We start from the raw sequence: 288358 nt of genomic DNA on the forward strand, positions 1-288358 counted from the left end.
TAGTGTGCGTGTTAGACAATGGTGGGTGCACTGGGTGGTAGTGTGAGTGTTAGACAATGGTGGGTGCACTGGGTGGCAGTGTGAGTGTTAGAAAATGGGTGGGTGCACTGGGTGGTAGTGTGCGTGTTAGACAATGGTGGGTGCACTGGTTGGTAGTGTGTGTGTTAGACAATGGTGGGTGCACTGGGTGGTAGTGTGAGTGTTAGACAATGGTGGGTGCACTGGGTGGTAGTGTGCGTGTTAGACAATGGTGGGTGCACTGGGTGGTAGTGTGCGTGTTAGACAGTGGTGGGTACACTGGGTAGTAGTGTGCGTGTTAGACAATGGTGGGTGCACTGGGTGGTGGTGTGAGTGTTAGACAATGGTGGGTGCACTGGGTGGTGGTGTGAGTGTTAGACAATAGTGGGTGCACTGGGTGTTAGTGTGAGTGTTAGACAATGGTGGGTGCACTGGGTGGTAGTGTGCGTGTTAGACAATGGTGGGTGCACTGGGTGGTAGTGTGCGTGTTAGACAATGGTGCGTGCACTGGGTGGTAGTGTGCATGTTAGACAATGGTGGGTGCACTGGATGGCAGTGTGAGTGTTAGACAATGGTGGGTGCACTGGATGGCAGTGTGAGTGTTAGACAATGGTGGGTGCACTGGATGGCAGTGTGAGTGTTAGACAATGGTGGGCGCCACTGTACATGCTTGGACATTGCTCCACCTTAGAAATGTCAAACTTTTGTTCTCAACTTCATTTCAAAAATAAGCAATACATTGTCTAGCTCATAGATTTTTTTGTATTGAAAAATAATTTTATTAGAGGTTCTTACAACTTTTATTATGATCCATATATCAATTATATCAGACATATTTGTACATATGTTGCCATCATTCTTTTCTAGACATTTACTTGGTATTTAGCCCTTGGTATCAGCTCCTCTTTTTCCCCTCCCTCACCCTCCCAACCCTCATAACTCCTTGATAAATTATAAGTTATTATTATTTTCAGACCTCACACCAACCCCTGTCTACCTACCCCTATGGCTTCTATGGTTCTTCCCCCTGGAGGGGGAGGAGTGACTATGTGTTGATTGCGATTGGTTCTCCCTTCCTCTCCTCTTCTCCTCCACTTCCCCCTACCCTCTGGTATTGCTATTCCCATTCGTGTTCCTGGATCAATGTGTCATGAGCTCTTATCTATACCTGTATACATGCTCCAGTCTAATCCTAAGTGAGAGGTCATGATAGTGGTGGATGAGGAAGCCTCAAGGAACCAGAGGAATATTGTGTGTTTCATCGGTGCTTTACTGCGCCTTGGTTGACTCATTCCTTCCCTGTGACCCCTCTGTGGGGGAATGTTCCATTGTCTACACATGGGCTTTGGGTCTCTGCTCCAACACCCAAACCCCACCCCATTCTCAACAATATGTTTTTGTTTGTTTAAGGTTTTCTGATGCCTGTTACCTGGTCCAGATGACAATTCACAGATTAATTGTGCTGAGAATTAAATGCTGATCATTCAAAAAGTATCTTGCATACAGTAACCACACAATTCATGTTAGCTCTTGTTATATACAAATATTGCTAAAGGATCCATTCCTTAAGTAGAATGGCAAAAAAAATTCTGCCTAATTTCCCTAAGGGCAAAGCCCATTTAAATTTTCATTAATAGTACATGAGAATGACTATAAAAAGCAAAGCCAGTGACACATGTATGTACATATAGAGTGAAATGTATATCAAGAAAATAGCTCACATAGTTGTTGAATATGGGTCAGTAGTTAAGCTTGAGGCTTCTACTGACTCAAGTTGCTTCAGGGGCTGCTGAATACAAGGTTGGCAGAAGCACTACAGGCTATTGACTTGCAGAGACAGATGGATCCAAGGTCAGCAGGTCAGGTTTGTGACCAGAGAAACAAACAAATCCAAGGTTCGAATGTCAGATGGTATGTCTCTGGTTGATGGCTACAGAGTAGGTGGATAACATCATCAGGCAATGTGGCAGACCATTGGCTCAAGTTCAAAAACCCCACCAGATACAGGATCTAGAACCCACCTAGCAAAAAGCAAGCAAGGGGTCATTTATACAAGAAGCAGGCTAGACCCCTAAGAAAACTTCCTTTCAATTGAACCAGGCCTGTGATCTGAGTAAGGGGGTTCCACTGCCCCTCTACTCTTTATCACTCCTTGGTTGCTCGGAGAAGATACCATTATTGAGTTGATTGAAGTCTTTTAGGTTACAACATGGCAGACTACTAGACCTCAACTGCAAAATCACTGAAAATCCTGGCTCAGCCAAATTGACACACTAACTGTAACTGGGTGTCAAAAATTCTTGGAAAATAAACGGAACATAACACAAGGCACATCCTCTTATTGGGGGTCTATATATGTAAGGTTAAGCACTTTTCACAATGACAGATTGCCATACCTGGTTTACCGACCAACAGAAGTAAAGTCGGTTTCACAGATAGGTGTGTGCCCGGTCCTCTGGATTGAATTCCCATTAAGGTTCACTGAACAGCCTTGTAGAGGTGTCCATTGATTTGGGTTGAACACAGAAAGACATTATATATCAGGAACTGTGCGGTGCTCTAGCTCTCCCCCCAGCATGAGAACTGACCCCAGCTGAGGTAGACCTCCCCTAAGAAAGCAATGTTTAAGGTGTACAAATAAGGATATGATTCTTTAGCATGAGACAGGCACATCATGAAAGTGCTTGGGAGAAGCATAAATTAGAAAATTATATGACTTAGGAACAGATACCTGGCATTGTCTTCATGTTTATTCTTATAGTAGTGATCTCAGACAATATACGTCCTTTTGTGATTGACGAACTTCACTTAGCATAATGGTTTCTAGGTCTATCCATCTCATTAGTTGTTTTAGGATTTCATCACTTTTTAGGGTTGAATAGTATTCCATTGTGTACATGTACTATATGTTCTTTATCCATTCTACTGATGGTATTTGGCTTGTTTCCAGCTACTTGTTTCAATGAGCATGAAAGAGCATACCTCTCTTTGTGTTGTGTTTCTTACTTCTTTGGAGGTACTGTCTTTTGGCATTTAGATTCCTAGTTGTTTTAGGTAGCACTATGTTGTCTAAACAGTGATTATACATGTTTATAAGCCCACCAGAAGGGTCCACCTTCTCTGCACCCTCTTCAGTTTTGTTTTATTTAAAACAGGGCTTTGAGGAAGGTATAAGGTGATACCTCATCATTGTTTTGATTTGCATCTCCTGAACAGCTAGTGAACTTAAGCATTTACAAATATATTTGTTAGCAATTTGAGTGTCATTTTCTTTTCTTTCTTTAAAAAAATAATTTTTTTGGAGCTCATACAACTCTTACCACAATCCATACATACATTGTGTCAAGCACATTTGTACATTTGTTGCCATCATCTTTCTCAAAACATTTGCTGTCTACTTGAGCCCTTGGTATCAGCTCCTCATTTTCCCCCTCCCCCTCCCTGTGCTCCCTACCTCATGAACCCTTGATAATTTATAAATTATTATTATTCTGTTACGTCTTACACTGTACAACTTCTCCCTTCACCCACTTTGCTTTTGTCCATCCCCCATGGAGGGGGTATATGTGGATCCTTGTGATCAGTTCCCCCTTTCTAACCCACCTTCCCTCCACTCTCCTGGTATCACCACTCTCACCACTGGCTCTGAGGGTTTCATCTGTCCTGGATTCCCTGTTTACAATTCCTATCTGTACCAGTGTATACCCTCTGGTCTAGCCAGATTTTTAAGGAAGAATTGGGAGAATGATACTGGGGGGAGGGGAGAGGAAAGTTGTATGTTTCATAGTTGCTACACTGTACCCTGACTGGCTTGTTTCCTCCCTGCAACCCTTCTGTAAGTGGATGTCCAGTTGCCTACACATGGACTTTGGGTCCCCACTCCATACTCCCCCTCATTCAGAATGATATTTTTCGTTCTTTGGTGCCTAATCCTTGATCCCATCGACACCTCATGATCACACAGGCTGGTGTGCTTCATCCATGTGGGCTTTGTTGCTTCTAAAGCTAGATGGCTGCTTGTTTACCTTCAATCCTTTAAGACCCTAGACATTATATCTTTTGATAGCCAGGCACCATCAGCTTTCTTCACCACATTTGCTTATGCACCAGCTTTGTCCTCAGCGATCATGTCAGGAAGGTGAGCATCATGGAATTCCAGTTTAATAGAACAAAGTGTTCTTGTACTGGAGAGTATTTAAGTGGAGGCCCAATTTTCATCTGCTACCTTAATACTAAACCTATATGCACATAAATACATTTCCCTATCATCATATATAAGTATATTTACATATGTGCATACCTGTATTTAGACCTCTATAAATGCTCTTTGATTCCTAGCTCTTTCCTCTATTTCCTTTTACTTTCCTCTTGTCCCACTATCATGCTCAGCCTGCATTTGGGTTTCCGTAATTCCTCTTAGCTACATTGCCCGTGATCAAGCCCCATCAGGCATCCTACGCCTTCCTCGCCATTGATTTGAGATCACATTTTGTTCCCTTGTCCCTTGGTTTGTTGGCACCAAAGGCAAAGTAACAATAGGTGATCAAGGTGTCTTGTTTTTAAGAGATCCTAGTCATCTATTTTGTCTTCTATTGTGTGTACTGCCTTTATTTGGCAGTATGTTCATGGCCTACAATAGGCATGCATTTAATAAGTTTGTACCAATTTTCTCAGTTTGGGTGGGATTTCAGATTCTCTGACTGTGTTGGTGTGTGTAGCTATCCACTATGTATGTGTAGGGGGTTGGGAGGGACAGTGCATGAGGAGAGGGGTGCCTGAGAAGGAACAATTTTATTTAATGGGAAAAAGCCTTCCTTTAGGTAATGACATCGTCTGCACCAAGCTGTCTATACAGTCTGCTAACCACCTAGAACCTCCAAATGCCACGAGAGCAAGAGGTTGGGCTGGATAAGTTGGCACAGGTTCGAGAAAGGATCACTTGTGCAGGAGAGTGTAGCTGCACAAAAGCGGCTTGGGCTGTTGGTCATTGGTGAAGAAGTGTTAATCAACAGGTGTTGCTGATTTTCAACTTTAAGAAGCATTGGAATACTTCACTTTTAATTTTTCTGGCTTACAATGAATGCAGGATTTCCCTCCCCCTGAGACCTCTTTGGTAGTTCCTGAGATGATCATGCCATGCTTGTTACCTGGCAGCCATTATCCTCCAATTCTCTCATGTTACACCAGCTTGATTGCATGTTTGCAATCATATTACACCATGTTGTACTCATGTTACACCAGCTTGATTGTATGTTTTACCATTTGCGTGTCAATTTATTGTACTGTGGTAGCTTGTGTGTCCCTGTAATACTGGGTGTTATGTTACTAGTATTTTAAAAATCAACAAAAACACCCACGATGAAAATATTGCATCAGTTTCTAGGCTAAGAACAGGCTGCAAAGAAATAATAGACCATCAGCTTCTGAGGAATTGGCCACAAAAACAACATAAGATACGCTAAATGTAGCCATTTATCTGATTAAATTCTCTTTGTTTTCTTTATTGATGACAAGATTGTTGCCACAGTTCCAGCCACCATTAGGATGAAACAGAAAGACTGGACAGGAATGGAGACAGCAAACGTTTTCACAGACCCCTCTCTCCTAGAAGATTTATTTTCATGTCTCAGTGACTACATAATTAATATTGCATCCCAGTTTGAAAGAGAGGTTGATAAAGAGAAACTGATGGTCATGACTACATTATACTAGTCATGATCTATCATTTCAAATGAACGCTTTTTGCCTGGGACAAAATTGTGGTTCTGTTCTCTGTGGTAGATGAATATCAGATAAACAATAAGCAGTGTCTTTCACAAGGGTTGTTCAAATACATGTGCTTGTCCACAGATGTTTTTTGTTATTTTTGGTTTTGCTTTTTTTCTTTTTTAGTTTTTGCTTGCCAGCTTTCAAGGTTTGTTTTGTTTGGGGTGTTTTTTTCCCTTCAGTTATTTAAATTTTTGCAAATCTGTTGTGTAAGAAATAGAAACACAATAGTTCCCATTTGCATTTTCTTGATTTCTAAAATAGTCAAGACATTTTTCATGCTTATTGGCCATCTGGATTGCCTCATCTGTGTACTGTTAATGTTTTTTAATTCTTTTGCTATTCTTCATCTGTTCAAAGAACTCTTTATATAGTAATGGTGTTGCTGCTCTTAGGTGCTTCTAAATTACGTTGGTTTAACTCAAAGCAACCCTGTGTGACAGACTGGAATTGTTCCATAGCATCTTCTTGGCTATGATCTTTGCAGAAGCACATGACCCAGACTTGCTCCTGTGAAGCTGCTGTGTAGTTCAAACAGCCAAATGTTTATTTCACAGCCAAGCACTTAACTATTTGCACTACCAGGGCTCTTATTATATAGTATAGATATTAATTTCTAAATAAATTTTATGGATTCTTACAATGATTTGTAACTGATTCAACAACACACAACATACATTGTAAATATACTTTTAGTCTATAACTAATCTTTTACTTTCATGTCTCTTATGAAACATGCATTATTTTTCTTATTTTTAAAGTCAAACTGATCAATTTAGCTTTCCTGACATCTTAAGCCTTTTGCATCAGGGTTTAATAAATATTTTCCTGTCTTAAAGGCATACATTTAACTACATTGTTTTAATATTTTTTTACTTTTTCTTTTTCTCTTTAGGTATTATATTCATGTAGAGCATATTCTTATTAATCCTATGAGAGCCTGTTTTTTCCCAATGTAACTAATATATTATCCTAGCATCATTTATTGCATTGTCTTTACTTTTGCTTAAAAGAAGCAAAAGTTTGTTTGTTTGCTTGCTTGTTTAATTGAAAAATCCAATTTTAGTTTATTGATCAATTCAGTTACTCAAAGGCCCAGACACCTCTCTTCTTGTGGCACATCATCTTTTTCATGTAGCCTCCAAGGTCATCAAGAATGGAGACAGAATGGGAAAGATGAAATGTAGATTATTTTTATGTACCATTCATCAGAACTTAATTACAGGGCCCCAGCCCAGCTATAATACGTTGGAGAAAAGGATTTGTACTATTGTCGAGGAAAAAACAAACAAAATTAAATTAAAGGAACATTTTGTTAACATTTCACCTTTGTTTGTAAAAAGACATCGATTTATCTCCTCTGCAGGGAAGACAACTCAAAGTCTCTTCAAATTTGTACATCCATCTCAAAGTCTAAAATCTCTAAGGCATGTGTTTGGCTCTCCATCCTATGACATATGTCTCCTCCTGGACTGGAAACCTATGAACTAAAGACATAGCTTATCTTCACCAACACTCAACTATCTAATACATAACAATAGATCAGGGACAGAATAAATATTGCTAAAACTCTGATCAGTAAGGGGAAGAATGGAAAATATACAACAATATCTAGTGTGTATCAACGACGACTGCTAAAGTCACTGCAGAAGTCACATGCGAAAGGTATAACGTCATTTGTCTGGTATATTTTCCAAAACGGAATGGCCTTAACGTAACCACGAGGAAGCATCAAACACAAAGTGATAGACAGTCTTCAAAAATCTAACCAGCGTTCTTCATAATTGCCAATATCATAAAGACTAAACAAGACGGGAGATTGATTTAAGGATACCCGTTGATGTCAAATCAATTCCAGTTCATGGCAATATATGTGTTACTGAGCAAAATTGTTCCCTAGGATTTTTTAGATATAATTTTTATAGAAGCAATTACCTGGCCTTTATTTCATGGTGCTGCTGGGTGGGTTTGGACCTTTAGGATAGTTGTCAAACACAACTATTTGTGATTCTCCAGGGATAAGAATACATGGCAACGGACTTCAGTGTGTCATTGTAGATCAGATAAAGAACACTCGTAGGGCAACTGACTGAACTTTAATTAGAGTAGCTAACTGTGTTCAGACGAATTTTGTGGTTTGATGGTTGTCTTGAAGTAAGATGCTAACATTGGGGTAGCTGGATAAAATAAACCCAGGAATACTCTCATAGAGCAAGATGGCACAGTAAGATTGAAATTAAAATAAAGAACTTTTATTATGAGGCAAGGAAATTTGCAAATGGGAATCACAAAGTCCAAACAACTGTGAAATAAGTTATTCAGATAAGTGATCAGAAATATTTTATAGGAAAACACAAAGAATTGCCTGCCATCAAAACTCAGTGATGAATTTACATTTAGTTAATTGTAAGTTACAGAATTACAAAATTGGATGAGAAATTACATATATATTAAATTGTGGGTATGTGATGTGTGTAAATATAAAGTAATCATAAAGTAACTGTTAAATTGTGTACATCTGGTGTCAAAACTTGAAGGAGATCCTCTTTGTGTCACAGGGTTGCAAGCTTTTTATTGACCTGAATGATTTCCCTTTTGTTATGAGTTTGGTGAGGTGGTCTACCTCAGTCTGTGTTGATTTAGGGAGATAACGTGTTTCTAAAAATAGTCAGTTTCATCTAGATTTCAAAGTTGGTGGTGCACAGTCTTTTGTAATAATATGTTATGATATTTTAAATTTCTTTTGGTTCTGTTGTGATAGAAACTTTTTCATCTCAAATTTTTCGTGTTTGCATCTTCTCTTTCTTTTCTTCTATTAAGGTTGTCAGTGGTTTGTCAATTTTGTTAATCCTTTAAAAGAACGAACTTCTTGTCTTGTTGATTATTTTCTATTGTTTTTCTGTTTTCCAATTGATTTATTTAGCCCATAGTATTTATGATTTCTTTTCTCCTACTGGTTGAAGGTTTATTTCATTGTTCTTATTCTAGTTGTTGAGGATACTGGACTAAAGTGTTGATTTTGGATTTCTCCTCCTTTTTCATGTGTGCACTGATTGCTATAAATTGCCCTTGGAGGGGAGGAAGACGGGATGGACGCGTAACCCAACCCCAGGGGGATGAGCAACAGAAACTGTGGGTGAAGAGAGACAGGGGTCGGAGTAAGATATGACCAACAAAAATTTCATCAAGGGGTCATGGTGGGGGCGGGGTGGAAGGGAATGGAGGGAAAAATGAGGAGCTGATACCAAGGGCTCAAGTATAAAAAAATGCTTTGAAAACAATGATGGCAACTTATGTACATATATGTGTGACACAATGGATGTATGGATTGTTATAAGAGCTGTAAGAGCCCCCAATAAAATATTTTTAATTGCCCTCTGATAGCTGCTCTTACCATGTTTCAAAAGCCTTGGTATGTTGTGCTTTCATTCTCATTTGTTTCAAGGAATTTAAAAAATTTTCATCCTTTATTTCATGGATTATACAGTCACTTTAAAGTAGTGTGCTGTTCAGTTTTCATGGATTTGGTTATTCATCCATGCTCTTTCTACTGTTGATTTCTAGTTTCATTGCAGTCTGAGAAAGTGGAATGCAGAATCTCAGTATTTTAAAAAATGTATTCAGTCTTGCTTGGTGACTAATATACGGTCTATTCCAGAGAACGTTCTCTATACATTGAAAAATAGTATATACTGTGCTGCTGTTGGGTGGAAAGCTTGTTTATGTCGAGGAGATTGAGTTGATTATGTTGTTTATTTTTCTTTCATTTCTTTATTCAGTGTTTTTCCTGATGATGTCATTCCTTGAGAGTAGTGTATTAAAGTCTCCCATTGTTATTGCTGTATTGCCTATTTCTCTCTTCAATTCTGTAAAATTTTGTTTAATGAGTTCCCAGGGTCTTTCATTGGAGGTGTAAATGTTTATCATGGTTATGGCTTCTTGTTCTATTAGTTATTTAAACATTATGTAGTGTCCTTTTTTGTTTTTCATGATATTTTTCCCTTGAAGTCTATTTTATCGGAGATTGCTATTGCCACTCCTACTTTATTTTGATTACCATTAGCTTAGTAAATTTTCTTCATCCTTTGATTTTGAGTCTACTTTTGCCTTGTGCCTAAGTCATATTTCTTGTGGGCAAAATATTGATGGACCTTGTTGTCTTATTCAGTCTGCTACTTTCTGTCTCTTGGCTGGTACATTTATTCCATTAAGATTCATTGTCATTATTTACATGTGAATATTTTTTGTTGTCATTTTGCTGTGTGTCTGTATTGTTTTCTTTGTTCTGCCTATATTTCTGTGATGTTTTAAGTACAGTTTTCATTTGATTTATTTCTGGGTCTTGTTTTCTTGTTTGTCCAGTTTGTCTCTTGTTGTTGTTGAGTCTTTATTCAAAGTGTTGCCTGTAAATTTTTTTATAATGATGCTCTTGTTTTTAAAAGTTCCTTTAATTTCTTTTGCCTGGAAAGTTGCTGACTTCTCCCTCATTTTGAGAAATAGTTTTGCTGGATATAGGATTCTTGGTTGGGAGCTTTTTGTTTTTCATGGTTTTATATATGTCACCTCATTGCCTTCTTGCCAGCAATGTTTCTGCTGAGAAATCCAAGTGTATTTATAATGATTCCCTTTGCTTTCACTGTTCTCTTTGCCGTACCTGTTGTTGGGATTATCTCGTTGTTGTTGAAAGGGGAGCATTTCCCTGCGGCATATCACAATGTTTTTATTTGGTGGGTCTCTTCCCTTGGGTTCTCTTAACTTCTTGAAGAGTTATTTTTTCCTCTTTTATAGTGTTAAGGAAGTTTTCCCCCCATGATTTCTTGTTCTATTTTTTCTCTGTGCTGTTTTGTTTCTTTCTGCTCCAGAATTCCAATGAGACATAGGTTGCTCCTCTTGGTACTGTCCTGAATCATTCTTAGGAGTTCTTTGGATTCTTTTGCGATTTGTGTTGATCCTGTCTCTTGTCGGTTGTACTCAAGGGAATTGTCCTTAAGCTCACTAATTTGGCTTTCTATTTCCTTGATTCTGTTCCTCTGCTCTTTTTTAGTGGTGTCTAATTCTGATATCTCATTACTTATTTTCTGGAGTTCTATTTGGTTAAACAAGGGTTTCCAGGTTTTCAATTCTTTCTGTTGTTCTCTCAAACATCGTTTTCATTTATTGAAGTACCTGAACCTCATTTTTTCTGAATTTTATTTCTGATGACACCAGAGCCTTTTCTTCATACTCTTTTGGAGATGGATGTTGATCAGTTCTTTGTGCCTTTTCCCCTCTGTGTGCGTGTGTGTGTGGATGTGCATGTGTGAGAGAGGGGGTAGAGGGAGAGAGGATGTGTGTATACTGCGATTGACTGCTGTTTCATGGAATTGAGGTGTAGCTGTCAATGTGGGTAAGGTTGCTGGATCGTATGGGAATAATTGGCTTTATTTTGCAGGGGCCTGGGGATAACTAGGCCCTTACTTGCCAAGATGCATGAGCACCCAAGGCCTTCCTTTCTGAGATATAGGGATGATCATGACCTTCTTTGGCAGGTCACAGGGACACCCAGAACCTTGGAGACAAATGAGGCCTTACTTGCTAAGGCTTGGAGACAGCCAGCTGTTTCTTTCTGGGGTACAGGGATGACCAGGGGCTTCTTTGCTGGAATGTAAGAACCTCTTGTAGAAATAATATAAGCATCTCAGAAGTAAATAATTGTGACGACTCTCCGGTGACAATAGTAAACTATAGAGACAGAGTTGACACTTGTTCTCATTATTAAAGAGAGAAATAAATACTAAGTGTATTTCTCTGGTGAGGCATTTCTCTAGACTATTAAATTAGTGGAGGTAGCCTAACAGTCAAGCAGCTGTAACAAATTAGCCCAAAAAATAGAAATTGATTTCTCTCTCACAGAAACAATCCAAGACGATTGTAGGTTGCCAGGTGATACTGACGAATTTCTGGATGATCCACTGGGGAAGTGATTTAGAGAACCAACTTAAAGGATATTTTAGCAATTTATACAATTCTTCCAAGGCCCCTTGGATATCAACATCCAGCAAGTGAAAGAGGTAAAAACATGCAGACTTAAATGGACCAGTTCTAGAACTAACAGGCATAAATTGTGTTTACAGTTAAATGGCTAGGAATCAGTTTTATGGGCAAAGGCCGCTGGGTACTATCTAGTGGTTTGTTAAGGAATAAAGGGGGGGAAAAGTCTAGTGAGGAGTGTCAATGCTCACTAAAAGTCTTGCTGATGATTTTCTCTCTCTCTCTTTTTTTCTTTTTAAAAATTTAATCACTTTATTGGGGGACTCTTACAAATCTTATGACAATCCATAATTCAATTGTGTTAAGCACACATATGTACATATGTTGCAATCAACGTTACCAAAACACTTTCTTTCTACCTGAGACCTTGGTATCAGCTCCCCTTTTATCCCATCCCTCCAACACCCTCTTGCCCTGTGAATCCTTGATCAATTATATATTATTGCTATTTTGTGTCTTACACTGTCCAATGTCTCCCTTCACCCTTATTTCTGTTATTCATTGCCCTGGGGGTGGAGTGGGCTATCTATCCAACCTTGTGATGGGTTCCTCCTTTCTGTGACTTTCATATTCATATTCTTTGTATATAAATTAGATTTTTAGCATTCCTATTTAAACATAAGAATGTAAAAATTATATAAATCAGTTATTTTTCTCTGAAAGACTACAAATGTAATATAAATTACAGATGTTGGAACATAAAAAGGAGTATCATATTCCTTCTCTTCCTATGATCTTTATTTTGTAATATACCTGAGGAGGAAGTCAGGCCTAAAGTATCAACAAATACCCCATAAATGGCTTGGTGCTCGGTGCGGGGAGGGGTGTGTGTCAAAGGGTTTGGTGCTTGTATCAGATTGCAAGGGGCACAAAAAGGTATTCCTTTTTTTATGTCCTTTTAAAAATTCACCCTTCCCTATTCTTTCCCTGTGATGTTGTATGACTGCTGGGAGCTCCTTTAGCATCATGATATTAGGGTAAAGGATTCTTTTAAGGCCCACCAGATTCACTTTGCTTAATGAGTGCTCCTTTCCTTTCAGTTGATACTAACGTGAGTGATGAGGCAATTGATGCAAATGAATTTATATACAAACCTTCCACAACTTTTTGAAAGAAATTGAGGCCAGGAATTTTTTTATAATGCTAAACTCAAAACAAATTTTACATTTATCCTTACAAATTAAATATAGAATGTTTTTGTAAGGGCATAGCTAAATTGTAGTATAATCATATATAGAAGTTGTTAGATTCAGAGAGGTCTGTGGGGCTGAACCCAATCCCAGATATGCTGAATCCCTCCCCCAGAAAATTGCACTGCAGTGGACAGCACTGAACATACAGTCTGGGGACAGTGGCAGGCCTGCCCAGACCTTACCTTACAGGAGCAAACTCAGAACAAAAGAGAGAGAGAGGGATTGGACCATATCCTGACCCACCAAACCCCAAGGGATTGGACCATATCCTGACCCACCAAACCCCTGCTCAGAGCAGTCAAGACAGGAAGATCATAGGCCAGCCCCACCATGAGACACGATGTACCTCCACTGACCCACAGAGCTGCAGAAGATAGCACTGGAGACATAGCGTAGGAATTGTGCCACCAGAGCGAACCGTGAGGTGAGCACAACAGAGCAGCAAGGGGAGAAACGCAAGGAAGTCCCCAAGGAATCTCAAAGATAGACTTTAGACTCAGAGGGCCGGGCTTGGCGCCTCATCAGAGTGGATCAGAATATATACATAAGGATCAGCAGACAAACCTGGAACTATTTACAGCCCCCTTTCCTCTTCTTCATTTTCATGTCTACCTATATAAAATAGGAAAGATAAACAATCCCAACAAGAAAACAACAGGACCAACGGTTCTGGGGGGACAGGAGAGAGGGAGAGGTGGGGGTGAAGAAGGGAGTATCCAAAAGACCCAGCGACAAGGGAACAACAAAAGATCTAAATTCAATGGCGAGGAGGGTGAAGAATGACTGGTGGAGTTTGATCTCATGCCATGTAACTGAGAGGAATTACTGAGAGCTGAATAAGGTCAAACATGATAGTGGGACAAAAGAAAAGGAAAAGGAAAAAGAGTGATGAAGTAGGAGGCAAAAGACAATTATAGTCGTATAAATATAGGCATGTATATATATATATTAATATATAACAATAGGGATATAGGTCTATGTACATATATTTATATGTTAAGAATCAAGGTAGCAGGTGGACATTTGGCCTGTACTCAAGTACTCCCTCAACACAAGAACACTTTGTTCTAACAACCTGGCAATCTATGATGCTCACCATCTCGACATGATCGCTGAAGACAAAGCAGGTGCACAAACAAATGTGGCAAAGAAAGTTGATGGTGCCTAGCGTCTGGGGACTTAAAGGCTTGAAGTTAAACAAGCGGTCATCTAGCAGAGAAGCAACAAGCCCACATGGAAGAAGCACACTAGCCTGTGCAATCATGAGGTGTTGATGGAATCAGGTAACAGGAACCAGAAGATCCCTTCCCCCCCAAAGAAACTCCCCATGTTGTAGAGAACAAAGGGGGTCACAGCAGAGACCTAAAACCCTTCTGTAGACAATATGATATCTCCTCGTAGAAGGGTCTCAAGGAAGGGTGAGTCAACCAGAGTGCAGTATAGCACTGATGAAACACACAATATTCCTCTGGTTCTTGAGGGTTCCTCACCACCCACTATTATGATCCCAGTCCTGCCTTCCAGTTTTCTGGGTAGACCAGAGCATGTGCACTGGTACAGGTAAGAGCTATGACACACAGAATACAGGTCAGATAAACCCCTCAGGAACAGAAATGGGAGTAGTTATACCATGAGGATAGGGGGAAGTTTGGGAGGATGAGAGGAGAAATGGGGAACCAATCACATTGATTGAACCATAACCACCACCAACACCACCCCAGGGGAATAAACGACACAGTTAGTGTAAGATATGAAAATAATAATTTATCATTTATCAAGGGGTCACATGGGGGGTGAGGAGCTGAAGCCAAGGGCTCCAATAGAAATTAAATGTTTAGAAAATGATGATAGCAACACATGTACAAATGTGCTTGATGCTTGATGTATAGATTGTTTTAAGAGCCGTAAGAACCGCCAAAGAAATGATTTATTAAAAATCAGTGAATGAAGTGTTAGATTAAATCAAATTAACTTATTTAACCGACAGACACACTCTCCAAAGTGATCCATTGTTCAGGTCAAAAATCTGTTGCATTCAGAATCAAAGGATTCAGTTCTACTTCCTGCTTTGCATTTAGTAGATCTATGAATTTTTGGTAAACTGAATTTTCAATATATATTTCCTTATCAGTAAAATAGGGAAAACAAACTCTTTTTTTAACTCACCAAACTGTTAGAAAGTAGAAATCAGATGCACTATAGGACAACTGAATGAACAACTACACCGACTTTATTTGTGCCTAAAAGGTTTTTGAAGTAGAGTGACAAGAATCACAGCAAGGTGATTTCTTTTTCTAACATTGCCAAATGCTCTTGGCAATGGTTGCTGACCTTCAGGGCATTGTTCCAGAGATACCTTTCTGTGGTTTTATTCCATTTCTGGTTTCCTGATAGGATGTTTTTTATTCTTCTTTTTTTAAAGAAAGATTTCATTCTCTAGCATTTACATTTCAAATACTTGTGAGTTTAATTTTTTGTGTTGCCAGAGCCCCTTGGGTTTAAATTTTTTAAAGAATTAAGTCCATTTAAAAATTCTAAAATGCTTTAAATAGACTAAAAAAATACTCAGTGGTCTCCACACAAAAAAAATAAAGATAAGAAAACCCATTTACATATCTCAATCATCAAAAAGTTAATTTTTGACAAATTTTGCTATCATGAAAAGTAAACATTATAATGAAGTAAACCATTTTAATTTTATCATAGGATCAAAGATAAAGAATAAAAAATATATATAAATATAAGGTTTTATTAAAATGTAATGAAAAACATGTGAAAAGGAATGCTTTCCATTCCCACAAATGTTCCCTTATTTGCAAATCCCTGCTGCAGAATTACTGGTTTACTCAGACTTTCCCTAGGAAACAGTCACCATCTGCCTGATTAGTCTGTTTCCTTGGTATTCTGCCCATTTCAGCTATTTAAGTTTCTGCTCTATTTCAAGAAATAACTCATTAGGGATGGTCACATCTGTCATCATTTAAAAGGAATACATATATTCAAAAGTCATATCATAATGCCTTAATATTTTTTATTAACTACAAACAATAAAAGTCTCTTTTCAACTACTTTACTTTTAAATGCTAGTAAAGATTGGCATAATGTTTAAGGTACCTTTCCCTAATTCTAAATTTCTAAAATTAATTAATGAAAAATAAGTATGGAGTGCTCAGACAGAAAATTACATCTCAGATATTTTTAATGTACATATTGATAAGTACCATCTATTCAAACTAGGTGATTATATACTACAAATAAATGACAAATGGATATGGATGTATGAAGCAGTTTCCAAAAGTTCATGAAAAACTAAATGAAAAGATGATAGAATTGTAATTGAGTTCATGCTGACCCATAACGACCGCATAGGACAAGTTAAAACTGCCCTTGGTGGGTTAGTGAGTCTGTAACTTTTTATGGGAGTAGAAAGCCTCATTTTTCTCCCAAGGAGAAGTTTGTGGTTTCTAACTGCTAACCCTGTGGTTACAGACCAACTAGTAGTCTCCACACTACTAGTGTAGGGCTACTTTTGAAGGCATATACAGATGTGCATAATAGTTAAGTGCTTTTCCTCATATGCTCTAAAATGTATGTTCCACATGAGCTGACACGGGGTTTTTTTTGTTTTGTTTTTCCACCAATGTGTCCCAAATAAAGGTAGTAGATTATCAGCTATTGTAGCTCAAATTTTAAGATGATCTTCCACAATTCCATGCCAAAGAAAAGCATATGTGTACAAGGAAATAAATATCTGTAAGTCAGCCTTGACTTGGTGGGAGTTGAAGTGATGCCCTAGGGGGATGATTGATAATGATCTCTAACATAAAATGACATGGACATCTCTAAAGTGACCCCCACCCCCAGAGACATATATAAGCTATAAACGCATGAATGGATTTTGGACTTACACTTAACTCTAGCCCTAATATAAGAACAGTTAGTTTTTTTTGACATGGCTCTGCTTGATGCTTGATTTCATGAAGAGCTCACTGAAGATATGGGTGCGATAGCAAAGTGTGGTGAAGAACCTAGTTGATGCCCAGTTATCAGAAGGAATAACATCTGCTTTCAAAGGCTTGTCTTCAAACAAGCAAGTATCTAAATGAGGCATCAACTAAGTCCACATGTAAGAAGCATACCAGCTTGTGTGATCCAATTGTAAATAATATAATCTAAATCTAAAGGAGAAATGGCCTCGTGTTAGGCCAGGTTGACTGGAGAAACAAATGCTGTGTCACTTATATATGTATAGGAAAGAGCTTTATTTCAAAAAGTAATTATACATCAAGCAAACATCCTATCACAGTCCAGATCAAGTCCAAAAATCTGATACTAGTCCACAAGTCCCTCTTCAGGCTCATGCAGCTATGTGCAATGATGCAGAATGCAGGAAAATCACATGCCAGTGGGTGAAAAGTGGCCTGGATCCAATGGAGGTGGCAGCATCACAGGACTCACAGTTATCAGGGTCAGGAAGCAGGAAGGTGAAGACAGAGAGGCGTGAGGGGGTGGGGGGAAGAGGTTCCCAGGACCCTCCTTTATGAGAAGGCTACACACACACCAGGAACCACCATCAGGCTGTAACCTGAATGACAGGCTAAAGCTCCACCCTTACACTTTTATATATCTTCAGGTTGACATAAAGTGCCACAGGCATCAGAGTTTGAATTGTGAACATCTGGTTTGCAGAAGGCTGTGCATGACAGTGGAAGCTCAAAAACAATTGCAGGATCCACACTTAGATTTAGCCGGAGATAAATCCCCTCTGATCAAAATTGGTGGATGTGAATAACCCTTTTACCAGATAAAGAGTATTATAAAGTTGATTATGGAAGATGTAGTTAGATCAACATGTAATATCTTATCATTTGATCTCCTTTTAGACCAATGTTAAAGCTGCTTCAGTGAAATAAACTTTACAAAGTGAAGGGGAAATCCATGTGGATTGAGCCCCTGGGGACACCCCTCTGACCGTGGACCAGGGATGTGACGAGCTTTGCTCTCCTGCAGAGTGCACTGGATAGTGGGTGGCTGCAGATGCAGTTAGGTTAAATATTAGTACCCTATCATTTGATCTTCCTTATGATTCATTTAAATTTGTTATAGTTTTTAATATTTTGTGCTTTATCCCCCATAGTTTTTATTTGTTTTATTTTGTTATTCTTTTTTTAAAAACATTTTATTAGGGGTTCATACAACTCTTATCACAATCCATACATAGACATACATCAATTGTATAAAGAACATCCATACATTCTTTGCCCTAATCATTTTCAAAGCCTTTGCTCTCCACTTAAGCCCTTTGCATCAGGTCTTCTTTTTTTTTTATTTCCCTCCCTCCCCGCTCCCCCCTCCCTCACAAGCCCTTGATAATTTATAGATTGTTATTTTGTCATATCTTTCCCTATCCGGAGTCTCCGCTTTCTCTGCCGTCCATCTCCAAGGGAGGAGGTCACATGTGGATCCTTGTAATTGGTTCCCCCTTTCCAACCCACTCAGTTAGCTTCATTGTTGTCTTTGAAACGTTTTTCTGTATATGAAATCCAGGTAAATCTATAGAGACAATAACTGGTTTAATGATTTCTTGTGAGTATGAAAAGGGAGGTTGGAGGGAAATGAGGAGCTAATGGTGCTCATGAAAGCAGCAGTCAAGAGATCAAGAGGTGCATTGCATTGGATAAATCTGCAGCACACGTCCTCTTTCAAATATTGAAGAGTCAGGATGTTAATTTGAGGACCAAGGTGTGCCTGCCCCAAGTCATGGTATGCTCCATTGCATCATATACATGTGAAAGTTGGACATTGAATAAGGAAGACCATAGACAAATCAATGTATTTGAATTGTGGTGCTGGAGAGAAATATTGAAAGTACCATGGACTGGTAAAAGAACAAACCCATCTGTCTTCGCCAGAAGTATGGCCAGAGTGCTCCTTATAGGTAAGGTTGGCAAGACTTCGTCTTACATATTTTAGACATGTTTTCAGGTGAGACCAACACTAGAGAAAAATAGCATGTTTGGTACAGTGGATGGAACGAAGCAAAAGACGAAGCCCCTTGAGGGGATGGATTGACATGGTGGCTGCATTAATAGAACCAGGCATCGAAACGGTTATGCGCCTGGTTCAGGACTGGGCAGTGTTTCATTCTGTTGGGCATAGGGTCGCTATGGGTCAGAGCTTAGTCAATGGCACCAGCAAGAATAAAGGTGGGTATAAGAATGAAGAAAGTGTTCTAAAACTTATTGTGGTGGTGACTATACAACTCTTGTTGAAGTGATTGAACTATTGAATTATATGATATATGAATTACACATCAATAAGACTGTTAGGGGAAAAATAAGCTACAGTCTTGGAAAACCATAGGGGAAGTTCTACCCTGTCCTATAGGATTTCTGTAAGTCAGAATTGACTCAATGGCAGGTAGTTTGGGAATTGGAGAAGAAAGAGTTAGCTGTCAAAAACATTTACATTACTATCTTGATTTAATCCTGAATGGATCTGAAAATGCAACACAGACCTCTTACAGCTAGCGTATTAACAAATGAACTTAAACATAACTCTATATAATTCATATATAAACAATAAAGCTGCTAATATATTAAAAACAATACTTGACTAAGTTTTTCAACTATGTTTTTAAAAAGTAAAAGACTTGTTAAGTAAAACTTGAAGTTAAACAAGTGGCCATGTAGCAGGGAAGCAACAAAGCCCACATGGAAGAAGCACACCATCCTGTGTGACCACGAGGTGTACACCTGTTCAGGTATCAGGCATCAGAAGATTCAAAACAAACAATCATATCGATGAAAACAAGGAGGGTCAGAGTGGGGACCCAAAGCCCATCTGTAGACAAATAGACATTGCCTCACAGAAGGATTACCAGGAAGGGACAAGCCAGCTAGGACACAGTATTGCACCGACGAAACATATAACATTGCTCTAGTTCTTTAATGCTTCTGAACCCCCACTGTCATGACCTCAGTTCTACGGTGAAAATCTGGCTAGACTGGAGCATATACACTGATACAGTTAAGAGCTCTCGACACACAGAATCCAGGACAGGTAAACCCCTCAGGAACAATAATGGGAGCAGTGATACCATGAGGGTAGGGGAAAGGTGGGGAGAGAAGGGGAAGAAAGGGGGAGCTGATCACAATGATTGATGTATAACAATACCCCCGGGGGACGAACAACAGAAATGTGGGTGAACAGAGACAGTGGATGGTGTAAGTTATGAAAATAGCAATAATTTATAATTGATCAGGGGTTCACGAAGGTGGGAGGGTAGGGGAGGTAGGGACAAAAGGGGAGCGATGCCAAAGGCTCAGGTAGAAAGAAGATGTTAGAAAATGAAGATAGCAAGATATGCACCAATGTGATTGATGTATAGACTGTTATAAGAGGTGTAAGAGCCTCCACTAAAATGATTGAAACAATAAAAACAATGGAAAACTCTTAAATGATGATTATATTTAACTATATATGTTATAGATATAAACATAAATCTATAACACACTATAAAAGCCAGTCAGCATGGTTGTGGTTTATATATATCCATCTCCTCTTCAATAAAAAATATTGAAATGTTTTATTAAGGACAGTTAAAGAATAATTTCTATTCTGATCTTGCCTGAATTTCCCTGTTTTGCATAGCCAAACTTATACTGACTCACTTTTTAAAACTTCTTATTGTGAGTTGAGTAAAATCTTAAGAGCAGATCATCAATTTCACATTTATTGAGTCATACATATTCTGTTTCATCTTATTTATTGCAACTCCTTCTATGTAACACCACCCATTCCACCTCCTCTCTGTGTTTGATGTCTCCATTCCTCCTTCTTGCCTAACTTTTCTGAACTTTATCCTTGGAAACAGGTTTCCCCCTTGATCCCAAATTGTCTATTATCCTAAGATATATGATCCCTTATTTATAGGAATCCACCTTGGGCTGGTTTGGATTTATTTCTTCTTCCCCCTTGTGTAGCCAGAAGTTAGGCGTGGCCTACACATTATTTCTTCCAGTATGTGTTCTTTGGAAAAATCAAATGAGCTATACAGTTTTAATTTGTACATTCCCATGTACTTACTACATTACAGTTTTTTTATTACATAAAGTAAAGTAAAACACAAATCTCTCAACACTTAAAAATTTCCCCTAAAATAGCATTTCACTGATCTGTCCCTGTGTATTTGCAACTGTTATTAAAATTATTATTAAAGGTTGTCAAGCCTATTATTCTTACTTCAGATAAAATATATAAATACTAAAATACATTTGAAATAAATATATATAAATAATAAATATACATTTGAAAATACACAACCTGGTTTTATCCTTTTCTTTGAAGGTCAAAGTTGATAATCAGTATCACATAACAAATTATCACAAATATAGTAGCTTAAAACTATACAAATCTATTATCATATAGTCTAAATTTTTTAAGAATCCAGAACTGAGTCAGCTGACTTCTATGCTGATGGTCTCACCAGACGAAATCAAGGCGTTGATTGTAGCTACAAGCATGTTTGAGGATGTCCTTTATTTTTATTTAAGACAGAGAGCATCTCCATTTCCAACTCACTGAAGAACTTACTTTATTGTCTTTGTAGAACAGAGTTCCAGGATGTTTGGCTATTAGAATAAAACTGTTCCAAGTAAATAGAAGTCACCAGTCTTTCTTGATATGTTGCTGTTGTTTTTAGGTGCCATTGAGTTGGCTATGACCCTACTAACAAATGAAGGTGACATTCCAATGGTCCTAAGCCATCCTCACAATCATAACTTTGCCTGAGTCCAGCAATGCAGCCACTGTGTCAATCCATCTCATCAAGGACCTTCCTCTTTTTTGATGTCCCTCTACTTTACCAAATATGATGCCTTTCTCTAAGAACTAGTCTCTCCTGACACCAGGCCCAAAGTATATAAGACAAAATCTTGCCATTCTTGCTTCTCAGGAACACTGTGGCCTTCCTTCTTCCGACACAGGTGGGTTTGTTCTTTTAGCAGTCCATGGTACTTTCAATATTTCTCTCCAGCACTGCATTCAAATGCATGATTCTTCTACGGCCTTCCTTATTCAATGTCCCACTTTCGAATGCATATGATGCAGTGGACAATACCATGGCTGGGGTCAGGCACACCTTAGTCCTCAACGTCACGTCCTTGCCCTCCAATAAGCAAAAGAAGTCTTGTGTAGCAGATATACTTAATTATGTAATACAATACATCTCAGATAGTTAAAGTTTATTGTGCCAACCTGGCCAATAAACACACGTGGGGTTACTCGAAGTGCAGAGAGATAAAGGGCTCAGTGAGCCTCTCCTTTCTAGTTCTCGGGTCTCTTGCTTTCTGATGCTTAGACCAGGGTGCATCTGCCTTAGCCAGTTCCCTGATTCAGCTGGCAAGGTTTAATTCCTACAAGACATCCCTGAGGAGAAGCCACATGGGCCTACCCTGATTCAGCCCTAGGTGCTGGAGCAGCCGTGTGGAGACCCCTGCCAGCGCTGAAATGCTTACATGCGCACTGATTTGGTTTTTCTCCTGCAATCAGCATCATTGCGTGTGTTTTGTGGGATGGAGGAGGACTTTGTGGATCGGTGTTGGACATATGGGTGAATGTTGGACTTGTGGGCTTGGGCAACACTGGGTTGGGATGTTTTCTTGATGTGCACTTAGCCTTTATATAAAACTCTCTCTTATACATATGAGTTTCTATGGATTTGTTTCTCTAATGTACCCAGACTAATACAGCATCTTTTGATCTCTTAAGTGCTGCTTCCATGAACATTGATTGTAGATCCAATTAAGACAAAATCATTGACAACTTCAACGTTTTCTTCTTTATCATGATGCTATCTATTGGTGCAGTTGTGAGGATTTGGGTCTTCCTAACATTGAGCTGTGATCCCTACTTGAAGGTCACAATTCTTGATCTTTATCAGCAAGGGCTCAATTCCTCCTCACTTTCAGCAAACAAGGCTGTGTCATCTGTATACCACAGATTGTTAATAAGCCTTCCTCTGACCCTTATGCGCTCTTCTTCATACAATCCAGCTTCTCTTTGCTCAGCACATAGATCGGACATGTATGGTAAGAGGATGCACACCTTTCCCTATTTTAAACCAGACAGTATTACCCTTTTCTGTTCCCACACTGTCTCTTGATCTATGTATGAGTAAAATGAAGTGTTCTGGAATTGTCATTCTTTTCATACAGGTGAATGAATGCTTTGACATAGTCGGTAAAACACAAGTAAACATCTTTCTGGTTTTCTCTGCTTTCAGCCAATACCCATCTGACATTTTCAATGTCCACATCTTCTTCAGAATCTGGTCTGAACCTCTGGCAGCTCTCTGTCAATGTACTGCTACCACCGTTGTTGGATGATCTTCAGCAATACTTTACTGGCATGTGATAGCAATGATATTGTTCTACAGTTTGAGCATCCTTTTGGGTCACTTGTCTTTGGAATTAGTACAAATATGGATCTCTTCCAGTCCATTGGTCAAAATACTGTCTTCCAATTTTCCGGCAAAAACAAGAAAGCATTTCCAGTGCTTCATCAGCTTGTTGACCCATTTCAATTTGTATTCCATCAATTGCTGAAGCCTTGTTTTTGCTAATGCGTTCAGTGTATCTTGACATTCCACCTTCAGTAGCATTGGTTCTTGTCCATGTGTTACCAAATATTTCAAGAACTATTTGAAAGTTGGCTATTTCTTTGTGAAACAGTGATACTGTGTATTTTTTCGATCTTTAGAAAATTCCGGCATCAATTTTTTTCCTGCATTCAATATTTTATACATATTATCCCTCAATATTGCAACTGGAGGCTTGAATTTCATCTTGAGCTCTTTCATTTTAAGATATGCTGACAATGTTCTTTGTTTTTAGTTTTATAACTTTAGGGCTTTGCACATTTCATTCAACTGTACTTTGTCTTCTTGAGCTGCCCTTTGAAATATTCAGCTCACTGATTTAATTATTTCTTCCATTTGTCTTAGCTACTCTGTGATTAAGACCATATTTCAGAGTCTGTTCTGACATTCACGTAGATATTTTTATTTTTTGCTTGTCTTTTTAATGACCTTTTGCTTTCTTCATGAATGATGTCCTTGATGTTCTCAGCTTCTCGGGTCTTCTATCATGAGTGGTCAATGTAGCAAATCCATTCTTGAGACAAAATTCAAGAGGGATACAATCAGGGTTGTATTTTGGCTCTCATGGACTTGTTGTAATTTTCTTCAGATTTATCCTCAATTTACCTAAGAGCAACTGCTGGTCTGATCCCCAGTCAGCCCCCTGCTCTGATTTTAGCTGCTGATGCTGAGCTTCTCCATCATCTCTTCCCACAGATCTAATCAATTTTATTTCTGTCGATTCCATCTGGAGACGTTCATATTTTAGTTTCTTCTTGTGCTGTTGAAAAGGGTATTTGCTATGAACAAGTCAAGGTCTTGCAAAATTCTATCGTGAAATCTTCAATTTCATTTCTGTCACCACAACCATATTTTCCAACTACTGCTCCCTCCTTTGTGTTTCCAACTTTTGCATTCCAGTCATCAATAATGATCAATGCATCTTGATTGCATGTTTGATCAATTTCAGACAGAAAAAAATTATAGAAATCTTCAATTTCTTCATTACTAACTTCATGGTTGATGAATAAATTTGAATAACAGTTGTTTTGATGGCATTTCCTTGAATGCCAATAGATACAATGCTATCACAAACAGCATTGAATTTCAGGATAAATCTTGAAATGTTGCTTGCAATATTGGTGATTTTCTGATTCAAAATGGCCAGTATCAGTGTATTTCAGCTTACCAACACTAAGATATTGATCTTTATGCTTTCTACTTCACTTTTGACTACTCTGTTTCCTTAGATTCAGACTTCATGCATTCCCATTTCCAGTTATTAGATTTTTGCACATTTTTCATCTTATTTGAATTATGCTCCATCAGCCAATGAAACTCTGAATGTTTTATGCACACATGCCTTGTTCTATTCATGCCACTATGGCTGACTCCATTTTGAAAACACAGCTCCTCCACGGTTACAGTTCAGATGCCTCTGACTTGAGCGGCCCACCCTTGGGTACTGCCTCTAACAACGTTCTACTCTCATTCATTAGCTCTTCAGTATCTGACAGTGTAAGATAAGCATTGTGAACTACTTTTAATAAAATATATTATTAAGTAAAAATATCATTTCCAATTTCATTTGTAATATTCATGGTTATTTTAGTTAAAATTTTCCTACTTGACAGTCAATTTAGTCCTTGTATGGCCAGGTCATATTTATCTGTGGTTTTACTATATTGTCTAGTTCTAAATTCATGTTAAAAAATAAGCTAGAGAATAGGTTTGGAATAAATAATAAAATAATTTTGAAGGTCAGCACTTCTAGAGTGAGAAAAATGCATTCTTTCAAAATTGCAAATTCTCAATCAAATGCACAATGATAACCACTGGATAAGGTGAAGGAAGGATAAGGTGGACAAGGAACATTACACAAGAAGTCTAGTTAACAACTATTATTCAAATTCATCACTAAAGGTAGTGGTGAAGAGATTGACAGTTTTTATCAACCTCTGTAGTCTCAAATTGATAAAACACACAATCGAGATGCATTGCTAATTACCTTGAGATTGGAAAGTGAGTTGGAAACAAAAAGGAAGGAATACAAATTAGAAAATATACTCTTGGTGATAGAATGTCAATATTTCCAAAGATACTTTACATATTAAATGCAATTCTGATCCAAATCTCACCAACATTTTTCAAAGAAATGGAAAAACCAATCACTAATTTTATATAGAAAGGAAAGAAACCTATGATAATTAAAAGTCTACTAAAAATAAAGTAGGAGGCCTTTCATTTTTAGACCTTAAAACCTACTTTATAATTACGGTAATCAAAATAATGTGGTATGGTACAATGATAGAGACAAAGACCAAAGGATTAGAATTGAAAACCTCAAAAATACAATCAAGTACCTTTAGAGACTACATTTTTTGAGAAAGTACTAAAACCATTAAAGGTGCAAGAGGCAGTCTTTTCTACAAATGGTGCTAAAAACTCTAGGTTTTCACCTGCAAAGGAAAGAAACAAGACCTATGCCTCACACTGGGTATAAAAACAAAGTCAAGATGGAACAAAGTCCAAAAATAAATCACGCACTTATAAAAACTATCAATGAAAACATAGGGACAAATTTAAGGACCATAATACAAGACATAAACACGCTACCAAACATAATTTAAAATGTCCACACTCTGGGCTGAAAAATCAAACTGAAACTTACAAAAAATATGAGCTTTATGCACATCAAAAGATTTCATCTAAGGTCAATAGAGAACTCACAGATTGGGAAATAATATTTAGTAATAATACACCAGACAAAGGACTAATCTCTAAAATCTATAGAAACCTACATTTTAACTAAAAAAATACAAATAATCTAATAAAAAATGAGCACAAGACATGAATAGACAATTTACCAAAGACAACATCCAGGAAGCTTACAATCATATGAAGAAGATATGTTGGAGATCATCAGGAATAAGAGCAACAAATTAAAGAACAATGCGATATCACATCACCCTGACACTTTGTGCAAAATTCAATAAAGGAGAAAATAATAATGCTGGAGAGGCTGTGGGAAAGATAGGCATGCTTTTGCATTGCTGGTGGGACTTCAGAATTGTACAATCACTATGGAAATCACCTTGGCACTTCCTTAAACAACTGAAAAACAAGTATTTTATGATCCAGCAATCTCATCACTGGGTATCTACCCACCCCCATCCCCGCCAAAATCAATGATACAACATGAACAGGCATGTGCACACCTATGTTTATTGCAGCAATTTCCCTAGTAGCAAAAACATGGGAACAATCAAAAACCCAAATTTTAGAGGAATGGATAAACAAGTTCTGGTACATGCATACTATGGAATTTTAGTCATAGGTAAAATAACAGAGACAACTCTCTTAAACACTGCAAGACATGGATAAAACTAGAGAATATTAGAGGGCTGGGGGTGGCGGGAGCTGACCTTACCAGATGAAAAAATATATTAGTTAAACTGAGTATATTTGTGGGAAGAAATCATGGAGAAGATCAGTATCATCATAAAAAAAAAGATCAGTATCATCAATGAAAATAAAGTTATGGCCTGACTGTAAAACAGACTGTTAATTGCTCATATTCAAGTTCAGGTTGAAGCTGAATAAACTGAAAACAAATCCAGGAGACCCAAAATAAAATTATGAGTTATATCCCACCTGAAGTTTGAGACCATCTCAAGAATAGGTTTGATGCATTGGACATTAATGACCAGAAAGTTGTGGGAGGACATTGGGAACATTATATGTGAATAAGATAAAAAGTCATTAAAAATACATGAAAGAAAGAAAAATTTGATCGATGTCAGAAGAGATTCTAAAACTTGTTCTTGAATGTAGAATAGCTAAAGTGAAAGAAAGAAAGATGGACTTAAAAAGCTGAGCAGAAAATTTCAAAAGGTAGCTCAGGAAGACAAAGAAGTCTTAATTATAAAAATGTGCTTTCCAGTCGAGTCTGATGGGGTACCACATTCTGTCCCCAAAGTCTATTTTTAGCATTCCCCAGGGATTTCATTGCTTTGCTCCCCTACCTGCACTGTTGCATGGCCTTAGTGTTTCGCGCCAGTGTGATGAGGTCAGATGAGGCACAGTTTCCGCACTGTGTCTCCAGTGTTGTCCTCTGTAGCGCTATGGTTCAGTGAGACACCTCGTGTCTCATGGTGAGGTTGGCCCTATGGTCATCTCTGTGCATTGTCTTCTCTCAGCAGGAATATCGACTGGAAAATACTCCTAAAGGTTAAAAAACAGACCTGGCTGAAAGAAGAGAAATGTTTACTTGATTTATTGACTACTCAAAGGCATTCCATTGTGCAGGCCATGTCAAACTGTGGATAACATTGAGGAGAATGGGAAGTCCAATAGAATAATACTGTGTGGTTTAAAGTCAAGAAATGTAGGTGTCAAAATTGTCTCCTTTTACCTTATTTAGTCAATCTGTATACTGAGCAACTAATCCCAGAAGTTGGACTAAATAGAGAGCATGGCATCAAGATTGGAGGAAGGCTTATTATCCACCCGTGATCTACAGATGACACAATCTTGCTAGCTAAATGTGAGGAAGACTTGATAGTACTTGCTAGTGAAGTACTTGAATACTTCATCCTTTAGTATAGATTGTATGTTAGGCTAGCAAAACCAGTGATATTTATCTATCTCTTTATTCAGAAATTTATATAAAAATGGCTTATATTGTTGTAGAAATGACCTAGTCCAGTCCAAGTTCTGTGAGTCAGATGCTAAACTGGTGGCTTCTCTTGAAGTAGTTTCAGGAGCTGATGAGGCCAGGATGGGCAAGAACACTACAGGATATCAAACTGTGGAAGTAGATGAATTCAAGTTTGAGGCTGGATAGGGGAATGAATCCAAAGCTGATAGGTCAGATGGCAGATCCTTGGTGGTTCCTAGAACTGGAAGGTAATATGACAGGTTGTTGGCTCAAGACCAAAGACCTAGAGATCAATGAACCAGAGGCAGTGTCCACACTCAGCATAAAGCGAGTAGTTTTTCCACAGTGTCTTTATATAGGTAAAAGGAAACTTCCTGTCCCAACTTCCTGTCAATTGCATCAGGGTTGTGACTTCAGCAAATGGAAAGCTTCATATCCTAATCTTACAACTGATTGGCTGCTCATAGAAAATCACATTATTGAGTTGATTACCATGTGTTAGGTCACATCATGGTAAATTCCAAAACACAAACAATCAAACAAATCACTGCCAAAGTGTTTATTCCAATAGGACAGGGTAGAACCGCCCCTGTGTGTTTCTGAGACTGTAACTCTTCACACAACTAGAAAGCTTCCTTTCTCCAGTGAAATGGCTGGTGGTTTTGAACTGCTGACCTAGTGATTAACAGCCAGTACACCACTAAGGATCCCAGGTCATTATTGCAAAAGCTCTGAGAATTCGGTCCCATTTGAGTTAAAATAAAACCCAGCTATCACAAATTGCAACTCAATGCAACAGAAACAAAAATTCTCATAACTGGATGAATAAGCAATAAAGAAAAGTTGGGTTTCATTTTACTTGGATTTATAGTCAATGGTCATGGAAGCAGCAGTCAAGAAATTAAGCAATGTGTTGTGTTGGATGAATCTGCTGCAAAAAACCTCTTTAAGGTGTTAAGAGAGTAAAGATGTCACTTTGAGGACTAAGGCATGCCTGATCCAAGCCAGGGTATTTTCAATAGATAGCCCCAGAGATCTTTGAACTGTAGACAATAGATAGAAAGACCAGAGAAGAATAGACGTATTTGAATTATGGGGTTAGCCAAGAATATTTTAAGTACTGTGGACTGCCAGAAAACAAAACAAAAAGAATGTATCAAAGGAAGTATAGCCAGAATGCACCTTAGAGATGAGGATGGGGAGACTTTATCTCACATACTTCGTACATGTGCAGGAATAGTAAATTACTGAATGTGGATCTTCTAACACAAGTCTCTGTAACTCCAACTAAATGAGTTTTTCTGCATGGGTTTGGGTAAGAAGGTGGGGGAAGACACTGATAGGATTCACTTGTAATTGTTAACAGGCTTCATTGTGGTTTCCATCCTGCTGCATATAAAATGAGCTCCCCGAGAAGCAGGGGTGGGGAATCTTTACTACCAGAAAGTACATGAAGAGAGGACCCACAAGATCCTTATGCAGTGAAACTACGTGAGCCCCAGACAATTTTGACATTTGAGGAGTGCCAGGGGTACCCCAGCAGCAATAGAAACAGCACTCAGCGTGAGACAAGAACGGTTGACTTTTCAGACCTCAGCTAAAACAGAGTGCTTGGGGGCAGGTGGCTGGCTTGTGGAATGGGCTGCCTCCAGTCACTTAATCTGGGGATCTGGGTTCACTGCCACACCGAGCCTGAGCTACCTTTCTTCAAGTTAACGTTTACAGTAAAGCGGGATGCCCTGCGTGCATTTACTAAGAACTTGTAATCCATTGTGGTTCTTACATAATTTCGTGTCAAATTTGAAGATATAAAAGTGAAGGGGTGGGCTGTGATAGGTTTTTTTGCATGCCAACATGACTCCCTTAGGAACATGTGGTTGGAGTTTAGCCTGTCGGCAGGTCCCAGCTTGATTGGAGGGGTCTTTCTACTAAACATGATGTTCTTGTCCAAGGACTGTGTAAAATTAAGTCTCACTATCCTTGTCTTTAAAGAGCACACTGGTCGTACTTCTTCCAAGACAGATCTGTTTGTCCTTTTGCAGTCCATGACACTTTCAATATTATTTTTCCACACTATAATCTTTAAAGAAGGCGTATATAGGTCCAACTACTCTGAGCTTATAAAGTTTTTCCTTGCTGAAAGTGAGGACTTGACGCACTTGCTGATGGAGATCAAAGATGGCAACCTTGAGTACAAATTAGGACTCAGTGTCAAGAACACCAAAATCCTCACAACTGGACCAATAGGTCCACAGTCTCTGCCATTGTGTCAGCGCTAACTCATATTGACACCCCCCCCCCCCCCCCGCCTACACACACGGGTTTCTGAAATAGTAACTGTTTATGGGAGTAGAAAACCCAGTCTTTCTCCGAAGGAGCTGTCGTGAGTTTGGAACTGTGGATTGCAGTCCAATGTGTAACCACTACAGTACTAGAATTCCTTTGGATTAATAGGAAACATCATGATGAATGAAGAAAAGTTTGAAGTTGTACAGGATTTTGTCTTATTTGGACCCACAATCAATGTTCATGGAAGCATCAGTCAAGAGATCAAGAGACACATTACATTGGGTAGATCTGCTACGAAATATCTCTTTAGCGTTTTAAAGAACAGGGATATTACTTTGATAACTGAGGTGTACCTGACCCAAGCCATGGTACTTTCAATCACTTCATATGCATAGGAAAGCTGGACATTGAAGAAGGAAGACTGAAAAAAAATGGATGCATTTGAGTTGTGGTGCTAGAAAAGACTATTGAAAGCACTATGGGCTGCTAAAAGGAAAAGCAAAGCTGTCTTAGGAGAAATATGCCTAGGATGGCAACATTTTGTCTCATGTTCTTCGGATGTACTGTCAGGAGAGACCAGTCCTTGGAGAACGACTTGGTAAAGTGGAGGGGCAGCAAAAGAGAGGAAGGCCATCAACATGATGGATTGGCACAGTGGCTGCAAAAATGGGCTCAGATACAGGGACAATTGTAAAGCTAGTAGGGGACCAGGTAGTTCTGTTGTGCATTAGGTTGCTATGACTGGATGTTACCTAACAACTTTAAGCTTCTTTGACAATACAAAAGTTTGCATGTTTCCAGAGTGTTTTCTGTATTTCCTTCAAACTTTTATTTTACAATCAAGAAATCATACTATTCTTTACTTTTTCCATGCTGCTTATAATTTTCATAAAGTTTCTTATATAATATTGCATACAATAACTTCTTCAGAATTATTTATTTAAAACATTTTTTATCTTATTTGTATGTCCTCAATGCTATTTTCTCAAAATCTCTTCCTAAAATGCGTATTTGTGTTCTGGAGGATTTTACATAAGGTCAGCAAGGGCAGTCTGAATATTGCTGGCTAAGTGTGCAGACTTCCTCCAAGAATTGTTGGGTTCATGAAACTTCTTGACACTAGAAGATAAACCTGGAAACGATTTGTTCAGCTGATCTTGTACTACGGAATGGAGCACCAGTTTCTTCAAACACAGCTGTGCGCTCTCATTACGCCTCCCATCCCAAACTACTCATTTGCTTTAAATCCCTCAGGGATCTCTGAAGGCATAATTAAATAATGCAGAATTATTTTTAATACATATTCGAGGCTCCCATATCACAAAATATTTTGGAATATATCACATTCATATTTGAGTTGCTGGTAGAAAGAGGAGCCAACTTTATATTTTAAATTTTATTCTTCACTTTTTTTAACCCACAAATCTTTGTCCAGCATTTCAAATGATTTCTTCTTTCTTAAGTACTTCATTCCGATAGTTGGGGAACCTTTTTTTTTAAAAAAAATCACAGATGTCACTGATTATTTTACTAAAGGGAAATGCTACTTTGAATTTTCACTGATTTCGTTTGTACAATGTTATTTTTCAGTACCTCCCTGTTTAATATTATCTGTGAATTTAATTAACAGACTGTTTACTTCCCTTTGTTAACTGATGTTACATAAGACCACACCTAACACTAATTACTGCAGAATCCCTGCAATGCCTGTAGCCAAATGGACATTTACTAATTCTTCAGTTTTTGACTCATGAAACTGAAGGAAGTCTATTTACCAGGAAATTAGGAGTTTGGAAGGTAATAAAAAGAGATAAATAGAAATAGTGGGAGAAAATAACAACAAAAAAGGAGAACATGAAACTATAAAGGGAGAAGGGCAGAAGGACAAGGTAAGCAAAAGAGAAAAAGAGGCAGTAAACTAAATTAAGTAGAAAATATTAAACCCATTCAGAAAAAAAGTCATTAAAGATAGAAGACTCAGTTAAGATTAAGGAAATATACAAGCAAAGTTTAGATCAAAGTTTAGATCTCTTCCATATTTTGAAAAATAATCTAAAAGGTATTTTGAAAAGATCTCATCAAAAATGTGTGGTGCTATCTTTAGATGAAAAATGATAGCACTTACACTGAAATTAAACATAAACCGGGTAAGCAATTGGTCCCAGGTTGATTTACGAATAGATACAATAGCTCCTTCCTCATAGTTGAGAAATTGACTTCCAAAGAAGTGAGTTAATCTGACCATTTTTATGAAAAAGGTGGAGGTGTAGGGAAAGCAATAAGGCACAGATGCCTAGCACTAGGGTAGACAATAGAATAGAGTACATAATTTGCATTTGCAGTCTAGTTTAGTAGATAAAAACCCAAACCTAACCTGTTGATTGGGCCCACAGCAAGCTAAATATAAATGCAAAGTAATGGCTCAGCATACAATTGGTGTTTGGCTGCATTAAATATTGACTTTTAAGTGCTTAAGAATTTTAAAGGGGGGGAAGTAAGCCAATTCTGCAGATCAGACCTGAGCTTTCAGGCCGAATATATATATAGATCGCATGCAAGCACTTAGAGATCAGCGATAAATAAGCTCTGGTGACAAGCAGTCAGTTCAGTGTCCTATACGGAATGATGGTGATTGCCGCAAATGGAGAGAAATGGGATGCTTTTTGGGGTTGAAGTCGGTCTCTCCAAAGTGCATGCTTTAAGACTGAATCTCTCTACCTGATGGATGGGAGAAAGCTGAGGCGATTTACTCCATAAAAGATTTACAGTCTTGGAAAACCTATCTAGGGTTGCTGAGTCACAATCGAGGCATGGCAGTGATTGGGTTGGTATTCCTGTAGTTGTAATTCCACCTGGGAATGAGTTGTCTGTTATGGCAATAAAATAATATTAATGCAGGCGTTCTGGTGGCAAAGTGGTTATGTGTTGGGCTGCTAACTTCAAGGTCAGAAGTTTGAAACCACCAGCCACTCTGAGGGAGAAAGACGGGACTTTCTACTCTCATAAAGGTACAGTCTTGGAAACTCACAGGGCCAGTCCAACTCTGTCCTGCAGGGCAGATAGGAGTTGGTATAAATTAGAAGCAATGAGTTTGTTGTATTGGAGTATAGGAAGGATCGCTGAGTTCTTCGCAGTTAACTGAAAAGGAGAACAATGATGTAGCAGTCAGCTTCTGTAAGAATTAAACCCAAACCAACGGAATCTCTTGCTGTGGAGTAAAATTTGGCTCATAGTAACCCCAGAGGACAGGGCAATGCTTCTGCATATGGTTTCTACTAATAGAAGTGACGAGGCCCATGCTGCATACTCACTTCAGAAGTTTTCATAGCGTTGTTTACGAAGTCAGCGATAATCAAACTCTTGATTAAACAGTAGTCCTGAGAACTCCCTTTGCACTACCTCTTATCCAGTGTACCACCTGAGATATTCTGGACTAGTTCATCACCAGAATCACCAACCTAAAGAGTGGTTGTCTCATATGAGCAATATCCAAGGATTTGCTAGAAATGTATGTCTTGAGACTCCATCTGAATCAGGCCAGAAAGCTAAGCAATCTAAAATCTTTTGATGAGTCTCCAATGACTTTTTTACTTGCTTGGATTTGAGAACCACTGCAGCAGAAAATTCAAACAGTGTACTATTTGAGAAGAAATACAATATCTAAAAAGATCCAGAATAAAAGAATAGTTGACAAAGCCAACTCAATGCTATTTATCGGGAGGGTGGGTGGGTAACAGATGTAGGTGTTGAATTACTAAAGACTATGTTAGTCTCGAAAGTCTAGGTTAGAAACCAAAAAAGAGCAAAATGAAGTATCTTTGTAATACTAAGTAGTGAGGTACTACATAGGGTGATACCTTTACTGTATTCCTTCTAGAAGAGACTGACAAATTAGCCACTTCACCTACTGCCGAATGAATGAATCCCAAGCTCAGCATTCATTAAATTATCACTAGCCTAGAAGTCCTGTAGTGTGTCAGTATGTCTTGGTTGTTTAGGGCTATTTTAGAGAATGGGTAGCTTTAATAAACCAAATTAGTTTTCTCACAGTTTAGAAGGCTGAAAGTTTTAAAATCAGAGTGATGGCTGATGGGGAAGACTATCTTTGTTGGCTCTGAGAGATTGCTGTCTTTTCAGCTTCTATTCCTTGGTTCCTTGGCGATCTTCATTCTGTCTTCCCCATCTCTGCTTGTTTACTCTTTTATATTTCAAAAGAAATGAACTTGGGACACTGTACACTAATCAAATTCCTAGCAAACCCATTGCCAGTCAGGTTGATTCTAACTCATAGTGACCCTGTTAGACACATGGCTCTATAACTTCCAAACTGTAATCTTCACCAGCTGGCGAAAGATGTGGCAGTCAGCTTCCATAAACATCTACAACAATGTTTTTCAAGGTGGGGAGCCAGCCTACTGGGGCACTGGCGTGATCCAGGGTGGCTGCAGAAGCAGATAACCGTCACTCCTTCACTTTACCTTGGTTATAGGCTGTAGTACGAAAGTTTTAATTGCCAGGAAAGCACTGAGTAATTGTTTTTTCTTTCCTGAAGAGACCAAATAAGTTTAGGAATATATGGAGAAAGGGTTGGGAACATCTGGCCATAAGGCCTATGAAATCGTCAATACCAGTGATCATCTCACGCTTCACCAAAGAGACACAGACGAAGCCATCACATTCTAACTCTCTGCCATCAAGTTGAAGCAGACTCATAGAGACTCCATAGGAACAGGTACAACTCCAGTGAGTTTCAGAGACTGTAACTCTTTACAGGAATCAAAAGCCTCCCCTTTCTCTTGAAGAGTGGCTGATGGTTTTGAACTGCCAACATTAATGGATTAGCAGCCCAGTCCATCACCACTACACCAACAGGGCTCCTTTAGCCATCACATTAGGGGTGAGCTAATTAAATGTTTGACCAAATCTAGCAAGCTAATTTCTAAATTGATAATTTGGATGACCAGCAACCAATGTTATATCCAAATGGCCTTTGGATCCCCACCTCCTTGTCCCACCATGGCACCATCTTTTCTCTTTTCCCAGGCCTATATTACAGCCCCATCCCCATCTACAATGTGATCCTATGCTAGTTTGAACAACCTTATGAAAAAGAAATTTATCTTGAAAATCCAGTAACCAGTGGAATTCCATGTGAGAAGAATATATGAATCTGAAGGGGTAAATTACTAAGTTTCTGTTTTCTAGGGCTGCCATAAGGGACCATGAACTGGATGGCTTAAAACAACACATTTATTCTTCTATAATTCTACAGGCTAAAAGTCTGTAGTGAAAACATCCACAGGCCTATTCCTTCTCTCCTAGCTACTGATAGTTGGCAGTCTTTGACATTACTGGCTTGTAGATCAGTCACTCCAGTCTGTCTCCATGGTCAGTCAGATGGTCTGTGTTTTGTGCCTAAATTTTGTTTTTAGAAGGACAGCAGTCATATTAGATTTAGAGCTTATTGTGATCTCGTTTTAAATGGATTCTATCTGAAACGACTATTTCCAATTAAGGCTACAGTCACAAATTCTGGTGAATATGAATTCTCGGGGCGCACTAACCAAGTACACCAAAAGTGCCATCTCAAACAATGGGATTGAGTCCATCCCATATAGGAACACATCCAATAGTTTATATGTATTCTGGTACCAAACGCAAAACCGGCTTTCTCTTTGGCTACGTAAGTGTCTGACGTTAGTTGGTAACTTTTGAAATGACAGTTTGCACTTCAGGCTCTCCCTAACATTTGCCTTGTTGAAGGTGCCCACCGGGCCCAGCAGCTTCTGCACAAGTGTGAGGGGGGAAAAACGGGATGAGCGTTGGCAGCGGCAACTTTCCACGCCCCTCGATCCTCAGGAACCTTGCCACAGCCCAGGCAAGAATGTAAGCGTGGGTATGGGTTAAAAACAAACAACACGAAATATTCAGTGGTAGAAATGTGACCTCACAACCGCATTAATTTCTATCAAAGTTCCTGCTTGTCCCATGTAGTCCGCTGTAATTATTTCGTTTTCTTCTCTGAGGTTCCACCATGTAGCAGGTTTAAGTTTTCCATAATTTTGGGTAACGAAAATGAATGAAACATTAAGGGTAAATAACGCCTGGCCCTTGGCAGCGCCAGAAGTCCCCGCGATCTGTCACAGCTAAAGCCAGGGTCAGGAAGCAGGGAACTGGCTCCTTAGCACCTTCCCTTCCTTTTCTCCTTCCTTCCTTCCTTTGTACGTCTTGTCCTCCTGGGCCCTCTCATCTCTCCTGTTTTCAAGGCGCGGACAGGCCGCGCGCTCAGGTGCTCCTGCGCCACCGCCCCGGCGACCCCCGCCGCAGCGCCAGGCTTCCCACCGCCGCCCAGGTGGAGCTGAGGCCCCGCCCATCACACAAAGCCCACGAGGCGGGCGCGCGCCCTCCGCGACTCGGAGAGCTGCAGCCTCGGCGCCACGCGCGCGGAACCGGGGCGGGACCGCGGGCCGGACCACGCGACGCGCGCCCCCGCCGCTTCCTTCCCTGCCGACTCTTCCTTTTCCTCCCTCCAGACCCGACCGCCCCCGCCCGCCCCGCGCGCCGGGAGCGCGCAGGCGCAGACACGGCCCTCTCCCTTCTCCACCCTTCCTTCCCTCGATCCCTCCTCCCCGGTCCCGCCTCCCTTTCTCTCTCTCCTCGGGCTGCTCCGGGAGCTCCCGGTTGTAAGCCGCGCAGTCCATTTCCCCAGCACCCCGCCCCCCGGCTTCCTCCTCTCCGCACCCCTCCCGGCTCTACCCCCGCGGCGGAGGATGCGGCTCCGGCGGCCCCAGCCCCAGCAGCGGCCCCGGCGGCGGCTGTGGTTAGAGCGGGTGGAACTCGGGTGGTGAAGAGGCGGCGGCGGCGGCTGAAGGAGCGGCAGCCGCCCGAGCCGCTTCCTCTGCTTCCCTTCCTCTCGAGCCCAGCCAGGAAGTTTCCAGCGTGTGTGCGTGTTTGTGTGTCTGTGGGCTTGAGTGGGTGTGGAAAGGCTTGGGCGGCGTTCGTGCCCGCGTTGGGTTTTTTGCCCACTTGGCTTCCCGTACCCCGGGTCGCTCCGGCGCTGGGGCTGTGGCCCTTGGAGGGGGCGCGGCGGCGGGCTCTCTCCTTTTGTTGTTTCCTCCGCTTGGGGAGCTCCAGAGGGGACGCGCCTAGGTGGGGCGACTCGGAGCCGGGGCCTGCTGGCCCCCGGGGCTCCCGGGAGGGCAGAGCAGGGCGAAAAGTGTGGGCTTCAAGATGATGGCGGCCGAGGCCGGCGGTGAGGAGGGCGGCCCGGTGAGCGCCGGGGCCGGCGGCGGCGGCGGCGCGGTGGCCGGCCCGAGCACCTACCCGGCCGTGTGCCGAATGAAGATACCTGCGGCCCTTCCTGTTGCAGCCGCCCCCTATCCCGGGATGGCGGAGGCTGGCGTGGCCGGGACTCTGGGTGGCGGAGCCTCCTTCGGCCCGGGGCTCCTGGGCGCCGGCTCGGCGGCGGGGGCTCTGGGGGGAGCAGGACTGACAGGCGGAGGTGCTCCTGCTGGCGCGGTTGGCGTCGCCCCCGGCCCTGGGGGGGACGTGGCTCTCCCCAGGGGGACCACTTCGTTGCCCGCCGAGACCCTGGGGCAAGGGGGCGGATTCCCCCCTTTGCCGCCCCCTCCTCAGCTGCTCCCTCTGGGCGCGGGCCTGGGGACGGTGGACGAAGGTGATTCTCTGGATGGACCAGAATATGAAGAAGAAGAAGTGGCCATTCCGTTGACTGCCCCTCCGACGAACCAGTAAGTCGGAGCTGCTCTGGCAAAGACGGGGTGGGGGCGCGAGTGGGGTGGAAGGTGGAGGAGACCGGCCGTATTCCTTCTTCGGTGGTTGGTCCTGGAAAGTTTTGAAGTTTCAAGGCCCCATGTGCGCGGATATAATTCCATCACCCATCTTCCTTACAGGCGCGCTGCTCCCTTAGCGTCTTTAGGCATCCCCTGGGAAGATGTAAAGTTTTTAAGGTGGGGAAAATAGGTATTCAGTGACAACCTGCTCGGTTGAGGTGGTGTCCCGGGATCCATTCAACTGTTTTCGAAGCTGCCCGGGCAGTCCCTGACTGTGTTAACCTGAGTGTGTATTTCCAGAAGCTTTGAATCACCAGCAGTTTGACCATTGGATTAACATTACTTGAAACTGTGTTGGTCAAATGGCTTTTTTGACCTCCTCACCCCACCCCCGTTTTAATTCACTGCAAAAGCCTTTTAGTCAGAATTAGGAAAGCAGGTCTGTGAATTACAGGTGATTTAGGGTCTGTTTCAATAACGAGTGTAACTTGTTTCATGGAATAAATTCCCAGGTGTAATTTTCTGTTAGTGAAACTCCGCTTAGTGAAATTCCGCTATAGTTGAGACTCTTAAGTTCAGTAATAAAGCAAAACAGAATTAATAGTGCTTTTCGATCTATTTTGTTTGTGGCCAATATCGTAATCTGTTTGAATAATAATTTTGACAGTCTGCTGCAATCTGCAAATATTTAAACGATAGAGCCTTCTTCCCCTTTTCTTTTCATATGTGAACTTAGGTACTTATTTAAAACGTAGATCTTAGTCCAAAATGTTGAGACTGGAAATGGTAATAGTAGCTAACACTTGTTTTGTCTGACATCAGTGTTAATTGACACTTTCAGCAACTTGATAAGTACAGGAAAAATGATTAGGTTCATATGATGACAGTTACTAGACAGTTAAAAGTCTTTTTGGTTAAGCTTCTTTAGAGGACTTAGAAAAGGACTTAAAAAACTAATTAGGAAAAGATTTTTTAATACCAATTGAATTTTGTCAAGGCTATATCGCTTGATATTTAAAGTGGAAAAACTTAGCCTTATTTATACTAGCCGTGGTTTAAGGGTCTTGCGGGTTTTCTTTATTCAATGGAGAGTTTATATTTTGATATTTTAGTCCAACTTAAGTCATAATCTGTATTCCAGATATTTCTGGGGTTGATATGCCTTTCTTAAAAATTCTCGTTTTATAGCGCTGCTTAGATTTTACCAAGTTATTTGAAAGAGTCAGTTAAGTATTTAAGTACTCAGTACATGCAGCACTTGTGGTTGTAATAAACAAAGTGTGAGATTTCATGGTTCTAAATACTTTGTACTGCTAAGCATGAATGAATGTGCTTAAGAAAAATTGTGAGAAATCCATGTTTGAGGTTTTCATAAGTGAGCATAAAATAATATTCATGACTATGTATAAAAAATTTTCATGTTGTTAGAGCTGTCCATCATTTCTAGTATATTTAAAATTTTGTCTCCCAATTATATTTTATATAAATTTCACTCTTTAAATCTTAACTTTCACAGTCCCTGGGGGACAGTATGGTATATAGTGAGTAAAGTAAGCATGTAAATTCTTAAGTTAGTCAAGATTTGGGTTGGAACCCTAACTCTGGCTTGTGATCTTGGAAAGGTCAGTTTTCCCATTGTAGAATGGGGCTGGTTATTTTCCTTCTTATGATTGTTTTGAATATTTCATGATAATCCTTAAAGTATTCAGTGCAGTGCCTGGCACATAGCAAGTGCTCAACACATAGCTCTCCAAAACACCAGAATACAGTTTTATCTTTTATTGAATACTAGTTCTTTTTATAACAGGACTCCCTGATTAATAGCTGTATTAGAGAATGTTTTACTTCCTCTAAACACATGTCTTCCATGATTAATTACATTAATACACTTTGTTTTAACTTCTTGAATATTTTTCGGCAATTTTAGAAGTAGAATTTAAGTGTTTTCTTTAATTTCCTGCTTTAAATGTTATTAAAAAGTTTTTAATGATTTAGGTGTCAAATATTTTCTAAATGTATTGATAAGATGGCCTTGCTTTAAATAAATAATTATTAATGCCAGTGGTCAAGGAGCCCTCCTGGTTTAGTGGTTACACGTTGGACTGATTACTGACAGGTTAATGTTCGACCCAACCAGCTGTTCTGGCTTTCTGTGCAGGTAGTGATTTGCATCTTCGAGACCCCATGGGGGCAGTTTTACCCTGTCCTCTGGGTCACTATGAATCAGAATGGACTCAATGGCAGTGGTTTGGGGACTGGGTTTGGAACTTTTGAGAGCAAGTGGTCACTTTAGATTGAAGATGTGCAGGTCACATGTTTGAGGCCATAAGTGGTTTAGTTGTCTAGGGTTCTCTGGTCTTGGAGATCAGTTTGTATTCCCCATGTTTTGTGCTGTTCGAAACAAGAGAGATAGGCCAACTATATTAACACTCTTAGTATTTTAAAACTTTTTTCCTGTGGAGCATGGTGAGTAGTCTAAGTGGACTACTGAGCATATTATTAAAGGCTAGAACAATATCACTTTAGCTATTATGCTTTCTTGAAATGCTTTAATTATTAAATATACTTGAAAAATTCCATGTTTTGAAGGAATTTTTACAGAAAATGTTTGCTATATGATTTTTTCTGTTACAGTAGGATTCTGGATCTAAATTGCTAGCAAATTTCATTTTCATTAGCAAAACGTTAAATTAAGGATGTTGTCATTGCTCGACTTAATAATTTTGGAGTAGCTTTTCATGGTTCTCATTTCATTCTTTCCTTGGAATGAGGAATGGTGGTGGTTAAGGGAAATATTTCCCCCCAAATCCACCTTCAGTATTCAAACTATTTAAAGAGACCTTGGACTGGATGCAGGATATATATTGCTTACTCTTAACTATGTTTGCACAATTTAGTAATTAGTTGACACTCTTTTAAAATAGGGAGATTCTCACATTTAAGGATTCTGTGTTTTCAGCATCTCCTGAACAATCCAGTATTTGGCTGTTCTTGGTGGATGTTCCTGCTTGACACTCATAGAGAGAACTGAGTAGTAGGTGCTCCTTTTAATGGTGCTCTGATTTCTTCAGTTACTTTTTCTTTGATACTGTTTGCCTGGCATCTGGCATAGGTTTTATCTTAGATCTAATATGTGGGATTCTGACACCTGAACTTAAAAGAAAAAGGAAATAAGAAATGAAAATAACACCCTTTCCTTAAAAATAATTTATATAAATTTTCTTAAGTCAGTAAAATAATTGCAGATGATCAGTGTTAGAACCTATAGATTTCATTAATTTTGTCACTGATTGTAATATAGTTGATGAGTCATTATTAATAAAAAGGGGCTAAGAATTGCAAAGATTACTTATAGACAGAGTACTTGATTACCAGGATGCCGATATTATTACTTTATTTACGGAATAAGAGTATGCAATCAAAATATTTCCACAGCATGTGTTACTTTTAACTGTCATTTCTTATTTCTATGGTCCCTGGGTTACGACAATGGTTTGTGCTCCACTTATTAGCCTAAAGGTTGGTAGTTCAAATCCACCCAGTGGTATAACAGAAAAAAGCGTTGGCCTTCTTCTGTAAAGATTACAGCCAAGAAAAGTCAGTGAAATGGTTCTACTCTGTAGCACATAAGGTTACGGTGAGTCAGAATCTATGCCATTGCTTCAGATTTGGTTATTATTTTTATTTTTAAATCTTAATTTAAACCAAATATACTGGAATATGGATGTAGGCTGTCTCACTATTGAGTAGTCAGATATATAGAAAATAGTTTCATCTTGAAATGATCTACAATATGCCTCAGTTTGGGACTATACAGAAACAATTATTAGATAAAATTTATTACTGATACATTTCTTTATGTGATCGGATCTCAACAGGATTTGAGGTACAATTTTAGACAGTCTAATGATTCCTTGGTTACTTGAAAAAAGAAGATGATGATCCTGGGGACAAGAAGAAATATAAAAATGCACCTCTTTTCAAGGAATATACAATCTACTTGGTAGATGAGGCATTACTAATCGAGAATTGTTGCTTGACGCTGACAAATCCGTTTGGGCTCATAGTTAGCCCACGAAAAAATCCTGTGAGCAGAAGGAACATTTCCCAGTTACCTTGTCAGCGCCCACTGGTGCAGCCACAGTGTCAGTCCATCTTGTGGAGGGTCTTCCTTCCTCCCCCGCTGACCATCTACTGAGCATCATGTCCTTTTCCAGGTACTGGTTTCTCCATAACGGGTCTAAAGTACATGAGACAAAACCTAATTGTTTTCACTTCGAAGGAGCATCTCAGTTCTTGCAAGAGACGTTTGTTCTGGCAGGCCATGATACAGTCAGTATTTGTACCACCATCATTCAGAGGCGTCAGTCTGTGGTCTTTACATTGCTCAGCTTTTACATACATCAGGGACTTAAAATGCTTTGTGACAGGTGCACTTTAGTTCTCAAAGTGACATTTTGGGGGGGCTTTTTAATGCTTTGCAGCAGTTTTGCCCAGTGGTATATGTTGTTTGCTTTTTGACTACTTCTATTGGCTGTGATTATAGATTTAAGTAAAATTAAATCTTTCACAACTTCAGTGTTTTCTCCATTTATCATGATGTTGTGAGGAATTTTGTTTTCTTTATGTTCAGGTAATATACACTGACGGTTATCTCCAACCCAGATCTCATGTTCTTATAGTTCAGCTTCTTGGATTATTTTGCTCAGCAAACAGATTGAATAAGTATGAAGGGATACAACTCTGATAACCTTTCCTGAGTTTAAAACACATAGTATGCCCCCTTACTCTTTGAATGACTGCTTCCTGACCTGTGTGCAGTTTCCACATGAATACTATTTAGTGTTCTGCATTCCTATCCTTTGCAACATTGTCCATAATTTGCCATAATCTATCTATATAGTTGAATGAGTTAGAGGAACAATATGATTTTTTTCTGCTATTTTATTTATTTATTTTTTATGTTTTTTTTTTTTAACAATTTATTAGGGGCTCATACAGCTCTTATCACTGTCCATACATATACATACATCAATTGTATAAAGCACATCTGTACATTCTTTGCCCTAATCATTTTCTTTTTTTTCTTTTTTCTTTTTTTACATTTTATTAGGGACTCATACAACTCTTATCACAATCCATACATATAAATGCATCAGTTGTATAAATCACATCCATACATTCCCTGCCCCAAACATTCTCAAAGCATTTGCTCTCCACTTAAGCCCTTTGCATCAGGTCCTCTTTTTTTTTTTCCCCTCCCTCCCCGCTCCCCCCTCCCTCATGTGCCCTTGGTAATTTATACATCGTTATTTTGTCATATCTTGCCCTATCCGGAGTCTCCCTCCCCCCCCTTCTCTGCCGTCCCTCTCCCAGGGAGGTGGTCACATGTGGATCCTTGTAATCAGTTCCCCCTTTCCAACCCACTCACCCACCACTCTCCCAGCATCGTCCCTCACACCCTTGGTCCTGAAGGTATCATCCACCCTGGATTCCCTGTGCCTCCAGCCCTCATATGTACCAGTGTACAACCTCTGCCCTATCCAGCCCTGCAAGGTAGAATTCAGATCATGGTAGTAGGGGGGAGGAAGCACCCAGGATCTGGGGGAAAGCTGTGTTCTTCATCGGTACTACTTCGCACCCTCATTGATCCATCTCCTCTCCTGAACCCCTCTGTGAGGGGATCTCCATTGGCTGACACTTGGGTCTTGGGTGGAACAAGATGATTAAAAAATGAATTTACAGTCATATTGGTTAGAAAATACTAGAAATTTAGGGGATAGTTGTAGAAAGATTGAAAAAATGAATTCAATGAAAGCATGATATTGACATTTTATATCCTGATTCGTTTTTGCTGAAGTTATTTTTAGAATTTTGATGCATTGGTTTTAGGTATTATAACCATGAGAATAATATGCATAGGTATGTAGAAGTGAAGTGATTTGGGGAACTCTTGTCAATGCTCAAACACATAAGCTAACATAGTGGCTTGCTAAGGTTATGTAAGTAGGTAGTGGTAGAACTGGGACAGAACCTAGTTCTCCTTGTTTCTAGGTCTGTTTATGATGTTGTTAGTGCCATCAAGTTGTTTCTGACTCTCAGTGATGTTAATAAACAACATTATGATGAACAGAGAAAATTGACCTTGCCACGATTTCATTTAGATTTCTTTGAGTGGCACAAATAGTTAGTTCTCCACTACTAACTAAAAGATTGGTGGCTTGAGCCTGTCCAGAGATGTCTTGGAAAAAAGGATTGGTGATCTGTTTCTGAAGGTTCACAGCCTTTGAGAACCCTATAGAGAGAGCACTTTTACTCTGTGTACTTGGAGTTGTAATTTGTTGGAAGTGCTTCAGTGGCAACTAGCAACCGCATCAATACTTACAATTATTTTTAGGTGGAGGAAGGGAAAGTAGAGTCTCTGAGGGTTTACCAGTTATTTACTATATGCCAGATACTTTCCATACAGTACCTCATGTAATTTGCACAATTTTGCAGTTATTTTTTATTGAGAAGACTGATAACTATAATTCTGATGCAAATATTATACTTTCCATCGACTTACACCCTCCCAGTACATGTTAACACACATCCTTGTAGTACACATAACATATACACATTCAAAAATTTTATGGAAAAATGGAGAATTAAATGACAATAGATTTTTCATAGGAGGCTCCTTGTATGTATGTGCCTGTTAGGTTAGCAGCCAAGCACTTTGAACCACCATGTCACCAGAACTGAAAGATGTGAAAAAAGCAAAACAAAAATCAATTGTTGCTGTGGAGAGTTGCTTTCACCTCATAATATGTAAATGTATGTCTGATTATTATTGGGTGAAGAAGCACTTCTACACAGAAATATTATACCCTTCAAAAAATCCTAGGGATGATACATTAACAGCATTTTTATTCATTCTATTCTCATTGCTGTAATGTTTAATGTTACTTTTCCTTTCTCTAACATTTATATCAAGCTAAAGAAAAGGCTTAAAGATCTCTCTGAACTCTTAAGACTTTTTTGTAGTTGTAATTTGCTAGCCTGGGTTCATATGTAAGACAAATTTTTAATAGCAGAACCATATTCCTTCTCTAGATCTGTCTAAATATGGATATCTTAATTTTTCAGTTAAAACTTTCAAAATAAAATTTTAGACGAGTCAGTATTTTTGTCTCTTAAGAGGTTTTTATAGACCCACAGGAAGTTGTAAAAGATGATATACTGCAGAGCTACCCCATGTATCCTTTACTGTTATCCCTCAGTGGTTACGTCTTGCATACATGTTGTACAGTGTTTCCCAAAGTGGGTGATACTGCCCCTGGGGGGTGCTGAAACAATTCCAGGGGCAGCAAAAGCAGAATAGTACAGAATGTCACATCAGAAAATTGGCATTGAAACCATCTACCCATCTTACATAGATTCCACCAATTTACAAACACTTTTTTTCTTTAATTTTTTATACGTGTGCTTAAAATTCATGAAAATGGAATTAAAAAATAATGGATTTCCCCCCATAAACTTTTTGAAGCCTGTGTGTGTAAAGTCAGTATTATCTAGTTTTCTTGTGAAGTTTTTCTATGATTTTGGTATCTAGATAATACTGACTTCAAACTGTGAGGTGGAAATAATTCTTTCCACCTTATGCATCGAGCTATTGATAATCTACTTTACATACTTGGTAGCATTCTTTAATGGAATAGAATTCCCTTTATAATTATGAGCTCAATTTATAAGTTGTTAGGGGAATATTCATATTTTCTGTTTTATCTTGGTTAAGTTTTGATTGTTGTCCTTAGGTGCTGTTCTTTCTCTTCCAATGTAGCAACTCTATGTTCAGCAGAATGAAACATTATTGGGCCCTGCACAATCTGCACAGTCCTTAAGTGTGAGTCCATTTTGGCATCACTCTGTCAGTCCATCTCTCTGATGGCTTACTTTTCCAAGCATGGTGCCCTTTTCCAGGGACTGGTTTCTCCTGACAGCAAGCATGTCCAAAGTGTAGTAATAATGTAGTATTTAAGGAATTGATACATTTCTTATATGTTAAACTCTCATAAGCTTGAACTCATTTTCATATTCTTTACTCCTAAATCTCATTATAAATTAATTACTAATTATGAATTTAGCAAGACTAAAGCAACATATAAGAAACAAGAGCAACAAGTCAATCACATTCCTTTGTATTAGCAGTATACATGTAGAAACAAATTTAAAACATTTAGCTATGGCGTGATAGACCGTTTTATTCTTGTTATTGGTGATTTGTATATACTCTCATCTTTCTTTGTCAATCTGGCAAAAAGTTATTATTTTTATTATCTTTTACCCAAGAGCCAAGTTTTCTTTCATTGATTGCTTGTTTCCTTGTTTTCAGTTTCATGGACCTTCTGCCTATAGTGTGTCATTTCTTCCTTCTGCGTGCAATGTGTTTATTTTGTTTTTTATTCCTAGTTTCTTGAGGTAGGAATTTAATATTGATTTGAAATGATTATCTTTATGTAACTTCAAATCTGTACAGTTTTCTTTAACCACTGCTTTAGCTTTGTCTTGCCTTTTTTGATATGTAATAGTTCCATTTTTTCCTGTTCTATTATTTAAGTTTCTTTAAGAGTCTTTAATTTGTGGACTTTTTAGAAATGTGTTGTTTTAATTTCCAAGTGTTGGATACTTCATAATAGTTGTCTTTCTGTTAGTGATTTGAGAGGAAAATATAAGATGTATTATTTCATCTTTTAAAATTATGTTTACAATGCCTTAAACTTATGAGTAAGGAAAATAACAATCCGGGGTGATGCCCGGATTCTCACTGCTAATGTGAGACGAATTTTTGAGCAGGTAAAGGTTGCCCCTAAGGTGACCTGCCTGGGTGTAGCGATCTGCCCCCCCCAAAAAATTTATGTTTACATTTGTCTTGTGCCCAGGTTATGTTTAGTCTCATTGGAATATTGGACATTTGAAAAAAAATGTGTATTCTGTTGTTGTTTTGGCCCTGAGGTTAATTTTAATTAATATAGATACTCCTTTAAAAATAGGTTTACAAACCAGATTAGGTTTCCATTTAACAACTGTTAAGTGACATTGGTTACATTTCACAATGTTTTCAACATTCTCAGTTTAATCATTTTGTTTAGTTTCCATTTATCTACTGTGCACTTTTCTGGAGCTTGCTCTTCATGGATTTGAGGTAAATGTTCACTGGGAGGGAGCCCTCAGTGGTATAGTGACTGCACTTTAGGCTGCTAAGCCTTGTGTCAGCAGTTTGAAATCACCAGCAGTGTTACAGAGAAAGATGGAACTTTCTACACTTTAAAGAATTAACTGTCTCTGGGAGGGTGGAGGAAAGGGAGGGAGAAAGGGGGAACAGATTACAAGGATCTACATATAACCTCTTCCCTGGGGGACGGACAGCGGAGAAGTGGGTGAAGGGAGATGTCAGACAGTGTAAGATATGACAAAATAATAATATAATAATTTATAAATTTTCAAGGGTTCATGGGGAAGGGAGAAGCGGAGAGGGAGGGGAAAAATGAGCTGATACAAAGGGCTCAAGTAGAAAGCAAATGTTTTGAGAATAATGAGGGAAACAAATGTAAAAAAGTGCTTGACACAATGGATATATGTATGAATTGTGATAAGAGATGTACGAGCCCCCAATAAAATGATTTAAAAAAAAACAAACTAAGCTCAAACTCACTGTCATTGAGGTCTGGGCACTTTAGAGAAACAAATCCACTGAAACTCATATGTATAAAGGGTAAGTGCACATCAAGAAAATATTCCAACCCAGTGCTGCCCAAGCCCACATCCAACATTAGCCCATATATCCGACATTGATCCACAAAGTCCTCCTCAATCTCGCAAAACACACGTAATGATGCTGACTGCAGGAGGAAAGCCGAATCAGTGAACATGTGAGCATTTCAGTGCTGGCAGGGGTCTCCACATGGGTGCTCCAGCACCCAGAGCTGTTTCAGAGTAGGTCCATGGTGCTTCTCCCTGGGAATGTCTTGCAGGAAGTGATCCTTGCAAGCTGAAGCAGAGAACTGGATAAAGCAGCAGCATCCTAATCCAATCATCACAAAGCAAGAGCCCCGAGAACTGGAAAGGTGAGGCTCACCAAGCCATTTATCTCTCTGCCCTTCAATTAATCCCACTTGTGTATCGGCCAGGTTGGCATAGTAAACTTTATATTACCGACACATCGACAGGGTAACAAGACAGGTTACAACCGTCCCTGTGGGTTTCCCAGACTGTGACTCTTTACTGGTAGAAAGCCTAGTCTTTCTCCCACAGAGCAGCTTTCTCCTTGTGGTTAGCAGCTCAACTTATATAACCACCATGCCACCAGGACTCGTCCGTTTAGGAAAGAAGCAGTTAAAATTGGATATGGTGGAAGGTATAATCTAAGCATATTGTTTGCTTGTAAAATCTACCTGCATGGTAGCAGTCATAAATAAATACAAAACTGAGTCACAAAAAAAAAAGGACTACAGTCTCCGAAACTCTCCTCTTCCTTAAAGGGTGACTGTGAGTCAGCATGACTTGATGGCTCTGACAGCTTTTCGGTCTCATTTAGTTGATTATTTTTTATTGAGTGTTTTTCAGTACTCAGAGGTCTTTGTTGTTTATTTTATGAGCCAATTTGTTTATTAATAGGAAGAGGTGCACTATAGGAGTAGTTTCATTTCCAGCTTTAAAGAGCGTCTCAGGATGACAGTCTGGGGCTATCTGCTGGTCTTTACTATTCCATTAAGTCAACTTTTAAAATATTCTGAGTTTTGTTCCATTTTATCTGGAACATCTACTATGTTCCTGGTTTACAATTTCTTTGTGGCAGTAGTAGGGCACCATCTAGTTCTTCTGATCTCAAGATAAATGAGATATTGTTCATGTGAGCTGTTAGTCTTGTAGAGTCTCTGGTTTCCTTCTTTCTCTTTTGCTTCAAGTGAGTTGATACCTGGCTGCCATCCAGTTGATTCTGATTCATAGTGATCCTATAGGGTGGAACTGTACCTTTGCATTTTCACGGCTGTTTTTTATGGGATGAGAAAGTCTTGTCTTCTGGGGAGCAAGTGGTAATTTCAAACTGCTGACCTTGAGGTTAGCGCTCAATTTGTAACGACTATGCCTGAAACGTAGGTATCAGTAGTTAACACTGCCGCTTTCTTTTTCTTGTAAGATTTGTATGGTGTATATTTTATGCCCTTTAATATGTAATATTTTAAGTAAATTTATTATAGACAGCATCTGCTCATCTGGCTGCCATTGAATCCACTCCGACTCATAATGACCCTATAGAATAAACAGCCTTCCCTTTCTCCTGTGGAGCTGTTGGTAGTTTTGAACTGCTGACTTTTCAGTTAGAAGCCTCATGCATAACCACAAGGCCACCAGACAAATATAATTGGTACATTTGGCTTGTGGTATTGTCCTTGCCCTTAGTTCTCTAGGTCTTACCCTCCCACATACACATTACCAATCTTTGCTTTTAATTGATATGCTTAAGAAATTTACATTTATGGTAAATTTTGTTATAGCAAGAGAAGTCTGTAAGTCTACAATTTTATTTTTGTTTCCTTTATGATCATTTCCTTTTCTATTTTCTTGCCTTACTATAGGTTACTTACACTAGTTTTCGGTGTTTCCTCTGGCTTGTAGTATTTTTAAATATATTATTCTGTAGCATTTTCTTGGTGTTTGTTTTGAGTAATAAAATATGTATCAATACCTTACCACTGCCTACTTGTATTATCAGTTTGAGTGAAGTGTGGAATGGAACTTTCACTTTCATTTTAACCTTTTTAGCCTTGGTGGTGTAGTGGGTGACATGTTGGGCAAGGTCAGCAGTTTGAAATCACCAGCTGCTCAGCTGGAGAAAGATTTGGTTTTCTACTTCTGTAAACATGTGTTATAGTCTTGGAAACCCACAGTGGGACGCTATGAGTTAGGATTGATTCATGGCAGTGAGTTGAGTACTCCTGTAAAGAGTTAGTCTCAGAAACCCATAAGGGGCAGTTCTGCCCTGCCCTATAGGGTTGTTCTGGTTGCCATTGACTGGTTGGCAGCAAGAGACCCTTCCTGTTTTGTAAATAATATTACCTTGAATATTTAAAGGATTTCCTGGGTGGAGCAAATAGATAAGCACTACAAGCTGGAGGAGCCCTGGTGGCATAATGACTTATTCATTGGGCTGCTAACTGCAAGGTTAGCAGTTTGAAACCACCATTTGCTCTACAGGTGACAGATTAAACTTTCTACTACTATACAGAGTTCCAGTCTTGAAGCCCACCTAGGCAGTTCTACCCTGCCCTATACTGAGAGTTGGAATTGACGATGCGGGGAGTTTGGTTTTTGAAATTACTGAGAATCCTCAGGCACCCTGGAAGATGGGCTTAGTGATCTGTATCACAACTTTGAAAAACATATGGAGCAGGGAGCAGCTTTTTTCTATGCACATGGAGTTTATAGGAGTTGAAATTCACTCTACTGTTTCTTTTAATATACTGCAATTCTCCCAAATTTGTAAAACACCATTGTCTTGAATATTTCTTTTACATATTTTGAAGGTATATCAGGTGATATAATTTAAAATAGTTTTATTAGCATGTACTTCATATATCATACCTTCAATTGTTCCAATCTCTGATTGCCTTAAAATTTTTTTCTTTGGTATCAAAACTTTAAAAACATTATATTGAGGTGTGATTTCTGTAGGTTTATCCTATTTGGAATTTGCTCATCTCTTTAATCTGTAGGCTTATGTAGTTTTCCAGGAAACTGTTCACTTTTTTTAGTTTTTGAGTATTTCAGTTACATCATCTTTCTTCTCTTCATGGAACTCTGATGATACGGAGTTGAATCTTTTCTGTTTCTCCCATGAGCCTTTGAAAGTCTTTTCACTAAAATTTCAGTTCACATTGGGTAAAATCTGTTTCTTGTTCTCAGTTCACCATTCTAACTTCCTATTGTTTCACCCTTTCAATAAAATGTTTAATTTCCTATTTTTTGTGTGGAGATTTTCGGTATTTTCATTTGTTTAGAGAGAATTTGCAATTGAACTTGGATGTCCTTTTGTGACACTTGCTTTAAACTCCATAGCAGGTAGTTTCAACATCTGATTCATCTTAGCATGGTGTCTGCTATTGTGTGAATTGTTTTTTTCTCAGATTGTGATTTCCCTGATTCTTGGTAAAATGGATGTTTTTGTATTTTCTATTGGATCTTGGAGATTTTCTATAAATGTGATTAATATATGTTCTCTGTAAAACATTGGCGACTATTGGAAAGTACAAAAGAAAAAAATCACAATTTTAGTACCAAAGAAAATTCTGTAAAAATTTGCATTTATATGCTCAAATACTATATTGCTCACTGGAAGGTGGGTTGTTTGAACACACCCAGTGGATTTGTAAGATAAAGACAATGGTGACCTGCTTTCATACAGATTAAAGAAAAGTAAACCTTATGGAATAATTGTACTCTTTGGAGTTGAATCAGTAGCAGTCAGAATTGACTCCATGGCACCCAATCACAATACAATAACATATAAATCTAAAAGAAGTATTTATGTATGTGTTGTGTTGCTGCTGTTGCTGGGTTGGTTCCAACTCAAGAGTGATCTCAAATACAACAGAAAGAAACACTGCCTTATCCTGCACGCCTTCACAGTAATTGCCGTGCTTGAGCTCATTCTTGTAAGCCACTGTGTTGATCCATACTGTTGAGTGCCTTCTTCGTCATTGACCTTTTTTTTAAACGTCTTATTAGGGGCTCGTACAACTCTTATCACAATCCATACATATACGTACATCAATTGTGTAAAAGCACATCTGTACATTCACTGCCCTGATCATTTTTCAAAGCATTTGCTCTCCACTTAAGCCCTTTGCATCAGGTCCTCTTTATCCCCTCCCTCCCCGCTTTCCCCTCCCTCATGAGCCCCCTCATTTATAAATTATTATTTTGTCATATCTTGCCCTGCCAGACGTCTCCCTTCACCCCCTTTTCTGTTGTCCATCACCCAGGGAGGAGGTCACATGTAGATTCTTGTAATCGGTTCCCTCTTTCCAACCCAGTCTCCCTCTACCCTCCCAGTACACCACTCACAACCCCTGGTCCTGAAGGTATCATCCGCCCAAGCATGGTGTCCCTCCAGCGACTGGTTTTTCCTGATAACATAGGCAAATTATGTGAGATTAAATCTTGCCATTCTTTACTTGTAAAGAACTTTCTGGCTACCCCTTTTCCTTGATTTTTGCCTGTCAGGTATGTTAATTAACTTTCAGTAATAATGATTACGTGTTAGAAAATCGAAGCACAGAATGTTTTAGGTAATTCTAGTAGATTACAGAGCTACCAAATGATTAAGTCTGAGCTTTTGAACCCCCAGATCTAAATTTATAATCCATATGATGTATTCTCTCTAATTGTTTCTCTCCTCCCCCCGCCCACCCCCAATTATTACTTGGGGGAAAAATGTTTTTCTGAAACAAATTCTTTCAGTTAGAATAGGCAGTACCTTTCAACACTTCTTTGGGTTTTTAGTATAGATCTATTTTAAGTACCTCAATTTATATTTATTGATATTTTAGTTTGTTTAAATGCTTATGTACATTTTGAGAAACATTTATTTGAATAAATAAGACTCCTTAAATTTCTTTTTTTTTTTTTGTTTTTTCTCCTTAAATTTCAATAGGAAGAAGTAATAGTCCTTAAAAATGAACAAATAAGTTTTTGTTAACTTTTAAGGAAAACTAAATCATTGTTCGCTTCTCATATGAATTAAACTTGTTAGCTGACAGTGTGTCTAAACCAACTCGTAGTGACCCTATCTATGTACAACCAAAGGAAACTTTGCCTGTAAGATGGCCACAGTAGATTTCAATGTTTGAGCCTATTGTTATAGCCATTATGTCATTCCATCTCATTGAGGCGCTGCTTTTTCACCAATCCCCTGTTTTACCAAGCTTGATGTTTTTCTGTAAGGACTAGTCCCTCCTGATAATATGTAAAAAGTGCTTATGACAAGTCTCCTATCCTTGATTTTAAGGAGCATTCTGTTAGACTTTTAAGACTGAGATGTTTGTTCTTCTGCCAGTCCATGATAGATTCAATATTTTTTGCCAACACCTTAATTCAAATACACATATTCTTCTGTCTTCTTTATTCATTGTCCATATTTTATGTTAAAATACTGTTATTAAACAATTATTAGTTAGTAGCTTTCAAAGGTTATTGAAGATATCTTAGTCCTCAAAATGACAACTTACTCAAATCAATATATCCTTTGAATTCTTAACTGCTTCTTCCAAAGTTGTTAACAATTTAAATCTTTTCTTTGTTTATCATAATACTGTTTATTGGTCCAATTAGGCTTTTTGTTTGACTTCTAATATATACTGAACACTGCAGTCTCTGATCTTCAAATCCTTTACCCCGTTATGCAAGCATGATGATGGTTTCATTGGCATGTCTCAGGGTGCTACTTAAGATGTGCTTTATTTAATATTGTCTGTCTGTCTTGTATTATTTTCTCAGCATACAGATTGAAAACCGTATATACTTGTGTATAAACCAAGTTTTTCAGCACATTTTTAATGCAGTTTTTGTGGTAAAATTAGGTGCCGCTGCTGATATTCGGATAGGCTTATACTTGAGTATGTACGGTAATTATAGTGAAAGTGAGTCTGTGGGAGAAACAACTGGGTGATCTGCCTCTTCAAAAATTACAACTAAGGAAACTATGAGGCAGTCACATGGAGTCATTTGAGTTTGATGGTTCTTACTGATGTTACCCAATAAACAGCAATATACAAATAAAGGAATTGATTGATTTTGAGGAGCAAATGATTGAATGGGACTCACCCATTATGAAAACAAAACTACTTGCTGCCTAGTTGATTGTGCCTCTAGTTGATCATGCAGGACGGGGTGTCTAAGGTTATAAATATTTATGGAAACAGACTGCCATATCGTTTTCCAAAGGAGCATTTGGTGGGCTTGAACTACAGACCTTTTGGTTAGCAGTTCAGCCTGTAGCCATTATACCACTAGCCCTCCTTCATTATTAAGGGTAATCTCTACTGAAAGAATTTTTTATTATAAATCTTAACCACATCTACAGAACATCTTCACAATATAGCCTAGTGTTGGAACAAACAACTGTGTCCCACAACATAGCCAGAATGATAGACAAAATTGACCATCACAATTGGATTCTATCAAATTTCAGTGTCATAAAAGGTATCATGCACTTTGTAATCAATAAACAATCAATAAATGCTGAATAATTTTAGTATTCAGGATGATTTTTTACCTGAATCATACGTTGCTCTGTTGTATTGGTTTTATAAAATAGTGACCCCCCCCATTTATTATTTTGAATAGTTTTTAGTCTGGTACATTCCATCTTACAGGTCTTCAAGAGAAGACTGAACTGGGCAGAGATATGAAAGGCTTGTTTATGTAAAAAAATTCATTACCCTTTATTCAGTTTTCCACAAACTTTTTGAAGCTGCTTCTATATGAGTTATTTCTTGTAGAATAGGTAGACCTCTTTGAGTCCAATCAATTCCTAAAACCAACAGATGAGTTACAGATCCTAGAGAAGTCACCTTGGTTGATGCTACTTTATGAAGTCTTCAAGCGCAGCAAGTTAATTGACCTATTCTAAGTGAAACCTTACTTTCTCAGTTGACATTTTTTGAGTGTGGTTTTTTTGAAGGCTCAGTGATGAGAATACAAAATCAGAAAAGTCGAATTTAGTTGTTAAGGGTAATGGATAATTGTTAGGAATGCTAAGTGAAAGTACTTTTAGAGAGGCTGAATGGTTTTTAAAAAGTTTATAATATATAAAGGCATTTGAGTGTTTGGGTTGTGGGAATTTTTAAGGCTTAAATCCTTCAAGACAATTGTAACTAAAGGGGATTGCAAACTTAGGAGAATCACTCTTTCAAAATAATGAAGAAATTTGAATGAAATTACTTTTGTTCCTTAGAGTAAGTATTTAGCTGACTTTTAATGAACTTGGCTTTCTTGTTTTTGTCTCATTATATTTGAAAGTAAGAATAGTTTATTTTTCTGTTTATTCAAAATCTTGGAGAATAAGCATTTTATCAGTATAATAAAGGAATTTGGGCAAATTCAAAGGGGCTTCAAAAAGTTATGGAAAAAATTCGATTATCTTTTAATTCCATTTTCCCACTAAGTTTTTGAAGTCTTCTGGTAGAGAAAATTACTTGCTGGTTAATAAGCACTAACAAGTTGGTTTCGTAATATTAACTGTGTCTCACAGCATTTTGTAAATTGTGTAAGCACTTTGTAATTTTAGTAATTGTTGTTCTGTGACTTTTATCAGTTAATTAAGTTGGGAAGTGCTGCATATTGTGCCTCTGGGCTAGTCTTTTAATATACTAAACTAACTTTTTTGTTCATTTCGTTTTGCATGCATAGAAAACATTCTTTGCATGAGACAAGATAATAAGTAGTAGTTTTCTGTCAGCTTGACACTTAGGGAAAGTAGGAGAGAAAAAATGGAAAACCTGAATTTCTGTTTTCAATGTAAGGAATTTCTGTTTTCAATGTAAGGAATTTCTGTATTGGGAAAATCTGATTTCTTCAAGTTTCAGGTTTTCCATCTGTGAAATGCTGTGGTAACAATTGTCTTCTAATTCATAGTAATGCTGAGAATAAGCAGAATAATCATAGAAAGACTTAGTAAAATGCTTATATATAAGCCTTTGCATGTAGTTCTTATCAGATAAACATTGGCATTTTTCAGGCAGGTGAGATTTATCACAGGATCTTGTGATGTGATTTAAAACTGGATATTGTCTAAATGTTAAAACAATAAATTAAGCATATTAAGAAGTAGCTTGTTAACATGTTGAGATAGTGCTAAGAACTTATGAATTTCCATTTAATTATTCTGCATATAGTATAATATGCATTTAGGATGAGATGAACAATAATGCAAGAACAAATAAGTATTTTAGTTTTGCTTTTTGAGGTTTAGATGCCTAGTTGGAAGCTTTTCCTACTTACTGATAGAAATCTGATTAGACATGATAGAAAATTTGTGGAAAAAATAATGTGTGGTTGATTTTTGAGATAATGTTTCTAATTCTACCTGCATTGTTCTGGGGAAGTTAAAATTGAGTTTTAGCATAAGGTCTGCAATTACTAGAAAGAAAGCTTTTCATAATGAAGTTGTGTTACATGCTGTGGAGTTGGCTCTGGCTCATGGCAATCTGGCTAGCAGAATGAAATGTTGCTAGGTCCTACCTATGCCTTCACCTGGATTCTTGTACTTGAGAATCTAAATTTATTATTTTTCAAACATCTTACTTATAATGCAGCTCTATTTAGTGAATACTTTTGATCACTTACCTCCTGTTCTTTGTTGATTTTTTAAAAAATGTGTAGCAGGGTATTTTTGGTTTGACAAGTGCGTGATAGTTGGGAAATCCACTGCCAGGTAGGTGATCGTGATGGAGACATTTGGGGAACATGAAGAGGAAGGTGATATAGGTAACGCTTTGGCTAGAGGAAAGAGTTGTGTTGGCTGTGGATTCTAGTAATGTCAAGGAGCTGGTTGATGTTGAAAATTGGTTGGGTAGTAATTGGCAGTTTAAGGCTCATCTTTTTTATTTGTAGAGTGATTTATAAATTATATATATATATATATATATATATATATAAATAATTGACAAATTCATGCTAGCAGTAGGAAGCGGCAAACCATAAAGTAGAAACTTAGAAAAAGTTAAAAAGAATTTACATATGAGGGAGCTTTAAAAAGTTTGTGAAAAAATTCCACTACCTTTTAATTACATTTTCCCATGAACTTTTAGAAGTCCTCTGGTAAAAGTATGATTCTGCTTGAGAAAAATAGAGTGGAATTGTCAAAATGTTAGGAATCATAGGACAGATGTCAAATTTATGAAGTTAAAAAGTCTGAAACATACCAGTAGACTATAATGATGTTTCTACTAACAAAAATATTTGGAAATAAGATCCTTTATACAGGGTTGATCTTATATAAAGCCAATGACAGTAAAAAATTCACAACTAAAGAAAACTGATGGGTAAACTTTACATATGGAAATAGGAAGGAAGTACATTTTGGTTATAATATTGGTGGTGGTCTTGTCTTTCACATGAAAGTTCGCAGATTTAGCTGAGACTACTCAAGGAAAACCCCCTATAAACACTTCTGTAACACATGGGCCAAATGAGCAGGAAGCGACTCCAACATATCAGATTTTTGTGGTTCATGAAAGGAAACTCATAGAGCATCAAGGTGCCCTGAGAGACCCTTTCAAGAGATCTGCAGAGTCAAAACAATTTTCATAATAAGACATTATCTGTCACTTTTACTTTGTTGACAAATGTATGGATGGTACCGAGCAAAAGGATGATAAAACTTCATGCCAATTAAAAATATCCTTTATGAAATAGTAAATACTAACAGTTTTCAGTCACAGTCCTTCAATATGTCTTTTTAGTATTTGTGTGGTGAAATGGAAAATACACATGAAGCAGTTTTGTACCCTGAAGTAGAATGTCTTGAGAAAAAGCAGTTGCGCAGTTGTTTGAGGTGAGAAATGAATCAGCTTCCGCTTTTATGACACTTTTTTATTTGAAAAAAGACTGATACAGAAACTATGGTGTGTTACTCTGGCTTGACTAGAGAAGCAAATCCAGAGATACTCATATGTGTGTAAGAGAGAGCTTTTTATCAAAGATCAATTACACATTGAGAAAATATCCTAGCCCATTCTAGATTAGTCCTGAAGTCCAATAGTAGCCTATACGTTCGATATTACCCCATAAATTCCTCTTTAGACTCACATAGCCCATGAATGATGTGGAATGCAGAAAGATCACATGCCGTTGGCTGGAAAGTCTTATGGATCCAGTGGTGGAAGCAACTTGGCGCTGGGTTTCCACATGGGTCCTCCAGCCCCAGGGATCTGGCAGCCATCAGCATGGCTCTGAGCGACTTGTCAAACAGGAATGTGAAGCAGTGTGCACCACCTCCAAAGAAGAAAAGTCCCCAGAATCCTCACGGGAAAGGAAGACCATGCCCACAGGAAGCTTCAGGTTGTGACCTGATTGACAGACTAGACTCCACTCAATCACTCTTAATATTCTCAAGCTGAAATGAGATTATGTAACAACCATTTACAGTTTTCCAGACATATGTATTTGACGAATGATTTCTTGAAAGGAATTAGTGAACCTTCATTACATCAAGAAAAATAACTATGTTGCTATTGACAAAATTTGAGCTTCCAAGAAAAGTCAGAGCTTTAGAAACGAAATTTCCACAGCTGCATTTGAGAGCTTCCTTGATCCTTTTCTACTAAGATTACTGGTGGTTGTTGGGGGTTCTCAAGTCCACCCTTACTATGTTCAGTGACTAGCTAGAAGGAATCCGAGAATTCAGTGTAGTTATATTCATGGTTATGGTTATTATACTGAAAGGTTCAGATTAATATCATGTGGTCAAGGTATGTGGGACAAGGTCCAGGAGAGACTAGGTAAAAGCACCCAATTTTCCTCCTCTAGTGGAGTCTTTGGGCAGTGCTTAATTCTTTCAGTAATAATTCGCATAATATGCACAAAGTAGTATCATCAACCAGAGGGAGTCACCCAAGTCTTGGTGATCTGTTTTTTATTCGGAATTGATCACAAGAGCTTGGAACACCATATGGCTGACTGTAATTACTCAGTTTCCAGCCCCTGCAGATGTTAGGCTCATACCACACAAGGTCCCCACCATAAAACACTATGTTAGTACAAGGGGGCTTTAGAAATTTCGTGAAAATTTTCCATTATTTTAACATTTTATTTCTGACAATTTTTTGAAGTTCCTTCAAGGCTCTCACCATAAACTACATTTGAGAACATGAACTGTGTGGTGTGGCCCAAAGTCCTAGGTAAGCAAATACATTTTTATCAGGCAGGCTATCAAAGAGTTAGGCCTATCTCCCAAGAGTGTAATGAGTTAGAGCTCTCTTTTGGATACTTAAGATATGAGCAGCCCAGATCTGCTGAGTTATGTAAATAAAATAATTTAGTATTATGAAATGCGTTAAAATCTGTGTACCTCAGTGAAACAATATTTTCCAGAAGGCCATTATTGCATGATAACTGATAGACCTTTAAGTTTTAATGGAACAGAATATGGGATGTTAATTGGTATGCTTAGATTGTACATTTCATCGAACTTTCGCTCTCTGTTGAGTATTATGTAATAGCAAAAAAGACTTTCCTGTTTAATAGTAATGGCTTGATTTGTTGTTAATTGCCATCAGGTCAGCTTGACTCACAACAACTTTAATAAAGGATACAATGTAGTCCGGCCATGCGCCATTTTTGTGATTGTTGGTATATTTGAGTCCCATGCTGTTGTGTCAGGCACACTGAGGCTTTCCTTGCTTTCTCTCAGCCTCTGACAACTGTGATATTCTTGTGTAGTGGTTGGTCTTTCCTAATGACATGTCCAACATACATGAGCCAAAGTCATACTATCCTAACTTCTGAGAAACATTTTGATTATATTTCTTTTAAGACCAATCTATTCATTCTTCAGGCAGCCTATAGTATGTTAGAGTAGATCAGCCTCTAACATCCATGGGGATCTGTAGGAGAAACTGTATGGTTAGAATATATAGAGATCATGGTAAAGTAGTGGAAGATAGGAGAGAGTGAAATAAAGGAATCAAGACACATTTTATAGTAGCATGTTCACTTCCAGGACAGCCATGATCTTAGCAGCCAGGTCCACACAGAGAACGGGAGGAGAGGGGAGGAGAAAAGAGTGTCTCTTTATTTCTGACCAAGTTCTAAATATCCTCAGGTGCGTGATTAAAGGTAACCACATACGTCATAGGAAGGGGTTGTACAATAGGCATACATATCACAGGAAGGTGATGAGCTAGGGGAGTGTACATGTAATAGGAAGGGGAGAGACTAGGGGTATACATATGACAAGATGGGCAGACCCTAGACTCAAGATGGCAGCCTAACCTTGGTCATCCTTGACTGGACTTGACACATCTCTGGACTCTCTCCTTCAGGGAAACAATCTACTATCCTTATCAGAAGGGAGTGGACCCTACTTAGGATAGGACAGACTATACAGTCTGATTGCTCTAGATGACTGATAACCCTTAGGGAGAATACCCTCTGACCTGCTTGCATTGACCTCTGAGTGTACAGTCATTTACCATGTGTAGTAAGCATATCTTAGGTTTGGCATACATTTGGGGGAGACAACCTGGGGAGAAATCTGTATCCCACAACAGTATGCTTAATAATCTTTAACAGTATCACAACTTGAATGCATCAATTCTTTTGCCTTCCTGGTTTTTTATTTTTTTATTTTTATACTTTTGAAAATATTTGAGAAGATTGAAAAGATCGTTACTTTGGATCAACCCCGTTTAGTCATTAAGATTACATTTTTATTTTATAAAAATCTCAAAGTGGAGGTTTTTTTCATTTTTAAGTTTGCTAATTAAAAAAACATGAGAAGACAATATTATGTACCAATTCCTTTTCTAAATATATATCTCTGTGAGGCCTAATTTTCTTTGTATATTATGAACCAAAACACACAAAAACAGTTTTTGTGTGAGAAGATGAGAATCCAGCTGCTTCCTATTTCATTAGACATTAAAGAGTTGTACAAATATGTAAAATAATAGCTACTTAACTCATTTTCTACAGAGAATATAATTTAAATCATATTACCTATGCCAACAATAATAAATCCATTACATGCTGCTTTAAAAATAAATTATTAGTTTGTAGATTATTTAAAAATGTCACAGTCTTTCTGTCTTTATACAGAAAATAGAAGGTCCCTAGGTGTTGCTTATGGTTATATACTCTGTAGCTAGCTGAGAAGTTGGTGTTTGACTCCACCCAGAGGCGCCTCACATGAGAGGCTTGGCAATCACAGCCTTGGAAACCATATGAAGCACTGCTCCACTCTGACAGACCTGGAGTGCTGGCTATGAGTTAGATTCAGCTCCATGGTGACAAACAGCATCAGCAACCAAACCAAAATCTATTGCTGTTGAGTCGCTTCTGAGTTAGTGACTATTGGCCATAGGAAAACTGCCTCTTAGGATTTTCCAAGCTGTGAATCTTTATAATAGCCAAGTAACACTTTTCTCCCACAAAACAGCTGGTGGGTTCAAACCACTGACTTTTTGGCTAGCAGCTGATTGCTTAATCATGGTGTCTTCAGGGTGCCTATAGTAACAACACAATATATATATCATTGAGTGATGTAACTCACTTAAAGTAAGTTCATTAAGGTCCAGAATTTTTTAAAATGAGAAAGGGCCCCCAGAGACCAAAAAACTGGACTAGAGAACAATGAAAGAAGTAATTGGTCATCTAGTCATCTCATTTTTATCTTCCTTCATGGAACAGATGACCAAACTACCTAAGCCCATCCCTTTTGAATGATTTTTCTGAGGGTGTTTTCATTCATCTTGAAAAGACAAAGATATAAATGAATAATAGAAATTTATTATAAACCTTTTTTTGTTTCTTCCTGTTTTGAGGAATTGGGGGCTAAAAGCTACCTGACTTTTGACTAGAGAATTTGTTGAAACGAAGTAGAGCAATTGTGTTTAAAATGATTAATAACCATTACAGATAGTCACTGTGTTTATAAACAGATCTAGTTTTTAAAGTGGAATTTGTAGGTGATTGGGGCAGGCGCATACTCCTTTTTTAAAAGACAGTGTTATTGCTATATATCTCACATATATAATCCAGTGGTTCAGTCATACTAAGAAGAGTTGTACAATCATTACCATAATCAATTTTAGAACATTTTCTTCTTCTTTTGTACTTATTGTTATTAGTTCTCCATTTTCCCCCAATCTCCCTGACCCCACCCCTAAGAAACCTTTAATGTACTTACTGCCTTTATAGAATTATCTACGTTGGATTTCATATACAGAAAGATGTACAAAAACAAAACAAAATTTAAAAATCTAACAATAGCAAAGGAAAACAGAGAAAAGACTCTACTTTTTAATATTTCTAGTAGAAAATATTAAAAAGTAGAACACCAATAATAAGAGTAGCGATACCAGGAGGGGAAGGGGAAGGTGGGGGAGAAAGGAAGAACTGGTTGAGTGTAATGGTCTCTGTGTAAAACCCCTCCCTGCGGGACAGACAACAGAAAAGTAGATGAAGGTAGACATTGGACAGTGTAAGACATGAAAAAATCATTTAAAATTTATCAATTATCATGGGTTCCAGAGGGAGGAGCTTGGGGGAGGGAGGGGGGAAAAAGAGCTGAAATGTTTTAAAAATGATGACAATAAATATACAAATATGCTTGACACAATGGATGGATATAATGGATTGTGATAAGAGCTGTATGAGCTCCCAATAACATAATTTTAAAAAACTAGAATAAGTTTACAATGGGTCAAAAGGGAGAACAGATGATAAAATGTTCAATTTTAAGCAAACTGCATCTACAATAACTGATTTTCCATGCATATATAATTATTGGTTAGCATTATTTTAGTGCATGAAAAGGCTGCACTGCAAGCAGCAAGTGAAGGTCACTGATTTTGTTGTACTAGCAGTTATTTCAGCCATTTCCATTTGAGAGCAAGCACAATATTGAGGGGCAAATTAGCATTGTTCCTTTGTTGGAAGTTCATAATCTGGGGATATATTGTTCTTCAAAAGAGATGATGATTCTGTTCTCTCGTGGCTGTTAATTCTAATTCATGGCATTGTATCCTGTAGCAGCACTATGCTCCATAGGGCTGGTTATCAGTGATTGTTTTTTTAAGTAGTAGTTAGTGAGGGCTTTGTTCCAACGTACCTGTGGGTGAATTTGAACCTTCGGCCTTTTTCTGTTAGCCACGCATGTTAACAGTTTGCACCAATCAGGCACTACTATTGATTATACTAGTTGAAGAGTTTTAAAATATTATCCTTCCTGTGTTGGAAACTAGGGAATCAAATCTACAGAAACTCATATGTATAAGAGAGTTTTATATACAGGGTCAGTATCCATTAAGAAAGCATCCCAACCCAGTGCTGTCCAAGCCCATAAATCCAAGATTAGCCCATATATCCGACACCGATCTCCAGAGTCCTTCTTAATCTCCCAAAACACACGCAATGACGCTGGCTGCAGGAGGAAAGCCAAATCAGTGAGCTTGTAAGCATCTCAGCGCGCCTCAGCACTGGCAGGGGTCTCCATGCAGCTGCTCCAGCACCGAGGACTGCATCAGGGTAGTCCATGTGGCTTCTCCTCAGGGATATCATGCAGGAAGTGAGCCTTGCCACCTGAAGCAGGGAACTGGCTAAGGCATCTATCGGTATCCTGGTCTGACCATCAGAAAACAAGAGAACTAGAAAGGCGGGAATCACCAAGCCATTTACCTCTCTGCTCTCCAGTTAATCCTGCATGCATTTATCAGCCAGGTTCCACAATAAACCTTAACCTGTCTCACTTCCTTTGATATCATGTGAGAAAAACTTGAGGAGAGCCCCACCCAATGGATGAAATACTTTTAAATCTAACTTTGTTTTTACTTCAAGTACAGATAGGATAGGATGACCATTTGGCAGCAATGTTATAATTCACATTCTAGGTTCTGATTTTTGTGCATAATGCATTTCTTACTCTTAGCATAGTGGCTTATACATAGTAGGCACTCAATAAATAATGATGGGTAGATGGAGAGATGGATAATAAAACAAGCCCTGTTAATATAAGGAAGCACTTCCATAGATGCATACTTTTGCTAGAGGGTTTTTTGATATCCGTCTATTGCATGAGGTTTTCTGCTTCAGCAAAGGGTTACAGTGCTGGTAATCTACAAAGGACAGTTCCATCATCCTATAGGGTTGCTATGAATCAGAATTGACTGGAGGTGAGCTTGATTTTGTAATATAATTGGTAAAAAAGAAACTAATAGGCTGAAGTTAAAAGGGTAGAAACGAATAAAAATTTTCTAGTGCTGTTTGGTAAATGGAAATACATTTATTCAAGCATTTATTGATGATCATTTAGTTTTTCCCTTTCCCCTTTTGTTGCATCCTTTGGCAAAATATGAGACAATGTGGCTAATTATTGTTAGAACTCCAATGTTCACTGGAATTAGTGATATTCTGGGTGTATAGTGTAATAGAGAGGTAGCACAATATACCCTCCCTTACTATTATTATATAATAGTGCTTTACATAATACTATCTTTTAGTTTTATAGCTGCCTTCTGAGCAAGTATGCATACTCTATATTTGGAAAAATGAAATTCTAGAACAATGCTATTTTTGCCAAATCATATTTATTTCAGATCACCTACCTTCAGGTCTTAAGATTTGTTTCACATATCCTCATGAGCAGATGGTCTTGTTTTTCTACTTTTTACTAAAGAGAGAAACCAGCTGATAAAAATTGCTCCAATGTCATGAATCTTATTTATAGCTGCTCTTTTCCATTCTGTTTTGATGAGGTAAAAAATTGACCTTTTTACCTTTAAATACAAGTTCTCTACCTAGCTTATGGATTATTTCTCCACCATCCCTCTTCAGGACTTCATGTTTTCATATACTCTCTTCAAACTCTTCCTCTCTACCAATTTTCCCATTTCTTTTTTAGCCTGATTTTATAGAACAATAATAGCAAACAAAAGGTAAAACCTTATGCTTTAACCTCACTTGCTTGTCCTGTTGCTGACTTATATGCATCTTTCGTCTTTATTTCCAAACTTCTTGAACTGTTCTATTATCTTGTTCTCTCTCTTTCTGTTTCCTTGCCTGTATCAGCATTCTGGTTTCCATCACTATTACTCTATTGAAACAGAATGTTAGGTTTTCTGTAGTCCTCTGTTCACTGAATCCTGTAACTTTTTCTTAGGCCTATTGTGCTTGACTTCCCTTCTAGCTCAACTAAGTTGTTGAGCCTTTCTTGCACTGCACTGTGAATTCCTATTATTTCTTTTATCTTTCTCTGGGTCCCTTTCAATCTATATTCTTTCCCGTGACCCTTGTATGCCTCGTTAATATTGATGCTCAGTAGGAAACTGTTCTATCCTAAGCCGATTATTTAGGATAATATTTCATTTTTAAAATTTTTTGTTTTTATGGTAATTTTCTCTGCTAATTGGTTCCATTTTGCATCTAAGTGCCAGTAATTGCCAAATCATTATCTCTGTGGGCCTTAGAGCCATAGCATAGTGTTTCTTGGTTTGTGTTGCATTTAACTAATTTGCAGACTTTGAACTCTGTGTGTTGAAAGTAAAACTCAATATTTTTTAGTCTAAATTTGCTTCTCTGCTACTGCTGTTAGGTGCCATCAAGTTGCTTCCATCTCGTAGCCACTGTACATACAACAGAGTGAAAATCTGCCTGGTCCTGCATCCTTGCTATTCTTATGTGTGAGCCCATGTTAACAGCCTCTATGTCAGTCTATCTTGTTGAGGAGCTGTTTCTTCTTTGCTGCTACTTCACTTTACCAAACATGATGTCCTTTTCCAGGGACTGGTCTCTCTTGACAAAATGTCCAAAAAATGGTGCGACGAATGCCTCTACAAAGCATTCTGACTGTACTTCTTTCAACACAAATTTGTTTGTTACTATAGCCAGAGTATGGTACTTCTAGTACTCCTTGTCAGCCCTGTAATTCAAATGCATTGATTCTTCTTTGGTTTGATTCTTCCTTATTTAATGCCTAACTTACACGTGGATAGGAAGCAATTGCAAATACCATGGCTTGGGTCAGGTGCACCTTAGTCCTCAAAGTAACGTCCTTGAATTTTCAACACTTTAAAGAGGTCTTGTGCAATAGATTTACTCAGGACAAGGTGTCACTTGGTTTCCTGACTACTGCTTCCACGAGCATTGATGTGGCTACAAGCAAGACAAAATCCTTGGCAACTTCAGCCTTTTCTTCTTTAATCATGATGTTTCATGTTGATCCAGATGTGAGGATTATGGTTTACCTTTGACATTGAGTTGAAGGCTGCAACCTTTGACCTTCATCAGCAAGCGTTTAAGTCCTCCTCACTTTCAGAAAGCAAGGTTGTGTCATATGCATTTCACAGGTCTTCAACATATCACCTCTCTGCTAGAGTTTCTTATTTCAGTAAAAGGTACATCCACACAGTAACTAGTTTTGAGAAATTGGACTTTTGTCCTTGACTTTTTCTCTTACCCTCAAACCTCCAGATTTTCTCTCAACAAATGTTGTCCCTTCTTCTAAATATATTTCAAGTCTCCGTTTCTTTTGTTGTCCTATTGTAGAGCAAATCATCTCCTTTTCACTTGGCTACTACAATAACTAACCTTTGTAATTCTATTATTTTCTTTCGCTTACCCAGTCCACTGGATTCAGATAGTATGTGTTACTGTCCTTCAATTGTTTGCCTTTGAGATAAAAACTAGAATCTATAACTTGGCTGACAGACCTTCTCAGGCCTTCTCTTTATCACTCTTCCAGTTCTTTCCCCATTGTGTTCTTACAGGCTTTCTGTCAGTCCTCTGACAAGCCAAACTTTTGTTTGTGGGCTTTTATCCTTAACTGTTAAACCCTTGTGTCAGCTTTGCCTGCTAACTCTCTAGTTTCTTGGTTATAGGTGAGAAATTCCACTTAAACCCTTCATAACTAAAAACTAAAGAGGTTCTGAAAACGATACTAACATTTGAACTCTTCTAAGAAGGATTGAACAGCTAAATTTAAGAGAAGGGTAGGCTTGCAGCTGAGAAGATTCCTCAGGGAATACATCAGCCAGATTGCTCAAATGCTACTATAATTCTCCTTGTACATCTTGTTATTGTTTGGTTCTATTATTTTCATGTTTTCTTATTATAGACTGATTCTTCCATGTGGCAGAAAACAAAGTACCTCCTTTCATTTTTTTTATCCTGGAGCTTTTCCCATCTAGAGAAAGACTTATTCTTCTTCTGTTCCAGTGTGAAAACAAAAACAAACACACTTGAAAAGAATTTTTGACTATTCTGGTCAGATGAAATGATCAACTATAACCAGGTCAGATCCTTAAAAGAAGTGAACATTTCCTCAGATACTATGCTATTGGAATTGGGGGGAAGGATTCCTAGAAAGAAAGGATATGTAAATATATCCTTACCCTCCGAATTGTGGTGGACAGGCAGCCAAACAAGTTGTACAATGGGAGTTAAGAGTAGGGAGGGTTGAGTGTCCAGATGAGAGAACTAATATTTTTATTTCATTTTTTTTACTGAGAAAATTAGTATGATCAGAAGATAGCGAATGCTTGGTAGTTTGTAGATTTACAACATCATGTTGAGTTTGAGAGGTCTCTAGATAATAACATTGAGAAAGTGAAATCTTGCCTTTGCTTGGAGGAAAATCTTGCCTTTGCTTGGAGACCTGGTGATGTAGTGGTTACGTGCAGTTTGAAACCACCAGTGGCTGGCTTCACGGGAGAAAGACGAGCTTTTCTACTTCTGCATAGCGTACCAGTCTCAGAAACCCGCAGGGGCAGTTACACTCTGTTCTGTAGTGTCACTGTGAGTCAGAATGGACTTGGTGGCAGTGAGTTTGGGGTGTTTTTTTGGGGGAGGGTTGTGGGGAGAGAGTGATAAAAGATCTCTAGAGCAAGTGTTAGGGGAAAGCAATTGTAGGTTGAAGATATTGCTTGAATGGAGAATACAGAGCATTCCACTTTGGCTAGATATGTGGATTTCAGCAAGGAATTAAGACTTTAGCATTTCAGTGTAGGCTGGAGTTAAAAAATTATTAAAAGATCATTTTATTGGGGGTGCTTACAGCTCTTAAAACAATCCATACATCAATTGTATCAAGCATATTTGTACATAAGTTGTGCCATCATTATTTTCTAAACATTTTAGCAGGAATTTTTGACAAACTTGTTTTTATCAGTTTCCTATCTGTTAATCCATATTATGTTCAATCTAGTATGTTCTGTCCATACTAGATTCTGGACTGGTTAATTGTGAAGATGCTTTAATTGTCCCCAGTATCCCTAAGGACTTTTAAAATTTAATGGGGACAATACATGCATAAATTCTCCTAATTCAATGACACTATTGGACTGAGTCGAACTGCTCCATAGGACTTTAAAGACTGTAAATCTTTGTAGAAACAGACTGTCGCAACTGTTTTTCATTGAGTGTCTGGTGGGTTCACATTGTGAAGGGTTAGCAGCTGAGAGTTTAAACCGCTGTGGAACCAGGCCTCCTGTGATATATTTGAAAACTCAAAGCCAAACTCGCTGTCATTGAGTAGTCTATTCCTATAGAACATAGTAGAACTGTCCCTGTGGGCTCCCAAGACTATAAATCTTCATCTTTCTCCTACAGAGTGGCTGGTGGCTTTGAACTTCTGACTTTGGGGTTTTCAGTCCACCAACACTCCACCCTGATATGCAGAGGAAAGTCCCATTTCTATAGTAGTCCAAGGCTGATTGTCCCATGGAAGTGGTCAGACGTTTTTCCACCCTCCATTTCTTTTACGTTATTCTGATTCCAACCATCCCTCCCAGAGCACTCTACTTCTCTTCTAGGTCCAATAATCCTTTCAGTGGACACACAGAACTCACTCATAACACTTGTTACTTTGGAGCCTATTAAGTAAGCTAGGAACTGTAGTGGTGTAGTGGTTTGTGAGTTGGGCTACTAACTGCAAGGTCAACAGTTCAAACCTACCAGCAGCTCTGTGAGAATGATGAGACTTTTGGCTCTTGTAACGATTTACAGCTCCAGAAACCCACAGGAGCAGTTCTACTCTGTCCATTAGGGGTGCTATAAATTGGAATAGACTCAATGGCAGTGACTTTTTGTTATTACAGAAGGTAATAGGTTACAAAACCACAAGGATACAGTTCTTTTGTCTGCACTACCTCTTCTGAGCCATGTGATCCCTTGGCTTCTGCTTTCGTGGGCCAAGGAAGTCTGACAGCTGCTCTGCCTCTCAGGATGACTCTTCTGTTTCACCTGGCCTTGGTGCTGCAGCCTCTGGTGCCTCTGCTATCTCCCCTGCTCTCTGCTGTCTTTGCCACTTCCTGCAGGGATCTTGCATGAGCTCTGCTGGTGGTACTTCTTTCTTGATGGTTTTGGAATTCCTCTTCCTGCTTCTGAGATGACTTATACTTTTATGCCTAACAGAATGACAAAATGACCACTCCCCAGGTCTTCTACATCTTATTTACATGTTTCCACTTATCCTCTGGGCCATCACATTGGCCAAGTCTTAAAGATCATTTAATGCTAAGCCAAGTGGGGCCATTTCAGTTTTTTGTGAGAAAAATGGTATTATTTGGGATTCAGGTATAGCTATTTCTGGTAATAGTATTATACTCATATATATGAAGGAATGAAAGACTAGTAATGTGTTAATTGTTCTGTCAAAAATTGCTATAGAAATTGATGAGGAAGGACTGCAAATCTTTATGGGAGCAATCTGTTTCCCACAGAGCATCTCAATGCCTAGCTGCAGTGTCACCAAGGAGCCTTTTAATAGACAATTGGAGTGTGTAAACACAATTTTTATATGTACTGAGAAGCCAAAAATAAAACCTCGCAATTCACTTTATTGCAATGTCAACTTTATTGTGACATGTTTTTATTGTGGTATCTATTTTATTGAGATATCCCCTTGAATACAGTGATCTGAGACCAAACTGGCAATAACAGAAAACCAAACTCATTACCATAGAATCGATGCCATCTCATAGTGACCGAACTCTAATGTAAGTGTCCAAAAAGGAAACTCCTACGGGAAGTGGACAGCCCTGTCAGTCTCCAGGAGAGCAGCTGGTGCTTTCGAACTGCTGATCTAGCGATTAGCCACCCAACTCATAACCACTACACCACCAGGGTTCCTTGCAATAATGTTAAAGTATGGTTATATTACTTTCCCCCCCCAGATCAAAGAAGCTATTCCATTCAGAGTACAACCTAACAGACAACTCTCCTCAGAATCTGACTTAATTCTTTATCTCATTTTCCTCATATTCAGTCAAATGAACAATTCTACCTTCTCAATCAATGTCCTATTATCCATATTATCTTTATATTCAATGTCCAACTTTCACATGCGTATGAGGTAATTAAAAATACAATGCTTTGGGTCAAGTGCGTCTTAGTTTTCCAAGTAATATTCTTGCTTTTCAACACTTAATTGTAACAGATTTACCTCAGTGCAATGCCTCGTTTGATCTCCTAACTTGCTTCCATGAACATTGATTGTGGATCCAAGCAAGATGAAATTCTTGACAACTTCAATTTTTTCCCTCCATTTATCATAATGTTACCTTCTGGTCCAAATTATTGGAACTTTGGTTTTCTTTACATTCAGTTGTACTCTGTACTGAAGGCTACAGTCCTTGATGTTCATCAGCAAGTGCTTCAGATCCTCCTCCTTTTCAGCTAGTAATTTTGTCATCTGCATGTGGCTGGAGGTTAATATGCCTTCCTCCAACCCTGATATGTGCAACAGCATTGTGGAAAAGTTACACATATTAACATGTGAAAGAGATAGCAAGTGAGAATGGTGCTGTTGGCAAATTGACACCGATCTTACTGCAGAATTATTACAGATCTTTTAATTTGGGCTGGTGTGGAAAGCAATATCTGTGGAACACAATAAAGGGTAATTACCGGTAGTTTGCCGAATGATTTGGATGACTCCATTGAGGTCATGGGCTCCATTGATGATATCAGGGGGCTTCAGAAAGTATATGGAAAAATTGTATTAACACTCTATTTCATTTTTTCATGAACGTTTTGAAACTCTCCTGTAAGTAAAGATGAGAGACACAGAAAGATTTGGAAAAGGGATGAAGGAAGAATAATGGTGAGGCCATGTTTTTGATGTGTTGGGTTTTAGTCCACTGTTGGACTATTCTTATGGAAAGATCAAGCAGTCTTTGGAAAATCATTGTTTCCTTTAATGTGAAGGGAGGGAACCATTAGGAATGATTTACACTGGTAAATACATTTTATCCTGGCTGGCACTGTTTGAGTAAATGTGAAAGCTTTGTGACCCAGCTTATCTAAGATTATTCCAACTATCATAATGATTGTGTTTATAAGTAGAGTGCCTTTTGTATTTCTTTCTTTTTTTTTTTTTAACAATTTATTGGGGCTGATACAATTCTTTTCACAGTTCATACATATACATACATCAATTGTATAAAGCACATCTGTACAGTCTTTGCCCTAATCATTTTTTTCTCTTTTCTTCTTTTACATTTTATTAGGGACTCCAACAACTCTTACCACAATCCATACATATACATACATCAATTGTATAAAGCACACCCATACATTCCCTGTCCCAATCATTCTCAAGGCATTTGCTCTCCACTTAAGCCCCTTGCATCAGGTCCTCTTTTTTCCCCCCCTCCCTCCCTTTTCCCCCCTCCCTCCCTTTTCCCCCCTCCCTTATATGCCCTTGGTAATTTATACCTCGTTATTTTGTCATATCTTGCCCTATTCGGGGTCTCCCTTCCCCCCTTCTCTGCTGTCCCTCTCCCAGGGAAGAGGTCACATGTGGATCCTTGTAATCAGTTCCCCCTTTCCAACCCACTCACCCTCCACTCTCCCAGCATCGTCCCTCACGCCCTTGGTCCTGGAGGTATCATCCACCCTGGATTCCCTGTATCTCCAACCCTCATATGTACCTATGTACAGCCTCTGTCCTATCCAGCCCTGCAAGGTAGAATTCGGATCATGGTAGTTGGGGGGAGGAAGCATCCAGGATCTGGGGGAAAGCTGTGTTCTTCATCGATACTACCTCACACCCTAATTAACCCATCTCCTCTCCTAAGCCCCTCTATGAGGGGATCTCCATTGGCCGACACTTGGGCCTTGGGTCTCCACTCTGCACTTCCCCCTTCATTTAATATAATATATATATACACATACATATATACATATACACATAAATACACATACATACACACACTTATATCTTTTTTTTTTTTTTGCATGATGCCTTATATCTGGTCCCTTGGGCACCTCGTGATCGCACTGGCCGGTGTGCTTCTTCCATGTGGGCTTATTTGTTTCTGAGCGAGATGGCCGCTTGTTCACCTTCAAGCCTTTAAGACCCCAGACACTATCTCTTTTGATAGCCGGGCACCATCAGCTTTCTTCACCACATTTGCTTGTGCACCCATTTGTCTTCAGCGATCCTATCATGGAGGTGTGCAGTCACTGATATGATTTTTTGTTCTTTGATGCCTGGTAACTGATCCCTTTGGGACCACTCGATCACACAGGCTGGTGTGTTCTTCCATGTGGACTTTGTTGCTTCTGAGCTAGATGGCCGCTTGTTTATCTTCAAGCCTTTAAGACCCCAGTCACTATCTCTTTTGATAGCCGGGCACCATCAGCTTTCTTCACCACATTTACTTGTTCACCCACTTTGGCTCCAGCCGTTGTGTCGGGAGAGTGAGCATCATAGAGTTCCAATTTAATAAAAGAAGGTATTCATGCATAGAGGGAGTGTTTGAGTAGAGGCCCAAGGTCCTTCCGCCACCTTAATACTTGACCTATAAATATCGACACAAAGATCTATTTCCCCAACCTCCTATATATATTTGCATGTACATGTCTTTGTCTAGACCTCCATGAATGCCCTTTGACTCCTAGCTCTTCCCTCCATCTCCCTTGACCTTCCTCCTGCCCTACTACCATGCTTCATCGCCACCTGGGCTAGAGTATACCTCTTCTCTAAGCAACCTTACCCTTGATCATTTCCCACCAGGCCTGCCACTCCCCCTTCTCTACCCTTTGGGGTCCCATGTTTTTCCCTTGTCCCTGGGTTTGTTAACACCACTTCCTTACCCCCCCTACCCCCCACCCCAAGTCCCCCCGGAACTGTCGGTCCCGTTGTTTTTCATCCAGATAGTTCATCCAGCCTGTCCTATTCAGACAGACCTGTGGAGTCACTAACATGCACGAAAACTAGACAGAGGAACACAAAGCAACAGTATACAACCAGACAACAAAACAACCAAAACAAACCACTGAAAAAGAACAGAACAAAACAGTTCACAAGAGAAAAGCTTGTAGTTAGTTCAGGGATCTTTGCTGGCCCTTAGGAGCGTTTTCCAGTCCAGTCTGTTGGGGCACCACGCCCTGGCCCCAAAGTCCACTTTCAGCATTCCCTGGGGACCTTGCCACTCCATTCCCTTGCTGTTCCGCTGCACTCCCCCAGTGCTTTGCCTCGGTGTGGTGGGATCAGGTCAGGTGCAATTCCCACACTGTCTCCGGTGCTGTCCCCTGTATCGCCCTTAGTCACTGAGGGGCATCATGTCTCATAGTAGGGCCAGCCATGTTGTTCTCTCTGTGGACTGGCTGCTCTACTCAGGAACATCATCATCACGGCCTGGTGGGCCAGGCTGTGCTCCACTCTCTCCTCCTGCCCCTTCATCTGCTCCCGTGTGCTCTGATCAAATATGTCCATCTCCCATAGCTGCAGGGTCAATGTCGTCCTTTGGAACAAGTTCTTTTTGGGGGAGGGGCAGGAATCCACTTAATTTATGGTGCTGGGGCCAGCCTCCCAGACCTCTCCACCGGTTCCGTCCTCCACGCCGGGATATTGCATTCACACCTTGCGACACTGGGTTGAAGTCTGGTCCCACTTTCCCTGTGGAGATATAAACCATACCCTCCCCTTGGGTGGATTAATGCCCCATTTCTGTCATGCTGATTGTACTTACCTCAGGGGACTCATGTTGTATTTCTAATTGTTGTTAGTGGGTGTGGTAATTACATAATCTGTTGTCAATTTGAGACTTAAGAGTAAAGGGGTGAAGTTTCCTCTGCCTGGCAATCAGGTCGCAGCTTGATGATGACCTTATTTGGAGGCACTAAGGAGATAAGTAACTCACTGGAGGCGCGACACATGCTGACTCTGGGAGTCATTGCAGCTGACAAGGCACATGGAGCTACGTAGCGACTCCTGCCAGAGCTGAGATGCTTATATCACTGCTTGATCCATAAGACTTTTCACCCACTGGCCTGTGATCTTGCATTCGGCTTCACTGCATATGTTGCATGAATCTGAAGAGGAATTTATGGATTGGTATTGGACACATGGGCTAGTATCGAATTTATGAACTTGATCTGGACTGGGCTAGGATGTTTTCTCAATATTCAATTGCTTTGGCATATAAGTGTCTATATATTTGTTTCTGTAGTCTACCCAGACCACCACAGTGGCTAACTGGTATTAACTTCATTTTTCACTTTGTCTAGTCTTGTTTTTGTAAATAAGTATACTATTTTGGGGGGTTTCCAGGGACTATCTCAAACTGGAATCTATATGGAGTCATGCTGAGAATCTCATTTTACAATGCCTGTAAGGAGACACTTGAACAAGCACCGTTAATCTATATTTTGTATAAACATCATTGAGAAGTAACTGAAAAAATAACTTTGTTGTTTATTTGTAATCAGGCAGATTAAGTTATGCTTAGCAATTATTGTTGCTTGTTTGCTTAAGACACAATGCTGATACAAATTAAAGTAAAAGACATTAGATAAAAAGTTTAATTTTAAAAATGTAGTTTTAATCTGAGTTTTATTAATGAAGTGATTGAATGGTAATAAAACTTTGGCTTCTGACTTTTTAGGTGATTGAATTTTAACTCTTAATTATTTAGAAAAAATCAGTAGCTGTTCAAAAGTAACGCATTTAAAACAATTTTGAGGTTAGCTCAGTTATTAAATGCACTTAATCAGGGTTAGTTTTGTGTATGTGTGCTGTAATTCTTTGAGATCCAGTATATTTATTAAGAGATAAGCTGGAAGTTAAAAAACTAAACATGAAGAGTAATTTATTCTGCCTTTAGTAAGTGCCCTCCAAGGTGTTATTGTTCTGGCCAATTGCTGGAGAACAGTAGTTTTGGGGGGATCTGTTATTATGATTATTTTATTCAGGCTTTCTTGGTTTCATAATGAGTTTTAAGGTGTGTGGGTGGGGAAATCCATTTTGAAAGGACAATCATTAGTATATTCTAATTTCTACACAAGCAGTAGACAACACTTTAATTTCAAACATACTTCCACTTAAGCTTGTCTTTTCTCTTCCCTAAATCCTTCACCTCTCATAATCACCTTTCACCGTTCAGTGGCAGAAGTCCCCTGTGTGGATTTTTGAGATTGCTAGACCGATGCCATAGAACATGAAGAAGTAAGGGAGTAAGGGAATTGAAGACCGGCTGTATCTCTTTTTAGTACCCTATGCTATAGCACCCTTGTTTGGAGGAGATTCCTCCAATTACAATGTCAAAACATCTCATGATTATATACCAAAGGCTGATTTCTTGTTATTTTCAGGTACCCTGATTTCTTCTACATGTGGGAAAGAACGATTTAGAAATTAAAGCTATTCTGCAGAGCCAAAGATTTCTGTGGTTTTATGGGAGAAATGATCTGACTGTACATGTAGACAGTTCAAATTTGAGATAATTTGATCCATGCGTTTGTTGCTGATCTGCAGTCCTTTTGTTCCTAACTTTTGTAATATGTGTTACTTTCAGCTGTTGTTCCTCTTAGCATTTTAATACACTGCATAAGACCTATTATAATCTTCCTCATTAAGTATATATTAAAACAACAACAACAACAAATCAATCCAGTTGCCACTGATTTAGACACCTTTGACCTCTCGTGCAGAAGGGTAGAAATGCACTCCTTAAGGTTTCCAGCACTAGAAACTAGATTTCCAAACTTTTCTTTTGAGATCTCTTTAGGTGGACTTGAACCATCAACCATTTTTGTTTATCAGAAAATAACTCTTTTGCATCAAGTATGGATTCCCTTTCCTCATTACCATTATTATTCATGTCTTGCGAGAATTGAAGCCATGTATTTGCAAGTTCTTGCATAACTTTGTTTTTGGAGACGTACTGGAGTTAGACTAGATTTCTTATATTCTGGAAATTTCAAAATTATTTTTGATACATTTTTCCTTGAGGTGACTTGCAATGTCCTTCACCACCTCAAAGTTGAAGACATTTTTTTCTCTCTATCCACTGTTGTTGGTGCTTCTGTTTTTAAAGGAAAAGATGACTTAAAAAAAAAGATTTTATTGGGGGCGCTTACAGTGCTTGTAACAACCCACACATCAATTGTATCAAGCATATTTGTACATATGTTGCCATCATCAATTTCTAAACATTTACTTTCTATTTGAGCCCTTGGTATCAGCTCCTCTCCCCCCCCCCTTTCTTCCACCCTTCCACTCCAGTGAACTCTTGGTAAGTTATAAATTATTATTTTCATATCTCACACTGACTGCTATCTCCCTTCATTTCAATGTTTCTGTTGTTCGTCCTCCTGGGCAGGGGGTTATATGTCGATCAATGTGATCAGTTCCCCCTTCTCCCCTACCCTCCTGATATCACTACTCCTATTTCTGTTCCTGATGGGTTTATCTGACCTGGAATCCGTGTATACCTGTCTACATGCTCCATTCTAGCCAGAACTGAAAGGCAGGACTGGGGTCATGATAGTGGGGGATGAAGAAGACTCAAAGAACCAGAGGAATATTGAGTTTCATTGGTGCTATTGTACTGTACTCTGGTTGACTCATCCTTTCCTTGTGACATTTCTCATCCTTTCCTGTGACATCTTTCTTCTTTTTAAGACTAATCATACTTCTTAGGCTTTTAAACTTATATTCTGCCATTGACTTCAGAACTTTGTTTCAGCAAACATCTCTTTTAGGTGTTTTAGTAGCAGTTGTAATAACACTACTTTCATAAAAATGCCAGGTTTAAAATAATTATATTCATTCATTTGAAAATAAGTGTATGTTACTGTTAGGTGCTATTGAATTGGTACCAACTCATAGCAATCCTATGTACCACAAAATGAAACTTGCCTGGTTTCATTTCATTCCTACACCATCCTCAGAATTATTCTTATGTTTGTGATCATTGTTGTAGACAGTGTCAGTCCATCTTATTAAGGGCCTTCCTCTTTTTTGTTGCCCCCTTTCTTTACCTAGCACGATATCTTTCTCTGGGGACTGGTCTCTCCTGATAACGTGCCCTAAGTACACGAGATGAAGTTTTGCCATCCTTGCCTCTAAGGAGCAGTCTGGTTGTGCTTCTTCCAAGACAAATTTGCTTGTTCTGTAGGCAGTCCATGGTAATTTCAACATTCTTTGCCAGCATCACAATTCCTATGCATTGATTCTTCTTCAGTCTGACTTATTAGTGCCAACTTTCACATGAGGCAATTGAGAATACCTTGATTTGGGTCAAACTCACATTAATACTCAAAGTAACATCCTTGATTTTCCACACTTTAAAGAGGTCTTGTGCAACAGATTTGCAATGCATTGTTTGATTTCTTGACTACTGTTCCTTGAATATTGATCGTGGATCCAAATAAGACAAAATCCTTGAAAACTTCAATCTTTTCTCCATTTTTTCATGATGTTATTTATTGATCCAGTTGTGAGGATCTTTATGTAGACTTGTAATCCATGTTGAAGGCTGCAATCCTTGATCTTCATCAGTAAGTGCTTCAATTCCTCAATTTCAGTAAGCAAGGTTGTGCCATCTGTATATTGCAGATGGTCAATAGGCCTTCCTCTAATTCTGATGCCACATTCTTCATATAATCTAGTTTGTCATTTTTGCTCAGCATACCGATTGAATAAATAAGGTCAAAGCGTACAATCCTGATGCACACCTTTTTTGATTTTAAACTATGCAGTATTGTTCTGTTTCCACAACTGCCTCTTGATCCATGTCCTAGTTCCTCAGGAGAACGATTATAGTATTCTGGAAGTTGTAGTCTTCACAAAACTATGTATAATTTTTTTTATGGTGCCCATTACTCACTGCTGTAGAAACTGCCCCTGTGAGTTTCAGAAACGGTTAGTGCTCACAGGCGTAGAAAATTACACCTTTCTGAGGATCACAGCTCACTCTGTCAGCACTACACCACCAGAACTCCTCATAGTCTAGCCATCTTTCTGGTATTCTTTGCTTTCAGCAATGATATCCTTTGTTCCACATCCTTTTCTGAATCCATTTTGATAACTCTGACAGCTTCCTGCTACTATGTGCTGCAACTGTTTTTGGGTTATCTTCAGCAAAATTTTACTTGCATATGATATTAATGATATTGTTGTCTAATTTGAGCATTTTGTTAGGTCACCTTTCAATGACATGGGTACAAATAAGGACCTCTTTCAGTCAACTGTGGCCAAATAGCTGTCTTCCAAATTTCTTGGCATAAAATAGTCAGTGCTTTCAGTGCTTCAGCAGCTTCTTGAAACATTTCAATTGGCATTCTACTAGCTCTTTGAACTAATATTTTTGTGCATTGAATATATAAAATTTATTCATGGAGTTTCTAGGTAATGCAAGCTGTTCATTTGCTCAGCTGCTAATGGAAAGCTTGGCGATTGAATCTATTTAGAAGTACCTTTGAAGAAATGCCAGGTGACCTACTTACAGAATTGAAACAGGTGCATAAGGTTGTTAGTCTTTCGTTAGTGCAAGAAAAGACATGGACACCTTTCCATTGGTACAAAAGTTTGCACATGCATCGATTGAAGGTGACTGTGACAAAGAATTACTTTCAAGTAGGGCTTATTTAGTCTTCATAGTGAATAAATTTATAGGACATTAAAGAGCAGCTAGGTCCTCACATTGGAGGTTTGAATTCTCTATGGGAGAAAGATTTACAACAGAAACCCAAATCTTTTTGGAAACTCAGAAGGACCATTGTACTCTTGTCTGTCATCCTATAAGGTCTCTGAGTTGGGATTGCTTCCCTGGCAGTGAGTTTTGGGGTTTAAGGACAACTAGGCTAGTCTGAATTGTGGAACTGTTTGTAGTTTGTACTTCATTTGGTAATGGATAGCCAGTGTAGACTTTAGCCATTGATGGGAAATGACTAAGCCTTTGGTTTAGGAAGAGTCCATTAGGACAATGATTTCCCCCCACCACCTACCACCCGTAGATGTAGGAAGAGTTAAAACAGTTGAAATATAGGGTTTGAACTAGAGTAATGGACTAGGGAATGATAAGCTGGTGTTCAAATATTTGTATGGTGTTGAAATAAAGTTGGCAGAGTTTTATGGCTGGGCAGACAGGAAGGAATCAAACTTGAAGTTTGAATCTGAGCACAATCAAGTTACTGGTGTCATTGACAAACATACAGGAGTAACGGATGATATGTATATAGAGGTAGTTGGTAAGTTTTTTTAAATGTTTGGATTCACTAAATCTATAATTGGGACCCCTGGTGATATAGGGTTACACATTGAACTGCGAACTGCACAGTCAGCAGTTCAAAATCACTAGCTGCTTGTGGGTTTTTCTACTTCTGTAAAGAGTATGAAACCCACAGGGGCAGTTCTTCTCTGTCTTGTATGGTCTCTATGAGTTTGAGTTTGAAAGGTGAAGATTTTGATAACCTAAACGAGGTGCTTAGAAGGGAAGTCTGGTTTAGAGAGGGCATTTTGGGCATCATTCTCATGGATGTTTTATTGTGAGCTAATTTGTGAAAATCCAAAGTAATAAAACACAAGCAGCATAATAAATACCTTAATTTTAGGATGACATTTGTCAAAATTGCTTTTAGCTATTCAGCTGCTTTTATTAATATTTTTATTTTAAGGTTATATGGGAGAAGCATTATGAGAAAGCATCGTTCACTGCCATTGAGTTGATTCTGACTGAGAGTGACCTTCCGGGACAGAGTGGAACTGCTCTTGTGGGTTTCTGAAAGTGACAACAGTTTTTAGGGAAACAGAAAGCCTCATCTTTTTCCCGTGGAGCCACTGGTGTTTTCAAATTCCTGACTAAGCAGTTAGCAGCAGCAGCAGCAGCAGCAGCAGTCCCCTGTATAACCCACTATACCACTAGGGCTGTGCTTGAGAAAGCATACAGGGATCTAGTGCTGACCTAGTTCCTACTGCCACTACCTTCAAGTGGATTCTGACTATAAGGACTCTACATAGAGCGTTTCCATAAATGTTTCTGAAAATCTTCATGGGAGCAGATGGCCTAATCTTTTATGCTTGGATCCTTTCATACAGTTCCTCATGTTTGGTGACCCCTGACCTTAAAATTATTTTCATTGCTACTTCATAACTGTAATTTTGCTACTGTTATGAATCAGGCTACCTCTGTGGGTTGTTCAACCCACAAAGGGGTCATGATCCACAGGTGAGAAGCGCTGTGTTAGAGGGACAGTAATCAAGGTAGTTTCGTTGGGATATAGAGTATTTATAAAGTAACTGTGGCCATATGGTGATCTTTGAAGCTGTGATGTCTGGTTTTGTTTTCCCTTCTGTCTAGGAGTGTTTTTGGGGCCAGATGAGAGAATAGATCTAAGAATACTTTAAACTTTTGATTGTGTGTGTGTGGTACATTTTTGTTCGAGGAAATGAAAGTTCAGCAAGTAAGATAGTAAGTCTGGTTTCATTCAAAGCTTATATTCTTTCCATTTGACTTGATGAGAATTAGGTTTCTAAAGAAAGTTTAAAAGGTATTCTCATGTTTATACAAAGGGGCTTTAAAAGTTCCCGGAAAAGTGAAATGAAAAGAAAATGTATTTTCTCACAACTTTTTGAAGCCTCTTTTATGTACATAAATTTACACACACCTACATTTTTCTTATTACCTCTTTCTCTCTACAGGTAACATCTTTCTCAATTTCTTTTTTTCAATCTCCTGCTGTCTCTGCATGTGTAGCTTTTTGTATTTTAGGTTTCAATTTAAACAACTTTTTCAAGAAGTGTATAACTAAAATTCTATAGCAGAGACAAATGCTTTCATATATGCCCCTACATTGTAGTATTTATGACAGCAGGCTTTCATTGCTTGCCTTGTCTGTATGTGTTTGTAACTCATAAATTTATAGGTTATGCAATTCTGTGCTGCTACTGTTATCTTTCTGCCGTGTGCTTGGCACATATTTAGGGATAGAGCAAGTAAAATGCAATAAAATTAAAAGGCAAAGTTTGTTGTTAACCTTCAGATTCTGGCTTGGTGTTTTTTCAAATAGAGGATAGATAAGTGGTGATTTAGATAGTTACTGAATTAGTGTTTCTGCTTTTCAAAATGTTAGCTTCAGCATGGTGAACAATATTAACAATACCAAAAACATTTTTAAAAACTTGATTTACTTATGTAAAAGATATCTTTTGAACTATGTTGTAGTAATCCATTGAACTGGATAGTCACAAATCATTTCCCTGGTCTGTCTTTACGCATTGAGTGGTAGATGAACAAAAACAAAGCAAAACCCTAACCGGTTGCTAATGAGGTAGAACTATTCTGCCTCATGGTTTCCCTTCTTGTGGAAGCTGATTTTCACATAGTTCTTTTTTTTTTTGAGTGGTTGATAGGTTCAAATCATCGAGTCAGTAGCCCATAACCAATGTACCACCAGTGCTCATTACACTGAATGTGACATTTCAATTGTGGAACGTTTAAGAAAAATCTCATGTAAGTAATGGTGTCTTTTTTTTGACAATTGAAATTACAGTTAGTCCCCGAGTGGGATATGAACATCTGACGTATATCGTTTATAACAATTGGTAGCTGTGCCCAAACCCTTGTAAAGCCTATTATATTAAAAGTCCAAGGTACATGCAGTGGTTTGTATTAGTAAATGGGCACTTTTTTGTATTAGTAAATGGGTAATATGTATCAAAGCATTATTATTATTTTTATGACCCCCCCACCCCCAGCCACCATATCCATTCAGTCTCATAATGGCTATGTAGGTTTCTGAGGCTGTGACCTGTGAAGTAGCTGGTAACTGTCTGACCTTTTGGTTAACAGTCAAATGCTGATCTCACAGCACCATCCAGGAGCCTATTGTTATTGTTACTGTGTTATTATGTTAGGGAGATGTTAGTGTAGTTGAAAGTGTTTCTTTAATTTTTTTGATGCATAGACAGGTATGATGTAAACTATACATTAAACATGTGACAAATTGATGTTATATATGAATCTTACCTAATTGTTTCAACATAATGTACAGATTTGATTTAAGGGCAAATTGGTTCTCATTTGTTATCTGAGAACTGCCTGTACACAATTATGAGATTGAAAATGTGGGGGAAGTACTGATGTTAACCTCATGATAGTGTACTAATTTAAAAAAAAAAACATTTGATTACTATGTAACATTTGTTGTTTGGAGAGGGTGTGGGTTTTTCTATTTGTCATTCTTATTTCTAGGGTAATGAGAGTAAGAGTAATTATAATGGAAGTTATCTTGGTTGAATGTATTTCATATACATTTTACTTTTAAGCACTGTGTTGCCTCCTACCTTTAGTTTTTTAGCCTTGTAGTTGAGTTAGTTTTGGATGAATAGAACATTTGACAGTGTTCTTTTTCTTAAGACATAGAAGTGTCCCCAAGAAGTGAAGTCCTTCCTGGACTTTACTAAAGAAGAATTGATACATTTGAATTATGGTGCTTGTGAAGAATATTGAAAGTACCATAGACTGCCAAAGCAACAAACCGGTCTTTGAAGGGGTGGGGTACAAGCCAAAATGCTCCTTAGAGGCGAAGATGGTGAGAGATTGTTTTACATATGGTGGGCACATTGTCTGGGGAGACCAGTCCCTGCAGAAGAACATCATGCTTGGTAAAGAAGAGAGGAAGTTAAAAAGAGAAAGGTCCTTGTGTTAACTAGAGCAACATATCCAGAAACACTCCTATGTGTGTAAGAGAGAGTTTTATATGAAAGAGAATTGTATATTAAGAAAACATCCCAGCCCAGTTCAGAGCAAGCCCATAAGTCCTGTATTAGCCCATATGTCCGATACCAGTCTATAATTTCTGCTTCAGACTCGTACAGCACATGGAGTGATGCCAAATGCAGGAAGATCATAGGCCAGTGGGTGGAAAGTCTGTGGATCCAGTGGTGGTGGAAGCATCTCAGCACTAGCATTGGTCTCCATGTCACTCCTCCAGCTCCAGCATTCTGGTTCCATCAGGGGTCTCCAGGTGGCTTGTCAGCAGGAAGACAAGCAGAGTGAGTGTCTGCCCTCCAGTGAGCTATTTATCTTCTTCCTGCCTCCAAATTGAGGTCATCAGGCTGCAACCTGATTGACAGGCTAGACTATCTCCCTTCACAAGGTGACAGGAGATTATGTAACTACCACAGCCCTCAACAAGATGGGTTGACACATTGGCTACCTCAGTGAGCTCAAACATAAGAACAATTGTGAGGATAGCATAGGACCAGACAGTGTTTGATTTTGTTGTACATAGTGTCACTGTGAGTTGCAACTGAGGATGGCACCTACGAACTGCAACAACAGTAAAAGGAAACAGTATCTCTTCTTACCTAGAGTTAATTTCACCTAAGGTTTCTCTATTTAAATATGGGTGTCTCTTTCTGTCTCTACCTGAACACTTATTGTAAATTCACCCAAGCACATACATGAGTATTCTTCTACAGTTTGAGTGATATACACTTATTCTGAAATGCATTATAGTATTTTGCATGCTCTGTTCACGTGATTTACCAGTGACCTAATGTTAGTCTTTTGTCATACCCACCAAGCCACTGCCATTGTTCCTGTTCTATATGAGAGAATAGAACTGCCCCAATTGTGTTTCAAAGGCTCTGCATATTTGCAGCATCCAATAACCTCATCTTTCTTTCACGGAGTGACTGGCAGGTTTAAATTGCCAACCTTTCCATTAGCAGCCAAACCTTTAACCCACTATTTCACTAGAGCCTCCTTTCTTTCTTCATCAAAAAACAAATCCATTGTCATCGAGATAATGTCAATTCATAGCAACCTTATATAGTGCAGAGAGGAATTACTATTTTGGCTGTTCCTAGACTTCAAATTTTTACAGAAGCAGTCTGCCTCATCTTTCTCCTGTAGAGACATTGATGGATTTGAGCTGCTGACCTTACTGTTAGTAGCTCAATGCATAATCCAGTGTGGTAGTTACATAATCTGTTGTCAATTTGAGATTTAAGAGTGAAAAGGTGGAGTTTAGCTTGTCAATCAGGTTGTAGCTTGATGAGCTTTTTTAGAGGCACTAAGGAGATAAATAGCTTGCTGGAGGTGGGACACACAGATACTCCCTGCAAGACATTTCTGTTAAGAAGACACATGGAGATATGCTAGAGGCGTAGAGCTGAAGGAGCCACGTGGAGACCCCTGCCAGTGCTGAGATGCTTCTTCTACCATTGGATCCACAAGACTTTCTACTCACTGAACTGTGATCTTCCTGCATTCAGTGTTATTGCATATGTTGTGTGAGTTTGAAGAGCAATTTATAGATTGGTATCGGACATATGGGTTAATACCAGACTTACAGACTTGATCTGGACAGGGCTGGGATATTTTCTCAATACTTAATTGTTCTTGTATATAAAGCTCTTTGTTATAGACATAGGCGTATCTGTGAATTTCTTTCTCTAGTCAACCTAGACTAACACATCCACTATGCCACCTAAATGCCTTTTTCTCTTCATAGTGGCATGAAAATATGACCAAATTACGTACTTAACATCAGATGAAATTTCATTATGCTGGTCTTTAAAAAGTTGGTTTCTTTTTTTTTTTAAAACAATTTATTAGGGGCTCATACAACTTTTATCACAGTGCATACATATACATAAATCAATTGTATAAAGCACATCTGTACATTCTTTGCCCTAATCATTTTTTTCTCCTCTTTTCCAATTTTACATTTTATTAGGGACTCATACAACTCTTATTTTTTTTTAAACCATTAATTTAGATTTGAAAGTTGCAGGAACTTTAATTAAAAGAAAATAAGATAGCGTTAGGAAATCTACAGCAGTTTTAGCAAATGTATATACCTTTACCTATATACCTGCCTGAAATAATTTCAGAAAGATGTTTAAGAACATATGAGTCACATCATTGAGAATTACAGAAAAAAATGTTTAAGTTTGGATTGTGATCAGGTACACAGCATTTCAGGTAATTTAGATGATAAAAGCAAATGCCTGACAATCAGGTTTCTGCATAGTTTGTACATAAGAACTTTGGTGCCATAACGAAGAGGAAGGTTATAGTGAAAAGTGAAAGCAATCTGCTTCAATTTAGTTTTCTCAGAAAAAAGTTTATCTTAACTTGTTCTACAGGTAGTAGACAGCTTTCATTTAGTATTAAGTTAGTTTTAAATAATTGTATAGTTTAAGTTAAATATCTGTGTTCAGACCAGTCTGTTTTCACATTACATTAATCTCTACGTTATTCTTCCTGATAAGATGAGACAAACTTTAAACATAAGAGCCCATTATTATCATGCACGAACACAGAAAAACATTTATGCAAGGCAGGGGGATTGGGGAAGAAAAAAAAACATTTATGCAATACCAAATTTAAAAGTAAAACTGGTACTGTAACTTGCTGTAAATTAGGTGAGGATCATCAGTTTTGCATTCAACAGTTGATACTCAGCCATTAGAAACCCACTCCACTTTCTCGTTTCCTGTTTCCACTTCTCCTGCTTTCCTAACCCTCTGACCTTTGACTTTGAGTCTCATTTGGTTGTTTTGTTGTGTTTTCAAACTGCAAGAGTGGTTCAGTTTTAGACCTGAAACAGGGTGACTAAGGACCACTGTCTCAAGAGCCCTCTCTCTCTTTTTGCCCATTAGTCTGTTTCTGTGATTGAGTTTTGTTCCATAGTTTTCTCCTACTCTATTCAGGACCATCCAATGTAATCCTTTTTAGAGGAACCGACATAATTTCTTTTATTATTGTTCATTTATTTAATATATACTTTTATCTTGGATGTTGTGATATTTTAAATAAATTGTTATGTGTGGTTTCTAGAAAAATGAACTCAGGGATTCCATATCTAGTGTAAATTCCATATTGAGTGTTAATATTTTTTTGGACAACAAACCCCCACAAAACTAGGTGTAAATGATTTCTCCTGTTCTCTACCTAAAATTGAGCATAATGAGATAGAAGGTTACATGATTCACAGGAGATAACTTTTATGTGACTCATAAAATTAGAGATTTTCATTGTTGAAGTTATCTTAGTCAGCCCTAGGTTTGTAGCATTCCCTCCCTCATACTATGTGTTGTTACTGGTAGGTTCAGCCTCCTTCTGATCCTATATACAGCAAAAAAAGCATTGCCTGACCCTGTGCCAGCCTCATGATTGTTGTTTGAGGGCTATTGTTGAAATCACTGTTTTTCCATCTTGAGGGTCTTTCTTTTACCCTGAACTTTACTATATTAGGCATGATGTCCTTCTAAAGGGATTGATGCTTCCTGGTGCTTCCAGGACATATTTGTTCTTCGGCAGTTTATCATATATTCAGTGTTCTTTGCCAACCCCATAATTCAAAAATCTCACTTCTTCTTTGGCCTTCATACTTTATTGTCCAGCTTTTGAATATATTCAGGTACACCTTAGTCCTGATGTATTTGCTTTTTAACACTATCATGATAACTTTTTTAGTAGCCCACTACAGTTTGTCACTTGATTGTTTTGGACTACTGCTTCCATAGGTGTTGATTGTGGATCCAAGTGAAACAAAATCCATGACAACTTCAGTTTGTATTCTTTCAATCATGATATTGCTTATTGGTCCAATGACGAGAATGTTTGCTTTCCATGTGTGGGGGAGTAATTCATACTGAAGACTGTAGCCTTTAGTTTCTGTCAATACTTTAGATTTTCTTTGCTTTTAGCAGCACTATTGTACCATCTGCATACTGCAAGTTGTTGTTTTTAAAAAAAATAATTGTATTGGGGGCCCTTATCAGCTCTTACAACATTCCATACATCAGTTGTATCAAGCATATTTGTACATATTTTGCTATCATCATTTTCTAAACATTTACTTTCTTTTTGAGCTCTTGGTATCAGCCCTCTTCTTTCCTTCCCTCCCTCCCTCCCTTCCTTCCTTCCTTCCATCCCCCCTCCCTCCTTCCTTCCCTCCCTTCCTCCCTCCCTCTTGACTCCTTGATAAATTATAAATTATTATTTTCATATCTTATACTGACCACTGTCTCGATTCACCCACATTTCTATTGTTCATGGGGGTAGGGCGTTATGCGTCAATCATTGGCAATCGGTTCCCCCTAACTCCTCACCTTTCCCCACCTTCCCCCTATCCTCCTTGTGTTGCTACTTCCATTTCTGTTCCTGAGGGGTTTATCTGGCCTGGATTCTGTGTGTCCTGAACTCTTATCTGTACCTGTACTGGCATTCCTGCTCCGGAACTAGACAGAACTGAAAGACAGGACTTGGGTCATGATAGTGGAGGGTGAGGAAGCCTCAAAAGAACCAGAGGAATATTGTGTGTTTCATTGGTGCTATACTGCTCCTGGTTGACTCATCCCTTTTTTGTGACCCTTCTGAGAGGGTATGTCCTATTGTCTACAGATGGGTTTGGGGTCTCTGTGCCAAACCTCCTTGTTCTCAATAATATATATATATATAGTTTCTATTTTGGGTCTTCTGATGCCGGTTACGTGATTCTGTTGACACCTCATGATTGCACAGGCTGGTATGCTTCTTCCAGGTGGGCTTGTTGCTTCTCTCCTAGATGGCTGCTTGTTTAACTTCAAGTCTTTAAGACCCCAGGTGTTATATCTTTTGATAGCCGAGCACCATCAGCTTTCTAACCCACATTTGCTTGTGCACCCATTTTGTCTTTAGCAGTTGACCTTCTTTGCCTCTTAGTAATTCCTCTCAGCTAGATTGCTGTTGGTCCAACACCACCGGATTCTATACATCCTCCTCATTGTTGGCTTTAATTCCCTAGTTGTTTTCCTGTCTATGGTGGTGTTTGCTCACTGCTCCTTTCCCCCCACCTCCTCCTTACTTCAGGTCCCTCCTTCCCCCAAAACCTTCTGGAACCTGTTGCTTTCTCTTTGGGCTTGCTTCCCAGGCCTATCTTATATTGGTAGGCAAAACAACAACAACAGAGATAAAACAAAAAGAAAAAAACTGAATAAAAAGAAACTAGCAAAAGAAAAAAATATTCATAATTCCAGGTGTATCTGCTGACCTTTATGACTATTGCCCCATAGGTCCTGGGGGTTCCCACTTCCAGCCTTAAGTCTATTTTGGGGCCTCCTCGGGTTTTTGTGGCTTTACTTTGCTCCTGTTGCTGATCTGTTCTGGATTTGCCCATTATGGGGGTGGTCAGACTGGACTTATCCCTACCGTGTGTCCCCAGTATTGTCCTGTTTCACTATGCTCCAGTGAGGGGGCTATATGTCTGGACCTCTTCTTGGCCCTACAGCCTCTTTTTGCCTTAGCAGCTCTGTATAGGAATGTCCTTTAAAAGAAGGGAAAAAAAGATTAGCACAAGGAAGACCAGAGATTAAGTAATTACTCAAATTTGCACAAGGAGTTGGCAGAGCTGGCATCCAAACCTAGTGGTTCCAGTGTCTTACTCTTAACCACTACTGTATAGCCTTTGAGGAACCCTGGTGGCTTAACGGGTTACAAATCAGGCTACTAATCCAAAGTTTGAAACCACCAACCACTCTGCTGCAGAAAGAGAGGCTTTTACAGTCTCTGAAACCCGGAGGGGCAGTTCTTCTTATTCCTGTAGGGTTGCTCTGAGTTGGAATCACTTTGATGACCGTGAATTTTATAGTCTATGTAGTATTTGCCTTTATTTTCCTTTGATGCAGTTTACAAGAAATATTTATTTCAGACTGAGTTTAAAACAAATGATTCTGAATGATGCATACCTCCACAGCAGTAGAAACTACAACTCATACAGGGTTTGCCGCTGTGAGTTCTGAATCACTAACTTGTGGCTTGCTCTGGATTGCCAGAAGCTCCATCAGGACTTCTGCAGTGTGTGTTGAGGTGGCCATAGTGTAGGCAGGGAGAAGCATCTGTAAGATGCACCTGCATTTTTAGAAGCCTTGGTTCCATTAGTTTGCTTTTTCCTTTTTTTCCTCTTTCAACATACACCATTTAGTAACATGGATTATGGATTACAGTCTTCAAATTAAGTAGCTATTCTCACCCTCCTTTTGCATATTGTACCTCCTTCATTAACATAAACCCACCACCCCACCTTCTAGGGTTCCTATCTAATTTTTTCAAATTAGTGTTATTCCAGATCCCTTGTTGATAGATTTAAAATGAAATAATGTGTTCAAAATAATAAAACCCAGATCCTCACAACTGAACCAGTAGGTAATATAATAATAAACAGAGAAGAGATTGGAGTTGTCAAGGATTTTGCCTTACTTGTATCCACAATCAATGTTTTTGGAAGACGCAGTTAAGAGATCAAACGGCAACTTGCATTGGGTAAATATGCTGCACAAGACTTCTTTAACATGTTGAAAATCAAAGATGTTACTTTGAAGACTAAGGGCCTGATCCAAGCTGTGTTATTTTCAGTAGCCTCATGTGCATGTGAAAGTTGAACATTGGATAAGGAAGGCCAAAGAAGAATCGATGCATTTGAATTGCGTTGCTGGGAAGGATGTTGGTAAAGTAGAGTTTAAAGTAGAGGCAACAGAAATCCCCAAACTAACCAAACAAAAAACCATATTGTTGAGAATGAGGGGGATCAGAGCAGAGACCCCCAAACCCATCTGTAGACAATGGGACATCCCCTTAGAGAAGGAACACAAGGAAGGGATGTACCCGGGAGCAGTAAAACACCAATGAAACATAGTATTTTCTGATTCCTTGAGGCTTCCTCACCCCTCACTGTCATGACCCCAGTCCTGCTTTTCACTGCGGGCTGGACCGGAGCATGTGCACAGGTACAGATTAAAGATAAGAGCTCAGGACACTTGGAATCCAGGAACAGGAATGAGAGTAGGGAAAGATGGAGAGAGGAAAGGAGGAAGGGAGGAACTGATCATAATATGGACACATAGCTACTCCCTCCCCCCTCCAGGAAGACAAACAGTAGAAACTGTGGAGGAAGGGAAACAGCAGTTGGTGTAAGATCGGGAAATAATAATTTATAATTTATCAAGGGGTCACAAGACTTTGGGGGGGGGGGGCTGATACCAAGGGCTCAATAGAAAGTAAATGACTAGAAAATAATGGTGGCAACATATGCTTGATACAATTGATGTATGGATTGTTATAAGGGCTTTAAGAGCTCAATAAAATGATCTCTTAATTAAAAAACAAAAAAGTAGAGGGTCAGTTAAAAAGTGGAAGGCTCTCAACAGGATGGAGTGACATAGTGGCTGCAACAGTGGGCTCCAACTTTAGAACAATTGAGAGGATGGCACTGTTTTCTGCAGAAGTGGAAGAGGTCACTGAAGTCAAAACTGCCTCCGTGGAGCTCAGCCACAACAGTGCATTCAAGGCAGACCTTTTGTACTTGTTAAACTAAGCCCTTGTTTGTTTTTACGAACACTTTAGGGCATAATTTTGGTTTAGAGTATAAAAATTATTTCAGGGGTTTATGTGGCACCAGAAAGTCTGAAATCCATGAGGATTTCAAATTCTGTTCTGCTTATTCTTACATGTGATTATTTTTGTCTAGTGATATTTCTGATTTCTAAATAATGGTGACAAGTTATAACAGCTTAATTATAGTGCTTTTATGCTGTTAAAGTAGCTTTAAAATATCTTTGCAGGCACATTTAAAATATTTGTGTTACTCTAATTTACCTTCATAATTAGGATTGAACAATAAAGTTAACTCATGATCATTTGAGCTTTAATTAAGATAATATTTTTTATTTTAGAGCAGCCAGAGGCTACTTTTAAAATCTTAGTTTATTGTTATTTTAGTGACACTTTCCAGAAGAAATTAGTTTTCTATTTAGCAATTCATAAACATTTTGTTTAATCACATTGGTTGCAGTTGAAACAATGTAGCAGCATTTTTTCCCTTCTCATTTCATGATTATTTTTTAAATCATTTGATTGGGGCCTCTTTCAGCTCCTATCACAGTCCATACATAACATCCGTAGTGTCAAGCACATTTGTATGACAGCCTTCTTACCTCTTGCTTGTGTTTCCCATTACCTGCAGTCTTCCTTTTCTGTTCCTTTTAAGTAAGCTTTATCCCTGGGCAAATGCTACCCTCTTGATGTGTGGTTGTTTATTCTAAGAACTGTGCCCTCCAGGTGTTATTGTTTGCTGTTTAGGCCTGAGTATGGTTTGGTAGAAAGTTGACCCTTGGGGGGTGAATACAGGACTAGCTAAAGCTTGTTTAAGGGCCAGTCTCTGCAGTTCCAATATGGTAGGTAGCATGTATTTAAATTTGGAGCAGAAAGGTAAAGTAACAAAGGTGGTATTTATTTCACGTTTGTTAGATGAACTTTGGGAAATGCAGTTAAATGTGTGGTCATGGAGTAAGTAATCTTAGAATCAAAGGAAATAGTCATCTTCACATTGAGATAGGAAACTAGAATAGTGCCTTTGATACAGGGTGGTTCTGTTTCCCTGTCCACGAATTCAGGCACAAAAAGGAATAAAAAAGTGTTAGGTTACTCATAGGTTCCACGTGCTTTTTTTGTGTCAACTCTGAATTCCTTAGTATACTGAGAGGCAATGGAATTAATGACCCATTTCTAGTTGTCTATTTTAGTCCTGTTTATTTAAGAGGTAATGAATTTATTAGCTGGTTGCATCTTACACAGAGAATTGTGGAAGTAGAGACATGAACAAGAATGAAAGGTCATTTACGGAGAAAATTGGACTAGGGTTTATAAAACAAATTAACAACTGAATAATATTTTAGAGACTTAAAAGAGGTTAAAAAGTTTAGTTAAAATGAGAATACTGGTGCAGAGTGAAATAAAACCAATACTTAAGTTACATTTAGGTATTTAAAACTTCTAAGAGTTGCGTTTTCCAACTGACAGTATTAATTTTTTGCTTGCTCTCTTTACTCTTATCGTTTGTTCCAGGTGGTATCATGGAAAACTTGATAGAACTATAGCAGAAGAGCGCCTCAGGCAGGCTGGCAGGCCTGGCAGTTACCTTATAAGAGAGAGTGATCGGCGGCCAGGGTCCTTTGTGCTTTCATTTCTCAGCCAGACCAATGTTGTCAACCACTTCAGGTAAGTCTTCATTCCCATTATGAAGCTATGTAGCAACTTACAGCGCAGCCTAACTATTTTGTACTACTTGCAAATAAAGCTGCTGTCATAAAAGTGAATGACTCCAGTGATAAGTAATAAAGATGGAACATTATCAATGGAAAATATTGATCAGTTATTTTGAGTACATACTGTTGAATATTTGCATTTATTTTTGAGAACAGGATTATTGACATTGTTTTGCTTATATATCACTTTTTGTTTTTATTATATATATCACTTTTGTAGTAAAATTGATATGAAGGTAATATAAAATTATACTATTATAGAAAATACAAGAAACAATTTAAAAGTTAAGATGTATACAACATATTTCGACTTTCCTGAAACTGCAAGCATTCACCTTAATTCAGTCATGTAGACTTACAAGTGCAGATATAAAAGTGCATGTGTAGTCTTTATTTTTATGTAAAATATCAAAAAACTAAGAAATGCATCTTAATATTAATGACAAAGCGTGTTTCCTTTATTTTGAGATGTTAAAAGCAACTTGGAGTATTGTCACATCATTATTGAAATCATTATTCTGTATGTAAATGTTACAAGAGATCTGGCAGCTACTCTTAGAGAAAGAGTGTTAAAAATTTTAAATATAGTCTTAAATATGGAAAATAGTTAACTGAGGACAAATTTCAAATATTTTCATGAATTGTGTAATTAACATATTATATAATCTGTTATATATGTCATATCAATGCATACATGCATCTTAAAGAAATATCCTCAAATAATTTTAATGTGAGGAAGACATGAATATTTTAGATGTTACCTTTAAAGGAAAATAATATGAAAATTGTGGAGCTAGAATTAAAGTAAAATTTGTGTTACACTGTATTTTTTCCCCCTGTACAAATAGGATTATTGCTATGTGTGGAGATTACTATATTGGTGGAAGACGCTTTTCTTCTCTCTCAGACCTAATAGGATATTATAGTCACGTTTCATGTTTACTTAAAGGAGAAAAATTACTTTACCCAGTTGCACCACCAGAGGCAAGTAAAACTTGAATACAATATTATTAAGACCTTTAATTTTGATAATGTTGGTTAGAGCAAAACTGGCAATTTCTGTTTAAAAAAATGAAAAGTGTAATTGTTATTTTGAAAAGAAAATTTTATATAATTTTATCTATCAATTTATTTTAATTTATTAATAGTAATCAACTGCAATTAACTGGTAATTTATTAACCATAATTATTTAACACATAATTAATAATGTATTTTTCTAAATACATAATTTTATTGGGGGCTTATAACAATCCATACATCAATTGTATCAAAACACATCTGTACATATATGTTGCCATAATTATTTTCAAATCATTTTCTTTTTACTTGAGTCCCTGGTATCAACTCTCCTTTTTTCTCTTCCTCCCCCGCCCTCCTACTCTTGTGAATCCTTGATAAATTATAAATTATTATCATTTTCATATCTCACACCATCGACTCTCTCCCTTCCCCCATGTTTCTGGTGTTCATCCCCCTCAGGGTGGGAGTGGGGTTGATCATTGCTGTTAGTTCCCAGTTTCTAACCCTTCTCCTCCCACCTTCCCCTTTACCTCATGGTATTGCTACTCCCATTACTGTTCCTGAGGAGTTTATCTGTCCTGGATTCTATTGTTGAGAGTTCTTATCTGTACCAGTGTACATGTTCCTGTCTAGTTCGATTTGTCAGGTAGAATTGGGGTCATGATAGTTGTTGGAAGGAGGGGAGGAAGCATTAAAGAATTAGAGGAATGTTGTGTGCTTTGTTGGTGCTATATGGCACCTTAGCTGACTCAGGTATCTTATTTTTAAATAATACCCATGATGACAGTCTACATTTAGTCTAATTAATATATTTGAACAAAATTACTGATGTCAGTGTTATTCTGAAGTTGCTGCAAGATAATGCAATGTCTTCTATGGCATCAAAGATAGACTCATTTATATTTTCTTGTCTAACGAATATATAATTGAAGGATAACTCATATTGCTAGTATAAGTATATTGATTATACTGTTAAATAATTTTGGTATAAACAAAAAGCATTTCGAGGCTCTGGATGTGTATACATTGTTAGGAGTCTTAATATAAAATAATTTGGATGATGCTATTGAGTTTATAATGTGGATTCATACTGGCTTCATCTATATGGGAGCATACATCTTTTGGTATTGAGACAATTAAGTTACTTATCATTTTAAAATGTTTTACTTTTATGCATTTCAGCCAGTAGAAGATAGAAGGCGTGTGCGAGCCATTCTACCTTACACAAAAGTACCAGACACGGATGAAATAAGGTATTTTATAATGGATTCTTATTTATGAGCTTTTGAAATAGACCTTTGAAAGAGCTAGGATTTGAAATTTTCTGTGCTTGAATTCAGATGGTTTTTGAATTTGAGGAAATAACATACAGCAAAATAAAATACCTTCAATGTTGGTTCTTTTGTTATTATATTCTCATATTGGCTTATCTATTGAGACTGGATTTGGATCAGAGTAGCCACGGGAGAAAGAATTTACTAGACTCCCTTTGACAAAGTAAAAATAGTTCTCTTGCAATATACAAAGGTAAATAAAAAAGTAATGTTATAAAATCACAGAAACCTCTATTAACTATATCACTATGTAAAGCTATTGTTTCTCAATGTATACTCCATCTGAGCATATACACTTCTGACGACAGTGTTTCCATCTCTCTAACCTTTCCCTGAAGAATGCTGCACTACTCATTTTATACTACGTGTAAACAACACTTGTGGCATCCTTCAAGGATGTTCCTTTGAAATATTCTTTGAATTTGGGGAACAAAATGAAGTGTGAAGGGCAAGATTAGGGGTATGGAGTGGATGGAGTAGAGAGTGTCAATGACATCTTTGTAGGACAGCCCTTTTCACTCTCAAAAGAAAGAGCCAGCTACATGGTTGTGACTCAAAACATTTTTAGTGCAGCTTTCCTGACCTTTCTCTCACTACTGAATGTTTGTTTTCTTAACATTTCTTCATGAGATCCTATAATCATGCTGTGTTTGAAAAAATTTATCAAGATCACCCCTCTGAAATCCCTCAAAACAGTGTCATCACCTTGTTAGCTGACTTCTTTGTCTTGAACTCCATTGGGCCAGGGTATTCCTTCATAACCACGTTTTGGATGCGACTTTGCTCTGGATTATACAGGGAAATCCAAGACTCATTCTTGGGTACTTAATGCCATCAAGTCAATTCCGAGTCATTCCAGTCCTGGAAGGGACTGAGTAGAGCTGCTCTTGTGGTTTCTAAGTCCAACTCTTTTTTTAGGAGAAGAAAGCCTCATTCTCTCGAGGAGGGATTTGCTTCGATCTGCTGGCCTTGTGTAAAACAAGGATCCCAGGGCTCCTTGTTTACAGTTCTTAAATAATTTAATTTAAAAAAATCAGTTGAGTTAGCTGATCTTTGCATAACCCTTTTGGCAATAATGGAGCTAAAAGTTTGCTGAGACTGACATATGCATTCTATCCATAATAGAAGGGTGGGAGGAAGGTGGTTACTAAGCCTTGGAGATGGTTGATATAAATCAAAGGGATAAACCTGACATGAAAGGTAAAAACTTTGTCATTTGACACTCCTCTTCCCCTCCCCGATACATGTTGAACCTGATCTGACTTTCAACATTTTTGTTTTGTTTGTTCATATTAGGGTTTATCTCATGTGTGTTATGTCACTTGAGGAGTCACCCTCTTGAATTTGTGTGTATGTTTTTCTGTTTTTCAGTATATGAAACCCAGGACTGATGAACCTATAGGGACAGCAAGTAGAATAAGGGTTTCAGGGCGAGATGGGGTACAGTATTGGTGTGGTGGGAGGGTAAAGGGACGATGTCAAGGAGTTCAGGAAGGAAAAGAATGTTTGGAAATGAACTGTGGAATGATATATATTCCGACTCGTTAACCACCCAGAGCTAGATCAGAATTCACAAGTTAATGCCTAGTCTCTTTATAACCAAGGTGCCCAAAAGTTAAAATGCGAGCCACAAATCTACCCACACCTCACTTCTGACTTGTAATAGTGTTAAGTGCTGTCCAGTCGATTCTGAATTGTAACAACCCATTTGTACAACAGAACGAAATACTGGCTGGCCTGTGCTATCCCTACAGTTGTTCCTGTGTTTGTGCCAATGGTTACAGCAACTGTGTCAGTCCATGTTGTTGATGCCCCTCTGTTTTACCTAATGTATACCGATCTGCTGGCTACCAATTCTTGATTTTCTCACTATCCCTTTAAAATGCCATCAATAAGCTTTGGGTTCCCATAAAACCATGAATCTAACCTGGCTGTTCTATTCTTTAAGTTCAATAATGACTGACAGAATTCATGGAAAGTGTTATAGTTTTGATTATAATTTTATTATAGTAGAAAGGACACAAATGAATAGACCTATAGGGTAAGGTTTTCAAGCCACGTGTAACTCATCCCTCATTCATTAATACCTTTCACTGTTTAGGACACCCATTTAGAACTTCAGTGTCCAGATTATTTATTATGGGTGCTCGTTAGGTAATTGGCTATCAGGAGGCAGATACCTTGAGACTGATATCATGCAATAGGTTATTCTGGCCTTCCTAACTTCCATCTAGACTCAAAACTTTATTTAGTATAATATGGTCCTTCAGCAAAGCCACTTGTAATTATTGAAGAAATTCCAAGATGTAAAACATGATTTTTAGGAACCAAGAATAAAGTCTAAATTCTTTGGGTAAAGTTAATCTTAAAGTACATTAATCTTTCAGAAGTATTCTTTTAAAACTTACCAGGAAAACTACAGGGAGTTTTTGGTGATTCTATATTGGTAAACTTACATGGTTAAGTGGAGGATGGAAATTTTCACTTAAACTACTTTATGTTGCTGTATACTGAAGTTCATGGTAGAGAGGACATGTATATATTCTTATAGTTTGTCTCTTAGTTTAATTTCCAGAAAAGAATACTATGTTGTATGGATGATGGGTATGTGAATGAAATAAATACCTAGTGGTTTTACTTTTAAAATTTTAATTTATGTAGGCATCAATAATAGTTAATTGTGTTTATTTAAAATATTTTATCCATAGTAACTCTATCTCGTGTATATTTAATGAGTTGATCATATGATTTTATATTTTCATGTATGATTTTATATATGAAAAAATAGTAACATTTAAATGTATACTTCTTGTTTTTAAGTTCTGTTTAAAATTTTTGTTTAAAATAAGTTTTCTGTTTTCAAAAGTCCTACCTATATACTCAGGTATAAACCGAGTTTTTCAGCACAAAATGTGCTGAAAAACAGGTTCAGCTTACACATGGGTCAGTGGTACCCCAGCGAGGTGTAACATCTAGCTGACCCCCCCCCCCACCTTCTCTCATATAACGGGACGAGCGCCCGTTATCTTGCGGGTGACTCTCGTTTCTCCTCTGTTCATTCAAAGCCCCGCTGACACTGTAGGCCTTTGAATGTTTGTTTACTCACATCTAACCAATCAAAGCCATCCTATGATGTGTATCTTTGAATAAACCTTTTAAAGACCGTGTGCGAAGGATGTGGCACGAATGGATGTCATCTGGTCAAGCCCGACGAACCAAAGGAGGAAATCTCATGAAGCCTGACATAGAGTTAATAGCAAAGTGGGTTCAAGATACATGGGAAGGCATTCCAGAAGTCATGGTGCGACTTGCCTTCCAGAAATGTAGTATTAGTAATGCTATGGATGCCAGTGAAGACTGCGCTTTGTATGAAAATGACAGCAGTGATGGTGATGACGGCGATCTCAGTGAGGACAGCGTCTATGATGACCTCGCACCAGCTGAAGCTCTGCATTGGGATACGGATGATGATGAGGAATCCAGTTTTGAAGGATTTTAACTCTTTACATTTTATCTTGGTTGCTGATTGAGCTCAGGGAATAGTACTCTTAAGGTATCATTGTTGATACCTTATTGTTTTTGTTGAACCTATTTTCCACTTACTGTGCTGGTTTACTAATGTTAAATGACTTGTCCTTTTACTTGTGTTTTTTATTTAAAATAAATATTTAAATACATTACCCCACTGATGTCTCAATTTTTGGTAATTTAATTTTCATTTGTTTTGATTATTGAAACTCACCAATAGCTCCTGCATTTTCCACCCTAGGCATATACTCGAGTCAATCAGTTTTTCTGGTTTCCCAGGTAATAATTAGGTACCTCGGCTTATACTCTGGTCAGCTTATATTCGAGTATATACGCTAATTTGAATTGAACATTACCCTGTACATAGATAGTCCAGTTACCATTATCACAACAATTTTACTGACAAAAGAAGATTAAGGATCTTCAAATTTGTACATGTAGATGATTACCGAAGTAGAGCAAAAATGTAGAGTATTTTATTTTAATCTCTGGTGTTTTCCATTATCCTAATCTCTCTGCGGAGAAACCCTGGTTGGGTAGTAATTTGCATTTGGGGCTGTTACTGCAATTGCTAGTTGCTCTGCAGAAGTTGAGGCGTTCTACTTTCATGAAGATTTACACTTTGGGAAACCATCAAGAGCAATCTACTCTGCCCTATAGCGTCACTTTTAGTCACAGTTGACTCAATGACAATGATTTTGGTTTTGGGCTTCATATAGTAAGTGTAGGAATACTTAACTAATCATACTATTTTTTAATAAAAAATAAAATAATTTAAATAAAGTAACTTAATTTCTATTTTCAGTTTCTTAAAAGGTGATATGTTTATTGTCCATAATGAATTAGAAGATGGATGGATGTGGGTTACAAACCTAAGAACAGATGAACAAGGCCTTATTGTTGAAGACCTTGTAGAAGAAGTGGTAAGTTGTCTTTCTTAATTTCAGGGTCCTAAACATTTTGTAAAAATGTGAAACTTGTCTGTTATCAGGGAAATTTGCCCTTTAACTAATTTTTAATTCATTTCATGGAGTACTTTAATTAAAAAGGCCAAAGGATAGTTTCATTAAAATATATTTACTATTAGTAAATGACTTTTTTTTCCTATGGGAAATTTCCAAGTTAGGATTCTATACTGTGTAGCTATCAGAATTTAGAAGGCTCTTTTGCGTTACTGTGTATTAAAAAATATATTAGCATTTGTGCTTCGGTGAATCCTTTTTTAACCCCCGTTTTTCTTTCTGGAAGAAAGACAATTATGTCAAATTGTCATTCCATTTCAATCATTTCAAAATTGATTATACATATTTTATTTCAAATTATATTTCACATATTTTATTTCAAATCTCTTAAATACAGTTAAACCTATGAGTGGAAAAACTTGACAGGACTACGTTATTTGCCCAGGTCTCACAAGTTTTCTGCCTTTGAAAGAGTTTATTCTTAACCATTTTCTACATCACTCATGTGTTAAGTGGAGCAGTTATATTTTCTTTCTCTGATAGTTTTCCATTTTACACAGGTTTCAGCATTTGCAAAGTTTTATTAATATATGTATAATTTTCTGGAACCTTGGAAAAGTTCAGTTATATTATGTATATATTAACACTTTTTCTAGTACATTACTGTCTATACTCGAGTATAATCCAACCCGATTATCCGCCAACGCACCTAATTTGACCACAAAAACTGCATTAAAAATGTGCTGAAAAACTGCTTTTACACGAGTATGTATAGTAGTATTTTCCCAATTCTGTTTTTATTATTTGCTGCTGGTACATAATAGATTAGTAGTCATATCACATAGTATAAATTACCATATTTATATATTTTTAGAGAGCTGACCAACATTCAGAGTTGCATTTGCACTTCAGAGATGATAGTATTATTGAAATAAGAGAATATTATAATTTTGGGATTCATTCTCCCCTACTGAATTTTGCTAGTGGGATGTAATGGTGATTTTTGTGTTATATTTACAACTCTCAGTTCTGCAATTTCTTAATTATGCCATAACACTGGCAATATGAAGAGGCTTCAAAAAGTCCATGGAACAATGAAATTAAAAAGTTCTTGAATTTTCCCTTTAGCTATATGCAAATTCTTTGTTCTGATTATTGCTGTAAGACAATGGAAAATATTTTTCTTATTCTCTTCTCTGTCAATTCTAGAAGCCATATCTTTATAGAAGTAAAGCATACAAAGGAAAAGTGTTAAGGAGTTGAGGAAGTGGCCCTACTACATCATATACCCATATCACATATACTTGCTGAAAGAGCCTGGATTGAACATCTAGTCCCCAGATTAGTGTTCTCTATTCTATATAGTAGAGATTTCCATAGAAGCAAGACAAGCTGGTACATCTCATTGTCTTATTCTGTGTTAATTTTCCCTACAAAACTATAGTTAACATTTCAATATTGGATATGTCTTCCATTGAACAGACCCCCTTTTTTGAGCTTTTTCTAGGTCTAATTGAACAAGATAAACATTAATAAGGATAAGTAAAAATTACTTGATGAATTTAGAAAAAGAATAGTTACCATCTGTGTTAGTCTGGGTACTATAGAGAAACAAATCCATAGAAACTGATGTAAAAGAGAGAGTTTTATGTAAAGATTAAGTACACATGAAGACAATATCCCAACCCAGTGCTGCTCAAGCCCACAACTCCAACATTAGCCCATATGTCTGACAACAATCCACAAAGCCCTCCTCCATCCAAAACACGTGCAATGATGCTGACTGCAGGAGGAAAGCAGATTTAGTGAATATGTAAGCATCTCAGCGCTGGCAGGGGTCTCCACACAGTTGCTCCAGCACCCAGGGCTGCATCAGGGAAGGTCCATGTGGCTTCTCCTCAGGGACGTCTTGCAGGAAGTGATCCTTGGCAGCTGAATCAGGGAACTGACTGCACCCTGGTCCAACCATCAGAAAGCAAGAGCCCCAATAACTCGAAAGGCAAGGCTCACCAAGCCATTTATCTTTCGCCCTTCATTTAACCCCATGGTTGGCAAAATAAACTTTAACTATATCACTGTCCAATCTAGCATACAAGGAAAGAAAAAAACACAAATAAGCAACTTATTTATGAGTGAATAATGTGATACTAAAACAACCTCCTAACTCACAGCCATTGAATTGATTCTTACTCATAGCAAACAGCTATGAGAAATGTATATGCTTAATTTGCAATTAATCATGAAATTAATTAACCAGTTAGAATTGTAAACTTTTTTCACTTTGATATTTAGAATAATTTTTCACAGTAGGGTTTCTTTGAAGGTAGTGCATTTTGTATAGTATGAAAAGCCATTCAGAGACTATTCAGATTCTGGAGAAAGTGTCAGGGAGTGTGAAAATGTGCTTGAATATCAAATTCCTATTAGTAAGAGTTGATTAATAGGTAATTATATAAAATTTCTTGATGTCTTTCCTTTAGGGCCGGGAAGAAGATCCACATGAAGGCAAAATGTGAGTTTTTATTAATCGGTAAAAGGGAAAAAAACTCCAAAAGCACAAATATATTTTATAAATATATATCATAAACTTAATTGAAAACTTCCAGTTAAAATATTTTAAAAGATAATTTATACTTTGTGATTAATTTAAAATGTGTTTACTCTGTTCGGGGAGTAATGTCTAAATTTTTTCCTAGGAACCTAGTGATAAAGTCTAATTTTTATTTATATATATGTAGATAACTTTTGTTTACTAAAGACCTTGGATAAATATTAATCACAATGTAAATATCACAATTCCTTTTTTATTCCTCATTGAGTGTTTGTAGTGTTTCTTGTTTTCATAGTTAGATCTTACATGCATTTTTACTGTTCAGTTTTTGTTGTTTTTTGTCTTCTTAGAGAACTTTTCCCCAAGATCATGATTCTTCACCATTTTAATAAGATTCTGCAAGGACTTTTAAAATTTTTATAATACTGTCTACTTGGCTATCTTATAAGAGCTCATTCAAAGAGCAGGCATTACTATCCCTACTACATGCCACACTCCTCTCTTAGAGTCCAGAATTTATTACTGGCGATAACCAGTGACCTCCTAGGGGACATCATCACTGCATGGGACATTTCAGCTTTGTCTGATTTTGTTTATTACTGTCCTTGAAGATCTTTTTCATATTCCTCATCCCTCTTGACGTTTTATTGTGTATATGTGTCCCTAACATCCTTAGCCTTCAATTCTAGTTCTATCTCAGTACACATTATTTGAGTAAGATTTTTTACATTCTAATATCTTTTTAGTGGGATATTTTTCTTATCATTTCAGCATTTATAAATGGAATTAAACACTTGCCTATCAAGTGCTTGTGTTCCAAGCATTACAACATTAAAAAAAATTAGACTGAATTCTCTCTTTGAAAGTAACCTTACTTACTTCCCACCTTTCAGTAAGTGGGATATGTAAGATGTTTTCTAAGATCATTTCCTTTTTGTTCTGTGTAGCTGCAAAATAGATTGTCACTTTCAGTGACAATCAGTGACAGTGATTTTTTGCTTATATTACTTTGAAATCTCTCATTGCCAACGTTAAGGGTTGACAATTTTAATTAATGTTCGGAGCAGTCAGACAGGTAATGCAATCAAGCTTAGTGCACTAGAAATAAAGATGTTAATTTTCCTCTAATCACAATAATCTTGATCGTCTTCCCTTTTTGATTGAACCATGTTTCTACTGTAAGAATGCAGTACCTCAAGTATAATGATATATGGCAGACAACATTCACTCTTGGTGTTAGGAAAAACTATGTGAAATGGAAAACTAGAAGGTGTTTATTTATTGTAAAACACCTGCTTTATTTAATTGATGTGTGCAGGGATGTGGATTTAGTGCTATGAAATCCTTCAGATTTTCCAGAGAAGCTGAAAATTTCTTTATGAGGATAAGTTCTCCTTTAAATAATAGCATAATCAGGGGTCCTCAAAACTTTTAAAACGGGCCCAGTTCACTGTCCCTCATACCTATTGGAGGGCCAGAGTATAATAATAAAAAAAAAGACTATCAACAAATTCCTATGCACATTTTGAAGTAAAAAACCAAATGGGACAAAAACAGCCAGCAGGCCGGATAAATGTCCTCGGCGTGCCGCAGTTTGAGGACGCCTGGCACAGGTTATTAAAAAAACAAACAAATATGCAGACTAAATGCCAGTGAATATTTATATCCAGTTATAGCTTAAAGTATAAATCCAACTTTCCCTGAGTCTCTCTTTTTTTTTACTATTGTGATTTTTCCTGCTTCCTAACTTTATAATTTTTGACCCATTTGGTGGTACTTGTTGTTGCTGAATTGGTTTTGACTCTTAAAGACCCCATGTGCACTACAAAGAAAGACTGCCCAGTCCTGCTCCATTCTCATAATCACAGCTATGTTTGATGCCCTGGTTGCAGATACTCTATGTCAGTACATCTTGTTGAGTGTGTTTTCTTTTTGCTGACTCAGTACTTTACAGAGCATCATGGTGTTCTGTAGGAACTGGTCTTTGCTTATAACATATCCAAAGTATTTGAGACAAAGTCTTGATGTCTTTGTTCCTAAGGAGCACTCCAGAAATAGTTCCCCCATCATAAATGTGCTTATTTTTCTAGCAGTCCATAGCATTTTCAGTATTCTTCATTAAGAAACAGTGTATCTTTGGGTCTTCTTATGCACTGTCCAGCTCTGTATGCAATGAGGTGATGGAAAATATCGTGCTTTGAGTCAGGCATACCTTAGTTCTTTAAGTGACATCATGTCTTTTTAATACCATGAAGAATGCTTTTCCAGTAGATTTGCCTAATTTAATCCTAATAAACTCATTGCCATCAAGTTGTTTGAATTTATAGTTCTACCCTGTACTACAGGGTAAAACTTCACAAGACTGTACTTTTTGATGAGAGTAGAAAGTCTTGAGTTCTTGTGTAGAAGAGTGATTTGGAGCTGCTGACCTTGAAGTTAGCACCCTAAGGTATAATTATTACACTACCCTGGCTCCTGCCTAATGGAATATTCCTTTGATTTTATAACTGCTGTTTCCATGGGCCTTGATCTTGGACTTGGATACAAGCACAAACAATGTCCATCTTCTCTCCGTTTACAGTGATGTTACTTACTGAGGTGTAATCCCTAGTGAAGACTGTAATTTTTAATTTTTTTATCAGTAAGTGCTTCAAATTCTCTTGGCTTTCAGCAGTCAAGGCTGTGCCATTTCCATATTATACGTTGTTAATGAGCTTTTCTCCAATGCTGATGCCAAGGTTCTTCACACAGTCCAGTTTCTCAGATCATTCAGCATGCATGTGAAAGACCTCTGGTGAAGGGACCCAGCCCTCATGTACACCTCTTCTGCTTTTGAACTGTATTTTCCTTGTTTTAAAACAACTCCTCTTGGTCCACGTCCATGTTCCACATGAGCACAGTTAGGTGTTGTGGAACGTGCACTGCTCACTCTGCTATCTGCCATTTGTTATGATCCACATAATCAAATACCTTTGTAAACAAAATTGGTAGATATCTTCCTGGTATTTGGCATTTTGTGTAGGCTAAATTTAGATAAGAAGATAGAAGAATCACAATGGTATTTGGTATTCAGCATAAATTAAGTTTGCCTTGTTGACTTTTTAAAATGTCTTATTTTCTTCAGTTGTAGGGGCAATAGTAGAAAAGTTTCATATTCAGTAACACCCATGAGAGTGTCCTTTGAGGTTAAATATATGATATTTTTCCTGCTGACTGGAGCCTTGGTTACATGTTGGGCTGTGATCTGTATGGTTGGCAGTACCAAACCACCAGCAGCTCCTTGGTAGAATGACCGGGCTTTCTACTCCTGTAAATATTTGCAGTTTCAGAAACCCACAGTGAGGTATCACTATGAGTCAGTGTTGACTCAATGGCAGTGATTTTGGTTTGGTATGGTTTCCGTTATGTCGATTCCAAGTCCACGCATTTTCTAAAATGTGTTCCTTAGTCTCAGTGTTAAATAGCTCTCTCCTTTTCATCTTTTACCACAACTGCAGAAAACAGTAACCTGTAGATTCTTCAACTTTTTTTAACCTGCCAAAATCAGCTACGTCAATCACAACGATGAACACATGACTTAATTAAAAACAGAATTTAAAATCGTAACGTTTCATTCATGTTGAAAGGAAGAAAATTCAGTAATATTCAAAGTCTATGGAAGAAACATCTGTTCTAAATTCCATTTGTCCACAAGTCTATTGAAACCCCCTCATGTTTCACTGTATTATCTTTTTATTTCAAATCTTTTACTGGTTCTAAGTATGTGACCCCAGAGTATAAAAAGACCTCCTGTCATTTAAGCACGTAAATATGTTGTTACGTGTTACTTTTTTTTTCCAACTGCCTTAGATTATTTATTGTTAAACTTGATTAGGAAGCAAAAATCCAAGGAATAAACCAGATTATTTGCCAATAGAGGTCCAAGTCATTAGATGGGGACAAAAGTCATGATTTGAGCCTGGGAAAATGCGGCCATGCGTGCCACCCTTCAGGGGGCTCCTTACAGACCCAGCTTGGTTCTTCTCCAGTGTCTTCTCTTGGAGTTGTACCTGATTTTATTACCGGTTTTCATTCAAATCCATTGGGGAATGGGCCGATTCTGCTTCTGTTTCTTGGCCAGGAATCTCTTGATCCTGAAAGTCTTATGAGACGACATAGCACCACCACACTCGGGTGGCAGAGAAATGGAGAGAGGGAGGAGAGGCATTAAGTGTTACTTCTAGCCAGCTCTAGTTTATACTCTCCAGCTTGTAAGCCTTCAAATACATAATGCTCTTTGTCTCTTTATTACCTTTGTTCAGGTTCTTCCCTTCAATTATGCTTAGCTAGATCCTACTCATGCTTAGAGGTTCAACTCATCATTTTTCCTAGGAAATCTTCATCTTCTTTCCAGAATTGGTGCCATTCTGTGGCAATCCCTAAAATGTCCTCGGGTGTATTCATCATGGAATCCAATGGTTTTTACATTTTTTACACTTAAACTGTTTTTATTCCCTTTTTGCCTAAATAGGAATGGGGCCTTCTTAGGATCGTGGATGCCTTTGTATTGGTGTAAACCATGTGCTTGAAACACATACAATTTATATATACTTTATATACTTGAGTATAAGCCGAGTTTTTCAGCACATTTTCAGTGCAGTTTTTGTGGTAAAATTGGGTGCCTCGGCAGCTATTCAGGTCAGCTTATACTCGAGTGTATAGGTAGGTACTAAATGCCTCCGTGAAGGAAGCCCAAATGTAACCCTTTCAGAAGATTTTATTGTTCTTTGCCTTAAGGCATTGTGCTTATGATAAAAATCTTCATAGACTCTGAACTTCATTGGTTGTCTTTTCTTCCTGGTTCATTAACCCCACCCACTTAATCAAACTGTGATAAAACAGGATTGGTTTCAAAAGTTATTAGTTGATTCTTCCACAGAATATTGAAGTTTTTGGCTTGCAATAGATACTCATTTAGCCTACTCTTGAGTGCATTGGAATTTTACTGTTCTAGTTATAGACTTGCTTTACATTATTCATAACTCACATTGGAGCCCTAGGAAATCTGAATTGGTAGTGCATGATTGAATTAGAGAGAGAATTAAAAAACTTAACTTTTCATTCATGTTGAAAAGAATATTGCAGTAAATTCACCAGTACTTTCACCGATAATTGTTTTAAAGAGCATGAACAACCTCTAAATATTGGGCTTTTAGGCTTTTATATGTTTTAATCTTAGATTTATTTTTTTAGTTACTGTTTGACCCACTATTAAAAACAATGTAGACCGTAAGAATATATGACAAATATATAATAAAGATGATAATGAAGTTATCAGCTTGACATTAAAGTGTATTAGCACATTAAGTAATCCTTAAATTGATAAAATACGTTAAGTACTTGAATTAATAATACAATGTTAATCTGCATGCCATTTTAAGATAAATAAAAAAACTTTAGTTATTTGTATGCTATCACCAGTAATTCTGGAGTAGGATCGTAGTGTAAAATTCTACCCCTCTCTACTCCCCTCTCAAAAGCTAACTAGAAAGTAAGCATATGATAGTTTATCATGATCAATAGTATAAAAATAATTGATGTCTCTGTTTTGGTAATTAATACAGAAATGTATATGTGTTAGTCCCTGGTTTTTAATATTTTATTGCAATTAAGCAGTACTGTGTTTCTACAAAATCTACCAGGTTTACATGGCATAATGCCTGATAGGGCAAGACCACGTACATATTCGAGAGGATCCCTGGTGGCAAAATGGCCATGTGTTGCGTTGCTAACCACAAGATCAGCAGATCAAATCCACCAGACAGACACTCCAAAGGCGAAAGATGAGGTTTTCCTCCTATAAAATTTTACAGTTTCCGAAACCCTTAAGAGGTAGTTCTATATCTTCTACCCAAGTCTTTGTTAAAAAAAGAAAAGAAAGTGGTCGTTCTGTTCAGTCTGCTGAAGTCACTATGATTGGGAATTGACTTCATGATAGTGAGAGTGATGCGTTAGTGATCCCATAGGGTGCTTTTTGAATTTATTTTTCGTATTGTGTCATTCCCAGCAGTGTGACTGCTTTCTCTTATTCCTAGCAAAGGCCAGTGCCTTCCGTGGATGCTCTCTTACTCCGCAGCCATCAGTGCTTGTAGGCTCCCAACTTCGGGTAGTGCCTGGTGATGCATAAGCAGGGAAATGCTGCACCAGCAATCTAGTAGCATCCAAGGTTGTCACCATCCCTAGGTTCCTGGCACCTGCACAGCCAGTTCTCCTTGCCCCTGTGCCCACTTTACCTCCATGTCTGGATGTGTGCAAAGTCTCGATCTAGCTCTCAGATGCAGTCCCTTTGGCCTAGCTACAGACCCAGTGTATGTCCAGTAGGAGTTGTCTGGCGCGCTCCCTAGAGTTCCAATGTAATGGGCTTTTTAGGAATTTACCTTTCTATAACAGTGTTCATACAGTGTTTAAGTTGTGGAATGCCTTATTTTATAGAATGTAATGTTAAGCAGTGTATGCCTTTAGTAATAAATATAACATGAATGAGATAATTTATAATTAGTTGCTTTGTAGTTAATCACATCAGTTTGAACTGAACTTATTATATTGAATGTTGTTTAGTTTGATCACATGATAACAACTAAAAACCCTTTTAATATACCTGTGTAATTTTTTTCTCTCTTTAAGATGGTTCCATGGGAAGATTTCCAAACAGGAAGCTTATAATTTACTAATGACAGGTACTTGTGTGTTCATTTGCTCTTTCTATTGGTCTGCCTAGCACTGAGAACCTGGTGTTTTGGTGTTAGTGTAAAGCATGCATGTGGTATAAAATTCAGTCAAGTGTTTTCTTTTTACTTCAGACTTTTCTCTTTCCCCAGAAGCAGTACTAAATGGTTGCTTGGTAATGTTTCTAAACACTGTATGCTTGTATGTCTCTCTCTCACTTCTACACACACAAAAACATACACAGTAGAACATAAAACACACCTTTTTTTTCTTACTAGAATATATCCTGGGAGGTCATTCCATATCTGCAGCTAGAATTTTTGTTTTTCTTTTAATTGACCATAGAGTATCTCACTAATTAAATACGGTGTGTATTGGGTTATGTGTTGGGCTGCTAACAGTAAGGCCAGCAGTTAGAACCTGTCAGCTTCATAAGAGAAAGGTGAGGCTTTCTGCTCCCTCAAAGCTTTGCAGCTCTGAACCCCAAATAGGATTACTAGGAGTCGAAATCAACTCGAGGACAGTAGTTTTTGTTTGAATACTTTATGCCAGTCCACTAAACTTGCTGCCACAGAATCAGTTCTGACTCAGAGTGACCCTATATAAGGTTCAGATGCTGAAAGTATTCATGGGAGCAGCTGGTATGAATTTGAAAGGACCTGGAAATTTTAGCAATTTGGGGTTTACCTGACAATGCCACCAGATCTCCTAGAAAAATATCTGTCTTTTGCTGTTCAGCTGCTGTGAACATTCTTGCATTTATCTTTTATGCACTTGGAGAATAACATAACTTTGCCTATTTAAATTATTAATTTTAGTACTTCTTAGAACTCTAGTTTAAGAGAAATGCAGGGTAGAAATGTTGTGCATTTATTACTTATCCTGCCATTGTTTACCCTTATAAAACCCTTAAGACTAAACTAAGTTAACTACTAAATAACTCTTGAGTAAGCACATCGCATAGAGATTCAAAAAGAAGTTTGAGCCCACAGTGTATAATCTGAATTTTAGTTCTTTAATTATGAAAAAAAAGTTTGATGGTTTTTGTATGTTAAAAGGTGTTTTTTGATGAGAATAAAGTAGTAATTAGTGAAGATTTATTCATAATTGTTTTAAACCACTGAATATTTCATTTTAGTATAATTCTTTGCTTTCTTAAAAGAGTTGGGTCAGCTTTAAAAGTGTTTAATTTCATTGTAGAATGTAGGCTAAGCACACTGAAGGAAATAAATGGGAGATCATGAAAATGCTTTATGCAAATTAATAATTTATAAATTATTAAGTGGTCAGGGAGGAGGAGGGAGCGGGGAAGAGGGGAAAAATGAGGAGCTGATACCAAGAGCTCAAGTAGAAAGCAGGTGTTTTGAGTGATGATGGCAACATGTACAAATGTGCTTGACACGATTGATGTATGGATTGTGATGGGTTGTGTGAGCCTCTAATAAAATGATTAAAAATAAAACCAACCTAGGATATACAGAGTATAGCACAACTTTTCTTGCTGATAATGAAAAACTTACTCCTGGTTGCTAATAAAAATAATCATAGGAGGACCAATAAGATTTGTGATAAGTGGGGAAGAAACTAAAGTTGTTATTAAATATTTTATTCTACTTGGAATAATAACCAATGCCCATGGAACCAATAGTCAAGGAATAAAATAACATTGCATTGAGAATCAAACCTGCTATGTGGTAGTAATGTACCATGCTATTAACCTTCAAAGAAGTACCCCAAATACCAATTTAGCACATTCAGTAAATTTTGAACTTTAAGCCTATAATTTTGAACTTAAAACACCAAATAGTTGAATAGCGTATTCTTGTTGTAGGCAAGTTGTGAACGAGATAAATATAATTTCTTTGGGTCAAGTATCCTATTGAGAATTTAGTTATTTTTGTCCCCTAAAATATACTCATAAGCACATGTGTACTTCCTTTCAAACATTCTAGAAGAAATGCAGATTCTATTGGATTCTTGTTGCCACGGTTTGTTATATTAACTAGAAACTCCTTCATTTTAGCCCATGTTAAGTGACACAGTGAGCCAATTTCTGCCACATGTGTTTATTTATGTACGGAGCTTTATTCAGTTTAAGGATATTGGTTTTCCTCCTTTATATTTAAACTTGGCATTATTTGATAGTAAGTGTTTGGATGATTGGAATGATTAGTCCTTTACATAAAAATACATCTGATGTGCTACATGGTTATTTGTACTTTCCTAACAGAGTCAAGTTCTTATTTTTTATTGTCTTTAGGACTTAAATACAGAAAAGCTAAAATATGAAAATGTTCAATATAATATTTTGACTTTGAAGAATCATGTCTTCAATTAAATATGGTATAAGTATCAATTTTGATCAAGAAAATACACATAAATATTTCACTTATTTTGAGCCTGACTTGCGAACTTTTGTTCCTACTCTTTTATTAGTCACTAATTATTGATTAATTGAAAGCCATTGTAAAGAACATAGTATTCCCAAGAAAAAAATAGGTTTTAGTTTTTCAGTGTGTCTTCTTACTACGAAAGTTAAAAATAGAATATTAGCTAGTGCCCTTTAACTGGTTAAATTATTCTCCGTAAGTTATAACAGGTACAGACATAATTGACCAGATGTTGCTCCTGCTGCAATATTTTGGCCCTATATTGTAATAAAGCCAATTAAACAATGCTGGGAATACAAAGAACAATCAAAACAGGTGGTTGTGAATCATAATCCAGAAAATTCTTCAGAAAATGAATTGCCTAAATAAAGTGTTCTTGATTAAAACTTACATATGCTTAAAACTTGGAATGTAGTTTGTAATTATACTTCTCAACAACCTTTTTGTAAATCAAGTAAATCAAGAATGAAAGTAACAGCTTAATTTTTATAGTTGGCCAGGTCTGCAGCTTCCTTGTGAGGCCTTCAGATAATACGCCTGGTGACTATTCACTTTATTTTCGGACCAGTGAAAACATTCAGCGATTTAAAATATGCCCAACACCAAACAATCAGTTTATGATGGGAGGTCGGTATTACAACAGGTAAGTGATGAGATATTAGTTACTTTGTAGCAAAAAGGAATTGAGATAGATAGTACATTATATTATGTCCAATTCAAAGTCATAGAAACGTACTAATATTAAAATTATAAAACCTTTAATATAATTTAGTTGTCATGCCCAAGTATTGTTGAGACAGTCTCGACATGAACATAAATTAGCTTAAAGTTTATTTCCTTTCAAAATGGTGTTATTTTGTATTATATGCAAGCTATTTTCAGCAAATTTGGTAAACTCATGTCTTAACCGCAGGAGGGAAACATATCTAATCTAAAATATATCGCATGTTTTTAAACAGTGAGAGATTTAATAGCGACCAAAGGGTTTACAAATGTTCAGGTGTTATCATGCACTTGGGGAATATTATCAGTCTGTAATTACTGGCCATGTGCTTTTCACTTAAAATTTTTAAATTACAATTCACAGAATGACTTTTAGTCATCTCATTAGGAAAATAACTCAATAGAAGAAATATGATAGAATATCTTTATTTTGCTATACAATAGAAAGTATAGCATTTTATTTCTGAATATAAAAGTTGTGTCATATATGATAGAGTAACGTTTTTCTCTTTGAAGATTGGCAAAATCTAGGTCTGTAATACTGATATTTACTTAGTTTATTTTCTCTATCAAAACTTTACATGCATTAGTGACAAAGTACTACTATAAAATAATAGAAATTTTATTTAAAATGTGAAGCAATAGTTTCCAATATATCCTCTCTCTAGATCGCTACATATCTGCACTCCCTATTTCCATCTCTCTTAATCTTTGCTAAAAAATGTTTGATTCTTAAATTTGTACCATGACAGAAGAGCATTTCTCCCTGTTATTCATTGTCAGAAAATCTCTCACAATTTTTTTTTTCAAAAAAACTTTAGTCCTTAATCTTTTCCTCACAAATAGAGACTCTTTATGCGTGTGTTGTATTATTGTTGATTTGCCTGCCAGTTTGATGTGTATACAAAATTTTAATAGTTCAATCTGGAATTCAGATATTTGATTGTAAATCTATAATGAGAACCCATGCATGTGTTTATAAAATGTGGTGATTGTTATATTGGGTTAGCTAGCTACTCTCGACCAAACAAAACACACTTCTGATTCTTCCTGAGAGGCTCACATTTATGTTTGAGGTGTGTTTTAGTGGCATTTTTGTCCATATTGATACTTTTTATTTTGACAGCATTGGAGACATCATAGATCACTATAGAAAAGAACAGATTGTTGAAGGGTACTATCTTAAGGAACCTGTACCCATGCAGGTCAGTGTCATTCTTCTCTCTGCTATATTAGCATTTATTTTAAAATGAATTTTGAAAATATGTTTAGGCATGCATTAGTGCAATTACTATTGAATGTGTTTAAGACCTGAAGATTGTTCAGATTTTTTTCATAAAGTGAACTGTAAGAAAATCTCTTAGCTGTCCATGTATGTTGATTTTAGATAATTCGGAAATTGTTGGTTGCTTTTTGAGAATAAGATCAAGAATGGTGGCAGAAGACAAGTTGCACTGGGTCAAGGAGTTAAGTTTGTTGGAAGCAAAATAGACACATTCTTAGATGTGCATAGTTTTATGGGAAAATTTTGATCATGTCTGTATGTTCTGGGACAAGAGGAGAGATGAATGGAAGTGAAGGATGGGTAGTGACAATAGCTGATGTACAGTTTTCTAGAGAACGCATTAGCAAATAAAATTCGTAGTGTAAGAGGAAACACTGATGCAGGAAAAGGGTGTGGGAGCCATTTCTGAACTTCTCTAATGCCACCAGGCAGAAGTTAACCATGCCTCCTCCACTCTTTCTTTACCTATTCTGACACAAACTGTGCTCTGCTTTTATGCAGGGTTCAATCATTCCTTGCATTAGCCATACAGGACTCAGAGATAAAACACAATTATGAGTTTTATTAGGGAAAGGAGAAAACAGCATATAGGCCATATCTGACCTCTGGCTTCCTGTTGCCACGAGCAGAGGTCCTCACCTTCCATCGTTCATTACCTATTCTGACACCAGCCATTCCTCCCATGAAACTCTGCTTTTATACTGGGTTCGTTAACTCATTGCAGTGGCCACACAGAAGTCACAGGGAATACTTACCTTTGAGGCTATTTATTCAGGAAGTTCAGGTTAGGATAAGTGAGCAAATAGGATAAAGCCATTGGTGCACAGCAACACCTCTCCTCATCCAGCACCCAAGTCTCTCTGGTCTTCAACAACTCGGCTACTTGGGCACTTAGCTCTGACTGTTGCCCTGAAAGCCCACCCAATTCTGTGCTTCGTAAACTCAGTGTTCACGCTGCTGCTCTGTTCTATGTCGTGGTCTCATTACCTTGGCCTCTGGTCTCTGCATAACTCCTTTACTTTGTCCTATAGCCTCTGTACTGTAGCCTGTATTGCTGTTTGTCTCGGCCTTTGCCATTTCAGATGAGATCTCAAATGTCCTCTACTTCCAATGATTCTGTAATTGTTCTCTCTGTTTTGAGATAGCTTTTATAAGCAGAGTAAGATATTCAAGTAATATCCCTTTTTATTACTGAAAGAACTCATTAGCTGGTGAAATTGTTACAGTCCCATCTGCCTTACTATACTCAGGATAAAATACTGGAACATTAACATGGGGCTGTGCTAATTTTACTAGCTGAGTCCTCCGTAGACCAGCTTACTTTACTTCATGGACCTGTCACTTCCTGAAACACAGAAGAGAAGGAACATTTTGAGACAACATAACTGCTATCAAGTCAATTCTGATTCAGCGTAACTCCTTAGGACAATAAAACTCCACTCCGGTTTCAAAGACTTTAAATCCTTATGGGAGCACATAGGCTTGTCTTTCTATGGCAAACTGCTGAATTTGTGGTGAGCCGCTCAATGTGAAACCCATTATACCACTGGGTGCCATACCCATGCCATCTAAGAGTAACCTTTTATATGTAGATTTATGTAGTTTTATTTAAACCATTTTATTGGTACTAATCCACACGTCATGTAATTCAATAGTTTAATTATGTCAAGGGGAGTTGTACAATCATTACCACAACCAATTTTAGAACATCGTCTTCTTACTAGTACCTCGCATTGTTATTAATCCCCATTTCCCCCCAACTTCCCCCCTTCCCGCCATACCTCCAAGAAACCATTAATCCAGTTACTATTTTTGTAGATTGACCTATACTGGATTTCATAAACAGAATATAAACAACAACAAAAAAATAACAAGGTAAAACGGAGACAAACCTCAATTGAAAAGAAAGCAGATAATGTTAAAATCTACAACCAACTTAACATTGAGTCAAAAGGTTTTTGAGCAGTTAGCATAGAGCCAATGATGAAGTGTTAAATTTTAACCTAACTGCACCTGCAGTAATCCACTTTCCAGTGCACCATGCAGGGAAGTTCACTCCCCTGGTCTATAGTCAGGCGGACTCACAGGCAGCTTAGTCACATGTATTTTCTCCTCTATTTGTTCAGTTAAGTAACTTTTAAAAGGGTCAAAGGGGACATCAAATGATGAGCTGTGACACATCTTGAACCTAATGTGGCTTGAAAGGGAGATCGAGTGATAAGGTGTTGTGTTTTAACGTAAGGCCGTCGTCTGTAATGGACTGTGTAATGTTCTCTCTGATCACAAGGCTGTTCCCATCCCTTGACTCTGCTCAGAGCGGATTCACCAGAGGATTCATCTGTTTGGATCCTGAAGATGGATTTTGGATTTAACTCTGCCTTTTGCAAACCAGGTGTTCAGAATTTGAGCTCTGATCCCATGCCCTCATTTAGATTTGGATTGTACGATTTATTGTTCTTGCATAGCGTACCGCATACCACACAGGACGGTATGTTTTTTCCATGTGGACTCTGTTGATGGCTTGCTTAGATTGCCTTGCTTCCAGTGCTTCTTGTTTAAAGATCAGTCTTTAAGACGCCAGACACTATTCTTTCTGATAGCTGAGCACCAACTAGTTTGCCATAAGTTGCTATAGCACCTATTATCTTTAGTGAGCTCCTCGTGAGGGTGAGTATTAAGAAAGCCCATGTCATAAGAAATAATTGTTCTTAGATTGGAGCTAGAATTAAATGTGACCCCATATTAAACAATTTCAATTTTGAGCACTATGTTTTAGGTTTAGATCCATACATCTACTGATTCCAAAGCAAGAGGACTCAATGGAATACTCAAATTATAGATTAATACCATGAATATCCCATGCAAATAAATTTTAATGAAGATCATCCAGCAAGTTAACAGCAGTACATTGATAAGGAGCTGAACGAAATTCAGGCCTGATTGAAAAGAGGAAGTGAAACAAGGGATATCATTGCTGATGTTAGATGATCTTTGCTGGAAAGATACTTGTTTGTGTTTAATGTTCTAATGTGAAGAATGGGAATCCCAGAACACTTCGTTGTGTTCATGCAAAATAAAGAAGCAGTTGTGCAACCAGAACAAGGGAATAGTGCATGGTATAAAATCAAGAAAAACATGCATTCGAGTTGTATTTTTCATTTTTATTCAGTCTGTATGCTGAGCACATAACCAAAGCTGCATTGCATGGAGAAGAATTCCTCATTAGAGGAAGGCTTAGGAACAGCTTTCGATATGTAAATGACACACTTTGCTTTTTGAAGGCCAGGAGGACTTGGAACACTTGCTGATGAAGATAAAAATTACACCCTCTAGTGATTTGTAGCTCAATAGAAAGATGACTAAAATCCTCACAACTGGACCAATAGATAACATCATAATAAATGGAGGAACAATTGAAGTTGTTAGGGATTTTCGTCTTGCTTGGATCCACAGTCCTCACCCAAGCAGTAGTCAGGAGATCTAACAACACATTGCAAAGGTACAGCTTCTGTCCAAGACCTGTGTAAAGGGTTGAAAAGTAAGGATGTTTCTGTTTAGGGGAACAGTATGCCTAACCAAAGCCAGGCTATTTTCAGTTGCCTCGCGTGCACGTGAAAGTTTAGCATTGACTAAGGAAGACTGAAGAAGAATCGATGCATTTACATTGTGGTGCTGGTGAAGAATGTGGAAAGGACGATGGACTGTCAAAATTAACAAAAAGCCTGTCTCAGAAGAAGTACAGCCAGAATGTCCCTTGGAAGCAAATTTGACAAAACTTTTTCTCATTATTATCAAGAGAGACCAGTCTCTGGAAAATGGTGTTTTGGGGGGCAATGAAAACTCAAGGGACACTAAGGTCAGAAAAGATAAGTAAGTTCCTTAAAGCATCAAGTTACCTTAGCCCTTTACTTTGTGCCCTGTGCCCAGTGTCCTGCTTGCTAGGAACATAAAGCTGGCCTGCTTTCAATGTCCATCTAGTATCTGACTTCAAATCATTTATGCTAGAGGAAGAGTTATTTTAGACAGAGTGAATAGCAAGAGCAAAGATTGTGACTTGAAACACTTGTTGAAGATTAAGGATTGCATCCTTCAGCATGGATTACAATATCAAGACCAAATTCCTCACAATTGGGCCAATAGGTTATATCCTGAAAAACAGAGAAAAGATTGAAGTTGCCAAGAATTTCATCTTGTTTGTATCCACAGTCAGTGCTCATGGAACCAGTAGTTAATAGATCAAAAGACACATTGCACGATCTCTTTAACGTGTTGAAAAGCAAGGATGTTACATTGAGGAATAAGATGTGCCTGACCCAAGTCACGTTATTTTCAATCTAAAGAAGTTGTCCTTGATGTTCTTCTTAGGTGCCATTATTTCAGCTTCAACTCAGAGCTACCCTTTGTACAGCAGAAGGAAACACTTGCCTGACTCTGTGCCATCCTCACAATTGTCATGTTTAAGCCTGTTGTGGCAGCCACGCTATCAAATACTTCTAGTGGAGGGCCTTCCTCTTTGTCCCTGCCCCTCGGCTTTACAAAGCATGGCGTCCTTTCCCAGGGGCTTGTCTCTAGACAGTGTATCCCAAGTATATGAGCAGAGTCTCAGCACGCTTGTTTCTGAAGAACATCCTGGGTGTGCAAAATGGGTTTGTTTGCTCACTTAGAAGTCCATGGTACTTCCAATATTCTTTCCAACGACGTAAATTCAAACGCACCAGTTCTTTGGTCTTCCTTATTCAATGTACAAGTTCCACAAGTGTATGAGGCAATTAAAAATAAGGCTTTTCCCCTCATACTTTATCCCAAAGAAGTAACATCCTTGCTTTTCAACCCTTTACACAGTTGCTAAGCAGGAATGACATGACTTAAAATTAAAAGTGATCTCTCACATCTTCAAATTTTCAATATAATTTTTTCTTTCTCTTTACAGAATGTAAGTTCTATAATGAGTCTTTGATTTGCCTATCAAAATCAATTTCACCATAACACTAAGAGTCCAGAGTGCTGTTGTCTCTTGGTGTTTGTCTCCTGATTCTTTTGATAGTTTTTAAACATCTTCTTCTGCCTTCTACTTTTTCTCTTTGCTGCTTTGTGCAGAAAATTAAGAGGTTTGAATTTTCAACTATGTTCTTTGAAAGCTAATTAAAAGGAAAAAAGATCTGTTTTATAGTTTTAAAATGCTGCAGTACTTAGCAAAACAATAAAACCTGAAGAGTTTTACAGCACAGGTAATTTATTTTGCTATTGGAATAAAACTTCTTTTTTAAAGGTACAGACAGTATTTTAGGCTTAGTGAACCATTCATTCTGTCTCAACTACTCTATTCTGCCTATGTTGTATTGAAAGTCACTGTGTCTAAGTGAATGTGTGTGGTTGTTTTCAACTAAAATTTCATGTGTAAAAACACTTGTTATGCTATAGTGTGCTGTCCCCTACTCTGGGCAATCCCATCTTTCGGTTTTTATTTAGCTTTGTTCACATACTAAGGAATAAACAGTGAGTAATATTGAAGTAGATTGTAAAGTGGTGAAATAGCTCAATGTTTCACAATACAGGAAAAATAAAGTATCTTAAGATCTCATAATGTATCTTAGATTTATAAAAGACTTAAATGGCATATATATAGTTCAAGTTAGAATGAATTTCAGTCTTTAAAAAAATTGGTAAGATAGAATAAAATTATGAAACACTATGACAAATAATGATTCTTTAAAAAGGACACTAAAAAACTAAGATTGATCCTGTAGATCTTTCTGCAAAGGTTATTGTAGAAGCACTTGTTTCTTTATAAGTTCACTGTCCTACGTCTTATTATTTTTATATTTAGAAGCATTGTTGCACAAAGCCATGCAAACCACATAACTTGTAGAGAAAATGGAGCCAAGGGCACAAGATGGAAAACCTTTATCACTGACAACATTTTTTTAAAAAGTTGGAAGCCTAATAAAAAGTAGTAGTGTAGTTTTTCTTTTACATTTCAAATGATTAAAAGCCCCTAAGTTTTACAAGATGTCATTTATCTTGAGAAAAAACCTGTTTACTTGTGAGAGTTGCTATTCAAATGGATGCTACTTATATTATTTTGTAGTAATAAAGGATTATCCAAAACCAGTTGGAAAGTTGTGAAAGCAGATGTGGAGGGATAGGTGTGGCATATTAGTAAACTGAGGAGGAGTTGTTAGATGCTTGAAGATGACTATATTTTTGTATATTCTTAGGTGTGTCTCTTCAGCTGGGTGCAGTGACTTTTGGCATTAACTTAGTCTGCCTCACAGATGCAGTTGTACTTAAGCAAACACAAACTTGTGTAATGCATCAGTAACATTGGGACAAGTTTATATTTTGTAAACATTATTTGTTGAAAAATTCAATTAAACTGACTATTGAAAATATATTTGGACTATGTATTTTTGGAAAATGGCTAGGAAATCTTTACATTTCTTTGGAAAGCAAATATATATATATGTTTAAATGTTTGTATTTTATAAGTAATACTCTATACTTGGACAAACAAAGAACTCATTTTAAAATTGGCAGTTTATTTGGATTTTTAGTAGAATTCATGAAATAACATTATTTTTTAATTCAGGATCAAGAACAAGTACTCAATGATGCAGTAGATGGCAAAGAAATCTATAATACAATTCGTCGTAAAACAAAAGATGCCTTTTATAAAAACATTGTTAAAAAAGGTTATCTTCTAAAAAAGAGTAAGTGTTAACTTTTATGAGTAAGGATACAATTTTAGTATTTTACAGTTCTCAAATTTAATGGAGATATTGTACATGTTGGGTATAAAACTTGGTGTGACACGTAAGCTCTTATGACATGAATTACTGATAATTGACACGTTTTAGAACTTTTATCCATGCATCTTTCAGAATTAGAGTCCAGGTATAAATTAAGCCTACAGCCTAGCTAGGAATTAGAGATAAGCTTTTCTACTTCTAATTATATTAGTTTCACCACAAGATCACTAGTTCTTTTCCATCCACCCCTAACATATTGTTTAAAGAGAAACTCTTTATGACACTGCATATTCATAGAGCCAATGTTTTTAATCTCTGACTTTACCATGGTGTGATATAATGAGTAGGTCAGGGCCAATAGAAAGGTGTTTTTCCTTGTGAATGGAAGATAATTACTCCTGAGCAAGAATTTTGAGCATTTATTTCATCATAATATAGCATAAGTTGTCCTCATCACTAATTCTGTATGATCTATCATGAATTAAAGCAATTGATGTAAACAAAAGATATTGATCTACAGATAGTTGATAGGCACTTTTCCATTACATAATTATTAATGTACTGTGTACACTTCGGAATAAGAATTAAATTAATTTTGACTTTCAGCAAATATAATTTTCTGATTCTAATATGTGATTTCACAGTTTAATTTGAGCTCTTTTAATTTTCTTTTAACAGGCAAAGGAAAACGGTGGAAAAATTTATATTTTATTTTAGAGGGCAGTGATGCACAGCTTATTTATTTTGAAAGTGAAAAACGAGCTACAAAACCAAAAGGATTAATAGATCTCAGTGTATGTTCTGTCTATGTTGTTCACGATAGTCTTTTTGGCAGGTAAGAACTGGTTTCTTAGTCCTCTTTTAAGATTTTTATTTTTTAATCATTTTATTTATTTAAAAAAATCATTTTACTAGGGGCTCATACAACTCTTTTTACAATCCGTACGTACATCATTTGTGCCCAGCATATTTGTACATATGTTGCCATCATCATTCTCAAACACACTCACTCTCCACCTGAGCCCCTGGCATCAGCTCCTCATTTTTTTATTAATAAAAATAGTGTGTTTGAATTATTATCAAAACATAACAAACAAGTAATTAATCCTTAAAATAATCTTTTAATTAGTTAATTGTTTTATTGACTTATAATTCAAATATTATACAACTCAATATTCAAAAGGAATTGTGCAATCCCCAGTATAATCTCTCTCATTTTCTTCATTCTTGTACTCATTTTCACTATCTTCCCATTTCCCCATAACCTCTCCCCTGCCGTAACCCTAAGAAATAAGAAACTATTAATCCAGTTACTCTGTATATTTACCACTACTGGATTTTTATAAAGAAAATCACATAAAAATAAAAAACACCATACAACAGTTACAAAATAAAACAAATATATCAATGGAAAAGAAAGCAGAAAATAATGAATCAAAAGAGAACAAATAATGAAGTGTTAGATTTTAACTGTATCTGTATTAATTCACTATCCAATGTATTCTGTGTGATAGCAAGACTATTCAAACCAGATGTGTGATCAATGGTCAGAGGAGATTCTCTGGAGCTATAATCTTGTTGGGCACCATGCAAATGGATTTGGGGTTTTCTATAGTCTTTTGTATCCATAGCCTTCTGCAAACTGTGTGCTCAGAATTTAAGCTCTGATACAGTTCCCTCCTCTGGCCTTGGATTTTATTATTTCCAATCCTTGTATCACACAAACGAGTGTGCTTCTTCCATGTAGATTTACCTGACACCTCACTTAGATAACTTCTTTTTTTAAAGACACACCTTTAATATTTCAGGCCCCCCCTTTTTTTCTTGATAAGCACCCTCTTATTTCTTTACCCCACATTTTGCGATAGCACCCATACCTTCATTAATCTCTTTGTGAGGACAAATGTTGAGTAGGGCCACAGTCACGAGAACTGATTTAGGGCTACAATTAAGTACAAGCTCAACATGCACAAGTTCAAAATCCATTCATTTATCTGTGGTTTATACAGCTCCCTGGTCCATTTAAGAGACATCACCATCATTTTATTGGGCAATATTATAAATCATCTCCATGGAGCATATGGTAAATCTCTTGAAAGTATCATTAATTTAGCAAATGGGATAGAATTTAAAATACTGTTGAGATACAGAAAGTGTACTTGTAGAGGATAACTCTTAAAGTAAAATATCTGGAATATTTGACCAGTACTAATTAAACACATATGTGATTGGGTACTATTTATGTTAAAAATGAAAGTTGAAGATTTTGAAAGCTAAAACTTTCAATAACACTCATTCACAAAAGTAGAACTATGCCTGTTACACAAAATATGACATAAGAAAGCAAGGAAAGTATAAAAATAGATGTATAATTGTCTTTTAAGTTGCCAATTAGGATTAAAAATCATCATATAAAAGTGCCACATTTGCTTTCCAGGGTAATTTTGTTGTTCTTTATATCTTTCAACTGATCTACAATATAGAAATCTTGGAATGACATTTCCTGTAATAAGACTCTCTCCCTGCTTCCCTCCCTCCCCACATACAAGTGTGTGTGTGTATAAATGATGCTTCTGCCTGTTCTACTACCAGTCTTTTCAGTACTTCAGAGAAGTACTTTAAATTAGCATTGCTTTCCCATCCCATCACCCCCTTTACATCGATTTCAACGTTAGTCTGAGTTTTTATATATAATTTAGATCTTAAACAGCACTAGGCAAGCCCAGTTCTTAATGACATCTACTATGTGGCTTATTTATATCCAAGCTCAAGATCAATGGCCTTTCTTTTTCTTTAATCAACATCTTCAAAAATCAAACTTGAAGTGCTTTTAGGTATTGTTAACATGTTATTGCCTATTGTTATTACTAATAAAGCAAAAGGGATGGAAACATTTGTTTTAAACCCTTTGTTTTTATGCTGCCCTTTTCTTTCACCGAACATGAAGTTCCTTTACAGGGACTGGTCTCTCGTTAATTTGCCCAAAGTACATGAGATGAAGTCTCACCATTCTTGCCTCTAACGAGCATTTGTGCTGCATTTTAAAATTTTTTTATAGTGCTGTATTTCTTGAAAGACAAATTTGTTGGTTCTTTTGGCAGTCCCTGGTACGTTCCATATTCTTCACCAGCACCGTAGTTCAAATGCATCAATTTTTCTTCAGTCTTCCTTATTCACCAATTTTCACATGAATATGAAACCATTGAAAATACCATGGCCTGGTTTAGATGCACCTTAGTTCTCAAAATAACACTTTAAAGAGGTCTTGTGCAGCAGATTCACCCAGTGCCTTGCATCATTTAATCTTGTCTTCTGTTTGGTGAGCACTGATTGTGGATCCAAGCGTGGCAATATCATTGACAATTTAAATCATTTCTCCTTTTATGATGCTATCTATTGGTTCAGTTGTGAGGATTTTTTTCTTTACATTGAGATACAATTCATACTGAAGGCTACGATTATCACCATCAGCAAGTACTTATTTAATCTTCAGAACAAGCCTGTACATTGGGAAATATTTCTTATTCTTAACGGAGGAAGGGAAAATGAAGAAAAGGTGGTAATGTAGAAAATTATTTTAAAAAATTAAAATGACCCATAATCTAAAATAGCCGTTAGGGCTTTTTTTGGTCTTTAAGACTATGTCTAGTCTTTTTCTTTTCTCCTTCCTCAGTGTTGATAAATGCACGTTGCTTATCATCCTGATGCAGTGAGTTTAGCTATATAGTATATTTGTTAAAAAACTTTCGATTGGCTGTGTAGAATTCTAGAAGTTTTCGTTCAGTTTCTGTGGTGCTTCTTTATTTCTAATGTCCTTTAAAATTAACTCATGCAGTACTTATTTTTAGTTTGTGCTTTAAAAGGTGAAACAATTTCCCTAGTGCTAATTAAATATTTTTTAAAAATACAATGCTTTCTTTTTAGAATGCTCTGGTACAGTAGAGTGGTATTATATGATTAAAATATAAATTTAACATAGAATTTTAAAATTAATTTCTTGTAAATTATAGGAATTATTGTAAGTAATCCTTCTGGGTAGTGCCATAATTAAAGTGCTCAACTATTCGCCACAAGGTTGGTGGGTCAGTTCTACCAAGAAGACAGTCAAGGTGATTAGCCTCAAGAGCTTGTGGATCAATTCTGTTTACACAAAAAAATACAGGGTCATTATGGATTAAAGTCAAATTGATAGCAAGTAACAACTATAACATAAGGTTTTATATTGTGAATTTTTAAAGTTCATGTAAATGTTTGAAACACTCATTGTCAGGATTACTAATGATGCTTTTGTTTCTATTTTGAAGGCCAAACTGTTTTCAGATAGTAGTTCAGCACTTCAGTGAAGAACATTACATCTTTTACTTTGCAGGAGAAACACCAGAGCAAGCAGAGGTAAGGAAACATTTTTTAAAAGTACTTTATATCTGTGAGTTCATGGGGTTTTTTGTTTTATTTATTTAAAAAAATCGTCTTATTAGGGGCTCATATAACTCTTTTCAAAATCCGTACATACATCATTTGTGTCCAGCCCATTCGTACATATGTTGCCATCTTCATTCTCAAAACACCTGCTTTCTACTTGAGCCCTTGGTATCAGCTCCTCATTTTCTCCCCTCCCCACTCCCCTGAACCCTTGATAATTTGTAAATTATTATTATCTAATCAGAGTTCATGTTTTTAGACTAGAAAAGCACATTTAATGTAGTGATTAAAAAGATACTGAAATTAATCATGTTTTTTAAATTTGAAGGAACTACAACATTTTTGAAACATGTAAAATATAGTTTTAAAATTAAGAATTATTCATTTCATTTAAAAATTGGATTTGTAGCCTGTAATGTTAAATCTAAATGTTGATTTATAGTTTTTTAATACATGAGTACTATAAATATTCTCAGAATAATCTAAAGCTAAAACAACAGTTTTTATTTTTCTTTTATTGAACTCCATGTCTAAAAATAGAAGTCCAGTCACTAAGATGAAAAATATTTTAGGAATTCTCCACAAGTCTGGATTTAGTATCTATTTCGGTATTACCCTTGATCCATTTGTAAGCTCTTGTTATATACCTTTTATTAAGTCATAATTCTGCAAAGAGATAGTGTTTTAAAATACGTTGATTTAAAAAATATTTTGCTTTCTATGAACCTTAATATTTTTGTGGGTATTTGGTAGAATATTGACTTTTTCTATTTAACTCTAGTAAAGGAAATTAAAGGGATTAAAAGGTCAAAAGAAAGAAATTCTGTTCAAAAAAGAACATAATTTGTCAACCTAGAATATGAAGCCAAAACCTATTGCTGTTGAGCCAATTTTGACATATCTTAAAACTGAATCCTGATGTTAATTCCCTAACTCATCAGTTTTGAAAAATTTTCAGAATAAATTCGATGAACAAGTTTTTTTTTTAATTGTGAAATATTTCTTTTTTTAAATCATTTTATTGGGGGCTCCAGAACTCTTATCACAATGTGAACAAGTTTTTTTTACTGATCCATAATTGAACATTGTATTTCAAATATTTGTAAAATATCCTAATTAATAGCCATTGTAAATCCGTGATTTAAAACAATCTTTAAGCAGTTCTTTGCTAACTGAAATGTCAGCGTCTTGAACCTACCAGCTGCAGGATGGGAGAAAGCTGTAGCAGTCTTCTCGCATAAAGCTTGTTGCCTTAGAGACGGGGAAGTTACCTTCTTAGTCATTATTTTAAAATGTTAGGACGTGACTTCAGAATAGGACATTAAATTTCAGTATATCCCATCATTCTTCCATTTTCTCTCCTAATGTGCCACATATAGTGATAACATTTGAATATACCTTCCAGAATTCACTTATTTTGTTCTTGTATTTATATATTCCCTTTCCATGTTCTTCCATAGTGTTAGACTTGAAGTGGCATTTTGATTTTTTTCATGATATGAGTGGGCTTTGGGATCTCTGGTTACTTATTCTCTGCTACTTCTAGAAGATGTTGTGATTGTTATGTGAACATTTTAGCACAAAAGCAAAGAATTTTTTAGGAAAAGTATGCCAAAGTAAAATTTTTAGATTTGTTTTTAATTGACCTAAGATTACTGTCTTTAGAGCAGATCTCTATTTAAACATTTAGAAAAATCTGACTCTAATTTAATTTGGATGTTAGGCTAATTTTTCAAAATTGAATATAATATGGTTGACAGAGTTATAGCTTACCAGTAACATAATCCTTACACATTTTTATTTGTTGGTCTAAGATAAAGATTAGAGTGTTTTTGATTGTCACATTTGAATGTGATTTTTTTTTTTTTACAATCACTCTTCTTTTCACAAAATCTGCCTTTGGGGTACCTTAAGAAACATCTTGGTAGAAAGAGAAGGTGTTTTACATCTATAAAGAATTATAGTCTCAGAAACCCATAAAGGGCCGTTTTACTCTGCCCTTACAGGGTCACTATAAGTTGAAATGGAGGCGCTGGCAGTGACTTTACGAGTGTTGGAAGGAGCTTAAATAGAAGTGACAACAACAGCAAAACAAATGAGACCCACCAAACCCATTGCTGGCAGCCTCATGAGTTGACTTTACAGATTAGAACTTCTCTGTAGGGTTTCTTCACTGGTCTTTTATAGTAGCAGCAGGTTTCCAGGCCTTTTGTAGCACTCTGTGTAGGTTTGAACTGTATGTAGATCTTTATATTAACACTGGATTGCATATCACTCTCCCGGTCCATTGTTGAAGGATATTGAAAGGCCTTTGCTGTACTCAGCATTGACTTAGAGATACCATAGAAATACAAAAAATTTAAAAGAATTATTGTAGTTGTTTGGTTGCTCGTAATTAGGTTCATAGACTAAAACACATTCCATTCTTAGAAATGGCAGTCTAGAGAAGAGCTATTGAATTTGAACGACTAATTGTTCAGAAACCGAATAAACTAATGTATAAAGCTATCTGTCAAATGCTATTCTTTATAGGACTGGATGAAAGGTCTGCAGGCATTTTGCAATTTACGAAAAAGTAGTCCAGGGACATCTAATAAACGCTTACGTCAGGTAAACCAACATTTTCTTCCTTTTATGAGATGTTCTTCTTTATATACTTGCTGGGTTCTTGAGCCCAAATGTCATTTTGTCAGTACATGCCATGGATTACTGTTTTTGCACTTAAAACTATAAAACCAAATTAACAGTAGCAGAAAGTATTGTTTGGGGTGATTTTATTATGTATGTTCTCGCTACAGTATTTTTATGTGTTTCTGAAAAGAAGAATTTAAATCTATTTATTGAAAAGATTACTTGACTTATACTACCAATCCTAATAAATTTGTGGATTTGTCACTTTGTAATAATTGCTTTTGAAACCTATAAATAACTCAAGTAGTTTCCTGTCTTATTTTTAACCTTAGCATGTCCTATACTTTCATATTTGTGGAGGCAGGTCTAGGCTTTATTTTTCAAGTTCTATAGAGTCAACTTCATATTCTCCATTTCTTTGCTGCTTTCTTTATTGTTACCCTAGATAATTCCAAGAAAATAAATACATTTTGACAGTTTGGGATTTGAAATATTTTAATAAAATGTGATGTTTGTTTTATTTATAGAAATGTTCAGTAAGCTCAGTGAACTTATTAGCATATTCTGAGAGTAGATGAATGATAAATATTTAAGGTTACTAAATAGTCCTTTTAAGCAAAAGATTGGTCATTCTCACCAGGACATGTAATCATAGGAGGGGGCTTCAAAAATCCATGGAAAATTTGAATGAAAAGATAACGGAATTTTCCCAAGATATTTTGAAGTAATGTTTTGTAAGTTATGAAGAACCTACAGCAAGTTGTTGTGCCTTGTGTTAAACTTAAACCTTGAAGTTATCTTTTGTAGTTAAAATGTGATATAATAAGAACTGACATCACTCAGGTTTTTTATGTGTATTCTATTACATGATTTACATACATAGTTTCTTATGTTATTACTATTTTACAACAGATTTATTTTACACATGGGGAAAGTATAGGTATAGAGATAATGACTTTTCCAAAGCTACATAGCAGTAGGTGGCAGAAGAGAAAGAAGAACTAGTACTGGGAGGTAGATGACAATTTTTTAAAATCATTTTCTTGTCATATAATTATAATTCACATATCATATAATGTAATTGCTCAGCCACATTAAGAAGAGCTGTACAGTAATCACCACAATCAGTTTTAGAATCTTTTCTTTTCTCATTCCCTTGTTCGCTCCCCGTTTACCCCAGTATCGCCTGCTGTTCCCTTAGGTAATTATTAATGCAGTTTCTGTCTTATGTATAGATTTACCTGCCCTGAATCTCATATACAAAAAATCATATAAAACACAGACCCCCAAACTAACGATAACGACAAAAAAACAGTAAAATCTCATTTGAAAATGAAGTTGAAATATTAAAAAATTGAAACCACTTTAAAATGGGTCAAACGGGAGAGAAAATATAACCCTAACTGCATCTGCCATGACCAGCTTTACAATACTGTGTGATAGCAAGGCTGTTTACATCCCTGGACTCTGGTCAAAAGGAATTCACAGGAGTTTCAATCCATATGGGGACCCTGCAAATTTATTTTGGGATTCTATTGCCATCTATAGCCGTCTGCAAACAAGGTATTCAGAACTTAAACTCTAATACCATTCCCTCCTTTAGATTTGGATTTTAATATTTATAATCCTTGGATCACACAGACTGGTGTTCTTCCCTGTATAGACTTGGTTGATGCTGCCTTGCTTAGGTGGCTGCTTGTTTGAAGACAATCCTTTAAAAACCTCAGACACTGTTCTTTCTGATAGCTGAGCACCATCTGATTTCTTCACCACTCTTTGGCATAACACCCATATCTTCATTTATCTCTTCATGAGGATGAGTATCAAGAGAACTAATTGTTCCTAGCTTAGGGCTAGAGTCAAGTGGATGATGCTCTTAACTTTTGACACACAACTTTGGCTCCTGGTAGATAGTTTAGTGTAGGGGTCTTCAAGCTATGGCCTGCGGGCCACATGCGGCCTACCAGGTCTTTTTGTCCCGTTTTGTCTTTTGACTTCAAAATAAGATATGCGCAGTGTGCATAAGAATTTGTTCATAGTTTTTTTTTTTTTTTTTAAAACTATAGTCCGGCTCTAGGAACAGTGAACTGGCCCCCTGTTTGAAATGTTTGAGGACCCCTGGTAGAGTCTTGGATCTGTATCATGTTCATAAAATGAGGCAGATTCACTGATTGAAAAGTAGTTCTTAGCTGTAAAACCTTTTGTAGAAACACATTCTAACTTTTCAACGTTATTTTCTCTAAATAATTGTTGTATAGAGAAAGGTATACTTTATTGTTTCAATCAGACTATATAGTTAGAGGGATCACTTTAAAATTATTTTGTTTTATAATTTTTAAGCTAACAAGTTGTTTCATAGACTTAAGTGTTATGTTTTATCATTGGTCATATAAATGGAAAATGTCATTGATATTTTGGTGGAGGGGGGAATGGAAGGAAGGTGCATTATTGGCCTTTTTGTTCCACAATAACTGCTTTTAAAACCTGCATAACTCTTAAAATCTGTGGTAATTCTTTTTGTGTTTTCTGTAGGTCAGCAGTCTTGTTTTACATATTGAAGAAGCCCATAAACTCCCAGTAAAGCATTTTACTAACCCATATTGTAATATCTACCTGAATAGTGTCCAGGTAGCAAAAACTCATGCAAGAGAAGGGCAGAACCCTGTTTGGTCTGAAGAGTTTGTCTTTGAGTAAGTCGGATCTTAGCATTACAATAAGTCATTTTACTTAAAGTATTTAATCTTTCTTCTATTGTTCTGCCTCTCCATTGAAATTTTCAGAACTCAGCACCAGGTTCAGGTGTAAATAGTATATAAAATTATTTTCTGTTGTATTTGTTCACTTTTATTAGTAAAATGCTAATAGGTTTTGATTTGTTATTATTGTGAGTCAATATATTGGTGAGTTTAAAGAATGTACTAACTCTTCCAAGTAAAATACGTTGCTAGGGCTTCCTGGACTTTCTTAAATGAATTATTGCTAGTTTAAGAGCATTTAAGATGTGAGGGAAAATGTGTAATATGCTTCTCTGTGTTCCTGCATATTAAATTGTGAAACGTTTTCAGTCTGCTTTTAAACCCAGTGCACAAAAGTTGTTGACCAGAAATAGGGGCTAAGTTAATTCTAGAGCTAAAGCATGTCGGATAATCCGATGCCAAGAAAATTTGTTCATTCTGCTTATTCTTGCTCCTTTAGTGATCTTCCTCCTGATATCAACAGATTTGAAATAACTCTTAGTAATAAAACAAAGAAAAGCAAAGATCCTGATATCTGTAAGTTAAAAGTTTCGTGTATAAGTAAGAAGCTTTAAATTTCTTAAACATTTCTGTCTTTAATAGTTTTTCATTTATTATCCACTGTGGCACAGATTATAGAGAGAAGAGTTCAACAGCTTTTTCAGTAAAACATAGGGAATGTTTTTTTTCACAGATTCACACAATAGAGCAAAATAATGCTTATTGCTTTATGATTTATTTTTTTTAAACTTGTATTTATTGGCGTATAATTCACAAATTATACAATTTAGTGATATTAAGAAGAGTTGTACAGTCACTACCACAATCTCAGAACATTTTCTTTGTTATTAACTCCTCCTTTCCCCCAAACTCCCCTGCATATCCCAAAAGACCCATCTGTATAGATTTACCCTATCCTGTATTACAGATACAGAGAAACTTTCAAACAAACAAAAACTAACACCAATACAACAGAGAAAACAGTCAGAAAGCAGAAAATATATAAAATATTATATCCTTAAAATTCATAATGTAGTCTTAAAATGGTAATTTTAAAATAAAAATATGAAGTACATGTAGTGTCATTTTAAGATAGTTTCTTTTTGTTATTTTTGATCGGAAACTATTTAAGACAGACAAAAGACCAAAATGGCTGAATTGGACAGACTCTAAACTTAATCCCTTATAGATTTATAATACTCATCTATTCATCCTTCTGAACATCCCTGACCTATGCCCCATAAGTAATACTAACTAACACATTAATAGTGGGCATCTCATGGGCTGCTCTCCCACCTACCCTACCTGCTTTTCTATTTTCTTGTGTTATTTTTTATTTTCTTATAGATGGTATGTAAGTCTTTTACAAAAATGATTGATTATAATACTGTTAAAATACAAAGATTATTTAAACTCACATACTTTATTCAGTTCTGCGGGTTAAACCCTCCCAGTTCTTGTTCTCTCCAGCCCATCTCTTTCTCCCTGTTACAGAGACCGTTGGCAGGGAGTTTTAGCAGTTACACCAGAGTAAATTAGGTTAATACAGTCTTAAAATTCAGGCTTAAGGAAGGAAGTGCTCATATGCATTAAAGATCAAAGCCTGACTTTTGCTCTGTTACGTATTTATTCTATAATTTCTATGTTATAAGTGCATAATATATTTTAGTGTTTTCCTACTTTCCTTGTCAGATAAAGTTCAAACCCGTAGTCATAACGCACAGGAAGGCACTTTCTCGATCTCCCCCCTCCATTCCCCCTGCATAGTCATTTGCAGGGTCTTCACAAACCATGCCAGCATGCTTCCAATTCTTAACTTGACCATGGGGTTAAAATCCTCCGTGACGCTCCCACTGCCCTCACCCTCACCCTCACCCCTTCTTCCTCCTTAGCTGCACTTTCAGATTTTATTAAACGCCTGCAGAAGGGTTGGTTGCCTGTTTGGAGTGCATTTTTAACCTCTTCAGACTAAAATTATATATGCTGTATATACTCATTTGAGTATATATGCCGACTGAATATCCGCTGAGGCACCTAATTTTACCATAAGAACTGTACTAAAATGTGCTGAAAAACTCGGCTTATAGTTGAGTGTATATGGTGATGTCTCTGTGTGTGTGTATATATATGATTTTATACTCCAAATAGCACTAACCGCTCTTGTTGTACTTACTGCAATATACCATAATTGATTTCTTGCTTCCTCCTGCTAGACTGATCTACATGGGAGTTCAAGACTGTCTGGATCATATCTGGTTCTCATATACTTATATCTCATAGGATAGTAGGCATTTAGTAAGTCAGTAAAAATTGAGTATATATGGGGGTAGGAGAAAAAAAAGATTGAATATATGATGTCATTGAAGCTTCAGTAAAAAAAAATCTAAAACTATTAAGACTGAGCTCAGGAACACTAATGTGACTAATCATAGAATCATATTTTTAGACAATAACCTAATAATTTGACCATGTTTTTCTATTTAAGTATTTATGCGTTGCCAGTTGAGTCGATTACAGAAAGGGCATGCCACTGATGAATGGTTTCTGCTCAGCTCCCACATACCACTAAAGGGTATTGAACCAGGATCCTTGCGTGTCAGAGCACGATACTCTATGGAAAAAATCATGCCAGAAGAAGAGTACAGTGAATTTAAAGAGGTATTAAGTTATTTTCCTAATTATTTTTAATGGTATTAGCATAAACATTGAACATTTAATGAAATATTCATTTAGTTAAATGTAATAATTTTATACCCTAAGAGCCAGTGGACAGTCAGTTAAAAAAAAAAATCTCACCCCTATAATGTTGACCCTAAGAGACTAAAAATAAGACGACAAATGCATTGTTTTTAATAATGTATTCAAAGAACATCCTTCTTTATGTAAGAATATATTGAAAATGCATTTCCTGTTGTCTTGCTGAGAATGCTTAATGCCATGTACTTTAAACAGCCTTTTTTGTTCTCATTTTTAGCTTATACTGCAAAAGGAACTTCATGTTGTCTATGCTTTATCACATGTATGTGGACAAGACCGAACACTACTGGCGAGCATCCTTCTGAGGATATTTCTTCATGAAAAGCTTGAATCATTATTACTGTGTACACTAAACGACAGAGAAATAAGCATGGAAGGTATAGTGTGGGTGTTTCAGTGTAATGCTTTGAAAAAGGGTTAGAGTATATATATTCACACACGCGTATGCATATCACCTTTTCATAAAGGACATAGAGATGACTATTTTGAATATAGTAAAATAGTAAATCCTACTGCAAAATAAGTCATTCTTCTCTTTTTCCTCCATCCAAACTGGTAGTTGGGACTCTAGTTTTGACTTTTATGGGAATAAGGCAAAAAGTACTGTGACCAGGGTTTATCCCACACAGAAAACTTCTCTCAGTAACATACTTGTCTCCTTGAGATGCCTTTAAAGAAACATGGGGCGGGGTATACTTTTTTTGTGCTATGGGGAAAAAAAGAATTTTGAGATCAGGTCTTATAACACACTTTTAGCAGAAACAGGTAAATAGCTTTTCAAATATGAGAATGCTGCTCCACATGAAACAACTGTTTGTAAATGGATCAAGCTTTTTAAGGACAGTAAGTACAAACCTCAGTGAATCATGAAACTGCGGGAGAAGTCTAGAAACCGATGGAAGAAGGTAGTTACCCCTGAGGCAGTAGCTTCTGAAGTTGGAGTCACACGTGATGCTCAAGCCTTTTCAATGTTAAGTGCACATCTTTGCTTCAGAAAGCCCTTGGTTCTATGGGTGCCATAAGCATTGCATTAAAGTGAGCTAGCTAAAAGGGCTATCTTTCCATCACTTTTAAGTAAAATTGTACCTGATCAGAATGATTTCATTTAACTAACCATAGCTGATAATAATCCAGGGAGCAAAGTGTTTTTCATGCAGCGCAGAAGGTCAACTTAGAAGTTCATGGCATCTGTTTTTTGGCATGCCAAAGGCGCAGTCTTGATGTATTTTCTCAAAGGTATATTTATGGATGCGTATTATGAAGATGTTTTAAGGGAATTGAAACCTATTTATTGGTTAGGAGAAAGACAGGTGTGGCAAGGACTTTTTTCTTGTAATGACAATGCACCTTCTTATTCTTTGATGGTAATAAGGGCTGTCCTACAAGAAGTTTGTTGAGAAACTTAATCTCACGCACTCTATAGCTCTGATCTGCCGCTTCAGACTCCTTTTTGTCCCCAAAACTCAAAAAATACTTGAAAGGAACCGAGAATGCCAAAACTTCCCTTCAGATGTGATGTAAATCATGGAGTGTAGAATTCTTCAGTCCAAGTTATACAGAAATTGTCTTCAGAAGTGTGTAGACCTAGACAAAGTGTCCATCAACCAACAGTAGCTTCACATTTTAATATTTTGATTGTTTAATAAAGGTTTCTATGATTTTGTAGCAATACTTTTTGGCTTACTCCGATAAGTTGACGACTACCCTTGGAGGTTAGTATTTGTAATGTAGGTTTCTATCCTGGCAAACGAATATATAAAGAAGCCTTTAAAAAGGTGATTTCTTTTTCCAGGTCAATATAGTGCAAGATTGTGAAGAATAATCTGACGTTCTTGCCATACTCTTGTTTTATCTTTTATTACTAACTCATTGAACAGTAGTTGTTAACTGTATTTTATTTGTTGCTACTCTGGATGCTAGTTCCAGGCAACATAACTGAATTCATTGTGCTTCTGAAGGCCTTACAAATATGCCACAGTAACTTATTTTCCCCCATTACTTTGACTCACTAACAGTGCCTGCATATACACTTAATTCTATGCTTTTCAGTTTACTTATGTACTTCTAAGTGTATATGCAGGCACTATGCTATTTCCTCCTAATTTGTAGAATGCGTTTGAATATGTAACTGTATTAAGGAATAGATTACGTGTTCACACTTTTTAAAACTGAGATTCTTTTTCCTAAATATTCATGTTTTAGCAGATTTTTATTACTACTCACTAATAGTCATCGTTTAGGCTAACAAATTACCTTATACTGGGATTTTATTCTTTTATTTGGGGAATTGACACAAATTTTTGAAAACAAGGGATCAATGGGCAGCAAAGGTGGAATCTGGATCTAGTTTTGTCTCTATTCGATCTTAGGTAAGTCATGTAAGAATTCTGAGCCTTGATTGATTTTTCCTTTTTGTCCATGTCAACATAGAGGAAGGGTACAAGTCCTTTTTTTCTTGTATACTGTCTAGTGAGGTAAAGAGTATTGAAAGTGTTTTGCAGAAGAAATCTCTAGAGATATAGAATGTCATTAAAATAAATCAGTGCTGCAAGAAGAATTTGATTGGCATAATTGTCTAGTGGTTGAGGTTATATTAATTCATTTAGTCTGATTTGGTTCACATTCGTATAATCTTAATATCTTAATATAATTATTTGTATAGATGAAGCCACTACCCTTTTTCGAGCCACAACACTTGCAAGCACCTTGATGGAGCAGTATATGAAAGCCACTGCTACTCAGTTTGTTCATCATGCTTTGAAAGACTCTATTTTAAAGATAATGGAAAGCAAGCAGTCTTGTGAGGTAAGAATTAAATATTGTAAGTATTGAAGCAGAGCATATTTAATAGGTAATGCTTTAAAGGTAATTATATTTCAAGGAAAATGTTACTAGTGTTCTAAACGTATTCATTGGAGCAATTATCTCTGCTAATTCGTTTATTAAAATGTTAGGTAAAACATTTTTTATAAAGAATTTGTTATTTTAGGATTAAAAACAAGTAAATTGCATCAGAAAGTCCTGCAAGTACTTTTATCATTTTTCCTGCTATACTGATGATAAGTTAATGTTGCTTTCAGAAAGGATACATAACACCAATTGAAGGCTTTGCTAGAGATTTTTATTATATAATCTTGTTAAGGCCTATATAGCACATCGTAATTCTGAAAGATGCTTTGCCATTTTTTTTACTAATAAAGGGAAAGTTAGTATTGGAAACCATGGTTGGCTTAACAGTAACTATTCAGGGTTTACAAGAAATGTTTTAATAAAGACACAGGTACGTATCTTAAGGAATTTAGTATCAAGTCCTAGCTCAGATGGGCCTTTATATTTCATGTTTTGACTTTTACACCCTCCCCCCTGAAATACATAGAAATAAACTATATTTTATTATAATGATTTGAGAACATCTTTCCTATTTAAATACTCATAGTCTCTGGTGGCACTGCCAGGTAGGCAATCAACTGATAGCCATGGTAGGCTGTTCAAACTCAGCAGTGGAAAGATTAGGCTGTTTGTTCTTGTGAAGATTTATAGCCTCAAACACCTTCTATAGGGTTGCTCTGAATTAGAATTTACCTGATGATAGTAGCATTGGTTTTGTTCAGTTGAAATGAATTTACTGACAGTAGATGTGGTTTGTCTTCATGTAGTTTGTAGTGGCCATTAAAGTTGTGGAGCTTTTGATCTCTCTTGAGAATATTTTACTAAAATGAATAAAGAAAGCCTAAACTAAAATTTTTTATGTCTGTAACAATTGCAAAGTGTGGTAGCTGAAAATTGTTACATATACTCACTGCTTTCTCTTAAATTGGTGATAGGGAAAATAATAAGCATATTAGAAGGAATTCCATAGAGCAAAATATCTTTTTAAAAGTCCATTTAAAAAAAGGCAACCCCCCTTCCCCAAAAAAGGGAAAATAGCAGTGAAAACTACAACTTCTTGCTTACCTTTATTCATTTGCATTTGTCATTGCCAAGATTCATTTATGTTGATTTATTCCTTCTCTTAGTTAAGTCCATCAAAGTTAGAAAAAAATGAAGATGTGAACACTAATTTAGCACACCTACTGAACATACTCTCAGAGCTTGTGGAGAAAATCTTCATGGCCTCAGAAATACTTCCACCGTAAGTGGTGAAATTTTAATTTGACCAGAAATTGCATATCTGTGTTTGAAAATTTTCTAAATCATGTGAAAATTTCCATTCTAAAATTATATTCTGAAAAAAAGCTATGGTTTTAAATCTTTGCACAATGCATGTGTCTAATGAAAAAGTGAATTAAAACAAACCACATTTAGTTTACTGGTCAACATGTCTTGTTTATGTAGTAGAAGTTTATAATCTTGGGTTTGGGGTTGGTTGTAAGAGACATATCCATTTAGTGTATGCATGAATTTCTTTTAATTTATTACCAGATAATCACTCAATTTTGGCTTGCTGAAAGCCCTCTAGCATTAGTAAATTCACTTGTTCAGGTAGAAGTTAACTTACCTTAAGCCAGAAACGTGTCTCCCTGAAAGTTGGACTCATTAAATCCTTATGTAGCTTTGTCCAAATAACTTGTTTCATGCCTTTCACTAATATAGTAATATCTAAAACAAGTAACATTTTTTTCCAGAGTAAATGTTGATGTCGGCTAAGTAAATTGATTAAAACATTAAATTTTTTCTTATTCCTTTCTAAATATGACTCTCACTACGGAAATTACATTTTGGGTGAGAAGGCCAATTGCACTAAAATGTTTTTTTGGCTATAATAAGTTCAGTACTTTCATTTGCTTTCTGTATTGAGATGATTGTATTATTTTGACAGGACACTGAGATATATTTATGGGTGTTTACAGAAATCTGTTCAGCACAAGTGGCCAACAAATACCACCATGAGAACCAGAGTTGTTAGGTAAGGCTATTCAATATATCTGCTACACTGTTATATATAGAAAGCAAATAGTTTGGGGAATGATTTTGAAAATTAGAAAAACAATAGTACAAAGTATACAACTCAAGGCCTTTTTCTTTCTTTTTAAATCATTTTATTAGGGGCTCATACAATTCTTTTCACAATCCATACATACATCATTTGTGTCCAGCACATAACGTACGTATGTTGCCATCATCATTCTCAAAACACCTGCTTTCTACTTGAGCCCTTGGTATCAGCTCATTTTTCCCCTCCCTCCCCGCTCCCCCCTCCTTCTGAGCCCTTGATAATTTGTAATTATTTTATCATATCTTACACCATCCAACTTCTCCCTCACCCAGTTCTCTGCTGTCCATCCTCCAGGGAGGAGGCTCTATGTAGACCTTGTCATCTGTTCCTCCTTTCTCCCTAACCCTCCCTCCACCCTCCCAATATTGCCACCCTCACCACTGATCCTGAGGGGTTCATCTGTCCTGGATTCCCTGTATTTCCAGTTTCTATCTGTGCCAGTATACATCTTCCAGTCTAGCCGGTTATGTAAGGTAGAACTGGGATCATGATAGTGGGGGAGGAGGAATCATTTAAGAACTAGAGGAAAATTGTATGTTTCATCATTGCTAAACTGTACTCTTGACTGGCTTGTTACCTCCCCACAGCCCTTCTGCAAGGGGATGGATGTCCATTTTCCCCCAATGGGCCCTGGGTCCCCACTCTGCACTTCTCCTTATTCACAATGCTTTGGTTTGGGGTTTTTTTTTTTTTGGTCTTTGATTCAAGGCCCTTTTTTTTGGTGCCTTCTAAAATGTGTTTTTGAATTCTAGTGGTTCATTAACAATTGTTCAAAAAATATGAGTTATGAGATATTTAGCCACCTGTGTGTTTTTTAAAACCTTAACTACTTGAGACTTTTGTCATATACAATGAGCCTTTTTTAAACCAACTAAATCTTTAACTTCTTATTACCTCTCCTCCCAACACACATAACACAAATGATTTGGTGCTAAGAGGGAGGAGCAAAAAGGATGTCATTTAGGTTGGTCTCTACTAAGGCCTGTGACTCCAGGGTAATCTTTTGTCAGTCACTAGTTCTGAAGCCAGTTCCCAGGTCTCACGCTGCTCATTGTGCAGTGACCTGCTTTGGCAGGTCATGACATTTCGGAGCTGACATAAGGGACTTCACTATTATTCTGACTTATTTTTCCAATGAGGAAGTAGACCTGGAGAAGCTAAATTGTCTGCCTGTTGCAGGAGGGCAACTAAAAAGAGGAAGAGATGAGTTTACACAGTGGCTACATCGGTGGGCTCAAACAAAGGAACACTTGAGAGGATGGCACAGGACTAGGCAATATTTGTGCATTGGGTTGCTATGAATTAGAACCAACAGCAATAATGCTATACAGAAAGTTGGTCGCAAAGGCAAGCCTTGTAAGACCCAATCTGTTATCCTCAACATTATTGCACACTTTGTCTGAAACAGGCCCCAAACCATTCAAGACAATTGGAAGTTCAGTTCAAAACCATGGATGAATACAGCCAGCTTCGTAATATAATTTATTATGATGTAAATTATACCCTGCTGATGTTATCTCCTATAAATATTAAATCTATGAACATTATTACAGCTAGTTTTAAAAATATATATTGATCCTGCTCTACCTGTCTAAATTTTTAAAACTTCTTTTGCAAGAAAAGTATCTCTTGTTTAGTTTTAAGTACTTAAGAATTGTAGGCTCCGTATTTCTTGAGTCTAGCAATAGTTAGGAAACGAGGAAGAATTATAATCATACAAAGAACTTATGCTTTAACACAGTCCTGTGTCCAACCTTACTGAAAATAATTTTGTTTAAATACAGTTTCTAGCAAGGTGTTGAAAGGGGCATTTGTGCTCACAGGCATTATTGTTAGTGCGAGTAAGCTTGTTAATATGTGTAGGTATCTGTGTATCTCTTTAAATTTCGCAAGACTTGCACATGGAAAATCTTTTATAATTCAATATTTGCAGGGCTATGCTTTGATGCTCAAGGACTAAAGTATAAAAAACTGTTTTCTAGTAACATTTGTACAAACTTTAAAACTGAGTTTAAAACACAAATTTAAAGACTTGACAATTGTTATAATTGTTGTCTGAGAAAAAAATCTTTTTCTAACAGTGCTCAAATTGGCAAACCTCTAACAGGCTCAAAGGTATAAATACTTAGAAAATGAAGTATCTACTTCTAACACTGAAAACATAGACCTTCCAATTATTTTAATTTCTAGTGCAAACTTTATAAACTATTTTGAGAATGATTGTCTTTATAAGGATCATTAGTCACCTACTACCTGATTTCTAAAAGAAAATCAGAATTTTTTCCTACATAATGACATAGACTTTTAACTTTGTACGATTTTTTTTGCATTTTTTTTATGCCACACAGCTGTGATAATCCATCTTGTTGCGGGTCTTCCTCTTTTTTTCTGACCGTCTGCTAAGCATGTTTTCCTTCAAGGATTGGTGTCTCCTGATGACCTGGTTAACAATATATGTGACCAACTTGATGTAGAGCAGACTTTATTGGCTGTTTGTTAAATAATACACTTTAAAGAAAAGTGAGAGGAAGGAAGTTTTAGCCCATTATAGGACTGTCTCTGAATAGGTGTTTTTAGTTCTTATACTACTACTCAGCAATTTTCACAGTTCCTAAGGACACTATTTCCTCAGAGTAAGAATAAAAGGGCATTTCTAATCAGCCAGGTATTTTAAGCTAGCTGTTTGGGATTCCCTGTAGTTCAGAGTAATGTTCTATGAATATTTTAATATGTTTACGCATATATAATTTTAATATAACATGCATGCAATATTTTTCTAAAATAGACATGTGTGTATTTCCCTTCCATTTAGTGGCTTCGTATTTCTTCGACTTATCTGCCCTGCTATTCTGAATCCACGGATGTTTAATATCATCTCAGGTAATCAGCTTTTGATGAGTTTCAAAATTTAAAAATATGAAGTGTCACACTAAGTAAGAATACTTGGCTTTTCCTATTAACCTGATTAAATTTTTTTTAATTATGAGGTTGTTCATAATGCATTCCAAAGCACCTGTCTCATTTCTTCCTTTCACTCCATTAGCTAATCTGTCCATCTAATATCTAGAGCAGTGCTTCCCAACGTGGATGCTACTGCCCCACTGGAGGGCACGGGAAAAATGGGGGCAGAGGAGCTTCAGAAGCTAGATAGCCTGTACTTCATCTTAGATTATGGTCTGCAGTATAAAATGTTTAATTGCCAAGGGACCCTGAATAATTTTTTTTTGAAAAGGGGGCAGTAGGTCACTTACTTTTGGGAACCTGTGATCTAAAACCTGAAGTGGCATGATGAGAAACATTCATTTTCCTATCCTTAACTTTGTCTCAAACTCTGATAATGAAGGGTTTTCTCAAGCTGCATCTTGGTTTTCCAAGTGGAGGAGCACTCTCTGCATACACCATTAATATGATTGCAAGATGGACCTTAAGATCAAATTAAGACTATGTCTATAGGTGCTATTGTGTTCTTTGAATATTGATTATGAAGAGAGTAGTCCTGGTTTCCCCACTAGATTTCTTGTCACTTTGGATAGTGTTAACTGGCCATTTAAAATCTGCCAAGTTAGATTATATGTCCACTCTACAATGACTTTCCAGTGGTGTAGACTTTGAGAAGAGTGATGTTAGTGATATGAAATGCAATAAAAATCCATTATTCACATAAGTACGAGCCATTCTTATGTTAATTGAAAGTTCCGCTTTTTGGAAAATAATAATTTACAGCTGTCAAACATTTTTACTAATGCTAAAATGTTTGACATCTCTTGGGATTATGGGTTTGTACTCCTTTTGAATAGATTTATTTATTTGAATATTGGTCTTTGAACTAGTAGGCAACACTATTTTAATTGATGGTTAAAATACAAAGAGTATGATTTAAAGTCAGCTTGTCATGTAGACTGTATAGATTTTTACTGTTATAAATAAGACTCTAAGCTTGGGGGCTTAATTTAATAGCCACATATACTTCTTGGCATATAGTCTATAGAAAATGTTCCTTAACTGCTCTTTTTAAAGGATATTAAAGCTTATGCTTTTTTTCCCTCAAACTGCAGCAGAGGCCTGAAATTTGTGCTCATGAGCTTTAGAATGAATTATTTGTAATCATCATTGGAAATTGCGAGCATGGATTTGCTTGGATTATAAATGTCTGTGTGGGTTGAAATTAGCTTCTGAAGGGAATGTAAATTGTCACAGTCTTTTTAGCTATTGTCCTTTGAAATAATCTGAAATATTGACATCCATTTTTGGAAAGTTGACTTTTGACAAGACTAGATAAGTTTTGTTTTGTCATCCTTACCATTCAAGTTGTTTTGAATAATACAGGTCATACGTTTTTCAATAAACACGAGTTTTAAAAGAAAAAAAATACTAGTATTTTAACAGTAAGGAAATAGTAAAGTGGCTTACTAGAGAGGCGCCTTTGGAAATGATGTCACTAGTTATGTCTGTCTTCCTTACAGATTCCCCATCTCCTATTGCTGCAAGGACACTGATATTAGTGGCTAAATCTGTACAGAATTTAGCCAATCTTGTGGAATTTGGAGCTAAGGTAAAAACATTTTGATACATGAAAATGGGATTTATGAGTGAACGTTTGACATTCCAACAGTGGCTATTTCATAAAAGAAGGTACCATATATATTTGGGTATAAGCTGAATTTTTCAGCACATTTTTTATGCAGTTTTTGTGGCAAAATTAGGTGCCTTGTCTGATAGTCAGGTCGACGTATGCTCAGGTATATACGGTATATATTCATTTATCAGTTTGTTTTTTAAATGCTTATAGATTATACATAGTAATAGTGAAATTTCTTAAGTCGGCCTTTAATTACGAAAACTTCTTTTTCTAGGTCCCTTATACTCCATGTCTTCCAAAAATAAATATCAAAATCAGAGTATTTTCTCTAAGAACTCAAATCTGTTTTATTATTTCAAAAATATTCACTGCAAATATAAAAATTCAGATGAACTACTTTTAAAAAAACACATGATTTTAGTACCCACACATACCAAACAAACAACAACAAAAAAATCCCAAACTCACTTCCATTAAATTGGTTCCAGTTTCTAAAGACTACACAGGATAGAGTAGAATTGCTCCTGTGAGCTTCAAAAGCTGTAATCATTATCAGAATAAAAATCTCATCTTGTTACATCAGAGCAGCTGGTGGGTTTGAATTGCTGACCTGGTGGTGGTGAGCAGTCCAGTGTGGGCCCCACTATGCCACTGGTAGAACTGTACCAGCATTTGAATGTACTGTTAAGTTTTAGGAGAAAGAGTGATTTTAAAGTATCTAGTGCAAATGTATTTAAAGTAAGCATTGAATTGCTTACTGGGAGATACATGATTTAAACCCACTACCCACTCTGGGGAAAGGTCACACTGTCTATCCCTGTAAAGGTTTAGAGCCTCGGAAATGCTATAAAGGGCTGTTGTGGGTAGTGATCAACTCAATGATTCTGGGTTTTGTTATTTTTGTTAATATTTGATAATCCATTTTATAACATAGCAGGCTTTATTAGGATGAGAAGTTTATATATAATGGTGAACTTTTGAAGTTAGCTGAGTCCTGAGGTGGGTTATTAATATTTTAAATAGTATCTATAAAATTATATAGTTATATATACATATGTGTATATGGTAGTATATAGTTATATAGTAATATTTTCCTCTTCTAATCTTGATGGAGAAAGTTCTATTCCCCTGGAGTTACACTTTTGGAAACCCACAGGTTCTACTCTGTCCTATAGAGTCACCGCGAGACTAAACAGACTCAGTGGCAGTGAGTTGAAGAGTTGTAATCTTTATCACACTGTAGTTTTAGTTCCTGGTAGTCCCTGCTAAGCCATGACCCTGGTGTGGACCCATGCTTGTTCTGGTGCCTGGCAAATAATAATAATGTCTCAGTCATTCTTTGTAATACATTTTCAAATAAGCAATGTATGTCAGCTAGATGTGTGTTCTGATTTATGGTTGGGCATAGGATTTCCAATTTTCTTATGAAAAGTTTCTCTCAGTTCCTCAGTATAGCTATTTGTCTCTATTAGAAAGAAAATCCAATCTGCATTTGGTTAATTTTTATATAGACCTGTATGGGCTATTACTAGGCATAACTGGACTTGCAAGAATTCTTGCTGTATTCATTCTCATTTGTTATCAAGATTAGACAATATTTATTTGATAGAATCTTATTTCTCTCTTTTTAGGAACCCTATATGGAAGGTGTAAATCCATTCATCAAAAGTAATAAACATCGTATGATCATGTTTTTGGATGAACTAGGGGTATGCATATTAATTTTTCAAGTTTTTTGAGACCTAGATTTAGTAACTGAGTATTAACTCGTGTAATCACACGTTTATAGATTTTTTTCTATCTAGCTCTGGGGGGAAAAGAAACTACATATTTTGTGTGCCTTTCTTAACAAATTATTTTCTTTGATTGTAGTTAACTATCTCTTCTTGCACTAAATAGCTTAAAGCAAACACACATACTGGTGTGCTTTGGGGTGACTTAATTTTCTATCTTATCCTTTCATTATCCCGTGAATTGAGTCCCATCTAACTGCTACGATCTTCTGTTGCCCTTTATGTACTTGACTTTGCTGCTGCTAGTGGGCTTCGTGCAGCATGGTTAGGTACTCAACTGCTAACTCACACGTTAGTGGTTCAGACCCTCATGTCTCCAGTAGAGGGGGGACAGCTATGTATCCACTCCTGTAGGAGACCTAACTCTTGCCGTCTAGGGTCACTGAATCAAAACCATGGCAGAAAATAGACACGATTCCTGAGAAAATAGACACGATTCTTGAGCATCCAGCATCTGAAATAAACTGGGGAAGGAGTGGTCTTACAGACTTTTAGGAATAAACATTCACTCTTTTTGGCTCATACACTTATTCATATTTCTTTTATGTGATTACCTGAGACCTCTTTGGGCCTTTTATAATAAAGAACAGGGAATATTTCTATAATTTAAAGACTATGAATTTCTTAATAAAGTTATATTTTCTTGATACAGAATATTTTATGTGGAATCCATAATTTAAAACTAAATGATTAATAATTGAGCTTATAGCTCTATTAATGTTATTTAATTCTTAATTATAGAAATCAGAAAGGTGACATCTATGGTAATTGGGCCAAGTTTTAGACTAAGGAAGGCTGGGGTAGGTGCCCATAGTGTACCTCAAATACACTTACATTTACTTGTAAAACACCAACTACTATCACAGTCACAGCAAATTGAATATGCTGGCCTGAGTCACTAGTTTGCAGTAATAAGATTAATAATAAAATTCTTCCTGAATAAGAAATCATGTAAGGCATATGACTCCCCATTTACGAATGAAATCAAGAGATAAAAGTGGCTAAAATAAATGTCTATTATGTTTTTAATTTGTGGAATCTGGAAAACTTTGAAAATGTGAATATTTTTAATTACTAAAAATATTTACGGAGTTATATATGAGTTTTGGTGGCACTAACAGTTAACTCCTTGGAGGACTAGCTGAAAGGTGGTAAGTTTGAACTTACCCAGTGGCCCTTCAGCAGACAGACCTAGCAAGGTGCTTTTGGAAGACCTGAAAAATGCTCATTGCTGTGGAGTTGATTCTGCCTCATTGTGACTCAGTAAGAGGACAGGGTAGAATGACTCCTGTAGATTTCCAAGACTAACGATGAGAGTAAAAAGCCTCATCTCTCTTCCATGGAGGGGCTGGTGGTGCAGTTAGCAGTTGCGTTAGGTTGGGTTCTCTAGCGAAAGAAAACTGGTAATGCCTGTATGCCTTGTATATAGAAAGATATATCAGAAATGGCTTAGAATAGTAGAAATAGGTAAGTCCAGCAGTCCGGTTCAAGTCCGGGTTCTCCTAGCTTGTGGAAGCAGGATGATGATGAAGCAGAGACAGCAAGGTGCACTGGATGGTGGATGCAAAGGTCTCAAGTCAGCTAACATGAATCCACCATCAGCCATCTGCTGATGGCATTGGAAAGAGCCAGCTCTGGCAGTAGGCAAGGGACCAAAGAATATTCAACTCTGTCCCATCTCTCTCTCTCTCTGCCTTATACAAAAAGGCATGTGACATCAGACAGTGTCATCAGGATGTGATAGAATTGATAGGTTGAGCTATACTTACCCCAGAGTGTCTAGTTGATGTAATCCCTAATCATTAGCAGAAGCTGAAAGCCTAACCCACTGAGCCACAACCTTGAAAACAACACAGAGTAGTTATTTGCACATTAACAAGGTCACCACCAGTAGGAATTTACTCCATTGTAACTAATAAACAGGTAAAAAAAAATACAGACATTAAACTGTATTTCTCAACTTCTAGGATCTGTGCATGATTGGGTTCCATTTATTTTCTATCATCTCAAAAATACCTGCAGTCTAGCTTCATTTTGCAGTCCTGTAGTTGTATGCCACACAATTTAGCATTTCTACCTGCTCAGAATTCTAATGCAGGTATATCCCACTTTTTCAAAAGCTCACTATACACCACTGTGCTTTTACAATAGCCCTATATTAGTGCCTATTTTCACCTTTGCAATTAATTCCTTTCACACTGACAGTTTTCATTAGCTGAAAGAAACCTAAGTTGAATTTTCGCTTTTGTAACTAAAGCTAGCATTTGTTTTGCAGCAAGCCAATACAGAGCGCTGGCCTTGAGTAGTATTGCCAAGACCTTCCCTGGGAACTACATTGTCAATACATTATTGTTACTTTATATCGGCTGTTAATTATCACTCCTACTTTATGTCTGTTAGTATTTAGATCGATTCTTTTTTGGCTGTAGGAATGTTCAAAAAATGTTTCCAATTAACTCCTTCTTAGACTATTTTAGCTTATAAAAGGTTTCCTATGGGGAGAACTTTTCGTACATTTCTTTTTAAAATCATTTTATTGGGGGTTCTTACAGCTCTTATCACAATCCAGATACATCCATTGCGTGAAAGTACATTTCTGATCCTCTTCCAGTTCCCTAATTTTCTTCTTTCCCTTTGCCCTGTATAAATTAATCTTTCAAGATATTGCCACAATTTTATCTCCTTTAGGAAACCTTTGCTGAACTGTAAACCTAAATACCTTTCATTCTGCTTCTTGGGTATTCTCCGAGGTTGTTTTTTTGTGTGCCTATTTGAGGATTGTAAATATTTCACCATCCCAAAGGGGAACGAGTATTTAAAAAGGTGCGGGGATGTTAAATTTTATTTTGTCTAGAAATAACAGTGGTATATGTGCTAATAATAAAGCACATCAATTTGCCACAATGATTAGTAGTATGTAACCCTTACATAAGGTACCATAATTAACTTTTCCTCACAATACAAGTGTTTTGGGCAGAGTTCACAGGGAATTACAGAACTGATATGTTTACATTACACCATTATGCAGTTCCTCCTTAAATTCTTGCTCAATCTGGACAAACTAGAACCTTATTAATGAAATTCAGTCTGAAAGAAGAGGAGCTATATATTTTACGTTGGATTTAATCCACATAAGCTGTTAATGCCTAACATCTGATATTTAAGATATAAAGCTAATTACTCGGAATGCACTTCTTCAGGAATTGCACCTTATTGTGCCATGCATGTAAAATTGGAGCCTGGTGTTCATGTGAATCATACCATAAAAGTGGTTCTGTCAGAATTAATACTGAGTATTATATTTCAATGTTAAGAATCCTTAAGAACTTTAAGATAACACAACTAACTATAAACCCCACTCTTCAATATGGTCAGGTTAGAAAAGTAGTTCCTATGTGAAAACCGGTGTTATGCAAAAATGCTTAGTCAGATCATATGATGGAGAATGGAGTCCATCGTTAACTGCCCTGGCACGAGACTGCGAATCCTGGCCGTCAACTTGACACTTGAACCATGTCACAGCCAGCTTGCCTCGCACCCTGACAGTCACCATTGCCAGATGAAGGTTGTTACTGACCAGTCTGATAGGTTTTTTTTCTCACTATTGTCAAATATGAAATGTCAGATGAGGGTAACCAGTAAGTGAGGAGTAGGTATATTACGTGTGGAAAATTGTGTCTGCTGTAACCAATTATTTTTTGGGGGGGACTTGAAAGATTTCTATTTCTAAATGTTTTATTATTCCCTTAAAGAATGTACCTGAACTTCCAGACACTACAGAACATTCTAGAACCGACTTATCTCGTGATTTAGCAGCATTACATGAGATTTGTGTGGCTCATTCAGATGAACTGCGGACACTCAGTAATGAGCGTGGTGCACAGCAGGTAGGTTTCTATCAATCTCTGAGCAAAAAGTGTGAGAGTTGAACCATTTTAAGATCCTCAGAGGTAATTTTGAGAATCTGAATCAGGAAATAGCTTGGCAGACAGAAGTAGTGGTCCCAAAACAAGATGTACTTTGGATACTGTATAATATCAAATCTTCTTGAATCTAGTATGTGAACTCTACCAAAACACAGTGGTATTCACTTTCATGGAATATATGGATAAAAACGAGCTAATTACGAGTGAACAGTAATGTGCTTCTTTTCTCCTCTGACAAAAATACAATGCTTGTCATAGTGAAAGGGAATTTGATAAAATTATATGATCTAAGACCTACACCTAGAGATTTTGGAGTGTGGCATTGGTGTCTACGTTTTTTGAAAGTTCCTTTTGGGACTTAGATGTGAATTAGGAACCATACATTGAGAAACACTGTTACTTTTGTGATCTAAAATAAAAGACAGAAACTGCGATATATAAAGAGAGACCAGGACATGAAGGGACTTAAGATCAGAAGAGAACAAAATGAATTGAATGTGACCTAGTTCTTGAAAGAACCATTGCGAAGTTACTGCCTAAGGTTTCATAAATGGAAGGACACACTTTTCCATAGTGCTTCCCGTCTCCTTAGGAGATAGTGTACTACCACCACACTAGCTGTCTGACAGAGATAGATTGTCTAGAAGAGCTTAAGGCATTTGGTATGATACATCCCAAGTTCTTTGCGATCTGAGATTATAGAAGCCTCAAACTTCGTTACAATTTAAGTCCAACACATTAGAAACAACAGGATAGACTGTTTTGCCAGAGGGCAGATTTGGCATTAAAATTGAAGCAAGTGAGGGTAAGGAATTAAGTACTGCTGTGAAATATAGAAAGCTTTATTTCACAAAAAGATAAACACGTAAAGCTAGTTCCCCCCTATATATCTTCCATCTTGCTCCACCTTCCCGACCGCCTCAAGGGTTCTTGCTCTCATGGCTACCACGGTGATGTTGACTAATAGAGACCCTGAAGGCAGGTAGAACTGCCACTTTGGGTTTACAGGAATAGAGTGCCATCTTTCTGCAGTGGACTCTCTGGTGGCTCAGAACTGTGGACCTTGAGACTCACAGCCCAAGGTTGGAACCACTACGCCATTTGGAACCACTGGGATTCCTATCTCCCAAGGGTTGGGGGAGATGCATATAAACCTAGATAGAAGTAATAGAACTAGATTGAAGATATGTAGAAAAGTATTTCAAACTTTAATATAGTAATGTTTATTAACGTTCATGCCAGGTACAAATTAATGTAGTAGACTACAAAATTTTCATATTTGTGTTATAACTATAAATATATAAAGACTAATTAGATATTTTCAAATGTTTATGCATTGGGTAGAGAGAGAATTATGTTTTGTGATTATCTCCCACAAATCTTGATTAACTTAATACAAGGAGGCTTTAAAACTTTTACGGAAAAACTGGAGTTAAAATACAGTGGAATTTTTGTGTCAACTTTTTTAAACTCCCTCATTTTTTACTGGGCTTTTACTCACATATGTACTAATTATTTTTATGCTTTTGTTTCCCTCTTTCTAGCATGTACTGAAAAAGCTTCTGGCAATAACAGAACTGCTTCAACAAAAGCAAAACCAGTATACAAAAACCAATGATGTCAGGTAGCAGCCTTCACTTCAGTATTCTGCATGGTTCCAGCATGCCCAACATGGTAATTCACATCAGTTATAATGTCTCCTTTGCTCTTGCCAAAAAATAGCACATCTTTCCACATTCCCAGTGATGTGTGAACTATGCAAACAAAATTCAAGATTCTGCTGGTAAATAACAGTACCAACAGCTCTGGAAGCTATCTGTGCAGGATATTATTTGCACTTTTTCCACATGGATTCAATCTTTACCAACCTCTGAGCCTTGGTGTACAGATCACCTTTCACAAAACAAAATGACTGTATCTTGAACTTTTCAAATATATTTTCAATGTATCCAATTGCCAAAGTTTTGCTTTCTCTTGAAAAAGGAACTTTGAAATCAACTGACAAGAAAAAGCATTCTCCATTGACAACTGACCAACTGGATTGAAGACTGTTCTTACTGTAACTTTTTCCTGCTTAGGGATATGACCGTTTGACTGTTCAATGACTTTATTTGTATTCACAGTTCGAGAGTTTGCCATTGTAATAGAAACAATCTTTGCTGTATACTTTTTTAAAATACTGTGCGATTTCTCTTGCTGGAACTGTTGAAAGAAAATATATAGATTGGATGTATTGCTCATCAGCTTTATTTTTTAAACATACCACTTATTTTGTTGGAATTGTCAAAGACTGTATCTAGAGCTCATAATGCATTTTGGTAAAATGTTTACAACAGTAAATAATATGAATTCAATAAATATTATTGACCATTGTACTCATCGATGCATGTATCCATTCAGCCACTTAGAGGTTACCAACTTCCTTTTATGTGAAACAAACATACAAGGAACTAGAATGCTTTCCTCAAGTATATTTGTTCATTAATTCCATGTTGAGTTTGGGATTTGAGCACCCCATTGATTATGTAACCAAACCACCAGCTGCTTAGTGTCTCCATCTTTAAATTTCTGATAACTTGTTGTATCTACTGGATATTTAGTTTGTATAATTTTATTTGCTTTTGTATGTGTATTTTTTGTGTAATATTCGCAAGGGTTAAGTTAAAATAAAACCAAGGGATATCGTATATGAATTACTTCTGACTACATACAGCTAAACATTGAATCGTATTATTTCCTACCTTCTTTAGGGGATGTTCAAACTTTAGTACCAGAGCAAAGCTCCAGGAACAAGTGACCATTTTCAAAAAAGATTCCATTTACTTGTTCAGTATATACTCCACAAACTCACTGCCTTCGAGCCAGCGCTGACTCTCAGCAATCCCCCGTGGGTTTGTGAGACGGTTACCTCTTCACAGCAGGTGAAAGTCCCAGTTTATTTCCTGAGAAACTGCTGATGGTTTTGAACTAGCAACCATGTGGATCGCACCCCAACAACGCCTAACCATTACACCACCAAGGATCGTTCAGTATATACTAGAGGGGTTCAAAAAGTTGATGGAAGAATGGAATTAAAGAATATTTCCATTAACTTTGATACCCCCTCAATCTGTTAAGCAGCTTATTCCTTCCCATGTCGTGCAGAAGAGATGAGGCATAGTAAAAGTATAGGACAGAGTATCACAAAATGGGTAAACTGAGAATTGAGAGGTATAGGAAAAGATCTCCCCACTGAAATGAAAAAACTTACTAAATGTAGATTCTAAGCAAGAACAATTTATTAATTTGCTCTTTGGTATGTAAAATATAGGAAAAATACAAATACTAGCTAGCTAATCAAGGTATTTAACAGACTTGATGAATATAGTTTAATGCTATAAAGGACCATTATTTCTATCGAGGGGCTTGATGTAGTTCCAGTGGCAGTTCAGCGCGATCCGTACCTAAGCCTCGCATGGCTGCCTCCATTACCACCACGCCAGCTTGTTTCATTCTTCCCCTTTTCATCTGCCTTACTACTTTCTTTTCCCTCCTGAAGCTTCTGCTTTTCAACTGAACTACCACAGCAGTTTCCTATTGGATCTCTTCCTTGAAGCGGCAGGAAGGAGTAAGATAGGCAATAGCATGTAAAGTGATCCAGACTCAAGCGTTAGGCAATTTGCTTCTGTCCTACTAATCATATCTTGGTCTTCAGCCATCCCCTGACCAACATGTCTCTCACTCCTGCCTGAAACATCAAAGCGTTATTTATGTAAGAAATGCATCTTCTTTCCTCTTGGACCTTTAATAATGAACAGGAGAAAAGTTCTCTTTTAACATTAAATTATGTGTCTGAAACTAGAATGGGGAGTGTGTTGTTTACCTTTACAGTAACTAATCACTGTTGAAATAAAACCTCTCAGACACTAATTTTTATATAGGGATGGGGTGGAAAATTTGGGGGAGATAGATGTAGACCTTGCTCTGGTGCCAGAATTTTGCGATCTGAAGGGAAAGCAGGAGATAAACCAAACAGTTTGCAATTCTCTCCAGGGTTTAGCAACCAATGTCGCTTACTCTGGACTGTACTGGAGCATGTTCAACAGCAGCTTCTCGCCACTGTTGAGCATCTCATTTCATTTCACTGTATTCACATCATCCCAGTGATAGAAGACAACATCTTCAGCCTAGAATGTATAGCTTATCAGAAACATGAGCATAAGCATATAATGAATTCTGCCCTTATAGAAGAACTAATTAAAGTGTGCATACGCTTTGATGGAAAGCACAGCCTAGAATGCCCTGAGGCACATTTCTAATTCAGTTTTTGTGGTAAAGTTAGGTACCTTGGCCAATATTCGGGTAAGCTTATACTTGAGTATATGCGGAAGCTGTCTTTTTACTAAAAGCTACTTCAAATTTTTATCTAAACAATTTATTCATTTGGAAATGTTTTCAACAATTGAAGAAAACGTGTTACTCAAGAGGAGCTCTCAGTGCCATGTAACCACTGAAGTATGTTTTGGAGTCTCATACTAGCACAACAATGTATCAGGTGACGTGCAAAGTCATCTATACAGGTTTCTAGGGGGCAAAATGGTTATGTAAAGCTAGCTACTTGGTCCTCCCCACCCCAGGGGGTGCCTTTCAAAAGGGACAAATCGCCACATTGACCCGCAGACTCCGATGATGGTTATTTAGCACAAGAACCCCCACACCACGCGCTATTTTAGCCCCTTTGACGGCGCTTTATTTCCCAGAAAGCTGCCAAAAAGAACAAGATGTTTAAATACCTTAAGTTTAAAAATATATGTATTTTGATGTTTTCCGATTATACTTTAAAAATAAAGTTAAATGTCAGGTGTGCTTCCTTCTGGATTAGTTAGCAGTGACATCAGTTTTAAAACGGCTACAGAGAATCTACCAGGTCATCGTCAGTCCATTCTTCCTAAGAGGGGGGTGGGGGGAAGGAATGGTAATAACATTTATACTAAAACATAGCCATTATTTTTCACCCTCTTGCCTCATTTAAGAAAATGTTCTTCTTTACCACGATGAACTATGAAAACCTGCATTAGCTTAATCTTACAGTAAGATCCACAATTGCACTATCCTAATTTACTGAGTGATAAGGTTACAGTTGTGCCCTGGTTTCTGTTTGTTCATGTTTCTCTTAAGTTATCAGGTACACATTTTAAAAGGCATGTGGGAAGAAGACGTGGGCAGTAGGAAACAGAGTCTATGTGAGTATCCCATAATCAAGGAGATAGCTATCATGCTGTAGATTTTAGAGTAAAAATTGGAAGTGTACATGTCTACAAAATGGAAGCTTAAAACCCCAATGTTATTAATTTGCCATCAAGGCAGGTTGGCTATGTGACAGCCCCGGGGTGCACAGTACCACTGTCCTCCATGAAGGCTGCGGCATTCCAGAGGCCTCACTTCTCAGGGGCCTCTGCCAACATTTCAGTTAGGAATTAGCTCTTGACTGTTTGTGCCGAATTCAAATATGCCTTACCAAACTCTACAATAAATCTACACTGTGTGGCCACACCCTAATGTGCAAACAAAATAATGAACAATTATCCTCTGTCGTAAACGTACCTCTTCATGTTTCGGTTTCTTTGAGACATAATCATCATCTTCATACCCTTTCCTCTTCTTCCTATGATGACAGTGACCAGTAAGTTAGGATTGGTAATCAAAATTATACACTGTCTAGTAACAAATTTGTGGCTGCATGAAAAATTAAAAAATTGAAGGATAATGCCTGGTTAATGGAATAAGATACAGAGTTTATGGATAGGAAAACTTATTACTAAAATTAATCAGTAAATCTAATGTAGCACTAATTAAAATTCCAGTAACATTTTTTCATTGAACTTGTGAAATCTAGTACTGACTTGGGAAAGATTATATACAAAAGAAAATAAAATCTGAAGAGACAAAGTAGAGCATTCCATAAGGCAATGGTAATTAGAAGTATGTCATTAATAGAATCAAGCAGACAAGGACACACACACAGTTGTATATACAGTTTCATCTATGATGACCATTTTCCACTAGATGAAAATATGAAATATTCTCATTTTTTTGTACGCGATCAGGTTCTACCCATTTAGGAAAAAACTATTAGATCTCTACCATACACCATGCACAAACATTCTACATTAAACAGTTTAGTTAAAAAAAGGCAGTGCACAAATTATGATTACAAAAATTATAGATGTAAAAACAAAGCAAAAGACAATATCCCAAAATGAGACAGAGGAGGAAACTCGTATAAAGGGTATTTATTTAAAGACTACAAACAGTAACTTGTCAGAAAATTGGTCAAAGGTTAGAATAAGGTATATATAAGATATGTTCTTTAATGAAATTAAGATCATGGAAATTTTACATGTCTCATTCAATGAATTTTTTAATTTGGAAAAAATATACGTTTAACAAACTTAAAAAAAAGTCTACATATTTAGATCAGATTTTAATGTCCTCCAAAAATGGGACGATAGCCACAAGTGTATGAAATCTAGAATTATATCATTAGGGATGATGGCTGGAAGGCCCATGTTAATTGACTGTCACCCACTGAAGCCCCTGAGAGTGCTTTCCTGAGTACATTATCCACTGCTTACGAGCTAAAACGCATTTTAACTGCAAGATGCTAGCACCAACTCCAATAAAACTACAAAGTAAGGTAGAAAAACTTCAAAACATTCATCAGAATATAGTGTATTCTTCAGGTAGTTTTACCAATCTCATTAATTACCCAGATCTCAAACTACCAAAACTCCTAAAAGATTTGGGTCAAGAAAATCATTTGCAATCATGAAGTATCGGCACTTAAACAGTGAGTTCCACACCATTCAGGGTGTTCCTTTCCTTATAGCTGGGAGGTGCACACATTCCCACTGGTTCTCTCTACAATAAAGTTTCTTCTGAAAGAAAGTCTGGATAGAAAGTTTCTTCATGTTACTAAAGATCACCCTACTCTTAAAAGAAATGCATATGAAATGGTATGTGTTGCCACTGAGTAGCTCGGACCCCACGGCGCCCTCACAACTGTTCCAGCCACTGTGACCCTCCATCCCACTGAAGGCCTTCCCCCTTGTCGCTGTACTGCTACTTTACTAAGCATGATGCCTTTTCCAAGTCTCTCCTGACAACATGGCCAAAATATTTGAGACTCTAAGTCTCGCCATCCTTGCCTCTAAAGGGCACTCTGGCCAAATTTCTTCCAAGACAGATTGGTTTTTCCTTTCAGCAGTTCATGGGACTTTCAATATACTTCTCCAGCACCACAAATCAATTGCATCAATTCTTCGGTCTTTCTTATTCAATGTCTGGCTTTCACATGAAGTTGAGGCAACTGAAAATGCCATGGCTTGGGTCCAGGCCCGCCTTAGTCTTCAAAGTAGCATCCTCACTTTTCAACCCTCCAAGGAGGTTTTGGGGGTAGATTTACTTAACTTGTCGTTTGGAACAGTATGAGACAACGTCAAAAGTTCCATTGTATTTTAATTCCATTTCTACTAACTTTTTGAAATCTCTTTGTAGTTATTCCTCAGATCAATATATAAGACTTGTGAAGAACCTAAAGATTACAATGGAGGTACAAGGAATCCCTAAGAATGCCCATGGGATTCCAAGAGGAGTAAAAGGACAGGGCCTACAAACTTAAGATCCTATCAGTCACAGAATGGGTAAAGCTCTACTAAGAAAGCCAAGTTATTTGTTGCCAGGTGTTTTCTCCCAGTAGAAATGCCCACTTGGGAAAAATATCTGACTTGATGAGTATGGCAATTATCCCCAGAAAAACAAACACCAGTTAAATGATTTCTTTTAAAAAAATCATTTTATTGGGGGCTCGTACAACTCATACCACAATCAACATATATCCATCCACTGTGTCAAGCACATTGGTACGTTTGTTGCCCTCATCATTCTCAAAACATTTGCTTTCTACTTGAGCCCTTGGGATCAAGGCTCCTCTTTTCCCCTCCCCGTCCCCTGCCATGAACTCTTGATAATTTAAAAATTATTATTTTGTCATGTCTTACACTGTCCGACATCTTCCTTCACCCACTTTTCTGTTGTCCGTTCCCCAAGTAGGGGGTGTATATGTAGATCTTTGTAATCAGTCCCCCTCTTTTACAGATAAATCGTATTGGACCACAGCTCTAGCCTCAAATGGCAGTTACATCTACTTACGTAATCACATTAAGCGCAAGCTCAGAAGAGTGACATCTCTCTAACTTCTGTTTCAAGATAGCAACTTCTTCAGGTCTGGGTGGTTCATACTTTTTTACCAAGTTTCTCATACCTATATGTAGATTTAAGAGAATTTAAAATGAATAATGAAACACTTGTCATACTAAAGGGGTCAAATAAATGTTAGTTTCTTATTTAACAAGAACAATAGCAAAATACTCTTGAAAGAAAGATGTAAGCATTATTCTGAGAGTTTGTGTCCTGCATTTAAACCCAGTGAGCAATGTATTTATTAAGTAATTGTGGCAGTCTGTTAATAGGCTCAGACCTAATACAATAAACATAGAATGCTCTGTCTACCATCTGCTCTGCCTACCATCTAGTCAGTATTAACTTTATGAAAATTCTACCAGAAATTATTTACTCATATTAGTCTTTTCTTTTTAAATCATTTTATTAGGGGCTCATACAACTCTTACAACAATCCATACATACATCAATTGTGTAAAGCACATTTGTACATTCACTGCCCTCATCATTCTCAAAACATTTACTCTCCACTTAAGCCCCTGGCATCAGCTCCTCATTTTTTGTAGAGCTTCATTTTAATCCCCCGCTGATTTAGTGAATACTGCCAACCATATTTATAACATTTCATCCCTTCAGAAGCTGGGCCATGTGTGTAATTCTTGTGTCATAAAAAGCCATTAACAGGTTATAAAGGGAAAATGGTTACTTTAGCAACACAAAGCTGTACAAGAAATAACCCAAGAAAACCCCAAAATAGCCCTCTCTACGCTTAAGTCAACTACTTTATTAATAAATTTATAATGACAAACATCCTCTAAATGTGTGTGTTCTTCAAGTATACTCAATCAAAGAACGTAAGTCTTTTATGGGAACAAGAGATGTAAGGTTTATTAACCAGCAATGTACTGGGTAACTGTGCTACTGACTAATTTCATAATCCAAATAAAACTGCTTTTAAATAAGTTGGTACCCTTATGGAGAAAATTATGGATAAATATTACTAAAGATCTGAATATTTTATCAAGAACTATGTTTACTTCATATTAAGTGGCGCAAAATAAAATTACTGAAAAAATCAGTAGAAAACTGTTAGAAAGGGCAAGATGTGACAAAATAATAATTTATAAATTATCAAGGGTTTATGAGGGAGGGGTGTGGGGAGGGAGAGACAAAAATGAGGACCTGATGCCAGGGGCTTAAGTGGAGAGCAAATGCTTTGAGAATGATGAGGGCAGTGAATGTACAGATATGCTTTACACAATTGATGTATGTATGGATTGATTGTGATAACAGTTGTATGAGCCCCTAATAAAACGATTAAAAAGAAAAAGAAAATTGTCAGCTACAGAATGAGTAGTACTGTGGATAATGTTTGAGAACCCTTTGCTCGGTAAATCATGTGATCCTAAGCTTTCTGGCCAGTGGCAATGAGCTTTGAAAGTGGCCCCTCTAGTGGTGCAATGGAAGGAAGACCCACAGTTTCCCGATGCCCCAGTCACAATGCACGGCAGGAAGCACTCCAAAGCTCATCAATGAGAATTCAAATGGACACTCATATTTCCTCAAGCACCCAAACTTTTACCATCTCCAACATAAAAAGTACAACTATTTATTACAAACATTTTAAAGCAATATCTTCCATCTTATATTTTACTGGCTTATTCAGTCATTAAAATTTTAGTTAACAACTAACAAAAAGGTTTGGGGACAAACTACTAGTAGCCATGAGCAGTTAGTTAGTGGTCCTGAGAAAGAATAATGAATTTCTCAAGTTCAGTACTTTTGATAATTTAGAGCCAATAATTCTTTGTTTTGTTTCCTAAAACCACTGCCAGAGTCTATAATCAATTCACTGTGCCAAAATCAAGGTATCAGCAGAGCCAAAGTCCCTCTGGAGATGCTAGGGAAGAATCTCCCTTGCCTCATTAACCTTCGGGAGACAGGCAGCATCTCTTGACTTCGGCCACATCACTTCAAGCTTCAAAAGCGAGTACCTTCAAACCTCTCCCTTTAAATCTCTTTGCCTTTACCTGGTCTTGTTCTTTATCTCAAATCTCTCTCTGACAAATACCCTTGTGATTATATTTATGACCCACCTGGATAATCCAGGATAATCTCCCTATTTCAAGATCCTTACCTCCATCTTCAAAGACGTTTTCTTTCCTTGCTATGTAAAGTTAACATTTACAGGTTCTGGGGATTAGGACAGGTCATCTGTTTGGGTGGGGGGAACAATTTTCAACCGAACCGTCCACTGTCCTGTACATTGTAGGTCAGCAAGCACCATTCTAACCTCCAGCCAATGTATGCTAGATGGCAGCAGACCCATCCTCACACCCCTACTCCAAACCAGGCATTGCCACAGTCTTACCCGCTGAGAAGCATGGTCTTCACAACGGTTAGCAAAGATGTCCCAGATTTAAATATATGTTTAAATATTTGTCAGAGCCTACCATGTATCACGCAGCTCTGAACACCTTTCAAGGACCTTGTTTTGGATCTCTAAATCCATTCTAAATCTGATAATACATGATACGATAATTCAATAAAAATAAATCTAAACAAGCCTACATGTTGTCTTAAGTTAAATAGCACGCTTACATTTATTTTGAAAGCTGCTTTGTAAGAGAAGAATATTTTGTAAGGCATTCTGTTTTACAGGTACTTACTTTTCATTGTATCTAGTAACTGTGACAAGGAAGTTCTGTTGTCTTTCAGCATAAGACTTTCTGACAAATAACTGGTAAAGGAGAGAAGACAGTTTGAGAGTTTTAAAAATCTACTGAAAACACATCTTGAGAAAACACATCGTAAATTACTTTCCCTCATAGTCAATTAATCAAGGACAATTTTTAAATTAATTTAAATGGATTCCATAACAATACATTGAACTCCAGAAAACTATATTTTAAACTTTTCTAGTGTTAGGAATTTACTACAATGTAAATGAAAAGATGCTTACTGTTCAGTTACTTTACATTTTATAAAATACACAGTTTAAGAGGTAAAATGAACATAACAGTACTAATAATTACATTAATCTCATACATGAGTTCACTAAAATACCACTTCACACCTCATTTTATGAATGTGGAATTTAAAATGGATGAGTAAGTAACTTGCCCAACATCACGCGGCTAGGAAGCTGTCGATCGAGAAGGTGCCGCTAGTCCACGTAAGGACAGTTGCTCTCCGTGAGCAGGTATCACACTGGTCTCGGAGGGTGGCACCCCACACTTAACAAATCTACTGCATTTGATTTAAACGGAATCCAATCCAGAGATGTAAATGCATGCCATAAATGTGATCTAAGTCCTACACATGTTTTTCTCAAAACCACTGGAAACCAACAAAACTCCCTTCCAGCAAGTCAATTCTGCTCCGTGACCTGAAGGGGCGGAGAAGATACTACAAGTATTACATAGCTATACTTGTGATACTTTAAGTCAGTGGTTCTCAACCTTCCTAATGCCATGACCCTTTAATATAGTTCCTTATGTTATGGTGACACCCCCAACCATAGAATTATTTTCGTTGCTATTTCATCACTGTAATTTTGCCTCTGTTATGAATCGGGGGACTCTTGTGAAAGGGTCGTTCGACACCCCTGAAAGGGGTCACGACCCACAGGTTGCGAACCACTTTTTCTCCTTTGGTACTGATGGTGGCTTTGAACTACTGACCTTGCAGTTAGAAACCCAACACATAGTCAATCCACTCTACCACCACCGAACCACTGACAGTACAGTAGTATAAAATATAATTCCAACATTTAGACTTTAAATTATGCACAGTTGTTTAATGTCTGTGAATTTGGCCTAATAAAAGTAAACAGGCTCATATGCCACTAGTCTTTGAAACAACAAAAAAATTACAAGTATTAATTTTCCTTGTAGGTAACATGAGCTTAAAAAAGGGAGGACAATGCTCTAAGAACTTTTGTTGCTGTGCCTTTTAAGCTATCCTACTGTCTGAACCCTTACACTGCATCTTCATCTATTCTGAGGATTCATTTTGCCACGACAACCACTAGCTTCCTGACAACTGTGGGGAAAGGAGTCTCCGTGTGGCCTCCTGTCGTGGTTCCTCCTCCTAAACCCCGAGGAGTGCCTTTGCCTCCGTAGTTACTTTTATCCAAGTCCATGGACATTTCCTGAGTAAGCTATAAAAACCTGATGGTCTGATGTTTTTGACACCTGGGCTGCAACTTGCCCTGTGAGTGGTCTACCTGAAGGGATTTGGTCAATAGACTACAGATTATGTAAATATGAGGGGCTCCAAAAGGTTTTTCAAAAACTCCCATAACTACTTAATTCCATTTTTCCATGAGCATTTTCAAATCCCCTTATAATTAGACTATGCAAATGAAGTGACTACAATGCACCAGAAGGACTGGTTCATTCATAGCCACGTTGGGACCACCATGCCTTGAAACTGACAAAAAGTTTGCTGCTCTATGTAAGCAAGCCCACAGAAGTTTCCGAAGGACAGAGACAGAAAAGAGAACAAGGAGAAAAGAGGAGAAGTAGCAGGAAGGAGTCAAAGGACCCATCAAAGAACTGTGGCAAGTGGCTTCGCACTGAAGACAGCAAGAGGCCCCGCCGCAGTCAGCACTGCCCAAGAGCCCTACTGAAAGGAGTGCAACCAAGAGAGCTACACGAAAACTGCTTCCCTCCTTATGAGACGGGCCAGTGGACAGCAGGGAGACAGAGCACAGGCAGAACGCGCTGCGCAGCGGAGAGGCGTGTGCATGGCCAAAAAGCCCATTGTGCGGGCTGAACTCTCCATGAAGCCTGTGCTGAGAGGACCTATAGGTCTGTCCCGAGACAGGCCAGCCCAGCTGAAAGGGTGCGGGCCCAGTGATGATGAGAGCTGTCTTGGGCTGGAGAGGAGAGAGGTATGCTCTCTACTTAGAGCTAGTGTCAGAGGGCGTCAAATACTGGGGGGTAGAGGTCTATTGGACCACCACCTCATTTGTGCTGATGGGATTCTCCGCCTCCTCCTCACATCAGAGGCCTTAAGACACAAGGAGAGCAACGTAACAACAAAGGCATTCCTGGTTACTTCAAAATAATGCCGTTTCTTTCCCCCTTCCTTCCCCATGCTACTTATCACACTGCTGCCATCTTCTGCTGGCTCTTCCTTTCCGTTTAAGTGATTCTAAGAGTTTCTAGGAGCTGACCAGGTATCTTTACCTTTGTGAAGTTTGTTAAATTATGAATTTTTCTCAATCGTGAATTAGAATTTAATTTTGATTTTTAAAACTCCACAGACAAGAATATTTTAGTGCCAGACCAGTATGTGAGAAAGAATAAACTCAAATGAAATTGAAGAAAATCAGAATTAACAATAACAACAAAACATACTATGAGCAACAATCTACCTTCTGGAATGTGCTAAGAGCACATAGGCCCTTCCCTTTTGAAATCAGCAACAAATGTTAGCAATATAATCCAAAAAATTTGCCAACAAATTAGTTTTAAATTAAAAATTATTTGAAAGTGTTCCCAAAGATGGGGGTGGGTGGGTGGAGGAATGCACCAAAATAACTGTATTCCCTGGGAAAGTTACAGACCCCAAACCAAACTCACTGCCATGAAGTTAGTGCTGGCTACCAGCAAGCCAAAGGACACAGCAGAACTGCTCCCGTGGGTTTGCAGGGCTAGAAAGTCTCATCTTTGTCCCTCAAAACAGCTAGTGATTGCAAACTGCTGATCCTATGATTCGAGTCCAACACGTAACGCACCAGTCCACGAAGGTTAATTTAATTTATAAAGTCCAAGGGACCACCATTTTAATTTTACTATCTACTAGAGTTGTATCTGAAACGGGTTCAAACGTATAAACTGCTCTACAAAGCAAGCTAGGGCGATCTGATCCTGTAAAGATTCACAGCCTTAGAAACCCGAAGATCAGTTGAACTGTGTTCAATCTGTTCTAGTTTCTTGAGTCGGAATCATGTTGGTCACATTGGCTTTGGTTTGGTTTACAATTATAATTAAATCTCTAAGAGGACATAAATTCTAAATTGGACCTAAGGATGTTTCATCCCTTTCTACACGAACATAGACTCGCCATAAGAAAAATCAGTGTGCACCTGACAGCTCCATCAGTCTTTTAGAAGATCACCTGTTTTACTTGAGTCATAACTGTATCCTCTGAGAATACAGAGATTTTTAAACTCAATTCTTAAAGATATCCTTAAAAGGTATTTTCATTTATTCTGTCAGCTGTTCTCACCAACCTTCCAGCCACTAGAAACATGAAGAACCAGAGTCACAAACAGTACCTTAGTTAAAATACAGATACCATGGAGGAGGTAACATGAATGAAGTCTGATCAAATTCAAAGCCAAACCAAACTTACTGTCAATTTGGTGATACTGACTTATAGTAACCCTGCCAGAGTAGAACAGCCTAGGGTTTCCAAGACTAGCCTTAAGGAAAGGGACTGCCACACCTTTCCCCATGAAGTGGCTGGTGTGTTGGACAGCGTGGTCAATAATCTGGGGTCCCACCGGTATGCCTTCATCCCAGTGAAGCACAAACCTTTCCAGAGGAATTCCAGCTCTCGAAGCACTAGATAAAATAGCCGTCAGGGCGATTTGGGAAGGTGTGTATAAAAGGTACGCATCTGTCAGGGCCACTCTATGAAGGAAGTCATCGGCTGTTTTCCTCAAAACCTCTGGGTTCTCCAACGTGGGGTAGCGTGTCTGGAACGGAAGTGTGCACCACTCTGAGTTCAGTAACACAACAACAGCTCACTAGTTATCTTCACCGGAAAGCACTAAACCTGAACACTTTCATACCGCCTCCATTTTCTACATGCCAGCAAGAATCATCTTTGTATGCAAGGTTTCTCGGCACCAATCATTAGAGTGTGGCTTAAGTGCAGTCACTAAATTTCAAATGTTTTAGTAGTCTCTCCTCTGATAGCATCCTGTAACTCAGAGGCTTTCAAACTGTCATGAGTACAACCCACAGGAAAAATAGACATGCTTCAGGGTGTTTCTAGAACTCCACATTATGCTCAGTTTGTTAATCCCTCCATTGTCCTTCTTACACCTGAGAAAGAAGGGTTCTGGGAGATTAAATTGGGTCTGAAGTAAACCAGAAAAGCACATATTGGAAAGTAAGTTTCCCAGTGATCCATGTGATAAAGTTATAAGGCTACATTTAAATCCAAAGCACCACCTCATTTAGATTTAAAATTCCTTCTATTTAAAGTTTACTTTTGGGACAAGGAAAACTTAAAAGGAATCTACTAAACCAAAAGCAAATTCTGTTGCCATTGAATCAAATCCAACTGATAGCAACCCATGGCAGAGTAGATCTGCTCCATTGTTTCTAAGACTGTAATCCTTACGGAAACAGATTGCTACACTGTTCTTCTGCAGAGCAACAGCAGGTAGATTCAAGTGATAGATCCAAATGGTCAGCTTGTTGGTTAATAGCTGAGCACTTTAAAACACAGTCCCACCAGGCTTCCTTTCAATCTATGTATTGCTAGGTGTTTTCAAGTTGGTTTCCACTGAAAGCAACCCTATGAAACATTTCCTGGTCCTGCACCATCTTCACAACCATCTCCGTGTTGAGCCTACTGTTGCAGCTACTGGGACGATCCATCTTGGGGCAAGTCTTCCTCTTTTTTTGTTCACATTCTAGTGTAGCTAGCATGATGTACTAAACCTTACAGAATTATCTAAGCTAAGTCCAAGAAATAGTGAAGACCACATAGCTAGAGTATAAGTAATCCTGACCATTTCTTCTAATGTTTAAGTGAACCTTAAATATTAAGCCCTACAACCTCGGATTTATTTCAGATACCATATTTAAGGCCAGAAGCAGTTAAGAAATCTTATCCTGACTCTGAAGCAACGTATTTAGTCAATCATGCAGCCCCTAGACCTTGCCATCACCCAAAACACTTGACCTCTGCTAGAACAAATTCAGATATTCCCCTCTGACCACAAAGTCCGACTTCCTCAATACTTTTGCTCAATAACCTCATAATTGTTTCTGGATGCTCTGATTCTCATTTCCCTCTCATCTTCCTTGACCCCATTCTACTGCTAACACATTTGGAGCAACTTCAACAGTAGTTAAATCTCAACAATTTGCTTTGGATCTACACTCAGATTTGTTTACTAACAGAATACATACAGCCAAGGTCGACTAGAAAACTACAAAACAGGGTTCTCAACATTGCCTACTGACGATAACATTTCCATAGTGAGTTTGCTTTCCCATTTTTTAGCATTCACTAAAACATTTTCTCTCTCAACGCCTTTGAGGTTTTTCAGAATCTCTTCTACTCTCATGAGATGATCTCCGTTTATTTAACAGTGAAAGGTGCTCCATTTCCTGCCACTATCCGATTTGCAGCCCTGCAGTACAGAGCCACACTTTGCTCTTTCCTTTCTCTGAAAAGAAAAAGCACCGTCACTGCTTCCAAAGTCAATTATTTCACTAATTCTCTAAATTAGTCAACTTATGCTATATATTTTCAGTTTCTCCGTTTATATTTAGGCTTTATCTAGCACTCCAGCACCAGCATTTAAAGATGCATCTATCACTTAATCACTTCTAACAAAATAAATTTTTTTAAATTATAAAAAAACTTCTGTTTATTTCCAGCATGTCCCATTTTCTTAATCACATCATCATTCTTTTCCACTTCAGAGGCATGTATTTTCATCCAAGTTGAAGAATTGTTTTCTCAACTTCTGTCCACTTCCCAAACAGTTCCAAACCACCTTGCTCCTCCACATTCCACACACAGTACAGCACGTTCTAGAACTACATCCAGCAAGCAGATTCAATTCTCTTACTTTGCCTGAATTCTGTGCAGGAATAGCGAGTTGCTTAAGGTCACCTTCTATAAGGACTCTACTACCTTTGTTTCTTCACTAAGTCCTACCTCTTATTGGGTGTTTTTCATTCTCCTTACTAACTTTTTGGATTTCTCTAACTACCTATATTTTCTTCATGGTTTGAAAATTCTATGAAAACCAAGTCTATATACCGCCAGCCAAGTCATCTTCTCTGACCTCCATGCACATGAGGTCCTACACACAATACAAAATAATCATGTATCAAATCCAAATAATCAACTCCCCAACACACACACAACACAACACAACACACAACACACACACACACACACACACACACACACACACCCCACCCCCCCCCCCTTCCTCTGCCAGTGATACCTAAATACGAACCAGTCTATCTGCTCAGGTCAGAAACCTGGGATTCCTCCTTTTTTTCTCACTATATGCAATCAGTCCTCAAGTTGCTTAGACTCTTCCTACTCAATATCCAAGTCTAAGACGCTATCTCTATACACACCGCCACTGCACAGTAAACCAACTGCCACCTCTCACTCAGGCTACTCTGATGGCGCCCTAACTGGTCTCCCTCTATCCACCGCAATATTCTTTACATCACACCTGACACACAGATATACGAAATGCTTGATGCAAACTCATGTATGATCTTCAAACTAATGCATGAGCTTACCAGAATTTTTTTAAGTTGCAAATATAATCATAATACTCTCTAGACTTTAACTTTTTCACTAGCTTCCCTTTGCACTACTCCAGACTGTAACCCTGACCCCCGTACTCCGGACTCTCCTTACACTACAGCAGCTCCGCACTGCAGCTCTCAGCTTTGACTACATGCCCTACAAATTTTTAAACCTAAGCCTTTGACCAGGTATGCCTTCCATTACAATTGCATTTTAAATGACATTTCTCAAGACGGCCTTCCCATTTCTTCAACCTGTCTCTTGGCTTGATGCTGACAGCGTGCTTTATTTGCCCCTCTGAAGAACTTATCAAAGAAAACACTCACTGTGAAGGTGGTGCAGAACCAGCCCCGCTCCACTCTGTTGTATGCGGAGCCCCATGAGCTGGGGCTGGTTCCATAGCACTGACTGACAACAGCAGCACCTGGCACATTTAGTATTGACTGTCTACCCTACAAAACTGAAACATCCGAACATCGGTGTTGTTCCTGACTAGCTCCTCAACGGCAATGCTTGGAAACAGAAGGCATGCCAACTGAGCTGCTCAACTGATGTTTCTGTTTTTTGCTTGACTTTGGTTCTCATTATGGTCACTGTACAAGGGCTTGTCAATCAACTAAATCAGAAACTCTAAAAGTCCCACCCAACATTCAGTTCTCAAGCATACTGAAATTGGAAAAATACTACCCCATAGACCCAAACTATATTCACTTTTTAACCAAGCCCATGTTGTAACTATAGAGATGACAAGGCTAAACAAAATTCCGTACTTTTTTGATTGTCGAAGAAGTTTACCTTTAAATCAATAAGGAAGCCTTCAAATGGCCTATAAGGATTGTGGACAATAAGGTGGAAATTAAGTTGCTGTATAAGAAGTAGTTCATATTCCAAAATCTGTTCCAGTGCCTTCTCCTGTCCATGAGGACTCTCCCGAAGGTTTCCAACAAACTGTGGACTAGATACATTGAATTCATCTACTTTGCAGGCTAGAAAGGCACAAGTGAGCCTAGAGATAAAAAGCAGGGTGAACAGAGGGACATGAATGAACAGGTATTTTAGTTTTGCAAGTACTTTCTAAATTTACCTGATAATGGTAATGCACTGCAGGGCAGGGGAGGGGAAGTTCTTAATCAAACTTTTTATCAACCCCAAATTCAAGAACCCTATGAATGTGTGAAGTAGGTTAAAGAAACATTGTAATAGGCCGTCAATGGAAGTCTCCACATGCATTTGAGTAGAGAAACATCATCTCAGGAACAAACCTATAAAACTCACCTGGTCACTACAAGACGTTCAGAGCAAAACCAGTAAGAAAACCACTGCAATGATCAATATTGGAATTAACGAAGGAATGACCTAGACTGGTGGGATGAGAATGAAAAAGAAAGAACTGAACAGGGAATGTGGTGGACAAGAAGCTGTTGAGTGATGAGAAAACACAATAGTAGCATTTAAGTGAGCATGACGCGCCAGCCCTTGTAAGCATGTGGTCAGGGAGGAGTCACCATCAGTGATTCTCCACCTGAGAGGCACCACTAGCAAAGAGATATTTTCGGAAGTAGCTAGTTCAAAAGAAAGGGAATCAGAATTTGGGCAAACTGAAGTTCAAATGCTATCAGTATAACGTGGAGGAAAGTCATTTAGGTAAAAAGGATCCTTTAAATTCCAAGTAGAATACAAAATACAAGTCTTAAATTATGCTTTATTAGAAAGTCAGTATTTACTACACATATACTCAAACTCAAAACTCACTGCTACAAAGTTGATTCCAATTCACAGCACCCTCCTAAGACAGGGTAGAACTGCTCCTGTGGGTTACTGAGACAGTAAGTCTCTATGGGAGTAGTAATCCCTGTCTTTTTCCTGTAGCGTAGCTGGTAGTTTCAAACTGCTGACCTTGAGGTTAGCATAACAACACAAAACCACTATGCCACCAGGGCTCCATGCACGCGCACACACACGCTCAAATAGTATAAAGGCATTCATAAATGTAAAGCATTAAATTAGCATTTATACTCACATTATTATCCGGGGGTGATATTCCATTACTGAGTTATTAAGATAGAATCGCTTGAAATACATACAAGCTGTACCCTAAGGAGGGGGGAAATAACCATATATATACATACACATATATTATAGGTCAAAAAAATAAGAATTTACACATTATATACTAAACATTTCAATAATTATTTCTGTAAAGGATCTCTGTAAAGTTCCCCCTTTTAAATACTAATACTTGTTGGTTTTTCTTTAGTTAGAATCAAATGCTCATACACTCAGAAGGCCCTTTCCCACCTTGGTTTGTGTTTCCTCCCTGCCCACCCTGCGTAATCGTCCTAAAGGCTCACTAAAGGGGGAAAAAATAAAAATGAAAACAAACACAGTATAACAATGCAATTCCATAAAAATCCTGACAGAATAACATGGTTGAGGTAATAGCATTTCCCAGTCCACATCAGAGTTATGCTGCACCCATGATCACTGCTTCAACACAAATAGTAGAAACCGCATCTACCATTTACTACCATGTGTGAGAATCCATGCCAAGCATAAAACTGTCATCTTATTTTAATCTGTAACACTTTGGTGAAGTATTAGCTCCACTTGAAAACATGAAATTGAGTACCAAAGAGGTTTACTGGCTTGTTCAAGGTTACAAATCTACTAGGTGCCACAGTGGATTCAACTAAGATCTGTCTCTGCTTTTAACTGCTACCGCGCTCAGCTAAAACCAGTGAAATCATCATCTGCTAAACGAAAGGGAAAACGAGCGTTTCATACACCTTAGAAGTTTGCTTTCGTCAACTTAGACGAAACAAAAAACAAAGCTTCTGAATTAGAGATAATTCCACAAAGTTAATTAAAAAACTTGGTTTCCTCATCTGGAAAGGTCACTTGAACCTGCTTTAGAAAAAGACTTAAAAATTGTGTTTTCAATGAACATTTACAGAGATCAGGTTCAACAATTTCTACTCCAATGTTTGGTGACAACATTACATTCTTCACACTGTATGCACATGCTCACTGTTTCCGCTCTGGTTCTTCTGCTCCCGTAACCTCTCATCTTTGCTTCTATCAGAACACAGCCCTAAGGGGTCATATTTTTGTGAGACAATGTTACTTAGCTAAAAGGTGATCCCAGGATAGTTTGGGTTCAGGATTTTAAAAGTACCTTGGGATACCAGTCTGCATCAGTGCAGTGCAGTAAACCTGGATTTGTGAAAAATCAGGTTCCATTCCACATTCTCCTCTCATTCTATCAGGATACATCTACCGTGGCCCTGGCCACAGTGGTAACAAGTGGTAGCTGAGCACCATCCAGTTCTTCCGGGTTCAGAGTAGGTCAGTAACGTAAACTATTAATTCTGGAGAAGAGTTTTTTTCTGAGTTAGTCTTTCGCTCTGAATGATTAAAAATCAATAATTTTACCTTGCTACCACTCGTTTTTTTCTACTATAATCCTTTTATTTGCTACATTTCCCACTACTTTTATCAGAAAAGAATGGAACTAAACTGGAGATAAAAACTAACCAGGTATATCTAAAACTCTTTCTGCATCTTTGAGCTCTCAGATGAAAGCATGATACACTAAGAAGGAAAAAATTAATATTATCAGGTTTAATATTTTGAATATATTTCCATATAAAAAGAATGAATATCTATGGGGGTGGGGATTTCTTTTCTAATTGGGTTACAGATAAATCAACCTGAATAACTTTAAACAGATTTTTACTTAAGATACTTTCATACACCATCTTTACAATAACCATTTGTGCTAACAAAGCAAAAAATATTTTACAACCCTCTTTAATTTTTTTCTAGCTTACCTTCTAAAACAGAAGGAAAAATTGAAAAATGATAGGTAATGATGTAGTCAATCTAGATAGCTATAAAGTTCTATACACTGGTTTTTTTCATTTCCCCTCACCAAATAAAAAGCAGAAAACAAGCTTTAACTGGGAAACCACAATATAATTTTGTAACCAAAGATAAATCTCTGCCTTTTACGCATCAATGTGGAAGGGGGATAAAAAGCCTTACAGCTTGGATGTCAGTGGGTGCCTATGATTACAACTGACGAAGGAATGTATTATTTCAAAGGTATGGATGTGATAAGAGTTGAAAAGTACTGTCATTGTTCTAGTCCCAGTTTCACTGTTCACTAGTTCAGAACTTGGAGGAAAAGATAATTTAATTTAAATGAGAATGTCATAATTTAACTGGTAGACCTCAAAATTCTTTTGACTATGAAATAGGGGTTAAATCATTTTTAAAGGTAGGAAAGAGACATTTGTGGCTACCTTAACTGAAAATACATAAATGACCAACACTGAATAAATATATGTTAAAGACACACACAACTAAGGCATATTTTTCACAACACTGAGCAGGCAACTGCTCAGTTGAAAATTTAGAAAAGGGAAGTTGGAAAGGTGGCATGTCAGTGCAGAAAGGAACACGCAGCTCATTACTACCCAGCTCACCACAACAGATCTTGGCATCACTGGTTTAAACACCGAACAGAATTCCAGTAATCTCTTCTCATAGTACTTGCAGAGTGTCATTTCTTCATGTGGTTCAAGAAAGACTGGATCATTTGGAAGAACCTTCAGATTTAAAATTATAATACAAATTCAGTACATCGGTCTTGAAATTTTCTTTCTACTCAGATTAAATTTTGGTTATGTGTCCAACCAAAGTTAAAGTATACCGAGCCTGATTTTTTCATTGCTAATTATTACACAGGTGCCCTACTAGAGCAGTGGTTAACCACCTGGTTCCTAACCAAAAGGTCTGCAGTTCACACCAACCAGCTCCATGAGAGAAAGGTGTAGCAGCCGCTCTCATGAAGAGCACATTCTTGGAAACCCTACGGGATTTCCACTATGCCCTGTATGCTTGTTGTCTATTAATTCATTCAATGGCCAAGGAATTTTAGTGGTTATACAAAATAGCTTGAGAAAATATTAAACTGAAATGATATATTACAGTTCCTCAGCATGTCAACTGGCTAATACATCGTGAATAAAGGTATAAGCAGTCACATGCTCAAAGGTCTGATGTTGCAATTTATTAAATGGAAGATACACGGTCAAAACCCAGCAAATGTCTCAAAGATCATCCTGCGCCGTACAACATTCTCTTCCACATTCACCTGTGCCAACCTTTCCTAGAACGGTCGTATGAACCGTTCAATACTCTTTTATAGGATCACTATGAGTAGACATTAACTCAATGGCAGGGGGGGGTATACTATGTCATATACACGTATATTTATTTCCCACATAAGTACAGGTGTATAGAAAATACATCCACACACATATATAAGTGGGCTTCATAAGTTTGTGGAAAGATAGAATTAAAACATAATGGAAATGCCCCACCAAGTGTTTGAAGCTCCCTTACACAATATATGAACAAAATGTTGACTGACACAGTAAGCATCACGGGACGGTGGAAGAAATACACAATCCTTGCACCAAAACTAAGTGTTCAGTATTCAACCATTTCAGTCAATACACATGATCGAGAACTAGTGGTTTTGATGGAAGGGTGCGAACTGCACTAAAGGTATAAGAGAAAAAGCAGAGCCACCGTTCCTGAAGGATAATCAAAGGAAATGTACAAAAACGGATGCAGCGCCAGAGGAGCCTACGCATCTATGCCAAGAAATGTGGAAGTCAGGGACCTGTCCAACCAACTGGAAGAGGCACATCATCATGCCCATCCCATCGAAAGGTGACCCAACAGAATGCAAAAATTATTAGAAAATACCAGTAATATCGCACACAACTAAAATCTTGCTTAAGATAATTTACAAAATGATTGCAGCAGTGCCTTGAGAGAAAACTACTAAGAGAAGGATGTGGAACCTGAATGCTGACCATCAGCTGCATCTTGGCTGAAAACAGAGAATACCAGAAAGATGTTTGGGCTTCAGTGACTTTGCAAAGGTATCTAACAAATGCGGACATCACTGTAAACGACGAGAATTCCCGACACTAGCGGGGCTCAAGTGATCAACAGAGCACGAGCCGGCTGTTGAAAGAAGACACGAGTACACAGCCAGGTGTAAAGTCAGCAAAGGTGTGCGGTCAGCCAGTATTCGTTCATAGTATTCACTGAATCTGTTAGCTTAGCAAACAGTCTGATAAACTACTATATGAAGAAATGTAGCATCAGAATTAGTGGAAGACTTATTAATAATCTACAATATGCAGATGGAACAATTTGGCATGAGGAAAGACTCAGTGCGCTTACTGATAAATATCAAAGATTATGGATAACACCTCAATATAAAGAAAGCAAAAATCCTCACAAATGGAACAATTAGTAAGAGCATGATAATTGGAGAAAAAAAACTGAAGGGCAGGAACTGATTTTACTTGGATCCAATCAACGCCCATGGAAGCAGCAGCCCCCAACCCCCATCCCCCAAAAAAGACTATTACATTACACACACCTGCTGCAAAAGATTTCTTTGAAGACTAAGACGTACAGGAGCTAAGCCATTGTATTTTCAATCACCTAATACACGGGCAAAAACTGGACAATGACTATGGAACACCGAACAATCGATGCCTCTAAGGGATGGTTTTGGTGAAGCACATCACATTTGCCATGGGATCCCAGAAGGACGCACAAGTATCTTGGCAGAAGTAAAGCCACAGTGCTCTGGAGAAGTGGGGATGGTGAGATTTAGAAAGAAGGGCGGTATCATCCGAAGAGACCAGTCAGTCCTTGGCGAGGAGTATTGTTTGGTAAAGTTGAGCGTTAGTGAAAAAGAAGAAAACCCTCAATGTGATGGATTGACACAGAAGCTTCAGCACTGAGCTTAAACACACAAAGGTTGTGAGGACCGTACAGGTGCACACAGCTGGGGAAGTCGTTCGTTTTGCTATACACGCGGTTGCTGGAAACTGAAGGTGACTGAACAGCTCCTAACCATCACGCTCACTCTGTTATGAAGCCCTTGTCGTGTAGTGGTTAAGTGTTGAGCTTGATCCACAGAGATGGCACTTCATAAAACCACCAGCAGCAGCTCCTTGGACAAAGACTGGGCTTTCTACTCTCCTATGAAAGTGTCCAAAACCTACACGGGGATCGCTATGGGTCAGCATGGACTCGATGAGAGTGAGTTTTAGTTACATATGTTTACATTTACACATGTTTTAAAGTAAACACACGCACACAATCAGTACAGCACAAAAACCAGTGAAGCGAATCGCTGCAAAAGAGAGGTAAGAAATAATAGTAGGTACTAAATATGCCTGAGGCATGAAGCCATTGCTGGAAGTCTGTACTAGAAAGAGTGGTGTCCTTTGTGAAAAAAGATTAAGCTGGCAGCAGTAACAAAGAGACTTGGTTGGCAGGTCCAAACCATCTTCTGTCAATGGGTTTATGGCAAGGGTCTCCAGTCTGCTGGCCTCCACTCTGCGTCACTCCGTCTATTGCTTACCACTGAGTGGTCAGGAGGGGTCCTTCTAAAACAGAGATTTCCTCCCTTTAAAAAATGTTTTAAAGTATAAAGTCCAAACACCTTCTTGAACGTGCAAGATCCCTGCCTACCTTCTCCAGACACTTGCTGCCGCCACAGCAGCATCCCATGGCCCCACCTCGCACCCCAGCAACTGGGGATCTCTCTTTCGTGCCACTGAATGCCCCTTCTCCATCCTCTCCACTCGGCCACGGAGCCAAGCCTTCCCGGGCACGGCCCCGCCGACCAAGCGCGCGGCGCTCGCCCTTACACAGGGCATTCTTGCCAAGTCTGTGCGCTGCGCTACAAAGATACTGGACTTGGCTGCCCTTCCGCCACGGGAACGGCGTCAGCAGCAGCCACCGACGGCTGGCCGCCGATCCGCCGAATGGGAGCAGTCTGCGCCTCGGAGGCAGAAGGCCCGACGGGCGAGGGCGTGCCCCGAGTCCCCCACCCACCACCACCGGGCTCCACGGCTGCCCCAGGCTTAGGCCGAGGCCTGGAAACCGCCGGCCCTAAGCCGGGGGAGCCTGGAAACCGCCGCCGGGGACCTCACCTTCCGGTTGGCCACCGCTTTGCATTTGAATTTGCGATTGGCGTCGGCCCGCAGTCGGGTTAGCTGTTCCTCGCTGCCGAACGTCCAGTGGCGCTTCTGGCTGCTGTTGTGGTACATGGTGGCGGGCGAGGCCTCACCGGGCCGCCGGGGAAGACTCCAAGCGCGCCAAGGCTGTGACGTACACCGGCTCCACGCAGACCAGGGTCCCGCCAGAGCCCGGTGCCCGCTCGGCCGGCGCCTGTCCGATTACGTCACGTCACGTGGCGGAGGGAGCCGGGAGACGCCGGGCCTGCGTCTCCCGTGGTTGGGCGACGCGAGTGGGCGGAGCCTAGAGACGTCCCGCCTCCGCGCGAGGCTCTCCTGCAGTTTTAAAGTAGAAGCCGCCAGGCTGGCTTGACCAAAAGAAGCGGGTGCAGAATAAGAGTGACTGGTGTAGACAATTCATCAGGGGAAATTAGAATCGGGGAAAGCAGTAGGGAGGACGTCGCTTCTCAAATGGGGTTCAGACTTTACTGAGGTGATGCTTAAGCAAAGACTTGCAAGAGTTGGGGAGTTAATCATCTGAAAGGATTAGGGAGCCCAAAGATCGGGGCAAAGGTCCTTAGACAGAAGGATCCCTGACTGTTTTAAGAAAGAGCCTGAAGGCCAGTGGGCCTGGGGCTGTAGGGTACCTTTGCACCGTGAATGGAAAAGTAGAAGCATGACTCATTTACAGTTACCTTTTCTTGCACCTTTTGTTGACAACAAGCCTGTCCTCTTCCCCTGATTTCTGTGTTTGAGGCCAAGGTGTGAGGTAGCATGGGAAGTTTTTGGATCTCATCTTCATTATTGCCCTTGAGGCTGCCCGCTCAAGAAGCAAGGTTTCTCTGGAGGAAAGCCCTCTCTATTTTCATCTTCTAGTTCTTGACCGTTGATTGGTTATCCTCATGTGCACCGATCTTGACCCATCTATCCTAGCTTGCATAATTCGCTCTTTCAGATCTAAAACATATTGCCTTAAAGCCCAGTAACCCGAATGCTGCCTCACTTATATAACAAAACAAAACGATCTCCAGGTGAGATATAATCACTGGCCTAGGGTTTAGGATTTACAACACATTTTTTAGGGGGAAACAATGTAATCCAGTTGAGGGGAGAACTTACCACATCGCTTATATTTCTCAAATTTGTACCACATGAAGTTTATAATATTGGAGATTCAGATGGCCCTTTGAAACATATCTGTCATCTGGACAAGCAAGTTGGCTAAGAAAAGAAGCAAAAATAAAAAGAAGAGAATGAGATGACATTAGGAAGGCAGCGGTGAAGCATTGTGAACTCCGAAAGGTATAGTGAGGGGAAAGGAAGTAACTAAAAAAGGGAAAGATACCAAGACAGGTCAAAAAGACACAATGCAGAGAAAGGAGTTTATGTCTAGAATCTGAGATTCGTGATAGTTATGTATCCCATGTAAATTTTCCTTATTTTGCTTTCTGGAAAGACATTGGTCAATTCTGTAAATGACACTTGAAGGAGATAACTGAATATAATTTCCACAGGAATGTGAGTAAAATTGCTGAATGTCACAGTGTATTTAGGAAGACAAAGCGTTTAAGAAACCTCTAAATTGCTGATGTAATGATTTTTTTCAATTGCTTTAAACAAATTTTACTCAAAAGTGAAAATGAATGTTGAATGTATTTGGGGAAGAAAAAAGGAATTGAGCTACACTTAAATTAACCACGTTCAGTATGATGTTTGTAGTTGGCTACACTCTACATTGAGCCTCATACGTGACTGTTTCTTATTAAGAGAGCAGGCTGAGTGCTGAATTGGGTTGTCTGCCTGAGTGACATCCTGTTTCCCATCCTGTGTTACAAAGGAGAGCAGAGTCAGGACTTAGAACTCGGTGACTTTACCTCTGTCCATTACTGCTAACAACTGAAAAACAGCAGGTATTTCTCTTCATTACTATTAATTTTAATGTATTTGTTTTATGGCAAAGTCAAAACATAGAATCAAGAGAAATCTGTTTCAACCAGCACCAAAATGTGATCAGGTTTCATCCGTTGGCCATCGTAAAGGGCTGCGTATGGTACACCAACAGTTCCCATGGGACTATGAGGAATTCCTCTCATTTCAAGATTATCCTTCTTCTCTGGGTTCTATTCTACTCTGGTTCTTGATGTTCTAAGAAAATGAAGGTCAAAAGATCAAAGCTGTCTGACACAGGGACTGAAGGAAGAGAAGCGCAATTATAAGGGTTGAGACAATGGCTCGTACATAGGAACCTATTTTAATTTAATGAAGGGGTCTCTGCTTTGTAGCAATACTTTTTGACTTACCCTAGTAAGATTGCATTTGTCGAACTCATTTGAGGGTTTCAAAGTTCAGGATCTGGAATTAAAATCCCACTTCACCCCTTGCTTGCAGATTTTTGTTTGTTTATGTTTTTGTGAAATTAATATTGATCTGTTTTACCTAAGTTTCACCTGTAAAGGTAACAGTGATCCCTACCTCATAGTATTGTGAGAATTAAATTAATTAATGCCTGCAAAGATGCTCAACAAATGTTAATGACTACTTCATTGACATTATAGGTTAATTGGAGGAGGTAGTAGTTATGTGGATTTGAATTATTATTGATATTTGAGTGAGCTGCCACTTCAAGTGAATGGAATCTGTTTTGGCAAAAGCCACAGGGTGCAACAGAGAGGATATGTTTAGTGAATAGGGAGTAACATAGTTGAGTGGAGAATAAGGTGAATTATCTGAGATATGAGTGACTAGAAAGATGAGCAGAGGACCTTGGATGTCAGGCTGACTAATTTGTGTCTAATAGTGTCAAGGAGTTGGAGCAGGAGAATAGAATGACCAGACCTGCAGTACTTGAACTTGGAAATGGTTTGTGGCTGTTAGGTAATGAGGGCTTTATGTGTTCCAAATTAAAATGAAAGAAAGAAGATCAGTTCTAATAGTGAGACGCAAATATCTGCACATGGACCAGTTATATCAGGCTCAGAATTTTAAAGGTAGATCTCCCAACATACGCCTAACAGAACTAGAACATATGCTACCTTGAACTGCCACTGAGTCAATTCTGACTTATTGTGACTCTATAGGCCTTTCCTCCACCGCAGGTCTGGGTGCTCATTGGAGCCTTTGAACAGACACCTGGTTCCCCTCCAGAGTTTGTAACTTGACCTTCCATGGGCAGGCCCGCTTGTATGTATTTCTCACAAGTTCCCAAACAATGTTCGGAACTCAAAGGATACTTTGAGAACTACGAGTTGTATTTAGTATTTTTTTTCTAAACACGGGAGAATGATAGCAACCTTATCATAGATAGTTTTTATTTTTCTGTTAGCCCGAGTGAATAAAACTGCATGCTATCCTTGGGTATATTTGTGAAAGAAAGAAAATCAAAAACAAAATGAAGTTGTTGACAGTTGTGTTTATACACATGCATATGATCATGGAAAACTTTAATACCAACTTTTAAAAATTGAGTACAATATTCTCGTTAGCTGAAAAGGCTAAAGAAAAAAATCATTCTCCAAAAATGGAATTGAGTCTTTTTTGGCCATGTTGTTGTTACTGTTGAGAGGGGCTGTCGAGCTGGTTCCGACTCGTCGTGACCCTAGGTGCAACATGGACCACACACGGGCTGGTCTTGCCCCATCCTGACGGTCGTTTTTATGTTGGAGCCCATTGCGGCAGTCACCGTGACAGTCCATCTCTTTGACGCCTTTCTCTCCTCCGCTGCCCCTTTACTTTACCAAGTCTGATGTCTTTTTCCAGGGACTCTTCTCGCCTGACAACACGTTCAAAGAATGTGAGACTAAGTCTTGCCATTCTTGCCCCCAATGAGCATTCTGGCTCTATGTCTTCCCACACAGATTTGTTTGTTCTTTTGCCAATCTACGGTACTTCCATATAGTTCACCAGCACAATGATTAAAATGCATCAATTTCTCTTAGGGCCTCCCCAGTTAATGTGCCATCTTCACATGCATACGAGGCCATTGAACATACCAAGGCATGGGTAAGGGGCACCTTAGTCCTCAAAGGTATGTCTTTGCTGTCCAACACTCTGAAGAGGTCTTCTGCAACAGATTTACCCAGATTTACCCCAGATTTGTCTCTTGACTGCTAATTATGTGATCATGGATCCAAGCAAGACAAAATCCTTGACAATTTCAATCTTTTCTTGGCTCATGATATTATTTATTGGTCCTGATTCAAGGATTTTAATTTTCTTCACATTAAGTTGCAATCCTTACTGCCATCCTTGCTCTTCATCAGCAAGGGCTTTAAGTCCTCCTGGCCTGGGCCTCAGCAAGCAAGGGTGTGTCATCTGTATCTCACAGCTTGTTAATAAGCCTTCCTCCAGTCCTGACGCCACATTCTTCTTCGCAGAATCTAGCGTCTCAGATTGTTTGTTTAGTGTACAAATTGAATAAATGTGATAGATAACAACTCTGATGCACACCTGTCCTGACTTTAACCTGTAGCTTTCCCTTGTTCCGTTCACACAGGTGCCTCTTCATCCATGCACAGGTTCTTCATAAATACAATTCAGTGTTCTGGAATTCCCATTCTTCTCAAGATTATCTATAATTTGTCATGACCCACACGGTCAAATGTCTTAGCAGAGTCAGTAATACATAAGTAAAACCATTCTGGTATTCTATGCTTTGTGCCAAGATCCATCTGACATTAGCAATGATATCCCTGTTTCACGTCACTTCTGAGTCAGGCCTGAACCTCTTGGCAGCTCCCTGTCAATGTACTGCTGCAACCTTGATTACTTACAGGCGTTATTAATTAACTACTACTACTCATTGCCATTGAGTCAATGCCGACTTATAGCGACCCTATGGGACAGGCTAGAACTGCATCTGTGAGTGTCCAGGGCTGTGCCTTTTCACAGGAGTAGAAAGCCTGGTCTTTCTCCTGAGGAGCAGCTGGTGGTTTCAAACTGCTGACCTTGCAATTAGCAGCCGAAAGCATAATCACGACACCACCAGGTCTTCTATAATGATATTGTTCTATAATTTCAGCATTCTCTTGGGTAGCTTTTCTTGGAAATGGGTACACGTATGGATTTCTTCCTGTTTTTTGGTCAATTAGCTGTCTTCCAAATTCCTGGCACCGATGAGTGAATGCTTCATCAGCTTGTTGCAACATTTCGACGTGTTCCATCCATTCTGGGAGCCTTGTTTTCGCTAATGGTTTCAGTGCAGCTTCACCCTCTTCCTTCAGGACCATTGGTTCTTGCTCATATTCTACTTCCTGAAATGGTGAATTGTTGACTAATTCTTTTCAGTACAATAACTCGTTGTGTTATTTCCATCTTCTTTTGAAGTATCAAATACAAATCTAGGAAAGTTGGAAGTTGTAAAAAATGACATGGAATACATACATATTGACATTCCAGGAACTGCTGACTGGAAAGAGCCTTGTGTGGGCCATGTTGAAGCAGACACTCCTTTGGTTTACTACGCTAGGAGTGATAGATTCAAGACAAAACGTTTTGCTATCATTGTTAACCAGGACATTTTGAGATCTATCTTGAAGCAAATTCTGACTGTGATAGGATTATATCTGTCTTCATACAAGGAAATCTAGTCAATACAACTATTATTAAAATTTATGCACCAACCACAAAATCTAATGATGCAGAAACTGAAGAATCCTACCAACATCTTTAGTCTGAAACCGATCAAACATGCAATCAAGATGCATTGATGATTATTGTTGAATGGAATGCAAAAGTTGAAAACAAAGAAAGGACAGTCCTTGGAAAAGATGGTCTTGGTGTTAGAAACTAAGCTGAAGATCACATGATAGAATTTTGTAAGACCAATGACTTAGAATTGACATAGCTTCTCCAAACTTATTTGGCTACAGCCCCCTTTTCAGAAAATAATTTGTTTCCCACCTCCTGCAATTACAATGTCGTGCAGTATAATAGCCCTCTGCTTTTGCAGGGCTCCTATCTGGTTCCAGTACCCCTTAAAGGGTGGCATTGTCCGCTTGGGGAAACACTTACTTAGATAATAACAGTAATTGAAGGTGAACTCATTTCCAGGACCTCCATTAACTGCTCAGTATTATCAGACAAGGGTGGCTCACAAATCAAACCCAATCAAAGCTCTTTATTTATTAATTTAAATTTTATTTCATTGGGGGCTCTTACAGTTCTTATCACAGTCCATACATATATCCATTTTGTCAAACATATCTGTATTTAAGTTGTCATCATCTTTTTCAAAACGTTTTCTTTCTACGTGAGACCCTGGCATCAGTTCCCCATTTTCCCCCTCCCTCCCCTATACCCCCTTGATAATTTATTAATTATTCTTTTGTCTCATTTCACCCACTTTTCTGCTGTCCACCCACCTTGGGATAAAGGCCATCATACATCGATCATTATGATTGGTTCCCCTTTACTCTGGCCCCAACCCACCCTTGCCCTCCTAGTATTGCTGTTCCTCTTATTGATACTGAGGGGTTTATCTGTTCTGGATTCCCTGTGTTTTGAGCTCTTATCTTTACCAATATACATGTTCTGGTTGAGCCAGATTTGTAAGCTAGAATTGGGGTCATGGTAATGGGTTTGGGGGGAGGAAGCATTAAAGAACCAGAGGAAGCTTGTGTGTTTCATCCGTACTATACTGTGCCCTGACTGACTCTTCTCTTCCTTGTAGCCCTTCTGACAGGGGGTGTCCAACTGTCTACTGATGGGCTTTGGTTCTACACTCTGCCCTCCCCCTCATTCCCATTGTTTTTTCTTTGTTTGTTTTGCTTTGGATCTTTGATGTCTGATACCTGATCCCATCGACACCTCATGAACACACAGGCTGGTGTGCTTCTTCCATGTGGGCTGTGTTGCTTCTCAGCTAGATGACCATTTGTTTATCTTCAAGTCTTTAAGACCCCAGACACTATATCTTTTGATATCCAGGTACCATCAGTTTTCTTAACCACATTTGCCTATGCACCCATTTTGTTTTCAGCAATTTTGTCAGGTAAAGTGAAGATCACAGAGTGCTGTGTTAATAGAACAAGTTGTTCTTGCATTGAGGGAGTACTTGAGTGGAGGCCCAATGTCCATCCACTACCATAATACTTTATCAATAAATACCATATAAATGTACATAGATAAATTCCCCTGCCATTGTATATAAAGGTATTTACATGTATACATGCTTGTATTTAGACCTCTATAAGTGTCCTTTGCCTCCCAGTTCTTTCTTCTATTTCCTTTTACTTTCCTCCCAACCCACTAACATGTTAGGGCTTCATTCAGGTTTTGCTAATTCCTCTCGGCTACATTTCCCTTGATCGAGCCTGCCCCCATCCTCGCCACCCACTGCAAGTATCCTATGCCCTCCTCACCATCAATTTTTGCTCACTTATTCTTACCTTGTCGTTGGGTTTGTTGGCACCTCCCTCCTTTTCCCCCATCTCTCTCTTCAGGGTCCCTCCGGAACTTTTAGTCCCATTGTTCTCTGCTCTGGATTGTTCATTCCGCCTATCTTGTCCAGATAGACATGCATAGACATTAACATACACAAAAACAAAGCAGAGCAAAACATAGCAAAAAAAAAAAAGAAGCCAAAAATTAAATCAACAACAGCTAGTTCAACAAAAAAAGAAAGAAAGAAAGAAAAGAAAGAAAGAAAGAACTGGCCAATAAGCTAACAATGTTTCTTTCATTTTTAACATACTGGAAATAAAATCAGGAGAATAGCATTTTATGGCACATGAAAATGGTAAGGAATTCAAATTTGGGGATGGAATGAGGAAACCAAGTGTTTTGGAACAAAGCAACATTCATTGCATATTGTTGCGATGTCTGCTTTTCATGCTATAGCAGGAGAACGGAGTGAAGATAGGGACCATTAGCCCGACAAAACCCAGAATACACGTTCATTATCTGATTTATTACCATACAAGGTATTCTAAAAGTTTTAATATTCTCCACTTTCTCTTAGATTGAGATGTTTCTCTGTTTCAAATGGTCGTTGTTGCTTGGTCCGTTTTTTGCATCTTTGCCCTTGCTTAGTGTGTTTTTCTCTCTAGAGAAGTCGAGATGGTTGGATCTATGAAGATGGTGACTGGATTACTATTGTCCAGGGGCTTGGAATGGAAGGATGGGAGGAATGTGGCATCAACACTAATGGGCACAAAAGGAAGACAAGGTTCCAAACTGGACTGTGGCGCTGACTGCCCCACTCTTCCTGATTTGATGGAACTGTTGAACTGCATGATGTGTTCATTGTAGCCCAACAAACCACTAGGGAACAAGGTTTCCGACTGCAATTCCAGAAGAGTGCTTTGAAAATGTTAATGTCCGCACAAATCACCAGATTATCTTGTTAGAATGTAGATTTTGGTTCAGTAAGGCCAAAGCCTACATACTTCATGTGTAAAAAGCTCCCCAAACTATGTTCCATTTCTAGTTTTGCTCTGGTCACTGTGCTTGTCGACAATGCACCCAACTTTGTCTATACACATTCCTCATAGGTCCACTTCTCTTAAATCTCATTTCTTATGCACACTCCCTAATTATTCCAGCTTACTGTGAATTCCTCTTTCTCATTAACTTTCACTGCAACTTTCTGTTCCACACCTTTGGCCTTTCAATATATTCTGTGTTGCCTTGTTTGACTGTTTTAACATATAACTCTCCTAATGCCCCACAAAGAGTTAAACTCCCTCAAAGCAGGAATCCTGTTTTTAGATATCTTTGCTCATATAGTACTTTACTGTATGGCAGATGGCCTCAAAATGGTTATTAAATTAGTTAATTACTCTTCCTTTTTTCCCCAAGATGCTTGTAAAAAAATAACCAAAATACTAAGGTCTTACCTAGTGACTCAGTTTTAGAACAGATTTATTTTCTCCTTAATAGATCTTGATACTTTTCAGTTGTAAGAATTATGTCTGTTCCAGAATAAAAACAATGCTATTGAAGAAAAATCCACACCTTTGGTTTAACATACTAAACTAGATTGTAGAATCAAAATGTAAACTTGAGTAAAGATTTGAGATGGAAAGCACAATTTAAATATGAACTGAAAAATTGCTTATTGAGAAAATTGTCTGAAGGCTGTTGAATTAGAAATGCAGTGTTAATTTCATCAATTTAATATATCATTTTCTGAATTTGCTTGAACAGATATTGACAAATTTCAATCCCCAATCATGTATGAAAGTTTATATACTATGACGATGTTTTATTTTGCCATTTAAGAACCATACATTTTAGCTCTTTGAAGACAATTACATGCATAGTTAAATAAGATGTAGAAACTGCTGTAGTAATAAAAATCAATCAATTTATTTTGCTCTTTTAAAATTTCTACCTGAATTATTTCAGTATCTTATAAGAATAAAGGGTTTTGATTATGAAGCTACTTTCCAGGAATATACACTTAGATATCAAAAGTAATTACTGATGTCTGATTTTTCTAACATCTTCAAATAACATTCTTTTACCCAAAAACTAATGTAAAAATTGTATTTTAATATATTTTGATTAAGAAATGCAAATAAATACTTCTGTTTTAAATAAGCCCAAGAAAAAATTAGAATTTTGTATATAAAACTTTGTGACATTTGAAAACATTTTATTTTTGTTTTAAATCTTTTTATGTGTGAATACATACATTTCTTCTGATCAATATACTATTTTTAGCATTGTTATTTATTCCAAATGCCTGGAAAACAGCAATCCAGGTCCAGGTGGGAGGAGAGCCATCAGCCCACTTGCTACAGCGCAGCCCATCCACACGGTGGAGCCATGTGGCTAGATCCCTGAGATGTGACTCTAATTTCACTCAGTGTGTTGAAATAATGCATGGTAAATCCAGAAAACCAAATTCTTGTTCCTGCATGCAGTTTTCTTTTGTACTATTAGTGTAGTTCGTTCTTACGGCTCACTTTGTGTAGTGCAGTAGTCTTGTTCCATTCCACTCTAGCCTCCACGACAGTAGTTGTCGGCTTGCCTGCATAGTAGACTCATCTGGACAATGTTTAACGCCCCCACCCCCCACCCCCGTTAGCCCCCACTTGATGTGGAAGGTTTTGCTTCACACTAATTCCTTAGGGACTTTTTCAGGGTGCAGTCTGACACTGTCATGCTTAAAGGCTTCATTCTAAAAGGGATTGTATCTTGAAAGCACAGCTGGAATCGAATGCTTACTGTCACTGTAGCTAGCTTCCTAAAGTGTAAACACGATCACATCACATCGTAGCTTCAGTTGAAATCGTTCATTGGTTCCTTGTCAACTGCAGGATAGGACAAAGCTTCACAAGGCAAACAATCTCCTTCAAAAACTGCCCATTGCCTTTTTAGCTTCATTACCATACTCACCTTCCCAATGCTTGGCCTCTCTCTCTCTCTCTCTCTCTCTCTCTCTCTCTCTCTCTCTCTCTCTCTCTCTCTCTCTCTCTCTCTCTCACTGCCTACTGCATCGTGTATTTGCATCTAAATTTATCAGACTTTTTTACACCTCCAGATTTGGGCTCACATCCCAAGCAACTAATGTAGTAGACTAACTAATATTTATTGAATGCCTCAATGAATAATGTAAAGTGGCTTCTTCATATTTAGGCCAGGGATGTTTGTTTCTGTCAAACATCTCCCAGGTATTTGCTCTTTTCTATTGACTGGAGCGCAGAACGGCACCAGGTCAAACAACAAAAGTTAAATATACTCGAAAACCTAAGCTGACTTCAGCCAGCTTATTCATTTCAAAGTGAACAATGGAAGCTTCATCACAGAGTTACTGCCACATTGTACTTTCTCTCATTCTAAATTTCCCATAACCACAAGGCCGTAGTTCAAAACCACCAGCTGCTCTGAGTGAGAGAGAAGGGGCTTTCTAGTCCTGTAAAGAATCACAGTCCGAGAAACCCACATTTGCAGTTCTGTTATCTCTGTAGGGTCACTATGAGTTGGACTCAACTCGATGACAATAAGTTTGGTTTTGGAGCATTTGTATATAAGACAAGAGAATGACTGTTTATATGTAGGTGATGACACTGAACTTATTCTTCTATGATAGAGCATCCTTGGATTTTCTGGCCGATTGCTCTGAATCTTTGTTCTTATCATATTTATCATCTTAGAAGTTCCATGGACCAAACGGAACTAGATTTTCAAGACTGTACCTTATTGGAGAGTGGTGGTTTGATTCATTTGGCACCAACTTTTCCAACATATCACCAAGCACCCTGCCTAGGGGTAATACTCATCAGTTCCCATGAAAATAGTTTAATGACCTTTAAAATAATAAGAAAACACTTTTCAGCTAAAGAAAATGTTTTGCTTCATAATATTAAAATATTCACCTTTATACCAACACAATCATGAAATACTTTTTTTGGGAGGAGAATATGGATGAAGGCAAAAATACCTAAACCCCAAAGCAAACGCATTGCTATGGAGTTAATGCCAGCTCATGGAACACCCTGTGTTACACAGTAGAATAGATCCACGGGGTTTTCAAGGAGTCTCCATGAGTTATAATGGACTCACAGCAATGAAGAAAAACCGCAATCTTTATGATAGCAGGTCTCTAGGACATTTTCCCATGATATCAGTAGGCGAGTTTGAACTGCCAGCCATTAGGTTATCAGTAAATCACAAACAGCTTGGCCATCCAAGGATCTTCAAAGTGTCTATAGTTCAAGAACTCATTACACAACCAAGATATCTAACTGTGAATTTATCTTCGCTATATATCCAAGCAAGTCCTTTAACCGTTGAATGGTATCTTTTTTAAGTGGACTCATCTTGATGCTTCATTTCAGTTGGTATTCCATCACTTCCTGGAGCCTCCTTTTTTGGCTCATGCTTTCAGTGCAGCTTGAACTTCTGCCTTTAGCACTCTTGGTTCTTGCTCACATGCCACCTCCTGAAATGGTGGACTATTGACAAGTCATTTTTGGTACAGTGACTCTATAGTCTGACCATCTTCTTTTCCTTCCTGTATCATTCAATATTTTGCCCATAGAATTTTCAATATTGGAGCTCAAGGCTTGATTTTTTTTCTTGTGTTCTGGTGAGGCTTCTTTTTGCATACTTTGTTCATGTTGTCAAGAGAGACCAGTCCCTGGAGAAGGACCTCATGCTTGGTAAAGTAGAGGGGACGAGAAAAATAGGGAGGTCCTCAAGGAGATGGATTGACACAGCGTGTGCCACAATGGGCTCAAGCATAGGAACAATTGTGAGGATGGAGCAGCACTGGGAATTCGTCCTTTCTTGTGCATAAGGTTGCTGTGGGTCAGAACCGACTCAATGGCACTTCAAAACATCAACATCTCTCTGTGCTCTAACAAAGACGTGGCAGCATTAAGAATTGGCTCCGATGGTCACAAGAATAATACTACCCTGGCATGCATACTCAGAGGCTAGTTTCCAAAATATTCTGCTATTAAAAGTGTGGCTGTTATTATGGGCTCTGGAGGGGGCCCACAAGGATACATTGACGTCCTAGTGTCTGGTAGCTAAGACTGTGGTCATTTATAAAGTCTTCATAAATGTAGGTAGTTAAGTTAGCGCGAGGTTATATTGAACAAGGTGGACTCTGATGCAAGATGACTGGCATTCACACAGGAAGAAGAGGACTCAGAAGGAAGAGGGCTACATGAAGACAGAACCAGAGACTGGGCTTAAAACCCCAAACCACACTCTGCCAAAAAATGGATTCCAACTCTTAGATTGAAGCTTAGATTGAAGCTATGCGGCTATAAATCGAGCAACACCTGGGGCGACCAAAACTTGGAAGAGGCAAAGAAGAATCTTCTACTAGAGCCTTCAATGAGGGCAAAAGCAAAACCCAACCCTCTACCATCAAGTCCATTCGCACTCCGATTGTTGTTGTTAGACGCCATCGAGTCAGTTCTGACCCAGAGCAAATGTCTACCAAGGACGGACACGTGGTCCGTTGCATTATTATTTACATGCACTTTCAAAATTTCTGACAGAGCGATACAAGAGTAAAGGCGGTGGCTCGCTGCTGTCGTTGCCGTTAGGTGGTTCCAACCCACAGCGACCCCATGGACAGTACAACACAAGGAAACACTGCCCGGCCCTGCACCGCCCTCACAATTGTTCTTATGCGTGAGCCACTGTTGCAGCCATTATTTTCAGTCCTTCTCATTGCAAGCCTTCTTCCTTTCCTGATCTTTCTGCTTTAGCAAGCATGATGCCTACCACAGGACAACAGACAGACTAGCGACACTACATAGGTTTTCTACGGCTCTTCACACGAGCAGAGAGCCTCATCTTTTTCCAGTGGCGCACTGACCATATAGGGCTTGTGTTAGACATGGTTCTCTAGAGAAACAAAACCAGAATGCTAATAATTATATATATATATATATATATATATATATACAGATAGGTATATAACATAAGAAATAAACAGTTAAATTATAAGGCAGTACAAATGGCTCAGTGCAACTCACTCCCATGAGACAGTTGTGAGACACTGGCAGTCCTTCAAGTTTTGAGGGTCACCGGGTAGTCCTCTGTAGAGCAATTCAGGCTATCTGGGCACAGGCAGCAAACAGTAAGAAGGTCACCATCAGTCAGCCAGATGACAGGGTCTGACAGTCCCCAGCTCAAGAGATGTAAATTCCAGTGGTGTGACGAAGCAGGTCTTGAAGGAACCTCAAGTTACAGTGACACAGTCCATGGGTTAGGTGTCCCACAGGTAGTCTAGCTTGCAAATCGAGGCACAGAACAAGCAAGGCAGCCGCACACTGGTCCGTTGGAGTGAGGTAGTTAGTTTATTGTGCCAACCTGGCCGATAAACACATGTGGGGTTAATTGAAGGGCAGATGGATAAATGGCTCGGTGAGCCTCGCCTTTCTAGTTCTCAGGTCGGTTGCTTTCTGATAGTTGGACCAGGGTGCAGCTGTCTTAGCCAGTTCCCTGCTTTAGCTGGCAAGGCTCACTTCCTGCAAGACATCCCTGAGGAGAAGCTACATGGATCTACCCCAATGCAGTTCACGGTGCTGGAGCAGCCGTGTGGAGACCCCTGCCAGTGCTGAGATGTTTACACACTCACTGACTCGGCTTTCCTCCTGTAGTCAGCATCATTGCATGTGTTTTGTGAGATGGAGGAGGACTTTGTGGATTGGTATTGGACATATGGGTTAATGGGTTACTATTGGAATTATGGGCTTGGGCACCACTGGTTGGGATGTTTTCTTGATGCACACTTAATCTTTATATAAAGCTTTCTCTTATACATGAGTTTCTGTGGATTTGTTTCTCTAATGTACCCAGACTAACACAGGCTCTTTCAAAGAGGGTTTGACCTTGCAAATAATTCTAAATTCAGACTTCTAGTCTCTGCATAAACAAATTTCTTTTGTTTTCACCACTTTAGTTTGTGGTACTTTGTTATAGCAACTACAGGAATCTAACCTAGTTGGCAAAGATGTTAAGTTTACTAAAATAATTTTTGAAAGTGTTAATTATTGCAAAGAACTCAGATTTAGATGAGCACCTCTAACATCAAAATCCATGATTCGAATATGAATGATATTTATGTGCAATGCTTAACAAATCTGTTTTTTTTCTAATGTGAATTCAAACATGCTACTGAATCAATTAGTGTCCTGTGACATTGGATGAGCATAATATAATTTTTAAATGAATTCTTATTGTGAATTAGGTGTGGAGTTTACATTTCAGTTTAAACCACTCAGCATCTCCCTAAAACAATATTCTATCCCAACCCGTTCCCCTGATCTCTCACCTCCCTCTTATGGATCTCTATACTCCCTTTCTCCTAAGCCCCTATTTGACAACGTTCTAGCTGTCAGCTTCATTTTCTGACTCTTCTCCCTGCTCCCGCCACCCCCCCTCCTCTAGAACTCCCCAAGTCTATTCCTTTTTTGTACACAGGCCTGGGCCATGATTCCTTTTTCTTTTTTAAATCATTTAATTAGGGGCTCATACAACTCTTATCACAGTCCATACATACATCAGTTGTGTAAGGCACATTTGTACATTCATTGCCCTCATCATTCTCAAAACATTTGCTCTCCACTTAAGCCCCTGGCATCAGCTCCTCATTTTCCCCCCTCCCTCCCCCTCATGAACACTTGATCATTTATAAATCATTATTTTGTCATATCTTGCACCGTCTGATGTCTCCCTTTACCCACTTTTCTGTTGTCCATCCCCCAGGGAGAAGGTTATATGTAGATCCTTGTAATCGGTTCCCCCTTTGCACCCCACCCTCCCAGTATTGCCCCTTTCAGCACTGGTATTGAAGGGATCATCTGCCCTGGATTCCCTGTGTTTTCCGTTCCTATCTGTACCAGTGTACATCCTCTGGTCTAGCCAGATTTGTAAGGTAGAATTGAAATCATGATACTGCGAGTGGGGGTGGAGAGGAGCATTTAATAACTAGAAGAAAGTTGTGATAAACAAGTGACCATCTCGTTCAGAAGCAACAAAGCCCACATGGAAGAAACACACCAGCCTGTGTGACCACGAGCTGTCAAAGAGATCAGGTATCAGGCATCAAGGAACAAAAAAGCATATCATTGAAAATGTGGGTGAGTGCAGAGTGGAGACTCAAAACCCATTGGTAGCCAATGGGGCACCCCTGATTGCAGGCTTCTGGGGAGGGGATGAGCCAGTCAGGGTGCAGGGTAGCAACGATGAAACATATAACTTTCCTCTAGATCTAAAATGTTTCCTCCCTCCCCGCACTATCATGATCCCAATTCTACCTTACAAATTTGGCTAGACCAGAGGATGTACATAGGTACAGATAGCAACTGAAAACACAGGGAATCCAGGACAGATGACTCCTGCAGGATCAGTGGTGAGAGTGGCGATGCCTGGAGGGTGGAGGGAACGTGGGGGTATTAAGGGGGAACTGATTACAAGAATCTATGTATAGCCACCTCCCTGAGAGAGGGACAGCAGAGAAGAAGGCGGGGGAGACATCGGACAAAATAATAATAATTTATGAATGATGAATGGTTCATGAGTGAGGGGGGAGTGGGGGTGGGAGGGGGGAAATGAGCAGCAGATATTAAGGGATCAAATGTTTTGAGAATGGTGATGGCAACAAATGTACATATGTTTTTGACACAATGGATGTATGTATGGATTGTATAAGAATTGTACGAGCCCCCAATAAAATGATTTAAAAGAAAAAAGAACGCTTTATCAAAGAACAACAACTACAAAAAAGTTGCATGTTTCATTATTGCTACACTGCACCCTGACTTGCTTGTCTGCTCCCCATAACCCTTCTGTAAGAGGATGTCCAATTGCCTACTGATGGGCTTTGGGTCTCCACTCCGTACTCCCCCTCATTTACAATGATATGTTTTTTTGTTCTGATGATGCCTTATACCTGATCCCCTCACACCTCATGATTGCACAGGCTGGTGTGCTTCTTCCTTGTGGGCTTTGTTGCTTCTGAGCTAGATGGTTGTTTGTTTACCTTCAAGCTTTTAAGACCCCAGACACTATATCTTTTGATAGCCGGGCACCATTAGCTTTCTTCACCACATTTGCTTATGCACACGTTTGTCTTCAGCGATCATATCAGGGAGGTGAGCACACAAATATATGATATTTTTGCTCTTTGATGCCCGATAACTGATCCCTTTGGCAACTCGTGATCATACAGGCTGGTGTGTTTCTTCGATGTGGGATTTGTTGCTTCTCAGCTAGATGGGGCCAATCAGACTCCTCTCTGAACTTTAAACTAAGTTAGAGAGATGAGCCATTTAATCTAATTTAGTGAAATCATGAGGTTCTGAGTCCAGGTGGTACCAGTAATGCTCATGGTGTCTTTTGTGGCGCATTCTAAGCTGATATAGAGGGGAGAAGAGGCAAAGGGACTCAAAGAGAAGACAAGAAACAGTCCTAAGAAGAATATCTACATCTTATTCAAATTCCTGAGGTCTCTGAAAACCCTAGGTTTTGTCATTTCTGGTCTTAGTTTTTCTGACTCAACTATGAGCTAACCAAGTTTTCTCCTAATATATCTGCAGATCCATCCACCCTCTCCTTTAATATATTTATTTTTCCTATGCTTAAGTCTATGCAAGTTTTTAATTAATCATTTCAAATATTAACTGAGAATTAAATCAGTCACATTGGTAATCAGTTGATAACAAATGGAGATAATAGTATTATAGCATGAAATGAGAATATGCATAAAGCAATAAAGCCTTTGATCAGTGCTTATAATATAATAATTCAATAAAATGTTAGCTGTTAGTATTTAAACATTATTTTCTTATTTAACTAATTGTACAACATGTGTTTTATGAACTCCAATGATGAATACATATGATTGTATTACATAAGACTCTTAGTTTTAGAAAACAGAAGGCTAAAATTAACCCAAGCCCACCCCCAGTTGACCCTAGGATGTTCAGAGACCTGGAGAAATATGTTTTGTGGGATCCTTTTCTGTTTAATTTTATTTAAAATGTGTTATGAAACTCACAGTTCTATATGATTTATAGTAATTTATTAATAAAGATTTAGAGTAATGGGAAGAGAACAGATTTTTATGTATTTGTTTACTGTCCAATTAAAACTTACAAAACATCTTTATCATATCTGCCAACCACTATGAAGGCTCTGAGATTTTACCCTACATACATTATAGTAAGTTAGTGACTCTTTCAGGGATTATGGTGCCTATTATTATCTCTACAGATCTATCTAGATAAGATAGACAGGATGAGTAGTCTGGAGGAGAAAACAACGGGACCAATGGTTCTGGGGGACACGGAAGAGATGGAGGAGGGGGCAAGGAGGTGGTGCTGACCAACCAGGGACAGGGGAGCAATAAGTGATCTAAAATCAGTAGCAAAGAGGGTGTGAGGGGACTGGTAGGGATTCAGGAAGGGCAAGGTAACCGAGAGAAATTACTGAAACCCAAATGAAGGCTGAGCATGACAGTGGGACAAGAGGAAAGTAAAAGGAAATAGATGAAAACACTAGGTGACAAAGGGTATTTATAGAGGTCTAAAGACTGGAATGTGCATACGTAAATATATGAGTGTAGGGAAACAGATCTATGTGCACATATTTATAGGTTTAGTGCCGAGGCAGTAGATAGACATTGGGCCTCCAATCAAGCACTTTCTCAATGCAAGAACACTTTGTTCTATTAAATTGGCATTCCAGGATGCACACCTTCCCGACACGATAGCTGAAGAAAAATGTGTGCATAAGCAAATATGGTGAAGAAAACTGATGGTACCCAGCCTTCAAAAGATATAGCATCTGGGGTCTTAAAGACTCGAAGATAAACAAGTAGCCATCTAGCTCAGAAGCAACAACGCCCACATCGAAGAAACACACCAGCCTGTGTAACCACGAGCTGTTAAAGGGATCAGGTATCAAGTATCAAGGAACAAAAAAGCATATCATTGAAAATATGGGTGAGTGCAGAGTGGAGACTCTAAACCCATTGGTAGCCAATAGGACACTCCTACTGAAGGGTTGTGGGGAGGAGATGAGCCAGTCAGGGTGCAGGGTAGCAACGATGAAACATAAAACTTTCCTCTAGTTCTAAAATGCTTCCTCCCCCCACTATCATGATCCCAATTCTACCTTAAAAATCTGGCTAGACCAGAGGATGCACATAGTTATAGATAGCAACTGGAAACACAGGAAATCCAGGACAGATGACTCCTGCAGGACCAGTGGTGAGAGTGGCGATGCCTGGAGGGTGGAGAGAATGTGGGGTAGTAAGGGAAATTGATTACAAGAATCTATGTATAGCCTCCTCCCTGGGGGAAATACAGCATAGAAAAAGGCGGGGGAGACATCGGACAGTGTAATATATGACAAAATAATAATAATTTATGAATGATGAAGGGTTCATGAGGGAGGGGGAAAATGAGCAGCAGATATTAAGGGCTCAAGGAGAAGGCAAATGTTTTGAGAATGATGATGGCAACAAATGTACATATGTTCTCGACACAATGGATGTATGTATGGATTGTGATAAGAATTGTACGAGCCCCCAATAAAATGATTTTTAAAATGGTGTAAAAATAGAGAATAAATTTATGTTTGTATCTACCTGCTTTATTTCCTCTTTTGGAGCTTTGTTCCACCCACAATTTGATGACGATTGAAAATACTTTTTAAGCATGAACACTTGTGAATCAGCACTGAAACCTTAACTCAACATATAGAGTATTGTAATGGGTATCTCACTTTGGTTGAAATACTTGTATTGAATATATATATATATATATATATATTCTCTAATGTTCACGGATGGCCCAGCTCATCCCTGGTCGCTAATTAAAACAATACTGTGTTTTCTGAGGGGAATTTGCTTATAATATAACTATTATCTCATTGATCTGTTAGACACACACACACCTTTATAGAACAGTTTGTTGTGATCATGCCCATTAGATTAATTTTTCCCTACGATAAGCTGTAAGGTACATATTATTGACTGACTTTGACAGGTGTGGAAACTAAGGGGAGTGCTTTCAATTTTTCTGAGTTATGAATTTAATGTCATAACTATGAACAAATGGGGCTTAATGGACTCCATAGCTGAGGTACCTCTGCTTTTGGCAACTACCATGTGCCTTCCCCAGGCACACCTGTCACGATCAGCTTAGTATTTATTCTGAGTCTTTTTCCATGTTCACCACGTCAAAAAGGATAGCATGTCATTTTTCTTTCCTTCTTGATGCCTATATTGCTTCAAGGGAATATGGTTTTAATATTAAATAGTGAATATTAAATACATCTATTAAACATGATATAGGACAAGAAATCTATATTCTGCATTCAGAGCTGTACTGTTACCCAACATTCTGATATGTGTGTCACCATAGTGAACACAGTGGATCCTGCTGCCAGTCACCTTTAAACTACCTAAACCTCACAACTTCTCAGGGCTGCAGGCAGGAGGATTTGCTGCATGTCAGACTTGATGTCCCCACATTCTTTCTTACTTCTGAATAAAACCCAGAAATATTTAATATCCTTATAAGGTTAGTAACTGATAAGCAGAACTCTGCTCCACATTTTCAAAAGAACAGATGCTGTCACAACCTGCCCCCAGGGTTCCATCGGGGCTTCCTGTCACTCTACCAGATCCGGGGTGCTGATAGGTTCATTAGGATCGCTTAGGTGTGCAAACTAACTTCCCCAGTTAGGGAGTGGTACAGTGTAGACAAAACAGGCAGGAACTTACTGTGCTGCTAACTAAATGGATGGCAGGGTCAGGTCACCAGTTTAGAACCCATTTGTAATCCCAACAACTCCTTTTAAACAGAATTTCCCCAATAAAAACTAGTTTATGTTTTTATGATTTGAAATCTTGGCTTCTCTGCTAGTTTTCTGATACTATTAAAATATCCAGAGGTTATAATAATGGTTTTATATTAGACCCGATTCATCTATAAACCACACCAAACCCATGGTTGGATATGTAAGTCTAAGTCATACTAATCCTGTATGGGAGCAGAACTGCTCCATAGTGTTCTCAAGGCCACACTTCATCATGTGCTTCCCTTGAAGGAGGTGTGTGTGTGTGCGTGTGTGTGTGTGTGTGTGTGTGTGTGTTCCAAGAGCAACTTGTTAAACTTGTTAGAGTAGAGATGTTAGAGTAAAGATGCCTGTAAACTTGTTAGAGTAAAGATGTTAGAGTAAAGTAAACTTGTCAGAGTAAAGATGCCTGTTTCCAGTTCATACGATTGGAGAAACTTTTAAGACACCAGGTTTGGAAAGATCACGACACTCTAGACATTTCTGTGAGTGCTAAATCCAACAAACTGTCCTTCTTGAGCCTATAGAAGATTATTTTAAGGAGCACTTAGGAGATTTTGTCCCTGGGAAAGAGGAAGCTAGACTCTGAGTTAAGAAGAATATAGAAGAAAATAGAGTTTATGATGATAGAACAAGAGAATTAAAAAGGGGGAAACTCTTAGATGTTTTAATATAGAACAGAGGTTGGGAAAAAGGGTACTTCTCCAAGAGGCTTGTAGGAAAGGCAGAAATTCTTGGGTGTTTTCCTTAGGAATATGGAAAATCCATATATAACATTTTTATTTATATATATTTTTGTGATCTTTAATTTTATTCAACCTGTTAATAAATTCAGATATACATTAATAATAACTCTCTGGAGTGATTATGATGCTGAAGTAAGAGGTTTTCATTAGCCAGTTTTGACTCATAACAATTCTACAAACAAAGAATGAAATGCTATGTGGTCTTAGGCTACCCTAATAAGAGTAGGAATGCCTGAGAAAATAAAAGTCCATAGAGACTGATTGGGCCAGCAGCACTCTGACCTCTCACATTCTGAAGACGTCTTTGACACGTTGCATCATTACCTCGCAGTCCAGGAACATGCACTGATTCTTTCTAATGTAAACCATCGCCTACAATGTCATTTCCTCCTATTATGATGCTTTAGATATTGTGCAAAATGTTTTGAAACTGAACTTTTATCATCAAAAATCCCTAAAAGTGCATTAGAAAGGGATAGCTTCAAAGGTTGAGCCCCAGCACTCATGCAGTTTCATTTTCTTCTCCATCCCTCCACAGATAGAAGAATAACCCTTGTAGTACCGGGCTACATGCTCTACTGCTGGCCAGACATTTATGAACAGCGAATATTGATATTCGGGGGAGGGAAAATTTAAATGCATAAGAAGTTCTGGAAATTGAACGCACTAACTTATCTGGGGAATAAAGACATGACCGTCTGTGAGTCAAGTGAGATTCAGCGGATGACGTGGAATGAGGAATATCATTGCTGATGTCAGATGGAACTGGACTTAAAGCAGCAAACACCAGAAAGAGTTTGACTTGCGTTTTACTTTTTATTCAGAGGCATTCAACTATGTGGAATAGCATTGAGACAAAAATCCAGAAAGGTGTACATCAGGTTTGTATCCTTTCTCTGTCCTTGCTCAATCTGTATGGGAAGCAGATCATCGGAGAAGCTAGACCGTATGAAGAAGAGTGCCGCATCGGGACTGGAGGAAGGCTCATGAACAACCTGCCATGTGTGGATGACTCCGCCTGCCGCGCTGAAAGGGACGAAGACTCGATGCACTTGCTGATGATAATCAAGTACTGCAACCTTCAGTATGGATTATATATAACTCAATGTAAAGAAAACAAAAATCCTCACAAATGAGACAATAGTCCAAATCATGATAAACAGAAAAGATATTGAAGTTGTCAAAGATTTCATCTTGTTTAGATCCACAATCAATGTTCATGGACACAGCAGTCAAAATATCAAATGAGGTATTGCATTGGGGTAATCTGCTGAGCGAGACCTCATAAGGTGTTGAAGAACAAAGATGTCATTTGGAAGAATAAGGTACAACTGATCTAAGCCATGATTTTTCAATTGTCTCAAGCACATGTGAAAGTTGGACATTGATCAAGGAAGGCCAAAGCACAATTGATGCATTTGAATTGTGGTGCTGGAGAAGGATATTGAAAGTATCACCAACTGCGGGAGAACAGAATGCTTATGTGAAGCAAGGATGGTGAGACGTTGTCTCATGTACTTTGGGCATCTTGTCAGGAGAGATCAGTCCCTTGAGTAGGCCATAATGCTTGGTAAAGTAGAGAGGCAGCCAAAAAGCGCCTTGGGGCGCTGGATGGACCTAATGGCGGTTCCAATAGGTTCAAACACGACAACCGCTGTGAGGATGACCCAGGACCAGGCCAGGCTCTGTTCTGGTTGCCCAGGAGGAGGCAGTGTGTTACCCCATGGTACAGAGCTTTACTGTTGGTCGGAACCCACTGGAAAGCACCGAACCAGAGCAACACAGAACATTCACAAGAATAGTACATTTTATTTTGTCTGGCAACGTTTGCCTTATCCCTTTATATTTCAAAGAGTTACTAATTAAAAATCCTGGATTCCTTTCTCCATTTCCAAAATATGTCTTCTCAGACTACAGAGCAGAAGTAAGTAGACCACATGTTTCCTTAGGGTACATCCTTGGGTATCGGATAATAAACCCAAGATTAGGCATTGTTTCTCTTCAATAAGGCATCATTCTCTGATTTTGTGAGGGGAAGAGAAGTGATGTTTTTAAGAAAAGACCTAATTTTTCTAATTTCATTCACAGTTGCAGAATTAAGTTTTAATGTCTACAATACATATGGAGATCATATTACAAGTATTGAACAAATCTGTTAGTTTGGGTGGCCTAGAGAAACAAATTCATAGCCACTCACATGATGTGTTAAGAGAGAACTTTATATCAAAGAGCAACTGTCCATTAAGAAAGCATCCCAGCCCAATACAGATCAAATCCATAACCCCTATATTACTCGATATGCCAATACTAGTCGATTAATTCCTCTTTAGACTCATGCAGCCATGCAATGATGCTGAATGCGGGAAGATCCCAGGCTAGTTCTTGGGAAGTCTGGTGGATGCAGTGGCAGTGGAAACATCTCAGCACTGGCAAGGTTCTCCACACGACTCCTCCAGTGCCAGGGTTTTAGCGTAACTGCATGTGTCTTGGCAGCAGGGAGACGAAGCAGAGAGTCTGTGTGTATCTGGCCTCCAGGGAGCTATTGATCTCCATGGTATGTGGAAATGAGGTCATTAAGCCGCAACTTGATTGACAGCCTAGACTCCACCTCTTTGCAAGGTGACACCAGATTATGTAACTGCCACAACAGATGAAAAAGTATATAGGATGATTGGATGAAAAATATTACCTCATCGTGTGCTTAAACCAAACCTAAAAATGTAAGCAGTACACCTGATGTTAAACTCTAGCTGTGCAATTAGAAGTCACTTAGTATGTAATGCAAGCATAGAATTAACCATCTTCATGTTGTAAAAGAACAAACTGTTGATCACAAATTTAATTATTGAAATGACAATAAATATGTTGTTTGAGACCACAGAGACCAAGAAATTGTCTGGGAATCTGTTATATTGAAGACTATTTATTACCCATTACTTGTGTAGCCTTTCATTTTACAGAAATATTTCCATTTACTTTGTTAACATTTTGCCATGCAAAAAATGGAAAGGATAAGTCTACTGACTCGTTGACAAGTTGACATTGAGAAAAAGATATGCCATAGTTCCAGATATCTAATTTTACCACAGCAAGTAAAATAAATGCCCGAAGTAAAGGTAAAATGAAATAAAACCTTTATTCTTGACCAGAGAGATATAATGCTCCTTTGATACCATAAAACAACTCTGGTAGCACTGTGGTTAAGCTGCTAACTGAAAGTTGGGAGAGTCAAATCTACGAGCTAATATATGGGAGTAAGCGTGGCAGTCCGTGTGTGCAAAGATGTAAGTTTTGGGAACCCTATGCGGTAACTCTACTCTGCCCATAGGTTGATTGTCGTTTGAATTGGCTCAGTGAATGGATGGATATTATGATTACCATCTATCACATCATTTTTTTATATAACACACATAATAATGGAACTTCTGGTTTTTACCTTTACTTTTCCATGCTAGATGAAGGTCAGATATAAAGTGTGATTTTTCACCAAGCTATTGATTTTGAAAATTTATATTTCTGTCATTTTCTCAGTGTTTTGTATAACTGTGCACACATTTTATCATGTCTTTCCTTACATTAATATAATGGGGAACTCTTGCCCTTTTAGTAATAAATATATCAAGACGGCATATAATTTTGAATGTTTTTCACATTAGGTTCCCCAATTTAAATCTGATCTGATTGTTTATAGATTTCAGACAGATCCTCTTTTAAATGGTCTGATCTTATTTATAAGTTGGATGGCAATGAATTTAGTTTTGCAGCATCAAGTAAATCATTCATAGATGTAGCTTATAAAAATGAATAAAAGAAAAAGATAAAAAGCAATTTCAACCTATCATTAGTATTTATTGATATAGTCAATTAATGCATGTTAAATACTTCACTTGAGAGCTAAGTTATTGAAAGGATTATTATTATTTAGATCATCTCAAAGTAATATTGATTTATTCCAGTAGCTTGAAACCTAAGCATTATCTGGGGAATTTCCCAAACTCCTAGGTTTCAACCACAGTTCTGACCAATTAAATTTAAGTTGAGGATATAGGTACCAGTTTGGGTATGTATAACACTTTTTTTGAAAAGGAACCCTGATGGCATAATGGGTTATGCAGTTGGTTACCAATTGCAAGGTCAGCGGCTCAAAACCACCAGCTGTTCTGTGGAAGAAAGATGAGGCTTTCTACTCCCCTAGAGTTAGTCTCAGAACCCCTTGGGGGCAGTTCAACCTCGTCGCACAGGGTTGCTATGAGTTAGAACAGACTCGGTGAAAGAGTTACTTTGAAAAAATATCAAGACTACTAAATATTCACAACCTGACATTATGTTCTGATAGCATTTGCTTTATTTCTCTGTTTATAGAAATATTAATATGTTCTTTTATCCTGAAAGTAACATTCCTCAAATGATAAAACATTACCCTTAAATATTTCTGTCCCAAGTAATTTTTAGGAATAAAGACATTATTCTATATGAGCACAACATTCTTCTACATGACCACACTCAGGAAACTTAACATTGTTATATAATTATTACATAATATACCATTCATATTCTAATTCATATTTATCTGAGTAATGTCCTTCATAGCTGTATCTGTTTTTTTATGAGGATCTAATCAAAGATTTTGCATTATATTTAGCTGTCTTATCTCATTTTTTCTCCCTTAACCTAGATCATTCCTCCAGGATGTCATTGAAAGTCAAGATTCTTTTTGAAAGCGCAGGCCAGTTGTTTTACTTCAACTTGTATGATGTTTCAAGTTTAAACGCAAATTAAACATTTTGCGCAGGAAAACTGTATCCATGAGACTTTCATTTCAGCAAATCACATTGTGGGCATACACCGTCGATTGTTATATTATTGGTGATGTTAGATTTCAGCCTTCAGTTGGGTAGGCATCTTCCTGATCTCCACACCCCTCTCCCCGTTTGCCTTGTGCTTAATGACGTGATCTGTAAGGTGACACTTAGACACTGTCATACATCCTGATCTCGACAACCAGTTCAATACGAAATTTGGAGTAGGGGCGCCAGCGTTCATTTCCCTTGTTAATCCTGAATTTGTAAAGTGAGGATTTGAAAATTCATAGCATTGCCTTCACATTTGTCATTTGTCACTTTAAAGAATGCTAATGATGAGATCAGCTGTGCCTCTGCCTTGGCTGCTTAGTCCTGCTCTAAGTGATATAACGCGAATGGCGACTTTAACAAACAGGGCTCTGTCCTCACAGTGTTCTGAATCCAGGATTTTGTCCGTGAGGGAAGACTTTCATTTTCTGTTGGCTTGAGGGCAAGTTCCAGCTCTTCTCAGCTTCTGTGTCCAGGTTCCTTGCAGATCTTCTCACTGTGGAGCACTTGTCTTCCGCCCTACTGTCCTTTTTTGGTTGCTTGCTTAATTTATTGTAGTAAATCTCACCAATTAACTGTGTATTTTTGTTTGCTTTACATTGAGTAGAAATCCGTACTGAGGTTGTAGCCATTGATCATCATCGGCAAGTAATTCAAGCACTCTTCACTTTCAGTAAGCAAGGTTGTTATCTGCATAGGGTAGGGTGTTTATGATCTTCAATGTTGATGCCCCAATCTTCTTCTTATAGCCCACCTTCTTGGATTATTTGCTCAGTTTACAGATAGAATAAGCATGAGTAAATAACACAATCCTGATGCATACCTTCCTTGATTTTAAATCATGCATTTTCTCCTTCTTCTGTTTAACTGGCTACCTCTTGATCTATGTACAGGTTCTTCATCAGCATAATTAAGGATTCTGAAATCCTGATTCTTCTCCATAACCATCATCATCCACACGGTCAAAAACCTTTGCATTGGTAATACAACACAAATACACATCTTTCTGAATTCTCTGCATTCGGCCAAGATCCACCTGATGTTGGCAATGATCCCTTCGTTTTGAATCTGCCTTCACTCTCTGGAAGCTCCCTCTCAATAGACTTGTGAAGCAATGTTTGTTTTTTTAATGAAACCATTGTTTATCATCAGTAAAATTTTACCTGTCTGTGATATTAATGATACTGTCTACAGTTTTCACATCGCCTTGGGTCATCTTTCTTTGTAACAGGCACAGATAGGGGCCCATTTAATTTGACCGGCCTGGCAGCTATCGTTTCCATTTCTTGGCATAGTCAAGTGAATGCTTCCAATGCTGTGTCACTTTGTGGAAACATTGCACCTGGGGTCCTGTCAACTGCTGCATTCTTGTGTATCACTAACGCCTCAGCACAGCTTGGACCTCTTCCTTCAACATAATTGGCTCTGGGTCATATGCTACCGCTCAAAATGCCTCTCAGTTCTTTTTGGGACAGCGATTCTGTATGTTCCTTCCTCCTTATTTCGATGCTTCTCACATAATTCAATAGTTTGCCCATAAAATATGACAATGTTACAACTCAAGGATTGATTTTTTCTTCAGTTCTTTTAGCATGATATACATTGAGAGAGTTTTTCCCTTTTGACTTTCTAATGCCAGATATTTGAATATTTCATTCTAATTTATTCCAACAGTTGTATTGGTATCTAATTCTCATATCACGCAAGTCAATAGTTCAATCACATCAAGAGGAGTTGTATAATCATCACCACAATCAATTTTAGAATATCTTCTCCATTCTTGTACTCACTGTTATTAGCTCCTCATTTCCCCCCAGTCTCCCTGCCATACCTCCCAAGGAATCCAGTTACTGTCTCCATAGATTTACTTCTCCTGGATTTCATATAAACAAAAAATTAAAAAACTGAGAGCAATAACAAAGTAAGACAGATAAAACCCCAATAAAAAAGGAAATCACTCTGTCTTCTTGAGCGGTTCCTGGACATTTTCTGTTGGGTTTTTCACTTGACATTTATTTCATTCACTTGAACTACACTTCATTCAAGAGTGAGGGTAAGAGTCTCTTTGGACATCCACTTCGGCATTTTCTTTCCTTCTTGTCTTTTAAATGACCTTTGCTTTCTTCATGTAGGATGTCCTTGTTGGCATCTCACAACTCATCGGGTCTTCAGTTATTAGTGTCCAATGTGTCAAACTTGTTCTTGTGATGGTCTGTAAGTTCAGACAGAATAAACTCAAAGTTGTATTTTGGTGCTCGTGGACATTGTGTTAGGCTGGGTTGACTAGAAAAACAAATCCAGTGACACGAATATATGTGTAAGAAAGAGCTTTTATATCAAGAAGCAATTGTTTATCAGGAATACTTCCCAGCTCAGTCCAACTCAAGTCGATAAGTCTGGTACTAGTCCATAAGTCCCTCTTCACATTCATGCAGCCACTTGCAATGATGCAGAATGCAGGGACATCACAGCCTGGTGGGTGCAAAGTCATGTAGATCCAATGCCTGTGGCTGCACCACAGGGCCTGCATCAACCAGGGTCAGCCAGCGGGATGGTAAAGGCAGAGAGAGAGAGGGGGACATTCCCAGGCTTTCCTTATAAGACCACACCCACAAGGAGGCACCATCAGGCTGTGACCTGATTGATGGGATGAATACCACCGTTAAACTATTTTAAATCTTCACTTTGACATGAAATTATGTAACTACCACAGACATGTTTTAATATGTCTTCAACTTTAACCTGAACTTTCAATGAGAAATTTGATAGTATGTTCCCTAGTTTGTCCCTGTTTTTCTTGGTTTATGATATTGAGTTTCGCCATTGAGTTTTGCAATAAATGTATTGTGTTAGACAGGGTTCTCTAGAGAGATAAAACCAGTTTGCTGATAATTATATACATATATATCACAAGAAATGAACTGTTAAACTATATACAGATAGATAAATAATACGAGAAATGAAAGTTAAATTATAAAGCAGTAAAAATGGTTCAGTGCAACTCACTCCCGTGTGAGAGTTGTGAGAGCTGTCATTCAAGTCTTGAGAGCCACCAGGTAGTCCTCTGTAGAGAGAGCTGGGCTATATCAGCACAGGCAGCAAACAGCAAGGCAGATCACCAACCGTCAGTCCCCAGCTCCAGAGATGTACATTCCAATCATGTGGGCTTCAAGGGACCTCAACTTACAGCGACACAGTTCATAGGCTAGGCATCCCACAGGTAGTGTAGCCTGTAAATTGAGGCACAGAACAAGCAAGGCAGCCGCACACTGGTCCAATGATCAAAGAGTGAGAGACAAGCAAGGCCAGGCTCACCGAGCCATTTATCTCTCTGCCCTTCAATTAATCCCACCTGTGTTTATCTGCCAGACTGGCACAATAAACTATCTCATGTATTTCGTTTGAGTCCTCTGTATCACATCTCATAAGGTCCATATGTAAAGCCATCTATGTTGGGAAACGGTGTTTGCAGTCTTTGGCCTTGTACAAGTCTATCATTTGATCTCCAGCTTATTTTCTGCCACCAAGGCCATATTGTCAAACCACTAACCCTTCCTCTTTGTTTCCAACATTCACGTTCTAGTGAATCAAAAATTATCAATTGCATATTTGATTAATTTCAGACTGAAAAATTAGAGAGAATTACTCAATTTCTTCCTAAATCTCAGTAATACTTGCATTAGTGGAGCTTCTTTGTAGCTATATAGATATTATCCATCACATGCAACATTGTAATCTAAGATAAATCTTGAAATATTATTTTTGATGATGAAAGTGGCAATATTACTTTTCAGTTTGCCATTCCTGACACATGGCACCATGTGCGTGTCAGACTTAAAATGATCAAAACTAGTCCAATGCAGCTCACTGATGTCTAGAATATCGATTCTTATGCATTCTACTTCACTTTCGGTGACTTCAGATTTCCTTATATTCATGCTTCACTCCATCCACATGATTCAGGTCGACTCCACTTGAGGAGGCAGCTCTTCCTTGGTCATATTGGAGTGTCTTCCAATATAAGGGACTCGTGCTCTAGATGTACGCCAGATAGTAGTCTACTGTTATTCATAATATGTCCAGTGTCTATTGTTTCATAAATTGGCTGCTTCTTCCTTCTGCCTAGTTCATTCTTAGATTGGAAGCTTTGTTGAAACCTGTCCACTACTGGTCCTCCTACGGATATTTGCAATAGCAGTGGCATATATTTCAGCATCACAACATGCAAGTCACCGTAGTACAGCACCTTGACCGACGAGTGGTCCAGAGAAGGTTAGAAAGATTGAAGCAATGCCTTTAGAAGTGTACAGACCCAGATGGAGGATATGCCAAGAAATAAGAATTTTGAAATGTGATGTTTTCTAAGAAAGGTTTCTATAATGTTGCAGCGATATGCTTTCACTTACATTTAGACCATATATTTAGTGTTTTGATTTTTTTAATTTTCATTCCAAATACTTATTTTAACCCCAGGGAAAGGAGTATTCGCTTAAATGGTCATGTTTTTGAAGTTGTATTTTATTTTATTTACTCTCTCTCTCAATATACATTTAAATATATTCATAAAAATCTGGGAATTTGAAACAACTTTTCTGCCATCTCAAATCAACTTTTGTATCTGCAGTGGCACACATGTTATGCTCTTGGAAAATTGTTCTAATATAAGGTTTAAACAATCTTAAAAATAAAAAGCCACTGCACATTTTATAGCTTTGATATCCACTTTCAGGAAATTTATATGTTAAATGAGCCCCCCCTATTTTTAGTGCTTACACTTAGGTTCAAAAGATATATTGCCTTACCAACATTTTTACTGTGCCATCACATTTTTATTAGCTGGATCCATGCTTTCTGATATTGCAGCCGTGATACTCTACTGGCAGTGAAAATCATCCAGATGTTTCAAAGACAATCACTCAGTTTATTCAATTAACCAATACATGTGAACACACACGTATGTATACATGTGAGATAATGTGGAGAATATCTAAATCCATAAATTTGACACTTAACTTCAAGAAGCATCAAGTTTCACCAAAGACACTGGTTTTATAGAATATATTTACTCAAATGACTTTTAAGTATAGGATACAAGAATAACGTAAGAGCTTATAATGTGGTTAACTATCATCAAGCTGATTCTGACTTATGATAAACTCACATGTGTCAGACTAGAACCCAGATCCAGTAGGGTTTTCACGGTTTTAACTTTTTAGAGATGGTCTCCAGGCCTTTCTTCCGAGGTGTCTTTGGGTGGGTTGTGCCATCCAGGGTCTGGGAATCTGCTTTGCAAAAATTATAGTCCAAATAAATCCTCCTTAGACGTGAGTGTGCCGAGCTTTGTCTCACTTACGTTGGACACGTTAGCAGGAAGGACTGGACCCTGGAGAAAGACAGCATGCTTGGCAATGCAGAGGGCTGACATAAAAGAGGAAGATTCTCAGAGAAATGGATTCACATGGAGACTTTAACAATGGTTTCAAATATGGCAATGATCGTAAGTGTGGTACAGGACCAGGATATATTTTGTTCTGTTCTGCACAGAATTGCTGTTGTAACGCATTCAACATTATCTAACAAATGATTATTTTGAGCTGAATAAGCCGAGGAAGTTACCTGGGTGGACTCCATTTGAGCCAAAGAACTAAAGAATGCAACATGTCAGATAAAGAACAACAATGAAAAACCACATGATGTGTTCTGTGGAAAATGAAGAGATGGGTTCATTTCTTCATCATTTATTTATTTAATTAACAGCTCTTTACTAAGAACATTTTGTGTGCCAAATACCGAGACAGACACTGGGGATCAAATTGCATGTAGTCCCTGCTGTCACAGAGTTTATAACACAGCAGGGTGGATAATGAGATTGTAGCTTGACCACTGGGCCTTGAAAACTGTTAGATTTGTGTCTTTATTGTAAGAGCAAAGGTAGGGCAAAGAAGAATTTTGAGTCAGGTGGTGAGATTGTTCTTGAAAATAATTCTAGCTGTGGTGTATAAAACAGATGGTAAAATACTTACGGTAAATTTAGATTTTAGGACTCTAGGTTAACATACGGGTACTTAGCTGCTAACCAAAAGGCTAGTGCTTTAAGTCCACCCAGAGGCACCTTAGAAGAAAGGACTAGAAATCTAGTTCTCAAAACATTAGCTACTGAAAACCCTATGGAAGACCATTCTACTTTGACACATAGGGTCTTCCCATATGTGTTGGGCCCAAGCTGTTGAAAAATTGTTTGATGGCCCATAAATTGGTAAGCTAAAAGTTCCAAGGAAATGGAAATTGATGGGTAATCACGAATGTTATTTGGGGTCCTCTGGGGCTCTCGGTGGTGAGTGGGGTAAAGGGCAGGCTGTGAACGGAAAGGCTGCAGTTTTAAGCCACCTGTTGCTTCATGGGGGAGAAGATGAGGCCGGCTGCTGCTGTCAGCATCGGCAGGCTCAGAAGCACTCTGGAGTAGTTCCACCCTCGTCTTCAGGGTTACTCTGAGTTGGAACAATGTCAAAGACAGTGGAGGGGTGGGACGCATCTGCTTGCTTGTAATGAAGAGTCTGGTTTTCGGGCATGGGTTTGTCAGGGGAAGCTAGCCCCTAACACATCATTACAGGTCCGGTAGGGGCAATTGTACGGCAATAATAAGTAAAGATCATAATAAAGTCATAGAAGTGAAGTATAGAAATAAATGGGAGTCAGTCAACGATTCATGGAAACATGCTCACCTCAGCTCCACTCGATGGTCCACGTGGAGGGAAAGAGTGTCTTCAATGTTAGCCCACACTTTTTATATTCTCTAGGGACGTGTACGTCCCCTAATCACAGTTGAGGATATATGTCACAGGGAGGGGTGGTACCATAGGTAATACAGTAATGAGAAGGGGTGGTCTAGGGACACACATGCAACAATAAGAGGAGGAATTGGGGGTATTCATTTGATAAGATGGGCGGATAACTTAACTTTGGATGTCACAGAGTCAGTTTGGCCTGTTCCCTGACTCAGTTGATAGAGATCATTATTGGTAGGGTGAGAACGCTTGGCCACAGGCCTCAAGGAGGAATAGTTTATTGTCCCCAGTAGCAGGGAGTGAGGCCTGCCATATAGTCTGGTGACTAACTGCCCTAGAGGCCTACCCTGTAGTCTGGTGACTAACTACCCTGGGGAGGATGTCTGTAAGCGTTTGACCTCTCCCCACAAGGGTTGAAATGCCTATGGCGGGTAAAGGAATGAAAGCAGGATCAGGTAGGAAAGTCTTCCGATAGTGAGGTTGATCCAACACCTGAATGTGAAGAGGCAGGAGTGGGCACAAGGAGCCTGTGACCAGAAGGAGACTGATGCCAATGTCACACAGACTTGGCGAACTCAAAGAAAGCTCCAGGTCAAATATTGCCCGTTGGGGGCGTCCTATGTTTAAGAGACAGCAAGCTGTAGAACACTCTCGAAGGTTAGTCGCTGGCTGGGGGCTCCCGGAGAAGAGGGTGCCCATGAATAAAACACTGTAATCAATATTGAGAGCACTGCCCATTGATGCCAAGAATGTCATCTTCCAGCCTCCCTCTCTGAGGACGGTGTTAGGCAGTTGAGCTTAGGGATGGGGGTCGTCCACTACGCATGCCCAGAGGTCTGAGTAACTGGTCCATGAAGGAGTGGTACACTGCGCATGCTCAGAGGTTCAAGTTTCCAGCCAGGAAGGAAGATACACCTGGTGGGCGCTGCACCTGGATTGGCCCATCTAGGCCAGGTAAATTCAATTCAGCCAGTGGGGTCAACCATGGTTGTCCACCACGCTTCCCCGTGGGATGATTGAAAAGGCAGGAGCCCGCAGCAGACTGCGGGCCTTTCTGAGCAGCTTCTAGGGAGGCTGCAGGGGTGAGGGGCCCTGTGGGTGCCTGTGTAAACTTGAAACTTCTTCTGACTCTCCTAGAGCTCACTTGGATCACAAGCCAGGCTTCAGCGTGAATTCTTTCTTGCGCGGAGCCAAGCACCGAGGTATATCTCTACCCTGAGAGACCTAACAGAAGGTGAGTTCTTTCTTGAAGGGAGAGCCAGATAGCACACTTTCATGCTTGCCACATGGAGATAGGTGTTGACGGAATTAACACTAAGGACATGCTCAAAGAACAATTTAATAAAGAAAGATAGAAAAAATAGATGAAAAACAGGTTCCGAAGGTTCATAATGATAAGAAACCTGATTGGAACATTTATTTGATCTATTTTCTAAGTTGTTCTAAGAAGTCATTAAGCTGATGAAAATAATGTCAATATAGTGTTGTCGGTAGGTTCTAGAGTCAGTTCCGACTCAGCAACAGAAGGAAGCCCTGCCAGTCCTGCGCCGTCTTCTCAGTTTGCGCTCTGCTTGAGGTCATTTTTGTAGTGTCCGTGTCGATGCAGCTCCCTGAGCGTCTTCCTCTTTATTTCGGCTGCCCTTCTCTTTATGATGTCCTTTTCCAGTGAGCGGTAATCTTGCAGCCCTTGTTTCTCAGAAGCATTCTGGTTGCAATGTTTCTAAGAAGCATCCGTTCAAGACAGATTTGTTGATTTTTGTGGCCAGTAGAGTAGTAAAATAAAATGTAAAACAAAATTAATAAGAAGACAACAGAAGTAGGAGACAATGGTGAAGCCTTCACAAGCGGTTACAAAAATGAATGTGAGGAAATCCTATGCACTGCATAGAAGTAGGTGACTCTGACCTTTCTATGCAGAGGAAAATATAATCAGCTACAGGAGGCAGAGTAGTCATAAGACAAAAACAAGCAAATTCCTCCATAGAAGCTTGATTTTTTGTGACGAGAAAGGACCAATGGGTCTTCATGGAGAGAACATGCATAATGTAATGAGCAGAATCCTTACAATCACAATTATCCTTACAATGGACAGAGGAGGGAGTTGCAGGACCTCGTCTGACACGCTCCCTAGGTTGACTAGTGAAATTCTGTGTGGGAGCCTAAAGACTAATTCAGTAATAGATGAAAGAAGATTAAGAGGAAGAAATAAAGAAAAAAAACCCAGAATTTCCTAGACAATCTATGCAATATTTGGAGTGACATTTTCCCATGTAATTCTAAGACCCTGACTCAGAGACTTGACTCAGAAGTTAAGAGTCACTGAATTTCCCCCCAAAGTGACCTAAGGGGCTCTCAGTGAGTCAGATCAACAAAACAACTAAGCAGCAGCTTTGGGCAACATTGCTTCTCAACTTAAACCCCATGGCTTTGATCATAGCTGCAGAAATCTGAGCCTTGGAATAATTTAAAACAGATAAGTAAACTGATTATTTACTTGATATAAAAAGGTGACTAATAAAAAATCCTGAATCTCACAAAAACGTTTACAGTACATCTAACATATAATATAGACTTGAGCTGATGCAATTCTCTCCGTCAATTTTCCACATTTATGATTTTCTCTTGATTACAGGTTACCTTGAGGGTAGTTTAAAACTATGTTGACAAGTTCTTTGATGACACTCCCTTCGAGAAGTCCAGCCTGTACTGCTCACCACAGGGTCAGTGGCTCCAAGCCAACAGCTGCTCTGTGGGAGAAATATGAGGCTATCTGCTCCTTAGAAGGTAGCAGCCTTGTACAGCCTACACAGTGTTGATGTGAGTCAGAATTTTCTCAGTGGCAGTGGGTTTGTTTGTTTGTTTTCTAATTAGTATAAAATGTCCTTGGAGGTTTCAGAAAAGTGTACTTAGTGCACACATGACTGGAAAGCTGAATCCATCAGAGTACAGTTCTGTAGATGCTTTGCACCTCTTACTGAAAAAGGAAATGTTAAGCATGTTTTCTTATATTAGTTTCAAATGTGTTTATAAAGTCCAGAAATAGATGTGGCAAGTCTGAATTGTAAGTAATGCACAGATGCCTGTTGAAAAAAGTACCAGCTAGCTTCAAGAAGTATGTGGAAAAACAGCATGAAAAGATAATGGAATTTTCCACGAACATTTAAAGCACTGTTGTAGAAGCCCTGAGTATGTTAAGTGACAATTTAGATCACAGGAACATATCTTTGGTGTGAAATACTGTGTGATGCCTTCTCTTTGGGTCTAATAGAAAACTTTGAACAGGTAATTCTTTAAAATGATGGAACAGGAAAACAATTCTATTTATTACAAATAGTTTAGCGAAGACTGGGCATTAATTGGCAGGTAATAAAGCTAACCAAATGGAAGCATCTTGTTTGGGGGGATACTTTGGATTTAAAAATATATAAAACTATAGGGAAATATGTTTAACATTTCCTTTTTCAGTAATACTATATGAAGAGGATGTGGCCTCAGCATTGGAGGGAGACTCACTGGCGCATGCTTACGACACAAGCTTGCAGGGTGCTGTCTTGTTGGAGGTCTTCCTCCCTTTAGGGGACGCTACTTTCCCAAGCACAATGCCATTCTCCAGAGAACAGTTCCTTCTGATAACCTTACTTTTTCTGGCTTTCTTTCTTCCAACACAAATTTATTTGTTCTTTTGGCAGTCAATGGCGTATTCACTAGTCAGTAGCACCATGATTTAAATGCAGTCTTACTGACTCATTGTCCAACGTTTCCACACATATGAGGCTTTAAAAATACCAGGGGTGTGAGGGGCGATGTTGGGAGAGTGGGTTGGAAAGGGGGAACTGATTACAAGGATCCACATGTGACCTCCTCCCTGGGAGAGGGACGGCAGAGAAGGGGGGGAAGGGAGACTCCGGATAGGGCAAGATATGACAAAATAACGATGTATAAATTACCAAGGGCACAGGAGGAAGGGGGGACCGGGGAGGGAGGGGGAAAAAAAGAGGACCTGATGCAAAGGGCTTAAGTGGAGAGCAAATGCTTTGAGAATGATTGGGGCAGGGAATGTATGGGTGTGCTTTATGCAATTGATGTATGTATATGTATGGATTGTGATAAGAGTTGTATGAGTCCCTAATAAAATGTAAAAAAAGAAAAGAGGAGAAAAAAAAGAAAATGATTAGGGCAAAGAATGTACAGATGTGCTTCATACAATTGATGTATGTATATGTATGGACTGTGATAAGAGTTGTATGAGCCCCTAATAAATTATTTTTAAAAAAATAAAATAAAAAGACACCAGAAGAAAAAAAAATACCAGGTGTTGGGCCAGGAGCACCTTAGTATTCAAAGTGACATCTGTGATTTTCACACTTTAAAGAGATCATTTGTAGCTGATTTGCCCAATGAAATGTCTTGTTTTATATCTTGACGTTGTTTCCCTTGAGTATAGAGTGGATACCAATAAACGAAGTAGTCAGAATTTCAAACTCGATTAGTGTATCATAATGTTGCTTATCGTTTTCTTTTGGTTGCGGTGTGGTCTTTAGTCTTTATCACTCAGTGCTTCATTAGTAAATCCTGTCCACTTTCAGCAAGCACGCTTGTGTGTAAGCATATGTCGATGTGTCTCCCTCCAACGCTGAGGTCACACTCTCTCCATAGAATCCTTCTTCTCGGACTATTTGCTCAGTTTTCAGGTTGATTAAGTGCTAAAATAAATAGCCCCGACACACACCTCTTCTGATTTTAAACAATGCGGTATTTTCCTGCGCTGTTTGGGACTGCTCAGTTTATGTACTGCATCCCTGTTGGCACAAAGCCGTGTTCTGGGATTCCCTCAATGGTATTCACAACTTGTTACAATTCGCCCACTCTAATGCCTTTGCATTGTGAATAGAACACAGGTGAACATCCTCCTGGTGTGCTCTTCTTTCAGCAAAAATGGATCAGTCAGCAATGCCATGTCCTCCATATCATCTTCTGAATCTGGCTTACCTTTCTGGCAGTTTCCTGCCAAGGTACCCTGGAGTTGATTTCTGGATTTTCTAGGCTGTAATGCTTACAAGATAAGAACTCCAGCTCTTTCCCAGAGCTGGTGCTGCAGGGTAGATTTGAGGTGCTAACCTTTTAGTTCAGGAGTCCTGGTGGGGTAGTGATTTGGGGATGCTAACCACGGGTCATCTGTTTGAAACCACCAGCTATTTACTGGGGGATAGATGAGGCTTTCTCCTTCCATGAAAAGTTCGTTTCGGACATCCATATGAGCAGTTCCATCCTGCCCTATAGGGTCACTGTAAGTCTGATTTGGCTGGATGGCAGTGAGTTTTTCACTTTTTGGTTAGCAGCCCAGCAGCATCTAACCATTGTACCACAGCCCCCTCCCCTCATTAAGATTAGTTGCTGTGGATTATTTGTTTGTAGGGTTTCTTTATGTATGCATTTATATGTGGTATTTTAAAATGGGTCTTTGAGCAAGTTGCTACAATATGTCCAAGATAGAATCAGTATTAAAATAAAAGAGTTGCTTTGTGGCACATGATTCTTTCAACGTCACGCGCCCTCTTTCCTTCCATTCATTCATGATGTTGTTCTTAGTTGGCTAGCTGGTATTTCACACATCAACCTGACCCTAGGTTGTAAAGGACATCAGTCAGTCCTCCTTGTAGCAGTTCTTAGAATCTACTGCCAGGAAGTCACTTCACTGATGTGACCATCTCACAGAAAGATCACTGGTCTCCATTACCGACCTGCCCTGCCCTGGGACTCCGATCTGCCAAGCCCTGTCCTGCCCAGGCCTGACACTTTACATGCTTTTCTGTAATCACAGTGTGACTTGGAAATTGCTGATTTTGCATACTTTTGTGTGTGAATGCAGTGCTTTAACCACTAGCACATGTGCATCTAGCAGTTATAGGGGCTTGGTTCTGCTTGCCTCTTTCCAGAAATGACTACTAGGTAGATTTTTCTGAGAAACATTGGTGTGTAGAAGGATAATGCGCCAGTCATTGTCCTTTTTGTTCCCCGTTCTTAGGTCATGCTGAGATGTTTCGCTTCTTCAGGGGCAATAATGCCAGCTAGTGGGGAGGACGGGCTGAACACACGGATTAGAAGAAAGAGGTTTCCTTAGCAACAATAACCGTGCGAAGGGAGCCACGCTGCTCATCCACTGCTCACGACTCCTCCTCAGGTTTGAGTAACACAGATCGAGGATCACAGTGCTAAGTATCTGATTCCGAATCATTTCTAGTGGATGGAATTACAAAAACCAGCACTGTCTGACAAGCATTGGGGAATTTGACGAGTGTGCAATATACTTTTATATGGTAATGGGTACCTCCAAAATGCTCTTTCTTATTAGTGTATCATCGCTTTTGTGCTTTTTGTGAGATGAAGCTGAAGAACACTTACTGCTCTCAAAGTCAAAGTACAATAAAACAGTACAAAAATCTGGTTTAAACCATGATAATCTTTTACATTTTAAAATTATATTTTCTCTACCAGTGACGAAAACATTATCTTTAAATAAAGTAACTTGGTAAGAAAGACAAGAATGTCACTTCAGTTTAAGTTCTAGTTCTTTCTGGCCCACTGCCATTGGATCAGTTCAGACTCACTGGGATCATAGAGGAGGACAGAGCAAAACTGCGCCATCGGGTTTCCACGATTGCTCATGGATTTGAATTGCTCACCTTGTGGTTAGCAATCAACAGGTAACCCACTCATGCTTTGACTAAAATTAAAAAAAATTATTTTCTTTTTATTTCGACATGTAATTTATATGTATCCTGACATTAAAGTATTAACATTTTCACATGATTCATGTTTTAAATAGGAAGTTGTATGTGGTATATGGCTCTCTCTGCTTTCTGGCCATACATTATAACATTTATATAGATTTCCGACTTCATCTTTAGGCATAATTTTGATAAGTATTATACATAGCTAAGTGTAGTCAGAAATTGTCACATATCTGCTATTGCTATTGACAAAGATTTCTTAAGGGAAAAAATCAATTGCCAAACTACTTCCTTGTAAACAGTGACCCATCACTGAAAAATTAGTATGTATAATGCATTGCTTTATTTTTTAATCATCAGTAGTATCTTACCTCATATTTAAAATATAATTTTATGGCAAGTTCTTACAGATATCATAGCGTTCCACGGTTCAATCACATCAAGCAGTGTTGTAACAATTGTGACCACAATTTCAAAATGTTTTCTTTCTTCTTGAACTCCTTGATTTAAAAAAAATCAATTTATTGGGGGCTCATACAACTCCATAATCCATCCATACATCAATTGTGTAAAGCACATTTGTACATTTGTTGCCCTCGCCATTCTCAAAACACTTGCTCTCCACTTAAGCCCGTGGCATCAGCTCCTCATTTCGCCCCCTCCCTTCCCACTCCCCACTCCCTCATGAACCCTTGATAATTTATAAATTATTATTTTGTCATATCTTACACAGTGATGTCTCCCTTCACCCACTTTTCTGTTATGTATCCCACAGGGAGGAGGTTATATGTAGATCCCTGGAATTGGTTCCCCCTTTCCACCCAACCCTCCCTGTACCCTCCCAGCACTGCCACTCTCACCACTGGTTCTGAAGGGATCATCCGTTCTGGATTCGCTGTGTTTCCAGTTCCTATCTGTACCAGTGTTCATACTCTGGTCTAGCCAGATTTGTAAGGTAGAATTGGGATCATGATAGTGGAGAGTGGGCAGGGAGGAGGAAGCATTTAGGAACTAGAGGAAAGTTGCATGTTTCATTGTTGCTACACTGCACCTTGACTGGCTTGTCTCCTCCCTGCGACCCTTCCATGAGAGCATGTCCAGTTGCCTACAGATGAGCTTTGGGTCACCACGCCACACCCCCCCTCATTCACAATGATATGATTTTTTGTTCTTTGATGCCTAATATCTGATCCCTTCGACACCTCATGGTTACACAGGCTGGTGTGCTTCTTCCATGTGGGCTTTGCTGCTTCTGAGCTAGATGGCTGCTTGTTTACTTTCAAGCCTTTAAGACCCCAGATGCTATATCTTTTGATAGCTGAGCACCATAAGCTTTCTTCACTACATTTGCTTATGCACCCATTTGTCTTCAGCAATTGTATTGAGGAGGTGCACATACAATGATATGATTTTTTGTTCTTTGATACCTGATATCTGATCCCTTCGGCACCTCATGATCACACAGGCTGGTGTTTCTTCCATGTGAACTTTGTTGCTTCTGAGCTAGATGGGCACTTGTTTACCTTCAAGTCTTTAAGACCCCAGATGCTATATCTTTTGGTAGCTGGGCTCCATCAACTTTCTTTAACACATTTGCTTATGCACCCACTTTGTCTTCAGCAACTGTGTCAGGAAGATGAGCATGATGGAATGGCAGGTTAATAGAACAAAGTGTTCTTGCATTGAGGGAGTACTTGAGTGGAGGCCCAATGTCCTTCTGCTACCTTAATATTAAATCTATAAAATATGCACATAGATCTATTTTCCCATACTCATATAGAAATATATCTACATGTGTACATGCTTTCATTTAGACCTCCCCTACCTCTTTCCTCTATTTCCCTTTACTTTCATTACTTTCCTCTTGTCCCACTATCATACTCAGTCTTCATTTGGGTTTAAGTAATTCCTCTCCGTTACACTACCCTTGATCATGCCCTATCAGCCCTCCTACACCCTCCTCACCACCTATTTGGATCACTTGTTACTCTCTTGTCCCTGGATTTGTTAACACCACTTCTTTTCCACCCACCTCCCTGTCTCCCATGCCCCCCCAGAACCATCAGTTTTCCCGTCCAGATTGTTCATCCAGCCTATCTTATTTAGACAGACCTACGGAGATAATAAAATGCACAAAAACAAGACAGAGCAAAACCAAGCAACAAAAGAAAAGAAAACAACAGCAACCAAAGACAAAAAGAAAGAACGAAAAGCCTGCAGTTAGTTCAAGGACGGTTTCTTGGCCTTTAGGAGTGTTTTCTCATCGAGTCTGATGGGGTGCCAAGCCTTGGTTCCAAAGTCTATTTTTGGTATTCCCTGAGGACTTTGCTTCTCTGTTCCCTTTGCTGTTCTGTTGCATGCCCTAAGTGTTTTGCCTCGGTGTGGTGGGATCAGATTGGGTGCAATTCCCACACTGTGTCTCTAGTGTTGTCCCCTGTAGGCCTATGAGTTTGTGAGGGTTGTTGTGTCTCATAGTGGGGCTGGCCATATGGCCTTCTCTGTGGTTTGGCTTCTATGAGGGGGAATATCGTCATCAAGGCTTGGTGGGCCAGGTATGCTCTACTCTCTCTTCCTCCCCTTCACTTGCCCCCGTGTGCTCTGATCAGACATGTCCCCCTCCCTGGGCTTCAGCTTCAGTGCTATCCTCTGAAATAAATTATTCTGGGGGAAGGGGCAGGTGTATCTTGAATTCCTTGATATCAGCTCCCCTTTATCCCCTCCCTCCCCAACCCTACCCTTCAGGAACCTTTATCTCTCTCTCTCTCTCTCTCTCTCTCTATCTTATCTATCTACACTACAGTTCTGTTTTTCGCTCCTTTAAGTGGGGTTATACACTCATCAATGCTATCAGCCCTCCCTTACTCCTCCACTACCCCTCAGGGAACAATTACTTCTATTACCGTTTCTTAATTGTTATCTATTTTGGCTTTCTTATATAAAACAATCTTAATTGTATAATGAACATATGAAAGTCTAGCATGCTTAATGAGGTAAGACAAATCAGAGCCATAAGAGTAAGGGGAGGAAATATTAAAGAACTAGAGGACAGTGTTTCATCAATGCTACACTGCACCCTGGATTTCATCACCTCAGTGTGGCCCTTCTGAGGGGGAACAGTTTAATGATCTTTGAGGTGCGTTTCGGGTCTCCACTACATTCACGCCCCTTTACATTGATTTGGTTGCTTGTTTTTGAACTTCTGATACCTTTCCTTTTGACACCTTATGATCACACATGCTGGTGTGCTTCTTTCATGTGAGCTTTGTTGCTTCCCTGCTGGATGACCACTTGTTTTCTTAACTGCCTTGTTTGTAGAGTTTGGCTTAGGAATAATTTGGTAAAATCTAAAGCACTAAGTAGATAGTTATTTTTCCCCTCACCCCGCCAAGAAAAGAAAGACAACTCTAATGTGAGCAAAGCTAGGTAATAATATGGAGAACTACTTTCTAATAGAAATAGAATGTGAGTCACAAAAGTAAAGCATATGTGATTCAAAATTTTCTACTAGCCACATTTAGAAAGAGAGAGAAAAGCAGATAAAATCTGTTTTAATGATATATTTTAATACCATTATGATTTTTATTTAGGTATATAATCACTATAAAATTACTAATAAGATATTTTGCATTATTTTTTCATATTGACTTTAGCATCTTAATTGCGTTTTACATTTACCACACCAACCAAAGCCAAACTCGCTGTCACCACTTAATTTTTCTCATAGCAACAGGGTTTCCAAGACTGTAAACCCTTACAGGGACAGACAGCGTGACATTTCTCCTGGGGCTGGTGAGTTTGAACCACGGAACTATTTACGTTATATTGTCACCAGGGCTACTTTGTACACTTACCATACAGTTCAGTTTGGACTAACCACATCTCGTGTACTCAGTCATTTCATCTGCCTAATGACTAGCCTATTGGATATGGTAGACATAAATGAAAATCGTACTGAAGTCATTTGAGTAAAGGATAAAATAATAAACCTACAGAAATAGTATATCTCATTAGGATTAAAACAAGTACTTGTTTTGAGAGTTTTGAAAAGTTACTAACTTTGCCGTGTTTTCTGCAGTTTATATTAGATGTTTCTGAAAAAAGTTAACATCTTCATAAAAAAGTTTTCAAGGTTGCTCCCAGAGACCATAAGTAATTTGATGGTGATGTGACTATAGAGAATATAAACCAGTGAAAAACAGCTAATCCTGTTCATTATCATTAAATATTCTTGGAAAAGTTCTTTGCAGATTTAGTACATGGTGTTGTTATGTTTGTATAACCACTATTTTTGGACTATAAAGAAATTCTGTGCAGATTCAAAGTGACAAAAGTAAGATCTACCAATTTTTCTACAGGGGGTTTTCTTCCAGTCTCCTTGAGTATGGAGCCTCCTGCTTGTCCTGGATGATGTTACAGGGAAGACAGACAGAGAAGGTCAGAGTGTGGCGGGTGAGCTCTGTCAGCTGGCTAACTCAAGTACACTTCCTTTTTCTCAGTTTCCTGTCGTATTGAGAAATCCCTTAAAGAATCATGACACATTTTCAATAATTTCATGGATGGAGATATCATCATTACAAAGACACTTATAATAAATAAAGAACTATGTGCACTCACAAACTAATTTATAGACTTTTTATTTTCAAAAAGAATTCAAGACAAGTGTCTCATTTGGAGATTTCACCCCCTGAAATTTATGAATCCTATCAATGGCCCAACTAGAAGCTGTTGGAAATCTATTCTTATTAGACTATTAATAATGATTAATTTGTGAAATAAAGTGAAAAATTATCTATTGTGAAAATAATGGAAGAACTAGAATTCTACATGTGTAGGGATTTAAGTAACTTATAAAGCACAGAAGTATCAATAAAATAAGTTATGATATGTTACCAGGTATAAAACAATTTAACATTTTTAGTTATTTAGTCAGTCACTAATTTTAGAACTCCTGTGTGTGTACAAGCTAGGGATTATGTCGACTCTGACCCATAGCAACCTTCCCCCTAACAGAGTGAAGTGATGGCTGTGACATCCTGTGACATCCTCACAATCGTTGGCACATTTCACTCTACTGTCACAGGAACTGTGTCAATCCATTTGGTTGCAATATTTCTCGTTTTTGGTTGACCCTCCACTTTACCAAACGTGATGTCCTTCTTCACGGACTGGTCCTCCTGATAGCCTGGCCAAAGTACATGAGACTGTTCTTTCCCGCCTCACTCCCAGGGAGCATTCTGGTTATACTTCCCACAGAGATTTGTTCCTCTGGAAGCACACGGTTTATTCAGTATTTGCCAGCAGCATGATTCAAATGAAGTAATTCTGCTTTGATAGTATGTTTTTCTTGTCCAGCTTTCGTCATACCTATGAGATGACTGAAAAGCTCCTGGCGTGGCTTGTTGTGGTTAGGTATCATTGAGTCAGTTCCATTCCATAGTGATCTTCTGCACAGCAGGAGGAAACACAGCCCTTCCTCATACGTATTCCTGTGCTTGAGCCCATTGTCCCAGCCACTGCATCAATTCATAACATTGAGGGCTTGCCTCGCTTTTGCTGCCCCATCTGTTTCCAAGCAGTCCTTCACCAGGGACTGAGCTTTCCTGACCATACGTCCAATGCCTGAAAGACAAAGTCTTGCCATCCTTGTCTCTAAGAAATTCTCTGGCAGTACTTCTTCGAAAATAGATTTGTTTGACTGTTTGGCAGTCTATGGTACTTTCTATCTTCTTTTGCTGCGTCCTGAATGATTCAATATTTGCCCATTGAATCTTTCAATACTGCAACTCTAGGCTTGAATTTCTCCTCAGTTCTTTCCATTTAATATATGTGGAGCCTGTTCTTCCTTTGTCATTTTCTTTCTGTAGGCCTTTCCACCACTGATCTATCAGTTTGTCATTTTGTGGTGTCTTGTGTGTTGCTGTGATGCTGGAAGCTATGTCTCTGGTATTTCAAATGCCAGGAGTCACCCTAAGTAAGTGGGTTATAGCAGAGATTCCAGACAAAGAACAGACTACAAGAAGGAAACGGCTGTACATTGCAAAAGAAGGAACTCCTGTAAACCTATGTACAGCATGGAAACATTGTCAGAGCCCACATGGAAGAAGCACACCAGCCTGTGTGATCGATCACGAGGTGTCGAAGGGATCAGGTATCAGGCATCAAAGAACAAAAAAATCTTATCATTGTAAATGAGGGGGAGTGCAGATTGGGGACCCAAAGCACATCTATAGGTAATGGGACATCCCCTTTCAGAAGAGTCGCAGGGAGAAGAAGAGCCAGTCAGGGTGCAGTGTAGCAATGATGAAATATACAACTTTCCTCTAGTTCTTAAATGCTTCCTCCCCCCACTATCATGATCCCAATTCTACCTTACAAATCCGGCTAGACCAGAGGATATACACTGGTACAGATAGGACCAGAAATACAGGGAACCCGGGAAAGATGGTCCCTTCAGGATCAGTGGTGAGAGTGGTGATACCGAGGGTGGAGGGAAGGTGGGGTAGAGAGGGGGAACCTATTATAAGAATCTACATATAACCTCCTCCCTGGGGGGCAGACAACAGAAAAGTGGGTGAAGGGAGGGAGATGTCAGACAGTGTAAGACATGACAAAATAATAATAATTTATAAATTATCAAAGGTACATGTGGGTGGGGGGAGCAGGGAGGGAGAGGAAATGAGGAGCTGATACCAAGGGCTTAAGTGGAGAGCAAATGTTTTGAGAATGATGAGGACAATGAATGTATAAATGTGCTTGACACAATGCATGTATGTATGGATTGTGATAACAGTTGTAGGAACCCCAATAAAATGATTTTCAAAATAATTAATAAATAAAAGAATATTGGCAACCCCTTAAAAACAAACAAACAAAAAACCTTGTCAGATACTGAAGTCCTAAGGAATGGAACCAGAACTTTGTCAGAGGTTGTGCCCAAGGATAGGCACCTTGGATCAGAAGGCACTCAACAGGTGATTGAGGAAGAACTGCTTTTTCAGTGTAGAGCAAACCATGGTCATATGAATGTTGCGAAGACTGTAGGAACCTTTGGGATCTCCATTTGCTGATGGGGGCACAAATGAAGGTGAGAAGAAATAGGTGAAAACATCAGTTAATAATTGGAATGTGAAAGTACAGGTATGTATCTAGAAAAATTAAAAGTTATCCAAAATGAAGTGGAATGCATAAAGATCTATATCCTAGGTGGTCATGAGCTGAAATGGACTATTTTCAATCAGAAAATCATATAGTCTTCTATGCCAGGAATGACACAATCAAGAACGTTGTTGCATTCGTAGTCAAAAAGAACATTTCAACGTCTGGCTTGAATTTTAACGCTGTCTATGACAGAATTACATGTATTTATATGGCTTCAAGAAAATCCAATGAATACAATGACTCAAATTTATGTACCAATGACAAAGACTAGTTTTGGAGAAATTGAAGAATTCTACCAACGTCTTCAATAAGAAATTGATCAAACATGCAATCCGGAGGCACTGATAATTATTGCCAATTGTAATGCAAAAGTTGGAGGACTAAGGAGCACCTGACCAAAGCCATGGTGTTTTCAATGACCTCATATGCACGCAAAAGTTAAATAAGGAAGACCGAAGAAACGTTGAAACATTTAAACTATGGTGTTAGTGAAGAATACCGAAGGTTCCATGTACTGCCAAAGGAACACACAATCCGTCTTGGAGGAAGGATGGTGAGACTTTACCCCATGTCGTTTGGACATGTTGGCAGGAGAGACCAGTCCCTGGAGAAGGACATCATGTTTCATAAAGTGGAGAGGTGGCAAAAGAGAGGAGGCTCTGCGACAATGGGCTCAAACTTAACAATTGTGAGGATGGTTCAGAACTGGTCATTGTTCCTTCTATTGTACATCGGGTCTTTATGGGTTGGAATCGACTTGACATCACCCAACAACAACAACAACAACAAAAACAACATTGTTCTAGCTATAGCTGTAGCTCTGTATCTATCTATCTATCTATCTATCTATCTATCTATCTATCTATCTATCTATCTATCTATCATCTAAAACTTCATTCTTGGTAAAGTAGAGGGGAAGTTAAAGAGAGAAAGATCCTCAAAGAGATAGATTGACATAGTGGCTACAACAATGAACTCAAGCATAAGAAAAATTGTGAAAATGGTGCAGGGCAGGGCAGTGTTTCATTCTGTTGTGCATCAGGTCGCTATAGGTTGAAACCAATCGGAAGGCACATATCCACAAGAACAACATCTATCATCTAATAAGAAAATGGCTTACACAGTTATAAGGTAAGGCAAGCTCTAAGTCTTTTACTCAGCTGTTATATTGGAGGCATCTCCTGAACCTAAGATTGGCAGGAAGACTATGTGCTTGTAGCTGCAGAGGTGAATGAATCCAAGGCTGGCAGGTAAGATGGCATGTCTGTGATGACTCCCAGAAACAGCATGTAATAAAACAAGCTGTTGACTGACATCCACAGATCCTTAGGTTCACAAATGAAATACAGCATCCAGACTCAGCAGAATGCAGACAAGCTTTAATGAAGCATCTTCTTACACTGGAAGCAGGGCGCTTACTTAAGAGCATCTCATCATGGTGGATTACTAAGTTTTAACTGTTAAACCATTGAGAATCTGGGTCCAACCAAGTTAACACAACAGCTATCACAGAAAGCTCATCAAAAATAGCCTCATCATGAAGATTGTTATGTTTTAATGAAAACTTCAGCAAAAGGAAACGGTGTATAATCAGTAGAGTTAGTGGAATAAGATCTTTTTAATCAATAATTTGTTCCCATTCTTCTTTGAAAACTAGATATTGGTATTAATATCAAAACAAGCAAACATAAGAACAGGAGGAGGGAAATTAGGTCCCACTGTTGATGTCAGATGCATAGGGTCACTATGGGTCGGAACCGAGTTAAGGGAATCTAACAACAAACCTATCACCCATTTTGCTACCTGAGCAAATTGTTAATGGAGGCTCTAAGGAAGAAGGAAGAGGCGCTTCCCAGGGCAGAGATAATCCCCTTCCATGAAATGGAGACAGGCACAAAGGGATGACAGTAAGAGAAGTCTCCATAGGGATCATTATAATACCTGGGGTATTCACAAGCATGGATGTAGCATCAAAACCCATCTGACTCAGACTTTCAAATCGATATGTTTATAATAAGTAGCATGTATGGTAAGATCTTTAAAGCCTATCTATCTCGATTTCTTTATGAAATGTAAAGCACAGGCCCTCTCCCACACATGTCTATGGTTATAGTTGAAGTTGCATTTGTGAGCATAGTGTACCAACAACCAAATAAAAATAACGGGGGCATATTCATTTAAAAAGAAAAAACTCCCTATTGGTCTAGTTTGAAGATATGTTAGAGTGTTTTTTTTTTATTTGACAGATTTCCTAAAAGTGCATCACAATGCGAACTTCTGCAATGTGAACCCCCCCCCCCCCCGCCAAAATGCATTCTGAAATTCTGATCCTTATACGCACACCCAGATGGAAGGTGAAGCAGAAGATAATTTCTTCTATCATATTCCTAGCATGAGCGGATTTCCTCTTTGAAAGCGTATCAGTTTGCTTCTGTGTGGAAACATAAGCAATAAAATAGCCCTTTCTTGATAAACAACCTGAACTTGCTCACCTCCAGGAAGCATTAATAGCTTTGTTTGGCTACTGACAGAAAACAGTTTGAGGATGGACTGAAAGAGTAACGCAAAATTCTCATGTTTGGCGTCACTCAACTTCTTTTATAGTTGATAGCATGTTACAAAACTTACAAGCGATGATCCATGAATTTAGGTTCCATAACTTTATTTTCCCTAGTGGGGGAAAAAGACAATGGCTGTAATATTTTGTCTTATGGATATGATTTTCGTTCTTTCACAGAGATGTTCTTTCTAGCATTTGGGTTATAACCCTTGCCGGCTAGGAAATTATTTCTCTCTGAAAAAGCAACTTTTCCTTTCTAAATCTGCTTCAGTAGTTTCCATCTTGGGAGTTGGCTTCCTTTTTCGCTATAGCAAAAACGTTCCTCCGAATGCCTAGTGAGCTACCAACTTTTTAAATATCTGAACTTGTCTTCAGATTGCTCCTTAATATTTTCATCATCTTAACATGTGCTCATGCGGATTCTGCACATGGAGCAAGGAGCAGTGGTGCAGACCGAACAAGGGGTACATTATGTGGCTTAAAATCAGGAAAGGTGGTCCTGCACTGCGATGGGGGCAGGCCGTGGCAGCAATGCTCAGACTGGAGGCTTGGAAGAAGACAGCTGATCTTTCCCAGAGAGCTTGAAACAGCCGAGACAGCTCAATTCAGAACTTCTTGGGCTTCTAGAGCATCGGAAGCAATAGAGCGAGAGTGCAGAAGATGGACAGGAACTCTTGAAAGTTTTCATGAACCCGTCAAACTACGGAGCTCATTTCAGAAACAGGGAGTCTATTGCCGGTGTCGGCAGCTTGTTGTTCAAGAAAAGCGTGCCATTTGAATTGGCCTGTTTGGCCAGTCTTTGTCCAGAGACTGCTGAGGGGCGCAAGGTTCTGGTATCAAGCTTGGATGGGAAGTTTGAAGATACGAGCTGTCTCAGATTCTTGATGATGTCCAGACAAAGTGCAGTTTTCAGCATTGATCTGCAAATGGCACTGGTGGAAGCACAAGCCAACATAGCACCACCTTCCCAGGACCTGAGCTGACCACGGAAATTCTCCTTCAGCAACAACTGGGGCGCCTGTAGGCAGAATACCGCAATGGCAGTTTGGGTGTAGGTTGCCATTTCAGACTTGACTGTTAGACCACAGGTTGACAGTTCTTCCCTCTCAGAAAGGTGAGGTGAGTGATTTGCATATAAGTTATGCTATTGACTACGTAAAGAAAATCTGAAAGGTGTGCATTACATGTACATCAGGAATCGATCTCATCATATTTTCCTAGATTCATCCTGCGTGTGTTCCAAGTTCTGATTATTCATTGAGGTTTTCAGTTGTTTCTCCTCATTTTCAGTTGTGTCCCATCAGCAAATGAAGGTCCAAAGGTTCCAACCCCACCGGATTTCCTCATTCAGGTCCCCATGTTCGCCTCCACTTTGAGAAAGCAACTCCTTCTCTGTCATGTGTCAAGCTCTTCCAACGACCGCGGAGGCACAGGCTCTGCCCGACCTCTGGCCACGTTCTGACCACGCCTCACAGCTTCCCATTCTGACAGTGTTGCCACGCTGGGCACGAGGTGTTCCTTTTGCAGCGGCGGCTCTCTGTGGAGCGGGCACCTAGTCCTTCTTTGTTGCCTGGTCTTGGTCTGGAAGCTTTGCTGAAACCCGCCCACTTTGGTGACCCTGCTGCCATTTGACAGGCCAGTGACATAGCTTCCAGCACCAAAGCACCGCCCAAGCCGCCACGCTGTGCCAAACGGACAGACAAGCCGTGGTGTTTGGTTTCGCTTCTGCTTTTCTCGGAATGTCTTTATTTGATTTTGCTTTGAGGTTAATCCTGCCTTTAGACACTTGGTTAGAAAGTTCTTCCTTTTCTATTTCCTTCTTTTTCAAAATCATTTTATTGGGGGCTCTTATAACAATCCATACATTAATTGTATCAAGCACATTCGTAGTTATATTACCACCATCAATTTAAAAATATTTTGTTTGAGCCCTTGGTATTAGCTCCTGTTTTTTCCCCTCTTTACCTGACCCTCCCACCCTTGTGAGCCCTTGATAAATGATAAATTATTATTATTTTTGTATCTTACACCTACCGCTGTCTCTTCACCCACATTTCTGCTTTTCTTCCCCCTTTGGGGGTTATACAACAATCATTGTGATCGGTTCCCCCTCTTCTTCCACTTGTCCCGCCACCTTCTCCCTACGCTCTTGGTTTCACTGGATTACGTGTGTCGAGAGCACTTGTCTGTGCCAGTATACATGCTCAGACGAGCCAGATTTTTGAGGTAGAGCTGCGGTCATGATACTGGTGGCGAGAAAGCCTCAAGGAATCAGGAGAATAGTGTATGTTTTGTTGGTGTTATGCTGCACCCTGGCTGACTTGTCCTTTCCTTGTGACCCTTCTGTGAGAGGATGTCCCTTTTCTATTTTATTTTTTGGATTGCCAGGTTTATTTTTATTAAATACTCCATTTCTATTATTTTCTTACCGAACATATTCCCTCCAAAAGGCTTCAGGTCCAGGAAGGGTCAACCACTTGATCCTGGAACAATAGCTGAAACCATAAAGTTAGAACAATAAATTGAATTTCCATCTGTTCTATAGAGGATGTATATTGGGTATAATCCCCATTAGAAATACATGGATGGAAAGGAGACCATTCATGAAAAAAAGAGGTTTGGCTTAAAGAGGGACAGGGTGATGATTTAACTGAAACAACTGCTGTACACTTGAATCTGTAATATTTATTGACACTAGAGTTGTGGATTCCTCTTTAAAAAGGAAAAATTCTCAGCAAGAAGGTAGAAAATAAATAGTTACCTACTTTTCTTTTGACTTAGAGACCTGGTGTTATCAAATTTACAGGATGTGGAGCTAGATGTTTCTACACTTCATTAGACCAATTGCAGTATTCTCATAGAGTTATCGGACTCGTAGCAGTTTGTCAGTATATAGGTACTGCAGAAAAGAAGTCCTAAATAAGAATTAGATTTCAGATAATCTACATGAACAATTATGATGCTCATAATTTACTCTTTCCTAAAAATAACTTTCAGTTTGATGTAAAAGCTGCATTTTAAAAATGCCACTGACCCTTATAATGCTACAACAGGATTTAGATCTTCAGAGAAGGTTGTATTACCCACAGGATGCCAAGTTGCAGGTCAAATATTTGACTTTGAAGACTGAACTCCCAATTTAAAATTCTTTTTGAATTCATGTTAGGTTATACCATAATAAAAGAATATAGAGACACTGCGTGTGTTGTCAAACTTAATGGCAAAAGTAATACAGAATTGGCTAATGAACTAATAAGTGGCTTCTGACTTATATTGAGGTGAATGTCAGAATTCATCTCTGTGAGTGTTGTGATTTGACAGGGGTGATAAATCTTCTCTAGGGCTGATATGTTTCAATACCCTGGTGCATCCTAGGGCATTTCAAAGGAATACATGGAGAAGGCAGGATTAGCAACAGTCCGATTTACTGATACCTTTCGGGTGCCCACGGTAATTAGCACAAACAGAGAACCTTTAAAGAGTTCAAGCTGAAATCATGCAAACTGAAAGGACGAGTAAGATACTGTATTATATACCCACGGTGTTTACTACAGGAAGAGAGGCCGCGAGAGGAAGAAAACAAAACTCTTACACTGAGAGTTTCTAAGACTGAGTTAAGAGAGACAAATTATGTTTAGGATTTATAATTCACAATCAAAGCCTCATGGAAACGAACATTTCTTGGTTACTGTAAACATTTTGTAGTCAATTTGAGATTTTGCATTTAAATAACACAGAGAAGCAAATATACTGAGATATTATATATTCATGGAGTTTTCTGATCTTTCCTTTGGTTATTTCGCCTTCCTCTATGGCATTTTTCTTCTGCCACTATGTTCACACTCTTCTGGACCCAACTGCCTGGATCTGCTGTGACGAGTGATTGACCACAAACTAACCTGTGGAAGCCATTGCAGCCATGACATAAAGATTCTGCAGAAGTTTACTGACTCTGCTATTCACAATGAAATAATCAGAAATCTGACGTAGTGTCTCCAGCTTAGGTCTCAGCATTCCAACTTCCTAGAACTTTGTATAGGCCAGTGTGCCCCCGTGGTACAGTGGTTAAGCAGCTGTCTGCTAACCGAAGGTTGGCTGTTTGAACCCATTCAGTCACTCTGAGGAGGACAGATCAGCTGATCTGCTTCCGGACAGAACACAGCGTAGGAAGTGTGCAGGGCAGTTTTACTCAGTCACAGAATCTTACTTTGAGTCAACATTGAGTAGAGGGCACTAAATTACAAGTCATTCCCCTGTTGACAATGTTTTCAGATTGCCACTTGGTTATATCTTGCCTCAACGTTAACAAGGTTTGGAAAAAGGGGCCCACAAATGAGAACTTGACTTCCAGTTTTGAGGTGGTTACCTTTATTGCACGCCCTATCCTCTGATAGCTCCGACTAGTCCATCTTTGAAGTCTGAGTAACTCGGCATTTGTAGTCCACTCAGGATACAGGTGTTTACCCTAACATTTAGCACCAATAAATAAATTGAATATCAAGAATATGTGAGTCCTCCAAAGTATGCTTGGGGCTTCAAAAGGTTCATGAAAAAATTCCATTACCTTTAAATTACATATTTGCAAGCGTTATTTGAAACTACTTAGTATATTTTGAACGACAATGGAATGTACACTATTACGTGGACTGCCGGGTGTTTAGAGAGCAGTGCTAATTGTCGTAGAATGTATTATCCAAGGAGTAAAGTGCATAGAGCTGAGTTTATTGTGGAGAGAAGAAGAAAGAAGAAAATTCAGGCCAAGGAAATAATGTGAAGTGGTTTATAGCTCTCTGCTTATGAACTGGCATGTGAGGGTATTCATGCCCACTCTATGTCAGAGCCCCTTCGAAGGGCTCTCCAATAGCACTGCAGAGAGCTACAGCTATAGTGGGTTTTTATTTATCTGCTTTCTTATCTTGTATTGATTAGATTAAATCTAGAGGATTACCAAAATACACATTAGTTTTTCCAAATTTATTGTAGAGTAATAATAAGCAGAAAAATTTTAAATGTCATTACCTATGTTCCCATTAGCAGTGAGAGCAGCAGTGGCAGGAACAAATATTTGTGGGCTATTTATTTTATATAATGTGCTAGATCTGAAGATGAGTTGGGGTGTCTACAAGCAGAGAAGCCTTTTCCCATTGCCAGACTAGACTCTGATGATTTGCTGGCTGCTCTGCAGGTTTAGATTATCTCTACTCTTGGGACTGTTCTTGCTAAGGCACCCCTCTGGCTGGCTGAACCCCAGTGAATAGTCAAAGAAAATTATCAACTCACGTAAGAGGATGAAGCAATGATAGAGAGAAAGAACAAGAAGAAAAATAGAACTTCTAGATTAAATAAGTAAAAATAAAGTTTAATTATAAGCAGAGCGGCTAAGTAGACTTCAGGAAAGACTACTCCCTTTATTAACGTTATTCAGTGCAGTGCAGGGAATTAGTATGACTCATCTACTCAAAGTCTTTCTTTGTCGTCCCCCTCCCATCATCCTCTCCCCCCCCCCCAACAAGTGGGCAGGGGTATGCAAATGATGACATGGTGGCAACTCTGGGAATTGGAGGGCTTGCTATTGATTTAAAAAATGAGACAGAAGTGGGCTTCCCAAACCCTAGAGAAAGAAAGCTGTGTGCTTTGGAGTAGGAGGCTTGCTGATGAAGTGAAGTGCCCTTGGGCACTTACTAGTGGAGCTGAAAGATTTTTGTAATATTTGTCCAAGCAAGGCAGAGTCCAGGAGAGGCCAAGGGATTGAGGAACGAGAGAGGCCAGTTGAAAGGCATGGTGAAGCGGCGGTGGTATAGTGCTTATATATTGGAACGCAATCCTCAAGACTAGCAGTTTAAAACCACCAGCCACTTGACAGTAGAAATATGGGGTTTTCTACCCCTGTAAAGAGTTACAGTCTTGTAAACTCACGAGAAACATTGTTACGTTGTTTTATGAGTTGACACTGATTCTATGACAGTGGTGTATGAGGGGGTAACACCCCCAAATGAATTAAAAAAAAACATTTTATTAGGGACTCATACAACTCTTATTACAATCCATTCATACATCAATTGTATAAAGCACATCTGTACATTCTTTGCCCTCATCATTTTCAAAGCATTTGCTCTCCACTTAAGCCCTTTTGCAAAAGTCCTCTTTTTTCCCCTCCCTCCCCGCTCTCCCCTCCCTCATGTGCCCTCGATAATTTATAAATTATTATTTTGTCATATCTTGCCCTATCCGGCGTCTCCCTTCACCCCCTTTTCTGTTGTCCATCTCCCAGGGAAGAGGTCACATGTAGATCCTTGTAATAGGTTCCCTCTTTCCAACTCACTCACCCTCTACCCTCCCAGCATTGCCCCTCACACCCCTGGTCCTGAAGGTATCATCCACCCTGGATTCCCTGTGCCTCCAGCTCCTATCTGCACCAGTGTACAGTCTCTGCTCTATCCAGACTTGCAAGGTAGAATTTGGATCATGGTAGTTGGTGGGGGAGGAAGCATTTAGGAACTGGAGGAAAGCTGTATTCTTCATCGTTGCTACCTCGTACCCTGACTGACTCATCTCCTTCCCTAGACCCCTCTGTGAGGTGATCTCCAGCGGCTGACAAATGGGCTTTGGGTGTCCACTCTGCACTTCCCCCTTCATTCACTATGGTAAGATATTTTTTTCTGATAATGCCTTATACCTGATCCCTTTGACACCTTATGATTGCACAGGCTGGTGTGCTTCTTCCATGTGGGCTTTGTTGTTTCTGAGCTAGATGGCCGTTTGTTTACCTTTAAGCCCTTAAGACCCCAGACACTATCTCTTTTGAGAATTTTTTTTCAAAGCTATCTATTTAAAATTTTACAAAATAACCTTACCACCTTCAAAGTACTCTCAATTACGCTTAACACATTTGTCAAATCTGCGATTCTATTCTTGGAAAAAATTTTCAATTCATGGATTTGGATGGCTGACAGCACCTCCCTTATTTTTTTCTTCACCTCTTCTACGTCATCAAATCACTGTCCTTTTATGTCCCTCTTCATCCATGGAAGCAAAAAGAGGTCACATGCATTGAGGTCAGGTGAGTAATGTGCATGGGGCAAGAGAGGCATGCCATTTTTTTTTTGCCCAAAACTGGCACACAATGAGAAGGTGCATTGAGGTGGTGGCAAAACCAGTTCCCCATCTGCTACAAATCAGGCCTTTTTTGCTGCACACTGTTACATAATCTTTTCAGAACCTCTAAATGGAAAGCTTAAGAGTCTGACCTGGTAGAAAGAACTCCAAATGCATCATCCCCCTGACATCAAACAAAACAAATGAGCATTGTTTGGGTTTTTTTTGGGGGGGGTAGCCCCTCATATTATAATTCACTGTGGATCTTGTTTTATAACCTACTACTTGGTCAATGAGTTGCAACAAGGAAGTAGCAGATTACAGTTTGTAATCTAATTAGTTAAATCGGCCACACAAGACCTCTTTGGAGTATTGAAAAACAAATGTTCCTTTGATGACAAGAGTGCACCTGACCCAACTCATGGTATTTTCAGTTGTCACATATACATGTAAAAATTGAATAAGGAGACCCAATGAAGAATCCATGTGTCTGAACTGTAGTGCAGGGGAAGACTAGTGCAAGTACATGAACTCCTAAAAGGACAAACCAATCTGTGTTGGAAAAAGTACAGTCCGAGTGCTCCTTACAGGCCAATATGGTAGGACGTCGTCTTCATTCTTTGGGTCTGTTTTCAAGAAACACCAGTCCCTAGAAGACATTATATTTGATAAACTAGAGGGGCAGCTGAAAAGAGGAGACCGTCGAGGAGATGGACTGACTCAATGGCTGCAACATGGGCTCCAGCTTAGAAGCAATTGTGAAGAAGGTGCAGGACTGGGCAGTATTTCTTTCTGTTGTGTATAGGGATGCTATGGGTTGGAACCAGCCCAGTGGCACCTAACAGCAACAATAGCAACACCAACAACATTTCCCTAATCTACCACATGTCAGTTACTTTGCCATGGTGGCTTGAGTGTTGCTTCAATGCTGGAAGGTATTCCACCCATATTTCAAATGCCCACAGCATCTTCCAAAGTTTCTACAGAGCTTCCAGACAAAGAACACACTATAAAGAAGGAATAGGCTGTCCGCTTCTGAGGAATTCACTAAGGAAACCCTTTTAGACAGAATCTAAGCATTTTTAGTTAATGAAAACAAATGGAACGCTGTCGGAGATAATGCCAAAAGATAATCCCCTCAGATGGAAGGCACTTAAAATATAGCCAAGAGAGAGCTGCTTTCTCAAAGTAGAGTTGGCCATAATGACATGGAGACAAGTAAGTTTGTGGAGGTAAAGCCTTTGCGACCTTCATTTGCTGATGAGGTATGGCCCAAAATAAGAAGAAATGACTGCAAGCATCAATTAATAAAGAAAACTTGGAATATATGAAGTATACATCAAGGAAATATTTAAGTTGTAAAAAACTAAATGAAATGCATAAAAATAAAATTCTAGGCATCAGTGAGCAAAAATGAATTAATGTTGGCCATTTGGAATCAGAAAATCATGAGGTTTACTATGCTGAGAATGGCACAATCATGAGGAATGGCTTTGCATTCACTGTCAAAAAGGACATTTTTAAGATTTATCTTGAAGTACAACATTGTCTCTGATAGGATTATATATATCTGCACTCAAGTAAATCTAATCAATACAACTATTATTCAGATTCATGCACCAACCACAAACCGAGTGATGAAGAAATTGAAGAATTCTACTAATGACTTAGGTCTGAAATTGGTCAAACATGCAATAAAGATGCATTCATAATTATTGGAAATTGGAATGCAAAAGTTAGAAACAAAAAGGAAAGAACTATAGTTGGAAAATAAGACTTTGATGATAAAAATGAAGCCAGTGATCTAATGATAGAATACTCCACAATTAACTTGTTCATAGCAAATACCTTTTTTCAACAACACATAAGGAGATTACACACATAGACTTCTCTAGATGGCTTTCACAAATTGATTACATGTGTTAGTCCGGGTAGACTAGAGAAACAAATTCATAGACACACATATGTATACAAGAAAAAGGTTTATATACAAGAGCAGTTGAATATTGAGCAAGCATCCCAGCCCAGTCCAGATCAAGTCCATAAGTCTGATATTAGCCAGTATGTCTGATACCAATATATAAAGTCCACTTCTGACTCACGAAACACATGCAATGATGCCAAATGAAAGAAGATCACAGGCCAGTGGGTGGGAAGTCCTGTGGATGGATCCAGTGGAGGTGTAAGCATCTCAGCTCTGTCAGGGATCTCTATGGGGCTTCTCCAGCACCCAGGGCTGCATCAGGGTAGGTCCATGTGGCTTCTCCTCAGGGATGCCTCGCAGGGAGTCAGCCTTGTCAGCAGAGTCTCCAAGGGAGTGAGACAAGGGAGAAATAGTGTCTCCTGCCTCCAAGAAGGAATACAGGATTTCCCAGAATTCTCAGGAGAAGGCCATACCCATACAGAAGTCTCATTGGCTATGATCCGATTGACAGAGTAGACTCCACCCCATCACTTGTTGATACCAGATTATGTAACTACCACACTGCATTGGTGGGAAGAGATGATGGAGAAGCTCTATATCATCAGCTAAATCCAGTCAGGAATTGGTTGGGGGATAGAACAATTGCTCACATATAAGTTCAGAATAAAACTGAAGAAAATTAAAACATGTCCAGAGAGCCAAAATACAAACTTGAATCTATCAAACCTGAATTTCAAGGAGGGATTATAAACATTGAACACTAATGACAGAAGACCTGATGAACGGTGGAATGATATCAAGAACACCATATATGAATAAATTAAAAGGTCATTAAAAAGACAGGAAAGGAAGAAAAGGTCAGAGTAGATGTGAGAAGAAGCTGAAACTTGCTGTCAATCACAGAATAGCTAAGGAACTCGGACAAAATGATGAAGCCAAAAAGCTGAACAGAACATCTCAAAGGAGTAGGAGAAGAGAAAGCCATATATAATGAAATACGCAAAGACCTAGAGTTAGAAAACCAAAAATGAAGAACATGCTCAGCATATCCTATGCTGAACCAACTAATTATCTTCAAGCCTCCAATTGTAGCACTGATAGATCCTATGGAAAAAATATTGGATGATGCAGGAAGTATCAAAAAAAGATGGAAAGTATATACAGAGTCAGTGTCCTAGAAGAACTAATCATCATTCAATCGTTTCAGGAGTTGGCATATGAGCAAGAACCAGTGGTACTGAAGGAAGGCGTTCAAGCTGCACTGAATGCATTAGCTTAAAACAAGGCTCCAGGAAATGATGGAATACCAATGGAAATTTTCAACAAGCTGATGAAGTACTAGAAGCAATCATTCATCTAAGCCAGGACATTTGTGAAACAGCAACTTAGCCAACAGACTAGACAAGATCCACATTTGTACCCATTCTGAAAAAGGATGGCCACACAGAATACTCAAATTATGAACAATATCATTGATATCACATGCAAGTATAATTTGTGTTTACCCTTGTAGTGGTGGACTCATACAAATTTGTCCTTTTGTGATTGACTAACTTTGCTCAGCATAATGGTTTCTCTATCCATCCTGTCATGAGGGGTTTTACCGCTGTTTTTTATGGAGCCATAGTAGTCCATTGTATGTCTGTACCAAGGCTTCTTTATCTTTTCTTCTACTGATGGGAATGTGAACTGTTCCCAGCTTCTTGCTGTTGTGAACTGCTGCATTGAGCATGTCTATCTCTTACTTGGTTCCCTTAGTTGGTGTATACACCTAGCAAAGGAATTGCATTTCTAGATGGGTAGTGTTTGTGAGCATTTTCTCATGTGTTTGTTAGGAATTTGAGTGTTGTCTTTTTTGAATTGCCTTGTTCCTTTTATCTACCTTAGATGAATTATTGGTTCTCTTTTCTTATTGAGTTGTTGCAGAATTCTATAGATGTTTTATTTTGTTTTAGTAATTAGTCCTTTGTCTATTGTGTAATTGCTAAAGATGTTTTTCCAATATGTGGGCTTTCATTTTTCTCTTTTGAAAAATTCTTCTGCTGTGCATAAATATTTTGATTTTAATAGGTCCCAGCAATCTATTTTCTCTTCCGCTGTGTGTGCTTCTTTTTCATATTTGGTAGTCTGTGTAAGTCCTGCAATGGGGTCCTTAAGTTTGTCCTAATTTTTGCATTGAGCATATAGCTCTGGAGTTTACATTTAAGTCTCTAATCCATCTTGAATTTGTTTTTGTGCATGGGGTGAGGTATGGGTACTCTTTCATTCTTTTGCAGATACAGATCCAATTATCTCAGCACCATTTGTTGAAGAGGGTGTCCCTTTTCCATTAGTTTTTATTAATCCTTTGTTGAAAATCACATGCCTATAGGTGGATGCTCTCATTTCTGGGCTTTCTATTCAGTCCCATTGTTCCATGTATCTATCAGTGTACCAACATCAGACTGTTTTGACTACTGCGCCAGTGTGGTAGCTGTAATGTCAGATAGTGCAAAGGCTTATACTTTGCTCATCTTTTTGAAAGGTTTTTGCTTATCCTGGGACATTTATTGTAAATGGCATTGCTTTCTTAATATTTTTCTGGGGCTCTCTTTGCTGGTATACTACGCATATAGGAAATACAAATCAATATAACAAAATATCCTCTTATTCCAACAATGATAGCCAATTAAAAAAGAGACAGAGAAATAACAAATTCTGGCGAAAATGTGGAGCAGTTGGAACTCTTAAACCCTGCTGGTGGGCTTGTCAATATGTAGAACAATTGTGGAAACACACTATCTACCACGATTGACACTGACAAATGTAGAAAACCTGAAAAGAACCTTAACATAAGAAGACATAGAGAAGGCCATCAAGAAACGTACAACCAAGAAAAAACAGGGCCAGAGGAATTAACAAGGGAATTCTACTAATGTACAAGGAGGAGATCTCACTGATTCTGCACAGATGACTCCAGCACATAGAACTGGACAACAAACTCCCAAATTCATTCTATGAAGTGGGCATAACCCTGATAACAGCCGAAGATGCCACAAAGACAAAAATGATAGCCCAAGATCCCTCATGAACACATGCAAAAATTCTCAAAAAATTCTGGCAATGGCATCCAACTATATATATATATATATATATATATATATATAATAATTCATCATGACCACGTGGAATTCATAGCAGAGATGTAGGATGCTTCAATGTAATCCATCACATAAATATGACAAAATAATGAGAACCACACAATACTATCAATAGATGCAGAAATAGCATTTTACAGTATCTCACCAATATCTAACAGAAACACTCAATAAATATGAATACAAGAGAAAATTTCAGGATAATAATGGTCATATATGAAAACCCAAAAGTCAATATCATGCTCAATTGGAAAAAACTGAAAACAAAATAGGAACTATACAAAGGTACCCCTGTCACCTCTCTTATTCAATATCATGCTGGAAGTTTTAGCCAAAACTATTAGATAACAAAAACAAATCAAGGGACTATAATTAGACAAAGAAGAATTGAAGCTCTCATTAATTGCAAATATGTGATTTTATAGAGAGAACCATAAGGACTCCATATAAGACTGTTGGAAACGATTGAGTGATTTGATAAAGTAATAGGATAGAACATTAGCAAGCAGTTATAAGTAGTGTATTTCTAGGTAGTTTCCCATGTCTTACAGTTCATCAAACTTGGTAGAGTACCTTTTTGTAGTAATGTGTTACTATTCACTTTATTTCACTTGGATCTATTGTGATGTCACTCTTTCTGTCTTTAATGCTACGTAGCGGCATCTTCTCTATCTTTTCCTTTGCTAATTTTGCCAGTGGTTTGTCAATTTTGTTAATCCCTTCAAAAACCCAACTTCTTATCTTGTTGATTATTTTCATTGCTTTTATGTTTTCCAGTTCATCTATTTTCATGATAACCTTTCTTCTGTGGTAGAACAAGGGGTTATATTGTTGCCCTTGTTCGAATTGTTGGATATGTTGTGTTATGATGTTGATTTTGAATTTCTACTCTTTTTATATGTGGTCATTGATTGCTATAAATTACCCTGCTAACTTCTTTTGCTGTTATCCCAAAGGGTTTGGTGTGATGTGTTATTGCTATTTTTAAAAGGGATTTGATAATTATCACTTATTTGATATATTACCATTCATTTTTAAGTAGCGTATTGTTCAGTTTCCACCTGTTTAACTTTATGTTCTTGGTCTTTCTTTGGTTGATTTCCAGTTTCATATTATTGTGATCTGACAAAATGGATTGTAAGATCTCAATGTCTTTTAATTTGTTGAGTATTACTTTGTGGCCTACTCTAGAGGTGAGGGGGGTGCTCTGTATATATCTAGGACGTCAAGCTGGTTTATTGCGTTGTTTAAATCTGTTTCTTTATTGAATTTCTTTCCTGAAGATCTGTCTTTCCTAGAGAGGTCTGTGTTGAAGTCTACTATTATGATCAAGATAATTGTTTTGTTTTCAACCCTCTGAGAATTTGATTGATGTATCTTTAGAGACTTTCCTGGGTTTAACATATGTTTAAGAATGTTATATGTTTCCTTGTATATGGTTCCTTTATCATTATTTGGTATCCGTTCTTGTTTTTCCGGAAGTCTGTTTTCCTAGTGAGTAATGTGGGCACTTATGCCTTCTTATGGTCTCCAGGGGCTTGGTGGTTGTTTTCACCATCCTTTAATTTTTACCCTATGTTTGTATTTGACTTTAAGGTGTGTCCCTTTTAGGCAGCATATAGAGGGGTCCTGTTTTTTTAATTCAGTCTGTTAGTCTGAAATTGTCATATTAACAATTTCTATTGTTAGTCTTTTGATGGGTGCGTTTAATTCATCGACAGTGCCATTATTGATATATATGAGTTTGTTTCTGTCATTTTGCTGGCTTTATGTTTGATTGCCACCCTCCATCCCTCTTCCCCCGCCCCCTTTTTTGTGCATGGTTTTAATGGTATATTAAAACTATTTGTTCCTTCTCTATTTATATCTTGTTTCCATCAAGGAAAGATGATTGGGTGGTTGGATTGCTTTCAGAGCTGGGAAATTATGCAGTGTCTGGAAAGAGGAGGGCTAACAGAAGCGTCCTATGCAGCTGGTGGATGGTAGAGTGGAGTCTGTCAGTAAGCATTGATGCTCTCCCATTTTAAGAAGCTTGGGTTTACTTAGCTTTTAAGTTGAATTTCTCCGTGCCAGGAAGAGAAAACTATCTTTTCTAGTGGAACCTCTCCAGTCGTTTCTGAGAAGATCGTTCCATCCTTGTTATCTGGTGGTCATCATTCCCTGGTCTCTCCACCAATGTTTGTTTGTTTTTAACTTGCTCACCTTCCCTTCCATTATAGCAGACTATCTTAGAAGGTGTATTGTCCACGTTCCAAATCCCATGCATCTTCCTTATTCATTAAGAGTCGTTTCATAAAATAGATATGGTTTTATTTAATAAATTATTTCTATGTTTCTGAACATTTGAGTTATATGCACCTTTTACTAATATAAGTATCACTGGAAAGAATATTCTCTAAGAATTATTAATTTCTCCAATGGACATTGATATGTAAGCTACAATTGTGTGTGTGAGTGTGAAAGGCAAACTGAACTGTAAGTGGATCTAAGTCACAGAGTTAAAAACGGAGACAAACCTGTTGGTGCCAAGGTAATGATGCCCACTCACAGTGACCCTATTGTTCAAGGTCAAACTACTCCATAGTATGTCCACGGTCAGAGTCTGTGTGGGAGCGGATAGCTGCGTAATTCTCCCATAGAACAATTTTTTCATTTGGAATGTGTATTGTTTTTGGCAGCCAACTGTGCACTTAACCATTATGTACCATGCTACAAGGGGTTTCTTGTAGAATGTGGGGTTTTGTTAAATAATTTTAGATAAGGCGCAAGGAAGTTATTCTTATTTTTGTTTGTTTGGATTGGGTTCACTTCTTCATGTCACAAGTGGTCCTTGAATGTGCGTGCTCTAAGGCTCTTGTCTAGTTGTGAGTGACAGGTGAACAACTTGTGATATCAAAGTTTCTCCATGTTGGGCCAGTTTCGGTTGGCTGGGACTGCTTCCCTCTTGTTAGAATCAGTGTTTCAGAAATGCTCATACACATGTCAGGATTGAGGAGTATGTGTATTTTAAAATGTAAAGATATTCCCAAATGGTCATGCCAAAATATGGAGAGAGGTGTGATGAAAGAAGAGATGGGAGGCCCTGCGATTAATGTGTTCTTATGTATGCATACCTTTGCTCAGAGATCATGCTTATAACAGTGGTGATTTAGTTTGTTAGTTTTTTAAAATCATTTTATTGGGGGCTCATACAATTCATATCACAACCCATACATACATCCATTGTGTCAAGAACATATGTACATTTGTTGCCATCATCATTTCAAAAACATTTGCCTTCTACTTGAGCCCTTAATATCGGCTGCTCATTTTCCCCCTCCTTCCCCACTCCCCCCACTCTCATGAACCCTTCATAATTCATAAATTATTATTATTTTGTTATATGTTACACTGTCCAACGTCTCCCCCACCCTCTTCTCTGCCTTCCATCCCCCAGGGAAGAGGATATACGCAGATTCTTGTAATCAGTTTCCCCTTTCTACCCCACATTAGTTTGTTATTTTAATGAAGGAATGTAAATAGGAGAAAAGCAGGAGCCTTGAACATTATTTTACTAAAACACACAAAATAAGAGGGAAGCTGCGTGAGTTTTCATGTCTTTTTCCTGTATTTCATACAAAGTAGAGCAGAGCACATTTTGTTGTAAAAAAAAGTCCTTTAGAAAAACCTCATTTTATTACAAGTGGAGAATTTGTCTGCCCCTTCCTTTGTCCCCTAAAATATGCTGTGTTTGTAATTTTGACAGTTGTTAGTTTCTTATAATTTATTTTTTCATTGATGATGTTTTGTTTAATATTCGACAGATATCAAGCAAAAAAGAGGAAAGGGTTGCTCCTGGCGGAACACAATGAAAGGAAAAAGGAGCATTGCAATGGCATTGCAGAAGAGCTTAGTTTGTAAATGTAAATTTAGCTGAATTAATTGCTCAAGTCATAAGTTTTTTGATAGAGAAATTTAATGTATTGACTTGCACTGTACTAAAGGATATTTGAATTCCCACATCATTGGACCATCAATCAAAAGAAAGATATTTTATTAAATATGACTTGAATGATGATCCACTCATTTGAAAAATATAATTCCCTAAAGGTAGTAGGAGGACTTTGGTGTATGTGAGAGTCATCCAACTGATGCTTTTGACAATAAAATCAGAGATTATTTTGCCCATTTCTTTAGTGTTCCAACAACTTTTCATTTTTCTAAAAAATAGATTAATTGTCCTCATATCACTGCAGTTATAGCAATGCAATAACTGTATTCAAGGCTTCTCCTGAATGTTTAAAAATTAATCCTTTCCGTTCTTAATTATCACCTGTCTCCTCTTCTATTTTTCCTAGTCATTTGTTTTATCTCTCTCTGTGACGGTAATAAAAACCTCAGAAATAAAGATGTCTGATTATATTCAAAATGCATTGCTAAAATCATGCCATCTGATTCTCAAGGTCCACCTTCCTCTGGCTTAATGTGACCAATTTATTTTAGAAATCTTAGCTTAGAGAAGTCTTCTTTCTTCAAGCATGCTGGTGTTAGGTGCCGTGGGTTCTGACTCACAGCAACAATATGTACAGCAGAACAAAACACTGCCTGGACTTTTGCCACAACCAAAATTGTTGTTACGCTGAAGTCTATTGTTGAAGCTTCTGTGTCAATCAATCATGCTGAGGACTTTCCTCTTTTTTGCTGCCTCTCTCCTCTACTGAGCATGATAATCTCTAGGGATTGGCCTCTTCTGACGTGTCCAAAGTGCTTGAAATGAAGTCTCCGCATCCTTCCCTATAAATAATGTTCTGGATGTGCTTATTCCAGGACAGGCTTTTGTTCTTTTGGCAGAACATGGTGCTTTCAATATTCCTCGGAGCACTATGTTGTTGTTGTTAGGTGTCATCAAGTAGACTCTGACCCACAATGACCAATGCACAATATCAATAAACATTACCATTATGTGTACTAAACACTGGTTCCTGTGCCTGAGCCTATGGGGGCAGCACCGTGTCAATCCATCTCATTGGGCCTTCCTCTTTTTCACTGACCCTCTACTTTCTCAAGCCAGATGCCCTTCTCCATGGACTAGTCTCCCCTGACAAAATGTCTGAAGTATGTAACACTAAGTCTTTCCATGCTTGTCTCTGGGAGCACTCTGGCCTTACTTCTTCCAATACAGACTGGTTTATTCTTTTAGCAGTCCATGGTACTTTCAATACTCTTCTCAAGCACCACAATTCAAATGCATCAATTCTGCTTTGTTCTTCCTTATTCAATGTCCAACTTTCATATGAAGCAATGGAGAATACCACGACTTGGGTCAGGCATACCTTAGTCCTCAAAACAATATGCTTGCTTAAAAATTCTCCAAAGAGGTCTTGTGCAGCACATGTACTTAATGCAATACCTCTTCTGTTCTTTTGACTGCTGCTTGCATGAGCATTGATTGTGAATTCAAGCAAGACAAAAATCCTTGACAACATTTTCTTCATTTATCATGATGTTACCTATTGGTCAATTTGTGAGGATTTTGGTCTTCCGTACATTGAGTCATAATCCATACTGAAGGCTACAGTCCTTGAACTTCATCAGCAAGTGTTTAAAATCCTCCTTACTTTCAGCAAGCAAGGCTGTGTCATCGGCATACCAATCCTGATGCCACATTCTTCTTCATATAACCCAGCTTCTCTGATGATTTGCTCAGCATACAAATTGAACCAGTATGGTGAGAGGATACCACTCTGGGCACACCTCTCCTGATTTTAAGTCCTGTAGTATGTCCAGTTGTTTACCCAACTGCCTCTGGACCCATGTACAAGTTTTCTCATGAGCACAATGACATGCTCTGGAATTCCTATTTGCCTCGGTGATTCATAGTTTATATGGTCTACTGAGTTGAAAACCTTTGCATAGTCAATGGAACACAAGTACACATCTTTCTGGTGATCTCTGTTTTGAGCCAAGATTCTTCTGCCCTCAGCAATTATATCCCTTTTTCCACATCCTCTTCTGACTCTGGCCTGAACTTCTGGTGGTTCCCTGTCAATGTACTGCTGCAACCGTTGTTGGATGATCTTAGCAAAAGTTTACTTGCGTGTGATAGCTTGATGTCATTCTATAGTTGGAGCATTCTGTTGGGTCCCCTTTCTTTGGAATGGACACACATATGGATCTCTTCCAGTCAGTTGGCCAAATGCCTGTCTTCCACATTTCCTGGCATAGATGAGTGAGTGCTGCTAGTGCTTCTCCAGCTCGCTGAAACACCTTAATCAGTATTCCATCGATTCCTGGACCTTTGTTTTTGCCTAAGGCATTCGTGTTGTTTGAACATCTTCCTTCAGCACCATTGGTTCTTGCCAATGTGCTACCTCCTGAAACAGTTCTTGAAGGAACTGTGCCTCCAGGTATTCTTTCCATCTTTTGATGCTTCCTGGATTTTGCAATATTTTGTCAATAGAATCTTTTGAGATTGCAACTTGGAGCTTTAAGTTTTCTTGAGTTCTTTTAGTTTCAGATATGCTGGGCATGTTTTTCCCTTTTGTTTTCCAATTTTAGACTCTGGTATCATTTTTTATATTTGGCTGTGTCTTCTTTAGCTGCCCTTAGAAATTTTTTTATTCATCACTCTGATTTTATCCTTTCTTCCATTTTCTTTAGCTATGCTACAATCAAGAGTACATTTCAGAATCTCTTCTGATAAAGATTTTTTTCTTTATTTCCTGTCTTTTTAGTGACCTTTAGCTTCCTTCGTGAATGATGGTCTCGATGTCCTCCTGCAGTTCGTCAGATCCCCTGTCATTATTGTTCAATGCTTCAAATCAGTTCTTGAGATGTTCTTGAAATTCAGGTGGGATAGACTCAAAGTCACATTTTTGTTCTTCTAAACTGGTTTTCATTTTCTTCTGATTTATCTTGAACTTTCATATGAGCACTTAGCTGCTGAGCTTGAGCTTCACCATTGTGTACTCCTACAGATGTAGTCAATTTTGTTTCTGTTGTATTCCATTTGGGGAAATCTATGTATGGTCACCTTTTGTATTATTAAAAAGATATTTACACTGAACAAGTTGTTGGTTTTGCAAAATTCTATCATGTGATCTCCAGCTTAATTTTTATCACCACGCTCATATTTTTCAACTTCTGTTCCTTCTTCTTTGTTTCCAACTTTTGCATTCTAATCACTAATAACTATCAATTGCACCTTGATTGATTGCATGTTTGATCACTTTCTTCCAGAAGTCATTTGGTAGCATTCTTCAATTTCCTAGCTTCTGTGGTTGGTCATAAATTTGAATAATAGTTGTAATGATTGGATTTCCTGGAAGACAGAGAGATATAATGTTATCACAGATAGCATTGTACTTAAAGATAGACCTGGAGATGTTCTTTTCGACTTTCAATGCAATATCATTCCTCTTGATTGGCCATTCCTGGCATAGCACACTATATGATTGTCTGATTGAAAATGGCCAATACCAGCCCAATTTTAGCTCACTAATGCCTAGGATATCAATCTTACGCATTTTATTTATTTTTGATGGCTTTCAATTTTCCTTGATTCATACCTTGTGCATTCCAAGTTACAATTATTAATCAATGTCTGAAGCGGTTTCTTCTCACGTTGAGTTGTGCCCCGTCAGCAAATGAAAATTTCAGAGACTCCACGCCCAGAGGCTTTCTACCATATGCATAGCTGTATAAGGTTGTCAGCAGCTGGTTCCTCCAAAGTGAGCAGAAAATTCTTTCCTTGTTGCTTGGTTTTAATCTGAAGTTCCATTGAAACCAGTTCACTGTGGGTGACCTTGTTGGCATTTGAAATACCAGTGACATAGTTCCAGCCTCACAGCAACACACAAGCCATGACAGTATGACAAACTGACAGACAACTTGTGAGTATTTAACTTTAATCCTAATTAGTTTTAATGCTGAACTTCAATTGCTATCTTGTCCCATTATTTATTTATGCTCACTTTTTTGTTGTTTTTAATTTTTTTCTGGATTTATTTTAATTGTAAAAGCAAAACAAAATAAAATGTCTATAAGATTGATTAATAAAAAGGGGGCTGTGGCAGTTACATAATCTCCTGTCAACTTGGTAAATTACATAATCTCCTGTCAACTTGCTAAGGCAGGAGTCTAGCCTGTCAATCAGGTTGCAGCTTGATGACCTCATTTGGAGGCGCTACGGAGATAAATAGCTTACTTGGGGCCAGACACACTCACTCCCTGTGAGACATTGCTGTTAACACGAGCTACGCTGATGAAGCCAGAGCCTTGGAGCTGGAGGAGCCACATGGAGACCCCTGCCAGCACTGAGATGCTTCCACCACCACTGGATACACTAGACTTTCCACCTGCATTTAGCATCATTTTTTGTGTTGCTTGAGTCTGAAAAGGAAATTATGGACTAGTATCAGACAAATGGGCTAATATGAGACTTATGGACTTGATCTGGACTGGGCTTGGATATTTCTCAATATACAATTACGCTTTTATATAAAGTTCTTTCTTATACACATATGAGTGTCTATGAATTTGTTTCTCTCGGCAACCCAGAAGAACACAGGAGTTATGGTTGAAATTAGGAAGTCTGTGGTTGGAATTGTCTCTTTTTCCAGAAAACTGATCCAAAAGAACATCTCCTGTCAGGCCAATCTCTATTTGAGTCAATCTTTTCTCTGCAATTATCTACTATCTATCTACCAATTAGTTAACTTTGCTTAAAAAATTAGTGCTCTCTTACAACTATGCTAGCTCTCATAATGCCTTTCCATGGTTTATTTCTGCTGTCAAGTAGTGTAATGTTCTTATTTTATCTCTCGAGTAAGGAGTTGATTGTAGTTGTTTTCTTTTCACAAAAGGCCATATCATAGATTGTTAGCAATGCTAATTGATTCTTCTGCCTACTCCTGGTCCACATGGTTATGCTTAAAATAAAACAAGTCACCTGATGTAGGATTAGATTAAGACCTGCATAGACTTAAGGAATTGAAAAAATCACAGTGCAAATCTATAATCCAAGATGTAAGATGACATTGAAAGATTGATTAAACAATTTCAAATCACAAAATGTCTGTCTCTTTCTCTGATAGTGCCCACAATTTTCTGGTTACTTCAATCAGGACATAGTTTTAATATAAGGAATAGCCTTGCCTGGTGGAAACACTGTCCACATGAACTGTGGTGGGTTAGTGCCCCTAGAAGAAAATGGGGATAAACAGCCAGTGTTAGTATCATTGGTGTGCTTAACTTATTTTCCTTTCTACCTTTCAAAATGTGTTTATCTCACAAGATGTATACAGGAAGTGCTTTTTCCATGATGCTTTGATGAAAAATCTTGCTTTTTATTGATCCATTATTAATCTCTGCACTCCTGTTATTGTTAGATACTGTCTGGACTGTTTTCTCATACTGACCCTATGTCCAACAGAATGAAACACTACGTGATCTTGGCTCATCATTATAATCATTGCTAATGTTTGAGCCCATTATTGATACTGCTATGACAATCCAGCTGGTGAACCACTTCTTTTTCACTGATCCTTTACTTTACCGAGCATGATGTTTTTCTATAGTGACTATTTTTTAATGATTGCATGTCCAAGATATGTGAGATGAAGTCTCACCATTCTCCTTTCTAATGGGCATTCTAATTGTACTTTTTAAAATTAAAATTTTGTTCATTCTTCTGGAAATCTATAGTATATTAAATATTCTTTGCCAATACCATAATTCAAATATGTAAATTCTTCAGTATTTATGTATGTAATATATAATGAACATGCTAGTATAATATTCACATGAGTCTGAGGGAATTGAAGATACCAAAACTCAGATCACCCAAAGTTTAGTCCTCGGAGTGACATTTTTGCTTTTTTAACACATTTGTAGCAGGTTTGTCTAATACAATTGTCATATGGATTTCTTGACTGCTGCTCCTGGGCATTTGTTGTGGATATTTGATACATTTCAGCTCATGTTCACGTGTTCTTGGTCCACTTATTTCAGGCTACACTTTAGTGTAGCCTGTTGTCACCACTCCATGACTGTATTGCTTATCTCAGGATTTTGCCATGGATTTCTCTGCTCCTATTTTGTGGGATATTTTGTAGGATGTTAACCAGATTCACTGGATCATTCTCCCATTTTTCCATTGCTTTCCAGTCAAATTTGAACTCAATGACTCTACAGGAAAGAGGAAAACTGCCCCACAGGGTTTCCAAGGTTGTAAATCTTTCTGATAGCAGACTGTCCATCTTTTCCCCAGAGCATCTGATGGGTTTACATTAATGCCTTTTGGGTTAGCCACTTCTCAGTAAGCACTGAACGACTATGCCAGGGCTTCTCTGACTAATATATTAAATTGGACAAATGATTCCCAAGTTCATTCTACACAGAGTTTCCCCAGTGGGGTAGGCCCTTTTTGTCTGCACCTGAAACCATTTCAAAGTAGGATTCTTCACCTTCTTCCCTGTTTTGTTCCCCCCTCCCTCATATCCCTATTCCTCTTCCTTGAACTACTCCCCCAAATTAGGTCTTCATCTCAGGTAACTTTTTTTAGAGAAACCTAGAATAAGACAATATATGAGAGGGTGTTAGGCAAAAGCAGTGACACTTGTGTGTTTCTGTATTTAAAATGAGATTGATATCAAGAAGTGACTCATGCAGTTTTAGGAAGTGCACAAGTCCAGTCTGGTTCAAGCCCGTGAGTCAGCTGTAACCTGGAGGCTTCTCCCAGCTCATGTAGCTGCAGGGGGTGATGAACAGGAAGCAGGAAGATGAAGCACGAGGGCCATAGGCTGATGGAAGCAGAGCTAAATGAACTCAAGGTCAGCAGTCTGCTGATAGCTCCTGCCATAGGCAGGCAGTATTACAGGTCAACAAACCAGATGCAGCAGAAGTGACAAAGCTTCCCTCTAATATTAATCTATAGTCAGAGTAGGCAATACCTCGGATGAAATTTAACTTAATTGTAACGAGGTTGTGATCTGAATAAAAAGGTGATGTTGTAATTTGTTCTTCCCATGACTGTACGACCGTGTTACAGTAGATATCAACATGGAGTTGACTACACTTTGTTAGATCATATGCGAGAATCCTGGCCTGGCCAAATTGACATAAAACCTTACTATCACAGGGGCTTCAAAAAAGTTCATGGACAAAGAGAATAAATAATAATGGATTTGTCCCCAAAGATAATTAAAATGTTGAGAATTCCAAAAGAAAATTTCTTCATTATTCAACTGGTGGTGTAGTGAGTGATGCTTGAGCTGCGAACCACAAGATCAGCAGTTTGAAAACACCCGCTGCTCCTTGAGAGAAAAAGGAGGCTCTTCTTGTAGAGATTTCCACATTGAGAACCTGCAGAGGCAGGGTCCACTGTGTCCTGTAACGTTTCTGTGAGTTGGAATCAACTTGAGGACAGTAAGTTTTGTTTGTTTAATTTTATTGTACATTCAAAACTATCATTAGACTAATAGTAGCTTCTTTTTAAAAAACAACAATTTATTGGTTTTTTTTTACAGTTCTTATAACATTTCACACATCAATTATATGAGGCATCTTTGTACATACTTTGCTATCATCATTTTCTAAACATTTACTTTCTATTTGAGCCCTTGGTATCAGCTCCACTTTCCTCTCCCTCCTCACTCCCATCCTCATGAACACTTGATAAATTTAAAATTATTATTGCTTTCTTATCTTACATGGACCACTGTCTCCCTTCACCCACATTTCTGTTGTTCATCCCCCTAGTGGGCGTAGGGGGATTGTGCACTGATCATTACAATCTGCTTCCCCTTTCTCCCTTCCTCTCTCACCTTCCCCTACCCACCTGGAGTAACTACTTTTTTTGTGTGTTTTCCATTTTATGAGGAGAAACCATTGTTCTGTGAGGATGCAGGGTTGGTTTTAGATTTGCTTTGACTATTGAGTCAAAGAGAAAACCAGTGTTATCAACTGGGGCATAGTGAGGATTTAATATTTTAAGTCATGACCTGACCCATTTAAGTATGGTGTGCCTGATCGAAACAATGGTATTTTAATAGCTTCATATGTGGGTGAAAGTTGGACATTGAATAAGCAAGACCGAAGAAGAATTGATGTCTTTGAATCATGGTGCTGGAGAAGAATATTGAAACTACATAGACTATTAGAAGGACAAGTCAATCTGTCTTCAAAGAAGTATGGCCAGAATGCTCCTTAGAGGCAAGGATGGCAAGACTTCATCTTAAAGTCATACATATTTCGGAAACACACTGTCAGGAAAGACCAGTCTCTGGAGAACGACACTATGCTTGGTAAAGTAAAGGGGCAATACAAACGAGGGAGGCACCCAAAGAAAGGGATTGAAACAGTGGCTGCAACATTGGTCTCAAGTATAAGGACAATTGTGAGGCTGGTGCAGGATGGATGTTTTGTTCTGTTGTACGTAGAGTTGATAGTGGTTGGAACTGACTCACTGGCACCTAATAACAACAACAAAGCCGACACAGATGCTGTCAGTGTCAGAGGCAGAGAAAACAAACAAGTATTTCTATTTTGTCACACGTTCTGAGAGATGAAATGTTTTCCTTTCAATTGTTGCTGGATGATATCTAGATGTCTGTGTTAGGATGGATTTCCTAGGGGAAAAAAACCGTGTTAAACATATATATTATATATGTAATTATATTTCAAGAAGGCAACCCAGCCGAGTGCAACTCCAGACTATAAGTTCAATGCCAGTCCATAAAACCCTCTTCAAATTCACTTAGTTCAATACTGGTGAGACAGAATGGTGAACTGGGAAGCAGGCAGATCACAGACTGGATGGTGAAGAATTGTGTGGATCAAAAGTTGGTGGAAACATTGCCGGACACCAACCCCTGGAGGCAGAGAATTCCAGAGGCACGAAGGTGGAAGGACATAGAGAGGAAAGTGTCCAATTTCTGCTTCTAATAAAGCCAAGGAGGCATCAGGCTGTGACCAATTGTTAGGCAATGTTTCACCACTATACTTTCATAAAAATGCAAATTGTCATAGAATCATCAACTCCCACAGTGTCTGATGCAAAATGCAAGTGCATTTGTTAATCTCTTCAGTCAACAATATCTATGTGCTGGATCCTGGATGAACCATTTTAATCAAGAGATATTTGTCTTTCTGTTACACTTTTTCATGTCACTGTCATTGATATTTTTCTTTCTTTTACTTTCTCTACCATCCCTTTCTCAGCACTGATTTATCAAACATTGATTCATTAACTCGGTCCTCACATTTTATCATCTTTCCATTCTCTACCTGCTGCATTTTTCTTTACTTATGTGATACTTACAATCTAATTTTTCTATGTAACATTTCATTTGTTTTATTTTTAATTTTAACAATTTATTAGGGGCTCATACAATTCTTATCACAGTTCATACATATACATACATCAATTGTATAAAGCACATCCATACATTCCCTGCCCCAATCATTCTCAAGGCATTTGCTCTCCACTTAAGCCCCTTGCATCAGGTCCTCTTTTTTTTTCCCCTCCCTCCCCTTTCCCCCCTCCCTCATGTGCCCTTGGTAATTTATACCTCGTTATTTTGTCAAGAGGTCCACCCCAGTCTTTCCAGGTCGAGTGCAGTTTCACTTTTCTTCCTTTGTGTACTCTGCTAGTCTTATTACAAAAACCAAGACAGTACCACCATTTCTGTAATTTTAGCACAGTGCTTATAGAGAAGGTTAAAATTTTTTCTGGTATCAGAAATTTTTCTTTTTTCTTCTTTTTTTTTTGAGATGTATCAAATATTTTCTTCAAAATCCTGATGATATTAAGTTTTATATTTATAGTTAAGATAGAATTCCTAATTGAGTAATGGAAAACTAAGGTCATAGGCAGGATATTTGAAATCATAAACTTCATTAAAGTCAGCACAACCCAACATGTGATTAATTGAATAATGGTTAATACCATATTATCTGTATCTATGTTTTATTTTATTTTATTTTTCTGTTGGGCAAGTCATCTTCCATGAAGAGAGATCTTACTATAATTTTATTTCTAACTACCAGAGACCCTAAACCCCACAGGGAGAAAATTTGGTGTGTTTATAAGGACTTGGTGCCCTCAGGGGCTGAATTACTCTGGTTTATCTAATTTAGGCACACCATTTGTCTATCATTTGTACTGTGTTGGCTCATGTTTTGCTGTGTTGTTGAAAGCTATGTCATTGATATTTCACCTATCAGCAGGATCATTCAAAGTGACTAATTTTCAGCAGAGAAAGGAGAACAGTCAATGAAGAAGGACTAGGCCATCCACTTCAGAGGAATTAGCAACCAAAAACCTAATGATAGCAATGGAACAATGTCAGATACTGAAAGCCTCATGAACATCAGCAGAGCATTGGAGGAGATAGAAGATCCCTTCATATCAAAAGACACTCAATAGAGGACTGAGGAAGAGATGGATACCTTCTCAAAGAAGCGTTGACCATAATGACATGGATGGAGTAAAGCCTTTGGGGCCGTTGTTTTCTGATGGATCATAATTAAAACTGAGAAAAGCTGAAAAGAATCTATTAATAATTAGAACTTGAAATGCAGTAAATGTGAGCTTAGGAAGATTGGAAATTGAGAAAAAATGAAATGGAAAACACATCCGAGCCTTTATTCAGTTGAAATAGACTGGTATTAGTTATTTACAATCAGAAAATCATATGATTTACTATTCATCTTCATAAAGGACAGTTCAACATATACATTGAAGGATGATAGCATAAAATAGAAATAGATTAAATGTGTGATCAAGATGCATTGATAATTATTGACAACTGAAATGTAAAACATGGAAACAAAATGAAGGGACATTCATGGGAAAAGATCGTCTTAGTAAAACAAAAAAAAACCCCAACAACTGGATATTACGATAGAATTTTACAAGTTGATTGACTTCTTCATAACAAATACCCCTTTTTTAACACAAAAGGAAATCACATACACCTATATCCACTTCTCCAGATGGAACACACAAATCAAATTGATTACATATATGGGAAGTGATGATGGAGAGGCTCAATATCAGCAGCTAAAATGAAACCAGGACACTACTGTGGAATAGATCATCAATTTCTCATATGCAAGTTCAAGTTGCAGCTAAAGAAAATTAAGATAAATTCATGAGAACCCAAAACTACCTTGAAGATCTCCCAAGTGAACTTAGAGAAAGAAGATCTCAAGAACAGATGTAGTGCATTGAACCCTAACTACCGTAGTCATCATGAGATGAAGTAGGACAAAAAGAACATCATTCATGAAGAAAGTAAAAGGTTATGAAGAAGACAGGAAAGGAGGGAGGAATCAAGATGGTGTCCAGGGAGAATCACCTTCCCAGTTCTCCTGTTGTTAGATCAGAAAATTAAAAGGTAAGGAGGCAAATATTTTAAGGCTGGGTGCTAAAAATATATTCAGTGTACTAAGGATTGGTTCAGCCCCCACTTTGCATTTTTCACCCATGTTGTGATTCAAGAACGCGATTAAACTCTCTTTGTTCACCACGTCTGCCCACGGGCTTTACTAATCCCTCAACAGATCCAGTGGGATGGTTTCTGTCACTGCTTCCTATACCTAAGATGCAAGAGATTCTCAGTGTGCCGTAATTTTCCCAGACTGCTAACAGTGGTCATAATCTCAGACTCATGGAGAGCCTCCAAGAACTAGCCACAGGACCTCACATTGGATTTCTCCTCTCCACTATCCACCTTGCTCTTGGATTCTCCATCCCCAGCCAGGAATGAAGTAACTACATCAACAATCCCCTTCTTCACCTTTCCCAGCTCCACATCTGCCAGTGTGTGTAACAGTAGATAATTAGTGACTAATTTTCAGCAACTGAGGAGCTTTGGGGCTATTTACTTGTTACATAGCTGTGCAAGGAGATCCAGGAGTGACACAGGAGTGCAACCAGGGGAGAATTCAGATCAAGTTGGCCACAAAACCACTCAGGTAATCTTGTCACCCTTCCCTGGGGGACAGTGTAGCACATCCCTGATATCAGGACACACCAAAAGCCCATTATAAAAAGAAAAACAAAAATTTTTAAATGGTTACAATTTCAGGCTGTGTAACTTTGAATGTAAGCCACCAGAAATCTGTCCTTGTTCTATTAGCATTGTATTAGCATAACAAAATAGGCAGAATACTGATCCTCAAAGCAGAGCCTTGGATTTTAACATAGCAAAACAAGAAAAACCAGGGGCTGAAAGCCACAGCCCAAGCCAAAACTGACTCTACCAGTTTTGGGCTCCATAAAGAGTCTTTAAAAGCCTGATAATTGTGGCCAATCCATACCAGACCTGTGCCCACACTGCAGGCCCATCTGAACCCAGTGGCAGACTTACAGGCACTGGCCTCAGCATACTCTCTGAGGCCCCAAACTGCCTCCAGTCACAGAGTCGCCATGGCACTTCACCTACACAGCAGCCTGACTAACCATAGTAGGCCACAAGTGGTCCCCAAATCCACTCTTTCTCACACAGAAAAAGAGCTCAGAACCTCTCGGTCTCCTGGGAACATGCCACCCTGTTCTCCCAAAAGGACACACAGATAGCAACATAAAGCAATATTCTCAATGAGAAAACAAGAAAAACAAAACACAACAACATTGGAAGAAATAATAAACCTGACAACTCTCATAGAAGAAAGACTTTGATCTCCAACAAACAGAAATCTTCAGAATGCTGCTTGGAGTAATACAGGATATGAGGAAGACAATGCAGAATAAGGACACAATGATAGAGGACTTAAAGTCCACAATAGAGAGGATGAAGTCCACGCATCAAAGGGAAATACAGGAACTAATCAATGGATTAGCAGAAGCAAAGAACAAATAATGGATGTCACCAACAGATTAGACGAGGCAGAGAATTGTACCAGCAATATTGAGGCCAATCAATCAGACTTCAACAAATGGGAAAGACAGTCAAACAAGATAATCAAAGAAGAAGAAGAAACCTGAGAACAATTACAGATGATGTGTTAGCCTGGGTACTTTATTGAAACAAATCCTTAGAAACTCATGTATAAGAGAGAATTTGATATAAAGGCTAAGTGAACATGAAGAAAACATCCCAACCCAGTGCTGTTCAAGCCCACAAGTCCAACATTATCCCATATGTCCGGCACCAATCCACAAAGTCCTCCTCCATCTCCAGAAAAACACACTGTGATGTCGACTACAGGAGGAAAGCCAAATCAGTGAATATGTAAGCATCTCAGCACTGGCAGGGGTCTCCACACGGCTGCTTCAGTACCCAGGGCTGCACCGGGGTAGGTCCATGCAGCTTCTCCTTGGATACGTTGTGCAGGAAGTGAGCCTTGCCAACTGAAGCAGGAAACTGGCTAAGACAGCTGCACCCTGGTCTAACCATCACAAAGCAAAAGACGTGAGAACTAGAAAGGCGAGCCCTTTATCTCTCTGCCCTTCAATCCCACATGTGTTTATAGGCCAGGTTGTCACAATAAATTTTATCAGATGATTTGAAGAGGAACAATATTTGAACAAGATACAATGAAGAAGTTTATAGCTAAATTAATAAGGGAATTCTTGAAAGCAAACTTCCCCACCTTAATGAATGAGAATCAGATATTCATACAGGTTGTAGAGAGGACACCAATTAGACTTAACTCAAGGAATAAGTCACCAAGGCACATATCATTAAATTATCCAACTTCAAGGAAAAAGAGAAAATTTTAAGAGCAGCAAGAAAAAAACAAGGTGGTGATGTACAATGGTGCTCAGGTAAGGATATGCTCAGACCTATCTACAGATACCATGAAGAGGAGGAGAGAGTGGAGTAACCTCTTCCAAAAGCTGAAAGAAAAAAATGCCAACCCAAGAATCCTCTACACGTCCAAATTATCTAATAAGATAAGCTGTGGGGTAAATCTTCCAGGACAAGGTAAAGAATATTCCATTAAAAAAACCAACCCTGTGGAAAATCCTTGCCGACTCACTGTGGTCAGAAGATCAACAACACAAGCACAAGCAGAAGACCTATATATAGCTAAATTCCATCTAAAAGTCAATGCCCCTCAAAAATTGCCAAGAGATAAAAGAGGCAAGAATCAATCCTTCCCTTACCGCCCCCCCCACTCCACACACATACACAGAGCACACTGACATGAAGGGAGATAGGAAACAACCCAACACAACAGGCATGATATGACAGCAATGAATCCACAGATGGGGATATAACCCTGAATGTCAATAACTCGGAATATCAATGGCCTGAACTCACCCATTAAAAGACAAAGGTTATCAGACTGGCTCAGAAAACATAACCCATCTGTCAACCCATCAACCCTGCAAGGGACACAACTGAAGCTCACAGGCCATAATAGACTAAAATAAAAGGTTAGTGGAAAGTATACCAGGAAAATGGCAACTTAATAAAAGCAAGTATTTCAACACCAATCCCTACAAAATTGGCCTCAAGGTACAAACCATAATAAGAGACAAGAATGGACAATGATCAAAGCATCAGTAGATCAGGAATCAGTAAGCCCAATAAATATATACACATCTAACGAAAGACCCACAAAATTAATCTAACAAATTATTCAAAAAATGAAAAATGAAATCAGATCCAATAATCATAGTAGGTGACTTTAATACATGGCTATCAGAGAAAGATAGATCAATGGGAAAGAAGCTCAGCAAGGGAGGCTACAGAGCTAAACACTACAGTTAGGCTACTGGATCTGATAGACATTTATAGAACTCTCCAACCAAATACTGTAGGAGACCGTTGCCCGGTCCAGGTGTTTCTTGGTATGTGACTAATTAGTCCCCTGTGCCTCTGTTTACCTTGTAGCTAAAAGCATTGTGAGATAACTCAGTTATTTATGAACTCTTTAAGATTCTTTTGAACCCTGCATGTCATTGTGCTTATCTTAGAATATAGTGCTGTTATTATTCAAGTGTTTAGACAGTGTGCCTAGTTAAGTCATATTTACATAGATAAGATGTTCAGAATGTTTTTTAAAATAAGTGCTTTAAGGCTTGCATTGTAACCATTCCCTTATATGAATAGTATAAAAACCAAGTTTTGAATATACTCGGGACTTCAGCCCATCAGACTGTTGCCCTTCCAATCCCATACTTTGTACATGTTTCTTTCTTTTCCTTTCATCTGCATGCCTCATTTCAGATGCACCTTGATGCTGGATAGCTGGTCTAATCATCTGCAAAATACAAAAAAATTTCTCTATTGAAAAAATTCTTTTCAAATATGGGTTATTTGTGAAAATGGACAAAATGCTGGCACACAGGACAAGCCTGAGTCAATTCAAACACATAGAGATTACTCAGACATCCGTCTTGGACCACCACACCATAAGGCTGGAGATCAACAAAAGGACGACCAGAAAAACAAGGGCAAACAACGGGAAGATGTATGACAATCTTCTGTGACACAAATGGGCATTGGCCCAGATTAGAGGAGGAAACTAGGAAGTTTCTAGAAACTAATGAGAATGAGACTATAACATACCAAAACCATTGGAATACAGCAAAAGCAGTTATCAAAGGAAGCTTGATAGCCATTAATTCATATATGAAAACCTCCAGCAACTAGAACAGAGTCAAAAGAACAACCCGTCTGTGGTAGTTACCTAATTTGGTGTCAATTTGAGGATTAAGAGTTTAGGGGTGGAGTCTAGCCTGTCAATATGGAGATAACTAATGAGACCTCTGTGTGGGAGTGGACCTTGGAGATATCTAATGAGACCTTGGAGATGGGAGACACTCTTTATTTCTCTGCTGACTCCCTGGGAGACATCCCTGAGAAGAAGCTACATGGACCTATCCTGATTCACCCCTGGAAGCTGGAGAAGCCATAAGGAGTGTTAGTGCTGAGATGCTTATAACGCCACCAGATCCAAAGACTTTGTACCAACTGTCCCGTGATCGTCCTGCATTTGGTTTCATTGCATGTGTTTCAAATGCCTGAAGAGGACTTTATGCCTTGGTTTCGGACCTATGGGCTAATATCGTACTTATGGGCTGACTGGTCTGGATTGGGATGCTTACTAAATGTACAATTACCCTTTATATAAAACTCTCTCTTATACACATGAGTGTGTATGAATTTGTTTCTCTAGTCTACCCAGACTAACACATTATGGTACCTCTGGAATGGGATACTAGAGAAACAAATCATAACGATGGAGAATGAATCCTTGTTTGACCTCTGTCTCATGGTAGTGTTTCTTCTTTGACGAGCCAGAAGTAAGATATATCCATGCAGTTTACTGGGTTGTTTTCTGGAAAGAATATGGGAAGTTAAAGTTTTGTGTATATTTTGGGCTCAGGTATAGAAATTGCCGTTTGAATTTCTCAAAAACCATGTTGCTTAAGGAAAATGGCTGACAGAAGGTCAAAATGGCTGACAAAAAGCATGGATCTGTTTTGATGGTCTCCAAGGCCTAATTCCATATTTTGTATCAACAGAAGAGTTTTGATAAAGATTTAGATAAGCTAAATAAGGATTGAACTTGACTGTTTTAATAATTGAGTGTAGTTGATGTCCCTCACTGATCCATAGCCCTACAGAAGACAATGCCGGAGACACAGTGTGGGAATTGTGACTGAGGCAAAACACTAAGGGGGTGCAACATAACAGCAAGAGAAAAGAGTGGCGAGGTCCCCAGAGAATTCCAGATGGACTTTGGGGCCAGGGCTTGGTGCCCCAACAGACTGGAAAACACTCCTAAAGGCCTACTAACAGTCCCTGAATAACTGAAAGCTTTTCTTTCTTTTGTGTTTTGGTTTTTGGCATTGGTTTGTTGTTGTTGTTGTTGTATATTGTTGCTTGTTTTTTCTCTGTCTTGTTTTTGTGCATGTTATTATCTCCGCAGGTCTGTCTAAATAAGATAGGCTGGATGAACAATCTGGAGGAGAAAACAATGGGACAGACAGTTCTGGGGGACATGGGAGATGGAGAGGTGGGGGAAAGGTAGTTGTGTTAAAAAAAAGTCAGGGACAAGGGAACAACAAGTGATCCAAATTGGTAGTGAGGAGGGTGTAGGAGGCCTAGTAGGGAGTGATCAAGGGTAATGTAACCAAGAGGAATTACTGAAACCCAAATGAAGACTGAGAATGATAGTGGGACAAGAGAAAAGTCAAAGGAAATAGAGGAAAGAGCTAGGAGACAAAGGGTACTTATAAAGGACTAAATAAAGGCATGTACATATGTAAATATATGAGAATGGGTAAATAGATCTATGTGCATATATTTATAGGTTTAGTATTAAGGTAGCAGATGGACATTGGGATTCCACTCAGTACTCCCTCAATGCAAGAATACTTTGTTGTATTAAACTGGAATTCTATATGCTCACCTTCCCAACACAATTGCTGAGGACAAAGCGAGTGAATAAGCAAATGTGGCAATGATAGTTGATTGAGCCCGGCTATCAAAAGATATAGCATCTAGGGTCTTAAAGGCTTGAAGGTACACAAGCAGCCATCTAGCTCAGAAGTCCTCATGGAAGAAGCACACCAGTCTGTGTGATGATGAGGTGCAGAAGGGATCAGTTATCAGGCATCAAAGAACAAAAAATCATATTGTTTGCTCAGCTCCCTAATATGATCACAGAAGACAAATGGGTGCATAAGCAAATGTGGTGAAGAAAACTGATGGTGCCCAGCAGTCAAAAGATATAGCGTCTGGGGTCTTAAAGGCTTGAAGGTAAACAAGCGGCCATCTAGCACAGAAGCAACAAAGCCCACATGGAAGAAGCACACCAGCCTGTGTTGTGTGATCACGAGGTGTAGAAGGGATCAGATATCTGGCATTATCAGAACAAAAAATCTCATTGTGAATGAGAGGAGGAGTGCAGAGTGGAGACCCAAAGCCTATTTGTAGGCCACTGGACATCCCTTTACAGAAGGGTCTCAGCGAGGAGATGAGCCAGTCAGGGTGTGAAGTAGGAACGATGAAACATACACCTTTCCTCTAGTTCCTAAATGCTTCCTCCTCCCTCCACCCACCGCCCCGCCCCACTATCACGATCCCAATTCTACCTTACAAATTTGGCTAGACCAGAGGATGTACACTTGTACAGATAGGAACTGGAAACACAGGGAATCCAGGGCGGATGATCTCTTCAGGACCACTGGTGTGAGTGGTGATACTGGGAGGGTGGCGGGAGGATGAGGTGGAAAGGGGGAACAGATTACAAGGATTTACATATAACCTCTTCCCTTGGGGATGGACAACAGAAAAGTGGTGAAGGGAGACCTCAGACAGGGCAAGATATGACAAAATAATAATTTATAAATTATTGAGGGTTCATGAGCAAGGGGGAGCCGGGAGAGGGGGTTAATGAGGAGTTGATGCCAAGGGCTTAGGTGGAGAGCAAATGTTTTGAGAATTATGAGCATAATGAATGTATAAATGTGCTTTACACAATTGATTTATGTGTGGTTCGTGATAAGAGTTGTATCAGCCCCTAATAAAACAATAAAAAAAGAATTGAGTGTAGTATCTGATCTACTTGTTTTATACTAATTTCTTCTGCTTAGTATTGTGGATATAAGGGTTATAGAAATGATTTTGGTAATTATGAAAATAGAGAGTTTGTAAATCCACTTGCTTAGAGCCATTAATTTGATCTTTAAATAGGTTTAGGACATGCCTGCAAAGAAAGCTTAGAAAAGACATGCCCCATCCAGTGCTTTGGAGTACTCAGGACATTTGCATTCCAAGATATTTCCCTAGGGGTAAGATTGACAGATTGAAGGGAATAAAAAGGAACTGTTTGAACTCAGGGAGTGAGCAGAAAGAGAGAGAGAGAGAGAGAGAGAGAGAGAGAGAGAGAGAGAGAGAGAGAGAGTCTCCCATCTCCAAGGAGGAAAATCCAGGAATTACCAGAATCTTGGTGAGAAGGCCATGCCCCCACAGAGGCCACATTGGTTATATCTTGATTGACAGGCCAGACTCAATCCTTCACTTGTAATCTTCTTAAATTGACACCAGAGTATGTAACTACCACACAAGAGCTTAAGTAAAAAATGTTTTGGAAATGATGATGGCACAATATGTATAAATATGTTTGATACAATTGTTGTATGGAATGTTATAAGAGCTGTAAGCACCTCAATAGAATGATTAAAAGAAAGAGCACTGAAACCAAGGTTTGAATAAGCTGCAACAGTCATGGTAACCTGTGGTAAGCTTTATCTTACTGTGCCCTAAACACAGGCAGTAACAAAAGCAAGTGCTTAAGGAAGGAAAGCAAAAAAACTTAAAAAAAAGACAACTCCGAGGGCTTACCTAATCTCATTTTAACACCTACTATGTTAGTATGAGTTGACTAGAGAAACAAATTCATAGGCACTCATATGTGTAATAAGAAAGAGCTTTACATACAAGAGCAATTGAATATTGAGAAACTTTCCCAGTCCAGTCTAGATCAAGTCCATTAGTTCTGTATTAGCCCATATGTCCGATCCCAATAAATAAATTCCTATTCAGATTCACAAACACATGCAATGATGCCAAATGCAGGAAGAGCACAGGCCAGTGGATGGAAGGTCTTGTGGACCCAGTGGTGATGTAAGCATCTCAACTCTGGCAGGGGTCTCCATGTGGCTCCTCTGGCTCCAGAGTGCTAGTGCACTTCCATGTGTCTTGTCAATGGAAATGTCTCACGGGGATTGAGCATTTGTCCCACCTCCAACAAGTTATTTATCTCTTTGGCGCCTCCAAATGAGGTCCTCAAGCTGTGACCAGATTGACAGGCTAAACTCCACCCCTTCACTCTTAAGTCTCAAATTGACAACAGATTATGTAACTACCACACCTACTTTGCAAGCTACAATAGTCAAAATGGGATGATACTGGAATAATGAAAGACACTCAGACCAATGGAAAAGAACAGAAAACTCAGAAATATAACCTCAGCGCACAGACAACTGATCTTCAACAAGGACCCAAAAGCATCAAGAGGGAGGTGGATGCCCTCTATAGCAAATGGTTCTGGAAACAACAAATATCTGCCTGTAGAAAATTGAAATGACATCCTTACCTGACCCCATACACAAGAACAAACTCAAGATAGATCACAGATCTAGAAATAAAGCCCCCAAATATCAGGACCATCAGCAAAGGAATTGGGGCAAACCTTGTTGCAGGGAATGCATAGGATAACTGAAATAAGGAAGGGCACACACACAGATGAAGCTAAAATCAACATGTGGGATATAATAAGGAAGAAACACCTGTGTGCATTTAAAGACTTCACCAAGAGAGGAGCAAGATAACCCATAGACTGGGAGAGGATTTTTAGCGGTGACACAATAGACAAAAGGCTTATTACTGAAGAAAACTGTTAACCTCGTGAGGAAGTGGGCAAAAGACCTGAACCTAAGTTTCACTAAGAAGGAGACCCTGAATGACCAAAAGCATATGAGAAAATGATCCTGATCATTAGCTATCAGAGAAATGCACATTAAAGCAACCATGAGGTACCATCATATATCCTTGAAGATAGCCCAAATCAGGAAATCAGAGAGCACCAAATGTTGGAGGGAATGCGGCAAGGTAGGAACTCTCCTCCACTGCTGTGTATAGCCACTGCGTACAGCCACCGTGAAAAGCCATCTGGCGAGATTTAAAGCAAATAGAAATAGAGATACCTTATAACCCACCAATCTCTCTACTGGGGTAAGGAATAGATGCCTGCACCCCAATGTTTATTGTGGCACAATTCACAATCACAAATAACTGGAAACAACCTAAATTCCCATTGATAGACAAGTGCGTTAGAAAACTCTGGTACATGCACACAATTGAGTACCACTCATCACTAAAAATCAACAGATGATCACATGAAGCACATCGTCTCTTCGGAAGAGATAGAGGAAATTATGCCAAGTGAAGTTAGCCAATCACAAAAGGACAAGTACAACATGAGTCCACTGAGGTAAGTATAATCAGTGCAGTAGGTATAGAAGAAAAGTCACTTATCCCATACTTCACAGGCTGAGGTACAGACAATTGGCTAGGGGACAGACCAAACCCAAGGATGTACATGTCATGCCAATACAAAGAAGGGGAAATGATTGGGTGGGGAGATATGAGAGAGAGAAAGAGGGAGATGATGACACTGGGAGAGTAGGGTACTAGTCCACCCGGGGGGGTGTTGTTTATGTCTCCCCAGAAATGGGAGTGGGAATGCAGACCCCACCACAGTCCACCAAACCTGTGGGCAACATAACTACATGGAGCAATTCATGAACAGAGAGGTCTAAAGGGCTGGTCCTAATCAGAGCCAAACTGACTCCTGCCCCACTAGAAATATGTGCTACAGAGGACAGCACTAAACCTGGAGGTTGACCAGAGGAGCCTGCCAGCGTGCCCACACAGAAGCAAACCAAGAAGGATAAAAAGAGAGTGAGGGACTAGATCCCATACTGGCATACCAAGCACTGAGGAAGACGTCCCTCCACTGAGCTGAAAAGACAGAGCAAGGGCAGTGTGGCCAACAAGAGCTCAAGTCATGATGTCCACTCACCAGAACAAACCTCGACAGAGGACCATACTGGGCACACATAGCAGGGAGTGTGTCTGGTCTGATCACCCCACGGAGGGCTGAACCAAAAAGGGAACATAACAGACCAGCAATGGGAGCAAAGCAAAGGAACAAAACGCTTGAGGAGCCTCCAAAATGGACTTCAGGCTCTGAGGGGCAATTCCTGGTACCTCTTCTGCCCCCATGAGCAAGGGGAGATAATAATAAATGTCAGTGGACAAACCTGGAATTATGTATGCTTTTATTATTTTTTCTTTCCCCCCCTTTTTTTTTCAATCTTTTGTTTTCTTCTTGTTTTGGCTCTGTTATTGTTGTTTTGCCTACCAATATAAGACAGGCATGGGAAGCAAGCCTGAAGTGAAAGCAATGGGACAAACAGTTCCAGAGGGACCTGGGGGAGGCGGAGGTGGGGAAAAGGAGTGGTGAACAAACAATGCCATAGGCAGGGGAACAACTAAGGAATTAAAAGCAACAACAAGGAGGATCTAGAGATTCTGGTAGTGTTGGACCAATGGCAATTTCACTGACAGGAATTACTAAGAGGTAGAAGAAGGGCAAGTGTGATGGTGGGGCAGGAAGAAAATAAAAGAAAACAGAGGAAATATCTAGGACGTAAAACTATGGATAGAGGTATAAACATATGTGTGCACTTATATAAACATATTAATTCATTAAAATAGAGGTATTGGTCTAGGTACATGTGGTAGTTACATAATCTGTTGTCAATTTGAGACCAACGGTGAAGGGGTGGAGTTTAGCCTGTCAATCAGGTTGCAGCTTGATGACCTTATTTGGAGGCACTAAGGAGATAAATAGCTCCCGGGAGGTGGGACACCGACTCACTCTCTGTGATACATGCTGGCTGACAAGACACATGGAGTGTTGCTAAAGCCCTGGAGCTGAAGGAGCCATGTGGAGACCCCTGCCAGTGCTGGGATGCCTCTACTGCTACTGAATTTACAAGATTTTCCATCCACTGGCCTGTGATCTTCCTACATTGGGCATCATTGCATGTGTTTTGTGAGTCTGAATAGGAATTTACTGATTGATATCAGATATATGGGCTAATATCAGACCTATAGACTTGATCTGGGCTGGGCTAGGATGTTTTCTCGATATTCAATTGCTCTTATATATAAAACTATTTCTTAAACACATATTAGTCTCCCTGGATTTGTTTATCTAGTGTACCCTGACTAACACATAATGGTACCTTGGGAGTGGGCTACTAGAGAAAGAAATCATACAGATGGGGAGTGGATGTTTGTTTGAATTCCTCCTCATAATAGTGTTTCTTCTTTGGCTAGCCAGAGGTCATATATGTCCAAGCAGTTTACTGGGTTGTTTTCTGGAAAGAACATGAAAATTCAAGTTTTGATTCTTTTCGTTGGTTGTAACCTTTGGTTATTCCTGTGTGAAATGGTGACAATGAATGTGAGCTCAGGGGACAAAATCGTTCCTTGAATTTTTCAGAGCTGCTTTGTGAAATGGCTGACAGAAAGCCTGGCTCCAGCTTGATGCTGTCAGAGGCCTAATCCCATATTTTGTATCAATAGAATAGTTTAGATAAGGATTAAGATAAACTAAATAAGGCTTGAACTTGACTACTTTAAGGATTGAGATTAGTATCTGATTCTACTTTGTTTATACTGATTCTGCTTATTATTGTTGATATAATGATTGATAGAAGTGATTATTGGAAAGTATGAAAATAGTTTGTAAGCCCACTTTCCCTGAGTAAAATTTGGATCTTTAAATGGGTCAGGACATGCCTGCAAAAAAGGCTCTGAAAAGATAAGCCCCACCCAATGTCTTGAGTGCTCATAACATTTGATGATAAAGAGACTTCATCATCTAGGGGGCTGTTGACAGACTGAAGGAAAAAGGACCCTTTGGATTTTTGATTTTTAAACTAGTGGTTTTTGTCAAAAACTGAAAAAAATCTGGTACCATGACTTTAGGACTGAACTGTTAAAGGGAGCCTGTGGGCAAGCTGAAATGCTTGCTAGGTGACCACATGGATCTACTTGTTGAGTCGAAGTGGGAGAAATGGAGCAATAAAGAGACGGGTTGAGACTGGCCACTGATATTTGTGGACCTCGTTCACAGTGGCTGGAGGAAAAGATGAGAGTGGGTTGGCTGTTCTGAAGTTTATGACCTAGCAAAATTTGTGACGAGTCCATGGTCTACAAGTGAGGCAACCAATGGGCATCCTGGTGAGGCTAAGTAAGGCAGCCCACATGAATTGACCAGAACGCGACCAGATTAAGAGAAGATTGTTACACCTGTGAACTGGTGCATGTTGCTGTTGACTTCATGGATAGCCTGTCCTGATTTGACTTTACTTATGGATGGGGATTCACTAGAATAAAGATTCTTCATGTCAAAGATTATGATTGTCTCCTCAGAGCACTGGGTTGATGTATGTGGCCAGTATAGAAATTGGATACCCACAATTGGGGGGATAAAGGAATGAAGTGGTTGGCTTTCAAACTTTCATAGGTAGGGGAATATATTCATAGGATTACAGGATTAAGATGTAGGTGTTATTAACTGCAATTGTTAGGCATTGGATATTTTGTTTTGTTCACTTATAGAATATTATGTTTAAATGAGGGTGGCACATATTGAATTATATGCATTTTAGTTTTATGCTGTTAGGTACAGATATGATTTTATTATTCTTTGAAAATTATATATGGCTACAGTGTTGTGTGAAAGTGTCAAATTGACAAGGGATGGTCTGTGGTAGTCACATAATCTGTTGTCAATTTGAGATTTAAGAGTGCAAGGGTGGAGTTCAACCTGCCAATCAAATTACAGTTGATAACCTCATTTGGAGGCGTTAAGGACATAAATAGCTTGCTGGAGGTGGGACACAGGCTCACTCTAAGCAATACATGCTTGCTGATAAGACACATGGAGTTATGCTAAAGCCCTGGAGCTGAAGGACGCATGTGGAGACCCCTGTGAGTACTGAGATGCCTCTACTGCCACTGGATCCACAAGACTTTCTATCCACTAGTCTGTGATCTTCTTTCATTCGGCATCGTTGCATGTGTTTTATGAGTCTGAATAGGAATTTATAGATTAATATCGGGCATATGGGTGATTATCAGACTTATGGACTTGATCTAGACTGGGCTGGGGTGTTTTCTCAATATTCAATTGCTCTTGTGTATAAATCTCTTTCTTATATACATTTGAATGTCTATGAATTTGTTTCTGGAGTCTACCCAGAACAACACAGTGCAGATATTTATATGGTAATACATTGAGGAAGTGGATGGACTTTGGGCCCCTTCTCAAGCCCTTCCTCAATGCAAAAACACTCTGTTCTAATAAACTGGCATTCTGTGATGCTCACCCCCATGACATGATTGCTGAAGACATAATGGATGCATAACCAAAAGTGGTGAAGAAAGCTGAAGGTGCCGGCCTATCAAAAGATACAGCATCTGGGGTTTTAAAGGCTTGAAATTAAGCAAGTGGCCATCTAGCAGAGAAGAAACAAGGCCACATGGAAGAAGCACACCAGCCTGAAGACAATGACATGTGGATGGAATCAGGTAACAGGCGCCAGATGACCCAAAAGAAACAAAAAGGAAACATAAATACATATTTTGGGAATATCTGGAGCAGAGACCAAACTCTATCTGTAGATAATAGGACATTTCTTCACAGAAGGGTCAGAAAGAAGAGATGAATCAGTCAGGGCACAGTATAACACTGATGGAATGTGAAATATTCCTCCAGTTCTTTGAGACTTCTTCACCCTCCACTATCATGACCCCTGTCCTGCCTTTCAGTTCTGGCTAGAATGGAACAAGTACACTGGTACAGATAAGAGCTCATGACACATAAAATCCATGTCAGAAAGACCCTTCAGGAACAGAATGGGGGGTAGCTATACCAGGAGACTAGGGCGAAGGTAGAGGAAGGAGGGGAGGAAGGGAGAATCCTTTGAAATGATCGATGCATAATTCCCCCTAGGGGGGCAATTGATGCATAATTTTCCCTCCCTCACCAACCATGGTCAATGTAAGACATGAAAACAATAATTTATAAGTTATCAAGGTGCCACAAAGGTGAGAGGGAGGGATAAAAGAGGAGCTGATATCAAGGGCTCACATAGAAAGTAATGTTTAGAAAATGATGTAAAAATATACTTGAAACAATTGATGTATGGAATGTTATAAGAGCTGTAAGAGTCCCCAATGAAATGTTTTAAAAAACAAAACAAAGCAAGCAAACAAACACAAAAGACAGGAAAGGAAGAAAAGATCAGAGCGATGTCAAAAGAGACTCTGAAACTTGCTTTTAATTGTAGAATAGCTAAGGAATATGGAAGAGATGATGAAGTCAAAGAGCTGGGCAGAGCATTTCAAAGGGCATCTTGAGAAGACAAAGTAAAATATTCTAGTGAAATAGGCAAAGACCTAGCATTAGAAAAACAAAAATGAAGATCATGGTCAGCGTATCCTACATTGGAAGAACTAAGCAAAAGCTTCAAACCTTGAGTTGTGATATTGAAAGATTCCATGGGCAAAATATCGAATCATGCTGAAAAGATGAAAAGAAAATGGAAAGAATATGCAGTTATTGTATGAAAATAAGATAAAATAAAACCTAGTGGGCATTTACCCATTTTGAGAGGCCACATATAGTGAAGAAACAAAGACACTTATAGAAGACGTGCGAGCTCCACTGAAGCCACGAGGCAGAAGCAAGTCTCTGGGAAGTGATGAAATACAAATTGCACTGTACGCACTCCCTCATCGATGCCAGGATACATATTTTTTGATATAGAATATTCATGGTATCATTGTTCACAGTAACCAAAATATGACAACAGTCTACATGTCTGTCAACAAGTGAATAAACGAAATATGGTATATAAATATGCTGGACTATTACTGAGTCATGAAGAGGAACGAAGTCCTGATATGTGCTAAAACATGGATGAGCCTTGAGACCAATATTGAGTGAAATCAATCAATCACAAAGGATATAGACTGTAGAATTGCACTAGTATGAAATAGACACATGCAAAGGAAGCAAGCTTATTAGTTAAACACTTTCCATGAGAGTGTGGGAAAGGAAAAGGTAGTTTTAACATAAGCCACGCTAAATTTATGATACTGATGAATAGAAATAGATTGTGTGGTTTTTGTCCATGATGAGGAAGGCAACCAATAGCACTGAATTGTACAGGGGGTGAAGGATGTGGAATTGGCTACTGTTTATAATTTATATAATTTACAAATATATGTTATAATACTATATAAATAAAAAAGAATTAACTCACTGACTCCTAGTTAATTTTGACGACAAAGACCTACAGGACAGAGTAGAATGACTATACATTTTTGTTTGTTTGTTTTCCAAAACAATTTAAAGGCCAACTAATGCAACTATAATATAATTCCATAGTACAATCACATCAAGCTATATTGCACTATTATTACCACAATCAGCTTCAAAACACTCGTCCTTGAATTCCTTGATATAAGCTTCCCTTTATCCTGCTCCCCCACTGTACCCCTGCTCCCCCCACCCCCGCCCATTGTATCCATCAGGAACTATTATTCCGCTTGCTGTCTCTATAGGTTCACCAATCCTGAGTTTCATGTATTGAAAAATAGAAAAAGATATAACAAAAATTCAAGAGGTTTACTCTCAATGGCAAAATATAACTGACCTAAACCTATTGTGAAAAAAAAATCCCCAAACACCAAAAATATTGAAAAACAGATCAGGCCAGTGTGCTACAGATGTATTTTAAAACACCATTAGAAATAAGTTCATGCATGCACAAACTGAAACATTTTCTGCATTTTTGTTTTGTTTCATTTGTTCGTATTAGACGTTATCTCAGCACTGTTATGTCATTGAGGGGTCACATTCATGAAGTTGTGTTGTGTGTCTTTCTGTCTTTTGGTATATGAAGCCCAGGATCGATGAACGTATAAGGACAGCAAGTAGAAAAGGGTTTGGGGGGCAGGAGGAAGGGGAGGATATAGTGGTTAAAGGGAGATGATATCAAGGAATCCAGGAAGAAAAAGAATTTTTGGAAAATGATTGTTGTAGGAGTTGTATAACACTGCTTGATGTGATTGAACTATGGAATGCTATGAGACCTGTATTCCCTCCCATTGAACTATGAATTAAAATAAATATAAAAATAATTTCCTAGGGGCCCACAGGGAAGGGTGAGGGGAGGTGGGGAGCTAGCAATGAAAAGAAGAAGAACGTGCTTTGAAATCGGTTTTGGTGGTGATTGCCCAACTATTCTTATTCTGACTGAATGATTAGATTGCATGCTCTGTGAAGCATATGCTCATAAACAATTTTTAGAAATGTTAGTTACAAATGACTAATATCCATTGGAAGGTAAACATTCCAGAGAAAAATAAAATGTCTTTGAGATTAAAAAAAGGAAAACATAATGCTCATTGCTAGAAATCAATAATAACCTACAACTTGTCATTAAGTGCTGTTTTAGGCTGAGTTCACAAGAGAAGCAAAACCAGTGTATGTATATATTTTGAGAAATTTATATCATGCACAGTTGTAGAAATGGGCAGATTCTTTGCCTTTATGTCAAATCCCGAGGTTTCTACAGACTCAAGAAGCTTGGGGCACTGATAAACTCACGATTAGCAGTAAGGCCACAGGCCTGCGGCCACAAAAGCATATGAATCCAAGGCCAGCAGGTCAGATGGAAGGCCACTGACCACCCAGGATCAGCAGGTAAAATGAGAAACTGCTGGCATAGGTTAAAATACCTGGAGGTTGATGAGCCCAATGCAGATCCTTACTCAGCAAAAAACAAGTAAGCAAGCTTTTCCACACAATTCACTTATATTGTAAGCACCCTCCCCTGCTCCCCCTCCCCCTCCTACCCCCCTCCTCCCCGCCTTGAGGAAACTACCATTCAAATGATTGCATCGGGGATGTGATTAATCATTTTACAAATAAATGGTTACATTATTAATGACATTGTGTTAGGTCAGGTCATGAGAGAGTATTATGTGTCAACTGCCAACCTTTTGAGAGTTTGGCCTAGCCACGTTAACATAAAAAGTACTTTCACAGTTGCCACCAACTTGATTTTATTTCATGGTGACTCCATGTGTGACGTGTGCAGACAGAGCTTTGGACTTTCAAGGCTTGGACCTTTCTGAAGCTTGATCAGGCCTGTCTTCTGACGGTGAACAAAGGGTGAGACTGTCTTCTACAAAGATTTCCAATCTTGGAAACCCTAGGGAGCAGTTCTACTCTGTCCCATGGCATTGCTATGAACTGGAATTGACTTGATGGTAATGGACTTGGTTTGAATTTTTCATTTAAGCCTGTGGCTATGATTCATAATAGTCTCAATGGTGCACATAAGAAACAAGTTACTGGAGGGTGTCAACAGCTAATGCTTGACTGTTGCTAACTAAAACATTGAAAGTTCAAGTCCACTCAGGGGCTCCTTACAACAAAGGCTTGGCTATCTGTTTCTTTAAAAATCAATGCTTGAATAGCTCATGGAGCAAGTTTGTACAGTAATGAGTTACAAACTTCTATTAGTTGATGGAGATGAGACTAACTGGGTGAGAATATATATATATATATTCTGATATATAGCATATGTATACATATATGCATATGTATGTATATATATATTCAGATGTTAATCTAGAGGTTTCTCTGACTTTCATGGCAGCTGGGGTTGGGAAGCCAGGAAGCCAAGTCAGAAGATGGACCAGGAGGAAAGAGGTAGAAGCAAAAGGTGAAGCAAGGTGGCCACATCTGGTGTATGCTCCCAAGACTAGCAGGCAATGTGGCAGGCTCTTTGGCTCAAGTCCAAAGCACTGGAAGTGGATAGGACAGGTGCATGAGCCACATGAGCAAGAAGAGAGAGTTTTCCCCAGCAATAATTCATAGATATGAAATAGAAACCCTCCACCCTACCCCCACTGGGAGGCTCGACTGCCAAATCACTGAGTATCTTGGCCCAGGCAAGTTGACCCAAATCCCAACCCTCATACCCCACAAACAAACAGACAGACAGAAAACAAAACCATTGCCAGCCTTTTTCTATTGAATTTCTAGGTGGGTTTGAACTGCCAACCTGTGGGTTAATAGTCAATTGTATACCACTTGGGCCACTCATGGGTAAGCAGGTGTAGGTAATTATTTCTTAAAGTTTTTACTGGTTTAATACAATACAGTGTTCCATAAAGCACATTGTTCTAGTAGATGTTTTCACTTTTATGAATGACAATCTCAATGAGAACATAGAAATCAAGTTATTCATCAATAATCACAGGGAGCCAGGAGGAAGTATATTTAGAACTGTGGTAACATTCCTTCCTCCCTTGGGAAAATAGGTGAGGAAATATTTAATTAAATGGCACACTATTTTTTTCCCAGTCCTTAGGGCAACATATTCAAGATCTCTGGACAGATTAATATGATCTGAGTGACCCTGGGTCATTTTTGTTGGAGTGGAGCCATAAGAGAGTTAAATATGTAATCCCATTTTTACTGCTTCAATTTTTTCCCGGAGACACGTTTGAGGTTAAGACTAATTTTGGAATGCATTTAATTGATTGGAGGACTCCTACAACCCTACCAAATGGTAAAAATCACCTAACAGCAGAGGTTTACTTCCCATCAACTTCTTCCAGAATGGCTGTAATTCTCAGTATATTCGTTGGTGTTAAGAGTTTCTAAGCAGTTAATGCTATTTCAAAAGGGTTGAAAATTGTTAAAATGTGTTCAACAATCATCAGAGCAAGATTTTTCTTCGTTATATGTAAAAAAATCAAAAGAAATTGGCTTGACTAAATAAGAGGAGGAAGGCCTTAAGTAGTGTGGTCTGACAGTAATTTATATTATAGTCTAGAAGAGCACATTTGTAATGTCTTGTGGTAGTACATTTATCTCTTGGTGACAGAAGGAATAATTGCTTCAGAGAGCATATCAGTGGCTGTTTAAAAATTTAACCCTTTACTTCCTCACACCCAAGATAATAAAACTAAAAGAAGAAAAATATTGTGGTGATTATAGCCCAGTTAGAAGAGTTGTGAAATACTGATTCTCAGTAGAAACATATATATTGTCCATTTTAAAGGAAAGGTGGAAAAAAAACCCAAATAAAATAAAGAAAATGTTTGTATGGGAATTGAAAAGAAGACTTCAAAAATCCATGGGAAAAAGATCCATGAGGTCTCCATTCAATTTTCCCACAAACTTTCTGACAGTACCTTGTATTATTTCTGGGTACTCTGACCAAGTATTATTAACATTCCCCCATATTGTAACTAGAGTAGCTTTGCTCAAAGATGAACTGTGTCTGAGAAGTTGTTAATTGTGCTTCACTGTCTAGTGTTCTCCACATCAAGGCCTATAGTGACTTCCTGAGTGTGAATCCCTTTTTATTTATAGCTCTGTGTAAAGTCTCTTCATTCACCAGGGTCTTGATTTCCGCTCCCAATGTGTGCTGACATGTATGGTTCCCTGGAGACATGGAATTTTATTTGACCCCATCTCAATGTACAATGTTTGGACACAGGTGAAAAAACATATCAAAGCAGGGACATCACAGATCTAATTTCTTAAATTTGACCACTTTTGAGAATGAAAAGGAAAAAAGCATTTACAGTGAGATGGGCAACACAAACTCAGCGGTCAAACCAGAGTGCTTCCTTCTTCAAAGAAGCGAGGATGAAGACACAGGCAAGACCTTCCTGGAATGAGACCTTGAAAGGTGAATTGAATATTCCTGAGATTTGATAGGCAAATATGGAATCAAGAAATGCCTTTAGTTACTCTCATTATAAAGCTGTAGCATAGCATGAATATAAGGAAAAAAAGGGGAGTGGGGGCATGGAGCACTAACCCACCCAAGGGGAGGGTATTGTTTATATCTCCACAGGGAAAGTGGGACCAGACTTCAACCCAGTGCCACAAGGTGTGAATACAAAATTCCAGAGTGGAGTAGGGAACCAGTGGAGAGGTCTGGGGGGCTGGCCCCAGTACCAAAAATAAAGTGGATTCCTGCCCCTCCCCCCAGAAGAATTTGTTTCAAAGGACGACATTGATTCTGCAGCTCCAGGAGAGGGACATATCTGATCAGAGCACAGGGGAGCAGATGAAGGGGGAGGAGGAGAGAGTGGAGCACAGCCTGGCCCACCAGGCCGTGAGGATGATGTTCCTGAGTAGAGTAGCCAGTCCACAGAGAGGACAATATGGCTGGCCCCACTATGAGACATGATGCCCCTCACTGACCCATGGCCCTGCGTGGGGCAGCCCCGGAGACACAGTGTGCAAATTGCACCTGACCTGATCCCACCACACTGAGGCAAAGCACTGGGGGAGTGCAGCAGAACAGCAAGGGAATGGAGCGGCAAGGTCCCCAGGGAATGCTGAAAGTGGACTTTGGGGCCAGGGCATGGTGCCCCAACAGACTGTACTAGAAACCACTCCTAAAGGCCAACAAACGATCCTTGAACTAGCTACGAGCTTTTCTTTTTTGATGTGTTTTGTTTTGTTCTTTGTCAGTGGTTTGTTTTTGTTGTTTTGTTGTCTGGTTGTATACTGTTGCTTTGATTTCCTCTGTCTTGTTTTTGTGCATGTTATTATCTCCCCAGGTCTGTCTAAATAAGACAGGCTGGATGAACTATCTGGAGGAAAAACAACAGGACTGACACTTCCGAGGGGACTTGGGATAGGGGAAGGTGTGTGTGTGGGGGGGGGGGGGGGGTAAAGAAGTGGTGTTAACAAACCCAGGGACAAGGGAACAACATGGGATCAAAATTGGTGGTGAGGGGGGAGTGGCAGGCCTGGTAGGGAATGATCAACGGTAAGGTTACATAAAGAAGAGTTATAGTTGTAACCCAGGTGAGGACGGAGCATGATAGAGGGGCAGGAGGAAAGTCAAGGGGAATAGAGGAAAGAGATAGGAGGCAAAGGGCATTTATAGAGGTCTAGACAAAGACATGTACATTCAAATATATATATGAGGATGGGGAAATAGTTCTATGTGTCTATATTTATAGGTTTAGTATTAAGGTGGCGGACGGACCCTGGGCCTCTACTAAAGCACTCCCTCAATGCATGAATACTTTCTTCTATTAAATTGGTATTCTATGATGCTCACCCTCCCGACACAACTACTTAAGCCAAAGTAGGTAAAGAAGTAAATGTGGTGAAGAAAGCTGATGGTGCCCGGCTATCAAAAGAGATAGTGTCTGGGGTCTTAAAGGCTTGAAGATAAACAAGCGGCCATCTAGCTCAGAAGCAACAAAGCCCACATGTAAGAACACACCAGCCTGTGTGATCACGTGGTCCCGAAGGCATCAGTTATCAGGCATCAAAGAACAAAAAGTCATATCATTGGCTGCACACCTCCATGATATGATCACCAAGGACAAATGGGTGCGTAAGCAAATGTGACGAAGAAAGCTGATGGTACCCGGCTATAAAAAGAGACAGCGTCTAGGGTCTTAAAGGCTTGAAGGTGAACAAGTGGCCATCTTGCTCAGAAGCAACAAAGCCCACATGGAAGAAGCACACCAGCCTGTGCGATCATGAGGTGCTAAAGGGATCAGGGATAAGGCATCATCAAAAAAAAATCAATCTTACCATAGTGAATGAGGGGGGAAGTGCAGAGTGGAGACCCAAAGCCCATTTGTCGGCCACTGGAGACCCCCTCACAGAGGAGTCTAGGGGAGGAGATGAGTCTGTCAGGGTGCAATGTAGCACCGATGAAGAATACAGTTTTCCCCCAGATCTGGATGCTTCCTCCCCCGCCCAACTACCTTGATCCGAATTCTACCTTGCAAGTCTGGATAGAGCAGAGGTTGTACACTGGTGCATATAGGAGCTGGAGGCACAGGGAATCCAGGGTGGATGATACCTTCAGAACCAGTGGGTGAGGGGCGATACTGGGAGAGTGGAGGGTGAGTGGTTTGGAAAGGGGGAACTGATTATAAGGATCTACATGTGACCTCCTCCCTGGGGAACGGACAACAGAGAAGGGGGTGAAGGGAGACGCCGGATAGGGCAAGATATGACAAAATAATAATCTATAAATTATCAAGGGCTCATGAGGGAGGGGGGAGCGGAGAGGGAGGGCAAAAAAAAAGAGGACCTGATGCAAAGGGCTTAAGTGGAGAGCAAATGCTTTGAAAATGATGAGGGCAAAGAATGTACAGATGTGCTTTATACAACTGATGTATGTATATGTATGGATTGTGATAAGAGTTGTATGAGCCCCTAATAAAATGTTTTAAATATAAAAACTGTAGCATATTCAAAATTAAATAAGATGTATTGTCTTTCCAAAACGACTCACCTTAAAAGAATAAAGACTTTTTTAAAAACACATTTTAGTATGATACTGATGTTTCTTGACCTGTTGATAGCTTTTTAATTTAAGTCAATTATGTTTTACACCTGTAGAAACATGATTTTGAATGTATAATTTGGTTCCCTCCAAGGAGTTACCATACATTAAAGACATTTTGTTTTTCGATAAAATGATGTTCACTTAAAGGCTGACAAATAGGAGGCACTCAATCAATATTTCATGAATGTGTAAATTAATTTGTGGTGAATTCTAATTTAGATCCCCACCCCCCATGTTACATGTGCCTAGCCAGTATTTTCATCTGATTCGTGCTGCGTCTTCAATTTCTTGAGATCACTTTGAGTTTTGACATGTTCTTCTAGGTGCTGGCAGCCCCGTCACTTGATGCCATCTGAAAATACTGCCCGTACCAAGTGTGTGACTGACGAGTGAGGATTGTCATGTTGGATGTGTTCTTAAACTAAAACAGAGCTGAAAATTCCATCACAACCCAAAGAATACTTCATTTCAGTCTTAGCAGGCCACTTTGTCTACAATGGACTGATTTATCTACTTCTCTATAAACTATCACTCAGCCTCTTCACTACATAGAAAATGCATGGGAAAGTCTCAGGAAAATTAGAGGACAGGATAGCCAACAGGTGAGTGTGTTATAAAAATATCTTGTGAGCACTCTTCAAAAATATACTCCAATTCATACCTGTTTTGTGAGTATGTGTTTCAATAGGCAGGTCTTGACACATAATATATAGAAACAATCTACAAGCTACTATAGATATCCTGTAGAGCATATGAATTTTCTAAAATGTTCCTATGATTTCTTTCAAAACTTTGGATAGAAAAATAACTCACTGCTGAGAGCTTAATTAATCGTCTTCCAATTCCATAACCAATTCATTATTTATTTTTAATCAAGTGAATTTCTCGTTTTTAACATCAAGAAGTAATAACAATCTTTCATTGTCGAACTCAGAGCACATAGTCTTCTAAATCATGTGGCGTAAAACCTTTACTCTTTTCTCTCTTTTTCTTAAACAAATAGGGGTATACTAAGAGATGGGCCAATTAATGATTTGACAGCAAACGGGAAGGTCATAACTAAAATTTTTCTACAAGTAATTTGAAATAGTGGTTAACTTCAAAATCAGCAGTTCAAAACCACCAGCTGCCCTGCAAGAAAAAGAGGAGGCTTTCTACTCCTGTAAACAGTCTTGGACACCCACGGGGACAAATCTGTTCTGGACTAAAGGGTCATTCTGCGTCACAGTAGACTCGATGGCAATGAGTTTGTACTTATTTTATGCATTTATTTTTGATACATTTGATAACAGTTACATCACATGGGTTTACATTTGTACATTTATGTCACTGTGGAAATTACTAAACCATTATCAAGATTAGCGGGCTGTATTTGCATTTTTCTCTCTTATAAAATAGAAAGACCTTTTATTTTCTTTCTGTTGTAAATATGCACTGTATTGACTACTAAAATATCAATTAATTATGATTTCAAATGTGTGCCGCATGCCTTCTTTCCCTTTGGGGAAACTCTGAGATGGAACCGGCTGGATGGTGGTGAGTTTTATGATAATGCAGGCAGAAGACAAATATTTCCATAGAATAAGTTTATAAGAGAACTTCTTTTATTTACACAGTACAGGGAAGAAACCATCCTTCTGATGATATAGACCCCAGTTCTCAGCCATGTTTAAAATTCAAGTAACGTGATGTGTTTTAATCGCTCAGAACCTCAGTCGCAGCACTCCCTGTGATCCGTAAGTGGCAGTGTGTGTTTGTATGAGGAGGTGCAGTTGGCAGTGTGGATGCTCCATGTTGACGATGATCTGTGTGTCACAGGCTTCATTTCTAACAATGCTATATGCAAATTAGTTTAGCTGCATGCCAGGGAGAACACATTCACAGAGTAATTGCCAGCATTTTTCCTGGTCATTCTACACATGGAATGAAAATAATAACCATTTAGGGACCTATTTCTATAAATTAGCAGAATAAAAGCATTATATTGTACACATTCTTCAAATTATTTTTTAAATACTACAGATGTTCATTTTTACTACATAACTAATATGTAAAATTGAATAGTAATATACCTTTAATATTTAATCTACATTTTAAACACCATGATTTTACAGAGTTTGATGTATGAGAGCTATTGAAAAATAAAATAAATTCGGTTGCATATTATTTAAAAGTTTTGAAATGCTATGGACAAAATGCATGCTGACTAAATGTGTCTGAAATTACTCGCATTGACTGAGGTAGTACATGGAGTACCAATTTTGGAATTAATTCTGTGCCGTTTCTTAAGGTGTTTGCTGTTTCTGAGCTTTTCTTTTGATTTCTAAGAACAATACACGAGGACCTAAGTATGGATAATGGAAAGGATAATTGTTGCTAAATGACAAGAGCTTAAAATTCCAAGGGAGGAAAATGCAGCAAGCAGGTTTTGAACGTCTGTGAAGGGAATTAGGAACACAGAAAATTTCTTTGATAGCGTCTGTAGACTTTGCTCACTCTATCTAAATTGTCTCTCATTTTAGAAATGTAGTGATATATGCTTCTTCTTTGCAGTTTCACACGCCAAAGTGAAGCAACCACTTTCCCCTATACACAAAGTGATTTGTAAATGCATTCTGTGAATAAAACACATTAGATTCCATTTGCATATACTATGTTAACACGTGTGAAAAATGGTTCACACAGTACATTAGGAAGAGAATAAACAGAAATGACTTTAAAATGCCTGTGATGTTTATAATAATTTAAAAGATAGCAGAGCAATGAATTTCAGGTGCACTGAACTTAATTCAGTGACAATATTTTCTTTGGAAACCCTTGCTTATTAATTTCTTTAAAACCCTCTTTTGCCAATTGCGGTGCTTGACGGCTAAAATGTTCAGAGCTGACCAGGAGGTGGAGAGCTCATGCAAATGAGCTCTTCTCCAGAGCTGGCAGCCCACAACGAGTGATTCCAAAGAACACGTTCACCCAGGAGATGAGTCTAAGCTGAATATCACCAGCCAGAAACCATTGCAGCGCTCTCTGTTAGGTGGATGTTGCCTTCAAAATAAGATACTACCTTCCCCCCAAAAGGCTCTGGTTCTATCTCCAAAAAGAAGCGTTTATTTCCTCTTTTTAGTGGAAATACCATACATTGAAAACCTTCCTAGCTTTAAATTAAATTTCTAGGCACTAGTTCTATTTCTCTCAACTTATACAACACCCATTAACAGGAATATATGTATACATCTTTATTCCCAGGCTGTCCGAGCTATATATGGCTGAGTTTCAGTGTTTAATAATATATTGAATGTGAAAGAAATCTGAAAAAAATATACAATGTGTGTAAGCCTCAAAGTTTTATTAGGTTTCCTAGTGTGAACTGGCATATGATGTAATTTTCAAGAATAGTATAACGGGGCTGTGTTGAATTGGTGAGATGCAAGTCCAGCAGTATATTATAACATCGTCATTTTACCTCAGATTCTAGTTTGGTATACACTTCCGACTTTGGTGATTTACATAAACATGCATGGTCTATGAATTATGCATGAATCTTATTTTAAATGCAGAGCTTTCAACTCTCACAGTGCACTAGTATACACACCCATTTGATTGGCTCTGCCCTGTTTTCATTACTGGCAATTTCTTGGAACACAAAAGAGGTTGAAAAGGCTGACAGGAATGGACAGTATATTTTCTTGTGTGTATAGGAAATATTTGTTTCCTTTTCAAGGCGATTGGTGTTGCAAAGTTTTGTCTGCGATTATTGTTCCTAGTTGAAATTTTTCCCAAGGAAGAATGTGTTAAAATGTCTGAACCTACAAAACAGCAATCACAATCAGATATTTTATTTATTTGTTTTTAAGGCATGCAGCAGGAATGGTTCTATATTTGGGCGAATCTGTACCCACAGCTATAACAAAGAACCGATCATCAGATTTCTGGGGGGAATATTCCAGTTACAGTTGAAATAAGTGGGTAATCCTAAAGCATTGCTCAAACAGTTAGACTTCCAGAAAATGTGAAAACATTAGCATTATAATTGTGTTTGTTCAGATAGAATTGAATATTCTGATTAATGCACACACATAATGAGCCCTTTGTATCTGAGACATTATGACATGACTCTGTTTTCATATGAACTTACCTTTGGAACTTATCCATCCAATGATATAAGAAAAAAGGTTAAAAACATTTTTAGTAAAATAGCAGGGCATTAAGTAAAATGCAACACAGTGGCATGTAAACAGAACTTTAATGAGAAAACATTTTACATTAGCTCACCAGCCAGTTTGTGCATTACGATAGTAATGTTAAGCAGGAGTCAAGAATCGCACTATACATCCCTGGGGTGAGGTCCAGCAACCATGGCAGGGGCCAAACCCAATCCAGGGATCCAAACGACAGCCAACTAAATAAGAGGGGAAAGAAAGAGAGAGAGAAAAAGAGCCTTGGGTAGGGAGCAAGGCACTAATCCACCCAAGGGGAGGGTATCGTTTTTATCTCCACAGGAGAGGGAGAGAGAGACCAGGTTTCAACCCGATGTGCCAAGACGTGAATACAACATACCAGTGTGTACCAGGGAACCGATAGAGAAGTCTGCGGGGCTGGCCCCAATCCCAACTATGTGGACAATCCCCATCCCTCAGAAGAATGCACTTCAGAGGACAGCACTGGGCGACAGCTTGGGGAGAGGGGCGAATTGGATTAGAGCACACAGGAGAAATGCAAAGGGGTGAAGAGGAGGAGAGGACATCCTGGCCCATCAAGGCCCAAGGACGATGTTCCTGCTGAGAACAGTCAATGTATAGGGAGGACAGTAGAGCATCACAGGACACAGCGTCCCACACTGAACCATGACTGCAGGGACAGCACTGGAGACACAGTGTGGGAATAGTGCACAGTCTGGTCCCATCACGCTGGGGCGAGGCACTGGGCAGCAGGGGGAGCAGACTGAGGACCTCCTCCCCTGGGGAATACCAAAAATAGACTTGGGAGACGGAGTGTGGCACCGCATCAGACTGGACTGGAAAAAACTCATAAAGGCCAACAAACAGACCTTGAACTATTGATAGGCTTTTCCATTTTTGTCAGTGGCTTTCTTTTTGTTCTTGTTAACTTGTGTTTGGTTTTCGCTGTTGTTATTGTTTTGTTGGTTTTGACTTCCTTTGTTGTTTTATTTAGCTTTGCCTGTTTTTTTGCACTTATTAATGTATCTGTGTCTTTCTAGATAAGCTAGGCGGGATAAATAATTCAGATATGAAAAGAACAGAACTAGTGATTCTGGAGGGATACTGGAGAAGGGGAGGAGGGACCAACCCAGGGACAAGGGAACAAAAATGAATTAAAATCAATGGAAGGAAAGTTGTAGGGTGCCTAGTGGGACTCAATCAAGGGCAACGTAGCAGCGAGGAATTCGTAAACCTGAAAGAAGGCCAAATATGGTGGTGGGACAAAAGGGAAGTAAAAAGGAAATCAAGGAAAGAACCAGGAGGCAAAGGACATTTATAGAGGCCTAAATACAGGGATGTTTGTGTGTGTGTGTGTGTAATGAGAGGGGAATAGAACTATCTATATGTTAAGAATTAAAGTTGTAGATGGACATTGGGCCTCAACTCAAGTACTCCTTAACACAAGAACACTTTGTTCTAACAATCCAGCATCCTGTGATGCTCACCATTCCGACACGATTGCTGGGGAAAAAATGGGTGTATAAGCAAATGTGGTGAAGAAAGCTGATGATACCCTGTTATCAAAAGATATAGGGTCTGGGATCTTAAAGGCTTGAAGGGAAACAAGCAGCCATCTAGCTCAGAAGCAACAAAGCCCACATGGAAGAAACACACCAGCCTGTGTGATCATGAGATGTTGATGGGATCAGATATCAGGCATCTAAGACCCAGAATTAAACCATACCCAAGGTAAAGGGGCGGGGGCATGGAGTGGATCCCCAATGCCCATCTGTAGACAATTGGACATTCCATCACAGAGGGGTCACAGGGAAGAGATGAGCCAGTCAGGGTGCAGTATAGCACAAATGAAACACACAACTTTCCTCTAGTTCTTTGGTGCATCCTCCACCCCACTATCATGACCTCAATTCTACCTTACAAGTCATATTAGACAGAGCATACACACTGGTACAGATAAGAGCTTGAAACACAGGGAATCCAGGATAGATAAACTCCTCAGGACCAACAAGGAGAGTAGAGATACCAAGAGGATTAAGGGAGGGTGGGGAGAAACAAGGGGAACCGATCACAAAGATCAAACTAGAACCCCCTCCCACAGGGACGAATAATGGAAAAGTGGGTGAGGGGTGATGGAGGATGATGTAAGACATAGAAAAAAATAATCTATAACTTATCAAGGATTTTATGAGGGAGGGTGGGTGGAGGAGGGAGGGGAAGAAATGGGGAGCGAATATCAGGGGCTCAAGTGGGAAGAGAATGCTTTGAAAATGATGATGGTGGCAAAAAAAATTTTAAAAAAAAGAAAATGATGATGGTGGCATATGTGCAAATGTGCTTGACACACTGGATGAAAGTATAGATTGTGATAAGAGATGTAAGAACCCCCAATAAAAGTATTGAAAAAATAAGAATTGCACTCTTTATTGTATTGGGAAAATTTGTTGCAAAAGACCTTGTTACAGTGTGAGAAAGCAAAGAGGTCGCATTGAGGACTGAGGTGAGCTTGACCAAAGTCATGGTGCTTTCAGTACCTCATATGCGTGCCGAAGCTGGGCAATTAATAAGGAAGATTGATGAAGAATTGATGCATTGGATTAAGGTGTTGGCAAAGAATATTTGGCACACCATGGACTTCCAGAAGGACCATAAATCTGACGGCAACCTTCTCTTTGTTGGATATGTCATGAGGAAGGGCCACTCTCTTGCGAATAACATGATGCTCGCTGGATAAAGAAGAGTGTTAGAGAAGAGAGAAGACCATCGATGAGAAGGATTGACACAGTGGCTGTGTGTGACAATGGGCAATGGTTGTGAGGACGACATAGACATGACTGTAAAGGGAACACAGGACTAGGTGGTGTTTCATCTGTGCTACATAGGGTCACTAGGAGTCTGCTAGGATGCACCCAACAAACGCAGCAGCAGCAACAACAACAACAACAACAGCAACAGCAAAAATGTGCTTTAAAAAATAAGGGAAACTTAAAAGAAACCTTTTCATTGGCCCCTTACATTGTTCTTTTCTTCACATAATCTCACGAGGACTTCGCTCTTTTCACGCATCTCTACGTCTCCCACTCTTCATTGGCATAACTTACATTGGACATCCTATTGGACATCCTATTTTAACACACAGGTGGACCTTATTTGTCTAACTATGCTCATATTACCTTCCCTTTAAGTAATTCCTTCTTACAGTTTCTTTCTTCTAGCATCTAATTAAGCTTTTATGAGAGTTTCTTTCTCGTGATAAATTCTCTATTACGTGACAGAAAAATGGATATTTGATTTAAGTGAAAAAGGAGGAGCTGTGCCGTTAGATTTACTTTGGGGAGTATTACCTTTGAGGGCCATAAAATCTTGATTTCATCCTGTTGCAAGAAGTTCCCAAGTTCTTTGTGGGTTTATATTAGAGAGAGACATACAGGAATAAATGACCCAAAGAAACCTTTTTGATAACTGTACCCTGGTTTTAATCACAGCCTAAATGTCATGTGCAACTATTCAGTGAGAAGATTTAATAACAAACGAGGTGAGGAGCCAAACATTTTGGTTCACATTTAGTGACTTTGAACTTAGAAGACATCAAACTCAAAGTGCTGGACTTGATCTAACAGAAGACAATTTGTTTAAGTATTCAAAGTGAGAAATTAAAACTAAATTATATATGGTAGCTCTTACCCTGCTGATTTAGGGAAATTAAAACAGAAAAATCACTGAAAATACTTGCTTTTGGGGGAGAACAATAAGCACATATGTCAACTATGTGGCCTTGCTTCCTCACTGCCATTGAGTCAATTTTGACTCATAACAACCCCACGGACAGAGAGGAACCACTCTTGTGGGTTGCCGGGGCTGTGAATATTTACTGGAGTAGAAAGCCTTATCTTTCTCCCACAGAGCAACCGATGAGTTTGAACTACTGACCTTGTGGTTAGCAGGCCAGCTCATATACATTATGCCACCAGGCAGGGCTCCATTGCTTTGCTTTAAGGGTGTTAATTAAATTCAATGTTAACTCTACTATTAATATTTAATATTAAAACTAGATTATATCTCTATGCCTATTTAATCTTTATGATTATTGTTTGGTAGAAAACAACAAAAATAGTACATCTTGTTTGTATTTACATTGGTTGTAGAGAATGAATGTGAATGTTCTTAACAGAGACCAGTTTAATAGAAGAAACACAAAGGTAACTTTTCATGGTCTGATCTTTCAACACAACTGGACTCCCCACAGCTCCTTAAAATAAATAAAATGATCATATCCGTACTGCACTGAACCATGTAAAAAGAGGATTTTGTAAACTGGAAACAACTTGCCGGTATATTTTCGTCAGCATATATTAGTTCAAGGAGTCCTGGTTGCATAGTGAGTAAGCAGTGGGCAGTTATCTGCAAGGTGGGCAGTTCAAAACCACCAAGAACTTTGCAAAAAAAAAAAAAAAAAAGGACTCTACTCCCATAAATAGTTATAGTCACTGAAACTCACAGGAGCAGTTTTAGCCTTTTTGTAGGGTTACTATGTATGAGCACCATCTCAGTGGCAGTATGCTTTGTTATATATTAGAAAAAATATGTTTTTGTAAAAACACTTGGAAGAAAGATTTTAACTTGGGATTTTCTGGAAAAATAAAAGCGACAACAACAAAAAGTTAAATGAGAACGATTAAATTAATACCATGAAGTGAAAACTGCTTACAGTCTTGTCAGTTGCCCTTGAGTCAGTTCTGATTCGTAGCAACCTCATGTATAACAGAAGGAAACATTGCCCTGATCTGAGACACACTCATAAGTTTTCTTATTGCCAGACATTCCTGTATTGTTGAAGTCACTGTGTCAACCCATCCCCTATTGCTCAGTAAAGTGGAGTAGCAGCAAACCAAGCATGTTGTCCTTCTCCCAGGACAGGTAGCTCTGATAATTTGTCCAAAGTATAAGAGAAAGTCTTGCCATCCTTGACTCTAAGGAGAAATCTGGCTGTACTTCTTCCAAGAAAGATCTGTTTGTTCTTTTGACAGTCCATGGTATTTTCAATATTCTTTGCTAACACCATAGTTCAGATGCATCAATTCTTTTTCTGTCTTCCTTTTTCAATGTCCAACTTCCACATGCATAGGAGCTGACTGAAAATGCCACGTGTGGCAGTTACATAATCTGTCAATTTGAAAAGGGGTGGAGTCTAGCCTGTCCATCAGGGCACAGTTAATGAGGCCTCTGTGTGGGCATGACCTTCTCCTGAGGGTTATGGAAGCTCCTGTCTTCCTCCCTGGAGGTGTGACACACACTTGCTATGAGACATTCCTGATGATAAGCCAGATGGAACAATGCTGATGGAGCCAGAGCCCTGGAGCTGGAGGTGAGATGCTTCTACCACCACTGGATCCACAAGACATTCCACCCATTGGCCTGTGATCTTCCCTCATTTGACATCATTACATGTGATGTGTGAATCTGAAGAGGAAATTATAGACTGGCGTCAGGCATATAGGCTAATAGCGGACTTAAGGACTTGATGTGGATTAGACTGGGATGTTTTCTTAATATACAATTGCTTTTACATAAAGCTCTTCCTTATACACTTCTGAGTGTCTATGACTTTCTTTCTCTTATTAACCCAGAATAATGCACTATGGCTTGGGTCAGGTCCACCTTAGGCTTCAAAGGGATAGCCTTGCTCTGTAACATTTGAAAGTGGTCTCATGCAACAGATTTGCCTAAAGCAAATATGTAGCCTAATTTGCCTGTTGCTTTCATGAATATTAATTCTGGTGTGCAGTAGCCATTTCAAGAGATAGCATATGATTAAGAACCAATAGCATTGCAGGAGGATGTTCAGTTGCACTGAAGACATTGGAGGAAATCAAGGCTCCAGGAATTGACATAACACAATTGAGATGTTTTAACACAAAGATACAAAACTGGTCAGAGTCAAGATGGTGTCCAGGTAGAATCACCCGCTCTGCACTCATGTTACTAGACCAGAAATAAAGAGGTAAGGAGGCCAATACTGGGAGGCTGGGTGGTAAAAATAAATTCAGTGTGCTAGGGTCTGATACAGACATCACCCTGTGATTTTCACCCATCTTGCACCTTGAGAACTCACTGAAACTCTCTAAGCTCACTATATCTGTCCACAGGCTCTCCTAAACCCTTGTTAGGTCCAGCAGGACAGCATCCACAATCCCTTACTGTGCCCAAATTATGAGACCTGCAGCAAGCAGTAATTTCCCCAGGCTGCTGTTTAAAAGTTGTCATAATCCCAGGCTCATAGAGAGCCTTTGAGAACTAGCCACAAGACCTCACACCAGAGTTCTCCTCTCTGCTACAGTCTAGAAACAGAGTGACTACATAGGCCATCCCTCTTTCCCCTCTCCCCAGCTCCACACCTGCCAGCATGGGTAACGATAAATAATTAGATAGTAATTTGCAGTATGAATAGCCACTGGGATATTTACTTGTGACAGAATGCAGTTCCCCAGAGCACAACTGGCAGGAGTGACGCAGGAGTGCAGTCAGGGGAGAATTCAGTTCCAGTCATCCGCAAACCCACTCCACTAATCTGTTCCCCTTCCCTGGGGTCAGTGAGGCACAGCCTCAATATCAGGGCACCTCACAAGTCCATTATAAAAGGGGGCACATTTTCTTTATTAAACAGTCAAAAGAATGCTTTCAATTCCAAGCTGTGATTCTTTGTGTAACTTTCAATGTAAACAGCCAGAATTTAGTCCTTTAGCATACATTAATCTCCAAGCACAGCCTAGGACTTTAACATAACAAAATGGGAAAAACAAACAGGTTCTGAAAGCTAAATGCCAAAGCCAAAAACTGGCTCTACCCGTTCTGGGCTCCACAGAGAGTCTCAAAAAGGCTGCAAATTGTGGCCAGACAGCCCAAAGCAGGCCTGTACCTGCACGCTGCAGTCCTACCCTAACCCGGCTAGTGGCAAACCTACAGTTGCCTGCCTCAGACCAAACTCGAAGGCCCCCACTTTCGGTGTCTACTGAGTCGCCCTGGCACACTGCCTACATAGCAGTTAGACCCACCACCATAGTAGCCTACAGGTAGTCGTCAAAAACACACTTTCCAGTCACACAGAGAAAGAGCTCAGAAATATGAAAGGTCTCTAGAAATATGGTGCCCAGTTCCAAAATGATGTACAAACAGCAACAGACTTCAACTCTCTCAACAAGAAAACAAGAGAAATGAAACACAACAGTGGAGGAAGTAATAAATCTAACAATGCTCATAGAAGAATGCCACAAAGAGATAGCTTCAGAATGCTGTTTTGAGTACTCCAGGATATGAGGGAAGCAATGCAGAATAAGGATGCCATGATAGAGGAAATGAAGTCCACAATAGATGGGATAAAATCCATGATAGAGGGAATGAAGTCCATGCACCAAAGGGAAATACAAGAACTAGTGGATGAGGTAACAGAAGCAAAACACAAGATCAAGGACCTCACTGACAGACAGGAAGAGGCAGAGAATGGCACCTGTGACCTTGAGGACATTCAGGCTGACTTCAATAAACAGGAAACACACACAAACTAGATAATAAAAAAGGCAGAAGAAAATCTGAGTTCAATGACAGACCCTATGACAAGTACAATATTTGAATAATTGGTCTTTGAGAACAAGACACAATGAAGAAGCCAAGAGCTAAATTAGTGAGGGAATTACTGGAAGCAAACTTCCCCATCTTAATGAATGAGAATCAGCCACTAGTACAGGAAGCAGAAAGGGCACCAATTAGATTAAACCCCAGGAAGACTTCAGCAAGACACATAATAGTTAATTTATCCAACTTTGAGGAAAAAGAGAGAAATTTAAGAGCAGCAAGAGAAAAAAAAAGGTGGTGAAATAAAATGGTGTCCAGATAAGAATATACTCAGACCTATCAGCAGATACCATGAAGAGGAGGAGAGAGTGGAATAACACCATCCGAAAGCTGAAAGGAAAAAAATGCAAGCCAAAGAATCCTGTACCATGTGCAATTATCTATTAAGATAGAAAGTGAGATAAGGGTCTTCCTGGACAAGGAAAAACTCAAATAATATGCATAAAACCCACAACCCTACAAAAATCCTTGCTGACTCACTATGGTCAGAGGACCAAGATCCACCAAGCACAAGCAGGAGACTGCCAAAAAACACAAGTCCATCCAGAAGTCAATGAATTGAAAACAGTTACCAAGATAACTTTGTCCCAGAGGGAAAATAAGGCAAGAAGGAAGCTCCCTCGACAAAAACACAGCACACTAATATGAAGGGAAATAGGGAAACACCCAACACAAAAGGTAAGAGAATCAACAGCTGTGAATCAACAGATGGAGATAATAACTCTGAATGACAATGGCATGAACTTGCCCAATAAGAGGCAAAGGTTAGCAGACTGGCTCAGAAAACATAGCCCATCAACCTGTTACCTGCAAGGGACACATCTTACACTTGTGGACAGAAATAGACTGAGAATAAAAAAACTGGCAGAAAACATACCAGGCAAAAGACAACTTTTTAAAAATCAGGGATTAAGATCCTAATCTCTGACAAAATTGACCTCAAGGTGCACACTACAACTAGAGAGACAGAATTGACCTCAAAGTGCACACTATAACAAGGAGGGACACTATATAATGCTCAAAGGATCAGTAGACCAGAAGCCAGAAAGCATAATAAATATCTGCATATCTAACAAGAGACCCATGAAATTTGTCAAACAAACTATTCAAAAGATGAAAAAAAGAAAGCACAGACTCAGCAATCATTGTAGGTGACTTTAATATACCACTATCATAGAAAAATAGACCACTGGGAAAGAAGCTCAGCAGAGAGGCTACAGAGCTAAACACTACAATTAGGCTACTCTGGACTTGATAGATATTTATAGAGCTATCAAAAGTCATAGCATTTGGGTCTTAGAGACTTGTAGTTAAACAAGTGGCTATCTAGCAGAGAAGTTGCAAGCCCACATGAAAGAAGTGCACTAGCCTGTACTATCATGAAGTGTCAACAGGATCCGGTAGCAGGCATCAGAAGACCACAAACAAACAAACAAAAATGAATATTATTGAGAACGAGAGAGGTCAGAACGGAGACCCAAAACCCATCATTAGGCAATCCAACATCCCCACACAGAAGGGTCGCAAGGAAGGGATGAGTCAACCAGGGTGCAGTATAGCACCGATGAAACACACAAAATTCCTCTGGTTTTGTGAGGCTTCCTCACCTTTCTTGAGGCTTCATCAGCCCCCCACTATAATAACCCCAATCCTGCCTTTCACTGTGTCTAGGCTGGACCATGTATACAGGTATAGATAAAAGCTCAGGCACATAGAATTCAGGTCAGATGAACCCCATAGAAATAGAATGGGAGTAGCGATACCAGGAGGGTAGGGGGGAAGGTGGAAAGAGGATGGGAGGAAGAAACCATGGGGGGAAAGAGACAGCGGTCAGTGTAAGATATGAAATTAATAATAATTTATAATTTATCAAGGGGTTATGAGGGAGGAAGGCAAAAAGAGGAGCTGATACCAAGGACTCAAAATGAATGTAAATGTTTAGAAAATGATGGCAACATATGTACAAATATGATTGATACAATTGATGTACAGCTTGTTATAAGAGCTGTAAGATCCCCCAATAGAATGATCTTTAAAAATAATTCCCCCCCCAAAAGGATACTATACTGGAAGTACTCATTAATCTTTACCTAGAAATTTGGAAGAGAGTCCTCTCCCCAACTGACTGGAATAAATGTCCACATTCCAAAAAAAAGGTGATACAAATGAATTTGGAAATTATTGAAAAAAATTAATACCAAATGCAAGGAAATTTTGCTAAAAAGAGCCCAAAGAGAGGCATGGCAGGATACAGGCTGGGAATTTCCACAAGTTTAAGCTAGAATAATAAGAAGATATGTGACAAGAAATATTATTCCTGGTTTCAGATGGATCGTGGCTGTAGGCAGAGCATGCCACACAGTACTGATTTACCTGTGTTTTATTGGCAATGCAGCAGCATTTGACTGGGAACTTCTTAAAAAGGGATGGATACCATATTGATAAAAATGGAAATTCCAGAACACTTAATTATGTTCATGCAACACCTGTCCCTAGACTAAGACCAATCATTGGAACATAACAAGGAGAGACTGGATGGCTTATAATCAGGAAAAGTGCACTTTGGGCTTGCATCTTGCTAGCATACTTACTCAGTCTTTGTCCTAAACAAATTCTTTGAGAAAATGGACTCTATGCAAAAGAATATGGGATCAGAATTGTAGGAAGACTTATTAACAATCTAAAATGTGCAGAAAACATAATCTTGTTTTGGGAAAGTTAAAATGGCTTGAAGAAATTACTGATGAAGTTCAAAGACTACAGCTTTTAGCATGTATTGTAATTTAGCATTTAGAAATCAGGAGTACTCACACTGGACCAATAAGCAGCATCCTGATAAATAGGGAAAAGATTGAAGTTGTCAAGGATTTCATTTACTTTGATCCATAACCAAATGCTCATGGAAGCAGCAGTCAAGAACTCAAACTGTATATTGCATTTGGAAAATTTGCTGTAAAGGACCTCTTTAAAGCATTCTAAAGCAAAGATGTCACCTGAAGAATGGCCCAACCTATGCAATTTTCATTCATATCATATTTATGCTAAGGAAGAGAGGTGAAGAATTGGGATTCCCATGTTGGGGAAGAATATTGAATATACAATGGATGGTTGGAAGAATGAGAAACTCTATGTTGGGAAAATTAGACAGAATGCTCTGTAGAAGTGTGAATGATAAAGTTTGTCTCACTTACTTTGGACTTGTTATCAGGAGGTAGCAGTCTCTGGAGAAGGATGTCATGTTTGGTAGACAGCCAGCAAAAAATTAAATAAATCAAGGAAGACATTCAATTAAATTAATTAGTACAGTGGCTCCGATAATGGGCTCGAACGTCAAACAAAGATTAAGGAAGATGGCGCATAAGACTGGTCAGTGTTTCATTCTTTTGTACACCGAGGTGCTATGAATCTGAGCCAACCCAAGAACAATAGGGTTTTCTTTTCTATATTAATGAAATCATATCAGTGTAGGGTATGCTTTAAACCAATTACCTTTCACATATAAACCAAGCTGATTAGGTAGAAAACAGCATACAGATGAGATAGATATGGAAATTATCAAGGAGTCATGAAGTAGAAACGTAAGTGACAAAGACTTGTCTCTAGAGGTGTTAGGCTGAGTTTTACAGCAAAATAAAGTCAGTGAAATTCACTTATGTATAAGAAAGAACTTTATATCAGGAAAGAATTTTATATTTACAAACAGCCAATCCCAGTCCAACTCAAGTCCATGGGCAGATGCTAGCAGGAGACTCTCAGACTCATGCAGCAGATGGTGGATGAAGCAGGAAGGTGAAATGGGAAGCTGCGAGATCACTGACCAATGGGTGCACAGTCAGGTAGATCCAAGGGCCACCAGATAAGGCCACGGTTCCAACAGCAAGCTCATTAGGCTGCAGGAGTCAAAAACCCCAGATATGAGACATAGATCTAGTCAAATAGGAGGTGAAGAGCAAGAGAGCT

At 38.6% G+C, this 288358-nt stretch overlaps 2 protein-coding genes, 2 non-coding genes and 1 pseudogene across 4 annotated transcripts; 3 read left to right on the forward strand and 2 right to left on the reverse strand.

Annotated features, from left to right (window-relative positions):
• The first annotated feature begins 37232 nt into the window (after positions 1–37232).
• RASA1 (RAS p21 protein activator 1) lies at positions 37233–150244 on the forward strand. Its single transcript, XM_075541259.1, has 25 exons — positions 37233–38343; positions 92271–92423; positions 93319–93458; positions 94678–94744; positions 99159–99276; positions 101796–101827; positions 108530–108582; positions 111454–111604; positions 112811–112889; positions 119559–119679; positions 120397–120553; positions 124023–124110; positions 126673–126750; positions 129304–129461; positions 129967–130043; positions 131992–132164; positions 132481–132640; positions 134926–135068; positions 136280–136395; positions 137083–137169; positions 140072–140139; positions 141723–141811; positions 143470–143547; positions 147384–147518; positions 149102–150244. The coding sequence occupies exons 1-25, from the start codon at positions 37826–37828 to the stop codon at positions 149183–149185; spliced, it is 3123 nt and encodes a 1040-aa protein (XP_075397374.1). The 5' UTR covers positions 37233–37825; the 3' UTR covers positions 149186–150244.
• LOC142441878 (U12 minor spliceosomal RNA) lies at positions 47135–47268 on the forward strand. The gene has a single exon (XR_012783171.1). It is a non-coding gene; the product is annotated as a U12 minor spliceosomal RNA (small nuclear RNA).
• A 2086-nt stretch (positions 150245–152330) lies between the features above and the next one.
• CCNH (cyclin H) lies at positions 152331–173597 on the reverse strand. The gene is made up of 9 exons (XM_075541260.1): positions 173348–173597; positions 169799–169921; positions 167332–167405; positions 166107–166317; positions 162326–162489; positions 158447–158517; positions 155748–155859; positions 153141–153201; positions 152331–152484 (listed from the first exon to the last, which is right to left on the reverse strand). The coding sequence occupies exons 1-9, from the start codon at positions 173462–173464 to the stop codon at positions 152446–152448; spliced, it is 972 nt and encodes a 323-aa protein (XP_075397375.1). The 5' UTR covers positions 173465–173597; the 3' UTR covers positions 152331–152445.
• Positions 173598–222987: 49390 nt separating this feature from the next.
• Positions 222988–223397, forward strand: LOC142440884 (DNA-directed RNA polymerase II subunit RPB4 pseudogene; annotated as a pseudogene).
• Positions 223398–248175: 24778 nt separating this feature from the next.
• LOC142441696 (small nucleolar RNA SNORA81) lies at positions 248176–248333 on the reverse strand. The gene has a single exon (XR_012783049.1). It is a non-coding gene; the product is annotated as a small nucleolar RNA SNORA81 (small nucleolar RNA).
• Positions 248334–288358: the final 40025 nt, after the last annotated feature.

This window comes from Tenrec ecaudatus, chromosome 2 (genome assembly GCF_050624435.1).
Source record: "Tenrec ecaudatus isolate mTenEca1 chromosome 2, mTenEca1.hap1, whole genome shotgun sequence".
Taxonomy (NCBI): domain Eukaryota; kingdom Metazoa; phylum Chordata; class Mammalia; order Afrosoricida; family Tenrecidae; genus Tenrec; species Tenrec ecaudatus.

Coding starts and splice junctions, on each gene's coding strand:
- CCNH (XM_075541260.1), bottom strand. CDS start 173,464: ATGTACCACAACAGCAGCCAGAAGCGCCACTGGACGTTCGGCAGCGAG. Junction 153,202..155,747: donor CTTGCGCTTAATGTGATTAC/GTAAGTAGATGT, acceptor CTGTCATCATAG/GAAGAAGAGGAAAGGGTATG. Junction 152,485..153,140: donor AGAAACCGAAACATGAAGAG/GTACGTTTACGA, acceptor CCCCCCTCTTAG/GAAGAATGGACTGACGATGA.
- RASA1 (XM_075541259.1), top strand. CDS start 37,826: ATGATGGCGGCCGAGGCCGGCGGTGAGGAGGGCGGCCCGGTGAGCGCC. Junction 94,745..99,158: donor CCAGACACGGATGAAATAAG/GTATTTTATAAT, acceptor TTCTATTTTCAG/TTTCTTAAAAGGTGATATGT. Junction 129,462..129,966: donor TCTGAAGAGTTTGTCTTTGA/GTAAGTCGGATC, acceptor TTGCTCCTTTAG/TGATCTTCCTCCTGATATCA.